Raw genomic sequence first — 233109 nt, forward strand, 5'->3', positions numbered from 1 at the left:
AAGACCAGAAAATATGTTCAACAAGATCATAGAAGAAAATTTTCCTAACATAAAAAATGGACATGCCGATACAGATACACAAAGCATACAGAACACCAAATAGATTGGATCAGAAGAAAAAGTCTACATGCAGTTCCTGTTTACTTATCTAGATTTTTCTTTTTCAGAATTCCTTCAGCTTATGTTTTCTTTCTTGGTTCTATTTCCATTTTCAGGTATTTAACAGTTTTATTCATTTCCATCAATGGTTTGTTTTTTCTTGGCTTTTTTGTTTTTGTTTTTGTTTTTGTTTTTTGTTTTTTGAGACAGGGTTTCTCTGTGTGGCTTTGTGCCTTTCCTGGAACTTGCTTTGGAGACCAGGCTGGCCTCGAACTCACGAAGATCCACCTGCCTCTGCCTCTGCCTCCCCAGTGCTGGGATTAAAGGCGTGAGCCACCAACGCCTGGCTTTCTTTAAGGGATTTATTCATTTCTTCTTTAAGGACCTCTATCATCTTCACAAAGTTGATTTTAAGGTTTTTTTGTTGTTGTTGTTGTTTTGTTTTTGTTTTTGTTTTGTTTTTTTAGCTGAGGATCGAACCCAGGGCCTTGTACTTGTCAGTCAAGTGCTCTACCACTGAGCTAAATCCCCAACCCAGATTTTAAGATCTTTTAATAGTGCTTCAGCTGTGTTGGAATATTTAAGGCTTGCTGTAGTAGGATGGCTGGGCTCTGATGAGTACATGTTGTTTTGGCTATTGTTTGTGTTTTGATACTGGAGTTTAGGCATTTGGTTTGGGGTGATTATAGGTCTAGATACTAATTTCTGAGTTTGTCTTTATTGGATATGTGTTTTATTCCTTGGTTTCTGTTTCTTCTCTGATCTTCTGGCAAGTGTGGCCTGTGGTTCTGCAGGGGTTCTCCACCTGAGTTGGGGGCTGAACCTCTGATGGCAGGCATGGCCTCTTGTTGAGCAGGGGGTCTCTGCCCAAGCTGGGGGCTGGTATACAGCAACAAGGAAGGGGGCTGGGGTAGTATGGAGGGGCCCTGAGAGAGTGGGAGGGGGGCCCACACATGGGTGACCTTCCTGGAGTTCTGGTGGCCTCTGGTCGCTGCTCTCATTTTATTTGTCTTTATTTTTACCCTACACAAAGTAAAATTCCCAACAGATTGACTCTGTGGATATTGAGTGGTTACTTCATACTCCCAACATCATCTTTGATGTTCCTTTTTGTACGGAACTGTGATGCCCACATGAGTTGTTTTTCACAACACGACAGCCTTGTGCCATATGTTCGGCAAATACCTTGGCCATAATTCCCATTCAACCAACACATTAATGGTTCTCTGCCTTTCCTCACTGAGGAGATTTTATTAGTGGCCTTTGTCTACTCTGTAACTGACAGAAGTCTGGAATATTCCTTTGCACTGTGTGAATATATGTCACTGGGATTGGGTTAGTAAAGAAGCTGACTGGGCTATTAACTGGAGAGGTAGAGGTTAGGCGGGATGGGCAGACAAAAAGAGAGCATGAAGAAGAAGAGAAGTCATCTTGGGAGTATCAAGGAGATGGAGAGGAATTTCCATACTCAGAAAAGGTACTGAGCCATGTAGCAGAGAATAGTTAAGAAATATGGGTTAATTTTAAAATGTATAATTAATAATAATAACATGTATAATTAATAATAAGTCTCTGTGTGGTTATTTGGGAATTGGCTGGTGGGACAGAAAAGTCTGCCTACACAGAAGGGCAGGATCAGCTCATTGCTACTGGTAACACAGCACAAGTGACAGGGATTTCAACAAGGCCAGAGAACAGGCAGCTTCCATAGACACATGTATGAATAAAATAAGCCTGATTAAATATTCTGTTACAAAGATGGCCTTCCCAATGAGTTTTTACTTACAGTCATTTAGTTTTTCCAAATTGTTTTTTTAGGAAAGTAGCAACTTCATCAGACTTCTTTAGATGATCTTTAATAGCTCTGTGAACCTTGGGGCTCAGAGAAGTAGTTTACATGTGTCCCCGGACACAACACACTGGCAATTAGTTTCAAAGCCAGTGCCAACAGAAGAATAAGGCATGCACATCTTCTCACCATCCTGTTTCTTGAGCAATCACATGGGTGGGCTCAATGTGCCCAGAAAGAAAGACACTGAATCTAATCATCTAAATCACTATTAAGAACCATCCAAAATGGACTATGAAAGCCTGGGCACAGGAGTATGGGAGTTCAGCTTCTCCAAATGAAGAAATAAAATAGCATCAGGGTTTGCCAATTAAGTCGGGAGTAAAGAAATCTGAAGCCATTGCATTTAATGCCATCTCTGTACAAGTCATGATGGTTCACACCAGCAATCCCAGCACTTCAGAGACAGAAGCAGGAAGATCATCCTTGAGTTCAAACTCAGTTTATTTAAAGCCTGTGCTGGAATTAAGGGCATGTGCTACCTCTCTTGGCCTGATCCTGAGCTCTTGAGCATCTTGTCTCTGCCTCTCAAGTAGCTGGAATTATTAGGCTCCACCATGCAATGTTAATGAATTACACCTGCCCAAGCTGAAATCCACACTGACCTGCCATTGTCTACTCACCATGAACTCCTTCTTTGGAATATTCAGCAGAAGTAGCAATGTAGATCCTAGAAAGGGGTGAAGAACACCTGGATATAGATGCTGCCAAGGACTGGCCCCAGTAGCCACTGAGGTTTGCTTTTGCCCATCATTAAATTGCAGTGGAGTGAGGAACTGCTGCTCATCTTGGTAGAAATAGATTGTTTGGAGCTGGAGAGATGGCTCAGTGGTTACGAGCACTGACTGCTCTTCCAGAGGTCCTGAGTTCAATTCCCAGCAACCACATAGTGGCTCACAACCACTTGTAATGAGATCTGGTGCCCTTTTCTGGCCTGCAGGGACACATGCAGGCAGAATACTGTATACATAATACATAAATAAATCTTAGATTGTTTGATTTCTCTGTGGGATGGGTACCCACCCCAAATAAGAAAGAATCAAGGGTCATAGAGAGTAAACTAAACACAACATGTGAAACACTATGAAATACAGGGAGGTGATGAGTGGGTTGAGAATACATCCCCACCACCCTCAAAACCATAGCAAATAACCCATTCATGAGCTTTGAGCTTTGGTGGTCTCATCTGTAACACTAGGCACAATACCACCACTTGAGGACCGTGGGAGAGGCTCAACAAAACAGGCATGCCAACATAATCAGTCCTCACCCAACATGAAGTCTGTCAGGATAGAGACAACCATAAGAACATGCAAGGAGCCGGGCAGTGGTGGCGTACGCCTTTAATCCCAGCACTCGGGAGGCAGAGGCAGGCAGATCTCTGTGAGTTCGAGGCCAGCCTGGGCTACCAAGTGAGTTCCAGGAAAGGCGCAAACTACACAGAGAAACCCTGTCTCGGAAAACCAAAAAAAAAAAAAAAAAAAACAAAGAAAGAAAAAAAAGAACATGCAAGGAAGAGTCTAGAGAGTGGTGTGTCCTGAGCTGGAAACGGATACAGGATTAATAAAAGCCCTCTTCATTCTTCATGTCAGTATTATCTCTTGTTGTTTGGGCTAGAGACTCATGTAGCTTTCAGCTGGCCTCAAACTCATTTTGTAATCTGGTGCCAGAATGTGGGACAAGAGTTTCCACCTGAAACCTGAAAAAGCTTAAAAAAAAAAAAAAGAAAGAAAGAACAAACGAAAGAAAGCAAGAAAGCAAGAAAGAAAGAAAGAAAGAAAGAAAGGAAGAAAGAAAGAAAGAAAGAAAGGAAGAAAGAAAGATTCTAAAACGGAGCTAAAAACAGCTTCCTAGTTGTCTCTCTCAAATTAGCTGCAGCCTGCGTGCTTGAGCTACTCTAAGGCGAGTTCCTGGTGTGTGGGCTTGACCTGCATGCAACATGGCAGATTCCAAGCCGCAATACTATAGCTTTTGACAGTTTATAAACAAAACAAAACAAAACAAAACAAACAAACAAAAAACAAAACCAGGTTTCTGGGCTACATGCTGCTTAGATAGAAGCATCCACTGCTTCTGAGAGCCAGCGGAAGGCATGGCTCCCAGCGCTGGAGCCAAAATGTTGAAAAGCTAAATTGGGTGGCGCTAACAGCCAAGACTTCTGCTTCAGTACTAACTGCTGCAGTTTAAATGACAGATCTACCAGACTGAAACTTAACAGAGAAATAAAGGACCAACAGATGTTATGACTCAAATGGACTTAATAGATATCTACAGAACACTCCACCCTAACACAAAAGAATATACCTTCTTTTCAGCACCCCATGGAACCTTCTTAAAAATTGACCAGATGCTTGGTCACAAAACAAATCTCAACAGATACAAAACATTGGAATAATCTCCTGTATCTTATCAGACTACCAAGTTAGACTTCAACAACAACAAAAATTATAGAAAGCCTACAATCTCATGGAAACTGAATAATGCCCACCTGAAACATCAATGGGTCAAGAAAGAAATAAAGAAATTAAAGATTTCCTAGAATTCAATGAAAATGAAAATACAACATACCCAAACTTATGGGACACTATGAAAGCAGTGCTAAGAGGAAAATTCATAGCTCTAAACGCACACATAAAGAAGATGGAGAAATCTCACACCAATGACTTAACAGCACAACTGAAAGCTCTAGAACAAGAAGAGGCAAACTCACTCGGGAGAAATAGATGCCAGGAAATAATCAAATTGAGGGCTGAAATCAACAAAATAGAAACCAAGAGAACAATACAAAGAATCAATGAAACAAAGAGTTGGTTCTTTGAAAAAAATCAACAAGATAGTCAAACCTTTATCCAAATTAACCAAAAGGCAAAGAGAGAGCGCCCAAATTAACAAAATCAGAAATGAAAAGGGAGACATAACAACAGACAGGGAGGAAATCCAGAGAGTCATCAGGTCATACTTCAAAAACCTCTACTCCACAAAACTGGAAAATCTGAAAGAAATGGACAATTTTCTGGATAGGTACCACATACCAAAGTTAAATCAAGAAAATAAACAGACCCTGGAAGGTATAACCTTGAAAACAGTTCATGTCTTTTATCCTCATTTTTTTCTTATCCTGATAGGGTTGTTAGAGGGTTCACAGGACCAGAGTTCAGTTCCCAGCACCCATATGGCAGCTTACAACTGTTTGCAACTATAGTTTCAAGGAACCTAGTGTCCTCTTCTAGTCTTTATGGGCATCAAGCCGGCAATTGGTATATAGACATATATGCATATATGCAGGTAAAACACCTATACACCTGAAATAAAACCAAAAATCTAAAAACAAAACAAACAAACCAAATTAAAAAAAAATAGCAAACCACCACCAACAAAAAGATTGGGGATACAGTTCAATGGTGTGTAATACTTACCAGAATTGTTCAGATTCTGCCACTCCAGCTACTCGGACTGCATATGTGCAGTTCAGTAACTAAGAAAGGGGTCTTACGTCTTACATCATCTGTGTGCTGTGTGATTACATAATGTGAGGTATGGTCACACAATCAGCACATGTGTGGTGTAGCTAAGCTCACCTGCACATGTGTAGGGGAATCATTAAAAAGCTAGACACAGACTCCTCTCTCTTCTGCTCCCTCCCCCCCCCCCCATGTGTCTCTGCCTAGGCCTGGCCGCAAGCTCTTCTGTCTGCCCCCTTCCTCCTAATAAAGCTCTGATACTGGGTTTTGTCCTGTCTCATGCCTCGTGACCTTACTCATATGGTTACCTGCTGGGGATGCTGTGAATGTGTTGCTCCAATTGATTAATAAGGAAAATGCTGATTGGCCAGTAGCCAGTCAGGAAGTATAGTGTAGGCAGGATAAGGAGAGAGGAGAATTCTGAGAGTAGAAAGCTGAGTGAAGAGACGCTGCCAGCCGCTGCCATGAGTAGCAAGATGTAAGACAACAGTAAGCCACAAGCCATGTGGCAGGGTATAGATTTATAGAAATGGGTTATTTAAGATAAGAACTAGATCACAAGAAGCCTGCCACGGCCATATAGTTTATAAGTAATATAAGCTTCTTAGTGGGCTGTGGGACTGCGGAGCTTCGTGGAACCCGGAGAGAAATATTTCAGCTATAGTAACCAGTGCCACTTATATTTAGAACCAATAAGAATACATCAAGCTTTAATTCAATATTCAATATTTAGTACCTACAAGAAAAGTAAAATTGTGCCAGGTATTGAACCCAGGGCTTTGCTCTAGGCACCCTAGGACAGTGTTCTACCATTGAGTTTTACCTCTAGCCCCCTAAATTTAATTTTTATTTGTTCTTGGTGAAAACTGGTTACAGAGTATAGCAGTTCTCTACACTGTTGAGGCAAAAAAGCAGTAGTGGACATTCTGTGAGTATAAACCATCTATAGCTGACTTTAAAAAAATTTTTTTAAGTCAGTGGTGGTGAACGCCTTTGATTCCAGCACTTGGGAGGCAGAGGCAGTCAGATCTCTGAGTTTGAGGACAGCCTGGTCTACAGTGGCCTTTTGTTGTTGTTGTTTCAAGACAAGGTCTCACTTTGTAAACCAGACTGTTGTCCAACTCACAAAGATCTGCTTGCCTCTTGCCTCCCAAGTGCTGGGATTAAAGGCATGCATCACTCTTCTGGTGGAAGATCCACCTCCCCTCCCCTCTCCCCACCTCTTTCCTCAAACCCCCCCCTTCAAAGCCTGCCAAACACAGCTCCTCCCCCAGAGATGCTCAAGACCACTCCCACAGGGTATATAAGCTGCATCCCAGAAAACAAACATGTGGTTCTTTGCCTGGTCTCCTTTCTGAAGGGCCAGGAATCACCCAGAACACTTCACCCATTAAACCTGGGCTTTTCCTGATTTGTCTGCTGGGTCGGCAGAGAAGCCTTCAAAGTGCAAAGACTTGTCAATCACCACTTGACTTTTTTTTTTTTTAAGTGATTTTATTTATTTTATGTGCATTAGTGTTTTGCCTGCATATATGTCTGTGTGAGGATGTCAGATCCCCTAGGACTGAAGTTACAGACAGTTGTGAGCTGCTATAGGGGTGCTGGGCATTGAACCTGGGTCCTCTGGAAGAGCAGTCAATGCTCTTAACCTCAGATCTCCCAGACTGGCCTGGAACTTAGATACAGCCAAGGATGGCCTTCAGTTTCTGATCCCCCAGACTACAGATATACTACAGCCAGTTTATTCTGTGTCATGCTATAGATTGAGCCCAGGGCTTCATGTGTGTAAGACACGCGTCCACCAACTGAGCCACATTCCCAGTCCCTCAATGTAATGTGTTTGGATCCTTTTCTGATCATGTTTAGGACTGGGCAGCTAAACACTGTAAGGTGATAAATGTGGCTGGTTTGAAAAAGAGAGAGAGAGAGAGAGAGAGAGAGAGAGAGAGAGAGAGAGAGCGAGCAAAAACTGGAATCAATGATCTTCTCTACTAGTTCTAATCTGAATAATAAAAAGACACTCAAATGCATTTAGCATATGAAGACAGGTTTGTTGACTTGAAAATGGAATGATGCATGTGGGTCAGCTGGTGTGGTCTGTCTGTCTGCCGACACTGGCAGGAGGGACTTAGAGCACCACCACTGTACTTCATGTGCTTCTGGACATGCCGTGGCCACTTCCGTCTGTGCCAGCACTAGAGAGCAAAGGTGCGGAGATCTGACTACAAACAGGAGAAATACCTTACCTCCTGAGAGTCAGGGGCAGGTTCAGGCACATCTATTCTTCTGGCAGTAGAGCAGCTGGTTTACAGCAATAACCTAAGACAGCAGGACTGAGAGTCAGGCTGAAAAGCCAACAAAACAGGGCAGAGTACTCACCTAATGGAAACAAAGCTCTGGGTCTGACCATCTGTACCAAAACAAACAAAAATATCAGAAAAATAAAAAACAATAAAACAAAAGCCAGGAAGTATGGCAGCACATGCCTATTAGTCTGCTATGGCTAAGGCAGGAATGTGAGGCCCATCAGGCTACATTATAAATTTAAGCTAGCCTAGGCTATATAGCAAGACCCTTTTTCAGAAAATGAAACGACTGGCTGGTCGGCAGCGGTGCACACCTTTAATCCCAGCACTTAGGAGGCAGAGCTAGGTGGATCTCTGAGTCCAAGGCCAGCCTGGTCTACAGAGCAAGATCCAGGACAGACACCAAAACTACATAGAAACACTGTCTTGAAAAAGAAGAAAAAGAAGAAGAGGAAGAGGAAGAGGAAGAAGACAATCAACAAAATAAACACAAAAGTCCCTTAATGACATTACCTTCAAGCTTTCTCAGTATGCCAAACAAAACGAACGAACGAACAAATAAACAGAACAAACCCAAAATATAGCACCTTGTCAACTAGGTAGTTTCACTCAGCAGTAAGAACCGGCCTGGCATTGGGAGGGCCTTGAGTCTGAGTCCCAGCATTAGAAAACAAACAACTAACAACAAACCTCAAAGCTTTTTTTTGTTTCTTACATTGCCAATGAAAAAATATTAGGATTGTTAAGCTCCTTCTAAAATACCCAAGAATTTTCATACCTTGCAATGTTGTACCTGTGGTTTAATTTTGTTTTGGAACAACCTTGGAAAATAGCTTCCCAGCCAACCCAGAGAATGAAAGGTTTACGATGGTCAGTCAGGCCATGTCATAAGTGGCAAAAGTGGAATTCAGGAGAATTCTCTCCCTCCAACCCACTTCCTTTTGTAAAAATTCAGCCCTGAATGTGTAGCACAGTCTACACATACAACCTCAATGCATCAGACATCACAGGAGTGCCAGGAGGACCCAGGACACCTGGGCACAAACAGCACAGTGTGACTGCTCTTGCGTAGTCTCTAGAGCTCTGGGACCACTGCATTCCAGCCCAACAGCACAGGGAGACAGACAGGCCAGGCCAGGCCTCGATGCCCTTGGGCCCTTAGTGTGTGTGGCAGGGGTTGGGGTGGCGGCCCTGTTATGCAAGCTCCAGGAAGTGAAAGCTGCAAGAAGACACCGAGGCTCCACTTTACAGTTTTGCTTTTGCAGGGACCACATGCACTGGGAGCTCAGCGCTCCGGTACCACCCTGGAAGGCGCCCTCCCCACCTCCATTCAGAAAGTCAGAGTATGTATGCCTCTAGTGGCTGTTGACATTTAGTGGATCCATGTGTCCCAGGACAAGGATTAATGGGCCTGGGGAGAATCGTGTCAACTTCTTCCCGCTCACTACAGTGCCACAATCTGGAAGCCTGGCTATGGACTGGGCATTGGTCACTTATAGGAAAGGCCACGGCTAGAGATGGAAGATGCAGACATTTGGCCCTAGAACTCAGGACGGTGAATCTGGTGCGGAGGTAGGCATGGGTTCTGTGGATATCTGTTATTGTGTAATTAACTTCCCAAACACACCAGATTTAGGAGATCAGGTTTGCTTGGTTGGGCACTGCCTGGTTGATCTTTCCTAAGTAGCAACTATGCTGCATGTGGGGATGCCCCTTAGCAGAGGAAGACCCCATTCCAGGCCCACTCCCAGGAATGGTGCTGGGATTCCTCTCCCTGAGCGCTGCAGGCCTTCCTCCACCACTCATAGGGAAATGCCTCCGAAAGAAAAAAGCTACAGTTCCCAGATAACCCAGCCTTAGAGTTCATATCCCATTACTTCTTTGGTATTCTGTTATTCAGAATTGCACCCAGAAACAGTGCACTGGAGGAAGGATATTATGCAGGAGCAGGAATCTTGGAGGAATCACGGGGCTCACATGAATGACTTGGGAGGCTGAAGGTTGTCTGGGGAGTGATAGGGTTAGCCAAGTAGGAGGAGAGGGCAGGAACTAGGAATGGCTAGGGCAGTGAATACAGGCACAACTCAGTATGGCTGAATGGAGAGGTACCCACAAGTGGAGATGGTGGGGTGTGTAGAGCTGAGTTACGCAGCGCCAGACCTTGTAAAGGAGAACTTCATCCAGGTGGTTAACACGAAGAACTGGCCTTTAAAATAGTAAACTGGGGTGGGCATGATGACACACACCTGGAATCCCCGCAGTACTGGGCAGGCTGAGGCAGAGGCAGGTGGATCTCTGTGAGTTTGAAGCTAGCCTGGTCTACAAAGTGAAACTCTGCCTCAAAAACAAAAACAAAAAACAAACAAAAAAGAAAAAAGAGAAAAAGAAAAGAAAAAAAAAGATTATACTACTTTGGAGAAAATGAAGGGAATAACACCTCAAAAGAAGGCTTGTCATATCTGGGTTTTATCAGGTAGTCTTTGGCTCTTGTGGGGAGCAGGGTCGGCCCAGATGAGAAAAATTCATTTAAAAAATATATTTATACACAGAATTACATGTATTATAAGTTTTTTTTAGATAGTCAATAGTATGGTTCCTTATGATTTTTTTCAAATAGCCTTACTGTTATTTTGCCTCCTCCCTCCTTCTGCATCTTCCTACCTCTCTCCCTCCCTAAAGAGCCTCCCCTTTCCCATTTCTTGACCAGATCACTTGCACCCTGCTATTCCTCCTTTTATCGCTTCCCAAACACACTTCCCCAGCGTTGCTCCTTTTTACTTTCCTAGTTTCTGCAGTTACTCCCAGACATCTGAAGATTTGGAGCCAGGAGCTTCAGATGAGACAGAACATTTGACATTTGTCTTTCTGGGTCTAGGTTACTTCACTTGATAAGATCTTTTCTAGTTTCATTCACTAACCTGTAACTTTTATGATTTCATTTTTCTTTACAGCTGAATTATATTCCTTATGTAACATATTTTCATTATCCATTTGTTGGTTGAAGGACATTTAGGCTGTTTTCTCTTCCTAGCTATTGTGCATACAGCAGCAACGAACATGGCTGATCAGGTATCTGTGGAGCAGGATGTTGACTCCTCTGGGCAGTGCCAAGGAGTGTCCGTACCCTTCTTTGTCCTTGGCTGTTAAAAGCTCTTCTCAGCTTCTTGGGTAGAATGTATAGCCAGGTAAGGGCCAAAACCAAACAGCAGCGCTGTAGTCCCAGTCTCATAGAAACAACATTCATAGTTCTCCAATTGTTCTACCTCTTCTAAGAATAAGCTGAAGCTCTTTCATCAGTTTGGCTCTTTCCTTGCAATCTTACAAGCTATTTATCTCTTTTTTAATGTCTTACATAAAATGTAATCTTCACTAGGCCATGAAGATAAATACAAGGAAGCCAGCACACCTCAGCTCCTGGTGGCTTATGCAGGGGAAGTTTTTCCAAGGTTGTGATGCTTATCTTACACAAGTGGGCTCAGTCAAGGCAACTCACAAGATAGAAGACCTTTGACTACACCTTACTGGGCAGAGGGGTTTCATGGATCTCCAGTTCCCTCAGGATTTCTACAGATAACTTACGGTATTTCTTCAAAATAAACTTAATCTCAATCTAATTAATCCTTAGAGAGATAAAAATAAACATTTTTTTTTTAATTAGGAGGACTACATGAATGAACAAATGAATAGATAGATAGATAGATAGATAGATAGACAGACAGACAGACAGACAGACAGGTATTGAGGCCAATAACACTCTGGGAAAATGACTCACTTTTACACTACTGGAAGGGTTGTGAATAAGGGGCTTAAAGAAGTGCATACTTTTCAATTGAGGTAATCACACTTCCATGAACATATCCTAAGGAAATAACTAAAAGATGCAGCCAAGTATTTATGAGCAGGGGTATTCACTGCAGAGGCATAACTGGGAAAGGATTAAGTGTCACTCACAAACCCTCCTACTCTCTAAAATGGAATGGGATGTAGTAAGGATTTAAATGTCTACCTGTGTAGTTAGAGTTTTCCTGCCAGGCCCACCGTCAGGACAAATCTCTCTTACCCGCCAGTCCCACAGTCGCTCAGACCCAACCAAGTAAACACATAGAAACTTACATCGTTTAGAAACTGTATGGCCATGGCAGGCTTCTTGTTATCTACTTCTTTTATCTTAAATTAACCCATTTCTATTAATCTATACTTTGCCATGTGGCTCGTGGCTTACCTGAACCTTACATCTTCCCTGTCATGGCAGTGGCTGGCAGTGTCTCTCTTCTCCCAGCCTTCCACCTCCCAGAATTCTCTTCTCTCTTGTCCTGCCTATACTTCCTGCCTGGCCATTGGCCAAACAGCATTTTATTTATACAGAGTGATATCCATAGCACTTCCTTTTTTTTTTTTTTTTTAAAGGAAGGTTTTAACTTTAGAGAGATTTGTCCTGACGGTGGGCCAGGCAGGAAAACTCTAACCACAACCCTGCATTGGGCACCTGGATGAACAAAACAGATAAGTCCCCAGTCCCCTGGAAAATAAAGTCACTAAAATATAAGGTCTGCTAGAGAAATCTAAGTTTGCTCACATTATTTCTGGGGTCTGGTACAGGTGACTCACGACACACTGAATCAACTTCAACCTCATCTTTCTGCCATCAACAGTTACCAAGGCAAAAGAATTTCTACTCAAAGGATTCTGGTGTGACCTCTCCCTTGCTGTCAAAAGCACATCTAAAGCCCCTGAAGTAATCCGACACCAGTGGGAAGGCCAGGCCCAGGATGGTTTCTAGTCCAGGGAAGTCGCTCCACTACCTGGGGCTGTTTTTAATCAGATTCATGAAAGAAGGGATCAGCGGAATCTTTGAGGTCTTTTGTAGTCTAGTAACTTGGGTCTGTGTGATTAACTACATGTGAGTGCAGGAATCTTAAACCTCATTTAAAGAGAGAGGTAGCTGAAACCCTTCAGAATCAGGCCACAAAAAGATAAAGGAATCATCTGAACAGAAGGGGAGTCAAAGTGTGTGCATGTGTATGTGTGCGTGTGTACAGGCTCAGGTCTGCACTCTGTCTTCTGCTCTTGCCCTCAGCAGACCTTTGTATTATATTTCTCTTTCTTTTCAGAGCCATTTTATGTTCAGCAATAGTGTAGTGTGGGCTGGGGGGTGTTAGCTCTGTAGTATAATACTTGCCTCAAATATAATAGGTCCTATGCTTGATACCCAGCACCACACACAGAAAATTAAAAAAAGTAAAAAACCAAAAAGCTAGTCATTACTGGGTGCTTCTAATTATGTGGTATGATATATAGGTGATTTATAGCATTTTCATTCCAAGTATAAGGCTTCCACTGTTCCTATTTCTTTTCTGTGTATATGGAATGTTTATATTCACGTTCACATGTGTGTGGGTGTGCATGTGGTAGCCAAAAGCTGATAGGAGTCATCCTTGATGACTCTATACTTTATTTATTAAGGCAGGATCTTGCTGGCCAGCTTGCTCAGGGCTTCCCCTGTCTCTGCTGAGGGAGGGATACCATGCCTACCCAACATGTGCACTGAGGATCTAAAAGCTCATCCTCTGGCCTGTGCTTCATCCTCTGAGCCATCTTCCCTCCCCACTGCCTCTCCCCTCGCCCCAGACAGTATGTGGCTATGAGTCTGGCTATATATCCTTGGAGGGAATTCACTATGTAGCTCAGGCTGGCCTCAAAATCCCAGCAAACCACCTGAATGATGGAATTACAGATCTGAACCACCATTCCTACATGCTCCCATTCTTATTTATTTATCTGTGTGTATGAATATATGTCTACATGTGAGTACAGTGCCTACAGAAGCCAAAAGACGGTGTTAAGAGCCCCTGGAGCTAGTTATAGCCCCTGTGAGCCACCAGCTATGTGTTCTTCTGGGAACCAAACTCTGGACCTTTGGAGGAGGAACAAACATTCTTAATTACTAAGCCATCTCTCCAGTCCCACATTTTCATTCTTCTCATGGCAAAACAAAAGCATGAAGAATCACTGACTTTGAGGGAAGTTTAGGTGAATTTTTCTGTCCTGCATGCCAGCTCCCAAATAACCAGCTTATTAATCATAAAAGCTCAGCCATAGGCTTGTTACTAAATAGCTCTTACAACTTAAATTTACCCATTTATATTGTGGAATGACCTTTTTGTACACTGTGAAATTTTATTAAAGAGCTAAATGGTCAATAACTAGGCAGAGGTATAGACAGAAGAGCCAGACAGAGAACTCTGGGAAGAAGAGTGGAGTTGCCAGACAGACAGAGAGGGAGCAAGACACACAAGAGGACAGGCAAATGCCACAAGTCATTTGGCCACGTGTAGATGGATAAAAATGGGTTAATTTGCTGGGCAGTGGTGGTGCACACTTGTAATCCCAGCACTTGGGAGGCAGAGGCAGGTGGATTTCTGTGAGTTCGAGGCCAGCCTGGTCTACAAAGCAAGTACCAGGACAGCCTCCAAAGCTACAGAGAAACCCTGTCTTGACCCCCCCACCCCCCGCAAAAAAAAAAGGTTAATTTAAGTTGTAAGAGCTACTTAGTAACATGCTTAAGCTACTGGCTGAGCTTTTATAATTAATAAGAAGTCTCTGCGTGGTTATTTGGGAGCTGGCTGGTGGGACAGAGAAAGTCTCACTATACATTTCTATTAGTTTACTTTCTGCCTCATGTCTTTATGACCTTTACTCTGTACTGCCCATGCTGCTTTCTTGCTTGCTCTGTCTCTGGCTGGTGACTCTCTGAGTCTCCTGGAGACTCTGCCCTTCTTCCTAGAGTTCTGTCTGGCTCTCCCACCTATACCTCCTGCCTAGCTAATGGCCATTTAGCTTTTTACTAAACCAATCAGAAGGTACCTTGGTAAAGACACATCTTCACAGGGTACAAAAAGATTATTCCACAACAGGGAAGTGATATGGCCAGTCACTAGTCTGGAGCTCTTCACCTTTCCCAAAGGCAACACAAAGCAGCACCCCACTTATTCCTCTTTCCTACTGCAGAGGACAGGAACAAGGCCACTCTGGCAGTGGGAAGTTTTGGATTACAAGCTGGGAAATGAAAAAGGTCTATCTCAGCAGGCAGATTAGAAGAGTATGTGTGTGTATAAAAGATACCAGAACCACTCCAGTTCTCCTGATTTCTTTTGGCAAAGAACTCCTGGGAGCCCTGGTCTTCCTCAGTGCCTGGCTCCTGTGAAGGTATAGGGTAGGTTCTATAAACACTATAAGAAAGTAATAATAAGCCATATACTCCCCAAGTAGGGGAGGTATGATTTGCATTTCAGAGGAGCTCAGATTCTGAGGCTCAATTTGGACTCTGACCCTGGCAGTGAAGGTGGCTGGGAAGCTTTATGACTTGCTGTGTCTGCTGCTCTGAAGCAAGTCTTTGAGGCTACGTTCTTTAAACTCAGGCACATAAAAGGGACCTTTATCCAGGTGCAGTGGCACATACATGTAGCCCCAGCCAGTAGGGAGGATGAGGCAGGATGACTGCTCATAATCTGGACTAGTTTGAGTGACAGACCAAGGCTTGAATCTAAAACAAAGTATTAAGGGACAACAAGAAGACTCAGTGGGTAAGGCTGGGCAATGGTGGCACACAGCTTTAATCCCAGCATTTGGGAGGCAGAGGCAGGAGGATCTCTTTGAGTTTGAGGCCAGCCTGGTCTACATAGTGAATTCCATGACAAAGCCAGAATTACATAGTGGGACCCTGTCTCTAAACAAAACAAAACAACAAACATTTTATGGGTAAAGGCACTGGCCACCAAGTCTAGTACTCTGAGTCTGATACTCTGAAACCACATGGTGGAAGGAGAGCCAACTCCCTGCAGCTGTACTCTGACCTACACATGTGTGCACATGCACAAAATAAATACTAAAAATACTGTAAGTATTAATTAATACGGGTGTGGGGCTGTAATTCTGTGCAGAATATGTGACCAATGTTGATGGAGACCCTGGGTTTGATCTCCAGTACTGCAAATTTAATAAGAAGATATTTCAAAATTAAAGTATTTTTAAGCTAGTTTAGTGTTGGTCATTATGAATTCTCTGGACTATGCTCATGTATGTATTCACACACACACACCACACACACATACACACACACACACACACACACACACACACACACACACACACGGACGCACTTACTTATAAAGGCTTTTTGAGATCTTTGTTATAGAAAAAAATGTGGCTTCTTAGTGAGAAATCACTCTTTACTAAAGCTCCTTCCTGGTCCATCAGTGCTGAGGCCCAAACAAGAGCTGGTGTTGAACAAAGGTTTTACTAACCTATCTAAAGCACAGGCTCATGCATCCCACAAACACCGTCCCGCTCCAGGTTACACTTCAAACAGTTTAAATAGAGACAGGAGATGGTAAATCTGGTCACTTAGGCATTTGGGAGATACACATAGTGCAGATATTGCCAGAAGTACTTCTTAAGCATACCAGAGTTCTTTTTAAATAGTTGTTACCTGGGGTCATTTTGCCCACCTGACAGAAGTACATTTTTCCGAATCAGGTATTGTTCCCACTTCCCAGAACTAGATACTACAGTACACAATGAAGACAGGTCACCCTTCTAGGCACTAATATTCTATGGGGAGTCAAATAATATGAGAAGACTGATTTCAGAGAAAGATAAATGATGAACTCTAGAGCCTTGGTTGGTGTGAGCAGCAGAGTTTGAATCTCAGTCAGAATAGTCCTAGAAGCTAGACTTTCAGCTATGACAGGATGAAGCAGAAGGAAGGATAATGAAAACAAGTAACTGGAAGAAAGGGAAAGATTGGAGAGACTGCTCAAGGTTAAAAGCACTTGTTGCTCTTGCAGAGGAGCCTTGTTTAGGTTCCCAGAACCCACACAGCAGCTCACTGCTATGGAATAATCCTCTTGTACACTGTAAGATTTGTCACTTTAACTAGTTTAATAAAGTGCTGATTGGCTGATTGGGGGGAAAGCCAAATTGAGAATGATGGGAAGAAGGAGGACAGAGTCGGGGAGTCGCCAGCCAGATGCAGAGGAAGCAAGATGAGAATGTTGTACTGAGAAAAGGTACCAAGACATGTGGCTAAACATAGATAAGAAGTATTAGTTTATTTAAGTGTAAGAGCTAGTTAGTAATACGACTGAGGTACTGGGCCAAGCATTTTTAATATTAAGCCTCTAAGTGGTTATTTGGGAATTGGCGGCTGGGAGAGAACTGTTCATTTACAGTTCACAACCAACTTTTAGTAACATCCTCCAATAATGAAACAAAACAACAAAGTATCAACCTCAGTTTTATTCGTAAAGAACAAAGCATGAAAAGTATTATTTAAATGTACTCCAAAACCTGAAAAATCCATGTCAGTTTGTTCGATATGTTAAAGTGCTTAATATCACAATACTCTTCAGATTTTATATTATGTTCAGGTGGGGGAGGGGGAGAAAATTCCAGTTCTGACATACATTGTTAATAATACAAAGGAAAACAATATAATTTAAATAGAGAAATAATAATTAAAAACAAACAAACAAAAAAACCCACAGAGTACCTTTACATGTGGTTCAAGTGTAGCAGATTTTTTCTGTTTTATATCCTCATTTGACCTTACTATTTCTATCCACATTAAAATACACATTGGATCCAACCTACAAGTAATTGGACCAAGCATGGCTCCTTCCTAAATAACTAAGTATATGACAGAACTCTTTCAAAGAGGGGGAAGTGCAATGAATTTTTTCAGTCTGATAGAAATATGAATACTTCAATGTGTCTTTCTGAAGTCAATCTTGACCTTATCCTGGAAAGAGACATCAGATTTGGGAAGGTATAACCATCCTTGGATTTATTGTTCTCTTGCTGAGCCCAGGGCCTTGTGTATACTAAGCATATATATCACTGAGTTGCACCCCAGCCCCTCTTTGGATTCCTTTCATCATACTGTAAAAGCAAATCTTTTTAAAAATCTTAGCTGGGTGGTGGTGGCGGCGGTGCACGCCTGTAATCCCAGCACTCGGGAGGCAGAGGCAGGTGGATCTCTGTGAGTTTGAGGCCAGCCAGGTCACATAGGGAGTTCCAGAACAGCCAGGACTATGTAGAGAGACTCTTTCTTTAAAAAAACAAACAAACAAAACAAAACAAAACAAAACCAAACCAACCATTAAACAAAAAGGACAAAGACTTGGAAATAGTATCTACTCTACCAAAGCAGAAGAGAGTTCTGATGCCAATCAATAAAGGTGTGTTAGTACTGAAACGTATAAGTAAAGTTCAGAATGCTCTTTCAACACCATGAAAAGGGTAGGCTAGCTTCTGTGGACCTCAGAGAAAATACTCACAATTACCCATTTAAAAAAATCTATTGAAAAGCCATTATTCTTAAAAGATATTTCATGTTATAAAGAGCTCTATTCCCAATGCTGTCAAATATTTTTCTGAGGATCTGATGTCCCTATCTACTGCCTCATATTTTAAAACATTTTAGAGATATTAATACATGCTATACATGAGGTGTTATGTGTAGTCTTAATCTATTTTTCATTACATTTACACACAGGTGCTTACTCTCAGAAAAAGAAGTAGAAGCAACTTACTATTATTCATAGTGTTATAGAAGTTCTTTAAAATAATTTCTTAAACCCCACAGAACTAGAAAAGGTACAGTAAGTACAAACTTTTAAAATGAATTTTAGATGAAATTCAACCTTTGCAAATTTTAGGTTTCCTCTATCAAGTTTTTATTACCACTGGGAAACAAGGTCAGGCTGGGAGGCTCTACTTTGTCCTTGGTAGCCTACTTTTCCTACTCACATATGGAAAATTGTCTCCTAGAGCATAGAGAACTTTTCACATATAATATGCCACCATCAAGGTAACATGAAGGTTAAGATTAGAGGTTTTAGTACTCAAGAAAAATACTTGGAGAATAAGCTTTTGAAGAAGTTAAGATTTTGGTAATTTTATTTTTGCCTGCTTGAGGATAGAATCCCTGTACTTGCTACATTAACACTCTACCACTAAACTACAGCCCCAACCATGGCAAATTTAAAAAATATATTTTATGAATGTTTTATGTTATGAGTATTTTGCTTACATACATGTTTGTTCACCATACTGGGTGCCTAAAGAGGTCAGAAGGCATGGATCCCCTGGAATTGTAGTAACACATGATTGTAGTCACCATGTGGGTGATGGGAACTGAACCTGGGTCCTCTGCAAGAGTAGGCAGTGCTCTTAACTGCTTAGCCATCACTCCAGCCTTGCAAATTTAACTTTAAGACAAATTATTTTAAAGTTCTTATGTGGAATATTAATTATGGTCCCGGGTATTTGCTTTAAAATGATTTGGACAATCACACACAAAAAGGAAACAGGTTTGATTTTCATTTACTTTGAGGTGATAGTTTAACAAAAATGCACAGCAAGAAAGGTGCCTGTTGTATGGTCCTTACAAAAGTCAGCGTGGGTGGTTATGTGCATTTGTTTTGAGGAATCTGCTTCTGTTGTTATATAAGTATTTTTCATATTGATTCAGTTTGTTATAAGCCACAATGTAAATCTTACTTCTTTATCATTTGCAATAGGTAACCCCAAACTCACTAGGAGCATATTCTTATTTATCACATCCTAAGGTCTTTATGGTGTTTCAACATATTAAATTTATTCCATAAGGCAAAGATTTACCACCAATGGGAAATTCAAAAGGAATTGGCTTATGGGCCAGTCAAGCAACTCCCAAGAGCCCAGTTGTGTGAGGGTAAAGCCAGCTCTTGAAAGGATGTACGACAGTTTTAATCAGTCATTTCACTAGTCCATCCAAATGATAGGACATGAAAGGAAACTTTATAGGTAACTTTTTTTTTTTTTGTATTACTTTTAAGTAATACAATTTAAACACAAGTGGGAATGCAACTCTGCTCCCAGTTTTTACAACAGATGTAATGTCTAAGAGATTAAGAACAGTTTGTTGGGCAGGGTACTCACTTGAATCTGCTCACTTAGAAGGCAGGCAGGTAGATCTCTGTGAGTTCCAGGTCAGCCTGCTCTACAAATGGAGTTCCAATGGAGGCCAGCCAGGGCTACACAGTGAGATCCAGTTTTATAAACAAAAACAAAACAACAACAAAACAATTTAACTTAAGTATCAGTCCTTATTAAGTATCACAGGAATACTGCTTCATATCTGTACAGGTAAATGAAGATTCAACAGAATAAATACTATTAAGTAACAATGCCTTGAAGGTTGGTTTCATGCAGTCTGGTGTGGTAAAAAGCATAATTTCTAACCCAGCGTTGTTAAGGGCGAAAGGGCAAGAATTTAATCTCTTTCTGTTTCCACCTAAAAAAAAGAAGCTGTACCAGACGACTCATTTGTGACATACTAACTTAAAATCTATCCAGTGCTCAGTGTCAGGATGATGGCCCTATGGGAAAGGGAACAATAAAACCCTGGAATGGACCATTTATAGCTTCTGGAAGTTTCCCACAATAGGTTTATGTCTCTAGAATAGTCTCACACTGCTACAGACACACTTTTATTTCAGGCAAACAATCTCTGGTTTGCCCAGATCATCTGGAACCATTTTCTAAAGCTCTTCCTTCCCTTTTCTTCAATTCCCAGGAGCTGCTTCTTAGCTGGGTAGTGTCTGGTAAAGGAAGTGAGGCCCCTGATTTATTAGTTTCTTTCCCTAGTAAATAAGGAAAACAACACTTTTGGCAAGAGCCCAGGACCCTTAGTTCGCCAAGGCTCTTCAGAGGCTGTGGCTCTGCTTTTAGCTACAACAGGGAATAAACCTGGAGGTCTGCTGAGGCAATTTTGCTACTAACAGGGTATCAGTGCCTCATTAGAGATCTGTGACTTACTTACCAGAAGATAAAGACTTATGTAATTGCTAACATACTTAGTTAGCTTTAAAAAAACAGACTATCTAACTAGAAAGTTCTAACCTCAGGTCTTTCTACATTCTGTCTCTTCCTCCAATTTCACTTCTCAGTCTGCAGCCTTTTACCTTCTCTGTGCCAATTGCTTTACATTTCCCTGAAACACCCAGAAAGGCTTCATTCTTTCTCTGGCTTCTGTTATTTGCATTATCATGGTCAACAAATACTTTCACAAAAGCATTCCAAATCACACAGAGACCCCTCCCTTCTTCCACATTCCTTCCATTTCCTGAGGGGGGATGGGGCAGGCTGAGTGGGTGGCTGGAACCTAACAAAGACAGGGCTGGTAGTCTAACTCTGGTTACAGAGTTTAGATGGCCAAGTTGAAAGTACTGAGTAACAACTGTTTTTTTTTTTTTTTTTTTTTTTTGCAGTTATTATGACTATATGGCTAATACTGAAATTCATTATCTCCAAGGTACTCTCAAATGACAGTAATAAAAATTCCAAGAATGAAGCTACTTCATGTTGTTAATCTTTTCCAAAGTAAAGAAGCTATAACCCCACATTTAAATACACTTCTCAGGGCTTCCTGTGTTTTATTTCCAATTAGCCAAGCTCTTGGGATCTGGTATTTGCTGTGTGTATGTGTGTACTTGTGTTCTTAGGCAGGGTCTCACTATGTAGTTCTGTCTGGCCTGCAACTCAGAAAGATCCACCTGCCTCTGCCTCCCCAGTGCTGGGATTAAAGGTGGGAGCCACCAAGCCCTGCTGGGGTCTGGTATTTAAAATACTTTAATTCTATCTTTTACTTGTACCAATTGAAAAACTTTCCCCAAACTGGAGAAGTGACTCATAATTCACGAATTAAACGATTTATAAAGGTACAATGAGGACTACTGTACAGTATGTAAAGCTGTATACATTCACCACATATAGGATGGAACTCCAGGAAGGATGGCCGCTTCAGAATGCTTTCTGGGTTCCTTTGTGATACCTGGAGGGAAAAAGAAGCCTGATGGGTTGCCCTATTTACATATTTACTGGCTTCTTCCTGACTAGCACCACTCTCCCCACCCCCAATGTTTTTAAGCTACTTATTTTAAGTCACAGGAATATTCAATCTAAGAAAAGTATCTTATTAGAGTAATATAATTTCTTAAAGATAGCATATTTACACACATCTAACACATGAAAATACTCTGTTTTATACTAAATTTCAGGTTCAAATGAACTACAATACAGCACTTTGCCGTGTGTGCAGAGTGGAGATTGTTCAAACTGAGCTTCTAGTGCACTGCCCAGGCAGTGCTCACTAATGTCAGACCAGTCCAAATAGGTCCCATAATTGGGGAAGGTTCAGGAGCCGGGGGGAGGATGAAGAGTTTCTGTCAGCTGGTTTATACATCAACTCCTTTGATTAGAGACCCTTCCAAGACTATGGTGAAATCCTGAATGGTCTGCAGAATTCGAATAAGGGAGTTGACAGTCATGTGGTCTCGAAGAAGTGCACTCTCTTCATACATTCGGGTGATGGCAGGACATTCTGCTAGCAATGGAATCCACTGTGGGAGCAGGTGATCCCTACAGATCGAAACAGAAATAGCATCTGAGATCTAAGGAATACATTGTAACTGTGTCTTTCCTTTTTAATTATCAGCCTATTGAAACAATCATACTACACTAAATTAGGAGTTTTCCCAAGAGCAGCTGTGGTGCACACACCTGTTCAGTCCAAGCACTCGGGAAGCAGGCTAGTCAGAACTACACAGTGAAACCCTGTCTCAAAATAAAATAAAAGTTCCCCAAGGAATCTTCTCCAGGGAGAAGGCTGAAGTTTTGGGAGCCATCAGAGGAAGACTCACCCACAACAAAAACAAAAAAGGCAACTTGTCAGGTGGCTTGTAGGTGTGACTTGGAGCTTAGACAATGATGGGTAGGATGACATCTTGGTGGCACTGCTTTGTAGTTATGATCTCTTTTCTCCTATTCAATCCTGCCTCTCAAGTCAGAGCCCTACCATGGACTAGGAGTATAGATATCTGTCTCTCTTCCCAACGTGGCCACATTGAATACATCTCCCACTTTCTGCTTCTCATTATTTTTTAAGAAAACTTACTTATGTTTGTGTGCCTGTGTGGGTTTGTGCCGTGTGCACACAGTGCCTGTGGAGGCCAAAAGTGCTCGCACCCTCTGGAGTCAGTTACAGGTGTTATTTGCTGGCTGACATGGGTGCTGGGAGTGAACTCTGGAAGAGCCACGAGTGCTCTTAACTGTGGAGCCATCTCCCTAGGCCCTCTCATGGTCCAGCTTAGTCTGCTGGCCATGTTCAGCCTGGATTCTTCCCTCTGCCTGCTTTCTCCATTATATCTACAGTAAAAAATATTTATACATACATTAGTGGTCATCATCCTCTTAATTTCATTGTTCAGTTAATAACTTTGCTAATTAACTCAGTATTCCCCAGTACTCCATCTCAGTGTCCCTCTCAAACCCCTCCCGAACAAGTGCGGCGAGGAAGGCACTTATGCTGAGCTTCATCCTTTGCTTCTTCTGATTTTCTTTCTTTTTTTCTTTTTCTTTTTTTTTTTTTTTTTGAAATAATCTCTCCTTATTTAGCTCATTTCGGCATCAAATTTACCCAGAGAGTTGGGGTTGGGTGTGTGTGGGGTGGGGTGGGGTGTGTGTGTGTGTGTGTGGATGTGTGGTGTGTGTGTGTGTGTGTGTGTGTGTGTGTGTGTGTAAGAAACACTAAATGCTGGGCTGTGGTGGCGCACGCCTTTAATCCCAGCACTCGGGAGGCGGAGGCAGGCAGATCTGTGTGACTTTGAGGCCAGCCTGGTCTACTGAGCTGGCTACAGAGATCTGGGATAGGCATCAAAACTACACAGAGAAACCCTGTTTTGAGGGAAAAAGAGACAGACAGACAGACAGACAGACACACTAAATGACTGAATGAGTTAAGGTAGACATTCATGATTTCAAAGTTAGTTTATTTCCTTTAATTTTTCCCCCCTGACACAGGATTTCTCTGTGTAGCCCTAGCTGTCTCAGAACTCACTCTGTAGCCCAGGCTGGCCTTAAACTCACAGAGATCTCCCTGCCTCTGCCTCCCAAGTACTGAGATTGAAGATGTGTACCACCATCTCCCAGCTTCTTTTATTATTATTTTTTATATTACTACTAGTATTATAAATATTTTTGGCTGCCGGGCAGTGGTGGTGCACACCTTTAATCCCAGCACTCTGCAGAGGCAGGCAGATCTCTGTAGGTTCAAGGCCAGCCTGGTCTACAAAGCAAGTTCTAGAACAACTAGGGTTACACAGAGAAACCCTGTCTCAAAGAACATAAAGCAAAATAAACAATAAAAACAATAAAATTTTAATTTTTACTGAATTTATTTATTCTTCCCTCGTACCTCCCTATTTCCCTCCCTCTCAAACCCCCCCCTCCACCTAGTGCTGAACCTAGGTCATTGTACACACTGGGTATAGGCTCTACCACGAAGCCCCATCTCTGGTCCTTTTTTCATATCTTGAGACAGTGTCTCAATAAATTCCCTGGTCTGGTCTTGAACTTGCTCTGTAGCCAAAGCAGTACCTAAACTTGTGATCTGTCTGCCTTTGCCTCCTGAAGAGCTGGTGTTACAGACCAGTGCCAGGAGGATTGGCTGTTTTCTTACTATGTGATTTTGGGATAGTTTGCTAATGTATTTGGGCCTCATCTATTTCCTATTTTCTCACTTATAAAATAGGTAGATGGGGCTGGAGAGATGGCTCAGTGTTTAATAGCACTTGTTGCTTTTGCAGAAGATCTAGGTTCAGTTTCTAGGACTGACATGGTGCTCACAACTAACTCTAGCACCCTCTTCTGGTTTCTGCAGGTACCAGGCACTTAGCACATACACACATGCAGGGAAAAGAACATATATTTGTTTATTTTTGCCTTTTAATGACAGGACTTCGCTGTAACCCTGGTTGTCCTGGAACTTGATTTGTGGACCAAAGATCTTCATGTCTCTGTTTCCTGAGTGCTGGGATTAATGGTATGAGCCACAAATGTTGGGATTCTGCCGCCACTCCAGCTGTGTGACTGCACATGTGCAGTTCAGGAGCTAAGCAAGGGGTCTTGCATTTTACGTCACCGGTGTGCACTGGTGATTATGTGCACACAGCATGGTCATGCAATCAGCGCATATGTGGCACAGCTCCGGCATGTTCACAGGAACCCTTAAAAAGCCCAGGCACACACCTTTAATCCCAGCACTCGGGAGGCAGAGGCAGGCGGATCTCTGTGAGTTCGAGGCCAGCCTGGGCTACCAAGTGAGTTCCAGGAGAGGTTCAAAGCTACATAGGGAAACCCTGTCTCAAAAAAAAAAAAAAAAAAAAAAAAAAAAGCCATACACTGACCCCCACCCCTCCTCTCCTCTCTCTGTTCACTGTCTCTGTCTCTCTCTGCTCTCTGCATGAGCTTCTCCCCAGGCCTGCTCTTTTGTTCCTCCTACCCCCAAATAAAGCTCTGATATTGGGTTTTGTCGGCCTCATGATCTTTCTGCACTGTAACCAGTGCTGCTTATCATTTTTAACACCCCCCCCCCAGCAAGGTAAACCATTTACACACAAAATAAAAATACAGAAATCTTTTTAAGAAATGAGTAAATCAGTTGCTACTATAACAAAAAGGTACCCAGAACACAGCAGTCTCATGCATGATAAAAGCTGGAAAGAAGAAACCCAAGAGAAATGGGCATAACCTAGGGTAACTTTTCAAGGCTCACGTTACCCACGAAACAAACGTAAAGAAGGCCTTGACCCGGTACCTTGTTCCAAGGCAAACTAGAATCTGGAACTTGCCGTCCTTCCCAATGTTCCTGGGTGCGGTGTTGATGGCATTCACATAGTGGCAGAAGGCTTTGCAGGGTGATTTCTGAATGAGCACGTCATCTTCACTGTCTAAAATCTGGTCAGTGGTTTCAAAGTAAGCCACTGCTTTCTCTGAGGAAGACAAGCAGAATCACACCACACCATAATAGTTATATACAGAAATGTCAAAACTTCATATGTAGTAAAAACCGTCATCTAATTTATCCTGGAAACTCTGAAGCTTGGCCTCATAGTCAGTCCTCTAATCCAAATCATTGCTTTACCACTGATTTCAGAATGAATTATAGAGATTTGTGGTTCATGACAAAAGAGTATGATTCCTGGTACTGGGACTAAAGTTGAGTGCCACCACTGCCTGGCAGTAATTTATTTTCTAATCAAGACCACATTCCAGAGGGTCGGAAGGTTTATTCTTTTTAAATACCTTCATGAAACAGAATTTGTCATTTAAAAAAATAATAATAATAATTTAAAAAAGAGAAAAGAAAAAGAGCCAAGAAAGGAAAGGAGGAGAATGATCTCCTTCCAGGAATAACAACACAGTGACCATTTGACCATCAAGACAGTGGCTTCTTCTAGAATGGCCACCTTCAGTTAGATTATTAAATGTACCTAAATAGGCCCTGTGGAGTACTGACTAAATCTGAGAAGAGAGATGTAGTATGCAGACAACAGAGTCAGGAGCAGTAAAATTCTAAACTTTCCAGAAAAGGGGGAAAAAAATCACTCTTAGGTGCCTTGTCAATTTCCCTTTCTTTGTTTGAAAGTTTGGAGTAAATGTAGGCCTACTTTACAAACACAAAATGGCTCACTGAACCTTTAAAGAAACTGAGAGTTCTAGAATTCTACATACCTAAAGAAAAAAACAGTCACAAAATTCAGGATGTTTTTTAAAAGATTTATTTTTTTTTAAGATTTATTTATTTATTATGTATATAGTGTTCTGCCTGAATATACACCTTCCTGCCAGAAGAGGGCATCAGATCTCATTATAGATGGTTGATAGACACCACATGGTTGTAGAACTCTGCACCTCTGGGGGGGCAGCCGGTACCTTAATCTCTGAGCCATCTCCCCAGCCCACTTTAAAATATTTTTTTTATCTTTATTTTATGTGTATGGGAGTTTTGCCTGCCTGTATGTTTGTTTATGTACCATGGGAGCACAGTACCTTTAGATGCCAGCAAAGGACATCACATCCCCAGAACAGAGTTAAACAGAGTTGTGTGCCATCATGTGGATGCTGAGTCCTTTGGAAGAGCAGCCAGTGGTCTTAACTGCTGAGCCATCTCTCCAGCCCCCTCTTTTATTTTATTAAATACTTATTTTGTGTGTGTACGTGTAGAGGCAACTTGTGGGAGTCAGCTCTTCCCTTCCACTTGTAGGTCCCTGGGGTCAAACTCAATGCCTCTACTAGTTGAGTCCTCACTAGCCCCAAAACATACTGGTGTATTACTACTTTTTATTAATTTTGGCTTTCTGAGTTTTTAAAGAAACATTTCGGTGGCTTTATAATAACATACATCTACTGAATTTACCTACAAAGTCCCAGATGAAGACATTCTTGTGAAAGATGCGGGCAGATTTGAACCCATGATGGAAAACTTGTTCCAGTGCAGCAACCAGACCATTTTCTCCACATAGCAGCACTGTGAGGCTTCCTCTCTGTAAACCACAATGTTAACACGGTGACAAGGAAATTCTGCTGCTTCTATGATTAAACCAAACCAAACCAAACCAAACCAAAACCAAAACCAACCAACACTGGAGGGGCTGTAGAGATGGCTCAGTGGTACAGGGCACTGGCTGTTCTTTCAGAGGACCGGGGTACAGTTCTTATCACCCACACTATGGCTCACAATCATCCTTAACTATAGTTTCAAGGGAACTCATGCTCTCTTCTAGCTTCCCAGTCTTCAGGTACATGTGGTACACAGACATACATGCAAGTAAAATACTTATACATATGAAATAAAGTAGCCCTCTACCCCTAATAACAACCACACTTGAGAAACAAGAGATGAGGTATAGTGATATTTTATTTGTATTGAAATGTGATTTTATTTGTATGTTAATAAAGTTGCCTTGAGGTCAGAGCAAGCCAGAGCAGAAGCTGGGTGGTAGTGGTGCACGCCTTTAATCTCAGCACTTGGGAGGCAGAGCTAGGTAGATCTCTGTGTGTTCAACGACACAGCCAGCATGGCAGACACATGCCTTTAATCTCGATACCAACTATAGAAGACCTGGAGGTCTGTACAAACAGGCAGTGACGAGGAGGTCATGTGGCTGGGTTTACAACCAATGAGAAAACAGAACAGAAAATCTATAAAAAAGATAGGACGCACAGAAGTAGGTCTCTTGCGCAAAGGAAGAACAGCAGAAGCAGTGAAGGGTAAGGTTTTCCACTCTTGCTCTGACATCGTGGTTTTTAACTCTGCAATTAGTTCTGTGTTTCTTATTTAACAAGCCGGTTACATCTACAATGAGGGTAGCCAGGTGGGGGTGGTGCATGACCTTAATCCCAGCACTCATGAGGCAGAGGCAGGTGGATTTTGAGTCCAGCTGGTCTACAGAACGAGTTTCAGGATAGCCAGGGCTGTACAGAGAAACTCTGTCTCAAAAAAAAAAAAAAAAAAAAAAAAAAAAAGGCCCACCATACATATAGTTTTATTGCCCCCATAATACCTCCTTTTCAGGTTTGTGAAAATGTTTCACAATATTGTTCACAGCTTCTCCAATTCCTTCCTGGATCTGTCCAGCATTGGGTTCTGCAAAATAATTAATAGTGTCTACATTTTTGTGAGAAATAAATAAACCCAAATATTATGGAATATTTAGCTGTAGGTCTCTGCAGGAAAAAAATTCATCCAAACAAGCTAGCTTTTCCAGAGACTCCATGGATTTTGCCACTGGACAAAATGGCCAAGTTCAAGGGCTTGTGATGCACTGGAAAAGAATCCAAGAGATCTTGAGACTCAAATCCCAGCCACATTACCTGCAAACTATAACCCAAGCCAAGTGTCTAATTTCCTCTGGCTTTTCTCAACTAAAAATAATTGAAAAACAAAATAAAACCAAAACCCAACAAGCCAACAAACATTCCTCCCTGAGAAAACAGAACAAGATATTCAGTGAAATCACCTGTCAGGGTTCCTATCATGAAATGCCATGCCACAACTCCCCAGACATGAGGGGTGAAGTGGGGAAGACTCCCTCCTTTCATCATGACTAAAGAGGTTCCTTGCTGAGAATCTTGTAGGTACATGCTAAGGCATCTGAGGCTCTCAATGACCTGTGTGCAGTTCTGCTGTTGTGGTTTAAGGGAAGAGGCCAGATACCATGTGGTGCCCTGGCTAGAAGTCAGGCTTTCCTCCCTTCTGGACTCGTCACTCGCCTTATTCCATTCCCCCAGTGAGTACCTGTTCATCTATGCTTCTTTCTAGACAGGTTGGTGGGCTGCTTGAATGGGACTGGAATCACTGTGGTGGTTTGACTAAGAATGACCCCCCACAGGCTCATATATTTGAACGCTAGGTCCTGGTGGAACTGTTTGGGAAGGATTAGGAGGAGTGGCCTTGTTAAAGGAAGTATGTAACTGATGGTGTGCTCTGAGGTTTCAAAAGCCCACACCATTCCCAGTTACAGGCCCCACCTCTGCTTCAAGGTTGTGGTTCAAGGTATAAACTTTTGTCTACGCTTTAGTGTCATGCCTGCCTGCTACCATGCTTCCTGCCAGACTGTCATGGATTCACCCTCTGAAACTATCAACTCCAAATTAAATGCTTTCTTTTAGAATTTGCCTTGGTCATGGTGTTTTAATCACAGCAGTAGAAAAGTAACTAAGACAAAACCACCTTGTTTACCACATACTAAGACTAGTTCATTTATTTTTAGGGTCTTATGTAGTTCCAGCTGGCATCAAACTCACTATGAATTTGAGGATGAGGATGGCCTTGTACTTCTGATCTACCTACCTTGATATCTTCAACAGTGGAATTATGAACATGAGCCACCATGCCTGGTTTATGTGATGCTGAGAACTGAACTGAGAACTTGCTTCTTGCTACACAAGCCCTCTACCAACAGAAATATTAATCCACATGGTGGTTTGAAGTAGAATGGTCTCCACAGGCTCATATACTTGAATGTCTGGTTCCCAGTTGGTGGACTGTTTATGAAGGAATAGGAGGTGTGGCCTTGTTGGAGGAGGTGTGTCACTGAGGATGGGCTTTGAGGTTTCTAAGATTTATTTATTGATGTATATGGGTGTTTTATTTGCATGTACAACATCTGCACATCAGAAGAGGGCATCAGATCCCATGAGACTTCTGTTATAGAAGACAGTTGTGAGCTACCACGTGAGTGCTGGGAATTGAACTCTTTTTTTTTTTTTTGAGACAGGGTTTCTCTGTGTAGTTTTGGTGCCTGTTCTGGATCTCGCTCTGTAGACCAGGCTGGCTTTGAACTCACAGAGATCCACCTGGCTCTGCCTCTCGAGTGCTGGGATTCAAGGTGTGTACCACCACCGCCTGGCTGGGAATTGAACTCTTAATCATCTTTCCAGCCCCGTGGGGCTTTTAGGTTTCAAAAGCTCATGCCAGGCCCAGTTTCTCTTTCTGTCTCCATCTCGTGAATCAGATGGGAGCTCTAAGGCACTGCCCAGTGCCATGCCTGCCAGCCTGTTACCATGACTGCGGACTAACCCTCTGAAACTATAAGCAAAGCCCCAATTAATGCTTTTTCTTTCCTTTTCTTCTTCTTTTTTTTTTTTTTCAAGTCAGGGTTTCTTTGTGTAGCCCTGGCTGTCCTGGAACTCTCTCTGTAGACCAGGCTGGCCTGAAACTCGGAGATCTGCTTGCCTGCCTCCTTAGAGCTGGGATTAAAGGAATGTGCCACCACCGTCCAGCTAAAATGCTTGTTCTATAAGTTGCTTAGGTCATGGCAATAGAGCAAGCAGTGACTAAGATAATCTTTAACCCCAAGAATAGTTGCAAAATAAAAAAAGGGTAAGCAAATTTTATCTAGAGTCAGAAGAAGTAGGTAATAAGAGATAAATAGGGTGTGTGTGAGTTGGCTGTGGTAGTGTATACCTTTAATGATAGCATTTGGAAGGCAGAGGTAGTAGGCAGATCTCTGTGAGTTCAAGGATAGCCGGGTTTACATAGTGAGTTCCAGGCCACAAACTTACAGGGTGAGACCTGCCTTAAAAAAAAAAAAAAAAAAAAGTGTATGTGCAGCTTGCAACCATCTGTAACTACAGCTAACTACAGCCCCAGGGGACTCACTACCCTCTGTTGGCCTTCAAGGGCACCCCCCAACCCACACACATAAAATAAAGGGGAGGAAGTTGTGTAGTGCTAGAGCATATGCTTAGCACACACAGCTTTCTTGTCATAGAGACTAAGTGACCTGATAGTTTCTTAGGCTAGGCATATAGCACACACCTTTAATCCCAGCATCTGGGACACAGAAGCAGGTACATCTCTGTAAACTCAAGGCTAGCCTGGTCTATATAGTGAGTGCCAGGCCAGCCAGGCATAGTGAGACCTGTCTCAAAAATAAAAGGTGTGTGTGTGTGTGTGTGTATGTGTGTGTGTGTGTGTGTGTGTGTGTGTGTGTGTGTGTGAGAGAGAGAGAGAGAGAGAGAGAGAGAGAGAGAGAGAGAGAGAGAGAGAGCGCTCTTGCACTTGTGAAGGTACTGAGTGTCTTCCTCTAACAATATATGATGCCTTATTTTTTGAGACAGGCTCCCTCACTGACCTCAGAGCTCACCTATTGGTAAGCTGGGTAGTGAGCTTTAGGAATCCATGGGTGCTGGAGATCTGAACTCAAGTCCTCAGGTTTATGCAGCAAATACTTTACCCACTTTCCCAATTCTATCCACCTTATTTATTTTCTAAAAATACATTTTCTCTCCAAACCCTTGAATCTTGCTTTTAAAATTTTATTTTTATTACTTTAGTTATGTGTATGTATGTGGCTGGGATAAGGTATATACATATAAGTGCATTTTGCATGCAGAGGCCAGAGGTGTGATCCCTCTAGGTTGGAGTTCTAAGTGGTTGTGAACTTCCTGGTGTGGGTGCTGGGAATGGAACTCAGGTTCTCTGGAAGAGCAATATGTGCTCTTCACTGTTGAGCATCTCTTCAGTCCTTATCTACCTTATTTTTTTTTCAAATAATTCATTTATTTATTTTATGTACATTGGTGTCTGCCTTCATGTATGTCTGGAGTCTCCTGGAACTGGAGTTATAGACAGTTGTGAGCTGCCATATGGGTGCTGGGAATTGAACCCGGGTCCTCTGGAAGAGCAATCAATGCTCTTAACTGCTGTGCTATCTCTCCAGCTCCCTAGCTCAGATTTTTGAGACAGGGACTCTTACTGAACCTGGTGCTTATCAATTTGGCTGTGCTGGCTAGTTAGTGAGTTCTGTCTCTACCTCTGCCCCAACACTATCCTGCTCTGGGCTTACAGATATATGGTGATATTTTATTTGTGCTGAAATGTGATTTTATTTGTATGTTAATAAATAAAGTTGCCTGGGGGTCAGAGCTAATAATAATAGCAAGCCATAGCAGAAGTCCGGCAGTGGTAGCACAGGCCCTTAATCCCAATCACAGGACAGGTAGATCTCTGTGTGTTCAAGGACACCAGCAGCATAGAGACACACACCTTTAATCTCAATACCAACCATAGAAGACCTGGAGGTCTGTATAGACAGGCAGTGAGGAGGAGGTCATGTGGCTGGGTTTATAACCAATGAGAAGGCAGAACAGAAAGTCAATAAAGAGACAGATACACAGGAAGTAGGTCTCTTTTCTAAGGGGAAGGACGGCAGCGCAGCCAAAGGTAAGAAGGCGGTTTTAAGTCTCAGCTCTTAGCTACTGCTCTGACCTCTTGGGCTTTTAACTCTGCATTTGGCTCTGTGTTTCTTATTTAATAAGATTGTTACATCTACATAGATGCATGCCTGAAGCTTTTCCCATGGGTATTGGGAATCAAACTCAGATCCTTATGTTTGGGGAGAAGGCACTTTACCTTCTGAGTCATTCCCCAGGCCCTTCTTTTTAAATCTCCCCACCACAATTCATGAACACAACTGTCTTGTGGAGAATGAGCCACAGAAGCCTTCGCTATCTGAAGCACACCAGAAACAACTCACTGGCAGTCTTTCCTGTGAGTGAAGTAATACTCAGTCTCCTGGTTGTTGTGGGAGACTTCTGCTGTGGTGGAGTCCGACACTGCTTCCCCAGGTCTTCATCTGAAGCTGATGCCATCAATTCTCCAATAAGAATTCTCTCCAGGCTTCCATCATCAATGCCTTTCCCCAGCCACCGCCCACATGGGAATCTGATAGGGTCAGGAAAAAAAATCTGATTTAAAATCTTTTGAATCTTTGTTGTGAACTCTACTCTCCAGAGATCACATGAATCTATACTTTTAAAACCAGATTTTTGTTTTGTTTTCATTTTGAGATGGGGTCTTACTCTGTTGGTAAGGCTATCCTAGAATTACTATGTGAAGGTGCTCAGGCTGGTCTCTAACTCTAGACAATCTTCTGCTTCAGTTTCTGGAGTACTGGGATTACAGGTATGAGTGACATCATGACTGGCTTCCACTAGTTTTAATTAAAGATTTAAAAATGGCATTGTAGGTGAAGTTCATGATGCTAATATCTGAGGATTGTTTATTTCACCATGAAAAATTTCAAATATAGAAAAGTAGAGAACAGCTAGGTGTGATAATATATACCTTTAATTCTAGAACTTAGGAGGCAGAGCTCTGTGAATTCCAAGACAGCTCGGTCTATTCCAGTGCTACATAGAGAGAACATATATAGACATACTCTTAAATTAAAAAAAATATTATTTTATATGTATGAGTGTTTGTCTGCATGCATGTCTATGTGTCATGTGTATGCCTGTACCTGCAGAGGCCAGAGTGTGTCCTGGATCTCTGGAACTAGAGTTACAGACAATTGTGATCTGCTATGAGGGTGTTAAAAACCGAAAGCTTCAAGCACTCTTAAACATGAAGCTACTTCTCTAGCCTCTACAATCTGCTTTTACCAAAGATTAAGTATTTTTTCTTATTCATGTGTATGTATGTATGTATGTATGTATGTATGTATGTATGTGCATGTGTGCCTTTGTGTGTGCTTGTGTGCACATGTGTGCAGATGCATGTGAGTATCCATAGAGGCCAGCAAAGGCACTAGATATCCCGGGGCTGTAGTTACAGGTAGTTGTAAGCTACCTGAGGTGGGTGCAGAGATCTGAACTTGGGTTATTGGAAGAGTACCAAGTGCTCTTAATTGCTGAGCCATGTGCTCCAATATTTATTATTATTATTATTATTATTATTATTATTATTATTATTATTATTGTCTCCATGTACCCTTGGCTGTTCTAGAACTCACTTTATAGACCAGGTTGGCCTCACACTCACAGATATCTGCCTGTCTCTGCCTCCTGAGTGCTGGGATTTATACAATCACACCTGGCCAACTTTATGTACTATAAATAGAACAAAATAATACATCTCCCAAAAAACTAGTTCAGGGGCAGTGGGAAGGCTTTAGGAAGATTTAAAACATTTTGTTACCTAAAGAGCTTTGAGACAAAGAATTCTGCTCCTAAGTCCATTTACTCACCTATATGTATGTCCTGTGATTTCATTTCTCACCATGACACAATCCACTAGCCATTTAGCTAACAGTCCAGAGTTATCATGGCCAATCTGAACAGTAGTGAGCTTTCCCAGGTTCTGGCACTGTAGAGACAGGACCACAAATTATTCTGTACTCATTTCTTTTCTATACCTTTCAGCTTTGGCAGTGAACTCTGGCTCAATCTAATACTTACAGAGACCTACTCTGTACAATGTGCTAAGCTTAATGTCATACACAGCCTCCATGTATTCTTTGCTCTCAGGGACTTTCATACAATGAGAGAGGAGATGGACATTGACTACCAAGTGGAGTGCTTGAGGTGCTGGACTAGAAATGTAAACCAGTCTTTGAAGAATGATGGAGAAAGAACATTTATTTCTATTTGGGGAATCCAGAAACAGAATCACTGATAATGATTTATGTCTTAACTGAAGGGTAAAAAGGATTTCAGTAAGTTGGGGAAGGTCTTATTTAGATTGACTTACAGCAAATAGCCGATTAAAAAAAAATCACTGATATTTTTATATTTTTTAACAGGGGACTAGAGTGGTAGAGTGCTTGCCTAGCATGTTCGGGGCCCTGATCTATTAGAGAAGTTTAAAAAGCTATTTGGAAAACTCATCTTACCTACAAGGGATATATTCTAAGACTCTCGGTATGTGCATGAAACTGCCTTAATATCAAACCTACATATACTGTATTTTTCCTATATGCATTGCGATGTTGCCACACATACCAGAGTTTTCTCTTATGATGTGGGGCCACTAATAAGTAACAAGCAACTGCCACACCTAAACAGTTAATCTGATAACCTGAATTCTTACTAAGTAAGGAACAGGAGCGTAACACATATGTCATGTTAGACAAAGACAGAATTCATGGCTGACACAGGAACAGCACAGATTTCATTGTGCTGTTTATAATGGTTTAGAATAAAAAAACTTATAAATTGTGAACTGAGGGTATAGTTCAATGGTGGAATTCTTGCAGATCACGTGTAAGGCTCTGGGTTTATTCCGTTGTAACAAAAACTAAGAATGTGTAAACAACTCTCACACTCAAAATTTTTAATTTTTGTTTTGTTTCTGAGACAGTTTCGTTATGTAGCCCAGGATGGCTTTGAACATTCTTCTGCTTCTATCTCCTGAGCGCTGGCACTCTAGGTATGTGTCACATGACTGGCTCTTTATTTTTTTGCTTTTTGAGACACGAACTCACGTAACCCAGACTGACTTCAAACCTACTATGTAGCTGAGGATGGCCTTGAATTTCTGACACTCCTTGTCTCTGCTTCTCAAGTGCCAAGGTTATTAGGAATACACCACATGCTCAACTTTTATGAATTTTTGTTTTTGGAATTTTCCACTTTATATTTTTGGACTACAATTAACACCAGGTACTACAACTGTAGAAAGTGAAACTATGAATGAACTGTAGTTATTAATGTCCTTGCTGGCCCATTGTGGACATGGACAAAAATCAATGGTAATAGGAATTGCAAAAAATGGATGCTAATTAAATTCTGACTTAAAAAATCTGATAATGAGAGGATCACAGACTGACTATATGCTGGACCATAACATCAGAGCTGCAAGTTTTAAAAGCATTTGTCTTCTTTGTGTATCAGTGAAAGGCATCATGTGACTCAGCTAAGAAATGCAGCTACCAGTAGAGAGAGAAAGAAGACAGGACTTACAATTCAGTTTTGTTCCACAACTAGCAGGCCAAGAAACCCAAGGTTTTTAACTTTTACACACAAATAGATGTGAGTCTGCCACATGCATAAAGCCAAACGGACCATTGGGCTATGGACTATGATTCCAAGTGAAAATGGCTATTCCTGGGCCCCAAGGAACATGGATGAGAATAGAACATTCAGTTAGTATTATTTCTCTCCTGAAATACAAAGAGTTATTTTACTCCTCAAATATTAGGACCAACCTCAAACCACTTCAGGGAAAGCATTTATTTAACACTCTCTGTTTGTCATGTTCTGTGTCATGTTCGTGTTAGGCACTGGGAATCAAGGAACAGGACCTGGTAAAGCCTACTACAAGTAGAAAAATAGGGTTTAGCAATGAAAATAAAAAACAAACTAGTGTTAAGCTGCTTCAGACAATAAGGATATGATAACAAATGACCCTATATGTTTGCATGCTCCTTTATTTCATTTGTTTCAATGGAAAAGCAAAACCAGAGTTCTTCTGAAGAACTCGAAAGGTATTAGCTAACCTACCTCAAAAGTCATCTCAAGTAGGTTTTTTGGAATCTGCATTACTCCTGTGTCTCCTAGCTCTCCTGAAACACAAATCCACGGGTTTGATGTAATGATCGCATTGCTCAGCTTTTTAATTGGAATGATCACTGATCTATAAGGAATCACTGAAAGAAAAACAAAAAGCGAATTAAAAAAATCACATTTATCCAGAACTAGTTGCTTTTAAGATATATTTTGCCTTTTTATTTTATTTACTTACTTTTTTTTTTTTTTTTTTGAGACAGGGTTTCGCTGTGTAGCTTTGGAGCCTGTCCTGTCCTAGAACTTGCTCTGTAGACCAGGCTGGCCTCAAACTCACAGAGATCCGCCTGCCTCTGCCTCTCAAGTACTGGGATTAAAGGCATGTGTCACCACCAACCAGCTATTTTATTTTATTTTTATGTGCATGAATGTTTTGCCTGCATGCATGTATGCACACCACATCTGTGTTAGTGACCACAGAGGTCAAAGGATAAAGTCAGATTCCTGGAACTGGAGTTATGGTACTAGAGTTATGTGGGTGCTGGAAACTAAACCCAGGTCCTCAGCAAGAACAAGTGTTCTTAGCCACTGAATCATCTCTTTAGCCTCTGATATTTGGCTTTTTATGATTAATTTTTAAGATGTATTCATAAGGGCCAGTGAGGTGGCTCAGTGGTTAAAGGTACTTGTCATCAAGCCTGACAACCTGAATTCAATCCTGGAACCTGCACAGTGGAAGGAGAGAACCAATTCCTACAGAATGCTAAGATTAGGTTATTGAGGTAACTCATATACAAGGAATCCGGAAGAACCAGATGTGCTGAGATATATATGAAGCCTTTCCAGTGGCCTCACCATTAGATGTCACCATTGCATCATGGACCTTGCTAAATATAAAAGCATGAGAAAATTTGGAATTTAAAGCAGAAATCATGTAAGGTGCTGCTGACTGTTGGCTCATTCATGGGTTCCTACTTACCTAGCTTTTTTTTTTTTCTCTCCTCGGAGCTGAGGACTGAACCCAGGGCCTTGTGCTTGCTAGGCAAGCACTCTATCACTGAGCTAAATCCCCAATCCCTTAGCTAGCCTTCCCCCCCCCCCCCCCAGACAGGGTTTCTCTGTGCAGCTTTGCGCCTGTCCTAGATCTCACTGTAGACCAGGCTGGCCTTGAACTCACAGAGATCCATCTGCCTCTGCATCCCGAGTGCTGAGATTACAGGTGTGTGCCACCACTGCCCAGCTAGCTAGCTTTTTTATACAGCCTGGGGTCACCTGTGCAGGGAATGGTGCAGCCCAGCCCTCCAGGATCAATTTACAACCAAGGGGGCAAAAAAGGGAAAATGAAACCCTAACAGACATGCCAATAGGCTAATATGATCTGCATAAGTCCTCAACTGAGACTCCCTTCTTCCGCCGTATAAAGCTGCCAGTTAAAGTAACTAGGGTGCTCATCTCTTGGTGGACAAGCCCAGTTCAGCATCCCTCTAAGGTTTCTGCTTTAAGAATTTACCTGGGAGGCTGGAGAGATGGCTCAGTGGTTAAGAGTACAGGCTGCTCTTCCAGAGGACCTGGGTTCAATTCCCAGCACTTACACAGAAGCTTACAACTATAACTCCAGTTCCAGGAGATCTGACACCATCATACCAATTCTTGCCCTGACTTCCTTCAAGGACAGACTGTAACCTCTAAACTGGAATAATCTCTTTCTTCTCCTAGTTTGCCTTTGGTCATGGTGTTTGTCATGGCCTCAGAGAGGAAACCAGGACACCAGAATACTTTACATGTTCCAATGCCTCAAGCTGAAAGTTTCTCAGATAAAGAGAAACCTACAGACACAGAATGCTTTAAGATGTTCTTAGGCATTTTACAATTGTGTGTGTGATGTGCCTGTGTGAGTGTTGGTACATGTGTGTCATGGCTCATATATATAAGTTAGAGGACAATTCTCAGAATTGGTTTTCTTTCCTCCTTTCCATAGGTGCCAGGCATTGAATTCAGGTCACTGGGATTGTGTGGAAAGTGCCTTTTTCTGCTTGAGACATCTTGCTAGTCCTTTTTTGTTTGTTTTGAGACTTGATTTATGTATCTCATTCTGTCCTTGAAAATAGCTGAGGATGAGCATGTTTTTAGCCATTTTTTCTTTTACAATCTTAAAAAAAACGTGTGTGCGCGCGTGTGCCTATACTTGTCACCTTGGTGCATGTGTAAAGCTCAGAGGACAACTTCTGGGAATCATATCTTTCCAGTATGGGAGCTAAACTCAGGCTGTTGGGCTTTGGGGTGAACGCCCTTATTCACTGAGCTATTTTGCTTGGCTCTCCCTTTCTTTTGAGATAGAACTTTCCTGTGCGGGCTAGGCAAGCCTTGAATTTTTGATCTTCTTGCCTTTGCAGGGTTTATAAGAGCTACATGCCCAGTCTTTAGACTTTTTCTTTTGATTTTTTGAGACAGGGTTTCTTTGTGTAGACTTGGCTGTCCTGGAACTCTCCTGTAGTCCAGGCTGGCCTCCACTTCCCGAGTGCTGGGATTAAAGGCGTGTGCCACCATTGCCTTTTTTTAAAAACACTGCTAGGGATTAAATCCATACTTTCACACATGGTAGGCAAGTGCACTACAACTGAGTTATAGTTTTACCTTTAACAACTTAGATTCTTATACATGTACTAACTGAAGGAACAATTATTAGGTTATTACTTATTGTAGACATTTTAAGTTGGCCTACCAACTCCTTTTTCCTTATCTGCTTCTCCCAGAGTCCAGAAATCAAAGCCTGCACAATTCTAACCAGTGAAATGATTGTTGATGTTTACTGAGATTTTGGAGAGATGATTCCTTTTTTTTTTTTTTTTTTAAACCACAGACTGCAGCTCTATGCATTTCTCCTTTTTCCTAGGTAACATTTTCTGTCCCAGATTGGGTTTTGTGGAAAGCAGGTGCTGAGACAGAAATGAGCATACATGATGCTCCTAGGATCAACATGTGAAAAGGAAATCAAGACTGATAATGAAATGTTGAGCTTTGCTGAGGTCTCAACAAAGCCTGCCTTCCACTGCTACAGTGAGCTGTGTGAGATAGTCCTTTGATTAGGATGCAGATTGGTCCAGGCAGGAACTAACAGCCCGGGGTAGGTTCCTTCTTCCCCACCCCCCAACCCTCCGCCCCACACCCATAGGGTTTCTCTGTGTACCCCTGGCTGTTCTGGAACTCACTCTGTAGACCAGACTAGCCTCAAACTCAGATTTCTGCCGGCCTCTGCCTCACTAGTGCTGGGATTAAAGGTGTGTGTCACCACTACCTGGCTAGGATAATTCTTTTAGTGAGGCATTTGCATAGGCTGGCAGCAGAGGGCTGGGGAAGTCTCCCACATTCCTAAATGGAGATTGAGGGGTCATCAGTATCCTCCATGTACTATGATAGATTTCATTTTTGGAAATATGAATACTTTTATTCCACGAGTGATTTGAGAACCTCTCCACCCTTCAGTGTTTTTGTTTTTGAGAAAGGGTCAGGATATACAGCCCACACTCACTGGTTTTTGAACTACTGGCAATTTTCTTGTTTCAGCCTCCTGAGTGTGCAGATTACAAGTATTTGCCACCATGCATGCTCACCTGGAAACTGTTCACTTAAGAGTCAATTCTCCACACTTACTGATAGTGGTGAACACACTGGTAAAGCAGAAATAGTCCACAGCGTTGAGGGACAGCAGATGGTAGAGAAATTGCTCTCTTTCTTCTTCACAACGCAGAAAAGCATAACGCTTATAAAGCTTCCTGAAAAAGGTTAAGACAAGCACAAAATAGCAGTTACAATATTCATTCTTAAAAATCATGACATTCAGTTAATTCATAACAGCTTCTGAGCTGGTTCAGTGGGTAGAGGCACTTGCTAACTCTCATGACCTGAGACCCACATTGGGGAAGGAGAGAACACAACATCCAGGAACATCCATAGATTGTCCTCTGATTTCCATACATGCACCATGGAGCTTGTATACATGCATTTGAGCAAAATAAAAAACTAAAGATCAACTAATCAAACAAACAAAACACTCCTCAAACCTGGGGTTGGAGAGATAGTAAAGTGGTTAAGAGCACTGGCTGCTTTCTAAGACATGGATTTGATTCCTAGCACAAACATGGCATTTCATAACTGTAATTCCAGTCCCAGGGAGTTGAGCATTCTCTTATGGCCTCTTGTGGCACTGTACACATGTGGGGCATCAAACACTCACTTCACCATACAGGTGCTGGGATTTGAACTCAGGCAATGCCTAAGTGCTGAGCTATCCCTCTAGCCCCTTCTACTTTGTTTATTTTTTAGTGTTTCTCACTGGACCTAGAGTCCATTGATTCAGCTAGAATGGCTGGTCAATGAGCTCCAGGGACCCCACCTGTTTGGGCACCAGCCCTTCCACACACAAGGTGGGCTTGTGCTATCACATCTGGCTTTTCTCTGTGTAGGTGCTGTGGATCTGAACTTGGGTCATCATGCTCACATGGCAGGCATTTAACTGACTGAGCCATTTCCTCTGCTTCCATTTTTATTTTAATTATGCAGCCCAGGCTGGCCTCAAACTTGCTATATCGCTGAGGATTATCTTGAATTTCTGGTCCTCCTGTCTACAACTTTAAAGTGCTGGGATTATAGGTATGTACCATTATATCCCATTTAATCGGTGCTAGGGCCCAAACACATGACTTCATGAATGCTAGGCAAGCATTCTACCAAGTGAGTTACAGCTTAAGCCCTTATACTATTTTTTTTTTTTTTTTTTAAATCAAACCTACTGTTTGGAAATTAAGATTCATCCTGAGCTTGGAGTGGTAGCATATCCTTTAGTTCCAGTACTCAGGAGGCTGAAGTAGGCAGATCTCTGTCAGTTTGAGGTCTGCCTGATCTAAGTGAGTTCCAGGACAGCCAAGGCTATATAGTAAGACCTCATTTCAAACAAAACAAACACTCATTCTACAATGTTCCAGGGTGATATATGTGAATGCAAGAGTACAAACAGCACTGGTTAGCAGGATAGGCCCAATAGAAAGTCATGCCTAAGGTCTGAATCAGGCTCTTTGTAAACCTTTGTTCTTGAGAACTCTAACTTCTTGGCTTTCAAGTAAGTTCTAATGTTCTTATCATTTAAAAGGATTTCTTCCAGGTGTATTGGCTCACACCTTTAATCCTAGCATTCAAGAGGCAGAAGCAGGTAGATCTCCATGAGTTCAAGTCCAGCTTGTTCTACATAGTGAGTTTCAGGACAGCCAGAGCTACATAGTGAGATTCTATGTAGCTCCAGAAAATAAAAAATAAATGGATTTTTTAAAAATAAGGACAGAAACTACCAAACTGTAACTAATAGTAAAAAGTTAACTGACTTGCAAGTGACTAGTTTCCTGAATCTAAACTATTAGAAAGACTCTACTTCCAGCTCTACTCTACTTGTTTGTTTTTTGTTTTTTGTTTTGGTTTTTCGAGACAGGGTTTCTCTGTGTGGCTTTGCACCTTTCCGGGAACTCACTTTGGAGACCAGGCTGGCCTCGACACAGAGATCTGCCTGTCTCTGCCTCCCAAGTGCTGGGATTAAAGGAGTGTGCCACCACTGCCGCCGGTATCTACTTGTTTTTAATAAATCTCTATCATTCTATTTTATCAATAAAGACTTGGGAACCAGATGCTGGAGTAAAAACCTACTAGTTCAGAGAAGCAGAGAAAGTACCCAGCTGACCTTCATCCTCCACTGCTGTACCAGAAAGACAGCTTTCTCCTACACTGTCTCAAACAGACAACCCCTCCAACTGGATATCCTTCTCTTCTACTTCCTGTGCATCTCTGTCCATCCTCCTGACTTCCTCTTACTGTGATTTCTTTCCTGTCCACTGGTTGCTTGCTCTGCCTCTTGACTTAAGGTTGATTTTGTTTAATCCCGTTTACAATTGCTCTTGGATTGAAGGTGTGTGCTACAGTTAGAAACAGGTTTTTCCAGTAAATAACACAACCTCGGGCTTCACAGTGTGATTAAATATCCTGCAACAACTTTTGTTGTTTGAAACAGGGTTCCTCTGTATAGCCCTGACTGTCCTGGAACTTGTTCTGTAGACCAGGCTGCCCTCGAACTCACAGAGACCTGTCTGCCTCTGAGTGCTGGGATTAAAGGAGTACACTACCACTGCCCAGTTCTGCAACAACTTCTTGCTGTGAGTTTTATACAGTGAAGCTAATATAAGTTCAATCTATCTTTTGGATGTTACTGTCAGCTTCTGTGTACTGATTAGCATTTATTTTTTTGGTTACAAAACAATAATTTGGTCTTTGGCTGTTAAATCTGGTGTGCTCTCTCAGAAATGATCAAACATTCTACAAAGGTATTTTCTTTTCTTTTCTTTTCTTTTTTTTTTTTTTTTTTTTAAGAGTTAGTATGTACACAGTGTTCTGCCTGCCTGTATGCCTGAACACCAGAAGAGAGCACCAGATCCCATTAGAGATCTGGCTGTGAGCCACCATGTGCTGGGAACTGAATTCAGGACCTCTGGAAGAACAGCCAGCGTCCTTAGCCTCTAAGCCATCTTGGCAGTCCCACAAAGTATTTTCTTTTCCTTTTCTTTTTTTTTGGGGGGGAGCAGTGTTTTTGAGACAGGGTTTCTCTGTGTAGCTTTTGGAGCCTGCCTGGATCTTGCTCTGTAGACCAGGCTGGCCTTGAACTCACAGAGATCCGCCTGGCTCTGCCGCCCGAGTGCTGGGATTAAAGGCATGCGCCGCCACTGCCCGGCTTTTTTTTTTTTTTTTTTTTTTTTTTTGACAAGGATATTTTCTAAAGCACACCTGTTATACAAGAATGCATGTGTTCATGGATTTATGATGAAAGTGCTAGTCTGTCAGTTTATTTAATTTGCTTTGTAAGCACAAGTCATAGAAACAAATGTCTTGAAAAGCAGAGTCTTACTTGGTCAGTGGTTGGTTAGAAAGCAACTGCTTGAGATGCTGAGACAAAAGCTTCTTTTCTAGAGACAATCTTATCCATGCCCGGGCTCGGCCAACATCAGTCTTGATCTCACTCATGTTTTGAACATGCCTAAAAATAAGTACCAACAAGAATTTTTTTTGCATTTAAATACATTTTGATTTTAGACAACCTATATGAAATGATTTTTTTCTTTAAACAATGTCTCTCATCCAATTCAAATAAATCACAGTCAAAATAAAATGACATCAGACCCTCTTTTTTGACATCAGTGTCTTTTTTAAGACAGGGTTTCTCTGTGTAGTTTTGGTGTCTGTCCTGGAACTCACTCTGTAGACCAGGCTGGCCTTAAACTCACAGAGATCTACCTGCCTCTGCCTCCCTGGTGCTGAGATTAAAGGTGAGTGACAGACACCACCGCCCAGTTTAGTCCCCTTTGTCCTAAGTCCTGGCTGTACACAATGACAAGCAATTCCCAGTCATGGTGAGGAAGATAAACCAAAGATTACTGTCCTGTTTGTTAACTTTTTCCATTTATAAATTATCCTTAAAGAAAGTCATATATGCCGGGCGGTGGTGGCACACACCTTTAATCCCAGCACTCGGGAAGCAGAGGCAGGCAGATCTCTGTGAGTTTGAGGGCAGCCTGGGCTACCAAGTGAGTTCCAGCAAAAAGTCGCAAAGCTACACAGAGAAACCCTGTCTCAAAAAAACCAAAAAAAAAAAAAAAAGTCATATATAAAATCACACCATCTTTACAGTAGTTTAGGAGAGCAACCATGCCATCTAGATTCATGTTTTACAAATAAAAAACTGGTAACTATTGAAATTAGCGAGGATGTGCTTAATTTGCTCTTTAGCCCCAGTCATAAAAGGCTAGGAGAGATTTTTTTAAAGGATAACTTTAAGCTAGAAAAGAACTAAAAAGTATTAACTATACTAGGCCCAGAAAAGTTCTTTTATATTTTTAGATGAAGAATGGGTAATACACATTTTGTTGTTGTTGTTTAATTTTTGAGACAGGGTCTCACTATTTAGCCCTAGTTGGCCTGGAACTCATCATGTAGGCCAGGTTGGCCTCAAACTCACAGATCCATTTACCTCAGCCTCCCAAGAGCTGGGATTAAAGGCATATTCCACCATGCCTGTCCTGGGTAATATATTTTTTTGTTTGTTTGTTAAGTTTGGTTTTTCAAGACAGGGTTTCTTTGTATAGCTTTGCCTGTCCTGGAACTCTTTGTAGACCAGGCTGGTCTAAAGCTCAGAGATCTGCCTGCCTCTGCCTCCCCAGTGCTGGGATTAAAGGCATTCATCACTACTGCTGTAACATACATTTTGAGGGCAAGTTAAAGCTTTGGAGATTTAACCTGAATTTGAGATTTAGTTGCACACCAGAACTGACATTTCATCGGGCTTGGTGGTACATGTCTGTAATCCCAGCATTCAGGAGGCAGAGGCAAGCAGATCTCTAAGAGTTCCAGTTTAGCCAAGAAAATAAAAACAAAACCATTTGATAGTCAAGTTACATTTGTTTGTTTGTTTGTTTGTTTTGGTTTTTCTGAGCAGGGTTTCTCCATGTAGTTTTGGTGCCTGTCCTGGATCTCGCTCTGTAGACCAGGCTGGCCTCGAACTCACAGAGATCCACCTGTCTCCCAAGTGTTGGGATTAAAGGCATGTGCCACCACCACCCGGTTGTTTGTTTGTTTTGAATATTTAATTATGTGTGCATATGGAGGTGGAGGGTATATATTTGCACATGAGTTCAGGTATTCAAAGAGCCTAAGACAGTGTTAGATTACCTGGAGCTGGAGTCACAGACATTGCAAGATGCCTTGACATGAGTGCTAGGAACCAAGTTCAGGTCCTCTATAAGAACACTATAGACTGGGGCTGAGAGCACTGACTGCCCCTCCAGAGGACCTGGGTTCAATTCCCAGCACCAACATGGCGGCTCACAGCTGTCTGTAACTCCAGTTCCAAGGGACCTGACACCTTTACCCAGACATATACACAGGCAAAACACCAATGCACATAAAATAAAAATCAATCAATAAATTAAAACTATAAATTACACACACACACACACACACACACACACACACACACACACACACACATGGTTTATTTAGAGAACAGACTATGCGTTTAACCACTGGATCCTCTCTCTAGGCTCTCAAGATCTCATTTGAAGTAACCACTTTAGTTACTGTGTACAGCATTAGAGGAGACATGCAGTACTGTGTTGATTTATTTATTTGTTTTTGGGGACAGGGTCTGTTTATGTAGTCCTGGCTGTCTTAGAACTTGCTATGTAGACCAGGATGGCCTAGAACTCATACAGATCCACCTTGCTGTGTTAATAAATGTGTTAATAAATCTTAAAACTTGGAAAGGGAAAGACTTAGAAAACTATGTGACCAGTATCAACTAATGTTTTATATGTGTGTGTGTGTGTGTGTGTGTGTGTGTGTGTGTGTGTTAGAATTCTATGTAGAAGTCAATGCTGGATCCAGCAGGAATGAGTTTCTTTCTTTCTTTTTTTTTTTTTTTTGAGTTGAGGATCGAACCCAGGGCCTTGCACTTGCTAGGCAAGCACTCTACCACTGAGCCAAATCCCCAACCCGCGAGTTTATTTTCTTAAGCAATTTTCTTCCCAGCAGAGAAAAGGAAGATCAGAAAAGAAGACAAGGTAAATAGTAAAAACCAACTCCAGTGAAAAGTCTTTGTTAGTGTGACTCATCACAACACACACATCCACACACACAGAGTGAGGTGACTAGTACTTGTAATCTTTGTGCTTAGGAAACGGAATGAGTTTTCTAGCTAGCGCACCTAGCCCAATTGGCAAAGTCTATTATAGTATGAATCTTAAAGGTACTTGTTAATAAAAATCAAACCTGAGGCCAGTTATTGGGGTGATTGCTGGAAGATCAGAGACACAGAACAAGCCACAGCTATCTCACCTTGCTGGTTCTTCAGGTGATCCTTTTTCCTCAGGCTGGAAGCTTCTGAGTCCTCCTCCACATGAATCTCAGCTGAACTGTGTTGCTCCAAAGCCTGAACGCTTAACCAACCAAATGCTTAACTAACTACATGCTTTACTCCTTAGTTCCTGTTCCTCATGCTTTATATGCCTTTCTCTTTCTGCCCCCACTCCCTGGGATTAAAGGCTGGGTTTCTGGGATTAAAGGCGTGGGTCACCATGCTTAGCTGTTTCTAAAGCAGCCTTGAACTCAGAGATCTGCTAGCTCTGCCTCCCAAGTGCTGGGGCCACTACCACCCAACTTCTGTTATGGCTTACTCTTCCCATTTTCTAGCCACCATTTTTGGCTTTGTTCTAGTGGCTTTCTGTTCTCTGACCCCAGATATGTTTATTTCGGGGAACACACAATATTTCAGGGAACACAATACCCACAGTCTATGACAATGAAAGAACTTGTATCAAAAAACAAAGTAGATGGCACTTAAGAAAAGACATGAGAGGCTGTCCTTTAGCCTACACACACACACACACACACACACACACACACACACACACACACAAACACCAGCAAAGTATACCTTTAAAGATCAAAGATACATACCACCACAAAAGGTATAAAAGTCTTTTTTCACACTTCTTTTCTTTTTTTTTCCTCAAGACTTATTTTTATCTGCATTGGTGTTTTGCCTGCTTGTATGTCTGTGTGAGGATATCATGTCCCCTAGAACTGGAGTTATAGACAGTTGTGAGCTGCCATGTGGGTACTGGCAATTGAACCCAGGTTCAATTCTAGAAGAACAGCCAATGCTCTTAACTGCTGAACCATCTCCTTAGCCAGGGAACAAAATGTCATTAAGTATTACACTTACTTTATATTCTATGTACACACATTTTAAACTTTGAAATCTTTTTTTTTTCTTTTGAGCTGAGGATCGAACCCAGGGCCTTTTGCAAGTGCTCTACCACTGGGCTAAATCCCCAACCCAAACTTTGATATCTTAAGTGTTGACTAAATATTGTGTTCAAAATGTTTATAAGAAAAAAGCCTTACCTTTTTCATTCTTTTTTTTTTTTTTTGGACAGAGTTTCTCTGTGTTGTAACAGCCCCAGTTGTCCTGAAATTTGCCTTGTAGACCAGGCTGGCCTTGAACTCACAGAGACCCACCTGCCTCTGCCTCCCAGATTCTTGGACTAAATGTATGTGCCACCATTCCCTGACAAGAAATTGGAATTTCAATATTTGTACTTTTAAAGCTATATCTTCTTGCTGGGCAGTGGTGATGCATACATACTTTCAGTCCCAGAACTTGGAGGCAGAAGGATCTGAGTTTGAGGACAGCCTGGTCTACAGAGTGAGTTCCAGGACAGCAGGGCTACATAGAGAAACCCTGTCTCTAAAAACAGACAAACAAAAAAACATTTAAAAAATGTATCTTTCTGAGACCAATTTTTCTGCTAAGCCACCTGTTATTTATATTTTTTGATCTATATCTACAGATAACATGCATTTAAGAGATTTTTTTTTTTCAAAGAGAAGTTATAGTTTAGAGCTGTTTTAGAAAACTCTTCCCCAATTGCATCTTCTTTTTTATTTAATGTCAGAAAAAACAATGAAACAGTACAATAGTAAAACAATTAGAAGTTAGGCTGGAGAGACGGCTGTGCTGTTAAAGGCACTCTTCACCCGCACTCAGCTCTCAGTGCCCACCCACGTGGTGGCTCACAACCATCCCCTAACTTTGGTTTCAGAAGAACCAGTTCCCTCCTCTGAACTCCGTGGGCACCAGGCATGCATATGGTTTACATATATGTAAGGTCAAACACTAACATTCATAAGATAAAATAAAAATAAAGAACCACATTTATAATCACTTTCTTCAGAACATATAAACAGAAGGTATAGTTATTATCACTGGAGCAATTTAGGGGAAAGCTACACAGTAGTCACCATTCTTCAGCATGTGGAACAAATACCTCATGTCTTGAATAAGAGAGACCCTGAGTGTTGGTAGCATAACTCCTGAGTCAGATTTTCTTCTTTCTGGTCCAAGGGCAACTATGTAGAAAAATATTAGCATAGTATTAGGAAAATAACAGTAAGAATTTATACTTTAATTTTTAAATTCTTTCAAGACAGAACTTTCTGTGTAACCCTGGCTGGCCTTGAACTTATAGAGACCCACCTGCCTCTGCCTCCCAAGTGCTGGGATTGAAAAGATGTACCACCATGCTTGGCCTATTCATACATTTTTAGAATAAATTTTTTAAAATTTCTGAGATTGCTGGTGGTGGTGGTATAAGAGAATCTCTGTGAGTTTAAGGCCAGTTTGGTCTACAGAGTGAGTTCCAGGACATCCAACACTACATACAGAGAAACCCTGTCTCTAAGCCCTCTCATATGCACCCTCCATTCCCCACACCTCTCTCTTTCAGATTCATGGCCTCCTTTGTCATAGGTATGTGTATGTATACATATTTCTAAATACATAAATACGACCTGCTCAGTCTGTATAATGTTACTTGTATGCATGTTTTTAGGGCTGACCATTTAGTATTAATACTTTTATTAACACAGTAAACAGATGTGTTCTTTCTAAACAAGCTGTGGCTATATTGGGAAATTTAAAACTAATATTTTACAAAACTACATCTAGCAAATAATGCAATATGTGCAAACTCTGGTCACGAGGGTAAGCCATTTAGCTATTGTAGTGGATAGCCATCCCAGCATTGGCCTGGAAGTTCCAACCTCCATTGAGGCTTCAGTAATGATCACGCCCACAAGGCGGGGCAGAGGAGGGAGCAGAAGACCGAGGAGCAGGAGGAGGTGGCTCTCTTGGTTCCGGGACGCTGGACGCTGGAAGTAGACCGAGCAGAGTTCTCCAGAGAATACCACCGGACTGCCCTATACCTTTGCCAGACCCTGCAACCTACCCTTTCATTTGTAAGTTACCCCACAAAATAAACCTCCCTTTTAACTACGTGGAGTGGCCTTAATTTCACCAATAAGCTATTCATTCTCATAGTGCCAGACAACTACTCAAAGGCAATGTTGAGAAGTTAAGCTGTTAAGTATGTGAAAGCCTTCATCTCTGGACTTATTAACTAGAAAACTACTTGTGGCTTTTTTGAGATAATGTCTCATGTATCCAAGGCTGTTCTCTAACCCTGAATGCTAGGACTACATGTATGTAATACTATGCCGTGTTAATGTGGGATTCTGGGGATTGAACATGCTCAGCCCAGAAAACATTTAATGTTTAAACTTTGGAAGACTTCTTTCTTTTCTTTTTTGCTGTTTTTTTTGGGATAGGGTTTCTTTGTGTAACAGCTCTGGCTGTGAACCAGGCCTGCCTCTGCCTTCTGAGTGTTAGGTTTAAAAGCGTGTGCCACCATGCCCAGCCTTTTTTTTTTTTTTTTTTTAATTTAATATAACTATTCTGGCTCTTTAGGCTGGTGAATTCCTCCTTCAAAGTTCAGAATCCTAACTACAATATACATATCATGCAAAGTGAGTATTTAAATTGATTTCTAAAAGTATAAGGTATATGAGTGATTTTCTTTCCTTCCCTTCTTTCTTCTTTTTAATTTTGAGACAGGGTCTCACTCTCTATCCTTGGCTGTCCTGGAACTCACTATGTAGTTCAGGCTGGCTCAACTCACATAGCTCTATTTCCCTTGGCCTCTCAAATGTTAAGATTAAAAGTGTGCACCATCACTTATAAAAATTAAATGCTTAAATGCTATATTTATTTCCCTTTTTAAAACCTTCAGACATTAGATTGATTGTGAGTGAGAATGTTTTGCCTTCATGTGTATACGTATACCATGGGCATTTTTGGCGAGTGTTTGGTCCATGGAGGTCAGAAGAGGGTATCACCTCCCCAGGAACTGGAGATAAGGATGGTTGTGAACCATCATGTGGTTTCTGGAAATCAAACCCAGGTCTGTGGTGATATTTTGTTTGTGCTTTAACAAATTAATTTTGCCTGGAGATCAGAGTACAGAAGTCTGAGGATTCAGTAGAAGTAAGAAGTCAGTCTCTCTAGTGGCTGGCTCCTTTACTTCTCTGATCTTTCAGCATTTACCTCAATATCTGACTCCAGGTTTTTATTATTAAGACCAATTAGAATTCGCGCTATACAGGTCCTCTAGAAGAGCAACAAGTGTTCCTAACTGTTGAGCTCTCTCTCCAGTTCCACAGCTTACATTTACTTAAGAAGGACAGTGACTACAGCAGCATCATGCACACAGCCACTGGCCATGACGTGGAAACAGATGTTCAGTCTCACTTCTGATGAGATAGGATGGATTTTTCCCCCTAAGACAGGGTTTCTCTGTGTAGTTTTGGAGCTTGTCCTGGATCTCGCTCTGTAGACCAGGCTGGCATCGAACTCACAGAGATCCACCTGGCTCTGCCTCCCAAGTACTGGGATTAAAGGCCTGGCCTCGATGGAATTTTGTACCCTTTCTTCATTTCCATTTTCTCTTCTGTAAACGGAAACTAAACTGAAGCACCACACTCAGCAAATACATGGATGGAACTTAAAATGGGACTTTGCTTTATATTATAGCTAACTTTTTCTCAGTTTTCAGACCCACTGACATTGAGAAGCGAGGATACAATACTGGAACAGATGACACCAAGGAAGAGTTAGTGAAAATTTTAGTGTATTAGATATTTGTGTTCTTTGTGCTTGGTGAAATAGCTGGGCTCATATCTAGGAGGTATAAATGATCACTCACTGGACTGACAAAGAGGCTCCAGAGGGTGGTTAGGCCAATCTATCCATGCAAGGTGGGGAGTGAATAGGCAGATTAGGGAGGAAATTTTTTTCTTTTCCCTGAGTCAGGGTCTCTACATAGACCTGGCTATCTTAGAACTCATGATGTAGACGAGTGTGACCTTGAACTCACAGAGATCCACCTGCCTCTTCTAAATGCTGGAATTAAATGGGTGTGCTACAACTCGTTTAAGGGAGGCAGTTTTCAAACTGGTACTTTAAAGACTAATCTCTTTGATATTCAGGGAAGTAATGCACATTGACAAAATTTCAGGGAATATGACAGATTTATCTTCCTATTGAGATCATAAGCTAGGGTGGTCTCAATAGTGTGTTATTAAAGTGAATTATTCTTTGGGGGTAGAAAGTCAAATGGCTCAGAGAATGACCGATGATTCCACATGACAACATAAAATATAGCCACAAATAGTAAGAGAAACGGTATGTTGGCACATACCTGTATTCCCAGCATTTAGAAGGTGGAGGCAGAAGGATCAATTCAAAGTCATCTTTGGCAACAAGAAATTATGTTTCAACAAACAAACAAAACTGAACAAAACAACCTCAAAACAAAATGCTGAGAAGTGGGAGAAGATTATGAAGCAGAAGAAAAGAGTTGAAACTATAATCAGCAAGTTGGCTATAGGGAGGCAACAGAGGAGCCAGAGGGTTTACATGATCTCCTAACAAAAAGGAGGTCTAGAGGTACAGCTTGGTGATAGAGTGCTTGTCTACTACGTGCAAGGGAGGCCTGGGTACAACCCTAGCACCAAAATGAATAAATTAAGCAATAAAGATAAAGCCTTTAATAAAGCAGCAGCTTCCACAGTGGGTATCCTATAGGTAAAGGGACTGTTAATTTGGACAGGATATGTGCCCCCCAAAATTGTGTTTATGGCTTAGTCCTCAATACAGTGTTCACATGTGGCATGACATTTGGGAGGTGTTGAATCATCTGGACTCTAGCCTTATCAGTGATCAATTCAATGATGGACTTACAGTCTGTTTTTTAAAAATATTTTTATTTTATAATTAACTTAATTTCACATATCAGCCACGGATTCCCCTGTCTTCCCTCCCCCCCCCCCCCCATCGGCCCCCCATTCCCACTTCCTCCAAGGGAAGGTCTCCCCTGGGGAGTCAGCCCAGCCTGGTAAACTCAGCCAAGGCAGGTCCAGTCCCCTCCTCCCTACACCAAGGCTGAACAAAGTGTCCCAGCATAGGCCCCAGGCTCCAAAAAGCCAGCCCATGCACCAAGGACAGGGGACTTAGAGTCTGATGGGAGTGACAGAAAGGCATGCCAATGACCTGATCAAGCAGGTCATTGAGAGCAGGCCCTTGAAGGGCATACTTTGTCCTAGCCCCACCTCTGTTCCCTGGCAGTCCTAAAGTGGGCAGTGTTACTCTGCCACGCATTTTTAAGTCTAAAACTTACTTTTTAATGTTTCTTTACCATCTTTCTCCCCATTACATAGACTGGAAGCAGCTTAATGGTTGAACGTGTTTCTGAACCCTGTGAGGGATTTAACAGACTTCCACGCTTGGATGAGTGACTAACTTCTCTATGTTCTATATTCCTATCCATAAACTAGAGATAGTAAGAGTGGCTATCTTGTTTAAATGATCTAATGTTTGGATTAGTGCTCTCTATAAAGTTAGCTTTCAATATATAGTTTTAATTCTATCTGTCTGAACTCTTTCTTAAATATCCTCTCAGCCACAGGCTCAGTGTTTAACCTTCCTATTATTCCCTTTTTGAGACATTCTCACAATATAGCTGTGACTAACTTTGTATTCAGAGATCCATCTGCCTCTGCCTCTGCCTTTGAGGTGTGCACCATCATGCCTGGGCTTCAATACACAAAGGGCCTGGAGAAACTAATGTATAGTGTATGGTCTGTAAATGCTAAGGAAATGAGCAATGGAGGGTCAGATACTTGAACCTTAAATGTCACTTTAGAATTTTATTTAAGGGATAGATTTAGTAAAGAATACTACACCTTTCAATTAGTAAATGGAGTGATACTATGATAATATGGGAAAAATAAATTAATCAAATTAGAGGTTATTCAATGAGAGGTCTGCAAGCGGCACATTATGCTGTGTGGTGGATTTAGCCTTTGCTGTTAAAAAAAGGTTTCTGGGCAACACGCTGCTTTGATAGGAGCATAGACCCACAGCTTCTGAGAGTTGTTGGCTCCCAGAGCTGGTGGTAGTGTACCACCACCATGTTAGAAAGCTGAGGTGGGCGGAGCCAGCCAGCAGCCACAATCTTAGAGTGCTGCAGTTTAAAGCAATAGGTTCACAATAAGTCAGATTCAGATACAACAGTATACAGTGTGTGTAAAATATACGCAGGCTTGAAAGAGAAAAAAAGTGATATATACAGTTACATAAAGAAATATATAGTTTTGAAAAATAAAGTCTAAATAGACAAAATTAATATAAAAATAAGCCACATAAAGATGGATATTACACAGAGAATCTGGATTGTGTTGTCTTTGGGATTTTTAACTGCAGAAAAACATTTTTTCATAAAAGCTGTTGAGTTAAACCAATATGTAAATTTTAAAGATACCTTGACTTCAAAATTTGGATCTAAGGGTATGTTTCTTTGGAAAGGAAGCTCTGCTTTTGTTTCCACAGAAAGCAAGAAGCTATGGATTTGTTCCAGATTAAGATACATCAGGTTTGACCAGCAAAGACCCCCTGAAAGGTCTCTGATGACACCATGGCCCAGATGATCCAACATCCAAAATGGTTTCAAGGCAACTGGCTCAGAAGATATACCTTCATGGACTACTCCATAATCCTAAAATTTTCTTTGTGTCCCCATAAGATACAGCGCCCCCCTCCAGCAGGAAGTAGCAAGAGAAGCTACGCCCAAATTCCCAAATACACCAAGCTGGCTTTAGAGATAGAATTGACTCACTCCTTCTCTAAACCCAAGTATATTGTTAAAAAAATAAATAAAAATAAAGAGGTTGAGAGATTCTTGTGTCCCATATCAGAAGAGCCCTCTGGTGTGGGATAGAGAAAAAACAATATTTTTATGTAAAGCAGGTTGATTATAAATGCAATCTCTTTCTAAAGAAGAAAGGGGGATAGTATAGATAATGATAGGATGAAAGGGTAGATTATTAAACCTACTTTTAAAGAGCAACTTGTTTAAACATGTTTTACATTGCTATGGATTTTAGTTTATTGATACAAGTTTAAACTTAATTTTGTTATACTGTGTGTGTGTGTATATATATATATATATATTCTCATTTGAGGTATTATGTTTATATAACTCATTTAGGTTGTAATAGATAATTAAGAAATATACATTAATAATTAGTCTTCTATGATAGTCAAATTTATAGTCATGTTAAGTTTTCTAGGGATACATAGATATAATTCAATTAGGTAGGTAATCTTCAAACACTTCAAAGACCTACAGAATATGGCATTTAAAATGTTTTAAAAATTTAGACTTTCTGGACAATAAGAAATGTCTGCTCCTGGCAGCACCGATTTACTTCAGAGAGGAGGATGGACATCGAAGACACTCCATATGGAGTTTATCTTCACCTTGGCAAAAATAGCCATTTGGGGAAGAAACTGTTCTTGCCTAGACTGCTTGAAAAAAAAATGTATCGACTGGACATGCAGGACCCATATGAAGGTGACCACTGAACTTTGCTTGGTGAAATGTTTCTTCAGGTTCCTGCTTCACAGAGGAAACTGCCAGACATTCTACAGGACACAGAGAGAAGTAACTGAGAGACTCTAGACCTATGGGCTGAAGACAGATGCCCAAACTTTACAAAAGAACTTTGGATGACTGTCTAGGCTGCCAGCTGTCTCTGTCTACCCTGCAAGACTCCCGAAAATTGCTTGCATTCTTTTCCCATTTCTCAGGTAATATTATATCCTTCTGGGGACTTTGATGTAGCTGAAGACTAGATTGTTATAATTTTCCTTAGTTATGATAAAAGATAAGTTAGATATGAAACCTTACACTCACAAATATAGGATAGATAGGATATCTTGTTTAATTTTGCCAAATATAAATAGACTAGATATTGTAACTGTAATTCTTGCTTGATAATTGTTTTGTTATCTGTAATTTTACTATGTGAAAGTTAAAACCTTCCTTTTTGAAAAAAAGAAAAAGGGAAGTGTTGTGGGATATTCTCTATGCTGTGAATGTGTTGCTCTGATTGGTTGATAAATAAAACACTGATTGGCCAGTAGCCAGGCAGGAAGTATAGGCGGGACAAGCAGAGAGGAGAATTCTGGAAAGTGGAAGGCTGAGTCAGAGAGACATTGCCAGTCACCGCCATGACAAGTGAGATGTTAGGTACCAGTAAGCCACAAGCTATGTGGCAAGGTATAGATTAATAGAAATGGGTTAATTTAAGATATAAGAACTAGATAACAAGAAGCCTGCCACAGCCATACAGTTTGTAAGCAATATAAGTCTCTGTGTGGTTACTTGGTTGGGTCTAAGCTGCTGTGGGACTGGCAGGTGGGAGAGATTTGTCCTGACCTTGGGCCAGGCAGGACTGGAGAAAACTTCAGCTACAGCTAGCTGTTGGGTAAACTAAGATAGTAATAGCCTGTCAGAGCAGAGAGTGAACAAGACTCAAAACCAATATTAAGTATTTAAGTAAAAATGTTTCAATTATCACCTTCCTTTAATTTTGTTTTTTGGATGGGGTAATGAAAATCAAAACCAAGGTCTCATACATGTTATACCCATGCCGAACCAAAATAAATAAATGTGATGAAAGGATAAAAAAAAAAATAAGCTGGGTAGCATATGCCTTTAATCCCAGCACTTGGAGGCAGAGGCAGGCAGATCTCTGTGAGTTCCAGGTCAGCCTGGTCTACAGAGCGAGTTCCAGGACAGCCAAGACTACAACAGATAAACCTTGTCTTGAAAAACACACAAAAAAAATGTATGTGCATCCATATTCATTCTATTGGGATGAAACTGGACCTTTCACATTTCTACTGCTGAGCGACATCCCCAGCCATACTATTACAAAATAAAATAAAATAGATATCATTTATTACATATATGTGTGTTGTGTGCATGTGTTTACACATGTGCCATGGCATATACATGGAGGTCAAGTGGCCAACTTGTGGGAGTCAGGTAGAATTCAGTTTATCAAGATTTTGGTGGAAAGCATCTTAACCTGCTGAGCCATTTCATCAACCCTACCCTCATTTTTAATGTTATGTAGCCCAGGCCAGCCCCCAACTAACTATGCAGCCAAGATGAACTTGAACTCTTGCTTCCACCTCCACAGTGCCAAGATTGGTGGGTTTACAGGTGTGTATCACTAAGCCATGTTAGTGTGGTGCTAGGGTTCAAATCCAGAGCCTTGAACACACTAGGCAAGCTCCAACTGAGCTACACCTCTAACGCACAAAATATTTTTTAAGTCTTCATAGGCTAAATCACCATAAGTATTACAGCAATGTTAATAAACTTCACCCTTCTATTGAAACACTAAACGCAGACTTCAAAAGCTATATAGCTTAGGGCTGGTGAGATGGCTCAGCTTTATGAGTGTGTACTGCTCTTATAGAGGACCCCAAATTTGGTCCCATCACTCATGTTGGGCAGCCCACAACTACCTGTAGCTGTATCTTCAAGAGACTAGATGCCCTCTTCTGCCCTCCAAAGACATTTACACAAACACATAATCATGTAATTATATATATATATATTTTAAAGTTATGCTGGACAAGTGCTGGTGCCTGCCTTTAATCCCAGCACTTGGGGAGGCAGAGGTTATCAGGTATATGTAGATCTGAAGCCAACCAGATCGATATAGGTAGTTCCAGACCAGCCAGAGCCACATAGTGAGACTTTGTCTAAAAAAAAAGTTACATAGCTCATATTAATCTTTCTGAGATCACCAAAACAGTTTGTTTTTACATCATTAGCCCTACATCCATTTGGCAGTACATCAGAGATATAACTGCATGGACCTTTGATGCATTTTCATTTATCTTTCACTTTAGAATTTGCTGATTCTACCATCAACTGGTGGCCACTGGAGACATTTAGGGCTCTGATTTCTAACTGAACCACTCAACATTTGGCCATTGAAAACCACAAAAGCTGTGAGTTTTGCCCAGCAGCACCTGATTCTAACCTCTGAACATTCTCACACACCTTTTTGGGCATAAGAGTTGATTGCACCTATCTCATCTCAACTGAACTTGGCTTTCCAACATTTCACCCCATGAGCAGCTACTTCTTAGGAATTTATTCTCTTTTGAGACAAGGTCTTAATACATACCCCAGGGATGGCCTCAAACTCTTGACCCTCCTGCTCCACACCTTAATAAGTTTGGGGATTGCCACTATGCTCAGCTCTTCTTCTTTTTCTACCCAGGGTAAAACCCACTTACTAGCCTTCTAATTATGGTCAAGTGAAATTTAGATAAACTACTTCTATATGGTTTTTCATCCTTAATGGCTACAATTTCTGTTAGATACACAGACCAATGTACTTTTACTTTTTATATAGCAAAAAGGGAAGAAGAGATGGACATGAGAGATCTAAATTGGTATAAATATAGTTATAGCATAGGCCATTAGGACACTGACAAGCCTTTGAGAGGAGGTCCAGGCAATGCAGTATCAAATCCATATTCTTAGTTGTCTTATAAAATACATTTAAAATTAGTGTGTGGTTTTTTTTTTTTTTTTATGAGTAAACTCTGTAGGGTAGTGTTTCCTTGGGTAGAAGATAGTGAAGGAAAAAGAATCAGGAGTGAACAGAACACAAGGGTGTTCCTTTATTTTCCTTTTCCTTCTTTCATTTTATTTATTTTCAGTACTGAGGATTGAATTCAGTGTCTTACATTTGCTAGGTAAGCACCCTTCCACTGAGCTACATCCTCAACCTGCAATGTTTTTTTTTTTTTTTTTTTTTTTTTTAAAATTTATTTATTTATTATGTATCCCTTCAGGCCAGAAGAGGGCACCGGATCTCATTAAGGATGGTTGTGGCCACCATGCTGGGAATTGAACTCAGGACCTCTGGAAGAGCAGTTAGTGCTCTTAACCACTGAGCCATCTCTCCAGAACAACCTGCAATGTTTTATTTCTTAGGTTGGTGGTTAGCTTATGCATTTTTAAAATCTCTTTCACACACACACACACACACACACACACACACACACACACACTTCTATGGTCTCTAGGTGGAGGTCAAAAGATAATTTTGTGGCGTTGATTCTCTCCTATCATATGAATTCTGGGGATCAAACCTAGGTTTTTAGGGTTGGCAGAGGAACCTTTACTCACCAAGCCATATCACTGACTCTAACTTAGGGGTTCAAAACTGATTTTACATCTGGGTATGGTGGTGCATGCCTTTGATCCCAGCATTCTGGAGGCAGAGGCAGGGGAATCTCTGCAAGGTCAAAGCCAGCCTAGTCTAAATGTTGAGTTCCAGGTCAGCCAGAGCTACACAGTGAGATCATGTCTCAATGAAAAAACAAAAACAAAAACAAAAGAAACTACTTTTATTTCTGAATTTTTGAAAGAATTTATAATTTAAAGAATGGTTCCTAAATGGCTAGTTCACTATAAAATCTTTCCCTACCCCCTTTTCAGGTTTTTTTTTTTTTTTTTTTTTTTGATTAAGTTCTTACCATGTGGCTCAGATTGGCTCATATGACCCTCCTACCCCAGCTTGAGTACTGAGATTACAGCCAAAACACTTCATTTCTATTAACTTCAAACTGTTAATTCTACATTTTATGAGGTAAATGGTTATCTTACATAAAGAAAATCAAGCTCTGTGCTGTGGATATGACTCAATGGCTGATGCCTTGGGTTTGATCATCAGCACTGCCAAGAAAAAACAAATTCTTTGTGAAAAAAAATGAAATAGTTGTATTATTTAGCCTAAGGAATCCTAAATAATTCTGATTAGCAGAAGAATTATGATATCAATACCATGAGATATCTTCCATACATTGAAGACTCTGGTTCCTAAGCTGGGTGTGGTGATACATGCCTGTAGTCTCAGCTACACGTGGAATTAAGGTGGACCCTATACAAAGTTTGAGGCCAACCTGAGCACTGCAGTAAGACCCCATTTCAAAAAGAAGGAAACAAGCTAAGCAAAAGAATCTGACTCTTGGGGCTGGAGAGATGGCTCAGGGATTAGAAACACTGTCTGCTCTTCCAGAGGACCCAGGTTCAATCCCCAGCAGCCACAGAGCAGCTCACAACTGTCAGTGACTCCCATTTCAGGAGATCAGACACCTTCACACCAATGCACATAAAATACAAAGTTAAATAAATTATATAAAAAAGAATATGACCCTTAAATAGTCTTGGAGATAAATATGTAATTTTTCCTGAAAATTTATTTATGAATACAAGGCCCAGGACTTGATCCTGACATTATAAAATAGGAGAGATAGTGAGATAGAGTAGTAGATAAAGGCACCTGCCACCAAACCAAGCAGCCGGAGTTAAATTTCCAGTTCCCACAAAGTGGAAGAAGAGAACTGACTCCTGCAAGTTGTCATTTGGCCTCCACATATACATACCCACATACAAAAATAGCTAAGTAAATGTAACAGAAGATTAAGATTATTGCCAGGTGGTGATGGCACATGCCTTTAATCCTAGCACTCCGGAGAAAGAGGCTGGTGGATCTCTGAATTCAAGGCCAGCCTGTTCTACAGGACAGCCAAGGCTATACAGAGAGACCGTGTCTTGAAAGCAAACAAACAAACAAAAAAAGATATTAGTGATGGTCACAAAACTGTTCTATAATAATAACAACAACAACAACAACAACAACAACAGTGTATACCATACAATACTGGGAGAACAGACCTGTATAGTCCTTCACAATTAATTGTTTTTGTTCTTCTATATAAACATGATCACTTTGGATAGCTACTATCATTTTCTCTATCTTATAATAAGAAAGCAGAAGGTCAAGTGAGTTTTGTAGATTCATATCCTGTAATATTGCTCCTTTTATCCTGACAACATGGGTAAATTTTGGATAGAGACGAACCCATCTAAAATGATTCTCACTGGGCAGTGGTGGCACACTCCTTTAATCCTAGCACTTGGAAGGCAGAGCCAGGCAAATCTCTGTGAGTTTGAGGCCAGCCTGGGCTACAGAGTGAGATCTAGGAAAGGCGCAAAGCTACACAGAGAAACCCTGTCTCGAAAAACCAAAAAAAAAAAAAAAAAAATTCATCTCATTGTCTCATACTGCCAACTCTATCAAATCAATCTATGTCAAGCTAGGTGTGGTGATCGATGCCTATAGTCCTTGCACTTGGGAGATGAAGACAGGAAGACCAAGAGTACAAGGTGTAGCCCACCATAAATGAGACTTGAAGCAATTTATCTTACCCTGATACCTTCTTACCTGGTGAATCTGTGAGATGCTCTTGTTTCTCTTCTCTATCCTGAAACTGAATTAGATGTGACCACAAGGCAGACTTCCCCTGAAAGCACAAGACATATAAAATGTTCACTTTAAAGAAACAATTCATCTAAAAATAATTTCTCATCAAGATCCTTACTGAAACCCCTCTTGGATATCCCCATTGCCCCAAGTAACAGACCCTGCGGCCATTGTTCCACAGGACAGTCCCTTCACACATTCCAGCAGGTCACAGATGGGGTAGATGTTAGGGTAGGCTAATCTAAGGCCTAGAATGTGGGTCTGGGTGGTAGCTAAGCTGGTCAGTCTGGGCCATTGGGACCATCCTCCTCAGGCAAGAGGCAGGGCCAGCTCTCCTAGGCCCATGCCATACCTGTAGTGAAGGGTGGGCCCTCTTTCCCGAGTGTGGGGGCCAGATTTCCCAACACATGCAATTTTGTCCTTTCCTATTTGTCATGAAAGATTCTCAGACCACCTCCTGGTCATAGATTGATTATCTTTCTTTCTTTCCTTTTTTTTTTTTCTTTTTTTTTTTTTTTTTGAGATAGGCTCATTGTATAGGCCTGGCTGGTCTGGAACTCACTTTGCACATCAGCCTACTGCTGTGGGATGTTCTGTATGTCAAATGTATTGCTCTGATTGGTTAAAATAAATAAAGTGCTGATTGGCCAGTAGCCAGGCAGGTGGAACAAGGAGGAGGAGAATTCTGGGAAGTGAAGGCGGTGTGTGTGTGTGTGTGGGGGGGGGACGCTGCCAGCTGCCGCCATGACAAGGAGGATGTAAGGAAATGTAATGGTAAGCCAGGAGCCACGTGGCAAAGTATAGAATAATAGAAATGGGTTAATTTAAGATAGAAGAAGTAGATAACAAGAAGCCTGCCACGGTCATACAGTTTCTAAGCAATATAAGTTTCTGTGTGTTTACTTGGTTGGGTCTGAGCGTCAATGGGCCTGGTGGGTGAGAGAGATTTGTCCTGACTATGGGCCAGGCAGGAAAACTCGAACTACAGCCTACCCCACCTCTCTCGGCCTCCCAAGTGCTGAGATCATAGGTGCATGCCACTACATCTAACCCAGATTATGTCTCTTTTGCTGGAAATGAACGGCCTGTGATATGTATCTAATTATCTTGCGGGATCTTTTTCTTATTAAATATCTCATTCATGTGTGGAAGTTAGAAGACAACTTTCAGGAGTGTGTTTTCCTTCTACTAGGTAGGTTCCAGAGATCAAAGTCAGATTGTCAGGCTTGGTGCTAAGCAATCTTGCCAGCCTCAACCTTGCCTTCTTTTTTTTTTTTGGTTTTTTGAGACAAGGTTTCTCTGTGTAACCTTGGCTGGCCTGGGGCTAGCTCTGTAGACCAGGCTGCCTGCCTCTGCCTCCCGAGTGCTGGGATTAAGGGTGTGCACCACCACCACCTGTCCTTTTTTCATTTTTTTTTTTTTATGATAAGGTCTCATTATGCAGATCAGGCTGGCTTCAAACTCACAGAGATCCATCTGCTTCTGCTTCCTGAGTGCAGGGTTTAAAGGTGTGTGCCATCTTGAACAGTCCCTTGATGTGAATAAGTCCCTTAATCAGACATGCCACCAGAACTTCTTGAGTTAGTTACCTGCTTGACCTGTAATCCATGGCTCCATATCCTCTCCAGCAGGTCACAGAGGCTGGCGATCAAAGTATTCTCTTCCAAGCCAGTGATGTTTGCTTCTCCATGGCCCAGTTCCACTGCTTCATGTCCCATCTTCTCTACCAGCATGCGTTTTGTCTAAAAACATTATGACTGGTCATAAATTACCACAGCAGTGAAACTCAAAACCAAGGAATCAATTACTAGCTTAGGAGATCCAGCTTCCTTTCATTACAATTCTAATTGCAGATTTTCAGTCACCATGGAGAAAATATCTTAATGTGGTGGTCAGCTGGTTGGCATAATACCTTAAGTATTTTACTATTATGTCAGAGAAATGTTAGGACACCAATGAAACAATAAAATAATGTTTGTAAGGCATCATAAGGTTGAAAAAAAACACACATACAATTTCAATTATTAACTTCTGTAACAGAATTATCCTAGAACTTCTGAAATTGCCTTGAATCTAGAAAATGCACTTTCTGACACTAGAATCTCATTCTGTCACTACAAGTTGACCTTCACTGACTCTAGCATCTTGATGAACTAAAGCTTTCTGCACTTAAGCCAAAACCATAACCAAAATCAGCAGCTCTAGGTTCTTTCTTTTTCCTTCCTTCCGTCCTCCCTCCCTCCCTTTCTTACTTCCTCCCTCCCTCCCCTCCCTTCCTTTCTTTCTGTTGAGAACTTCCTAGTTTGTGAGTGAACTAGGATTCTCCCCTTTCCCCCTTTTTCTTCTTTGCTCACAAGAATGTATCAGATATTGAAAACCAGTTTCAGGTAAATAAATTCGCATCAACCTTAGCTAGTCTTGCACATGTGAGAAAGCATACAGCTCCTCTAGGTAGTACCTTGTCTAATTACCTGTATATACTGATATTAAAAACAGTGCTTTTATTGAATATGCTCACAAGTTACTTTAAAAAGCTGAGGTTTTTCATTTATATGGCTACCTCATATAAAAGCAATTCTGTGAGAGAAGAATTATATTTAATATTCACTGACCTATAACATAGTTAAGATATTTTCCCTAAAGCACATGTGGTAATGTGTATGAGCACAAGCAAGGTTTTATACAGGTATATATGTTGCTTTTCAAATGAGAGAGTAACATTCTTTATATAACTTATGAGTGGCTTAACATCATGCTGAAGAAGAAAACAATAGCTAAGGGCTGGGGAGATAGTTTGTGAGTAAAAGTGCTTGTCATACAAGCCTGACCACCAGAGTTAGGATCCTGGGAACCCATGCAAAAACTGGATAAGATGGCACACACCTCCAATCTTAATGCTACTATTCTAAGATTTGGGATGAAGCTCATGGGGCTATTATTTCAAACAGCCATAGTAAACAACAAACAAGAAAGATCCTGCCTCAAAATAAGTTGGATGGTAAGGATTTCCACGTGTGCCTACACACACACACACACACACACACACACTCCATATACCATACAATAGTTAAAAAGATGAGAAAAACTATGGAAGGCTCCCATGTCATTGATACTGTGGGCCATGGAGACTTCATGGAGATTCATGACTTCAGTGAGGAGCATATCAGGTCTATGTTACAAGAAAGTTTCTTTTGAAGCCTGGATAGGTGGCTCAGTGGTTAAGAGCAATGGCTGTTTTTGCAGAGGACCTGGGTTTGATTCCCAGCACCCATATGGTAGCTCACAACCATCTGTAACACCAATCCCAGAGGATCTGGATCTGATGACCTCTTGGCCTTCATGGGCACTGTCCACATGTAGCACACAGACATACATACAGGCAAAACACTCATAAAAAAAATAAAATAGTAAACTTTCTTTTCAGAGAAGCTACAGGCACAAATGAGGTTGACTGATCTCATCTTAGATAACTATGAATGCACACTGTCTGGCAGCAGTATACGTACCTTCATTCTGCATTCTTTTAGTAGGCCTTCTACAAATTTCCAGTTAGTTTGCGCAATCACAGCAGGTGAGAGATCTGACAGTTTTGGTTGCCTCATGTTTTTTCCTAAGCTTCGTGCCTCTTGCATATATTTCTAAAAATTAGGGAGTATTTTAAATGTGTAAACATCATACATTCTTTTCTACTTAAAACTTACATAAACAAATACAACAAGCAAGATGTAAAAAAGGCCTTAAGTGTGTGAGTATAACAGCAATTAAGATTTTGGTGCTCTTGATAGAAGACAGAAGACATGTGTACTCGTCCTGAAACCAGTTAACTCTTGTGAAAAGGAGAGTAATAGAAACATTAATAAGTTGAAATTCACACAATACCAGGAGTTTCATTGAGTTTAGTCTTTTTAATGACACCACCAAAATTATGATTAGTTAGAATCTCAAGTTAAGAAAACAAAAACAAAAACAAAAACATTTAGGTGTCTAGTTTAGTCTAAGGTTCCACAGAAAAGGAGTGGTTCTCAGGTCGCTGGCCTCCTCTGTTCCACTCCTCTCAACAGAGACTTCAAATCCCTCAATCACCTGGGCATTGCTCTCCAGCCAAATCCTTGGCTCTAATTAACTTTTAATAGTACCAGAATTGTGTTGTAACTAATTTTTATGACCTCAATGATATCAGCGAATGTCTAATGTTGCTGCATATCACTGCATGATACATGCTGTATAGTTCACAGAAAAGACTGAAAAGCATGTTGTGCTCCAAACATAGGGTCTGGGGATGAGGTGAGTGGAAAGACTCTACTGAGATATTTGCATAAAACCTTCCCTTGACTTGTTCTATAATCCCTAGTTTTATTCCCTGAATCCTCTGTTGACTTTAGGGTAACACACACACACACCAAACCAAAACAAAACAAAAAACCCCAAACAAACAAACAAACAAACAAAACCAAAAGAGAAAAAAAAACCCCAAAATTCCAATGTTCTTGAACTTGTTTAGTCAATTTCCATAACCATGCATAGGATTTGCAATCAATCCTGAGCACCACATAAACCATGTTTGGTGGTGCACACCTATCATCTGGGCACTCAGAAGGCTAAGGCAGGAAGATCAAGAGTTCCAAGTCACCTATGTTTACACAGCAAGTTTGAGGTAGGCTGGGCTACTCAAGACCACATCCTAAAATAGCAACAATAAGTAAGCAAACCAACAACCCCTCATGAGCCTTGTTAGTGCAGAACTATGTTCTCTGTGCTTGTATGATGCCTGAAAACTTCATCTAGACATTTGCATTAAGATTACAAGGCAGAATTTCCAAAAGATCCAATGTCTTAAGACTACATTTTGAAGAACCATATAGTAAAACTATCACTTTGTTGTGGGAGATGGCATGCTAGTGAATTGACATATTCACAGCATAGATGTAAATCTATCCTTATTATCCCCCCCACCCCCCCCAGTCAGGGTTTCTCTGTGTAGTTTTGGTGTCTGTCTTAGAACTTGCTCTGTAGACCAGGCTGGCCTGGAACTCACAGAGATCCGCCTGGCTCTGCCTCCCAAGTGCTGGAATTAAAGGCATGTGCCACCACCGCCCGGCGATCCTTATTATATTAAGGGGAGAATTTGATACTATAAAATGAGATGTCTAAAATCCTTTGCATTCTTTAAATGTAAGAGAAATTGTTTCCCTTTGGAAGAAAATAAACCTGCTAAAGTGTCTGAAAGTTCTGATTAAGGATCAAGTGATTAGTTTCTCTCAATGTTCATGACAAAAGGTAACATTAAAAAATACTGCTTTTTCTCAGTCTAATAATTTTAAGGAACCACTAAAAAAGCAAATGAATTCTCCATGTAACAGTTTCTTCACACTTATATGTACTTTTCTGCTTTAAATATTATTCAAAGAAAAAAGGGGAAATTGAGAATGAGAAAACTGTTATCAAGTAAGGGCATTACATGCAGCAGTGGTATAGAAACACACTAAAGTCAATTTTCAAGTAAGTAAATGCAGGAGACAAAAGCAGTCTCATAAAAGTCAATCTGAGCTACAAGGCAGCATCTATGTTAGAATTGTATTTTCATTTCCTATTTTTAAAAATAATTTATTTTTATTTTTATTTTATGTGCATTGGTGTTTTGTCTGCATGTATGTCTGCATGAGGGTCCCCTGGAACTGGAGTTACAGATAGTTGTGAGCTGCCATGTGGGTACTGGGAATTGAACCCAGGTCCTCTGGAAGAGCAGTCAGTGGTCTTAACTGCTAAGCCATCTCTCCAGCCACTTATTTCCTATTGTTATTTGGGGACAAAATAAAAGTTAAATATAAAGATTGGTAAAAATAAATTTTTAATGTTTAAAGAGCTTTCCAACTGGGTATGATATAGTTCAGTTGTAGAGTACTTGACTAGCACGTACAAAACCCTGGTTTGATCCCCAGCACCATATAAAAACTGGGTGTGGTGGAGTTGGAGAGATGGCTCAGTGGTGCTTAGTGTGTACTGATTTTGCAGAGGACTTGAGTTCACTTTACAGCACCCACACCAGGTAGCTCAGTTAACTCCAGCTCTAGGAGTATGTGATATCTCTGGTCTATAACAGGGAGTCAAGTATATATAGTGAGGTCCTGCCTCATAAAACCACCACCACATGTTAAATAACGTTAAATTATTATTATTATTAAAAAAACAAACTGGGTATAGTGGTGCATGTCATTTTTGTTGTTGTTGTTGTTGTTTTTCATGCCATGCTGGCTTCTAACTCACAGAGATCTGCCTGGCTCTGCCTCCCAAGTGCTGGGATTAAAGATGTGCATCACCGCCACCCAGTGGGAGGGGGGATCAGATGTTCAAGATCATCCTTAAATACATGCCAGTTTAGGGCAGGCTAGAATACATGAGCCCCTGTCTCAAAAACAAAAGTAAACAGAGGTGATTGTCTTGCAGAACCTCAGTTTGGTTCCTGGCATACACTTCAGGGAGTTCACAACCATCTGTAACTCCAGGACTTCTGTAGCACGCACGCACACCCAATGACTCAGGATTTGAATGTCAATCTTACTGCTAACAGCATAGAATTACTTGTGTGAGTACATTCCAGCACAAATAGGCAGCAAACACAAGAAGCAGCAGAGAGTAAAACATGCTACATGCACTCATGTATGGGCTATTCAAGAAACACCAAAGACAAGATTCAGGAACACCTTGTGAAGCACTTTCAAGGCAAAGGACATACCAGGCAGCACTCAGAGAAGGACTTTTTAGGAAGCCGTGCAGGAGGAGTTGGGCCCTGCTCCCACTCCCAGAATGCCATGGAGTTCTGACAGACCAAAAGTCCCCCGGAAGGCTAAGATGATGGCGATGTTTCAATGACAGAAAAGTAGAAAAAGGAAAACAGAAGCAAAACCTGCATGCATATGATAAGACCACAGCAAGGGGGTAGTGAAGGCAAGGCACCAAACAAGAAAGGCTCAGCTCAGAAGAATAAAAGTATTCTATTTCTACACACGTGAGCTTATAAAACAGTCAGCAACATTTTTGTTTGCATTTTTCTTTTGATCACAAGAAATAAAATATAATTATTCAAACATAATTTGAATTTTATTTTCAATGAATACATAAAAAGCGTATAGATCCTAATCTAAAGACAGCTCTGGCACTTCTAAAACATGGTGTCAGCAAGCCAGACAAAGAATATGTTAATATATCTTTACTTACTAAGCTTAAATTATATTTGAAACTTAGATATATGTCTATCTCAGTGTTTCTCCGTTCAGGAGACCTACTGAACAAAAATTTACCCTAAATAAAGCTTCTATTAGATTTACTACACAGAAATAAAGTCCTATTTTGGATGAACAAAAGGACAAAGCTGGAAAAATGTTTTCTGCTACACTTCAGTATAAAAATAATATTTTAAAATAAGATGAACTGTTTTTAAAAGAACTTGAAAGATCATGAATACTGACAGCCCCTGGGTGAGTTCTGTGATCTCTGCATTGGACCACATACCTCCCGTAAGTCATTGTCCAGTCCAACGTGTTCAGAATGTTGACGTAGCCGTTCTTTCCGGCGCTGTGCTGTGGCACTGCGACTCACCCAGCGACTGGAAAATAAATATACCCAAGAAAACATAGATTAAGAAAACTAACCAAATTTATTTTCTTAAAGACAGAAAGAATGGGCTGGGCAGTGGAGCCTCATGCCTGTAATCTGAGTGCAGATCTCTGAGCTAGAGGCCAGCCTGGTCTGCAGAGTGAGTTCCAAGACAGCCAGGACTACATAAAGAAATTGGGTATTGGGTCTTGAAAAAAAAACAAAAACACCAGCCTCCTCCAAAACAACTACAAAAAACCAAAGCAACAACAACAACAACAACCCAGAAAGCATGAACCATTCCGCACAAAAGGCGGGCAGCAGCCATTTTCTTCTTCCCTTGTTTTCAGTTTGGAGTCTTGCTGCACGTCTGGCCTTGAAATCACCATCCTCCTGTCTTCTGTGCCACCATACTCAATTCTTTCAATCAATTCTTTTCAAAATATGTTTAAAGTTACAATTTTAGATACCATTTAATTTACCCATCCCAAACACTCAATTTAATGGGTTTTGGATATTTACAACTATCACTACAATTAGTAATTTTTAAAAATTGAGATTAGGGACTGGAGAGATAGGCCAGCAATTGAGAGCCCTTACTGCTCTGACAGAGAACCTCAGTTTGGTTTCAGCACCCATATTGGGTGGCTTACAACCATTTGTAGCTAGCTTTCAAGGATCTGATGCCCTCTTTCTGCCTCCATGAGTATTCACAGTCACTTGGCATATACTCACACAGACACAGATGGACACAAACATTTTTTAAAACTAAATTGAGATTTTAAAAGAGGGATGCTAAATGTTAGATACACATACACATAATAAATATAATTACAAGTCAGATTTTTTTTTTTTTTTTTTTTTTTTTTAAGACATGGTCTGTGTAGCTCTGGCTGTCCTGGAATTCACTATGTAGACAAGGCTAGTCTTGAATTCCGATATCCTCCTGTCTCCCCAATGCTGAAATTAAAAGTGTGTACCATCACACCTGGCATCAAGTCAGATCTTAACTCAAGCTGATCCTTGATTATATCAGATGTATGCAAGTCTCCCTGATATGTTCCAAGTAAATATTATAGGTAAGTATTTTTAGCAAAAAGAATATTCTCAAAGTCCATAATTTATAACAAATTCATTGTAGTGTTCCAAAAGAATAATTTTTTTAATTTTCCACTTAAAAATATTAATTTTTAATTATTCATGTGTCTGTGTGTAGGTATGTGCCTGTGAATGTGCCTGGTCTAAGATCCTCTGGAGCTGGAGTTACAGGGGGTTATGAGCTAAGCTGGGTCCTCTGCAAGAGCAATATATGCTCTTGAACACTGAACCATCTCTCCAGGCTTGACTGTCAACCTTTTAAAGTGATACCTTTCTAAACCTAAGGCTCTTTTGTGTCAGTGAGCTAGGATATGATTACTCTGTACTTTAAAATTGTATGATTGTATTTCTATGAAATGGTAGCCTATATTATAAGATGTTTTATGAAAAACTTTAAACTTTTATTTCATGTGCATGAGTGTTTTGCCTGTATGTATGTCTGTGTGAGAATATTGGATCCTTTGGAACTGGAGTTACAGACAGCTGTGAGCTGCCATGTAGATGCTGGGAATTAAATCTGAGTCCTCTGGAAGAGCAGCCAGTGCTCTTAATGGCTGAGCCATCTGTCTAGTTCCAACCTCAGAACTCTGAAACATTCCATCTAATGTGCTAATGCCCACCTCCTGGTACATTAACTTTTCCACACTACCTCTTCTGCTGCTTTTTCCTTCAGTTCTAGCCTAAGACCCAAGGGAAATCATACAAAGTACTCCAAAAGCAATGCCCTTTCCTCTATAATGATTCTTTCCCTTCCAACCTTGCTCAACAGAGCCCCAAACCCTGGGAATACTGTCCTTGATTCCTTGGTCTCATGCCATACCAAGACCTGCTTTCCTTTATGACATGAATATCTCCATAAGCCCTTTATCAACTGTCTTATTCTCAACAAAGACTTACCAATTCACCCTGAAGTGCTACCACTCAACTGATGGAAATACAACACAAAATGTAATTTCTACAGCTTATTCTTATAAAAACTACATGGCAAAAATAGCTCACAATAAATAGAACTTAACAGAGAGAATGTATAAAGACCCAAGTGTAGACCTTTAGCACAGAGGCCTTGAAAATAGCCCTGTGGGAGAAGGAGCTTGCCTCCAAGCCTGATGACCTGATTAAGTGAGAAGGCTAACTCCCAAATGTTGTCCTCTGGTCTCTGCATGTGTATCATGGCTTGTGTATATTCCTCCCAATAAATGTAGTTTAAAAAGAGAAAACAGTACTGTCAAAAATAGTTAATACAAATTTCACAGGGACTGAAAAAAATCGGGTTTAATCTGAGTGTGGGGGCACATGTTTACAATCCTACCTCTTGGAAGGTAGAGACAAGGGGACAGTGTATTGTAGGCCATCCTAAGCTACTTGCTAAGACTTGGTCTCAATAAACCCCAAACTAAACTAACCAACCAACCAACAAAAAAAAATCTGAAATCCTCTTCCCAAAACAAATTAGGGTTAATAGGCAGGGTGGTGCAAATAAACAGTAAGACTATGAAAAAAAATATAAATATGCTCTGTGGGGCAAAAAAATATCCTATTTAATTTTCTTTCCAAAACAGGGAAATGAGCATTGTTTAAGAAAATTACTCAGGGTTGGGGATTTAGCTCAGTGGTAGAGTGCTTGCCTAGCAAGCGCAAAAGCCCTGGGTTTGGTCCTCAGCTCCGGCAAAGAAAAAAAAAAATGAAAATTATTGGGGGAGGAGAGAGTGGGTTCACAGTGCTGCCAGTAGGCTTCTGGGGCAGGTGGTGTGTAGTTATCTGGAGCTTGTGTGGGTCCTGCCCCAAATGCACTGCCTAGCTGCACAATCTCCCTCACTCTTAGCAACAACAGGATATCCAAGATGAGTCTCACCAGTATTCCAGTATTTATGGTGCTTCAGAAACCTTGAACCAGTTCAATGATTCATTGCATTAAGTATTTGCAAGTAAAGCTGTTTGAGCAAAGTAACATACTGTATGACACATAGCAGATTGAAATGCCACTTTAATAAAGGAATGTGCAATAGAGAGATAGAAAAATGATGGAGAAAAGTAGAATTAGAGATGCTTAGGCAGCAACAGGTTTGAGAGTGTGGCCCCTTAGCCAACAAAGGAGCATGTTGTTGCCAAGTAGGGCTGGTGCTTGGGCCTCTGGGAAGCTCAGGCCACCACCTGCCCAGCTTGCCTCATTGCTGTCTGCTAGGCTGGTGCTGTCTGGGGCATGGAACGCTCACCTTTCTGCAGTGGGAGAGCACAGGGCCATGGTGCCCACAGGCTGCAAACACAATGATCATGCTCAGCATACCAGTGGGGTAGCTGTCACCAAGGGCAGGGTGGTATACAGAAGCCTGAGCAAGCACAGGTCTTGCTCCCAGTCATGCTGCCCAACTGCACTATGACCCTGATTCTGTGCAGCAAGATAGCCAAAACAAAGAATGGTTCATTCCTAGATTAAGTCTCCTTGAAGGACTTCCACGATCCACCTGGCCACTGAAGGCAGTGCTAATGTCCATGATCTGTGTTGCTGCCAGAAATCATGCTTATATTCATGAGCTGAGCTGCTGTCCTCCCCCAAAAACAAAAACGCCAAGTCCAACGTGTGTGGCCCATACTCATTGGACCCTAGTCAAACTCCCAGTGACCAGGCCCTTAAAGAAAACTGAGTCCTTCCCCACCCTTCCACCATAAACCATCAACTATGAAGCATTACACTTTAGCATCTTTATCACAATTTGTAAGAACTACCTTCAATAGCTTCCTGTCTGGACTGTTTCTTTTTCAGGGGTGTGTGTGCATGCATGCGTGTGTGAAGTTGTCACAGAAGCCTTCAATGTCTCTCATTCTCAGTTATGAGTCTGCAATCATCGATACTATTGCAAAAGAAGCTTCCCTGCCCATAGTAGAAGCAACTGGGTGCCACACTAGGCATAGCTTGAGCATATGAGACCTCAAAGCCTGCCCCCATAGTAATATACTTCCTCCAACAAGGCCATACCTCCTAACAGTGCCACTCCCTATGGGCCAAGCATTCAAACACAACTTTATGGATCCATACCTATTCAAACTACCATAGTACATTATGATCATGATGGGAAGCATGGCAGCATGCAGGCAGACAGTGCTGGAGGAGGAGCTGAGTTCTACATCTGAATTGGCAGGCAGCAGGAAGAAAGAGTGATAGTGGGGCTGGCTTGCATGACCCTACCCACTGTGCCACACTTCTTCTAACAAAGCCACATCTCCAGTAATGCCACCCCTATGAGTCTACTGTTTCCATTTTCATTTAAACCCCACATCTTCCCTTCTAAGAACTCCATATTTTCCTTCACTGTTTATATTATTTGAGAAAGGTCTTCAATGGCCTCATACCTCATGCTTGTTATATAGCCTGGTCTTGAAGCTGGGCTCCTCCTGTCTCAGACTCCTTTGTGCTAGGATTACAACTAAGACTATCTCGCTCGATATACATTATCTGTATCTATATATTTACTGCTGTTTTCTTGTGCTTGAAAATGTTTTTTATTGTTTGTTGTTATGTTCACTTCATTACTAAATTCTTGTTTTCCCCTCTGAAACAATCTTTCTATGCAGCCTAGATTGGCCTTAAATTTGCCACAGTTATTCAAATGCTAAGATTACAGGTATGTACCACCAAGCTGGATTCACTGTTAAACCTTTTTTTTTTTTTTTTAAGATTTATTTATTTATTATGTATACAGAAGAGGGCACCAGATCTCATTACAGGTGGTTGTGAGCCACCATGTGGTTGCTGGGAATTGAACTCAGGACCTCTGGAAGAGCAGTCGGTGCTCTTAACCTCTGAGCCATCTCTCCAGCCCCACTGTTAGATCTTTAACCAGGATAATCCTCGTATATACTAATGGTGCAACCAATCTTACCAAATAGATGAATGGAAACTATAATGTTATCAAAGAGAAACAAAAACTGTCAGGTCAACAGAGTACTCATTTATAAGCAATTCAAACAATTAGAATATTTTATAATGAAAAGAAAAGAAAATCTGAGGCCTGCAGATGTAGCTCAGTTTGTAGAATTCTCACCAACTTGCATTATGCCTTTAGTTTCATCTCCAGCATTACATGAAACAGATGATGTACCACACACCTGCAATCCTAGCACTCTAGAAACAGAGGTACGATGCTGAGAATTGGGCTCAGCTCTAAAGGGGTGTCTGCATCACACCCTGTCCCTCAAAGGCTCAGGGGTAACTGCAAAAGAGGGAATGAAAATATTGCAGGAGCCAGAGGCTGAGAACTGTTGCAAAACTGTTTTCCATCTAGGACGGGGCCACTTCACAAGTGATCTCACAGTGGCTGTGGTGGCCTGCACAAGAGCAAGACAGAATTCCAGCATGGATGGAGAAAGGGTTCATGAAGTCCCACTTCTACCTAAAGAGTAATTTGTTGTTGGAGGAGGGAAGAGTTGCCCATGTTCCAGTAGCTGGCCCTATTCTTTCACATACTGCCAGCACTAATTAGACTCAGTGTGCTAAAAATGAATGAATGAATGAATGAGTGAATGTGGACATCAGTTGGGGAACGGAGAGAAGGAGAGAGAGAGGCAGAAGGTATATACATCATAGGTATATAAAATACTCAAAGAATAAATAGAAAATACATGAAAAAGAAATTCAGAGCAATCTGAACTGAAACTCTGAGGCCAGTCCAGGAATACAAGACCATGTCTCAAACAAACAAACAAACAAACAAACCAACCAACCTCAGAGTTATTCTTGATGCTCTTACAGAAGAACTGGATTTGGTTCCTAGCATCCACATAGTAGCTCAGAACCATCTGTTCTATGGGATCTAATGCCCTCTTATGACTACCACTGGTGCCAAGTATGCACATAACATACGTAAGCAAAATACTTATACATATAAATGAATCTTTTAAAGAGGTGAATACACTGAACCCCATAATCACTAACATTTTTAAGCAAAGTTTTAAGTTCTGTGTTTATCTGTTTTGCTTTATGACATAGACTACATTATCTTCAAACTTGCTATGTTGTTCAGGCCATCCTTAAATTCAAAAATTTCCTAGGTCCCCCTTTCAAGTGTCAAGGTTACTGGCAAAAGTCACCTCCCCTGATTAGTATTAAGATAGTGTTTTAATATAGTCATTTAAATGTGGACTTGGATTTGATCTATAGTACTTCAAGGGGAAAAAAGGCTGTAGGGTTAGGGACTTAGCAGAGTGGTAGACCAAGTCCTGGGTTCAGTAAATAGCACTGGGGTGGGATGGTGGGAGGCAGAACAAAACAAACAAAAAGCAGAGGATGCTGAGGAAGATCATGTATTTGAAGTCAGTGTTGGATTATATATTGAATTCTAGCTCAGTCTCAGTTTTAATTATTGAGACCCTACCAACAACAACAAAAATGCAAATTGAAAAGAAAATAATAAAGAAATGTGTCTATTTATAGTTCTGTAGAAAAAAAACCCTCTGGTCTTTAGAGTCTTTTTTTTTTTTTTTTTAACATAACAGAATTAAAAGTCAAGTGCATACTGCATACAAAGGATCTATTCAATGTAAAGATGAAAACAGATACTTAATGTTCACACACTGCCTAGTTAACACAGTAGGACATTTACCTTCTTTCATTTAACTAGTCACTCAGGTAAAACACATGCTTACTTGTTATTGGCTGGTCCTGTTGCCAAGACATCAGACTGTAACTTTGGAAAGAACCCTTGCTCATATTTGCCTTGACCAATTTTCATATCAAGTAGATGTGGGTGAATTGCAGTATGGTCCATTTTCATCAGTCTTTGTTCAATTGACTGGGCTATAAGTTAAATTTATAATAAATTAGAGGCATTTCATTCCTAAAAAAATGCTGTATCATACATTCATTACCTAGAGAAAACTCAAACCATCCTGCCACTCTGAAACAAAGTTTACCAAGGTCTTTGGTATCAGAAACATGGGTATAGAAAGATTAATTTTAAGTAAAATTGGAAATATTACATATATATATCCACAAGGAGCATAAAACAATGTAACTTTTTAATAATCATATTTTTAGGGAATATTCAGAAATTATCAAATGCCTGCTTTGTGAAGTCAGAGGTTTGGCCTACTGTTAAGACTTTCAAGGGTTTGTGTCAATATTGATTTGTGATAATTGGTGAGGAAAAAGAAAATTATATTACTATCCATTTCTTGTTTTTCTACCTAGAAATCACAAGGCTCTGGAGCCACAATATCAGCAGCAGATAGTCTGCACCTCTTAGGTTCACCTGCAAATCAAAATTCTTTTTGGTTAAAGGAAAAACAGCAGCAGAAACACATAAACACAAAAACACCAGCACCAGAAACAACAACCATCTCTATGTCCTTTTCCTTTTTCTTTTTTTTTTTTGGGGGGGGGCGGGAGGAGGATACAATTTTACCAATGAAAGAAATAACAGAGCCAGGCCTGGTGGTACAGGCCTGTAACTCCAGCTAGTCAGGAAGCCGAGGAAGGAGAATTGTGGGTTCAAGGCTTTCCTATGCAATTTATTGAGACTGTCTCAAAACAAAGAAGTATAAAAAGTACTCATGCATGTGCCATGAGCACCAAATTAATCTGTGACAGATGGGAGTCATAGACAGCAGTCTCCTTTTACTTTTTCAAGTCTTTAAATTCCTGGGGAACTATGGCCTTAACCTAATCTTATTTTCATGCATGCTAAGTCTATAATGGTATATTTTCAAAAGTGCTTCACACAATTTCTGAGATGAGAGTGGGATTATCAGGCTCCAAGGGACAAAGAGAAAATTCATTTTAATTGGTAAGATTTCCCAGACGCATGTTAAGCTAAGGAATTGGTACTTCATTCCATTTTAAAAATTCTGTCAGAAAGAGAGGAATGGAACTTTCCCAGTGAGGCATTCACATAACTATTAAAAGCACTTGAAGTCACAATTCTCTGAATAAACAACTTCATTTATTCCATCTCCTTGGTTTCTAGAAACACAGAGATTCTTGCGATTTCCTGAAGGGATTCCAAGAAACTGCCCTTATACATAAGAATGCAACAGGGATGCTTTGAAGACTGCATACAAGTTATCATTTAATACTTCTTTCATTAAAAATGATAACACAACTTTATTCCTCCTGTGACTGAGCTACTTAAATGAAGATGGAAAAGAAGGTGAGTACACAATAGAAGCACAGCAAAAAAGCTGCAAAGCCATTGTGTCCTTTTATCCAGCACAAAACTTGGTCTCAAATAAAAAGCGTCACTTTTTTTTTTTATTCCTGAGACAGGGTTTCTTTATGTAGCCCTGGCTGTCCTGGAACTAGCCTCAAACTCACAGAGATCTGCCTGCCTCTGTCCCAACAGTGGGAATTAAAGGTGTGCGCTACCACCGCCTAGCAAAAGTGTCTTTTTTTTTTTTTTATTGAATGGAAAGAAATAAAGGATATATATTTCTATTCAGCAAAGAATGGGTTGGGAACTAGGCATAAATGTGTAAAACTACATGAATTGGTACATTTTACACATTTGTTAAGGAATAAAACCACTAATAAAAGAATAAAGCTTTAGGTACTAGAAATCAGTCAGATCTGGATCAAACTCATGGCTCCATTAAGAACTAACTATAGAACCACAACCAAATTCTTTACCCTCTCTGTTTCCTCACCACAGAATGATGGTAATAAAGCAACAACAAAACAGCTGTGCACACACCTGTCATTAAGATTACATGTAAAAAGGCATATGAAGACAAACACTGGCATAGTGATTGTCACATAGGAAAGACTCAAATGTTGACTATTGGTAGGATTATTTATTTAACACTGTATTTCACGACCACTCAGACCAGGAAAATTCACCATTCTTTGAAGGAAACTGGTGTTAGGGTTGTTAATTTAAGTGGAGAAATCCAGAGATTTAATTTCAAGACATGAAACTATATAACTAACTATATCACAAAGCAAATATGTACTGTTTTAGTTATGCAAACTAGACAGTGTCTCAGATTTCCTTTTGGTTTTGTTTTTATTTTAGACAAAATCTTGCTACATTACCCAGGCAGGCCTACAACTCCTGGTCCTTCTGTCTTGGCTTCCTGAGTGCTAGGATTTAGGCATGTACCACTATGCCAAGTTTTAGGTTAATTATGTTAAGTTAATACTAGACACATGAGTGACGACAGGTAGCAAGACAGAAATTAACACTTTTTCCTAACACAAGAAAATAACAAAAATCTGCATATTTTGAATGTCCATAGAAATAGTGACTCACAGAAATCTGAAGAAAAGTATAAAAAATACTTCTTGATAACACCAGGATTAGTCATGATGTTCCGAAATGAAAATTAAGTTTAGCCAGGCAGTGGTGGCACACGCCTTTTATCCCAGCACTTGGGAGGCAGAGAGACAGGCAGATCTCTGAGTTTGAGGCTAGTTTGGTCTACAGAGTGAGTTCCAGGACAGCCAGGGCTACACAGAGAAGCCCTGCCTCAAAAAAACAAAACAAAACAAAAAAAACAACAAAAGAGAGGGAGGGAGGGAGGGAGGAAAGGAGGGAAGGAGGAAGGGAGAAAGGAGGGAGGAACAGAAAAGAGGGGATAAAGAAAATTAACTTTGTGTTGTATAAGTCAACAGTCCATAAAAAGAAATGATCATGAATTTTTTTTAAAGGCATGGTAAATATACCTGCTTCTTTTAAACTGCTGCATTTCTGATATATAGATGTCCGCAGGGTGGGTGTAGGTGCCCTTACATTATACAATCTTATCTTTTCAATCCGAGAATCAAAGACCCGAAGCAGAGGGTCTTTCTCTTCCCACTGAGACATGATTTTGTTATCAATAAAGGTGGCAAACATCTGTGTTTCAATGAAGCGTGAAAGAAATGGCAGGTAAGGCTCAGGCTGGTCGGAGAGGAAAGAAGCCTGTAATGAGATAATTAGCAAAGTCTTGCTTTAACAAGGTCATCTTAATGTTATATAAGATGAACATGAACAGTCTGTTGTTAAGGTTATTACTTTTCAAACTTATAACACATAAAACTGACGCTTGACATTTAAAATCTTGCAAATCTGTTTTTCCTTTTCTCTAAATTTATAGATTTTTTTAGGTCACTTGGGACTTTAGCATTGATCTTACCTTTGAAAACTGATTTATATTAATATCCTGATGACCATTATGCAGAAGAGAGGACATCATTAATGAATGATGGTTGATAAGTTGTTATACAGTGGATTATCAACCATTCACTTCACTTACCATTACATTTTTATTCTTCTTCCCAGTGAGTAATCTCTCCAGTTCTCTGTTCCCAGTCTAGGAAATGAACCTCTAACCAAAACGCCACAAGATGAATAACTGACTATGTGTGTATATAGTGCCTATGGGTAAAATTCTTTTGGTCTTCAAGCAGATGTTTTTCTAAGTTCACTCTCCTTGTTAACTCAAGATTAAACTCCTTCCATACTTGTGTTGACACAATTGTCTGAGACTTAAAAAGAGAGAGAAAATATTGCCTAAAACAAAACAAAACAAAACAAAACAAAACAAAAAACCAAAAAACAAATAAACCCCAGGGGTTGGGGATTTAGCTCAGTGGTAGAGTGCTTGCCTAGCAAGCGCAAGGCCTGGGGTTCGATCTTCAGCTCCACAAAAAACAAAAACAAAAACAAAACCATAGAAGTGGATCTTTAAAAACATACAAGCCGTTCTTCCCTCTGACTTGCTTGTTTGATGTATTAAATTATAACTGGCTTCTAACCTAAGTGTTCACATTTTTGTGTTCTCTTTAGGCTCATGTATGATGTATGTAGGAATTCTAATCTTGGTTAAGATGAGCTGAAACTTGTAAGTGAATTCTTATTCCAGTTACTGGGTTGGTTTTGTTTTTCTTTTTTTTTTTTTTTTCTTTTTTTTTTTTTTTTTGGAGCTAAGGATCGAACCCAGGGCCTTGTGCTTGCTAGGCTCATTTTTTTTTTTTAACTCTTCAAAGTTAGATGCAGTGTGTCAGAGCCAAAAGGAGAAAGACGGAAGCATAGTTCCAACATAAAGTTACTATTTTCAGTATTTATCAGGTTTTTTTCCAAGCATATTTAATTTTCCCATTTTATTACTTCAGGGGGTTTTTAATAAAAGCTTCCTTATAGAATCCACTTTTCAGTTTAAGTGCTGCCATAGATTTGTGCTTATAGAAGTACAAATACCCAGATGGACTCCCAGTAGTCTCTAGAAATCAGTTCATCTCCTTAATGTTATTTCAGAGATAAACATAAAATTTACTTTTTATAGGACAGATATAGCCCCCCTTTGAAAATGGGCCATACATCTGGCTTTTCATGTTCAGATTCTTGTGTTCTCTAAGATTTAAAATCAACCAGAACTTGGTGTTCAAGACTACTATGCCCTGCATATTTCCTCAGTGAAAATAAGATGACTCTAGTCTTCTGGCATCCAACATGAAATTTTCATTTTCTTAGGGGTTATACAGAAAGAATTACACTTCTAGTATGAAATTACATGAATAAAAAAAGAACAAGGTACTAGGATATGAATTTAAATCAGAATTTGAATTGCCTCAAAGATAGATCATGAATGTATAAGATTAGTTCTTAAAGTGGAGAAAAAGTATAATAAAAACTAAGCAAAAATGAGAACAGGTCCCAGAGAAGAAATATATTTGAAAAGTGGTTTCTTAATATTAAAGAAGTTTAATCAGGCATAAAGTACACCAGCAAATTCTGATGCACATAGTATATTCCCCATAAGAAAAAATATGACCAAGTCAGAAAATAATCTTTGATACTACACAAACATAAATACCTATCTGTCAGATGCTCCACAATTAAACACTCAGCATCTTGGAATGTGATAGCTCCTTTGGGAGGTTTTTCATGACACATCCTAACAGCAGGATTATGCTTGTTCAGTAATAGAGGCAGAGGACTGAACTGCATCCCGGTGACCTAAAGGCCTTCATATACATCTCTAGTGCTTTGTTCTGTTGGAGAAATCTGGGGGTACATGAAGAACACTGGACAGAATACAGTAAACCTTAGAAAGAAGCTTCAGAGGACAGTACATTTTCTAGTCTCTTTTTTCTAAAAACTTTGGAACATAATTGTAGACTAAAAGTCATAAAACCAAATTTACTCACTTGCTTTCTCTCTCTCTTTTGAAAAAAAAATAGATTTATTTATTTATTTATTTATTTATTTGTTTATTTATTTATTTATTATGTATGCAGCATGTATGACTGCAGGCCAGAAGAGGGCACCAGATCTCATTACAGATGGTTGTGAGCCACCACGTGGTTGCTGGAAATTGAACTCAGGACCTCTGGAAGAGCAGTCAGTGCTCTTAACCTCTGAGCCATCTCTCCAGCCCTCACTTGCTCTCTTTTAAGATACAAAATATATAAAATTAGGCTTATGAAACTGAACTATTACCTTTACATGAACAAACTGGGTGTTATATCATTGGGTGAAGACTAAACTATCAGTGAGAATTTCTTAGAAAAGGATCAGGCAGTGGGCAGTGGTGGCGCACGCCTTTAATCCCAGCACTTGGGAGGCAGAGGCAGGGGGATCTCTGTGAGTTCCAGGACAGCCTGGTCTACAGAGTGAGATCTAATACAGGCACCAAAACTACACAGAGAAACCCTGTCTTGAAAAACTGCGGGGGGGGGGGGGGGGGGGAAAGGAACAGGCTTAATTTTTCTAGACTTTGTCATAAAATAACTGTAAATAAAACTTACAGGAGCAGAAGACTAGTAAGAGTCAAGTTCATTTATATACGTATGTATATAAATATAATCAAGATATTATAGCAATTTCATACACAATTCAAAGACCAGTTTTATGAGCCGTCAATTTGTTCTTTTGTTTTGGGGACTGGTCTCAGGTTTCCCAGGCTGGTCTCAAACTTACTATGTAGTAGAGGATGGCCTTGAATTCCTGATCCTCCCGCTTCTACCTCCCAAGGATTTATTTTCTTGTAAAACTATTTTATCTAGCATAAAAATACTTGAAGGGATGGAAAAACCTGTGTTTAAAAGGTTAAAAAGACTAGTAACATAGGCTGTTAATAATCATAAAGAGGAAAACTATGGTTCTTTTTACTTTGTCAAAATTCTGCATCTGTTCCCGGTTGGTCAGCCAGGACTCCATGTCCTGGGCAGTCTGAATTACAAATGCTTCATAATCTGCAAACATCTGTATAAAGCGGCTGGCAAAGACCTCTCGCAGTTGTATGTTGAGCTGGTAGTCCCTCAATTCTGCCTCTTCACACTGTAATTTTAAATCCTTTTCTTTTTCACTCAGAGAAGCCGAGAGGTCCATTTTTTCCACAGTCACACCAGTCCTATCAGCAAGAGCCTGGAGGCGGGCTATGGTTTCGTTGCCCTTCATTAACTCATACATGCTAATGTTATTGGTGGGGACATTGCCGTTCTTTTTGTCATTAACCAAATCTTTCAGAACCATATTCTTCAGTTTGGTGGCACTCTCACTACAATGCAGGCTTCCCTCAGGAGGAATCCCAAACTGGAGAAGGACTTCCGACAGCTCTTGGATAAGATCCACTTTATTGGGGAACTGTGGAAATTCTTCGGGCAATTCAATAAAATGGTTGTCAATGTCCACGAAGCACAGATTGGCCTGAAATGGAAAAAAACAAAACCACGAAGGTTTGTGAACTTGTGAAAGGCTGACTGGTTAAAACTTAAATGACTTCAGAGGGCTCCAATATTGTCGATCCAGAGCCAAATTATCTTGGGCTATTTTCAGCCTACTAAAATAGCATTATTGCCCACCTATGATTGGCCTAACAGCTTTATAAGTCAGGAATTTAACAATGACCATCCTAAAGGCTAAGAATTGTTGCAGAATATTTGTACACTGTGAAGATGTGTCTTTGCCAAGGCACCTTCTAACTGGTTTAATAAAGAGCTGAATGGTCAATACCTGGGCAGGAGAGGATAGGCTGGATTTCCGGGGAGAAAGGAAGAAAAGGTATCTAGGCACATGGATTTCACCATAGACTCTGAAGAAGCCAGACATATGGACAGAACAGAGTTAACTGAGACATGTGGCAGAATGTAGATTTAAAAAGACAGGTTAGTTTATGTTATAAGAACTTGTTTGGAACAAGCCTTAAGCTAAGATTGAGCATTCATAATTAATAATAAGTATCCATGTCATTATTGGGGAGCTGGTGGTATAAAAAATACTCGTTACAAAGAATGTCATCAAATAATATTTGAGGCCTATAGCAGAGATTTCCCTGTTTTGCTGTAACCTACTTACTTAATTTTTCCACCAATGCATTTGAAAAAATGCATGAAACTGTTATCACTTTAGAACTTGGTTATTTGGGGTCATTTAAATCGGCACTCTCAGGTAAAGGTCACTTATATTTGGCTATAGAATAAACCATCTCTTATTCCCTTTAAGGTGAGAATAGTGTTTTTATGGTGACAACTTAAAGTAAAAAAATTTAAAGTTCTAAAATAGTCTATTATAAACAGAAACAAATTACACCATGTTTAAACCATTTTAAAATAGAAGATTCCAGGCTAGTCTTGAATTTGCTCTATAGATAAGATGAATATGACACTGATCTCCAGCCCTTTCAGCTTCCACCTTGTGCCCTAAGATTTCAGGCATGCACCACCATTATTATTCTTTACACTGCATTTTTTGGCAGGTATGTGTAGTGTTAGGAATTGAGACTGGGGCCTTGGGCACGCTAAGCAAGTGTTCTCCAGCCCTCTATCTTTTATGATAACCTTCTCAAGGCTCAGAATTTTATGTATGAGTAAGATGCCAAGGATCTTCCTCACTCTAAGCCCATGCCCACTACACTGAGCTGCATAAGCCAGAATATGAGGTTCAGATCTTTTATTCATTAAATTTTTTTCTAATACACAAGATAACTTGTTTTCATTATGATATTTTCATACATTTATACTTTGATCATGTTTGCCTTTCATTTTTATTGAATTATCTTCATTACTTCCTGTAGCCGGGGCTTTTCTGTGTACTGTCCGGTCCTGCAGCCACTTATAATCACTCAGAGGCTTATATCAATTATAAATGTTTGGCCGATGGCTCAGGCTTATTACTAACTAGCTCTTACAACTTAAATTAACCATCTCTATTAATCTATATTTTGCCACGTGGCTGTAGCATCACCAGTCTGCTGGCATCTTTCTCCATGGGCAGCTGGATGGCGTCTTGTCTGACTCTACCCTTCTTCTCCCTGTATCTCTACATGGATTTCCTGCCTAGCTATATTCTGCCCTGCCATAGGCCAAAGTAGTTTTATTCATCAACCAATAAAAGTAAAACATATTCAGAGCGTACAGAAGGACATCCCACATCAACTTTCCCGATCTCTATCTCCATTTCCCTTTTTGTCACCTAAATACTGCCCTTCCTTCATGTTATTAGGTAGCTAATAAGATGTTATCAGGCATGGAGATCACTGAAATAGATCTTCCTTCCATAACTAGGTCTGGATGTTACCTCCCATATTCCAATCTCAAGATCCAGAACAGCAGGAGCATGACACAGGCCAACAACAGGATATCCAAGAGGAGCCCCAGTGAGAGCTCAGTATCAGTGGCACAGTAGAAGATGCCAGAGGCCTTGAGTCAGACCAGTGGCTGTGGCAATGAACACTTGCAAGTAAAGATAAATGGACTAAAGGGTAGACTCTGACTCAATGGGCCACACTACAGCTTCCAGTACAAGATTATTCTCACTCTCTCTTTTTGTTTGGTTTTGTTTCTGTTTCGTTTTTTGTTTTAAATTTGTTTTTGTTTTTGTTTTTTTTTTGGGGGGGGGGGTTTGCAAGGGCAGAGGGTAGATCCAAGGGAACAGGGAGATGAGTGAATGCATGATGTGAAATCCACAAAGAATCAATAAAAGTTAAAATTTAAAAAAAGATTTAAGCTGGGCGGTAGTGGTGCACACCTTTAATCCCAGCACTCCAGAGGCAGAGGCAGGCGGATCTCTGTGAGTCTGAGGCCAGCCTGGTCTATAGAGCTAGTCCAGGACAGGCTCCAAAGCTAAAAAAGATTTAAAATATAGAAAAAAGAGAAAGGTGGAGGTAGCAAAACCTTCCTGAAACTCACTAAGAGAAAGTTATTCCTTCCTGATAAAGTATGGCTACTTTATATAGATTATTTATTTTTCTTTAATATTCTTTAATTTACTTGTTACATGATTTTTGGTTGGACGGTAGTGGTGCATGACTTTAATCCTAGCTCAGGAGGTAGACACAGGCCAATCTCTGTGAGTTTTGGAGGCTAGCCTGGTCTACAAAGCAAGTTCCAGGACAGCCAGAGCTGTTACATAGAGAAACCCTGTCTGGAAAAATGAAAAACAAAACAAAACCAGACAAACAAATAAATAAAATAAAAAAATTCTTTTTCTACATGATTTTTGGTCACAAGAATACTTTCTAAGTTCTATACATCTGGTTTGAGGCAAAGACATGGTATTTGAGATTGCTGAAAGATATATTCCTGTCCTTCCTTTAAGTTAATCCAAATTGGCCTGTGGATCACTGTGATGACTATTCTTGGTTGTCAACCTGACTCCATCTAGAATTAAATAAAACCCTCAAATGGTTGGGCACACCTGTGAGGGATTTTTTTGCTTAATTGAATCTTTTCAAGTGGGAAGACTCACTGCTAATCTAGATCTTTTTTTTTTAAAGATTATATATATATTATTCTGTCTGCATATATTCCTGTAGGCCAGAAGAGGGCACCAGATCTCATTACATATGGTTGTGAGCCATCATGTGGTTGCCGGGAATTGAACTCAGAACCTTTGAATGAGCTGCCAGTATTTTTCACTTCTGAGCCATCTCTCCAGTCCCCCTTATCTGGATCTTTGAGGTGGGAAGTCCACCTTTAATCAGGTGGCTGGCAGCCTGCACAAAGGACACGGGAGAAGGAAGTTTGCTCTCTTTGCCTACTTGATCTTGCTCTTGCAGGCAAGTCCATTCCTTCACTGGCATTAGAGCCTACTTCTTTGGGATTCCAGCATATACTGAAGACCAGCTGAGACATCCAGCCTTGTAGACTGAGCAACTACTGGATTCTTCGACCTTCTGCTGATAGACAGCCATTGTTAGACTATCTGGACCACAGCCTGTAAGGCATTCTACTACCCCTCCCATTAAATAATAATAATAATAATAATAATAATAATAATAATAATAATAAAAAATATCTAATTATTGTACATAATACATAATATAAAAAAAATGCCCCCCCCCCATTCTATAAGTTCTGCTCCTCTAGAGAACCCTGACTAATACAATCACCTAGATATGAAACTGCCTCCCAGGAAAGCTGTCTGTTACACTTAAAATATATTTAAGAAGATGGGAGAAATAACTATCCCTTTAATGGGATAGTACTCACATACAGCAGAAGCCCTCCCACAATGCAGTTGTTTATATATTCTCAATGCTAAGCCTTTGTTCTTTCTATGAAAGTATAATTTGTTTTCTTTCTTCTATTTTTTATTTACCTTTTCAGATACTAGCCAAAATTCTAAGTTACTGTATCTTTGAACATTCTTACTATCTTTCTGAAGCCCCTGACACCCATGCAGGTGCTAGAAGAATTCCATTGCTGAGTCTGCCTGTTTTGTAACTCAAAACACATCACTTGCTGAGTGGTGGTGGTGAATGCCTTTAGTCCCAGCACTTGGGAGGCAGAGGCAGGGGGATCTCTGTGAGTCTGAGGCCAGCCTAGTCTACAGAACAAGTTCCATGTTGTGGATGATTGATTGATAAATAAAACACCAATTGGCCAGTAGCCAGGTAGGAAGTATAGGCGGGACTAGCAGAGAGGAGAATTGAGAGAACAGGAAGGCAGAGAAGAGGAGACACCAGCCTGCCATCCAGGCAGCATCATGTAAAGACAGCAGCAGGTAAAGCCGAGGAACATGTGGTGACATATAGATTAACAGAAATAGGCTGAGTATAAGAGTAAGAGCTAGACAATGGTAGTCCTGAGCTAATGGCTGAGCAGTTTAAATAATATAAGCAACTGTATGTTTATTTTATAAGTGGGCTACAAGACTGTGGGGGCTTGGTGGGACCTGGAGAGAAAAACTCTAGCTACAGTTCCATGATAGGCCCCAAAGCTACACAGAGAAATCCTGTCTCGAAAAAAACAAAAAACAAAAAATCCACATCACTTTCTTATCTATATGGATCTTCCCAGCAACTGATAAGGTTTCCAGTGTGTCTACCATAGTTTTTCTCTCAAACTCTAAGTGGCTTTAAGTTTCTTTCTGAGTTGTCTTACTTCATCATTGAGACTAAGGATTTGCAAAAGGGATTCACAATTCCCTGGTAATAATGTATTTTTAATTTTATTTATTTACTTTGGTTTTTTGACACAGAGTTCCTCTATGTAGCCCTGGGTGTCTGACTATGTAGACCAGGCTGGCCTCAAACTCAGAGATCTGCCTGCCTCTGCCTCCCGAGTGCTGGGATTAAAGCCATGTGCCACTACCGGTAGCCCAGCCTGGCCTCGAACTACCTAGGCAATTGAAATGACTTTGAACTTCTGATCCTCCTGCCTCCACCTCCCAAGTGCTCTTATAGATGTGTGCCACCATGCCCAGTTTAATTTCACGCCTTAAATATATATGTACTCATATTATTAAACCCAGATTCTGTATGAGAGTTTGTTTTCCTCTCAGTTACCCTAAACCTTCCCATTAACCCCTTCCTCTCCTTACATAGCTACTCTTCTGCCTTCATTGTGTGTGTGTATGTGTGTGTATATACATGTGTGTGCACGTGTACATGCGCGTATGCACTGAAAAATCTAGATGCCACATAAGAAAACACACACAATATTTGTCCATCTGAGCAGGCTTACATGATCTCTAGTTCATCCATTTTCTAACAAATGATGTAACTTCCTTTTTGTGGCTGAATAAAATTCCATTGTGTATGCAAGCCATATTTTTCTTATTACTATATCTGTTGATACACAGTTATACTGATTTCCTATCTTGGCTATTATGAATAGTGCATCAATAAACATGGATATTCAGGGATCGCTGAGGTGTTCAGACTTAGATTCCTTTAGGTGTATAGCCAGGAATGTTATAGTTAGGTCATATGGTAGTTCTATTTCTAATTTTTTTAGGAATGTCCATGGTGACTTTCATATTAGCTATATAGCCAGGAATGTTATAGTTAGGTCATATGGTAGTTCTATTTCTAATTTTTTTAGGAATGTCCATGGTGACTTTCATATTAGCTATATTGATTTACATTCCTGACAACAGTATGTGATGGTTCTTTCTCTTCATTCCCACTAGTATTTATTTCCTTTCTTTTCTTTTCATTTTTTTAAGATTTATTTTTAAAGACTTACTTATTGTTTTATGTGGAGTGGTGTTTTGTCCCCATGTATGTCTGTGTGAGGGTGTTGGATCCCCTAGAACTAAAGTTACAGACAGTTGTGAGCTACCATGTGGGCACTGGGATTTGAATCTGGGTCCTCTGGAAGACCAGCCAGGGCTATTAATCAATGAGCCATTTCTCCAGCCCGCTTTCTTTCATTTCTTGAGACAATGTATCATATAGACCAGGCTGGCCTAGCTTGTTACGTGGCTAAGGCTGAGGCTTCTACTTCCCCAAATCCTAGGATGACAGCTGTGCCAGCTTCAGATAATATTCTTCCTTCTCTTCTCTTTCCTTCCCCTCTCTTTCCTCTTTGTTTTTCTCCTTCTTCCTCCTCCCTCAACAAAAATCTTACTCTTTCACACCCACCATGCTGGGAATAGAACCCAGGGACTTGTACATGTTCTAGCTCAGGCTGTATCTCCAGCACCAGAAGATATTCTTGGGTTGATAAAAACTATGACAGAAATCAGACAAGGTATTTTCTGAGTATCTGCATAAGAGCTGCACTCTCCCATCTCATCTTCCCCACGTACTCTCTAAGAGATGATGTAACATCTATCATTTTGGAATCACGAGGAATGGGAGTAGGTGGTTAATTATAAGTCTAGGTAGTTACATTAGCCACCCAACAACTAAAATCATACTTTCCTAAAATAATAATTTTGTAAGTGACATTTTTATAACTATTTTTAGAAACTTTCTTGCTAGATTTAGTCATTATTTTATTTCAGTTTTCAGGGGAAAGGGTAGGAAGTATCGCTAGTGTGCACATGTAAGTCTCTTTTAAAAAGACTGCTTTATTTTTATTTATTATTTATCTACTTTGGTTTTTTGAGACAGGTTTTCTCTGTGCAACCCTGGCTGTCCTGGAGCTTGCTCTGTAGACCAGTCTGGCCTTAAACTCAGAGATCTGTCTGCTTCTGCCTCCCAACTACCGGGAATAAAGGTGTGCACTACTACCACCTGTCTTATTTTGTCTCTTTTGAGACAAGGTCTGTTACAAGATATTTGATCAGACGGTTAATCCCGAGATTGTGTTATTTGCTGAAAAAAACAAAACAAAACAAAACTGTTTTTACACAAAGCTACACAGAGAAACTGTCTTGGAAAAAAACAACAAAACAAACAAACAAACTGTTTCTAGTTGTGGTGTGGTTCAGCCACAGCACACACCTTTAATCCAAGAGCTTTCTGCTTGAATATTTTCAACAGGATTAAATAAAGTCAACCATAGGTCAAGAAGCAGAGCAAGCAACCAGTTGACAGGAAAAAACATAGAGAGTAAGAGGGAGTCAGGAAGATGGATAGAGAGATGCACAGGAAGTAGAAGGGAGAGACCTTGAGTTGGAGGAGTTTTGTTTGAAACAGCATAGGAGAAAGCTTTTTCCGGGATATCAGTAGCGGAAGAAGGTCAGCTGGGTGCTTCCTCTGCCTCTCTGGGCTAGTAAGCTTTCACCCCAGGATCTGGCTCCTGAGTCTTTACTGGTAAAATTGAGATTTTTGGAAAAAACAACATAAAGGGTTTCTCTGTGTAGCCCTGGCTGTCCTGGAACTATCTATGTAGACCAGGCTGGCTTTGAACTCACAGAAATCCACCTGCCTCTGTCTCCCAAGTGCTGGGATTAAAAGTATGCAACACTACACCTAGCTTAAAATAGACTGTTCTTTTTAATGTCTACATCCTCCTTAAAATTATGTGAAGCTGGTTATTTCATTTCACTGCAAAATGCTTCCAGAGTGAAGAGACATGCTATTAGCTTTTTCTTCTAAAATACTGATGCTGTTCTCCATTCCCTCCACCCCCAGACAGGGTTCCTCTGTGTAGCCCTAGCTGCCCTGGAACTAACTCTGTAGACTAGGCTGGCCTCGATTCACCTCCTCTGCCTCCCAAGTGCTGGGATTAAAGGCATGCACCACCACACCTGGCCCATGATGCTCTTAATATATGGTTTCTATACAGAAATACTGCTTACTTTTACAGTTGATTCATGATATTTCATATTATCCCATTATATGAATAGATGAGTTTGTATATTTATTAAACAGATTTTAGCTCATGATTGGAAAAAAAAACAACTAGAAAAATCACAGACATCATTTTTAGGGCTTTTAGAAATGTTAATTGGCATATCTTTAGAGTCAAATGATACAAGCAGACAGAGAAAGATCTTCCAATTATATGTATACTAAGTGACATTAAAATATTTTAATTAAAATATTCATAGAAACCAGAAAGTACTTATATATTTAAATACATTTTCTTATATCATTTGATAAACAATTTACAATATATAATCAATGAGAAACTAAAACAACATTAAGTCTTTAAAAAACAAAAAATCCATTTTTTTTCCTTTGAAAATGTAAAGTCTTTAATTCTTGCCAGGCAGTGGTAGTACATGCCTTTAATCCCAGCACTCAGGAGGCAGAGGCAGGTGAATCTCTGAGTTCGAGGTCAGCCTGGTCTATAGAGTGATTTCCAGGGCAGCCAGGGCTACACAGAGAAACCTTGTCTCTAAGGGAGGGAGGGAGGAAGGGAGGGAGAGAAAGGGAGGGGAGAGAGGGAGAGGGAGAGGGAGAGGGGGAGGGGGAGGGAGGGAGGGGGAGAGAGAGAGAGAGAGAGAGAGAATTTAATTCTTTGAACCAACAAAATACATTAATTAAGGAGAAAATAAGAAAATTCAGGGAACAGAGAAGGAAGATAAATTAGGGAGGAGAGAGCAGACAACATGCCTCCACTCCCCACACCACAGACACGACAATATGCACATTTCATATGGCCTCAATCAAGCTATTTCCCCTGTGGTGGTTTGAATAGGTATGGCCCACACAGACTCACGTGTTTGAATGCTTGGCCATAGGGAGTGGCACTATTAGGAAGTGTGGCTTTGTTGGAGGAAGTGTGTCTACTGTGGTGGCAGGCTGAGAGGTCATATATGTTCAAGCTGGGCCTGTGGATCACAGAACTCTCAGCTCCTGCTTTAGCACCATGTCTGCTTGCATTCTGGGGTGTCCCACCACGGTGATAATGGACTGAACCTCTGAACTCTAAGCCACCCCAATGAATTGTTTTCTTTATAAGAGTTGCAGTGGTCACAGTGTCTCTTCACAGCAATAGAACCCTAAGACATCCCCTTGAATGACAAAGTTAATTCTGGCAAGGCAACATGGATGACAGATTATAGCACTTGCTACTCAGTATGATGGCTGTGGCTTAGTGTGTTATTTTATATTTACTTTTAAAAATGAGAATCCCTATGAGAAATAAGAACAAGTTAAGCTCAGTGAGAGGTATTTTATTAAGACGTGGCAATTAAATAGCTAATAATGTAATTAACCATTTTATATTTTAAATAGGCTATACCATTCTCATCAATATTTCATTTCAAAGCTTTCCATTCCAATTTTGAATAGCATTAACAAGAGCTAAAAATTAAATTTAAAATGCTTTGAAGAATCTTTGATGGTTTTATTCTTAAGTATTTGAAAACACAATGCAGAGAAAGCATAGTAACACTAAAGTGCTGAGGAAATAGGGTTAAAATTGTCGTCTCACAGACCATGCCAAGGTAACTTTAAAAACAGGCTAATAACTAGCCTACAGCTAAAGATAGCAAGCAGTGAAGCAGCTGCATTTTCCATTATCCTGTTTGCTGAGAGACATTACTTTTTATTCAATGGAGATAAAAAATGAAATTTAACTCAATCAATAAAAATGATTTTAAAGGAATGTTAAGTCTGGACTATATAATGCTTATGACGGCTATTCTTTTTTTTTTTTTTTTTTTTTGAGACAGGGTTTCTCTGTGTAGCTTTGGTGCCCTTCCTGGAACTCGCTCTGTAGACCAGGCTGGCCTTGAACTCACAGAGATCTGCCTGCGTCTGCCTCCCAAGTGCTGGGATTAAAGGCGTGCGCCACCACAACCTGTCATGACAGCTACTCTTGGTTGTCAACCTGACAACATCTGGACATAACTAAAATTTCCAAAATGGAGGGGCACACCTGTGAGGTATTTTTGCTTAATTTGAAGTGGGAAGATCCACTTATAATCCAGATCTTTTGAGGTGGGAAGACCCACCTCTACTCTGGGCCACACCTTCTTCTGAAAGCCTACACAAGGACATGGAAGAAGGAAGCTTCCTTCTTTGCCTGATTGCTCTCATCCCATAAGCAAGTTTATTCCTTCACTGGCATTAAAGCCTACATATTCATTCTATAAATTCTGTTACTCTAGAGTACCCTGACTAATACACTGCTTAAAAACAAAATTTACAGCATGAGGATGGAAAAAAGTTAAATGCTTTTAGAGTAACAAATTGGTAATATCCAACTATTATTGCACCACCTTCAGGAATGTATAGTTGTGAAAATTTGTTATTGTCCATCTTTGAAGTGAACTAATTAACAGTTGTGTTATATCAAGTACCAGAAGAAACAGTTTGCAGCCTAGGGCTCAGGCCCTAATCAACAATACCTGGGAGATTCAGACACAAATACTGCACAAAGACAATGTTACATAATAAAAGCCATGACCTAAGTCAACAAATAGCATGTACTTCATCATTAATGACAAGCTTTACCTCTTGTGGAAGTTCTAATTTAGACCGATCAGTTCCTTCTTTTGATTGAAGACCCATCAGATAAGGGACAGGGGCATCAAGAAAATGCAGTAGAGAGGCAGGGAGGATGGGCACATAAACATGCTGCCACTGAAATGGGAACAAGAGCGTGGTAATGCCTTCTGCCACAGTCATCAGACGCTGATAATCTGTATAGAACCAGAGAAATAAAAGGGAAGATCCGAGTGAAAACAAGTGCTGTAGTATACCTAAAATATCAGAAGAAAACTGTATTAAGACAAATACTTTTGGACTGGAGAGATGGTTCAGTTTTCTAAAGTACTCATTGTTCTTGCAGAGGACCTGAGTTCGAAGCCCAGCACCCCTATGATGGCTCACAAACAGCACTAACTCCAGTTCTAGAGGTTCTGACCCTGTCTTCTGACCTGAGGCTACCAGGCACATGGTGTACATATATGCATGCAAGCAAAATAGTCATACACATAAATAAATCTTCAAAAAATTGAAAAATATTTTTTCATGATCATGGAGAAAGTAGGTCAGTTCTAGCTCATCATAATTAGAAAGTTAAATTATTTTCCGGAGGGGTTGGAGATTTAGCTCAGTGGTAGAGCACTTGCCTAGCAAGCATAAGGCCCTGGATTCGATCCTCAGCTCCAAAAAAAAAAAAAAGAAAAAAAAATTCATGAATAACTTGCAGAAAGTATGGAAACACCATCACCACTCTTGCAATCAGTGGTAGGTGAGTAATCTGTATCCTCTCCCTCTTCTCCCCACCTGCCTCTCTCTCCAGGGTATTCCTATACAGACCAGAATTCAGAGATCAGCTTGTCTCTGTTCTGCATTTCCAGTGCTGTGATCAAAGGCATGTACCATTATGCACACACAGCCCCGAATTCTCTTAAAATGTGGAAGAGTAAAAAACTAAATAAACTGTTCTTGCTATCTAGCCTTCTGAAAAAGTACAATATTGTTGCTATGAATCACTTTCACATATGCACATACCCATGTATCTACAATTCAGAGGCTAATTTTTCTTTTCTTGTATAGATGATCATGGCTACATCTTTGATAATCTGGTTATTTTAGAACTTACTTTGTAGGTATAAAAAGAAATCAGAGCTAGATGGTGGTGGTACATGCCTTTAATCTCAGCACTCAGGAGGCAGAGGCAGGTGAATCTCTGTGAGTTCCAGGCCAGCCTGCTCTACAGAGTGAGTTCCAGGACAGCTAGGACTACACAGAGACACCCTGTTTCAAAAAACAGACAAACAAACAAAGCTGTGTTTATTAGTAACTGCAGAGAAGGAATATGTATACTCTTCAGAAACTATGGAACATCTTAGTGAAGAAAGACCATTATAGTATTTGGGATTTTGTAGGATAATTTGGGGCTTTCAGAAAATGGAGACTTGCTTTGGATCGGAAGCTGTCAGAAATGAAGGAACTCTGTGACCAGGTAGGTATCTTGTTTCCGGGTATTTGAGCAAACTGTGTAAAGATGTGTTGCTGTTTTACCTTGCCTGTCTAATGCACCTGATTGGTTTAATAAAGAGCTGGATGGCTAACAGCTAGGGAGGACAGGTTAGGCGGGACTTCCAGGCACAGAGAGGAGCTCAGGGTTAGAATCTTGCACAGCAGGAGATGCCAGCGAGATATGGATAGAGTCAGACATACAGAATGGAGAAGAGGTAAAAAGCCATATGGCAGAATATAGATTAATAAAAGCAGGTTAATTTAAGTTATAAGAGCTAGCTGTACACAAGCCTAAACTAAAGGCCAAGATTTCATAATTAATAATAAGTGTGTGTCATTATTTGGGGGCTGGCAGTCCAAAGAAAGCCCGACAAGAAAACCAAACTACAGTATCTTAATAAATTTGATCTATAGTGAGTATAAAGCTGTAATTGGGATTAGAGATGTAGGCTGGTGGTAGAACATTTGCCTGGTATGCATCAGAGAGCCCCTATTCCATCTTTCCATATCTCTCTCTCTCTCTCTCTCTCTCTCTCTCTCTCTCTCTCGTGTGTGTGTGTGTGTGTGTGTGTGTGTGTGTGTGTTATGGTTCACACAATAACACTGTTTGCTAATCTTTTGTGGTTGCTTGTCCTACAGAAAAGCATGGCTTAGATGCGAGCAGCAGATTAATCCATAGAAACAGCAAGGGCTATCAGTTCTAAGACATCAGTGTCTGATTTTATATTTCTTTCTCCATCATATGCTAGATAATGTGAAAGGCTAGCTTGGAGTTTTAAGCCAATTATGTGCTAATTATTCATTAAATAGTCTCTTAGTTACAAATTCATCCAGTAGTAATTGGTTGACCTCTTAACCATTTTTGACAATGAATACAATACTAAGCTTTGCCAGTAGGGGGCAATGGAGACACACTGCAGAGGAAAAGGATTTTTTGTTTGTTTGTTTGTTTCCTGGTCCCAGTATGCAAGTCTTGATATTGCTGCCTGGAGGACCAGCAGTATGGGTACATGAAGATATCTGGTGGCACACTGCCATGCTATATGCTGAGAATGAGCAGTCAGTGGATACTTCTTCCTATGGTCCTCAAATACACTGTATATTCAGACCTCATATGGAAGTGATATCCAACAAATCCTGTGGGTCTGTTTACCAGTCATAGACAACATGGGCCTTGGACTTTGTCTTGTTAGAGCAGTGACCAAGGATCAGCTCTGGTCCAGGCAACATACTGAAAAGTAATCTACTGGTCTTTTCCATACCTTATGAATACAACTTCTTCAAGAGGTATCCACTACAGCTTTGGGGTATGGGGTTCCCACATTTAAATGTTTGTGCTTCATTGAGTATACTTCAGAGTTTATCCCTTTATAGTTTATTTTCTAATACAGCTTAATAATAATTCATATACAGTCCTCTGCCTAAATTATTTCATGGTTTCTGACTCCTGGTTGAACTAAAGTGAAAGGCAAAGGGGTTTGAACAAACTAAATTCCTATCAACTTGGCTAGTTTACTTGTGACTGAAGAAACATACAGTCTCCTGGAAAATACACTTTCTTCAAGTAATGACAGTTTGTACTGTGGGTTATTTTCTTGCTTTATTTACAGAAAAAATACCATAAGAAGTAAAAATAAGCTACACATTTTTCTCTTTTCTCCTGGACTTTAAGAGACACTGTTCACTTTTTTCTTTACTACCATTTTCCCACTTGTAAATATTCTATGTCAATCTTTTTAGTTTTGAATTCTCTTCAAGATTGGTTGATATGTCATACACTTTTTGGAAATGAGATACTTGGCAGAAGTAGATTATTCCTTTTAACTGAATCAAGAAATAAAATGCAGTAGTGGCATGACTAGCATGCACAAGGCCTCTGTGATCAATCACTAGCATAGCAAAAAAATTTATATATATATTTATATATATATATAAAATTTTTCTTCAAGCATTTTTTTGCATGTGCACATGTATGTATGTATGTATATATATGTTTATATATGTGTATGCCAGAGGTTGATGCAATATTGCAATATGTCTTCCTTAATTGTTTTCCACTTTATGAGAGAGGGTCTCTCATTGGAACTCACCAATTTGGCCACACTGCCTGGCCACTGGCCTCCAGAGACCTGTTTTCACTACTCCTTTCCTCAGAGCTCAAGTTGCAGGTACATACCACTGCAACTGGCTTTTACATAAGTGACAGGGATTTCAACTCAGGGACTCAGGCTCACCTGGCAAGCACTTTACTGCTGAGCCATCTTCCCATTCAGCATTGTCTTAGTCAGTGTTTTATATGAAGACTTCAGAAGCCCCCTAGTGACATGCTTCCTCCAACAAGGCCACACCTCCTAATCCTTTCAAATAGTGCCACTCCCTATGCATTTAAATATATGAACCTATGGGAGCCCATCTTATTCAAACTACCACAAGCATATTTTTTTTTATTTACTCACTTATTTGTTGTTTATTTGTTTGTTTTTGAGATAGGGTTTCTCTTGTTAGCCCTGGCTGTCTGGGAATTCACTTTGTAGACCAGGCTGGCCTCAAACTCACAGAATCTACCTACCTCTGCTCTCTCTCTCTCTCTCTCTCTCTCTCTTTTTTTTTTTTTAAGCTTTTTCTCTTTTTTGCTTCTGCCTCTGCTCTCTAAGTACTGGGATTTCCTATTTCTTTTACAACATTAATTATTCATCTTGCTAAAACTATGATAATTCTATTATAATTATCCATATGCCTCTGTTCCCTAATTTATTATCTTCCTTTGTATACCTGTCTCTTTCTTTGCACACACACATACTTTTTAAAATTATGCTTTCAGCCTGGCGTGGTGGCGCACACCTTTAATTCCAGTACTTGGGAGGCGAAGACAGGGGATCTCAAGGCCAGCCTGGGCTACAAAGTAAGTTCCACGAAAGGCTCCAAAGCTACACAGAGAAACCCTGACTCAAAAAACCAATAAAATAAAATTACACTTTCATTTAGTAGAAGGTACAAGATAGGCGTGTGCCACATGTGGAGGCTAGAAAACGACTTGAGAGAGTCATTTCTTTCTGGCTACCATGTGGTCCAGGAATTCAACTTAAGTCAGACTTAATGAAAAGCAAATTTAACTGCTGAGCCATCTCTTGTATCCCTTTTTCTTCTAAAGAGATGTAGTCTTGCTGTTTCCCAGACTGGTTCTGTACTCAAGTGATCCCTCTGCCTTAACTTTTTGAGTGGCAGAGTCTACCATCATGCCCAACAAATGTTTATATTTAAAATAAAATAAAACCAAACCAAAGAGAAACTTCCAGACAAACACACACAACACACACACACACACACACACACACACACACACACACACACACACCAAACAAACCTAAAATTTTATTTTACACAATTAAAAAGAACACCTGAGACAGGCTAGTGAACATTCTAGGTGCTCAAGAAGCCTCATCAAAGAGGATGTGTGAGCTCCTCCCTTGAACTTTCTTTCTCTGTGCCTCTTCCACTTGGCCATTCCTGAGTTGTATTCTTCATAATAGGCTGATTACAAGTATATAAGTGCTTTTTATTACTTCTGTGAATTGTTCTACCAGATTATCAAACCCAAGCAGCCAGGCTTGGTGGCACAAATCTGTAACCCTAGTATTCAGGAAGCTGAGGCAGGAGGATCATGAGTTCAAGACTTGTGTGGGTTATATGGAGAAACTCCATCTCAAAAATAAACAAACAAACAAACAACAAAAAACTCCAAAACAATATAAAACAAAACCAAAAACAAAGGGTGAGAGACTACCAGGAAAACTGAATTTATAGTCAGCCAGAAAGGAATGTGGGTAGCTGAGGGACTCCATTTACAACTAGAATTAAAAGTGAGAGTCTGGTAGGCTTGAACCCTTACATCTGTAGTTTGCTGTTAACTCTGGGTAGTGTCAGAATTAACTGTTCAGCACCTAGTAAGCATCAGAATTGGAGTCTAGGAAAAAAAGGCCTTTGGTAGTGTCAGAAAACATGAGACTTGTTAGAATAGCCCAGAGTTGCGAAAACATGTGGGGAGAGATGAAAGGGTGTGACTCTCATGTCAGGTGTGGAGATGCTGAAGCAGGAGTATCATGACAAACAGATGTCATCTGGAGCTATAAAGTGAGACCTCATTTCAACCCTGAACCCAATAAAAAAGAAAATAAAATGTAGAGATCCTTTGGTTCTGGGTAGTCACATGGTCCCCATGGTATGGAATCAGATATGCTGGGATCAATCACCAAAGGTAAAATTTCCAACGGAATGCAGAAATGGATCCAATTCCTGGGAGGCAGTTTACAGATACTTAACAAAATGTAAACCAATAATAAAATAACAAAATATAAACTCCCCTGGTTATTTAAACACTAAAATGAAATTAAAGGAGAGTGTTATGTTAGAGCTTGATGCTGGAACAAGCTCAGATTTCAGTTTGTCTGAGTTTGACCACCAGGTTCAAATCCCCCTTCAAGAGGTAAAATTTTGTGGAAACAACATGGCATTTCTAAGAGTGTAGTCAACAAAAAGGTAGTTCACATAGGAGAAGAGCAAAACCATGAAGCTAAGGTGGATATAATGTGAAGTTCCTCATCTGGGGGAACATCAGTGTCCTAAAGAACCTTTATCATGGTGCCTAATTTGGGGCAGTATCTTTGTTTCTAACTCTTTCTGAGACAAGAGTTTTTGCCATGTAGCCCTGGCTAGTCTATATGCCGACTATGTGTACTAGGCAGGCCATAAACTTACAGAGACCTTCATGTCTTTGCCTCTCAGGTGTTGGAATCACAAGCATGTGTCACCAAAACTGGCCTTTTTATTTTTAAATGTTTCAGAATAGAACAACTTTGAATTGATAAAGGAGCCATATGTCACTGTGGAACAAATGCATATGATACAGATACACTCAAGGGGACAACTAGCCTGGCAGACTTAATAAAAAACAATGGAAGGTCTGTTTAGTCTGAGGAGAGAGTCTGTCTGATTTCCTGTATAAATGCTAAGAGTGATAACTCATATGGGTACTACATGCTTGTATAACAGCCCTGTGAGCACTGGCTTTAAGATAACTGGGATACTGCTCACTGATTATGCCAGTATATTAGCCAAATGCTGTTGTTTATGAAGGTTTATTTGATGTGATCTTCATATAATCTGTTATAAAACTGAACAATCGGCCGGGCGGTGGTGGCACACGCCTTTAATCCCAGTACTTGGGAGAGAGAGGCGGGCGGATCTTCGTGAGTTCGAGGCCAGCCTGGGCTACCAAGCGAGATCCAGGAAAGGCGCAAAGCTACACAGAAACCTTGTCTCGAAAAACCAAACCAAAACAAAACAAAACAAAAAAACACAACTGAACAATCTGAGCTTTAGTGAATTTGCTTATGTTACAATGTTAATAAAACATTAATTATAAGGATATAAAGATCACAGCTAGTGAAATGGCAGACAGTAAAAGTTCTTACTATGTGTTCTGGTTAGTTTTAACTGTCTACTTGACATTTATCTATCTACAAAAGCCAGAGCATGGTGAAGAATTCTCCAGATGCTGTCTTCTAGACATGGCATGGCCATTACACTCAAAAACCCACTGCCGTATTTTACCTAAACAAGATCAGTCAACATTCCAGCATAAAGTATTGACTGAACTCACAGGGTTACAGAGATGGGAGAGGGGGTCAGAGGGAAGGATAAAGGGAGGAGAAGAGAGAGAGAGAGAACAGAGAAGGAAGGGGAGAGGAAGGAGAGAGAAATATAAATATGGAAAGGGAACCTGATGGGAGTGTTGTAGAGAGAGATATGAGCTGGGAGTGGATGAGATCAAGATACATTGGACTGGGGACTAGAGAGATGGCTCAGTGGCTGCTCCTGCAGAGGACCTGGGTTTGATTCCCAGTACCCACAGAGAGGCTCACAACAGTCTCTAACTCCAGTTCTAGGGGATCTGATGCCTTCCTTTGCCTTCCCTGGGTACTAGGTATGCACATAATGCACAGATACACATGTAGGCAAAATACCTGTCCACACAGAAGTAATAAAAGTAATTTTTAATGAAGATACATGAAACTAGAGAGAGAACTCAGAGGTTAAGAGCACTGGCTGCGGGCTGGAGAGATGGTTCAGCAGTTAAGAGCACTGGCTGTTCTTCCAGAGGTCCTGAGTTCAATTCCCAGCAAACATATGGTGGCTCACAACCATCCGTAATGAGATCTGGTGCCCTCTTCTGGCTTGCAGGCATACATGCAGACAGAACATTGTATACACAATAAATAAATAAGTAAAAAAAAAAAAAAAAAAAAAAAAGCACTGGCTGCTCTTCCAGAGGACCCGAGTTCAATTCCAGCACCCATGTGGCAGTTCACAACTGTCTGTAACTCCAGTTCCAGGGATCCAATGCCCTGTTCTGGCCTCCATGGGCCTGGAGGTACACAGGCATATATGCAGGCAAAACACTCATACACATAAACTAAATAAATCCTAAAAAAATAAAAAAATCAAGATATATTGTCTATATGTATGAAATTGTAAGGGAATACATAAAACATAAATTAATTAAAATGTCAAAGAAAAGATGTTGATAAGATTTAAACATGGACTTTGTTTTGTTTTTGGTTTCTTGAGACAGGGTTTCTCTGCTTAGCTCTGGTTGTCCTGGAACTTTCTCTGTAGACCAGGCTTGGCCTCAAACTCACAAAGATCTGCCTGATTCTGCCTCTTGAGTGCTGGGACTAAGGATGCACACCACCACCACTCAGCTTTTAAACAATAGTCTTAACAGCACTCTGGAAGGCAGATTAACTAAAGTTTTTTCAGTTAGTATACCTTATATAAGTTAATATAATTTTAGTTAAGATAATTTAGTTAATAATAAAAACATTTGTTAAGTTTTCACTATTAAGGAGCCCAATCAAGTTTTGTTTAGTTTTTCTTTTCCTTCCTTCCTTTCTTCCTTCCTTCTTTCCTTCCCTCCTTCCTTCCTTCCCCTTTCCTTTCCCTTTCTTTCTTTTTCTTTCTCTCTTTCTCTTTCTTTCTCTCTCTCTCTCTCTCTCTCTCTCTCTCTCTCTCTCTCCCTTTCTCTCCCTCTCCCTCCCTCCCTCCCTTCCTTCCTTCCTTCCTTCCTTCCTTCCTTCCTTTTGTCTCAGTTTGGAGGAATTTTAAAGTGCTAGAAGCCAGTTTTCAACAAGAAACACGAACTTAGGGCTTGAGAGACAGCTCTGTGGTTAGGAGCACTGGCTACCCTTCTAGAGGAACTGGGCTTGATTCCTAGCATCCACATGAGGCAGCTTACACTGCCTATAACTTCAGTTCCAAAGGATCTGACACCCTCTTCTGGCCTCTTGGGCACTGTACACATGTGGTGCATATATACACACAGAAAACATACATAAACATAAACTAAAAATAATATTAATAATTAAATAAAAACATAAATTACAGCCTCTTTGGGCCATAATCAATATTCAGGAAAGACAAAAGGACTAGTGTCCCTTGACACAAGCCCTTATAAGAGGCTAATAATACAAAGGATCATAGAAATGGTCAGGGTAGAAAAAAGAGGCTTCTGGAACAGCTTTACAAAGGTGTCTCATATAGTATGGTACTAAAATCTGTTGTCACAGGCTATAATTAATATGACAAGATATTAAAATGTTAGGGTTACATTGGGTAATGGTGGTAAACACCTTTAATCCCAGCACTCAGAAGGCAGAAGCAGGTGGATCTTTGAGTTCAAGGCCAGCTTGATCTACATAGCAAGTTTCAGGGCAGGCAGGGCTATACAGAGAAACCCTGTCTTGAAAAACTAAACAAACAAAAAGTTAGGGTTGATGGACTTAAGGTAGAAGTTTAAAGTGAATTAGAATATTTAAACAGGGTTTAGATGTATGCTTTATGGGTACACTTTCTCTATGTAGTATGTACTATTGTGGGACGGAAATTATATAAATTCACTTTTCAAGCCATACTAATTAGACATGCTAAATGGGAATGAATAAGACTTCTTGAGCAAACAATGTAAACCAGAAGCTGCAGTGCTGATACACGCAAATTCTCTACGAAACAACTATGGAGACTATACTAAATATCTATACTTCCAGTAACTACTGTAGGGGCAATGGAGTACAGAATTTCCATTAGAGGGGCAACCATGTGCTGTGGACATCGCTTTGTGTAAATAAAGTTCTGATTGGCCAGTGGCCAGGCAAGAAGTATAGGCGGGACAAGAGAGAAGAGAATTCTGGGAAGTAGAAGACTAGAAGGAGACACCACCAGCTGCTGCCATGGAAAGCAACATGTAAAGACACTGGTAAGCCACAAGCCATGTGGCAAAGTATAGACTAACAGAAATGGGTTAATTTAAGATAGAAGAAGCAGATAACAAAAAGCCTGCCACTGCCATACAGTTTCTAAACAATGTAAGTTTCTGTGTGCTTTCTTGGTTGGGTCTGAGTGACTGTGGGACTGGCGGGTAAGAGAGATTTGTCCTGACTGTGGGCCAGGCAGGAAAACTCTAACTACAAATGGTGCCCAACGTTTTCGCAAGAATTTCCACCTTTAATCCCAGCACTTAGGAGGCAGAGGCAAGCAGATTTCTGAGTTCAAGGCCAGCCTGGTCTACAGAGTGAGTTCCAATACAGCCAGGGCTGTCACACAGAGAAACAATTTCAATGACACTAAGGTTATGTTTAATATAAAGTAAGTCTAGTCTAATAGTAGGTGGAAATGTGCTCACTGATAGAACACTTGCCTAGCATGTTCAAGGCAACTCCCGCCACCCATCTCAAATCTAGTAATACTAAAATATTAGTCCAAGCTGGTTAAATTGTACTGCTTTTTGGATCAAGGTCTTGGAAACATAGTTTCTTTCTACCAAAATATTAGGTTTGTTTTTATGACTGATAAACTATAACCAATAAACAAGGTCTAGTTTAGCATGGCTAGCAATATGTAAATTAAAAGACTTCCAACAGTTTCCAGAAAACAAGCAGCTTCTACCTCCCAACAACTAGTAAAGGAGGAGACTGCTGAGGACTGCTGGGGAGCCTTGCAGGGGCACTTAGGAACAGGCTGGTGTGGGCAGCAGTAACTGCTTGTTTTCTTTGTGAAGAGCCAAAGGAGGTAAGTAAGCAAGACCCAGAAGTGTTCTGGAGGCTTTCATTATTGGTACCAAAAGTCAGACACTGGTGTTTAAATTCTCCATCTTTTATATTTCCACTGTTCTTTTGAAAAGAGGACCATACTCCTACCTTACAATGTCTGGCTTCATACAACCTTCAGATAGTCTTCTGCTATCAGGTACTAGGAAAGAGCCTTGACTTCCTAGGTGCATTTCTCTTCTTAAAAATTTACAGCCAATTATCATTGAAAAAAGACTGTGATAGAATGACTCTCTAGATAATAGACGTAATCTGTCTAAATAAATTGTAAACTAAAATTTCAAATCAGTTTAATGAACACATTGAAATCCATCTACTTAGATTCACTTTGGATTTTCACAAGTAATTGTTTGGTTCTTGAAGAACCTTTAAATTTTAAATATCCTTAAAACCCCCTTACACAGTATCACAAAGGGTAAAAACGGGCACCAGAGTGCAAATAACATAATGACTCTTTTAAAATTGTGTTCACTTAAAGGTCTTTCTCTAAAGGGAGAGACATTATCAATGTTAAAAACCACCAAAATTGCATTTACACAAAGCTTTCATTTCATACTCTTCAAACATTTAGTATGATATATTTATCATATAGCTGGAGAATGAGTAAGTAATTTAAAAATTAAGTACTGAGATGGGTAGATCCAGAATGGCTATCAATATAGTTTAGCTATCTGGAGAGATGGATATAAGCCTGATTTTTGGAACTACTTCATTACTTGCCTGTGCTATGATTACTTAGCTTCCCTGTGTCTCATTTCCCCCTGGATAAAAGGAACACCAAACATAGTCTAAAAATTCTAGCTACGTCTTCTCATTTAACTCTCACAATTAATCAGGGGTGGGTGGCAAAAACATCCCAGAGAGATGAGGGGACCAACACTTCTGAAAATTAATTAAGTCAGTCACCCATAGCACTTATAGTTAATAAGGGACAGAGACGAGATTTGAAACTAAGGCATTTATGATTTCCAAAATCAATACTGGTTAAATGTTTTTAAAAAGATTATTTTCTTTTATGAGTATGAGTGGTTTGCTTCAATGTATGTCTGTGCTCCATGTGTGCCTGGTGCCCTTGGAGATCAAAAGAAGGTCTTAGATCACCTGGAACTGGAGTTATGGGCAGTTGTGAGCTGCAATGTGAGTGCTAGGAATCAAACCTAGGTCATTGGCAAGACCAGCAAGAATACTTGGCTCTTAACCCCTGAGCCATTTCTCTACTCTGTTTAAACATTTCTAATCCTAAAATCTGAAATCTGGAATGGTCTAAAATCTGACACTGGGAGCTGATATCATGCTGCAACTCTCCAATTCTACCATCTCTCCAGGGAAAAGAGTAAGAAAGCTTCATGCAGGTAATAAACAGATAATGATGAGCACTAAGAAAATGAGAGCAAAAGGAACATAAAGAACTTAGATAAGCCATTAGAGAACTCCCTGATAACAAAAAAGCAACACTGAACACATTATCAAAAGCTATTGTGTAGGATAAACTGAGAAGCCTCATGAAAGGCTGTCAACACACAAATAGTGTCAATGCACACACAAGATGGGGAAGCATAAATATAGCCTGCTTGGCTCAGTTTCACTTATAATTTAAAATAGAAAATTAAAAAAGGAAAGTGAAAAAATAAACACAACAGTAGCAGTAGGGAGACTGTTCTACAACGCTGCCAGCCTAAATACAAACTAGCAAAATGCTAATCCAAATAGCTGTGCCATATTTTCCAAAGTTTCAACAGTGCACACAGCTAGTTTACAATTTCCTACAATTCAGTATCTTTTATGACACAACATTGTGGTGATATTGTGTTCCCCAAAATATTGTGCACCCTAATAAACTTATCTGGGGTCAGAGAACAGAACAGCCACTAGATACACATAGAGGCCAGAAAATGGTGGCACACACGCCTTTAATCCTATCACTTGGGAGGCAGAGATCCATCTATATCTCTGTGAGTTTAAAGCCACACTGGAAACAACTAGGTGTGGTAACAAGAGCCTTTAATCCCAGGAAGTGATGGCAGGAAGCAGAATGGTATTTAAGGCATGAGGACGAGGAACTAGCCTGGTTAAGCTTTCAGGCTTTTGAGCAGCAGTTCAACTGAGATCTATTTGGATGAGGACACAGAAGCTTCTAGTCTGAGGAAACAAAATCAGCTGAGGAATTGGCAAGGTGAGGTGGCTATGGCTTGTTCTGCTTCTCTGATCTTCCAGCATTCACCCCAATACCTGGCTTCAGGTTTGTTGTAGTGGATAGCCATCCCAGCATTGGCCTGGAAGTTCCAACCCCCATTGAAGCCTTGGGATCCCACCTCGGTCCCGGCGGGGCCCTTCACCTTCATTGCGCCACGGCGGCTTTCGTGCAAGCCCGACTCGAGCACGTGTTAGACTCCTTTATTAATAAGACCTTCTAACAATTCGTGCTACACAACATCTCTATTTCTTCTGTAAATTCATATTCAGATGGAAACAGGTATCCTAGTCTAGGCTCAGTATCAGTCATCAAAAATGTACTAGTGAAACAAAACTCAACTTGTTAGTATCTTAACTAAATCTGTTTTGGGAGAACTTTGAATAAAAGATACAATAAAGATAATACCTTCTGGGGCTTGAAGGTTAAAAATACAACTACATACAATGGTAGCAGTCTGTTGCTAGGTCTGGAGCAGTCATATCTGTTTCCCACCCGCACATCTTTTCTTTCTCATTCATGAAATGCTCCTACAGGCAGATGTCCAAAGTTGTCTGCCTCAGGAAGTTGCAGGGTAAACATTATATCTATTACTTCAAATGCATCCTGAATTTTCATGTAAAACTTTGCCAATTTGAAAAGAAAGAAAGTCCATTAGTCATATAGTAACATTGGTTTCAATGCATCTAATGATTATATGTTGTGGATAAAGAGTTGTTTTCATTAAGAAGATAAATATACCTTAACTGGTCAACACAACACTTTCAGTTCCTTCCTGTTTACCTCTGCAGCTACTGTCACTTCAAATAGAAACAACCTGTAGTCTTTTACCTCATTCAAGCCTACTCTTTTTATGCAAAACAAAAGAGACTTCAGATCATTAATTGATCATACAATGAAATAAAGTGGTTCAGGGCATAAGTACTTGCTTTTAGAAAACGAAGTGCAAAGGATACCTACCTTGTGAGTACAGAAGGATCTGCATCTCTAAAAGAACACAGGTAAACACTTGAACTAGGTTCTCCAATCCCAGGAGCTCAAAGGCCTCTCGAAGAGGGTAGTCAGAGAGAGGGAGTTCATTGGGCCCAGGCCTCTGGCAGATGACAGGTTCATAAACACCATAAAATTTCAGTGACCTCCCAGGAGGTGGAAGGGGTACCTCATAGAGAATATTATGGATGTAGCTCTCAAGCGGCAACGGTGGTGGCTGCTGCGAAGTAACTGCCTTGTAAAGCTGGAGGAGGAATTTCTTGCAGGCTTGCATGAAAGGCAGAGGTGTGATCAAGCATATACTTTTTGAAACATACAAGGTGTCTCTGTTGATGTCGTAAGAGTTGTATCGCTGGAGTTTCAAAAGAGAAGTTGCATCTCCCTCATCAATACTACTTGCCAATGAGTCCATACTGCAAGAGGATGAAGCATACACACTGCTGCATTGCTCTGCATTATGCATCTGGTACAGTGTCTGCATTGCTGTACAGATTTGCTTACTTGTAACCTCTTCATAAAAAGTAAGAACAAAACCATAGGTGCGAGAACCATCTTCCCGGGTAATTATAAACGAGTGGAATTGAGGGTCTTTATTGTCAGCTTGTGTTCTGAAAGACAGCCCTTTAGGCATGCACAGCTGTGGAGAAATGGGGAAAAGCATCAGAATGCAGTATATGCATAACTTCAAACCAGAAAAAAAGGGGGAGGGGAAATGATTTTAACAGGATCCAAAGGATAAGTCTTATCCAGATTTAACTTTAGCAATAGCTTTAAATAGAAACATAGTGTAAATTCTTCACTTACATGTAGATAAAATATTCTCAAAAGAAACAGATGTGTGGCCGACTTGGCTCTGCAGTTAAGGTGCTTAACTAACTGCAAGTCTCACAGCCTTGGTTCAATTCCTGGGACCCACACAGTAGGAAGACAGAACTGATTCCTTCAAGTTGTCTTCTTACCTCCACACGTGTGCCCACACACAAACAATAAATAAATGTATTTTAAAAATAAATGTAAGCACACAGATGGAAAAATATTCACTATGCGGTATTACACAAAAGAGGGTTTTATTAAGAATGAGAGGACTAGAGCCAGAGAGATAGCTCAGCATGTAAAGCGTACGCTGTCAGGTCTGAGTTCTATCACCAGAACACCTGTGGTGAAGGGAGAGAGCTGTCTCCTGCATGCTGTCTGACTTCCAGACAGACAGACAGACAGACACACACACACACTCAAAACCCCACACTAAATACATGTAAAATATTTTTAAAATTTTAAAAGAGAATGAGATCTTTGATTTGGACTCAGTAACACAGTATTTAAAAAAAAAAAAAAAAAAAAAAGCCCTGACTTTCATTAAGACTTGAAGACAGAGCATGCTGGGACACTTTACAAATATTTAAGTACTTTTTTTCTCTTTGAGACAGGGTCTATATAGCCCTGACTGGTGTGGAACTCCCTATGTAGAACAGGCTGGCCTGGAACTTACAGAGATCCCCCTACTTCTGCTTCCTGAGTGCTGTGATTAAAGATGTGTGCCACTATACCTAGCCTTAAGTACTAATTTTATAGTGATTATGCCAGTGTTTCAGGGAAAAAGGTGAAGGTTCTTTTGATTAGTGAAAAGTCAACAAAATAGAAACAGTTATCCTATGCAGGATGGAAAGACAGACAATTAAGGAGACATGAGAAAAGAGAGGAATCCTCATACTCCAGAGTCTTGATGAAGTATCTGTTAGGTGAAAATCAAGAATACCAGCATGCTGTGGATATCACTCTGTATAAAAAAATGCTGATTGGCCAGTAGCCAGGCAGGAAGTATAGGCGGGACAAGCAGAGAAGAGAATTCAGAGAACAGGAAGGCTGAGTGAGGAGACACTGCCAGCCACCGCCATGAGTACCAACATGTAAGATACTGGTTAGCCATGAGCCATGTGGCAAGGTATAGATGTATAAAAATGGGTTAATTTAAGATGTAAGAACTAGATAACTAGAAGCCTGAGCCATTAGGCCAAACAGTTTAAATAATATAAGAGTCTGTGTGTTTACTTTATAAGTGGGCTGTGGGACTGCCGGGGCTTGGCGGGAGCTGGAGAGAAGTTCTCCAGCTACATTAGCATATGAGGCTGGAGTGATGGTTCAGCATTTAAGAGCACTGGGTTGCTCTTCTAAAAGATCTTCTAGAAGACCAGGATTTGATTTCCATTACCCATTATACCTTACAACCATCTGTTCACTCTGGTTCCAGGTGATCCTATGCCCTCTTCTAGCCTCCACTGATACCAGACATACTTGTAGCACAGTCATACATGTAGGCAAAACACCCATGTACATAAAATAATTTTAAAAATTACCTTCCTCTGTAGCCCTTGTGACCTAGAGTGGTTTTGTTTTATCAAGCTGTAATGCTACCCAATCCTATCACAGGTATCACTCTATGATCTCATTTTTAAGTTCTTTGGCAACTCTTTGAGATACAATGTCACAAGATACCAATGTCACAAGATTTATTTGGCTTTTATCTTTATTTTAGGTTTTTGGGGTTTTTTTGTTTGTTTGTTTGTTTTTTGAGACAAGAGTCTCATTATGTAGCTCTGGCTGTTCTAGAACTCACTATGTACACCAAGTTCATCTCAAGCCCACAGGTATCTGCTTGGCTCTGCCTTTGCCTACTGAACGCTGTGATTAAAGGGGTACATCATCACACCTAGACACATTTGGCTATTTTAAAGATACTTAAGTGTGATTCTCTCTTGAAAAGTCCATATGCATACTTGGGTCTATTTTACCCTTTCTCTATGTTAAAAATCTCTTGATATATTCCAACTCTGCTTCATACAGGTATTATTTTAATGTGCTACATTTGTTTATGCTGTGGAACATTTGTTTAATGATGTAAAGATATGTTGCATTCTTTTGTTACATTTGTTTAATTCTATAAAGGAGAAAAAGACAGAAGAGGGGAGCAAGAAAAGGGGTCAGCCACCCAGCTACACAGCCAGACCCGGAATAAGAAGGAAAGAAAAGATATATAGAAATAGAGTAAGGTAAAATCCCAGAGGCAAAAGGTAGACGAGATAATTTAAGAAAAGCTCTACTACTGAATGGATTTCCACTCAGATACTGTTGAACATCTTCTAACATTTTTCTAAACCTCAATGATGAACCACATTAATTTCATTGGAGAATTTGGCTTTAGCCAGCATTAGCATTGGGTGGTAATAGCTGTGCTGTACAGAGTGCACTTCATCAAGCCATTTCTCTTCTATACCAGGACTTATTAAACCTGTCTTTTTCTGGATGTAATTTATATCCGAGATATTTTAATAGCAAGGAGTAATCCCATGGTGGGCAGCTTTGATGTCACTGGTTTTGATTTTCAAATATCAATCTCATAAATTATGGTTTTTGGTAAAGAAATTATAATTTAGGACTTTGATTTTTCCATTCCTCCTATTCTGACATATTCCATTGTGAAAATGAAAGACATAGCCTTTTCTGTTGTTGAATCAATAAATACCAACTTGTGAAACATGAATTATTTATACTGTAGTATAAATGAAATGCTCCATAATTTAAAAAAGGAAAGAAGGAAGGAAGGAAAGAAGGAAGGAAGGAAAGGAAAGGAAAGGAAGGAAAGGAAGGAAAGGAAGGAAGGAAAGGAAGGAAGGAAGGAAGGAAGGAAGGAAAGGAAGGAAAGGAAGGAAGGAAGGAAGGAAGGAAGGAAGGAAGGAAGGAAGGAAGGCTCCATGTATTTATTTGGGAGCTGGGTGGCAGGCCCCCACAAAAAGAGCAAAAGAATTAAAAAAAAAAAAAACAACCCAAAACCCAAAACCCAACAACAAACACAAAGGCCAGTCATGAAAGTCAGGAATTCTATGTTTTTCTGAGTAGAAATCTCTGAGAAGATGTGTTTCTTTTTGATGAGCCCTGAAGATGCTGACATCACTTTTGCTATTTTGAACAAATATGATGCTTTATCCTAGAAAAATAAGCTTTGAAAATGAAACTTTTATTTACTAAAATGAAGGGCAGAATGAGATATTTTAAATTATTTGTAACAGATTTTTTTTTTTTTTTTTTTTTAAGCTGAGGACCTAACCCAGGGCCTTGTGCTTGCTAGGCAAGCACTCTACCACTGAGCTAAATCCCCAACCCGTAACAGAGATTTTTAAAAGGCCTAAATAAGGTTCACTTTGTGGCAGATTATATTTTTATAATAAATCCAATAGTACTTCTAGTTCTATATACTCTTCAAGAATCTTGCCATGCCACATTAAGAGGTTGAGTCTACCTTTCCTTTTGGTTTTGTGGAGCGGTGTGGGGTGGCAAGATAACTGTATAGGTTTCCAAGAAGAGGAAGTTTGTGGCCAATGCCATCTTCAAAGCTGAACTGAATGAGTTTCTCACTCAGGAACTGGCTGAAGATGGCTACTTTAGAGTTGAAGTCGGAGTTACACCAACCAGAACAGAAATCATTATTTTAGCCACCAGAACACACAATGTTCTTGGTGAGAAGGGTCGTAGGGTCAGAGTTGACTACAATAGTCCAGAAGAGGTTCAGCTTCCCTGAGGGCAGTGTAGAGCTTTATGCAAAAGTGGCAGCCACAGAGGTCTGTGTGCCATTGCTCAGGCAGAGTTTCTTCATTATAAACACCCAGGAGGGCTTGCTGTGTGAAGGGCCTCCTATGGTGTGCTTAGGTTCATTATGGAGAGTGGGACCAGGGGCTGCCAGGTTGTGGTGTCTGCGAAGCTCCAAGGATAGATGGCCAAGTCCATAAAGTTTGTGGATGGGCTGATGATCCACAGTGGAGACCTGTTAACTACTACATTGACAATGTTGTGCACCATGTGCTCCTGAGACAAAGTGTGCTGGGCATCAAAGTGAAAATCATGCTGCCCCGGGACCCAAGTGGTAAGACCAGCCCCAAGAAGCCTCTGCCTGATAAAGTGAGCATTGTGGAACCTAAAGACGAACTCTCAGAGCAGAAGAGTGGGAAGCCAGAGGCACCTGCCATGCCCCAGCCAGTGCCTACAGCATAACAGAGTCTTGGCAGCTGCATCTGGAGACTGGATGTTGTCCTGTTTAATAAAATTTTCACAAAGACAGGAGAAAAAAAAAAAGAGGTTGAGTTTACCCCTCTCCTGAATCCTGACAGGCCACCTAGAATGCCTATACTAGAGTAGCAAACTTTAATTAGGGCCAGATAACTTTGAATCTCTGGACAACCAAGTCTGTCACACTGACTCAGCTCCATCATACAGTGTGAAACTCATATAGGCTTGGGATGGCTTTGCTCTAACATGATGGAAAAGAATAAACAGTTAAAGTTTTTTATTATATTAAAAAGAATAAGGAGATGGATTTATACAGGGGAAATTTTCAATCATCCCTATAATAAAATTCAACAGCAGTGACAAATAACACGATAGCTGACAAGACTGAAAAAGCAACTCCACCTCTCGCTGGTTACACATCCTGGAAGTCTTGAAGCAAAAAGTAAGAAAACTGGTGGTGATGGCCATGTTTGTGGTATGCAGCATCACAGCAGACCACAAGGACATCATCTATGATGTGTCTTTCAACTGCCACAGGTGCCAGATGGCCATCTGCTCCAGCAACAGACTGGAATGTTGACACATAACAGTACTTAACAAATGCCAGTACCCTAGGAAAGGCGATTGCCCTCTGTCTCAGGAAGGTCTGAGATAAAAGTGAAAACGGAGATTGGTATTGTACTGCTAGTTGGAAGTAGATCTGTAAGGTATGTTGTAGTGGATAGCCATCCCAGCATTGGCCTGGAAGTTCCAACCCCCATTGAGGCTTCGGTAATGGTCACACCCACAAGGAGAGCGGAGGAGGAAGCAGAAGACCAAGGAGCGGGAGGAGGTCGCTCGCTTGGTTCCGGGACCCTGGACGCTGGAGGTAGACCGAGCAGAGTTCTCCAGAGAACACGGCCGGACTGTGCTATACCTTTGCCAGACCCTGCAACCTACCCCTTCATTCGTAAGTTACCCCACAAAATAAACCTCCCTTTTAACTACGTGGAGTGGCCTTAATAATTTCACCAATAGTAGGTGATATGGGCTCTTCCTAAATGTGGACAGGTTTGTTCCTTTGACTGAACAGCTGTTGTATGGGAAGAAATAACAGGAGAATCAAATGATGAACTGCGAGGACACAGCTACTGGGTGAAGAGGACAACTCTAGTAGACAAGAGAACATCCATTACTAATGTGAAATTTGCTCCCATGCATATGGGGCTGATGTTAGCAACCTGTTCAGCAGATGGTATAGTAAGAATATGTGAAGCACCAGATGTTATGGGTCTCAGCCTGCAATCTCTGCAGAGTGACATCTCATGTAAGATGAAATGTCACTGTATTTCTTGGAACACTTCCAGCTCTTGCACTCACTCCGTCATGATAGCTGTGGAAAGTGATAACCGTAGTCTAATGGCTGAGGTTCAGAGGTGGTTTTTTGTTTTGTTTTGTTTGTTTGTTTTTACAAGATAGGGTTTCTCTGTGTAACAGATCTGGCTGTCCTGGAACTCGCTTTGTAGACCAGGCTGGCCTCGAACTCACAGAAATCTAGCTGGCTCTGCCTCCCGAGTGCTAGGATTACAAGTGTGCACCACTACCGCCCAGATCAGAGTTTTTATTACAGTGAAAACACCACAAATAATGCAAAGCTGAAACTCTTATGAAGGTCATTGATCCTGTTTATGATATTGCATTTGCTTCAAATTTAGGAATATCTTTCCACATTCTGGCAATAGCAATCAAAGATGTAAGAATTTTCACATTAAAAGTTGTTAAGGAAAGAACTTACTTCTGGTGGTCCAAAAAAATTTGAATTCTTATTGTGGCTCAGTTTGGTAAACATAATTCTCAGGTATGGCAGGTAAGTTGGAACATAACAGGAACAGTACTAGCATCTTTAGGAGATGACAGCTGTGTAAGGCTGTGGGAAGCTGACTCCATGGACAATTAGAAGTATACTGTATTCTTAAGGGTAACGGGAGCCCAGTAAATGGGAGTTCTCAGCTGAGAAACTCAGGTCCTTCACTAAGTTCAAATACTCCAAATCTTCAAAACTCATTAAATGTCTCTTCTGTCTGAAAGCATAGCTGAGTACAAACTGGAGTAACTAATATTTTCCTGCTTGTTGCATGCACATAGGAATGGAAAGCAAACTCCTCTTCCTCTTCCCCAGTACCACCTGAACTTTACCAAGATACATTAGCAGTCTGCTCACTGCTAAAAATACAGTGTATATATTTTTTGTACTAGTCAGTTTATTGACACTATAAATGGAGGCTTTTTGTTTAGACAATATCACCAAAACAATTTTTTTTGTAAGTAGTCTTGAAACTTGGAGTTAAAAACTAAAAAGATTGTTGGGTTTTTTTTTTTGTTTTGTTTTGTTTTGTTTTGTTTTACAATTTATTTATTTATTATGTACACAGAAGAGGGCGTCAGATCTCATTACAGATGGTTGTGAGCCACCATGTGGGTGCTGGGAATTGAACTCAGGACTTCTGGAAGAGCAGTCAGTGCTTTTAACTTCTGAGCCATCTCTCTGACCCCTAAAAAGATTGTTAACATCCTTTTAAATAGTTGGGAAGAGGTAAAATATTTTTCCTTTGGAAAAATTTAGGCATATGTCTTCCATTTTCTAAAATAAGCTAAGATGATAGATTTTTATAATTTTAATTTGAAACTGAATCAATGTTTTTCATAGATTAAAAAAGAAAAGAAAAAGAAAACTGCCTGATTTAAAGCTGTCACACTGCATGGCATCAAATGAAAAGACAGCACAGTGACAGAAGTCAGCCTAGGAAACAGACCTGTGATTACCACAGTCTTCATCCAAGATTCCTCTTTAGTCTGTAAATCATTCTAATGCACAATGGAGTAGAATCTGCCAAACCTACCCAAATCACAGATTTCTATTCCAATTATCTTGTTTATTTACTTACTTACTGATTTTAAAACTATAGTCTTATGTAGTCAGGCATGTTATGTGGCCAAAGATGGTCCTGACTCACTTAATCCTGTTTCTACCTCCCCAAATGCTAGAATTAAAGGCCTGCTACCATACCTGGCTCTATTTTTTTTAAAGGATCTATTTTTATTTTATGTGCACGAGTGTATTGCCTGTATATATGTCTGTACACCATGTCCCTGCCTGGTACCCAGGAAAGCCTAAAGAGAGTACCAGATCCCCTGGAACTGGAGTTCCAGACAGTTGTGAACTAAACCTAGGTCTTCTGCAAGAGCAGCAAGTGCTCTTAATTGCTGAGACATGTCTAGCTCCCTAAAGCTTCTTTTTTATATCAAGTAGGCAAGATGGAAATATAGTGACATGCAAAGACACTACTTTTAAAAGAGTCAAATTCAGGCACTGGAGAAACGGCTCAGTGGTTAAGAGCACTGGCTGCTCTTCCAGAGGTCCTGAGTTCAATTCCCTGCAACCATATGGTGGCTCACAAGCATCTGTTATGGGATCTGATTCTCTCTTCTGTTATGCATGAAGACAGGTCACTCATATACATAAAATAAATAAATATTTTTTAAAAGTCAAATTCAAATCAATTTTTTTTTCATTTTTGTTGTTGTTATTTTTATTGTTGGTTTTTGTTGCTTTGTTGATAGGGTCTCATGTATTCCAGTCTGGCCATGAACTCTCTATGTGGCCAGCCAAGAATGAACTTGAATTCCTGATCCTTCTACCTCTATCTTCCAAGTGCTAAGGTTATGTCACTAGGCAGGCCACATAGAGACTTAATTTTATGGACAGGCTTTCCTACCATCTAAACTAGAGAATCAAAGCTCACAATGTTTTTTGAAAAGTGGCCAAATATTCAGTTAAGGGTTTGTAGTTTTCTTGAGTACACATTCAAACATTTACAGGAAAAGCTTGCCAAAAGTTATATTCAAGTGAAGAAAGACTTCCTATGGCACAGATAACAGATGTAAGAGTTTTTCTTAAGTGCTTTCTACAAATTAAAAAGGCAAAATTTGTATTTATAATTCTGGAAATCATGAACTAGAAAATTAGATGACATTTTTAAAGTCAGAATTATATAAGTTACCAAGAACAAAGACACTGTATCTCTCAGAAAACCTGAGATATAAATCACAATTTTCTTACCATGGCTCTTAAGTCTCTTGTTAACCTCCAAATAGTATTTGCTAATAATATCCTCTTCAACTAACAATAAGATAACTAAAAATAAGATGTGTCTTATAACAAAAATATTGGACAATGCTGTCCATAGTCTTCTTCTAATATGAGTGATCAAGTGTCCTTAATCATCTCACCTTCTGGGCAATTTGGCTAGAATTTTATTGAAATAATTTTTTCCACCTATTTATTTACTTGGTCAATTGGTTGGTTTTTTTTAAAGTGTCATGTTGCCCAGGCTAGACTTTCACTATGAGAAGATGAGGATGACAATGGGCCTGACTGCCTCTCCTTCTTAAGTGCTGGCATTACATTTTTTGGCTTGAGTTTTAGCAATCCCCCTTTCCATATCTATAATTCTAACATTCCATATCATTTTTCTCATTAGCCAATGAAAGAAAAATTATTCAGAAAATCCAATGAAACAGCTCAATTTGCTCTCCTACCTTCTTCTTTCCCTCTTTTCTTTAGTAAATAATTATTTTCTGCTATGTATTGTATCAGATTTAGAAAAGAAATATGAAAATACTTCTTTCCTTCAGAGATTTGATAGTCTAGGATGAAAGACACATAGAAACTAAGCTGCTATGGAGTGTGCTCAAGATGCACCAGGAGCGAGAAGAGATGGTTTTGTAGTGGACAGCACCTAAAACAAGGACAGGGAAGAGAGAATTATAAGCAAAATGGGATCATTTAGTCAGTGCCTGAGCATCCACTACTGTATAGAAAGCTAGAGTTCTAGCAAGGAGTAAGGGAAACTATTGTTGTCCCTTTTTATATCTACATTATAACAAGAGATATAGATTTGAGTCCTTACTATGTAATTATTTAACTGTAGCTGGAATAAGGCTATAAAAAGATACAGGGTAGTAAGGGACCTGATGGAATGTTAAGAAGGTGATGCAAAATGACACTTCTAAGAACATTCTATTTAAAATGAAATCTTAAGAATCAATAAGACTTTACCATTGGTGCTGAGAAATGGCTTAGTCATTAAGTCATTAATTCTGTTCTTGCAGAGGACAAGAATTCAGTTCCCAGTACCCATGTCAAGAAGCTCACAATTGCCTGTAACTTGGATCCTTTATCTCTGGTCTACACAGGCACTGGCACTCACATATCTAAACAAATATGCACATTAATAAATAATTTTAAAACATGTATGTATGTACATGTGTGGTTGCACCCATGCTATGGTGTATATGCAGAGGTCAGAGGATAACTTTTGGGAATTGATACTGTCTTTCTACAGTCCAGGTTTTGGAGACTGAAGTTTTTAGGTTTGGTGGCAAGTGCCTTTATCTGCTAAGCTATCTCACTGACATTAAAATAAATTGGTTTAAAAAAATTAAATCATCATGGGAAAAAGACTCAAACTAAGAACTATCAGCAGAAGCAGAAGCTAGTGGAAGAACAGAACAGAGAGGAGTATATTAGACAGTGATTAATAAACCAAAGTAAGAGTTCTTGATGGTCCTGGACCAGGACAGATGTAGACGAACCAAGAGAAGTAGACAACTGACTATATACGGAAGAAGGTAAGAAAGTTAAAGTTTTAAGGATTATCTAGAGTGTTTTGGTTTAGGCAATGTTAGATGGTTGTACCATTCACTGAACATGATTAATGGACAGTAATGCAAAAAGTTCAGTTTGGGATATATTGTGTTGGAGAAGTCAATGAAATATTACAGCTGCAATGTTAAGGAAATAGGCAGTCTCCTACACTGATGGCTAAATTAGAATCTTACCTACTACCATTACATTATAAGACATCAACTTGTATTAAAATAATATTAAAAAACCATTTATTTATTCAGTTTTGGTCTATGAGTGTTTTGTCTTCATGTACATATTGGTCTTTTCAGCGCCACTTAGAGATCTTTGACAACAGTTAACTCTCCAGCTCTCACACGATTGAGCCTGTAAGATAATGAGTATTCAGAGATGGGTAATGCTGTGTGGCCTGGACAGGTGTCTCCATGACAGGTAAGATGACCTGCTGACATCCCATGCAACCTAAGTCAGGTTTTTAGTAAAAGGGGGGGACCTGTAGGGCCGTGGCCCCGTTTTTGGTAACTGTTGCCTTGCTTGCTGACCTTGACCTTGATATCCTCCCTATGTTAATTCCCTGTGAGATTCCACCCCCTGAATGCTTAAGGGATATTCCTTGTCTGTGTATCCAGCATATTGGGTGTTAACAGCTTAGATGCAAGATTGTAAAACATCAGAAGCGGGGTTGGGGATTTAACTCAATGATAGAGCACTGCAAGACCTGGGGTTTGATCCTTAGCTTAAAAAAAAAAATATCAGAAGCAAACTTCTGCCCTCCAGGGTTCTCCCATCGTGCTGTAAGCCTGTATTTAAGACCTCCTCCCTCCTTCAATAAATGGCACTCGGCATTCAAAAAAAAAAAAAAAAGAAGAGGGGGTCAAGATCATGATGGGGAAGCCCACAGAGACAGATGACTGGTAATAGTTGTCACTCACTGACTCTGGACTGACAGCTCGGGAACCTGCATGGGACCGAACTAGGCCCACTAAACGTGGGTGACAGCTATGTGACTCGATCTGTTTGTGGGGTCCCTGGCAGCAGGACCAGGACTTATCCCAGATGCATGAACTGGTTTTTGGAGCCCAGTCCCTGTGGTAGGATACCTTGCTCAGCCTTGATACAATGGGGAGGGGCTAGGCTATCCTTCAACTTGGTATCCCAGACTTTGTTGACTACCATGGAAGGCCTTACCTACTCTGAGGAGTGGATGGGAGCAGAGTGGGAGGGAGGTGAGGAGGTGGGAGAAGAGGAGGGAGGGGTATGTAAAATGAAAAAAATTTGTATATATATATACATACATATATATAAAATAAGAGTTGCCTTGGTTATGGTGTCTCTTCATAGCAACAGAACACCAACTGAAAGACAGGAGGAAAGAGTTTATTCTGGCTCACCGTGTAAGAGGGGCTGCTGTCCTGGAAAGAAGGCACATGACAGTTGGGAGTATGAGGTGGCTGATCACTTTGTATACACCATCAGGAAGCAGACAGAGAAATTCAGGTGCTCAGATTGCTTTCTCTATCTCACTTTTTATTCAATCTGGGACACAAGTCCCTGGGATGGTGGCACCTATATCTAGTTAAACCTATCTGCAAACATCTTCAGAGACATATCTAGAGGTGTGTCTCCTAAGTGATTCCAAATCCAGATAAGCTGACACTAAAAAATTAACCATCATAATGCATATGTGAAAACAACATACCTGAAGTACCTAGCAGGCATTATTAAATAATTTCCTTTCCTTAAAATCAAGGCATAATGGAATCTTTTATGGTTTTTGGTCCTACTTTTGAAATTCCAAAGAACTACAAATACCATAGATCTCAATCTGCCCTCAATAGTTCCTGTGTCCACCTTGTCTAATCTCTTATTTGTTCACTGTGGGTCTCTTGAATTACGTTTGCAATAGAAGTGATAAAGGTCTAGTACTAGTAGGCAATGCCAAGGCGTTTAAGCAGGGTGCTGCCTAGAGTATTGAAAAAAACAAAAAACTGTATCACCTTCCTCCTTTCCAAGAATCTCAAAGGAGACATTTCTTTAAAGATTGTATTTATTATTATTTATATGCACATACATATGGTGTATGAGGTGTTGGCTAGTGCATGTGTTTTGAAGTCAGAAGACAACTTTCAGGAGTTGGTTTTCTCTTTCTACTATGTGATTGAGAACTGAACTCACGTCATCAGGTTTGCATGGTAAGTACTTTTACCCACTGAGCCATCTTACTGCCCAAGGAAACTTTTCTTTTCCCCCAAGGCAGGGTTTCTCTGTGTAGTTTTGGTGCTTGTCCAGGAACTCGCTCTGTAGACCAGGCTGGCCTCAGACTCACAGATCTGCCTGCCTCTGCCTCCCAAGTGCTGGGACTAAAGCCTGGCTCCAAGGACACTTTTAATCACGACTGGGTAACATATTACCTGGATTCAAATGCTTTATAAACAAATTCCTAGCAGTGTTTAAATGATGCATTTAAGCTTCTTTATAGCCCAGAATGGTGATCACAGCACTTGAGAGGCTGAGACATAAAAACTGCCAAAAGTGCAAGGTCAGTCTGGGCTAGAGTGAAATCCTATCTATTAAAGAAAAGAAAATGTTGGTTAAATGCTCAGTGGGTAAAAAGATACTTATGACCAAACCTGACCAACTGAGTTTGATCACCAGGACATACATGGTAGAAAGAGAAAACGGACTCTTCTAAGCTGTCTTCTGATCTCCACATGCATGCTGTGGCATAACTGAGCCCATATATATAACATATAAATAAATAAAAGTTTTAAAGTTCCTTTCCATCTTCATGATGTCTGTGAAAAATAACAAAATACAAACCCATTATACATTATTCCTTGATATATGGAAATGTATTGTGCACCTTTCCTCAAGCAAACAGAGTGATTTATCACTGTTTACCAGTGTATGTATTAATACAAACCCAAACACAGCTTAATAGTAGGAAATAAAATGGACTTGAGGTTCTGTTGTATATTACTAACAAGTAATATTCTGTGATAACTGCTGTGGAAAATCTGAGACAGTGTCTTCTCTGAGACTCAGTTTCCCCATCTGAAAAAGAGAGACAATATTATAGTTCTAGGGGTCTGTGGAGAGATGGTTTGGTGGCTAAGAGCACTTGATATTCTTCAAGAGGACCTGAATTGACTCTCTAACTCCAGCTCCAGGGGATCTGATGCTCTCTTCTCGCCTCTGTGGGCATCATACACATGTAGCATACAAAAAATAGACACATACATTTAAAAAATAAAATCTTAAAAATACTATTTCTCATAGAATTTAAAGTATTAATGATATTAAATAATACAGACATTTATCATTTATATCCTAATAAAATAAAAGGAATACTAAAGAAATAGGAGAAAAACAAATATATATACCATGTTCACTGCATCTTGATCAAAAGGGTTCCATTCTATGTTCTGAGGATAGTGGGCCAGAACTTTGGATTTGAATGTTCTTCTCAAAGGACTCTGGTCAAAATTCTCACCTATAACAAATAATTAATAATCAATGAATAACTGGAACTTAAAAAGACATAATAATTTAAAAAATATTTACTATATACAAATTATTATTATTTTTTGACACAGAGTTCCTCTTTGTAGCATTGACTGTCCTAGAACTTGCTCTATAGACCAGACTGGCCTCAAACTCAGAAATCTTCCTGCCTCTGCCTTCTCAGTGCTGGGATTAAAGGTGTACAGCACCAGGCTAGCCAAGGCTATATGGTGAGACCTTGTCTTAAAAACCCAAAATATAAATAACAAATACAAATTAAAAATAAAAATAAAAGAAAAAGAAACCTGTACTTAAAAACTTTAGAATCTGAATTTTAAAATCTCAGCTATATTTAACACTAAAAAAAATCAAAGTACTCTAATAACATTGGTGCATGTAATTATTATACACATTTCAACATATGGTGATAAAAGTTTATACAGAAACATTTCACTGAAGAAACATCCTGATTTATACACAAACCCAATGCTGCGATGCAGAGTAGGTAATTTTGTTTAAGTTGCCCCCCACCCTGAGACAGGGTTTCTCTGTGCAGCTTTGCACCTTTCCTGGAACTCACTTGGTAGCCCAGGCTGGCCTTGAACTCACAGAGATCCTCCTGTCTCTGCCTCCTGAGTGCCAGGATTAAAGGCATGCGCCACCATGGGGGGGGCTTTTTTTTTTTTTTTACATAAAGGCTTTCAAGTGACTGAATCAGCAAAATCAGAAACATCATTTCTGGGCAAAATATACTAAACACATTGACTTTTTAAAAAAATAAGTAATTCTATTCCCAAGTGATCACCTGTCAAATTTCTAGAAAGGTAACTGTAGAAAAAAATATACATATGCTAGACAGAAGCGGCACACACCTTTAATCCCAGTATCTGGAGGCAGCGGCAGGTGAATCTCTGAGTTTAAGGGCAGCCTGGTCTCCAGAGTAAGCTCCAGGATTGTCAGGGCTATATAGAGAAAGCCTGTCTTGAACCACTGCCCCCCCACATCAAAGGGAAAAAAAACAGTGAGAGTAGTCAGATTTGTTCCTCATTTCCTTGACCCAATTAATTTCATAAGACTGTTACCCCCAAATAGCTTAGTTTCATAAAATAGCTTGATTCAGATGGATCTTAAACACTCAATGTCAAAAAGTTAGTACCAAAGGATTAGAAGACCTCAAAGGAATTCCACCCTTTCCTGTATTTTTCTTTCTTTTATTTTCTTTGGTCTTTTTGAGACTATTATCAGCTCTGGCTGTCCCGGAACTCACTTGGATTCACTTGTCCATGCCTTCTGAGTGCTGCAATTAAAGATCCCGACGCGTATACTTTTTAGTTCTAATTAAGTACAAACTACAGTTATAGAAAGACAGAAATGTAATTCACCAGTACTTGCACAATTAAAAGAATCGCAAAGCAATCGGACTTAGAGGTGGCACTGACATCTTGCTAGACTTGACTCAGTTTCCACTTGGGGTAAAAATATGAAACAGTAAGTTACTAAAACAGCCTTGAGTTGTGTAAGTTAAAAAAAAATCACGTTAGGGAAATGTTACATACTACTATCTTGTTGGGAACTAGGAATGAATAAAGCACACAATTTAAATGTATTTGCTGAAAACAAACTATAGCTTCTAATTGAAGTCCTTAAGAAATGGTCATTTTTCTTTGGACTTTCCTGACTTATTTAGCCAAGTACCATGGTTCTGTATCTTTCTAGAATGTAATTCCGTATTCTAGGAGTTGAGGGCTTCTCCTTTCAGGAGAGAAACTATAAAAGGTACCCCAAAACTAGGTGTGGTTTTCCATGTCTATAATTCCAGCAGTTGAGAGGCAGAGGCATGAAGATCACTGTGAGTTCTAGTCCAGCTTGGACTACACAGTGAATTCCAGGCCAGCCTGGACTACAGAGTGAGTTCTTTCTCAATAAAAAAACAGACAAATAAGTAAATGCTTTCTTTATCAATTTTTATACTTTGCTCCTAGTTTTCTAATGATCAAAAGTTGAGGAGATAAACGTTAACCTGTCCGTGAGTCAATGTGACTGAGGAACACAGGATTCGAGATTCAAAATTGCTGACTTCTGGATAAATGATGTTCTTAAGCTGATAATAGATGTTTGTGTGAACACTAAGGTATTTCATATTTTCTTGGTTTAAAAAAGACTAGATTTCACTTCACTTTAGGTCTATAAATAAATAAATAGACAAGAAAAAGGTCCTATGGTTCTAGAAATATACACTACTAAGCTGAGCACGCTAGTGTACACTTTTAGTCCCCAAGCACTTGGAAGGCAGAGGCAGGTGGATCTTTGTTAGTTCAAGGCCAGCCTGGTCTACAGAATGAGCTCCAGGACAGCCAGGGATAGAGACCTTGTCGCAAAAAACAAACAAACAAAAAAAAAAAAACAAAAAAACAACCCATTACTGATTTAGCTGCTGTCACAGCAAAAAGTCTATCATCAGACAATGCAAAGCTATAGAAACCCTCTCTTTTGCCCACAAACCAAGACCTAGAAATGCCTATTTTTATCCACAATTATAAGTAAAATGTAAAATACAACAGGAACAGAAACAGAAACAGAACATAACCCAGGCTATAACTATTTGTAATACTACTTACCTTTTAATGAATTCCTGCCTGTGCATGGTTAAAATAGTAACATCTTCATTCAGATACCAAGTTATAAATGGGACAGAAGACACAAATAAGAGAAGTCATAACAGTTTTTTTTGTTTGTTTGTTGTTTGTTTTGGTTTTTCAAGATAGGGTTTCTCTGTGCAATAGCCCTGGCTCTCATAGAGCAGGATGACCTCAAACTCAGAGATCCACCTGCCTCTGCCTCCCAAGTGTTGGGATTAAAGGAGTGTGCCACCACACTTCGCCAACAGTGTTATTTTTAATATAACCGTTCTGTTGCCTGTGGAACCATCAACACTCTCAAGGCACAACTAATTTATCACCATAAAGAGTTTCACAAAACCACATACAAAACACATAAACAGTAACATATATCCTCTATGATGATGACAACCACCATCTCCTCCTCCTCCTCCTCCTCCTCCTCCACCTCCTCCTGCACCACCACCACCACCACCACCACCACCACCACCACCACCACCACCACCACGTGCACCATTATTAAGATCTCTACCACTACCTCAGTAACACCTCCACCACTCTTTATCACCACCACAGCTACTAGCACCACCAGCACTAGTTTCTCTTATTCTGTTAAAAGGAAAAAGAAGAAGGAGGAGGAGGAGGAGGAGGAGAAAAAGAAGAAAAAGAGCAACCAGAAAGATCACGGCTGTATGTATAGCTGTCTTGGCAAATACTATTTTGAAAGAAATTAGGGAAAGAATCTGATATCACTGGTAAAGATTCAGAAAAGAGTAAATGTAGTTATTCTATTCTTACTAACATCAGTGGGAGAAAAAAGAAAAAAGAGTTCTAGAATTACCTTAGGGAGCTGGGAGAATAACCTACTCTTTTCATTTTGAAGGCATATTTATATGCCACTAACTTAGAATTTATAAGCAGTAAAAATGATTGGGTTTGAGATTTTTAGATTCACATAAAATAGAAATCTACATAAACCCCTTAAATTAAAATTCACATTTTAAATATGGTCCTGAAACAAATAAAGACTAGAAATTTCTTCAAGTATTTATATACTTGTAAGGGCCCTATGTTAAACTGTTACCAATGTCAAAAGATAGCTATAATGTTAATATCTTTACTAAAACTACATACAGGCCTAATTTCAAGTAATATTGCCAAGTAACCCACTGATTCAAGTTTTAATTAAGTGTCTCCTCCTAAGGAGACAGAAAACACATGCCAAGACAGCTTAGACTAGTAAATATGTTTTTTTCAAGGTTTGAAACAAAGTAAGGTCTTTATAAAAATTAAGATGCAGATGGGAGAACAAAATACAAATATCACCTATAATTTTGCCTAAGCAAATTTAAGAAGCATTCACAGTGGGACGTGGGGTGAATTAGAGTTACGATTTCTAGTACCCATTCATTTTTAAACGATTTTACCTGAAGTCGTACCTGCAGTCTCTTGGCTCTTGCCATGACGATCTGCTTCTAGCCATTGGGACAAAACTACATAATGTAACAGAAACAAAAATCTTTATGAACAAAGCAAAAACAAACAAAAAACAAAAGTGATATTGAAGAATGGAAAATGAGAATAAAAAAATTAAACAAAAGCAATAAATTTGAAACATTCAGGTCAAACACACAGCTTAACATCAGTGACATGTAGCTTACAAGCAAAGAACATAAGTAATTTTAACATAATAAATACTAATTAGACATCTGTAACACTTATCTGTATCAGGGGAAAAGCACATACATCTTAAGACTAATTTCAAGAGAAATATCAAGACAAAGGTAACAAAGTATGATAAAACTAAGTGACTTGTAAGAATTGTATCCTCACCAATTAGAACAGGTGTCGTCCAAAAAAATAGTATCCCAAAATGCTAACAAGGATGCTGAGTGACAAGAACTCTCAATCACTGCCAGTGTGAAAGACAGTTTAATGCTTCTTTATAAGATCAAACATGCTCTTGACATACAATTCCATAAATCTAGTCTCATGAGTAAAACATCATATTTCAAGAGGGTTCATATCTGGTAAGTACTCTCCAAAACTATCAAAGAAACCAGAAACAACAAAGCCTGAGAAACTATCATAGCCAAGATGAGCTTAAAGAAATGTGACAATTAAATGCAAAATAGAACAATGATCCTCTAAGAGAAAAAGAACATTAGGCAAAAACTAAGAAAATCCAAATAGGGTTTCCATCCCTCAACTCAACCTTGTTTGTAGGAGTTAGAAGCCTGGGTCTTCAAGTGTGGCTTGAATGAAATTTCCAGAAACTAAAGACAGAGTTCTACTCCATTAAATGTCCATCTTACACTTTATGTCAGACCCAGACCTGAGTAAGAGGCACATACAAGAAGAGTATCTAAAATGGCATCTGAGTTTTTAAGTACTATTCAAATATCATTTTTACTAGAATTATTAGCAAGTACATCTTTTATATGACTTTTAATTAAGCCTTTAAAGACTATATATTATCTTCCCAATCCAAAATGACTTAAACATCACTTGAATAAAGTATTGAGTCAACCTTTCAATCCCATGAGATTCATTATTAGATACACTGTTAATAACTTTACTGCATCATAATTGACTAATACAGCCTGCTTCTCTCTACCTCATTCTTCTTTCCCTTTCTCCTGCTCATGCTATGCCAATTTAACCTCATCTTGGTAAACAAAATATGATCTTCATGTGACACACTCTAGATTCAACAACTGTAGCTGGACCATGTGCAAACCAATAATTATTCTTTATCCTGGCAAGGAGCCTTGCTCTACAATTGTTTGGGGACTAATCAGCATTAAACCTGTGTCAGAAAAGTTGCTGAAAGCAGCCTTAGAGCAAGGCTCAGTAACAGGGCTGTTAGGGAAATTGATTAAGACAAGGCTGGCTAAAATCTATGTGAAGAGTTTTGTTCATGACACTTCTCTGGAAATAACTTGGAAGGAGATAGTAGGAGAAAATAGATACACCAAATGTATTGTACTTCTTTCTGAATATAGGGGACATCTGAATACGGGATGTGTTACTAACTTCAGAAGGTAGCAAATGGGAAAGAAATATTAATAAATCTACATGCATAGCTACCAAGCTGTTGGAGAAAATTATTTTAAGGTGTGTTACTTTTGTTTATGTTGCATTTGTTTAGCTCTGTGAAGCTGTGTTACTGTGCCTCGCTAAAACACCTGATGATCTAATAAAAAGCTGAATGGCCAATAGCAAGGCAGGAGAAAGGATAGGCAGGGCTGACAGGCCAAGAGAATATATAGAGGGAGAAATCTGGGAGGAGAGATCAGGTAGCCAGAGAATGAGGAGGACTCCAGGGCCCAGTCACTCAGCTACACCACAAGCCACAGAGTAAGAGTAAGATTTACAGAAGTAAGAGAACAGGAAAAGCCCAGAAGCAAAAGGTAGATAGGTAAGTTAAGGAAAGCTGGCTAGAAACAAGTCAAGCTAAGGCCAGGTATTCATATTTAAAAATAAACCTCCATGTGTGATTTATGTGGGAGCTGGGTGGTGAGCTCCCAAAGAGCAAAAACAAATAACAACACCAAGCTACTGTCTGAAGTTAAAAACACTGCATGGCCTTTCCTGGTCATCCTTCCAGTTCAACAGTACAGCTTATCTATAGGATGACCCTGAAGGACCAGAAACAGAAGACATACTTAGTAAGATCCAGAGTAGATATAAACACCAGCAACTCTGTCTACAAAGTTTGTTAAAGAATGCACGCAAGGCATTACACCTAGGAGGCTGAGGCCGGTCTGGGATCCATGGCAAGACCCTATCTCAAAAAACAAACAAAAAAGACCCCAAACCCTCTGTTAAAGACAAAATTCCTCAAAATTAAATGATCAAATATTTGGTGAGTTGGTTTTTTTTCCTTACTCTCATGCTGAGTTCAGCCTATACCTTCCAGTATATCATAATCACTTTATGATAAATTTTGAATGAGAATAAAATATTCAATCTTTCAACGCTATTACCTTAATATATGTCATTAATAAATTCTAGGCCATCTAAAATACAACCAGATGTAGGAACTCCCTGTTGACTTTTTTTTATATGTTTGCTCACATAATTTCCCACTAAATGACTGGAAAGTTAGTAACTGTCACAGATGTGCATGTACAAATTGAGGTTTGTTTTTTAAAAAAAGAGCTTTGTTGAGATATAACTCATATCTTAATATTTACCCTTTTAAAATATACAATTTAGTGACTTTAGTATTTTCTCTTTTTTTGAAGTTTTAGTAATTTTGTTTTGTTTTGTTTTTTTGTTTTTTGAGACAGGGTTTCTCTGTGTAGCTTTGTGCCTTTCCTAGAACTCACTCTGTAACCCAGGCTGGCCTCGAACTCACAGAGATCCATCTGTCTCTGCCTCCTGAGTGCTGGGATTAAAGGCATGCGCCACCACCTCCTGGTTAGTAATTTTTTTTTTTATTTATGTGCATTGGTGTTTTGTCTGTGTGGGAGTGTCAGATCTCCTTGAACTGGAGTTATAGACAGTTGTGAGCTGCCATGTAGGTACTGGGAATTGAACTCAGGTCCTCTGGAAGAACAGCCAGTGTTCTCAACCACTGAACCATCTCTCCAGCCCTGATCTTTAGTACTTTTACTGAGTTACAACCACAACTTAATTTTGGAAACATTTTTTATCACCCCTAAAAAGAAACATTATATCCATACAAATATCCCTATTTCCTAGATGATTTTCCTATCTGATTTGGCCATTTTCAACTAGAATATGGAAAAATTAGTGTTTAAACAATATGTGAAAAGACTCAAAACATTTTTTGGGAGTGGCAGTGAGATGGCTCAGTCTCTTGCTGCCAAACCTGAAGACGTGGATTCTACCCCCAGAAGAGAACAGACTCGCACAAGCTGTCCTCGGATTTCCACTTACACACCATGGCCTGCAGCCCTTGTCACACATAAATAAAGCATAAAAACAAGGAAGTAGCCAGTGGGGGTGGCGCAGGTGCACACCTTTGATCCCAGTACTTGGGAAGCAGAAACAGGTGGATTTCTGTGAGTTTGAGGACAGCCTGATCTACAGAGCTAGTTACAGGACAACCAAGACTAACTATACAGGGTAACTAAAACAAAATAAAACAAAATTATGTTTTTCAAATAAACTTCTTTTCTGTCCAATCTTATTCACATACTGACTTGGGAACCTACTGTAGAAATAATTTATTTTTAAAAGATTTAGTATCCAATTTCATGCAAATATTCTGTGCTGTGTGTGCATGCAAATTGTATACAGATGTGTACATGTGGAGGTCAAATGGCACCTCATGCTTTTTTTCCCTCTATTAATCTCTATCTTTTTTAGGTGTGAATATTTTATTCAAGTTTTATTTTACATGATGTTGATTACAGCACTTGAAGAAGATATAATTCCACACAAAATGGAAACTCTAAAATGTACCTATTAAACTATTAAAAAATGAGAGTGGTGAGAATACCACAGAAGTCCAGTTTATCGCCAGTGTTATCACCACATGATTACAATCACAAAAACTCTGCCTAGCTCCTGGCTAGAGACTCAGAAAGCTATTTCATACTCTGGTGTCGTGAAATAACAACAAACCTACAAAACAACAACAAGAATTAAGTACTGAATTATTGGCTTTATCACAACCCCGAACGACACAACACAAAAGAAGTAGCTCCCACACCTGTAGGCTACCTTCAGTGTAAACAGGTAAATGTGACTAGGGTGGGATCAAGGCATGAAAAGCTATTTTTTTTTTTCAGATGTATCTGTCTACATCATCAAGCCACAAGTTTTCAGCAGTTCAGAGGTAGGAAACCAAGAAGTCTGCAAACTCAATACAGATTTACAAAGTACCAAACCATTACCAGTTTCCACCTGCAGTTATTCCTTGATCATCAGGGCCAAGTTTCCCTCAAGTTTACAATTGAAAGGGTTTTTGAGTTTCTTCTGTACCTTAAAGCCGAATCTTTTTAAATTTATTCATTTTATTTTGTGTGAGTGTTTTGCCTGCATACATGTATGTGTACCACATGCATATGCATCACATGGTGCCCACAGAAGTCAGAAGAGGGTATTTAATCTACCTAGAACTAGAGGTAAGATTGTTGTGAACCACCAGGCAGGTGCTGGAAGTTTAATTCAGGTCTTTTGCAAGAGCAACAAGTGCTCCTAACTGCTGAGTCACTTTTAATATAGAGGTTTAACATGATATTCAGAAATATCTTTTTGCTTGTTTGTTTGATACAAGGTCTCATGTAGCACAGGCTGGCCTTAAAATTCCTATGTAGCTGGGGATGACCTTAAACTTCTGATCCTTCATCGCCACCTTCCAAATGCTGGGATTAGAGGGGTACATCATAACATCTGGTGTGATATTTAGCAATCCTTACATCCCAGACATACAATATTAAAAAATAATTAAGTTCTGGAGTATCTCTATTTCTTCCTTGTACTTGTGGATCAGATATAAGCTCTCAGCTACTGTTCCAGTGCCATGCCTTCCTATCCAATGCCAAGCTCCCTGCCATGATGGCCATGGACCACAAGCCATGTTTTCTTTTATAAGTTACTTTCTTAGGTATTTTGTCAGAGCAATGAAACAAGTAACTAATATACCATCCTATTCTATCAGTCAGTGAATTTACTCCATTCTCTGTTTATAAGAAAAGAGAAGGGTATCTATGATTAAAAGAACAAAACAAAACAACAACAACAAAAACAAAAAAAAATCATCAAGTCTTCATAGTAAGGGGTAAGAGAAGACTTCTGAGGCTAAGCTACACTTGGGCATTTGTGAATTGAGGAGGCCCTCTCAATCTATCCTCTGAAGATACTTTTAATTAAATCTTATTAAAGGAGGCAGAAGCAGGAAGATCAGGAGTTTTTGTCTTTGGCTACAAAGCAGGTTCAAGGCCAGTCAGTGCCACCTGGGACAATTTCTTAAAATACCATACAGGGCCAGTGAGATGGTTCAGTGGGTAAAGACACTTGCATTGCAGGCCTCATGTCCTGGGTTCCATTCCCAGAACCTACACAAAAGTGGAAGGAGAGAAGTGACTCCCAAAGCTGTCCTCTGACCTCCACAAGTGCACCATGGCATGCACAAATGTGCCCCACCCACTCTGTAATAATAATATTTTTTTAATTCTGAAGGTAACTATATCAACAAATAATTTGAATAAATGACTGCACAGTATTCATTCATGTCTGACATTCCAGTTTTATACGAAGTGCACAGCCACTCTCACTGACAGCCTCCTACAGCGGATGGTGTCAGTTTGATACTTGCCTTTAGGTTCTAATTATATTCTAAACCAATCAGGCTGGAGTTGTTCACTATGGCCAGGCAGCAAGTGTCAGCACTGATCTGACACTTGGCTCTATTGTGAGGTGTTACTGTTTCTTGCTCTCCAAGGGAGACTGATGACACTATCCAACTTCTTGTTCATTTCTGTGTAAATGGAGACACCAAACTTTGTCCAGAAGTTCATATTAATGTGAGGCTAGAATTTTTCTGTCTTGTAGCCAATTGCAAAGTTGTTCTGGATCACCTGAGACTTTACACTCCTAAAACTCATCTAGCAGCCTTCACAGCCCAGCACCAGAGGGCCCCCACGGAGGCTTGCTGATGCCAGAGTCCACACTGTAGCTCAAGGTGACGCCTTCCTTCCTGTACCCTGTCTTGTTTTAAGCATTTTTTCCCCACTGTTAGGTGAAAAGGATAAATCAGTTATTTTCAGTCCAGAGGTAGACTGGTCTTCCTTAGTGATCTCAATGCCCTATATTGTTTTCTCTGTAAACATCAGGCTGTACTAATCTACCTGTACTTGGTTTCCAGACTATTGTTCACTTTGGTGATCTCAGTGTGGCTAAGCCTGAGCTGGCAAACCTCAATCTACTCTGATTTTCTTTTTAAAAACTGTGTGTGTGTATAATGTGCTTAAGAGATAGCTCAGCAGATAAGAGCATGAGCTGCTCTTCCAGAGGACCCAGGTTCAATTCCCAGCACCACATGGAGCTCACAACTGTCTGTAACCCCAGTTCCAGGGGATCTGTGCTCCCTTCTGGCCTCTGTAGGCATCAGGCACATAAATGATGCACACACACACACACATTAACATTTAATTAATTAATATTTTAGAATATAAAACTTGCAAATGGCAGAACTAGAATCTGATCTCAGGCACTGTCATCTCCAGGACCCACATTTACAACTATTATGCTAAACTGTTTATTTTAAATGGCTTCAGTTTAGAAGGTAAGAAGATAGAGGGCTGAAGAGATGGCACAGTGGTTAAGATCCTGTATTACTTTTCCAGAGGATCTGAGTTTGGCTCAGAACTAACTGTAACTTCAGCTCCAGAGGATCTGACACCCATTTCTGGCCTCTGTGGACACTTGCACCCATGTAAATACTCCCAGAGACACATAAATAAAAAATATCTTGAAATTAATTAGAAGTAAATTAATGCACCTGGACTTTCTTATTGCCCAGAAGTCTAAGTGACAAATATAAGTAGCTAATCATCCATAGATTAAAAAGTATGTATATTTTAAACCACAGAGTTACTCATTGAGGGCCAGGTTTATTATTATTTATATATTCTTTTCTTATAGTGCTAGGGATCACCTTGTATATACAAGGCAAAGTGAAAAGGAGTGTTATTTAATCAGAAGAGATTCATTTAGAGATGTTTAAGTATTTTACATACCCTAAAGCATAATAAACTATGGTGATTACTTTGATCATTGTTTCCCATTCTCAAAAACTATGTTATTCACTTTGCTCCACGGCTTAGTTTGCCAAAAGAAATGAGACATCCAAACGTTTCCTTAAGTGTCTACTTTTTTATCGATTGTATCCAAAGCAACATGGAAACAAAACAAGGTCAGCCTACTGCAAATCCACAGCAGTCTCCAGAAGATGAGAACACGTAAGAATCTAATGGAAACAAGGCAGGGACTGTGGGAGCCCATTAATATTTCAGAAGAATAATGAAAAAGTATGCCAGACAGGTTCACTTGCAGCTGATCAGCAACTAAATTTCTGACCAAAGCCAAATGCTTTCCTTTCATAATTTATCAAGCATTTTCCGGTCCCCTGCCCCCACTACTACTATCCTATTCTTATTTCTCTTTTTCATTTTTAAAGACCAATACTACCATCACTTTCCTTTCCAGTAAGATCATCATAAACTAAAAAACAAGAAAACCCACGCCTAATTGCTCTTTAAAACATGAGAACCCAGATGTCTTCACAAAAGCAGAAGTGGACAAAAGAAGTGCTAAGAAGGCCTAGTTAGGTTAAGGGGGACCCAGGGATCTCCCTGGGAGGGAAAAGAAATAGATTTTGCAGGTGGACTGGTTTGATTTTCAGGACTGAACTCCATACTTTATTCATGCTAAGCACAAGTTTATATCTGCAGCATATATTTGAGAGTGCTAAGTTTTGGAATAATCTGACAAGGTAATAGTAAACTAAGAAAAGAAAGCAACCCTATTGACATCCTAAGATTTCTAAATTTAAAAAAAAAAATGGAATAGTCCACTTTCATTAACTGGTTGATTTCTCAAAATCTACATGTTAACCTAACTTTAGAAACATTAAAAGCAGGGCTGGGGGCTATAGCAGGTGGTAGAGCAACTGCCTAGCATTGCAGAAATCCTCAGGCCCACTCGCCAGTACTGCATAAAACTAAGGATCCTTGACTGCACACAGTTCAAGGCCAGCCTGGGCTCTGTGAGACTCACTTTTAAAAAAGTTCCAACATTCTGTCCAGGTGAATCCCTCTGCTTCTAGAAGCAAGGGTGCCAGGCTATGCTGTTGCCTCGTGCTTCAGTCTACATGCTACTGGTTCTGTCCTGCCACAAGCTCTAGCATCAAGACCTGGGACCCAGAAGCAAGCTGTTGCCAGCACCAGCAGCAAGGCAGCACCACCCCAGTGCACCTCTCTGGCCCAGTCTGCTGATGGCCAGGCCCTGGTGACCACACAGACAAGCTGGTGAAAATGTGGAGATGACTACTGTCACCTACTAAAAGTTTATGACAGATTTTAGAAATAAAAACTGTCTTTCTTGGGAAAAAAAAAAAAAGCTCAAAGCTAGGAAGATACACTTAAAATTAATAATATGTCACAGTATACAAAAATACCCATGGCAATATAAACAATAAACAAGAATGTAAGTACTTCTGAAGGAAATAAGTAAATGGCTAGAGACAGATATGAGATTTGTTTTGCTTTGTTTTATTGAAACAGAGTCCCTGCTGGGTAGCCCCTGCTGAGTCTGCAGTTATTGAGTAGCACATGCTAGCCTAGAACTCAAAATCCTCCTGCCTTAATCTTCTGAGTGCTGCAATTATGGGCATACCCCATCATGCCTGGGCTGCCAATTACAACAGCCAGAGTTCAATCTCTCACATGTATGGTGGAAGCAAAGGATTGATTCCAGAAAGCTATCCTTTGACCTCAACACTTTAACACAAGCACACTGCATAACCCCCCCCCCCACCCACACACACACACACAAGTTGTCAGTAAAGTGGTCACAACCTTAGGAACTTTCTTTTGGATGTCTACACAAGAGTTCAAAGAACACTTTAAATCCCATGAAAGAACCTGAGGTATACTCCCATCAACTATGATACTGAAAATATGGCTAACTTTTTATGAGCAATTATATTCTACTGAACTCCATACTAAGTATTTAATTACCAACCAACAGTAAGTATTTAATCAAATTTTTCCACACAGATAACTAGACATTCTTCTAGAGTAGTTCTAGATGGTCTAGGCATTAGAAATGTCAGTGCAAGCATCTGACACCATTTGAACTGGTTATAGATGGGTATGTTATATAAACTCAGTATTAAAGATCATATGGTTCCCTGACTTACGGACACAGAACACAAATGAATTCCAAACAAACTATTTTAAGGTCTGCCATAAAAACATCTATACACTCTAACTATAAACTAAAGTTTGCAAAAACAAAGTTAAAACAAAACAAATTATTTACTAATTAATAATTAACACTTTTTTTTTTTTTTTGTATGTGGAGTTGAGGATCGAACCCAGGGCCTTGCGTTTGCTAGGCAAGTGCTCTACCACTGAGCTAAATCCCCAACCCCATAATTAACACATTTTTAACTCAAAAATAAGTCTCAGCCGGACAGTGGTGGTGCACACCTGTAATCCCAGCACTCAGGAGGCAGAGGCAGGAGGATCTCTGTGAGTTCGAGGCCAGCCTGGTCTACAGAGCTAGTCCAGGACAGACTCCAAAGCTACAGAGAAACCCTGTCTCAAAAAACAACAACAAAATAAATAAGTCTCAGCTTGTACTAAGTAGTTTCCATAATCTCAAGTGTGGTGTCTTTACACTTCACCCTCAAAGCAGACTTAAATGAGTATACATACACACACACACACACACACACACACACACACACACACACATATATAGTCTTTGTTTCTTTAATAAGAAAGAAGTAAGGAAAAGGGGAGGAGGAAAGAAAAATTTTAAAGGTGTGACAACAAGGAGAAAAAATACCAAAAAACATCTGGGTCTGAACTTTAAAAACAAATTTTTGGGCTGGAGAGATGGCTCAGTGGTTAAGAGCACCAACTGCTCTTCCAGAGGTCCTGAGTTCAATTCCCACAACCACATGGTGGCTCACAACTACTTGTAATGAGATCTGGCGCCCTCTTCTGGCCTGCAGGGACACATGCAGGCAGAATACTGCATAAATAATAAATAAATAAATCTTTAAAATCAAATTTTCACCAGGACTGGTGGTGCTTGTCTATAATCTGAGTGATAGGGAAGCAGAGGAGAGCAGGTTTCTGCGAGTTCAAGGTCAGACTGGTCCACATCGAACTTCAGGCCAGCCAAGGATACACAGTGAGACTCTGTCTAAAAAACCAACCAACAAACAAAAGGTTTTCAATTAAAATAACATTCTAGGATCTGGAGAGATGACTCACTGGATGCTTTTGTAGAAGACCCACGTTTGGTTCTCATCACCCACTGTAACCCCAGTTCCAGGGACCCAGTACCCTTCTCTAGCCTCCCTGAGCACCAGACACAACACACATGGTACATATACATACACGCAGGCAAAACCACATATACACATAAAATAAATAAAATCTTTAAAAAATCAAATTCTAGGTCTACCACTTGCTTTACACACACACACACACACACACACACACACACACACACACTTATATATAGCTAACCAATACTATTAAGACAAATGTGGAGAAAATGATTCTAATTCTCACTGTTATAAAGGAAGAAAAAAATAGTAAAAGAGGAAAAAATTAAAGGGTTATCTATTACTACTATCATTACTATCACAAAACCAAAATTGACTTCAATATGTACCATCTGAAACTTACTTCCTGTGTTCCTTCCTTATACAAACCATGTCTATATTGGCCAAACCCAAAATCTGTCATGTGGAGTTACTCTCAGGGGAAAAAATGCAAATATTACCTCTCTAAATAGAAACTAACCACTCTGTGTCCGTTCCTTCTCTCTCTCTCTCTCTCTCTCTCTCTCTCTCTCTCTCTCTCTCTCTCTCTCTCTCTCTCGTATCTCACATAAGCACATAAGCAGTCTGGTTTCAAAATCATTATGTGGTAGAGGTGGCCTTGACCTTCTTATCTCAAACCATCCAAGGGCTGAGACATTCATGTCCAGCTCCCCCTCTTTTTTTTTTTTTTGTTTGTTTGTTTTGTTTTTGTTTTTTGTTTTTTGTTTTTGAGCTGAGGATCGAACCCCAGGCCTTGCGCCAAGCGCTCTACCACTGAGCTAAAATCCCCAACCCTTCCCCCTCGTTTTTAATGTATTTTTTTCTTCTAGGGGTTTTGCTTCATTTTCTCAAGATAAATAAGTAAACCTAAAAATCCTAGTAGGCACTACTCTACTAATGCAAATCATATTCAGAACCAGGTGTGATGGTGCACACATACTAAATCCTAGCACTCTGTAGGCAGAGGCAGGCAAATCTCTATGAGTCTACATAATGAGTTCCAGGCTAATCAGGGCTACAAAGTGAGATCCTGCCTTCAAAAAATTCCTCCAGAGCTGGAGAGATGGCTCAGTGGTTGTGAGCACTGGCTGCTCTTCCAGAGGACCCAGGCTGGAGTCCCATCACACATATGGCAGGTCACAGTCATCTCTAATTCCAGTTCCAGGGATCAGGTATGCAAGTGGTACATACATGCAGACATACATGCAGGCAAAATACCCATACACATTCAATAGGCAAAACAATGTTTAAAAATTCCATTAATTTTTAGTAAGCTGACAGGTTTACTGAAAACAATAAACATCCACATTTGCCTAAATTTACTATGACAAATGAACCTTTTTAAAACCTCAATAATAATTTTGAGCGTCTTTAAATTTCTAGGCTAGCATACAGAATTGTGAGGTTTTTGTTTTGTTTTGCTTTTTTCCATCTGAAACTCATACTGTGTTTTAATAGGAAAGTCATTCACAGAAGGGATCAAAAATCAGAACTTCCTTATAGCAACATGGTCTGAGAATTTCAAAAGCACCAATAGTCATGCCCCCCATCCCCCCCAAAAGGAAAAACCACCAATACATTGTCTCTGTTCTTATTCCTGCTTCATGTAAAGAGAAACTGCAGACATTCTCTTTATTCTAGAGTCAGTGCCCAGCACCGATCATAAAATGTTTCTATAACCCTGTCTTTAGAGTTAGGGAGGGAGCTATGAGATCTGCTGTAGTTGCCGGATAATCCAGCCTCCCCAAACATTATCTAAAGCAACCTGTAAGGAAGGAGACAGCCAAGCATTCCTCAGAAGTTTCTTATAACATCTAAACACATTATGATTTTGCTATGTGACAACAAATAAATCTCCCCACTTCCTATAAGACAGAGATCAAAAGTTTATCTTCTCACTTAATTGACTCTTCTGCTTATTAAGCTTTTCTGTCTTCACATTTATCATTAGTGTTTTCCTTTCTCCGTTCCAGTATAGAAAAAGAACTAAACAGTAGATTATTTTAGTGTTAAATTCCTGAGATTCAAAGTTATTCTTTCTTTTCCCACTGTATTTTAATTACTGATGGTATGGAAGAATTCTGAAAAGAAAGAAAATGTGTTTCAAGTACCAAGATTTTGATTTTTCTCAGAGTAAACAACCGAGAGAACTCCATTTTACTTATCCACTTACTCTCTGAATCAACAACTATATACTGAGATCTTTACAAATGTTACATGCCAAATTAAATGGTAATAATTTGGATAAAATATTTTACTGATGCAACTAGAAATTATTTAATTAAATGAGTTATGCCAGTTTGAAAAAGACAGGTGTGGTAGGACCGCCTTTAACTCCTACACTCCAGAGAGAACAGCAGGACCTGTGAGTCCCAGGTCTTCCTGGTCTATATAGCAAGTTCCAGAACACCCAGGGCTACATAGACCATATCTCAAAAATCAAAACCAAACCAAACCAAAACAACACCCCCCCCCCAAAAAAAAAGAAAATAGAAGTAAATTGTCTAAGGGACAAAAGCGTTAACAGTAGGAACAGGATAAAAAGGGGGCAGGGAGAGGGATATGAACAGGATATAATATATACAGGTATAAAATCTTTTAAAATAACTAAAAAAAATCTTACAAGTTTCCTGATTAATGCTCAGCTCATTTAACAATAACTGATCATTCTGGCTTCTAGTTAAAAAGCGGAAATGAGGAGTTCTATTTTTATTTTACAGTCTGTCTCTGGGGAGTAACAGGTGGTAGTTATTTTCCTTAAGCATTCTTGTATACACTGCAGTTTCAAATTTGAGTGTATTATTACTGTTACATGTGAAAATCCACAATTCTTTAAAAATAAAAAAGCATTGCCCTTTGTTATTTCAAACCAATTATTTTATTTATCTTTACTCTTGGTAGAATAAGAAAGTTCCATGAGAGCCAAAGTCTAACAGCTTCATTTTGTAAATATTTCAGATGGTATTTAAAACAGACACTCCTCAGGAAGTCCTATTAAAATTACTGAAACATACTGGGTATGGTGGCACACTCTTGGAATCCCAGCACTTGAGAGGCAAGAACATCAGGAATTCAAAGTCATCTCCTTAGCTACTTAATGAGTTTTGAGGTCAGCACAGGCTATAAGAGACACTCTTTAACAACAACCAAAACCACTGAAAGAAGTAATAAGCAAAGAACTGAAACAAATAAATGTTCAGTTTTCTAAATAAACCTGAGATAGGATGCAAAATAACAAAACAGAATCTTCAAACTCTTAATTACATTTATTAACTTGAGGAGGGATATCAATGCCTTTGTGAGGTCAGAGGACAACTTTTAGGACTCAGTTCCATCCTCTCCTATCATGTAGGTCTTGGGACTGAACTCAGGTCATTAGGCCTGGAAGCACAGGCTTTACCTGCTAAGTTGAAACTCTTTTGTTACTATTATTGTTGTTGCTGTGTTTATGTGATGATGCACCTGGGGAGGTCAGAGGACAACTATGGAGTTGGTTCTCATCTTTCATCTTTATGTGGGCCCAGAGGGTGGAAGTCAGGTCATCAGGCATCAGCCCAAAATTCTTATATTTGTCACTAATTTTACCCTTTCTCCAAAAAGCAACTTATTAATAACAAATAACTAATACTCTATTACTAACAAGTTCATCTCCTCTTCTCTTCCTTTATTTTCAACAACTGTTAAAGTACAACTTGCTTATTATAAAAGATGAAAGCAGTGATTTTCTTTAACCATAAGCAATTGCTAGTCATGCATGATCCCTTTCAATCCATGCTAACTTCCCATACCCAAAGGGACCACTATGGGAATAAGCTGTGCAGAGTTTCTTCTGAGTGTCGTGTCCCAGAAAGCTCTAATTTTTAGCTTCTGCCTAAATAAGGAATTTTATTTTATGAAACTTTCCAAGAACATTTTATTCAATAAAGGGAGAGGGCGCATACTAAATCATACACAAACAAAACAAATTAAGGTTACTATTAGAAATATTATTCATTAAGGAAGAAAACTTTTTAAAGAAAAATTGTTTATAAAACTCATATCCACACTTAAATCTAAGTTGTTTCTTCAATTCTCAAAACAGCTTTTCAAGGATGTCTAAAGCTTTATGTTGTGCACAGAAACCCGAGCAGACTGGAGAAAAGCTCAGAGGCCCATAATCTCATCTCAAACCAGCAGGGTTAAAAGGCAAAGGTCAGGGAACAGAGTGCAGAGTAGTTCCCATACTTGAGAGTAGACTACCTCATTATTTTAGAGGCATTAAAGGCTATTCAGTTGGATTTACAAAAGCAATACAATCATTTACACTTTAAGTCTCAAGGCAGTTTTAATATTAAGACTTTATTATTAAGAGCAAGGAAATTAAAATTACATTTCATCTATACTTGAATAATCTCTCAAACATACACTAGTGCTTTAATTCCTCAAAGACTTTCAGGAAAAAGCTGTCATCTGATCTTTTCTATAGAGTTCCATAAGGTACAAAAATAAATACTTAATGTGCATACACGTCAACAGACATGTCATTTCAAGGCCTCCATTCCCCGTTGATTCAACAAGGTGTGTCTATTTAATGGCCTTATGTCCATGTGGTGGTATTGTGTTTGATTCAACAAGGTGTGTCTATTTAATGGCCTTATGTCCATGTGGTGGAATTGTGTTCCCCGAAGTACTGCGCACCCTAATAAACTTATCTGGGGTCAGAGAACAGAACAGCCACAATATTAAACATAGAGGACAGGCAGTGGTAGCACACACCTTTAATCCTAGCATTCCAGAGGCAGAAATCCATCTGTTCAAGGATACAGCCAAGCAAGGTGACTCAACGCCTTTAATCCCAGGGAGTGATGGTAGAAAGCAGAAAGGTATACAAGGCGTGAAAACCAGGAACTAGAAGCTTTTGGCTGGTTAAGCTTTTAGGCTTTTGAGCAACAGTTCAGCTGGATGAGGACTCAGAGACTTCCAGTCTGAAGAAACAGGATCAGTTGAGGAACTGGTGAGATGAGGTAGCTGTGGCTTGTTCTGCTTCTCTGATCATCCAGCATTCACCCCAATAACTGGCCTCAGGTTCAATTTATTTATTATTTATTTATTTATTTATTTAGGTTTTTCAAGACAGGGTTTCTCTGTGTAGCTTTTCGCCTTTCCTGGAACTCACTCTGTAGCCCAGGCTGGCCTTGAACTCACAGAGATCTGCCTGTCTCTGCCTCCTGAGTGCTGGGATTAAAGGTGCATGCCACCACTGCCCGGCAGGTTTGATTTTATTAATAAGGCATTTTAAGATTCATGTTACATGTCCACATTCAGAAAATGCCAAATTTTTACTCCTGCTTGAATGAGATTTAATTTCAAGAGCAAACATAATCTTGTTAATTTTCAGTAAACAAGCTGAGCAACTGTACAAGAAATTGTGTAGTCTCTTGACTCAGTCTGTACAACTGACTCTGCCTCTTTTAGCAAGCAATTACATCTTTTGTTACTCTAGGGTTATAGACCTCTGACATTTAAACTTTTAAGTCATAACACTATCAGAAGTCACGTAACAGAATGTAAGGAGGGATCATAAAAAATGGGTAAACACTAAAAGGATTATGAACAGGAACAACTAAAAATTAATTAAAAATCAAATGCATAAGAAATCTAAGTGTTATTGGCTCTATTGCACACAATTTCACTGCAGCCCTGGTTTGAACACAATAAGTACATTTTTGCAATGCACAAGATGTCTTGCCACCAGACAACCAATGAACACTGTCTCAAACAACTTCACTCATAGTCAAGACTACTATCAATATGAATTATAATGGTTTTCCTGTGCATATGAAGTATTCTGCTCTTATAGAAACATAATGGATCTGGGCCTGGTGGTACAAACCTGTAATTCAGCTACTTGGGAGGCTGGGCAGGAGGATTACAAATTCAAGCAAGGCCTTGTTGGGTTACCAAGTGAGTTCCAGCCCAGTCTTGCCAACTTATGAGACCCTGTCTCAAAACTAAAAATTGAAAGACCCCCCGGCACCCCTATAGTAATGCTATGTTTGCAAGGCTTATAAGGGAACAAAAGACAGTTCCAGGAAATAGAATGGCCCCACCGCAGCCCAGATAGCCGATAGATAGGCAGGATGTCAGGGGCAGACTGCCTGGCGTCAGTGCGGGAGGGCCAGAGCAGCTGGAATTCTAGATAGGGGTTGAGCCAACACACATATCTGGTTACCAAGGGAAAAACCCACAAACCGCCCTGAGCCTGAGTTCACGCCCCATTTGATTTATGCTCATATATTCGCGCCTCACTTTGACAGAGCTTTGTCCAATTAGAACCCTTTGACTATTCGCGCCTCACTTTGAATTGTCCAATCAGAGCTTTGTCCAATTAGAACCCTTTGACTATTCGCGCCTCACTTGAATTGTCCAATCAGAGCTTTGTAACCATTCGCGCCTTGTTTAAATTATCCAATCAGAACCCTTTGACTAATGCTTTCCCGCGCTTCTTGCTATAAAACCCATCTTACCAACCCAGAGGCGCGCAAGTTTTCCGAGAGACTTGGTTGCCCCAGGTACCTGTGTTTAAATAAACCTCGTGCTGTTGCATCTGATCCGTGGTCGCTGCGTGCTCCTTGAGCCGGGGGTCTCTCCTGAGGGGAGACCTCTCCGGGGGTCTTTCATTTGGCGAGCCAGCCAGGAGGCAGAGACCCTCTACTCACGGACCACCAACCCACCATCAGGAGGTAAGCCGGCCGGCCTCGGTATTTATGTTTAAGCTCGAGCCGTCCTGTGTCCGTTTTGTCTCTGTGCTGCCTGTTTCTATGTTTGAGCTCTGTTCCTGCGCAGCGTCCGGAGGGACCAGGAAAGGAGGCGGGCAAGGTCTGCCGTGAGGCCGGGCCGCCTGATTGTAGTGCCGGGAGAGGAGGCAGGCAGACTTGCCGTGAGGCCGGGCCGCCTGAGTCCCGCACTAGGGTATCTCCCCTAGTGTTCTGTATCGGGGTGAGGCTGAAGGGGCTGACGAGCCCGGACTTCGCTCACCAACCCTGGAAGACGTTCCATGGGAGTCTGAAGTCCCCTTTGGGGCACGGTTTTTCGGGGCCTCCCAGGTATCCGAGGGATACGTGGTGTTGGCAGGGGACGGGGGGCGCAAACCCTCCCAATCCCCGACTGAGTTCTTGCTTTCGGTTTTGCGCCGAAGCCGCGCAGCGCGATTTGTTGTAACGTCTGTTGTTTGTCTGTTTCTTGTTTGCTGCCTAATTCTTCTTTATCTAGACACCAGAATGGGACAAACCGTCGCTACGCCCCTGAGCCTCACTCTCGACCGCTGGTCGGACGTAAAAGGCCGTGGCAACAATGAAGGAGTCATCATCAAAAAGAATAAATGGACCACTCTCTGCGAGGCCGAATGGGTTATGATGGGTGTCGGCTGGCCCCGAGAGGGCTCCTTTAACCTCTCTTTGATTTCACAGATTGAAGGGAAGATTTTTGCTCCCAAACCCCATAGGCACCCGGACCAGGTCCCCTACATAGCCATCTGGAGATCCCTGGTAGAAAACCCATTTCCATGGGTCAAGCCCTTCCTCCTAGGTCCCTCTACAACCCCTTTGGCTTCTCCCCCGCCCTCCGCACCTCCTGCGATTTCTTCCTCCTCTTTATACCCTATACTTCCCCGCAAAGAGGCTCTCAAGCCTTCCGTCCTCCCCTCCGACCTAGACTCTCCCCTCATTGACCTCCTAACAGCTGAGCCGCCGCCTTATCGCGCGGCACCGGCCGCGCCAGCCGCGGGACCGGAAACAGGGATGACGGCCATCGGAGGGGCAGCAGCCCCTGAGAAGATGGCAACTGGCGGGGACACAGGGGGGACCCCGGCTCCCTCACCCATCGCCGGTCGCCTTCGGGCCCGCCGGGATGACACCCCCCTGGAATCCAAGGCCTTTCCCCTCAGAGAAGGGCCCGGCCGCCATCTCCAGTACTGGCCATTCTCGGCCTCTGATCTCTATAACTGGAAACAATTTAACCCCCCGTTTTCCAAAGATCCCGTGGCATTAACCAACTTGATTGAGTCTATCCTAGTGACCCATCGGCCAACCTGGGATGACTGCCAACAGCTTTTGCAGACCCTCCTGACTGTGGAGGAGAAGCAGCGGGTGTTCCTGGAAGCACGGAAGCTGGTCCCCGGCGAAGATGGGAGACCTACCCAGCTCCCCAATCTCATTGACATAGCCTTTCCCCTCACGCGCCCGAATTGGGATTATACCACCGATGAAGGTAGGGGACACCTACGTCTCTATCGCCAGTTGCTTTTAGCGGGTCTCCGTGCCGCTGCTAGGCAGCCCACTAATTTGGCCCAGGTAAGAAGCACTATCCAGGGAAGGGAGGAGACGCCTGCCGCATTCTTAGAAAGGCTAAAAGAGGCTTATAGAATGTACACCCCCTATGATCCAGAGGACCCAGGGCAGGCGCCAGGAGTTATCCTGTCATTTATCTACCAGTCGAGCCCAGATATCAGGACTAAGTTACAGAGGTTAGAAGGACTGTCGACACTGAATCTTTCGTATCTGCTGAAGGAGGCAGAGAAAGTATTTAACAAGAGGGAAACCCCGGAGGAAAGGGAGGAGAGGATGTGGCAGAAGCAGGATGAGAGGGACAAGAGACGACACAAGGAGATCAAGACACTGGCCGCCGTAGTGTTGCAGGGTCAGGACAGAGAGGGAGTTAGGATGGGAGAACGAAGGCGACCCCCCTTGGAAAAGGACCAGTGTGCATACTGCAAGGGAAAAGGACATTGGGCTCGGGAATGCCCACAGAGACCACAGGGACCCCGACGACCCAGACCCAAGGCTGTGGACCTCCTTAATCTGGAAGACTAGGGGGGTCCAGGCCAGGAGCCCCCCCCGAGCCTCGGATAACCCTCAAGATCGGGGGGCAACCCATAACCTTCCTAGTTGATACGGGGGCCCAACATTCGGTCCTGACCCATACTGGGGGCCCCCTCAGTGACCGTTCCGCCTTGGTCCAGGGGGCCACCGGTAGTAGGAGATACCGGTGGACGACTGAAAGAAAAGTCCAGTTGGCGTCGGGGCAAGTAACCCATTCTTTCCTACATATACCCGACTGCCCTCACCCGTTGCTGGGCCGGGACTTACTGACCAAATTAAAAGCACAGATTTACTTTGATGAAAGAGGACCCACGGTCACGGGGCCTGGGGGAACCCCTTTACAAGTCCTCGCCCTAAATCTGGAAGAAGAATACCGCCTTTTCGAGCCTGAGCCCCCTGAAGAACCACCGGGTGAGATGCAGGACTGGCTAGACAGGTTTCCACAGGTATGGGCAGAAACAGGAGGCTTGGAGCTTGCGCACGACCAGCCGCCCCTCGTCATTTCATTGAAGGCCTCCGCAGCCCCAATCTCAATCAGACAGTACCCCATGTCTCGGGAAGCGCAGGAGGGGATTAAACCCCACATCCGGCGGCTAATAGACCAGGGAGTGCTCAAACCCTGCCGATCTCCCTGGAATACTCCCCTCTTACCCGTCAAGAAACCAGGCACGGGGGAATTCAGACCGGTCCAGGACTTAAGGGAGGTCAATAAGCGGGTAGAAGACATACACCCCACAGTACCTAACCCCTACAACCTCCTCAGCACCCTCCCACCGACCCATACTTGGTATACGGTGCTGGATCTAAAAGATGCTTTCTTTTGCTTGAGACTGCATCCTCAGAGCCAGCTACTGTTTGCTTTTGAATGGAGGGACCCAGAAATCGGGCTTTCAGGACAGCTGACCTGGACCCGGCTCCCTCAAGGGTTCAAGAATAGCCCAACACTCTTTGATGAGGCCCTCCATGCAGATCTAGCCGGATTCCGGGTAGAGCACCCAACCTTGACTCTGCTCCAGTACGTAGATGACCTCCTCTTGGCCGCCAGGAGCCGGACCGAATGCTTGGAAGGAACTCAGGCTCTGCTGACCAGGCTTGGGGAGAAGGGCTACAGGGCCTCAGTCAAAAAGGCCCAGATATGCCAAAACAAAGTTATCTATTTGGGCTACACCCTGGAGGGAGGGCGAAGATGGCTGACCGAGGCCAGAAAAGAGGCAATTGTCTCAATCCCCCCTCCCAAGGGCCCTCAGCAAGTCCGAGAATTTTTGGGCACGGCCAGCTACTGCCGCCTCTGGATTCCTGGGTTTGCTGAACTGGCTGCCCCCCTGTATCCTCTCACTAAGCCGGGAATTATGTTCCGATGGGAGGAAGAACATCAACAGGCCTTCCAACAAATTAAGAGAGCATTGCTCGAGTCACCAGCCCTGGGCCTACCAGATCTAACTAAGCCCTTCGAACTATTCGTGGATGAGAACTCAGGTTTTGCCAAAGGGGTATTAGTGCAAAAACTGGGGCCCTGGAGGAGGTAGCCACTGGATGGCCCCCTTGCTTACGCATGGTGGCCGCTATTGCAGTCCTGCTCAAGGATGCGGGTAAACTGACTCTGGGTCAGCCAATGACTGTGCTATCCTCCCATGCGGTGGAAGCCCTAGTCCGGCAGCCCCCAGACAGATGGCTCTCCAACTCCAGAATGACTTATTATCAGGCCTTGCTGCTAGATACCGACCGAGTGACTTTCGGCCCCACAGTCTCCCTCAATCCGGCCACCCTACTACCCCTGCCTGCCTCCTCGGGGGAGCATGATTGCCTCCAGATCCTGGCGGAAGCGCACGGTACCCGTCCAGACCTGACCGATCAACCATTAAAGGACTCAGACTATGTCTGGTTCACGGACGGGAGCAGCTTCCTCGAGGAAGGGACGAGAAGAGCAGGAGCAGCTGTCACCACTGAGTCAGAGGTGGTCTGGGCCTCGCCGCTGCCGGCTGGAACATCGGCCCAGAGAGCGGAGCTGATCGCACTCGCCCAGGCCCTCCGGATGGCAGAAGGTAAGAGACTCACAGTCTATACTGACAGCAGATATGCCTTCGCCACTGCTCATATGCATGGAGAAATCTACAGACGAAGGGGCCTCCTGACTTCAGAAGGTAAAGGAATCAAGAATAAAAAGGAGATTCTGGATCTCCTACAAGCACTATTCCTCCCACGGCAGCTCAGTATAATGCACTGTCCAGGGCATCAAAAGGGGAACACAGCAGTGGCTCGGGGAAACAGGCTGGCTGACCTAACCGCCCGAGCCGCAGCCTCCCAACCACCCAAGGAAGGGCAGCTGATGCTCCTGCAGGGTCACCCGCCGCCTGGCAGAGGCCCTATGCCCTACAGCCCTGAGGACCATGAGCTAGCAAAGAAAATGGGGGCGGAATGGGACTCTGAGAAGCAGGCTTATACAAAAGAAGACAAACTAGTCATGCCTACTTCCCATACCCAATACATGCTCAAGTTCCTTCATGCACTGACCCATCTAGGCAAGGGCAAAATGAAGGCCCTACTGGCCGACGAGACTTCTGGGGCTATACTACTGAACCAGGACCAAATACTCCAGCAAGTGACCTCTAGCTGTCCAGCATGCACCCAAGTGAACCCCGGAAAGGCCCACTTAGGCAAGGGAACCCGCCTAAGGGGCCATCGCCCTGGGACTCATTGGGAAATAGATTTCACAGAGGTAAAGCCCGGACTCTATGGCTACCGTTACCTCCTGGTTTTTGTGGACACCTTTTCTGGATGGATGGAAGCATTCCCCACCAAGAAGGAAACAGCCAACGTCGTGGCCAAAAAGCTGTTGGAGGACATTTTTCCCAGATATGGGATGCCCCAGGTAATGGGGTCCGATAATGGGCCTGCCTTCGTCTCCCAGGTAAGTCAGAGGGTGGCCAGATTGCTGGGGATTGATTGGAAGCTTCATTGTGCATACCGGCCCCAGAGCTCAGGACAGGTAGAACGAGCTAATAGAACCATTAAGGAGACTTTGACCAAATTAACGCTTGCAACTGGCTCTAGAGACTGGGTGCTCCTACTCCCTTTAGCCCTTTACCGGGCCCGGAATACCCCCGGACCCTATGGTTTGACTCCCTTTGAAATTATATATGGGGCCCCCCCACCTATTGTGAATTTCCTTCATCCTGACATTTCGTCCTTCGCTACCAGCCCTACCTTAGAGGCACACCTCCAGGCCCTCCAGCTGGTACAGAAGGAAGTTTGGAAACCTCTGGCAGCAGCCTACCGAGAGCAACTGGACCACCCAATAGTCCCCTCATCCCTTCCAGATCGGGGACTCCGTCTGGGTTCGGCGACACCAGACCAAGAATTTGGAACCACGGTGGAAGGGACCATACACCGTCCTGCTGACCACACCAACCGCTCTCAAGGTCGACGGGATTGCTGCCTGGGTCCACGCCTCCCACGTGAAGGCTGCTAAGGAGATTGACCCGACCAGCGCCAAGGAGTCCACATGGAAGGTACAGCGCACTCAAAATCCACTGAAGATAAGACTCTCTCGTGCCTGATTCTCCTCCTTACTCTTACCCCTCTCCCAACCCTGGGGTCAGGGTCCCCTCACCAGGTTAAAAGGCTCATTTGGCAAGTTATATCCCAAACCGGGGAGACCATATGGTCAACCACAGCTAACCATGCCCCCCACACCTGGTGGCCCCCCCTAACTCCCGATATTTGCCAGCTGGTAGCGGGCCTGGACGCTTGGGATATTGCTCATTTGAGTCACTCTGACTTCCCGGTTCGCACGGCCCGGTCAATCAAACCTGGGGGAGGACGAGGCCATCTCCCACAGAGGGGACCTGGATGTATCAATGCAGACACCCGTTGTTCCTTGTCCACTTATGACTTTTATGTCTGTCCCCGTGATGGCCGCAACCGGAATGAGGCCCGTAGATGTGGGGGATGTGAGGAATTCTTCTGCAAACAATGGGGATGTGAGACCACCGGCGGAGCCTATTGGAAGCCCAGCTCTAGTTGGGACCTGATAACGGTGTCTAAAAATTATTCCAGCCCCAACAAATGTACAGTCAGCACTGAGGGAACTGTCCCCTTACCCATTGTTATCTCTTTCACTGAAAAGGGCAAGGAGGACAGAGGATGGCAGTCCGGGCATACTTGGGGACTCAGGTTTTATATGACAGGGTTTAACAAAGGCCTGACCTTCAAAATTCAGCTCAAGGCAGAAACCACCCCCCTGTCAGTTGGTCCCAACTCGGTCCTCTCAGATCAGAAACCCCCGTCCCAGACAGGACAGGGTAAGCAACTCCCCACTCCCACTACGTCACTCAATATGAATGTTCCCAACATAACTGCAGCCCCAACAACTGCGGCCCCCGCCAGGACCCGCCTAGGAACAGGGGATCGACTCCTTGGTCTACTGCAAGGAGCCTATTCCACCCTAAATGCCACCCAGCCTAACCGAACTCAGGAATGTTGGCTATGTTTACTCTCCCTCCCTCCCTATTATGAAGGGGTAGCAGTACAGGGCCCGCACTCCCAGCTGGACACCCCCCCCCCCGCGCGATGCCTGAGAGAGACCCAACATAAGCTGACTCTGTCAGAAGTATCTGGACAGGGATTATGCCTGGGGAATCCTCCCCCATCCCATCGTGGCCTCTGTAATACTATTGTGACCTCGGGAACCGGATATTCCATTAGTCCTAATGGAACTTACTGGGCATGCGACACGGGACTCACTCACTGTGCATCCTGGTCATTACTGCAAGGCAATGAGTCCAGCTTTTGTGTATTAATAGAACTGTTTCCCAGGATAACCTATCATGAGCCTGAAGACATTTATGCTCAATTTGAGATGGGACCCGCCCGAACCAAGAGGGAACCTGTGTCCCTGACCTTAGCCCTTATGTTAGGAGGTCTCACTATGGGGGGAGTTGCGGCTGGGATAGGAACAGGAGCAACTGCCCTAGTTGAAACTCAACACATCCAACAGCTCCAAGCCGCCATGAACCAGGATATACAGGCTCTGGAGGAATCTATAAGTGCCTTAGAAAAGTCCTTAACCTCTCTCTCTGAGGTAGTACTCCAGAATCGTAGGGGACTGGACATCCTGTTTCTACAGGAGGGGGGACTATGTGCCGCTCTAAAGGAAGAATGCTGTTTCTATGCTGATCATACAGGTTTGGTCAGAGATAGCATGGCGAAACTCAGAGAGCGGTTGAAGCAGAGACAGAGATATTTTGAGGAACAACAAGGATGGTTCGAGGGATGGTTCCGCAGGTCCCCATGGCTCACCACCCTCATATCGACCATCATGGGCCCTCTACTGATTCTTGTGCTTATTTTGATGTTTGGCCCTTGCATTTTAAACAGGCTCATTCAATTTATTAAGGAGAGAATTTCGGTGGTTCAGACTCTGGTACTAACTCAACAATATCAACGACTCCATCAGTCAGAGACTGAGACACCACCCCTGGCCCCTCACCTTTATGCACCTCAGTAAATGAAAGATTCCATTTAGTTAAAAAGAAAATGGGGGAATGAAAGACCCCCCGGCACCCCTATAGTAATGCTATGTTTGCAAGGCTTATAAGGGAACAAAAGACAGTTCCAGGAAATAGAATGGCCCCACCGCAGCCCAGATAGCCGATAGATAGGCAGGATGTCAGGGGCAGACTGCCTGGCGTCAGTGCGGGAGGGCCAGAGCAGCTGGAATTCTAGATAGGGGTTGAGCCAACACACATATCTGGTTACCAAGGGAAAAACCCACAAACCGCCCTGAGCCTGAGTTCACGCCCCATTTGATTTATGCTCATATATTCGCGCCTCACTTTGACAGAGCTTTGTCCAATTAGAACCCTTTGACTATTCGCGCCTCACTTTGAATTGTCCAATCAGAGCTTTGTCCAATTAGAACCCTTTGACTATTCGCGCCTCACTTTGAATTGTCCAATCAGAGCTTTGTCCAATTAGAACCCTTTGACTATTCGCGCCTCACTTGAATTGTCCAATCAGAGCTTTGTAACCATTCGCGCCTTGTTTAAATTATCCAATCAGAACCCTTTGACTAATGCTTTCCCGCGCTTCTTGCTATAAAAACCCATCTTACCAACCCAGAGGCGCGCAAGTTTTCCGAGAGACTTGGTTGCCCCAGGTACCTGTGTTTAAATAAACCTCGTGCTGTTGCATCTGATCCGTGGTCGCTGCGTGCTCCTTGAGCCGGGGGTCTCTCCTGAGGGGAGACCTCTCCGGGGGTCTTTCAAAATAAACCAGGCAGTGGTGGCACATGGCTTTAATCCCTGCACTCGGGAGGCAAAGGCAGGCAGATCTCTGTGAGTTTGAGGGCAACCTGACCTACAGAGTGATTTCTAGGACAGCCAGGGCTACACAGAGAAACCCTGTTGGGGGAGGGGAGAAATGACAAACTAACAAACAAACAAACAAAAACAAAAACAAAACTTAAAATAAAAAAAGGGAGCTGAAGCCACCCATGGTGGTGAGCACCTCTGATCCCAGGGAAACCAGAACTCTCTTGAGTTTGAGACCAGCCTGATCTACATAGTGAATTCCAGAACAGCCAGGCTATATAGCAAGACCTTGTCTCAAAAAGGGAGTGGTGTGGGACTGGAGAAATGAGTAACAGTTAAGAAGCACTGACTGTTCTTCCTGAGGACCCAAGTTTGATTTCCAGCATCCACAAGGCAACTCCAGTTCCAGGGGATCCAACGACACCTTCTGACCTTGGGCACCAAGTTCACATGTGGTACATAAACATTTATGCGGGTGAAACACTCATACACATAAAATTAAGTTAAATGGGCTGGAGATGTAGCTTAGTGCCTAGTATGCAGAAGATTGTGAGTTCAACTCCCAGGACTAAAAGGAGAAAGAAAGAAGAGGATTAAGATGTATTTGGTGATGTAGAGCTGCAGTCTTAATACCTGAGATGCAGAGGCAGGAGGACCTGAAGCTCAGGGTCCTTTAAAGCAAGTTCAAGGCACCCTAGGCTATATGAAACCCTGTGTCCAAAGATAAGAAAACAAAGATTTTTTAATATCTTCCTACTGTCATTCCTCAGTGTGGAATTATCACATTAGTATATTTTTTATTGTATTGCATAAGAATACTTAATTTTAAAAATTGTTGCCTTGTGGCTAGAGAGATGGGTCAGTGATTAATAGCACTTACTGTTTTTGCAGAGAACCTGGGTCAGTACCCAGCATCTACATGGAGGCTCACAATCAACCTAACTCCAGTTCCAAGGGATCTGATAACGTCATTTGCTCTTCACAAGCATCAGTTGGGAATGTGGTACATATTCACACATGCAGGTAAACATTCATATACATAAAATAAAAATAAATCTTCTTTTTAAGTTGCTGCTTGAGCTGCTGATTTAAATTTCATTTTAGAAAATCATGAAATGGCCAAGTAGCCCAAACTCTCCAACCTCCCATTTTTTTTTTTTTCTTTTAATTTTCTGAGACAGAGTCTCACTAAGTAGCTGGCCTGGAACTCAGAGATCCAGCTGCTTATACCTCCAAAATGATGAGATTAAAAGCATAAATCAGCATGCCCAGCATGGCACAAAACTTTAATCCCAGCACGCAGAAAGCAGAGGCTTCTATGAGTTCCAAGCCAGCATGAGCAAGATTCTGGCTTTTAAAAAAAAGTATGAAATTAATTTTTCATTAAAATTAAGGCAAAATTTATAATTTGGGATGGCTTTTAATAACATACTTTGTCATACAGAAAAGTATTCTCAGCACTGGCAATTATAAAATCAAAATAGTAATCAACTCAGAAAAAACATTGATGATGCTTATCTCTTGCAGTATCAAATAATCTGCCAAAATTTAATTCTTTACAAAAAAATAAAGTTATACATCTGTCTCATTAGTATGCAAATGTATTTTCATTCTAGGTAGATAGTAAAATTCTATGTATATCAAAGAATTAATTTTAAAATAAAATTCTTTATGATTTATCAGTACATGATTCAACTTATGTACCTATATTCCCAGAGTTGTGTAAAAATTTATCTAGCTAGAGGTAGTCATGAGAGCTGGAAAGATGGCTTAGCAGTTAGGACCACTTGTTGCTCTTCTGGAGGACCCATGTTTGGTTTCCAGCACTCACTCTGCATATCTCACAATTGCCTGTAATTCTACCTTAAGGGAAGCCTAATACCTTCTTCTGGTCTCTGTGGACATCCATACATGGATTACATGAAATTTAATTTAAAATCTTAGTAAATAAAAAAATAAGAGGGGTTGCCAGAAATCTCAGGTCTAGGGAGTTTGTCTGGGTGTTTCTGTACCATGTGCTGTCCTCTAACTGAAAATGTTGTATTCCAGGCTGAATAGGGGTTACCAATATCAGTAGAAGAAAACTGTGGCGTAACAAGTGGTATTTAAATTTGTTTTCTACCAGTTTCTACTGTCTGCCCTCCTTTCACTGCATCCTACTTAACCCTTCCACCAGGAACAAGATGTTTACAAATGATTCACAATAAATAAGATTTTTTATTCTGGCACACACAGCTTTCACGGTTAGAGCTATGGCTGCCAATAAAGAAATAAGTACTGACAGGAGGGGAAGAACCAAAAGAAATGACCTGTTTTGACAGTCCCCAAGGGGCACCAATGTCTGTTTTTATAAACTATGAAATCACAGTCATTGTTCTTGTGAACAACTGCATAAAAAAGTTAAGCCAAATATGAAAGCACATTTTCCTGGAGGTAAGCTGTAATACTGAAACACAAAAGAAAATTTATTTATTTTAAGAAGAAGAATACACTTAAGATAGGAGGTAGAAAACATTTTTAAAAAATATGTTATCTTGTTATCCCAGCCACTTAAATTTCCTTAAAGGTTAAGCTAAACTTAAAGTGAACAGAAACTAGTTTAGAAAATAAAGCACTCACCAAAAAGCTGAATGATTCCTAAGTCTTAAATCTGTAAATTCCCAATGCCCAGACTCCTCCTATGGAAGTCCAATTTCATTCTCATGGAATTCCACATAATATGCTAGTCCGGTTCTTAGGACAAGAGAACTTTCACATGACAGGGGTGTTGAACAAGAGTACAAAAGACATTTAATGGCTCAGCATGTATAATGCCTTTGGCTACACCCTCAGCACTATACACAAACACACACTGTGTGATACCCACCTGATCCCCACTCCCATCCTTCAAAATTCCAATTTATTTTTTCAGAGGAAATCATCCTTTGCCCTTCGAGTCCTAAGTCTGGAAACAAGGAGGGAAATAAAGAGATGCTAGAAATATAAATTATTATGCCCCAAGAAACTCCAATTTCTGCTGGAGACGAAGTTTAACTGGAGAATTTAGATTGCCATTAGAAGAATTTCTTTGGGGGTGTTTGCTGAAGAGACGGTTCAGCAGTTAAGAATACTTGCTGTTCTTGCAGAGGACATGGGTTGAGTTCTCAGAACCCACATGTGGGTCACAACCACCCCTAACTCCAGTTTCAGATGATCCAACCCTCTTCTAAACTCTGCAGGCAACAGACATGCACATGATGCACATAAACATTCATACATATAAACCAAACCTTAAAAAAAATAAAAAGAAATTCTTTACTATGAGATACTAGTAGCACAGAATATCTCTCCTTTTCCAGACTTTTATTATTTTTAACTTTGCACATGTTCGGGTATGTGTGTGTATGAACTCAGAGGCCAGACATGTCAGATCCCCTGGAACTAGTGATAGAGGTGATTTATAAGCCACCTAATGTGGGTGCTGAGAAACAAACTTGGGTCCTCTGCAAGAGCAGTATATGCTCTCACTGAGCATCTTTCCAGCCCACGAATCTTTCTTTTCTATGTAGTAATACAATAAGGACAATTTAAAAAAAAAAAAAATAGGACTTTTGGCCGCTGCAGCCATCTTCCAGTAAATCGCTAAATGACAAACACAAAGGGGCACTGACTATATGTTCTCCAGGCCTTTTAGGAAACACGGATTTGTTCCTTCTGTTCCTTTGGCCACATGTATGCAAATCTACAAGAAAGTCTATCAAAGACATCAAGGGAATTGGCACCATTCAAAAGGGAATGCCCCGTAAGTGTTACCACAGCAAGACTGCAGAGTCTACATCACCCAGCATCACTGTAAACAAGCAAGTCAAGGGCAAGATTCTTGCCAAGAGAATGAACGTGCACTCTGAGAGCCGAGACAGCTTCCTGAAGCCAGTGAATGGAAACAATCAGAAGAAAATGGAAGCCAAAGAGAAGGGCACCTGGGTTCAGCTGAAGCGCCAGCCTGCCCCACCCAGAGAAACACACTTTATGAGGACTAATAGGAAGGAGCCTGAGCTGCTGGAGCCCATTCCATACAAATTCAGGGCCTAATGTACAGAAAGAAATAAAGGACCGGGACTGTTAAAAAAAAAAAAAAGAAAAGAAAAGAAAAGAAAAACAATAGGAGATATCATTTCATGAAGACTGAGGTGAAAATGAAAGGTGATTTTGAAGAAAGGATTGGGATTGTGTGGTAGATCATTCTGTAACCCTAGAAAACTCAAGAAGCTGAAGCAGGACTGCTTCCAATTCGGTTCCAGTGTGGGCTACAGAATGAAACCATATCACAAAGAAACAAACAATCACAAAAAAATCAACCCAACACTTAGAACAGGAAGAAAGAGTACCAGAAATCTGAAGTCAGCTGCTACTCTATACCCAGTTCAAAGCTGGGCCTGATACATAAGACTCGGTCTTAAGCAAAGGATTAGAGAACAGAAAGAGCAAAACCCACTGAGCACTCCTGTGCCAAGAGGTACAGAGGAATTTAGACCTCTAAAAGCTTAAGGACTTTATGTTGGTTCTAGTTCCCTCAAACTACAGGATGATTTCCCATGTTAAATAAATAATAGTGTATGCTGCACTAAAAAGAGGAAGACAGGTTGGGGCAACAACAAAAACACTTTTCAAAGCAGAACCCTGGCCTGACATAGTGTCTCATGCTTGTTTGTTTTTGAGTTTCTCTGTGTAGCCCTGGTTGTCCTGGAAGACTAAGTTGGCCTAGAACTCACAGAGATCTGCCTGCCTCTGCCTCCTGAGCACCACCACCACCTGGCCTGTAATCCCAACATCCTGAAGGCTAAAGCAGAAGGATGATCATCAGTTTAAGGTCAGTCTAGGCTAGAGAGCGAGATCCATACACACGTGTGTGTACATACACACACACTTCCCCCTCCCTCACATGTGCACACACACACACACACACTCCCCCCTCCCTCACATGTACATGCACACACACACACTCACACACACTTCCCCTCCCTCACATGTGCATGCACACACACTCCCTCTGTAGTGGATAGCCATCCCAGCATTGGCCTGGAAGTTCCAACCCCCACTGAGGCTTCAGTAATGATCACGCCCACAAGGCGGGGCAGAGGGGGGAGCGGAAGACCGAGGATCAAGAGGAGGTCGCTCTCTTGGTTCAGGGACGCTGGACGCAGGAGGTAGACTGAGCAGAGTTCTCCAGAGAACACCGCCGGACTGTGCTATACCTTTGCCAGACCCTGCAACCTACCCCTTCATTTGTAAGTTACCCTACGAAATAAACCTCCCTTTTAACTACGTGGAGTGGCCTTAATAATTTCACCAATATCTGGCGCCCAACATGGGGCACGAACCCACGATCCTGAGATTAAGAGTCTCATGCTCTACCGACTGAAGGTCAGTCTAGGCTAGAGAGCGAGATCCATACACACGTGTGTGTACATACACACACACTCCCCCCTCCCTCACATGTGCACACACACACACACACACTCCCCCCTCCCTCACATGTACATGCACACACACACACTCACACACACTCCCCCTCCCTCACATGTGCATGCACACACACTCCCTCACTCACATGTGCTTGCACACACACACACACACACACACACTCCTCCTCCCTCACATGTGCATGCACACACACACACACACTTCCCCTCCCTCACATGTGCTTGCACACACACACACACTCCCCCTCCCTCACATGTGCATGCACACTCACACTCCCCCTCCCTCACATTTGCATGCACACACACACTCCCCCTCCCTCACCTGTGCATGCACATACACACACTCCCCCTCCCTCACATGTACATGCACATACACACACTCCTCCCTCCCTCACATGTGCATGCACATACACACACACTCCCCCTCCCTCACCTGTGCATGCACATACACACACACTCACACACACTCCCCCCTCCCTCACATGTGCATGCAACATACACACACTCCCCCTCCCTCACATGTGCACACACACACACTCCCCCTCCCTCACATGTGCACACACACACACTCCCCCTCCCTCACATGTTCACGCACACACACATACAAAATACAGTAAGTCTAGGAGTGTATGTAGTTTGATGGCAGAACACACACTCAGCATGCACAAGTTGGTGGCTTCAATCCTCAGCACCCTCTCCCCACAAAAAAGTATAAATGTAAATACAAAGGGTTAAAATTTATAGAAACTCTACTGGCTGACCATGCCCAGAACTGACATTGATCTACCTGAAGAAGGAAATTGTCAATACAATTTTATAAGATGTTTCTTTAAAGCCACAACAGAACCTATAAGCACTCTTTAATGCCACCACTGTTTGAGGTTCTACAAGTGCCTGACATTAGTTTATAAAAAAAAATATAACTAGTTGTTTGCTTTAAATAATAATAGTAATTAATAATAGTAATGTCTTGCTGATATCTACATGATGCCTATTTAGACACATCTGGGATTTGTTTTGTTTGTTGGTTTGTCTGTTTGAGGCAATATCTCCAGAGAGTTGGGATTGCAGGTGTGTGCTACTATGTGCAGTGACTGACTTTAAAAAAAAAAAAAAAAGTTTAAATCCAGCATGAGTACATACTTTTAATCCAAGCATTGGTGAGGCAGAGGCAGGCAGATCTCTGTGAGTTCGAGGTCAGCGTAGTCCACACAGTAAGTTCCAGGGCTACACAGAGAAACTCTCTCAAAATACATACATACATGCTTAACCTTATCATATACATTTCATGAGGAAAAGAATAGGCTGATAAGTAATGAAGACAATTCTTTCCACAAGACTAATGTATACTTCTTTAAAAATTAGCCTTCTGAATGCTATGACAAATGAAGCTGGGTGACTGATAAGAGCGTGGAGGAAAGTACAGCTTCAGAAGGTCTCTGTAAAGAAGTGTCATTTCAGGAGGGCTAGAGAGATGGCTCAGTGGTTAAGAGCACTCATTGCTTTTCCAGAGGACCTGAGTTCAATTCCCAGCACCCACGTGGCAGCTCACAGCTGTCTACAACTCCTGTTCCAGGGGATCTGATACTCTCACACAGACATACATGCAGGCAAAACACTGATGCACATAAAATACAAACAAATAAACTTTTTTTAAAAAGATGTGTCAGCTGGGTGGTGGTGGCGCACGCCTTTAATCCCAGCATTCGGGAGGCAGAGCCAGGCGGATCTCTGTGAGTTTGAGGCCAGCCTGGGCTACCAAGTGAGTTCCAGGAAAGGCTCCAAAGCTACACAGAGAAACCCTGTCTCAAAAAAACAAAACAAAACAAAAAAAAAGTGTCATTTGTATATAGAACTTGAATAATCAATAAAGCCAATATAACCTTATATGGTGGTTCATGCCTGTAATCCTGGCACTTTGGAGGCAAAGGTAGGAGAATCAGAAGTTCCAAGATCATTCTGAGCTACAAACTTAAGTAGGGGGCAGCCTGGACAACATGAGACTCTGTCTCAAACAAACAAACAAACAAAACCCCCCCAAACAAAAAAGTTTCTCCCTCAACACACAGGCTGGAAGCTTAGTCTTCAGTGTGGCAACGTTAAGAATGGATGAAATCTTTAATGGAGGCCTCCTGATAGGTAATTAGGATATTGAGGTGTTGGCCTCAGAAAAGATTAATTCAGTTATCTGAGGAACGATTTGTTTCGGGATATTGTTTATACTACATGAAGATGTGTCTAGGTTTTGCCTCACCTACCAAAGGCACTTGACTGGTTTAATAAATAGCTAGGCAGGAGAGGTTAGGTGGGACATCTGGACAGAGAGAGGAGCTTAGGTGGATGAATCTAGCATTAGCCAGCGAGACACACAGGGAGTCTGATGTACAGAATGAAAGAGGGATAAAAAGCCACATGGCAGAATGTAGATTAACAGAAGCAGGTTAATTTAAGTTATAAGAGGTAGTTGTGAACAAGGCTAAGCTTACATAATTAATAAGTCTCCATGTCATTATTTGGGGGCTGGCGGTTCAAAGAAAGTCAGACTAGAAACACCGTTACAATGGTTAGCTGCTGAGAGTATAGGTTATAAAAGAAAGAGCACATCTAACCAACCTGAATGTCTGGCTTCTCTAATCATGTGAGCTCCTGTGAGCTCCTCCACCACTTCCATGCTATTAAGTGGCCTTTACCATAGGATCACCTGGATCCTGGACTTTCAGCTTCCAAAACTATGAGCTAAATAAACTTCATATCTTACCAACATACCCAGCCTAAGGTATTTTTGTTTCAGCAACAGAAAACTAATTAATATACAGCTTCCTGATCTCCAAATGTAGCTCTATGGAAAACAAAGACTGTTAATTGAAAATATGATGCTGCCTTACCCATCCACCTACTGTCAATACTATTTAATCTCTGGATATTTTCTCCTCTCTTTCTCCACCTGTGCCTGTTGGACACCCCCCCCCCACTTCCCTACCCCCGCAGGACTCAATCATCAAGTCTCTTCTTTTCTATTTACTCAACATATAAGTGGTTTCATGATTTTAAATTTATGACTAGTCTGGACTTTTCCCCTGAGAGATACATTATTTATTTAGTATCTCCATTAAAGTCTAGCAGGCACTTCAACCTTAACATGTCTAAAATGAAGCTGAACTAAACTTCAGTTTGATTCTCCATTAGTCTTCTTTCCATAGAGAAACTCATAATTGTTCAGGCCAAAAATCTTTCGGTCATAACTGATCATATTCCTTATCTATGACTACTAAATTAATAGAACTCAATCACAGTGAGGGTTATGGCAAACACCTATAAATCAAGAGGAAGAGGATTGTCAAGGTCATCCAGGGCTACACAGCAAAACTCTCAAAAGAAAAAAAGGAAACCAAACATAATCATCTGATTCATTAATAACTCCTGATAGTACATGCATGCTGTACACACACACACACACACACACACACACACACACACACACACACACACCTGACTCATTTCCACCAATTCCCCAAACCACTTTATGTCAAATACTGAAACAGTACCACTAGCTTCCTGCTTCCACCGTTTCCCTCATATCTATGTAACCTGGCAGCCACAGTGATCTTTTTATTTTTTAAAAAATTTTTGTATATGGGCTTAGAAAGATGGCTTAGTGGTTTAAAAGCAGTGGCTCTCTTCCAAAGGTCCCAGGTTCAATTCCCAGCACCCACAAGGCAGCTCACAACCATATATAAGCTCAGTTCCAGGGGATCCAATGCCCCTTGGGTCTCCTTGGGTACCAGGCACACATGTGGTACACCAATACATATGCAGGTAAAACAGTGATACATATAAAATAATAATTTTATTTAAAACAACAATTTTAATTCTATTACATTTGTGTGTGTGTGTGTGTGTGTGTGTGTGTGTGATGCATGTGCATACACATGTGGAAATCAGAAGACAACTGCAGGAGTCCGTTCTCTCCTACTATTTGAGTCTCAGGGATAGAACTCAGATTGTCAACAAGTACCATTTCTAGCTGAGCTGTCTTACTGGCAGTGATCCTTTCAGAATGTATATCAGAAGATACAACTATTCTGTTAAAAAAAAAATCTTTCAGCGTCTTCCCAACTCAAAGTAAAAGGCAATGTCTTTGAGGCCTGTAATATTTCTTTTAATCTGTCTGTATGATCTTGCCCATTCTATTCACATTGGTCTCCTAATTAGCTGCTACCTGTTATAGAATGTGACTTTAACTACATAAAGGTGTGTTACATTTGTTTCTGCTGCACTTATTTAATTATGAAAAGATGTGTTGCTGTTTCACCTTGCCTGCTTGCTCTTCCACAGGACATCAGTTCAGGTCCCAGAACTAACATCAGGTGCCTCACAACCCCCTGGACCTATAGCTCCAGAAAATCTAATATGCTCTTCTGGCCTCTGCTGGCACTTGCACTTTTGCACAGGTACACATAGGTGTGCACACAAATATATATCTATCTTTTAAAAATGCATGAAAAGGTTTGCAAGACAGCCGAGTGGGTAAGAGTGCTTGCCGCCCAAGTCTAGAGACCTGAGTTCTATTGCTGGAACCCACATAAAGGTGCAATGAGAGAAGTAGTTGCACAAAGTTGTCCTCCGTCCTCCACATGCATGCTGTGGTACACGCACCATGACCCCCATCCTCCCTCCACCAAAACACGGCATCCACACAAAGGAATAAAAATGCACAAAATCTCTGTGTGTGTCGTATGTTGTCATTTCTAGAAAGTTTATATCTGTTTCTTCCTCACGGACTGCTTTCTCTCCAGCTGTTGTTCCTCCAACCTCCCCTGCCCTTTGTTGTCTTTGAACCAGGGTGTCTCACTCTATAGCCCAGGCTGGCCTCAAACTCACACCAATCCTCTTGCCTCAGCCTGAGACTACAGTACTAAGTACTACAGTGCTCAGCCTAAGTACCAATACTACAAGCATGAGCTGCCACATCCAGCTGTTACAAAAAGAAAAAGTAATAAAGAGAGAAAATTAAAATTAATTAAAATAAAATGTTTTGCGCTATTTGCTTTGCGCTTGCAGAGTCCCAGGACACACTTTTTAAAAGGTTGTTTTGTGTAAGTAGACAAATACAAATACAAATACAGGCTTTTTTCTTTCATCAGTCACCTGGCATAGAAGGCCTCCAGGAAATCCCAGTTGTTTAGAGAAGCCTTAGAAAGAGAATTCTTTTACCAGCCCAAGAGAAATCTTTCTCCAAAATCACTCTGCAGACATTTCCCCCAACTTCATATCCCTTAGCAATGTCATTCTTAACATGTATATGAAATCTCAGCTGAAGAAATAGTATATTACATAATTAAACACACGGGAAAACTTGGTACTCTTTTATTCCTCTTTCCAATAAATAAATAATTAAAACTATACTTAGCTTTTGTTGAAAACATTTTGCTGTGAAGCTGAATTAATAAAAAGATGCTCAGCTAAGACGTGGGACTGTAATTTTAAAGGCTGCGCAGTTTTGTTTACTATCATTTATTATTTAATACAATCTTCCCAATACTCTCCTCAATGGGAGAAAGAAAAATCTATACTGGTGCAATCAATGAGGCATGCTATGTTCCAAAGAAGTGTTCTGAAAGGCTATGACCTAAGTGTTCAGCACTGACACAGATAAAGTTCAGGTGGTAGGTGTCACGTGCCTCACCCTTTAAAAAAAAAAAATCACGATTCAGATCCCACGGAGGAAAGGAGAGTGAAAAATGCAATCTGTTATTTCTCCCGGCCTGCTCTTCATACTGCGCATTTCCCCCCGCCTCCATCATCATTCTACTGCCCGGGTTTCCAATGTAGCTAGCTTCCCCAGCTCGGTCCCGCACTGCGTCACCAAACCAGTCAAATGGGGGCCATGCTCCTCCTGTGACACCTCGGCGATGACTCACGGTGCGCCCCTTTTGGGGAGGATAGTCCAACTACGTCAACTCAGGAATGGGGCAGGGGGGGGGGGATCAACAAAGCATCAGGCCGCATCCCAAGCGTCCAAAGGTCCTCACCAGCTCGCGGCACTGGCACTGCCAAATCCACAGGATTCCAAAGGGTGACTGGGCCGTCATCACAGAATCAAGGGGGAGGGGTGGCGCCGACCCAGAGCTGTCGGGGCCGTTCCCGCTGGGCCTCTCGCCTGAGCGGACCCCGTCGTAGCCCTGCGGTCCCAACACCTTCACGGAGCTGCCTAAACGCCGCGTCAGCCACCAGGGCCAAACTTCACGAACCATTGCACAGCCCGGTCGCGCGCGCCATGAACCGCTCGAGAGAAGCGGAGGGGTCCGGCCCTCTGGCGGCCCGCGCCGGTTACGCGGATGCAGCGCCGCTGGTTTAGCCACAGCGCGGAATTAACAACAATGTCATTACATCGCACACGAGAGCCCGTCTAGCTCGAGTGCAGCTACAGCTGCCGACTTTTTGTCTAGAGCCCGCACCTCGCCTCCCTTGCGCCTCCACAGCCAGCCCTGCCTTACCCGCCAGCTCGTCGGGCTCCAGTCCGCTGTCCGCATCGATTCCGCACAGCACGAAGTAGTGCGCGAAGCGACAAGCGGCTGGGGAGGACCCCGAGCCCTGGCCGGGCGCCGCGCTGCTGCTGCTCATCCCTCCGCGCTGCCTGTGCGGCCGTCGCCGGGGCTCGCGGAGGAGGCTCTCGGGTGGGAATCGATGAGAAGCCTCGCTGAGAAGCGTCGCAGGCTTCACTCGCGGAGGAGGCCACCGCGCCGCTCGGACTGCGGTCTCCGCTCCGACCCGAAGGCGACCCCGGCGCGCCCAGGGCCGCGCAGTCGCCGCAGCGGGACTCCTGGACGCTGGTGCCGGGGAAGAAGCCTCGGGCTCGCGCGCGGGCGGGCGGGATTTCGCCGCGGCGGGGGAGGGGCGCGCAGGGGGAGTGTCAGCTAGTCAGGCCCGCGCCGCCGCGGCTGCGCCCGCCAGCCGGAGCAGAGCGTCTGGCGCCCGCGGGTTAACTGAGCCGAGCTGCCCGATGGGCGTGCGCGCAGAGCTCGGAGGCGCGCGGTCCGGGGCGCGCACCTGTGAGTTCGGAAGGATCGTGGGCGCGTCAGAGTGCGTGCTTGCTCGCTGCCGTGCAGCCCCCGCCAGCCCGTCAGAGCACGAGCGGCTGAGCGGAACCCTGTCTTCCTGAGGGGATGTCGCCCAGCCCAACCTAAACAATAACGTAGCTTTGGAGAAGGGAGACAGCACGCTGAGGTCATTTCCCTCAATGACCTAAACCTTCTTTTTAAACTGGCCTAAGATGCTTGAAACATTTTAAGATCCTAGTCCCTGGCGGGGTGTGGTGACTCACGTCTGTTATCCCAGCACTCTAGAGGCTGAGGCAGGAGGATCTGGAGTGGGAGATCAGACAGAAAGACACACACACACACACACACACACACACACACACACACACACACACACAGAGAGAGAGAGACAGAAAGAGAGACAGAGAGACTCTCAGGCAGGGTAAATTAACAACCTGGGTAATTGACCCTTAGCTTCTACCTACCCTCCAGTAATCCTCTGGAACCCTTGTAACGACTTCTCTTATACCTTCTTAGCTGGGTTGTATTGGGGGGGGGGGGTGTAGTTATGCTTCTTGGTTTATTATCTTTCCAGTATCTACAGAACCGTGATCTCACTTTGCCTGCCATTTGTGAATGTAAGAATGATGATAATCTAGGTAGTAGCAGGGTAGTGCTACTAGGAAAATATCAAACTTTGATAACTGTAATGTTTATGAACATTTCCTATTATAAAATTATTGCTTCTGTTAATACGGTACCCACAAAAATATCTTACTATGTGTGCTCCTATTTTTGTTGGTGGCTTCTTGTAGAAAGTTTGTTAGATTCTAAGCTAGTCAAATAAATACAACAGAAAACTAACTTGTTTGTGCTAGCCAAGAAACAAACCACTTTTTGTTCATTTGAGCAGTAACTAGTTATAAGATTGTAAGCATTAGCCAGGTGGTGGTGGGCCATTCCTTTATTCCCAGCACTGGGGAGGCAGAGCCAGGAGGATCTCTGTGAGTTCGAGGCCAGCCTGGTCTACAGAGCTACCAAAACTACACGGAGAAACCCTGTCTTGAAAAAACAACAACAACCAAAAAACAAAATAATAAAATTGTAAGCATTAATGACTTAGATATTTTGTTTTAATTAGCATATATATAATACCGAATTTAATTATGACATCTCCATACATGTACTTTTTTTGTTTTTTTTTTTTGTTTTTTGTTTTTGTTTTTTGTTGTTGTTGTTTTTTGAGACAGGGTTTCTCTGTTTAACAGCCCTGGCTGTCCTGGAACTCACATTGTAGACCAGGCAGACCTCAAACTCTCGGAGATTCATCCTCCTTTGCCTCCTGAGAGGGCTGGGATTAAAGGCAAATGCCACTATGGCCTGGCTTCATGTACATTTTTTTTTTATCATATTCTTCTATTACCCTCTTTTGTCCCCCTCCTGTTTCCTCTAATCCCTTCCTTTTCACAACTAGACCTTCTGCTTTCATGTCTTTAACTTTTTGGTGAGCCGATGAGTTCCTTTTAGTTTAACTTTTACGATTTTTTTAAAATGACTCGTGTGTGTGTGTGTGTGTGTGTGTGTGTGTGTGTGTGTGTGTGTGTGTTGTCAGAGGACAAGTTTCAGGAGTCAGTTCTTTCCTTCCATGATGTGGGTCCTAGGGATCAAACCTGGGTAATCAGGCTTGGTGGAAAGTATCTCTTTATCTGCTGAGTCATTTTTCTGATCCCTGAGTTTCATTTGAGTTGCTTAAGGAGAATGAGCACTTTGTCAGTATCTACACCACTAAGGAAATTTTCTCTCTTAAAGGCCAGATGTGGTGGCGCACACCTTTAATCCCAGCACTCAGGAAGCAAAGGCAGGTGGATATCCCTGAGTTTGATGCCAGCCTAGTCCACAAAGTGAGTTTCAGGACAGCCATGGCCATGTTAGAATACTGCCTTCCTTTCTGTTGGGGTCCTTTGTGCAATTGCTGCCTGAATGGAAAACCTTCAGTGGAGTCAGTAGCTCAGCTTTAACCTCTAATTAGCATAAAAACATGCCAAGCTGTCACAATTCCAGTTTCCACAAGGAAATCTGGAATGAAATTTTTCTATGCCAAGATTTTGGCTTTTAGGAAAAACTTATCATAACAAAGGATATTTGGAAAACTAGTAACTGCATCCCTCATTATTTGTTTGTATATTTTTATTACATTTGTTTTGTGAGCTCTGTGTGTGTGTGTGTGTGTGTGTGTGTGTGTGTGTAGGTGTGCTTGTGCAGATCAGAGCAGTTTGTAAAGGTTAGTTCTCTCCTTCCACTGCTGTAGGCCCTAGGGAATGAATTCAAGTTATCAGACTTGGCAGCAAATGTCTTTACCTGATGAGCCATTTACCAGCCCCATTATAGTTTTAGAAAAGGGGTCAGTTTATGCCAATAACAGCCGATTTAAATGTTTGTTTAAATTGTCTTCTCCCTTATATAGGTCTACTATTATCAAGTATCCTTGGCTGGAGAGATGTTAAAACGTTTGCCATAAGCCAGGCAGTGGTGGCGCATGCCTTTAATCCCAGCACTCGGGAGGCAGAGCCAGGCGGATCTCTGTGAGTTTGAGGCCAGCCTGGGCTACCAAGTGAGTTCCAGGAAAAAGTCGCAAAGCTACACAGAGAAACCCTGTCTCGAATAACAAAAAAAATAAAAAAATAAATAATAATAATAATAACTGACTTTTATTAAAGAACTCATACAACTCAATAGTATAAAAGCAAACCATTGCTACACTGGATCCTGAGCACAGGATCTTTTGGGTGCTAATCACAGGGATGTGTGTGGAAGCCAGTGGACAATTTTCCAGACTCAGTCATCTCCTGCTATGTGGGTTCTGGGAATTGAACTTGGGTCTTCAAGTTTGACAACAGCTGCCACTATTCACTGAGATATATTTGCCTGTCAACCAATACAATTAAAATTGTGTTTTTATTTATTTATATGTATGTGTGATTTCCTGCTTGTCTGTATATATATATATATATATATATATATATATATATATATGTGTGTGTGTGTGTGTGTGTGTGTGTGTGTGTGTGTGTGTGTATGCATGTAGTACCTAGAAGAAGGCATCAGATCCCCTGGAACTGGAGCTATGGGGAGTTGTGAGATGCCTGATGTGGATGTAAGAATTGAGCCAGGTCCTCTGCAAGAGCAACACAACCACTGAGGTATCTTTCTAACCCTACAATACAATTTTTCTTTAAGACAGAGGGTCTCTATATGTATCCTGTCTGCCCTAGAACTTGCTATGTATACCATGCTGGCCTTGAACACAGATCTACCTGTAAGATTGTTACCTGCTGGAGATTTAGAAAAATAATCCATTTATGGCCACATCCTGGCATCTGGTTTCTTCCAGCATCACTTGACATTTGGTAGCTGTCTTAGTCAATATTGCTGTGAGGAGATACCACAACCATGGCAACTCTTATAAAGGAAAACATTTTGTGGTGGTATTGTGTTCCCCAAAATATTGTACACACTAATAAATTTATCTGGGGTCAGAGAATGGAACAGCCACTAGACAGACATAAAGGCTAGAAAATGGTGGCACTCACACCTCTATTCCTAGCATTCCAGAGACAGAAATCCCTCTGGATCTCTGTGAGTTCAAGGCCACATTGGAAACAGCCAGGCATGGTGACTCATGCCTTTAATCCTAGAAATCAAGCCTTTAATCCTAGGGAGTGATGACAGAAAGTAGAAAGATATATAGTGTGTGAAGACCAGAAACTAGAAGCATTTGGCTGGTTAAGCTTTTAGGCTTTGGAGCAGCACAGTTCAGCTGAGATTCATTCTGGATGAGGACCCAGAGACTTCCAGTCTGAAGAAACAGGATCAGCTGAGGAACTGGCGAGGTAAGGTAGCTGTGGCTTGTTCTGTTTCTCTGATCATCCAGCATTCACCCCAGTAACTGGCCTCAGGTTTGATTTTATTAATTAGACCTTTTAAGATTCCTGCTACAACATTTAATTAAGTCTGGCTTATAGTTTGGAGGGTTAGTCTATTATCATCATGGCTGGTGTCTTAGGGTTTCTATTGCTGTGAAGAGACACCACTATCAGAGTAACTCTTATAAAGGATAAACATTTAGTTGGGGTGGCTTATATTTTTAAGTTTAGTCCATTTTCATCTTGGTGCAACATGGTGGTGTGAAGGCAGACATGGTGCTGGAAAAGGAGCTAAGAGTCCTACATCTTGACTTGCAGGCAACAGGAAGTGGTCTGAGACACTGGGCATGGTTTAAACATATATGAGACCTCAAAGCCTGCCTCCACAGTGACACACTTCCTCTAACAAGGCCATACCTACTCCAAAAAAGCCACAACTCCTAATAGTGCCACTTCCTATGAGCTTATGGGGACCAATTACATTTAAACTACCACAGCTGCGAAGCATGGAAGTGAGCAGACATGGTGCTGGAAAAGTAGCTGTGAGTTCTACATCTGGATCCATAGGAAGAGAGAGGACACTGGGCCTGGCTTGAGCATTTGAAACCTCAAAGCCTATCCCCAGTGACACATTTCCTTCAATAAAGCCACATCTAATAGTGCCACTCCCTGGTGACTAAGCATTCAAGTCTATGAGCCTATGGGGACCATTCTTATTTAAATCACATTACACTTAGTCATATCATAATGCAGACATGCATTCAGTCCAACTTCAAAAGTCCCTGTGGTGGTTTGAATGTAATTGGCCCCCATTATATTATAGGGAGTGGCATTAGTAGGAAGTATGGCTTTGTAGTACTGGGTATGGTATTTTTGGAGGAAGTGTGTCACTGTGGGGATGGGTTTTGAGGTTTCCTATGCTCAGGATACCACCCAGTATCTCAGTCAACTATCTGTTCCCTGCAAGTTGTAGGACTCTCAGCTACTACTTCAGCACCATGTCTGCCTGCATACTGCCATGCTCCTGACATCATGATGATAATGGACTGAACCTCTGAAACTGTAAGTGAGCCACCCCAGTTGAATGTTTTCATTTATGAGCAGAGTCAAGGTGTCTCTTCACAGCAATAAAAACCCATACTAAAACAGAAATTGGTACCAGGGATTGGAGTATTGCTATGACAGGGCTGACCATGATGTTCTTGTTTGGAGTAATATGGACTTTGGTACTTTGGGTTAGGAAAGCAGATAAATGCTTTAAGTGTTGCTTAATGGGCTATACTAGTAGGAGAGCATGGAAGGCAGTGGTGCTGAGTGTGATTTGATGAACTGTGGGCGTCAAGAGGTTTCAGAGGAGAAGAATGTTAGTCTGTGGCCTAGGGACAGGTCTTATGATATTTTGATGGAGAAATGGCAGGGTTTTGCCTTTGTCCAAAAACTAAATCCTGTTTTCAAGGAGATAAACAGATTAAGAAATGAAATAAAGGGAGTGGTGACCTTAGGGCAAGATCTCACTCAGCTGAATTTAAATTTGTGAATTAAAGAAAAGCTCAGAGCCAGGTGTAGTGGTGTGGTGATATTTTGTGTATGATCTAACAAATAAAGCTAAGATCAGAGGGCAAAGCTAGCCACTAGTTAGCCATAGAGGCCAGGCAGTAGTGGCACACACCTTTAATCCCAGGATTTGGGATTTCATGCCTTTGCTTCCAAAACTTGGGAGATACAAATGCACTTAATCCCAGCCTGAGGGAGGTTGAGACAGAAAATGATATGGCTGGGCAGAGTCTCTTTAGTGGCTAGCTCCTTTACTGCTCTTTCAGCATTTACCCTGATATCTGGGGCTGGGTTTTTATTATTTAGACCAATTAGGATTCATGCTACAAGTGGTACACACCTATAATCTCAGCACTTGGAAGGCAGAGGCTTGTGTATCTCTGAGTTAGAGGCCAGCCTAGTATACAAATCCAGTTTCAGGATAGCTAAGCTTAGGCCGTGAAGAGAGAAAACAGGAAGCTGGTGAAGATAAAATTGAATGAGGGGGCCATGTTCCAGCCCTAGCAAGCAGCAGAACTTGGCAGCTTTGGCCATGGGATTCTGGCTTTAGAGTCAAGGATAGAAGAAACAGGTTATGGAATTTACCTCCATGCCTAAGAAAAGGCATGAGTCAGGGGTGTACCTGAATAGAGGCCTAGAGAGGCCATTGCATGAAGCTGTAAAATTGAAGCCTGGATTGCCTTAGAGAACCCAAGATGTTAGAGATGCCATAGTTGTGGGGTAACTGCTGAGGAAAGCTGCTAACAGGGAGTTGAAACAGCCCAAGAGAAAGAAGTGTGTTGCAGTCAACAAAGCTAAAAGGAGATGGAGATCTGAAGAGCATTTTAACATTAGACATAGTGATGCAGAGTTTGGAGTTTTCCTAGCTGGTCTTGCTTTGATCCAGTATTTCCTTGCTATGCTCCTTTCCCTGTGTTTTGGAATGGTAATGTATATCCTGTGCCATTATATGTTGGAAGTATGTAATCTGCTTTTTTTTTTTTTTTTTTTTTTTTTTGAGCTGAGGATCAAACCCAGGGCCTTGTGCTTACTAGGCAAGCACTCTACCACTGAGCTAAATCCCCAACCTGTAATCTGCTTTTTTATTTTGATTTTATAGGGGGTTACAGTTAAGAGACTTTACAGTTAAGAATCTCAGGAGAGACTTTAAACTTTGGACTTTTAAACATTGTTGAGACTGATAGACTATGGAAAATTTTAAAGGTGTACTAAATGCATTTTGCATTTGTTACAAGCTTATAGGGGCCAGGGAGTGTAATGTGGTATTTTGAATGTTACTGGCCCCATAGGGAGTGGCACTATTAGGAGGTGTTGCTGTGGGATGTTCTGTATGTCAAATGTGTTGCACTGATTGGCCAGTATCCAGGCAGGAAGTATAGGTGAGATAAGCAGGGAAGAGAATTCTGGGAAGTGGAAGGCTGAGGCGGAGAGACACTGCCAGCCACCGCCATGACAAGCGAGATGTAAGGTGCTGGTAAGCCACGAGCCATGTGACAACTTATAGATGAATAGAAATGGGTTAATTTAAGATATAAGAACTAAATAGCAAGAAGCCTGCTGCAGCCATACAGTTTATAAGTAATATAAGCGTCTGAGTGATTATTTTATAAGTGGGCTGTGGGACTGCGGGGCTTGGCGGGAGCTAGAGAGAAAAACTCCAGCTATAAGGTGTGGCTTTGTTGGAGTGGGTATGGCCTTGTTAAAGGATATGTGTCACTGTGGGGGTGGGCTTTGAGGTTCCTGCTGTGGAATAATCCTTTTGTACCCTGTGAATATGTATTACTCTCATTGATTAATAAAAAGCTGACAGGCAGGATAACTAGATACAGAGGACTCTGGGAGGACGAAGGGCAGAATCAGGGAGATGTCAGCCAGATGCTGAGGAAACAGGATGTATAGGAAATGAGGTAACAGGCCATAAGCCACATGGTGAAGCATAGATAAGAATTATGGGCTAAGTGTAAGAGTTAGCTAGTAAGAAGCCTGAGCTATCAACTGAGCATTTATAAGTAATATTAAGCTTCTGTGTCAGTTTTTTGGGAGCAGGTGGTCATGACAGGAAAACTCCACCTACATATGTCATTCCAATGTGTGGCTGAAATTTCCACATAAAACCTCAGAGAACTTGTAGAATTACTCTAAACACACAAAAACAGTGTCAAACGTGGCTTCTTGGTAACTACCTTTTCTCCCGTGGGCTCTGTTTGCTGGTGGTAAACAGAGGTGTGGCTCCTTTAAAAGATGCCTTCCTGGCTCAGTGCTAGTGGCAAAAATAGCAACAGTTCTTTTCAGAAGCCCTGTTACCACTCAAATGGAGTTTATGAGCAGCGAGTAGCACTCAGTGGAGGCATGGACCCAGAAACTTCCCAAAGTTGGGATGGTAAACATGGCTTTCATAGCTGACAGTAAATGTGCCTCCACCATGAGACTAGACTCTCAGGGAACTGAGAGGGAGGAGCCGGCTGCTAGTACACCATGATTCACAGCAGTTTTGTTTTGTTTTGTTTTTGCTCATGCAGACAGAAAAGGTTACAGATGCACAGTAAGAACAGATTCAGACAAAAAAAGAGCCTCTAAAAGGGTCATAGTGTGTTTAAAAATGTACAAAGGCTTGGGAGAAAAAAGAAAAAAGAAATAGTCATAAAAAAAGAAAAATATAGTTCTCAAATAATAAAATAAAGTCCTTTAAAAAGAGTAAAGTAATATAAAAGAAAAAAGCCACATGAAGATGAGAAATATACAAAGAGTCTGGATCCTGAATGTTATTGTATTGTCTTTGAATTTTTTGGCTGCTAAGAGACTTTGGATTATGGAAACTGCTGGGTTAAACCAACCTATAAATTTTTAAAAAAATCTTGACTTCAAAATTTAATTCAAAAGATATGTTACTTTGGGGGAGAGGTTATGCTTTTATTTCCACATGAAATCAGAGGCTATGGATTCATTCTGGGTTAAGGAAAATCAGGTTTGATAGAGGAAGACTCCCTGAAAACTCTGATGGGAGTGGATGTCCCAGATGATCCAATGTCTTGGAGCACCATTGTTGCAGTTTCCTCTGAGTTCTGAATCCAGAACAGCTTCAAAATGGCTTGCTAAGTTGGTCCAACCTCACAGATTACTACTACTGGGACTTCATTGTTATCCCAATTTTCTCAGGGTCTCCCAAAGATTACCAGTGTCCCCAGTCAATAGTAAGTAGTGAAGAAAACTATGCCCACATTCCCCCAAAATGGGTTATGGATGTTTATTATCATTTAGGGGGGGTTGGTTACAAATTGTTATTGGTCAAATTTAGAAAAAAAAAGCTAAACAAAAGAGTTAAATTCAATGATCTCTTTCAAAAGAAAAAAGGGGGATAGGATATAGAAGTGATAGGATAAAAGGGTAGATTATTGAATCTACTTTATTTAAAAAAAGTTCTTAATCTCAAGATATTTTACATTGGTATGGATTTTGATTTCTTGATACAAATTTAAAGTTATTTCTATTATACTGTATATATGTTTCTACTCTTGTTTGGGGTATTGTATTTATGTAACTCATTTAAGAATGTAATGTATAACTAAGAAATACAGATTAATAGTCATCTATAATAGTCAAACTTTTAGTCATGTTAGGTATATTTTCAAGGTCATACACAGATATATTTAGATAGATGGTCTTTAAACACTTCAAATACCTATAGAATATGGCATTTTATATGTTTAAAAACCTAAGGCTTTTCATGAGACACATTTGCTTCTGGCAGCACTGATCTACTTCAGAGAAAATGATGGGCATCAAAGATACTCCATATAAAGTTTGCTTTCTTTATGGCCAAAGCTAGCCATATTGGCAAAGAAACTGCCCTTGCCTTAATTGCTGACAGTTACTGTCAAAACTGGACCAGCAGAACATAAGAAAGGCAACTGCTGGTGCTGGAGAGATGGCTCAAAGGTTAAGAGCACTGGCTGCTCTTCCAGAGGTCCTGAGTTCAATTCCTAACAACCATATGATGGCTCACAACCATCTATAATGAGATCTGGTGCCCTCTTCTGCCATGTAGGTAGAACATTGCATACATAATAAATAAATAAACAAACAATTTTTTAAAAGGCAACTGCTGAACTTTGCCAAGACAAGGTAGGAATATCCTTCAGAATTTCATGCTTCACAGGAACATATGTCAGGTATACTAGGCCTGTAGGACAGAGGTGCCCTAAAATTACAGAGGAACTTTGGGTGACTGTCCAGACAGCAAGATGTCCATGTCATTAGGTAACATTTCACCCTTTTGGGGTCTTTGATGGAGTTGAAGACTAGATAGTCATAGTTATAACTTTTCTTAGTTATGATAAAAGATAAATTAAGTGAAACTTTAGACTCACCAAGATAAGATAAATGAGTATTTTCTCTAATTTCGTCAAATGCAAATGGACTAGATATTGTAACTGTAATTCTTAATAACTGTTTTTGTTGCATATAATCTTACTCTGATGAAGTTAAAACATTCCTTTTTAATTAGACAAAAAAAGGGGGGGAATGCTGTGGAACAATCCTTTTCTACACTGTGAATATGTATTACTCTCATTGGTTAATAAAAAGCTGACAGGCAGGTGGCCAGGCAGGAAGTTAGGCAGGAAAGCCAAAATGAGAATGATGGAAAGAAGGAGGGTAGATTGAGAGGAGTTGCCAGCCAGAAGAACAAGTCAGAGACACAGTGAGGTAGAGTAAACCATGAGCCTCTGGGCAGCACACAGATTAATAGAAATGGGTAAAGTTGTAAGAGCGAGTTAGTAATAAGCCTAAGCTACCAGCCAAGCATTTACAGTTAATATAAGCCTCTGTGTGGTAATTTGGAAGGGACTTTGATATTTTGAGATGGGTTTCACTATGTTGCCCAGAAATCTAGCCTTGAAAGCCTGTGCTTAAGCCATCCTCCTTCCTTAGCCTCACATGATGCTGGGACAACAGGTTTGCATTATCACTCTCCAGCCTGTTGTTGTTGAAACAATGTTTCACTAGTAGCCCAGGAAGTAATTCTCCTGCCTCAACCTGCCAAGTGCTAGGTTTATAGGTATGAGTCACTCTGCCCTGCTAACACTCAGCTTTTAATGATTCTTTAAAATCACAGGAAGTTCACTCATCTATTGTCTCCCACTCTGAATTCAGAGGCATCCATAATTAGTCACCCTGTTTAGTATTATGTTATTATTTCAGGTATATTAACTGTTATTCTGTTCTGGCTACTCTAATTCAGTACCATAAACTGTATGGCTTATAAACAACAGAATTTATTTCTCACAACCTGGAGATAAGAAGTCTAAGATCTAGGTACTGGGAGATTCTGTCTGTTAAGGGCTGTTTCCTATTCCTATAACATGCCTTTTTTATGTTCTCACATGTGTTAAGAGATAGCTGTTCTCTGTTGTAAGAACACTCATCCCATTCAGGAAGAGTCCTCCTTGGCAGGGTATGGTGCCGTACTTCTGTAATTATAACATTTGGGAAGTGGGAAGAGGGTCAGGTGTTCAAGATCATCCTTGGCTATAGAGCAAGTTTGAGAACAGCCTAGGCTACATGAGATCCTCCCACCAAAAAGAGAAGGAGTCTACTCTGATGACCTAATTACTTCCCAAAGGCCTCACTTCCTCAATATGATCATCTTGAGGGGTAGTTTTCAACATAAGAAAAAATTTTAGATTTATGTATGTATTATGTATGTATGTATGTATTATGTATGTATGTATGTATTATGTATGTATGTATACAGTATGTATGACTGCAGGCCAGAAAAGGGCACCAGATTTCATTACAGATGGTTATGAGCCACCATGTGGTTGCTGGAAATTGACCTCAGGACCTCTGGAAAGTAGTCAATGCTCTTAACCTCTGAGCCATCTCTCCAGCCTCAACATAAGAATTTTAAGAGGACAGATCATTCAGACCATGTCTTAGGGTTTCTGTTGCTGTGAACACCATGACCAAAACCCAAGTTGGGGAGGAAAGAGTTTATTTGGCATATACTTCAGCATTGCTGTTCATCACTGAAGAAAGTTGGGACAGGAACTTAAATAGGGCAAGATCCTGGAGGTAGGAGCTGATGCAGGGGCCATGAATGAGTACTGCTTACTGGCGTGCTTCCCATGACTTGCTCAGCTCACCTTCTCATAGAACCCAGGACCACCAGCCCAGGGACAGTACCACGCACCATGGGCTGAGCCTTCCCATGTTGATCTCTAAATGAGAAAATGCCTTACAGCTGGATTTCAATGAAGCATTACCACAGCTGAGGCTCCTTCCTCTGATAACTCTATAGCTTGTGTCAAGTTGACTCACAAAACCACCCAACACAGATCATAACATTTAAATTTTGCTCCCAAGGAGATGGGGATATAGATCAACTAGTAGAGTGTTCTTCTAGCACATACAAAGTCCTTTGATTGCCCTCACTACATAAACTGGAGATGGTCTGTACCCTACCAATAATCTCTGAGTTTAGGAAGCAGAGACATTATAATGGGCACAAGCTCAAAGCCAGCCTGATCCATATATTGATTTTTAGCCAAACAGTACTACTTAGTGAGATCATGTCTCAAACAAACAAAACCAAAAACAAACAAGCAAAAAACTTCAAGGTCGCCCTCAGCTGCACAGCAAGTTCCAGGCCAGTCTGGAATACATAAGAAACTGCTACAACAACAAAAGACAGTCTTTCTTCTCAGCTTGTGCAGCCAAGCATTTACCGGGGCTGAGAACTCTTTTCTCCTCATATCCACAGTTTAATCTTTCAGATAATTGATTCGCTAAATTCATCCTTTAGCTTCCTCAGTGAAGAGCATATATCTAGGCTAAATATAAAACACAAATCTTCATGCTCCTCAGTTATAACCAATTCAATATGACTATTCATAAGGCAATTATTTTAAGTTTAGCAACTTAGCTACAGTCCCCTTATTGAATTAGACTTGAAATATTAGAATTTAGGGTATTTATTTGCCTTAGCTTACTTTCTAAAGCAGCCTTTAACCCCCATGTTAATAGCTCCATCCTCTGGCTCCATTTCTAGGGAATAATTTTAGTTTAATGACAGTTTATGGAAAACATTTTTAAAAGGGTCTTTTAAAAAAGATTTATTTATTTATTTATTTGTTTGTTTGTTTATTTATTATGTATATCGTGTTCTGCCTGTATGTATGCCCACATGCCAGAAGAGGGCATCAGAGCTCATTATAGATGGTTGTGAGCCACCTTGTGGTTGCTGGAAACAGTCAGTGCTCTTAACCTCTGAACCATTCTCTCCAGCCCAGGGGGGTTTCTTTTTTTTTGTTGTTTTGTTTTGTTTGTTTTGTTTTTTGAGACAGGGTTTCTCTGTGTAGTTTTAGTGCCTGTCCTGGATCTTGCTCTGTAGACCAGGCTGGCCTTGAACTCACAGAGATCCACCTGGCTCTGCCTCCCGAGTGCTGGGATTAAAGGCATGCATCACCACCAACTGGCTTTTTTTTTTTTTTTAAAGGAAAACTATAAACTCTGTCTTTGTCTCTATATCTCTCTTAGCCAAGCACCATGGCTATGACTATACTAACACTGGGGAGGCTAGGACAGGAAGATTGCAGTGAGACCTGGGACAGCCTGGGCCACAAAGTGAGATTTTGTGGGGTTTTGGGTTTTTTTTAAGGTGGGGCTAGAAGGGTTGGAGAGATGGCTCAGTGGTTAAGAGCACTGGCTGCTTTTCCAGGGACCCAGGTTTAGTTCCCAGCACCCACACGGCAGTTCACAATCCTCTGTAATTCCTGTCTCAGGGGATCCTATGCCCTCCTCTGGCCTTTGTGGGCACTGCAGACATGTAGTATATAGACACCTGCAGTCAAAACACCCATATTCATAAATTTTTAATTAATTAATTTGTTAATTAAAAGAATTCTTTGAGACTTGGGTCTACCTTAGCTGTCCTATAACTCACTGTGTAGACTGGGCTGCCTTGAACTCAGAGATTTGCCTGCCTCTCCCTTGATTAAAGATGCGTGCCATCACATCCGGCTTTTTTTTTTTTTTTGTCTTGTATTTTTTCTTCCTTCCTTCCTTCCTTCCTTCCTTCCTTCCTTCCTTCCTTTCTCTCTCTCTCTCTTTCTCTCTCTCTCTTCCTTGACAGGGTTTCTCTGTGTAGCTTTGTGCCTTTCCTGGTAGCCCATGCTGGCCTCGCCTGGCTCTGCCTCCCAAGTGCTGGGATTACGTGCGCCACCACAAGTATTTTTTTTTTTAATTATGTATACAGTATTCTGCCTGCTATGTCCTTCCAGGCCAGAAGAGGGCACCAGATCTCTTTACAGGTGTTTGTGAGCCACCATGTGGTTGCTGGGAATTGAACTCAGACCTTTGGAAGAGCAGTCAGTACTCTTAACCACTAAGACGTCTCTCCAGCCCTGGCTTTGTTGTTTTTGAGACTGCCTTTCTATGTAGTCCAGGCTGGCCCCTAATTTTTTGTGAACCTCCTGCCTCAATCTCCCTAGTGTTGAGATTACAGGCATAGGTCAAAACACCTGGCTGCAAGCAAACTTTAATTTATTATTGACTTTTTAATTTTATTTTTTTTAAATCAAAGAAATTACTTTTTAAACAAAACACCTTACACAAAAATGGAATTTCTCCTTTAAAAAAATGAAACAGACTTGGAGTTTATTAAAGTTTTTTTTTTTTTTTTCAAGACAGGGTTTCTCTGTGTAGCTTTGCGCCTTTCCTGGATCTCACTCTGTAGATCAGGCTGGCCTCAAACTCACAAAGATCCGCCTGCCCCTGCCTTCCAAGTGCTGGGATTAAAGACGTGCACCACTACTGCCCAGCTATTAAAGATATTTTTAAATAAATTTTAGAATTAAGAGAAAGTATTCAGAAAGAAAAACATACCTGAGAGCATTCTCTTGTGAGAGTCCCCTGTTGTGCAATATTCTTTTTGTATATTGTAAATATGTGTCACTCTGATTGGTTTAGTGAAAAGCTGAATGGCCAATAGCTAGGCCATTTTCAAGACAGAGAGAATGCTGGGAAGAAGAAAGTCAGAGTTGCTAGCCAGACTCAGAAGAAGCAAGATGTGTAGGAAATGAGGTAAGAAGCCATGAGCCTTGTGTCGGGATGTAGATTAATATAAATAGGTTAATTTAAATTATAGGAACTAGTTAGAAACAAGCCTAAGCTATGGGCCAAGGCTTCATAATTAATAAGTTTCTATGTCATTAGCTGGGAGCTGGCTGGTAGGACAGAGAAAGACAGACTGCAGTCCCCAAAATGTAATTTCAATTAAAATTGGTATGCTGAGCCTTGAAACTGGCCACTAAATTTAAAAAAAATGAAATATTATTCTTGTTTGATTTTTTAAAAAGATTTATTTATTTATGTATTTATTTATTATGTGTATAGTATTCTGCCTGCATGTATGCCTGCATGCCAGAAGAGGGCACCAGATCTCATTATAGATGATTGGAAGCCACCATGTGGTTGCTGGGAATTGAACTCAGGACCTCTGGAAGAGCAGCCAATGCTCTTAACTTCTGAGCCATCTCTCCAATCCCAGTTTGATTTATTGAGATAGAATCCTACTATGTAGCTTTGTCTTGACTGGAACTTAATATGTAGACCAGGCTGGCCTCATTTTATAGATCACCCTGTATGTACCTCCAGAGTGCTAGGGTTACAGGCTACTACACCCTTCTTGAACTATTTATTTATTTATTTATTTATTTATTTATTTATTTATTTATTTATTTGTTGTTCTTTAGAGATGGAGTCCTATATAGTCCAAGCTGACCTCAAATTCAATTTGTAGCTGAGAATAACTCAGCTTCCAATCCTCCTGCTGAGCTACTTCCTCTGCCTACTGAATACTGGGATTATGAGCATTCCCTAAGGATGGAAAAAAGTTAAATATGTTTTGCAGTTTGATCTTCTTAGCTTTAAAAAAACACCATTAAACGTCTGGTTTTTGCTCAGCAATACATTGCTTGCTTAGCAGAACACCCCAGATTCAAACCCGAGTACCACCCTGGGCTATAGAACTAGTTTGAAGTTAGTCTGTGCTACATGAGACTTTCTCAAGAAACAAACAAAAAACGTTAAAAATAAAAATAAAACAAGCAGCTGGCCATGGTGGCTCACGCCTTTAATCCCAGCACTTGGGAGGTAGAGGCAGACATTTCTCTGTGAGTTCGAGGCCAGCCTGGTCTACAGAAGGATTTCCAGACCAGCCAGAATAGCATGGTAAGATACTGCCTCAAAAAATAAACCAAAATAAAACAAAAATAAGATTAAGGAGATGGCTCAATGGTTAAGAGCATTTACTTCTCTTACAAAGGACCCATGTTTGATTCCCAGCACCTATGTGATGGGTCACAACAGTCTGTAACTCCCGATCCAGGGAATCTGATGCCCTCTTTTGGTCCATGAGGACACTGGATACATGCACATGCAGGCAAAACACTCATACATATAAAATACAAATAAAGCTTTAAAGTTTTATAGAACATGAAATAAGTGAAAGGACCAGGGGTTGTTGTACATATCTATAATTCTAGAACCGAGGATATAGAGGCAGAGTAATGGCAGGCTTGATCTGGGCTATACAGATCTGTCTCAAAGAAACAAAACCCAATGGGCAGTGGTGGCATAGGACTTTAATCCCAGCAGTCAAGAGGCCGAGGCAGGTGGATCTCTGTGAGTACTAGGCTAGCCTGATCTACAGGGATAATTCCAGGACAGCCAGGGCTACACAGAGAAACCTTGTCAAACAACAACAACAACAACACAGAACCAAAACCCAAAATTATAATGTAATATAAAATAAAACAGGAGAAGACTATAACAGTCTAGGGATGTAGCTTACAGATAGAGAGCTTTTCTAGAACACATGAAACCCTGGGTTGCATCCTGGATACAGGGAGAAAAAAAAATCAGTAAAGAAACTAATAGACAGCTCTCAAACATGTGTTGTTTTTCTTAAATTTTAAGTTATTAAGAATATACAATTCAGGGCTGGAGAGATGAATCAGTGGTTAAGAGCACCTGTTGCTCCTGCAGAGGACTCAGGCTCAGTTCCCAGCACCCATGTAGTGGCTTATAACCATCAGTAACTCCACTTCTAGGGGATCTGATACCTTCTTCTGTTCTCCCTGGGCACCAAGCACACAGGCCATCATATACATACATGCAGGTAAGCACTCATACACACAAAATAAAATAAATAAATCTAATTATAAAAAAGAGAATACCCATTTAAACCCTTTTAGCAATGTTACTTTCATAAACACATTTAAACTATTTACTTTTTTATTTTATAAATTTTTACATTGATTTTTATGAGGTTTTCAAAGATTTTTTATTTTATTTTATTAGTGTGTTGGTGTGAGAATGTGCACTTGCACAGGAGTAAAGAAAGCCAGAAGAGGGTGTTGGATCCCTTGGAGCTGGAGTTGTAGGTGGTTGTGAACTACCCAATGGGGTACTGGAAACTGAACTCTGATACTCTACAAGCATAATAAGCATTCTTAGCTACTGAGCCATCTCTCCAGCTCCGTATTTATTATTTAGTGTGTATCTGTGTGTATGGATAAACATGTGAAACAGTATATATGTGGAAGTCAGAGGACAACTGTAGCTGAAAGTTTTTCCTGTGTTCCTACCTGGCCTGTGATCAGGACAAATCTCTCTCACCCACCAGTCCTGCAGCCTCTTGGACCCAAGTAAACACACAGAGGTTTATATTATTTAAAACTGCTTGGCCGTCAGGCGGTAGTGGCACACGCCTTTAATCCCAGCACTCAGAGGCAGAGCCAGGTGAATCTCTGTGAGTTTGAGGCCAGCCTGGGCTACAGACTGAGATCCAGGACAGGCATCAAAGCTATACAGAGAAACCCTATCTCGAAAAAAACCAAAAACCAAAAACCAAAACAAAACAAAAAAACCTAAAAAAACAACAATAACAACAACAACAACAAAAACCCAAAATACAAAAACAAAACAAAACTGCTTGGCCATTAGCTCATGCTTACCACTGACTAGCTCTTGCACTTAAACTCAGACTATTTCTGTTAATCCATATGTTTGCCATGTGTTCTGTGGTTTACCTGTGTGCCATTACATGCTGCTCCCTGGATGGTTGGCATCTCCTCACTTAGCCTTCCTCTTCCCAGAATTCTCCTTGTCTACCTATACTTCCTGCCTGGCTACTGGCCAATCAGCGTTTTACTAAACCATTGTACAAAAGCATTATTCCACAGCAGACAACCGTGGAGGTTTTCTTTTTTCGACATGTGGAATCTGGGGGCTCAAACTCACACCCTCAGTCTTGGAAGCAAGTGCATCTATCCGCTGAACCATAATGCTGGCCCCTTAGAGCTATTTATAAAGTAGCTGTTACTGTTACTAATAGAAAGAATTAGTATTATCTTAGGGATGCACACTATATAATTTACAGCTAGAAATTTAAAAATATGTGCAACTACTTATCAACACAGTTGAGTCAAAGTGACTTTGGACACTCCTCTAAAGTAACATACAGCTTGGCTGGATTAAAGGACCAAATCAATTTTAAACATTTTGGCTAAAAATATTACTAAAATATGGAAATATTGCTAAATGTATATGTGAATTTAAGACATTAAAATATTGTCTTGTAATGTTTTACAATGTAATCACTAGCTACAAGCTGGCAGTAGCTATACAAAGTACCAATTAGTGTGGCAGCAGTTGTGTTGAGGCCAAATTAGGGGGAATTATTTACTCTCCTTGCTATGGTTGGGAATGTTTATGAATCCCAGAATCTAGATAAATGAGGTTATGGTTAAATAAGTGCTACTTTTTATATTCATCTTTAAATGTACAATTTGACAATTTTTTCAAGAAAAACCATTCCAAAGCAAGTGAAATAGGAAACAGTTTACAATCTTTTATCTTGTGTGTCTGTTTTGAACATTATCCACAGACCCCAAACACTGACAAAATATTGAACATGTTCTTGCTTTTTGTTATAGAAATTTCTAAACATATACAAAATAATAGACTAATGACCCTTCAAATGTCTATTGTGATATATCTATATATCTCAATGTATGGCTGGTCCATTTCATTTATATCTTCTATTTTGGCTTACTTGAAATCAACTACCAGAGGCTAATGGTATAACTTAGTGATAGATCGCTTGTTGTGGTGGTTTAAATAAGAATGGCTCCCATAGGATCATATATTTGAATGTTTGGTTATCAGGGCATGGCACTGTTTGGGAGAAATTACGTGGTATGGTCTTGTTGGAGGAAGAATAGCCTTATTGGAGGAGGTGTATCACTGGGTGTGGACTTTAAGGTTTCAAGGGCCCAAGCCAGGCCCTGTAGCTGTCTCTCTCTTTCTCTTCCTGCTCCCTGTAGATCCAGGTGTAGAACTCTCAGCTATCTCTCCAGCACCATGTCTGCCTGCATGTCACCATACTCCCTATGAGGATAATGAACTAAACCCCTTAAACTGTAAGCAAGCCCTAATTAAATGCTTTCTTTTGTTAGAGTTGCTGTGGTTATGATATCTCTTCACAGCAAGAGAACACTAAACAAGACACCTAGCTGACACATCAAGGACCTGGAGTTCAATTCCCAGCACTACACAAAATATAAAATAAAATCAAAGACTATTTTTGGTTCATTGGTCTTTTAAAAAGTTAATTTTAGGGGTTGGAGAGATGGCTCAGTGGTTAAAAGACTAGCTCCTCTTCCAGGTGATCTAAGTATTGAGACTATATATGTATTGGTTTTTCAAGACAGGGCTTCTCTGTAGCTTTGGAGGCTGGCCTCGAAATCACAGAGATATGCCTGTCTCTGCCTGAGTGCTGGGATTAAAGGCATGTGCCTCCACTGCCCAGCTGATTTGAGACTAAACTGAAGTTTCAGCATTTGCGTTGATGTTGCTCATTTTAAGTTCTGTTTGGTGCTGGGGTTATAGCCCAATTGGTTGTGTGCTTTTCTAGCAAGAACAAAGCCTTGGGTTTGTTCCCGACACTTTTAAAATCAGGTGTGGTAGTGCACTCCTGTGATCAGCACTGGGAAAATGGAGGCAGGATTATAAATTCAAGGACATCCTTGGGTACAGTAAGTTTGAGGACAGTCTGAAATACATGAGACCCTGACTTAAAAAAAAAGTTTTATTTATCATTGATCTAATTTTGGGTCAGAAAGAAATAATAAAGGCCATGCTGCCAAGCAAAGTTTGTTCCACACAAGGCAGTTTGCTAGAGAAGCATGATTGAGCCTTCTACACAGGCTTGCTCCTGTGGGCAAAGGTCCTGGAGTCTCTATGTCTAGCAAACATCTGCATTTCATCCTTTATCTGAAACACAATACATGAAACAGGAAATACAAAGTTTGCTACTGTCAATGTTCAATTTTACCTAGTCATTGTGATTCTGGAAAACAGGTTAAAAAAATCCTCCACAAGCCATGTTCTGGAAAACAGCTTCCTACAAAGACCCACCCTTCCTGTAGGACTTTTGCCTAGGACAGACACAAGGACTCACAATTCTTTGCTTGATAAATGATAAATGATTAGCTCAGTTGCTTGTTCTCACTGATCACCAGGAGCAAAGTGCTTGTTAGCCAAACTTTGGTCAACCTCATTTCCTTCCCAGGCCCCTGAACCTTGGCCCACACTCAGTTTGAGTCAACAAGTGTCCCCTAGAGGACAGTTGGCCTCAGGGGCAGCCTCTTCATATCCTAGTCATCTTGGCCCTGTTTGCTCTTTGGCACCACAGAGAACCTGCTTAAGCCACAAAGGGCTTGTAGACAAAGATCACAGAATTCTCTGCTGAAATTGCTGCCCTCTTTTTCTGCAGGGGCTCCCTGACCTTTAAATAATTACTTTTTACTAAGTCTGGATTTTTAAGTTTAAAGACCCACAAATACAAGACAATCTTTCAGTTCCTCTTTTGAGTTCCATCTAGTGCTCATTATTACTACTGGACTCCAGCCATATTTCTAGTGGATTTCTAGTGTGACCAATGGCTTGCCAAGAAAAAATGAATTCTGACAAATGATGATAAAGGCAGATAGTCACGTTAAATTCTTACTATGGCCTATATACTGTTTCCATTGTCTTATATATTATTGCCTTTAATTCACCTAACTTGCACAAAAGGTAAGTACTATTTTTCAGCTCTTTTACAGGTGCAGAAACAGGCCTGGACGAGTTCAAAACATTCTCAAACAGCCAGTGAACGGTAGATTTGAGTGCAAATTTGGATCAGTCTGAGGTCAAAATTGGTTCAATGTTGGAAAATATCTTCATTACCTTTATTACAGATCCTGACAGTGCAAATAACCACAGTGGAGACTGAATCTCTCCCTTGGCATTAGAGTTTGAAGGAAGATGGTTTTGTGACAGTAAGTAAAGTAAGAAATTAATCATCTAATACCTGCTTCACAGCAGGACCCTCCGTTCTCTACTGAGGACCTTCCTGGGTGTGTATTTGGTTATGGTATCACTACAGACAAGAAGTACATGAAAAAGGGTCTGTTCAGCTAGGATCTAGGTTGGCGACAAGGAGAGCACATGCTGAACATAACCCATCTCCTGAAACTGATGCAACTGCAAAGGCTGACAGTCCACTTTGCCACTGCTCTGGAGTGAAAAACCAGGGTTTCTCTGTAGCTTTGGAGGCTGTCCTGGACTAGCTTTGTAGACCAGGCTGGCCTCGAACTCACAGAGATCCACCTGCTTCTGCCTCCCGAGTGCTGGGATTACAGGCGTGCGCCACCAAACTCAGTGGTAGAGCGCTTGCCTAGCAAGCACAAGGCCCTGGGTTCGATCCTCAGCTCAAAAAAAAAAAAAAAGCTTCTCCCACTGGTGGGAATGGATCAACTTCTGGGATACCACAAAGATGTCACCGGCCTGAGGAGTTCTTGAGAAGGAAAAACAAACATTTTTTTTTTTTTAAAAGACCTGCCTGGAATTAAAACAAACAAAAACCACAGTGTGAATTACAGAAATAGATAAACACCCCCCTCTCCTGGCTATTGTGAGCATTGCAGCTGCTTTGTTATTGATGGTTTGGTTAGGTCTGATTCCTGCCACAGACTAGGTAACCCAGTATCATAGGGTCACAGTGGTGCTGGCCTGAAATACTGGCACTCAAGATGCTGAGACAAATAGATCAGAAGTCAACATCACTCTTGGCTACACAGCAAGTTGGAGGCTCAAAAGGAAAAACTGCTTACCACTAAACCTGAAAAGGCTTCTTTCACCCATGAGCTCCAGAGTGGAAGGAGAGAACTGACTCCCTCAAGTTTTCTTCTAACCTCCTTAGGAAACTCACTCCCCCTACAACACATATAAACAAACAAACAAACAAACAAACAAACAAATGTTTTTAAAGATACCCTACCACCAGATGGCCCCCACTTTCTGTCAGCACCCAAAGCAATGCTCGCCTTCTTGAACTTTCCTCCAGTCATCTAGCATACACTTGACTCCTATTACAAACATCTCATAGTTCCTTTCATCTAGATGCCATACTTCCCCAGCTTTGCTACAGTGAGGGCTAAATCCAGTGTATTGACTACAGCAGTAAACACTTAGGGCCAGCAACCTTCAACACAGTTTGTTTCTTCCACAACTGGTTGTACCAGGAAATAGCAGGAGCTCTGAATGGCTGGTTGTCCTGAAGTGCTTGTCTCTTAGTTGATAGTAGCCTCCTCCTCCTCTTCCTCCTCCTCCTCTTCCTCCTCCTTCTCTTCCTCCTTCTCCTCTCCTCCTCCTCCTCTTCCTCCTCCTTCTCCTCTCCTCCTCCTCCTTTCCTCCTCCTCCTCTTCCTCCTCCTCCTCTCCTCCTCCTCCTCTCCTCCTCTTTCTCCTCCTCTCCTCCTCCTTCTCCTCCCCTCCTCCTCCTCCTCTCCTCCTCCTCTCCTCCTTCTCCTCTTCCTCCTCCTCCTCTCCTCCTTCTCCTCTTCCTCCTCCTCCTCCTCTCCTCCTCCTCCTCTTCTTCCTCCTCCTCCTATTCCTTTTACTCTTCTTTCTCCTCCTGATTTTTTTTTTTTTTTTAGAAAAGATCCTGTAACCCAGGTTGGCAAAGAATCAGCTATGAATCAGAGACAACCTTAAACTCCTGATGCTCCTGCCTCCACTTCTGCAGTGCTGGGATTACAGGCACATCAACACTTCACTAGCTGCTGCCATCTCCTCCTCTTTTTCCTCCTGGATCTTGTTATACACCCAGGGCTAGCCTGGTATTCACAGTCCTCTTGCCTCAGCTTCCTGCTGGGATTATAAGTATAAACTTGATAGTAAATTTACTCCAGATACACATAAAAATAAAGAGTAGGAAGAATTTTTGTAGTATCTTAAGCTGAGTTTATAGGTTCTGGAATTGCTGAGCATTTGGGGGAATTCTGGTTTCTCAATCTGAATCAAGAAGACTGACAGCCTAACCAACAGGATGGGGCAGAAAGGTTGACAAGAGCTCAAGAACAGCCTGAGCCACATAATAACATTCCCCTCACCAAAGAAAACAATGAAAGACTATCATACAGTAATTTGAAAATACCACCCTCGTTTAATGCTCTCTGTGGTATATGAGAAGATTAGAGTTTTACAACCTTGGAAAAGTACAACCTACAAATAGTTGGCGGTACTAATTATGACATAATCTGACGTCTAAAGTTAGAAAGAGCCAGTGTTCTTCCATCCATGGAGAGAGTTCTACAATTACAATATCTTCGAAGTTAAGTAATATTCTGAGAATATACCTTATTCCTAGAGTATTCTAAGAATATTCCAGGAATACTCCCCCACACCCCTCATCCCCCACCTCCCCACCCCTGCTGCCTTTGTCTTTTAATAGGATCTTACTATGTAGCCTTGGTTGAGCTAAACTTATTATGTGGAACAGACTGGCCTGTGTGCCAGGGTGTGTGTGTGTGTGTGTGTGTGTGTGTGTGTGTGTGTGTGTGTGTGTTGCTAGGAATCCGAACCCAGGGTCTTGTGTACATATGCATATTAGGCAAGTATTCTACCACTGAGCTATATCCCCTGACAGGAAGTTTTATGTAGATTAAAATGTTTGTGTAGGTTAAAATGGTTTTGATGATTTTACAAGGAGATAAAAGTTTTATTTCTCCCTGTTAGTAAAATTTTATACAATCTAAGAGAGTGGTCAGGTGAGATAGCTCACTGAGGTAGTGCCTGCTCTGCAAAACTCAAGTTTGATTTCAGGTTGCACACATACTGCTGCTGTGGGAACCAGCCTCCAGCATCTCAGGGTTCGATGGGTATCCACAGAGTCAGTGAACTAAGACTTTTTTATCTGAGGGAGTAAGGGAAAACACACACACATACACTCTCTCTTGATGGTTTCCTTCTGACTTTTTCTTTATTCTTCTTATTTTTTCCTCTACATATTTCCTGGTGATTTCCTTCTCTTATTTTTGATGTTTTCCTTCTAACTCTGTGGTGGGTATTGTGTTCCCTGAAATATTGTGTGTTCCCCGAAATAAACATATCTAGGGTCAGAGAACAGACAGCCACTAGAACAGAGCCAGAAATGATGGCTAGAAAACGAGTCAGAGCAAGCCATAGCAGAAGTTGGGCGGTTGTGGTGCACCCCTTTAATCCTAGCACTTGGGATGCAGAGCCAGGTGGATCTCTGAGTTCAAGGCCACTTTAGAAACAGCTAAGCATGGTGACCCACGCCTTTAATCCCAGGGAGTGGGGGCAGAAAGAGAAAGGTATATAAGGCGTGAGGACCAGGAACTAAGTGAGTAAAGCATGTAGTTAGTTAAGAATTTGATTGGTTAAGTGTTCAGGCTTTGGAGCAACACAGTTCAGCTGAGATTCATGTGGAGGAGGACTCAGAAGCTTCCAGCCTGAGGAAATAGGATCACCTGAGGAACTAGCAAGGTGAGATAGCCGTGGCTTGTTCTGCTTCTCTGATCTTCCAACATTCACCCCAATAACTGGCCTAAGGTTTGTTCTTATTAATAAGACCTGTTAAGATTCATGTTACATAACTCTGCTGTGGATATCGCTCTGTGTAAATAAAGTTCTGATTGGCCAGTGGCCAGGCAGGAAGTATAGGCGGGACAAGAGAGAAGAGAATTCTGGGAAGTAGAAGGCTGGAGAGACACCGCCAGCCGCCGCCATGAAAAGCAACATGTAAAGACACTGGTAAGCCACAAGCCATGTGGCAAAGTATAGATAAGCAGAAATGGGTTAATTTAAGATAGAAAAAGTAGATAACAAGAAGCCTGCCACAGCCATACAGTTTGTAAACAGTGTAAGTTCCTGTGTGTTTTCTTGGTTGGGTCTGAGCGACTGTGGGACTGGCGGGTAAGAGAGATTTGTCCTGACTAGGCCAGGCAGGAAAACTCCAACTACATAACTCACTTTATTTTTTCCTCACAGCTTATATACCCCAGTAGAATCTTTCAGGCAATATAAAAATTACAATGTGGTTACATTCTATTTTTCAAGTTAACGATTATAATGAGTACAGGTAAAAACATGTTTTTCATCTCCTTTACATGATTAAAACAAAGTAATTCCAAGAATCCACATACATTTACATCCAAGTAACTTGTTATAGATTAACAGGGTGTGAGCAAGCAGGGTATTTTTCTCAGCCAGTTCTTTTGCTAGCAGGATGCATATTACAGTTACAAAAAAAGAATCAATCACTTTATTACTTATCTTTAAAGGTAATCTTATAAGGAATTTTAAAAGAATCATAAACCTAAACTTCTATATATGAAAAACAATCCATCAGCTCTACTTTAAATCTTTAGGGTGCATACCCACTCATAAACAGTTTTTTATATCAGGAGACTGAGGGCAGAAATAGGTACAAGGAATTAATCATCATCTTTGATCACCAACCAATCCTAGCAAGGAAGGTACGCTAGCTAATGATAATTGGCTATTTGGTTTTTGATCCCTAACTTAATGAATCTCTCACTCAGCTATGTGTCCTTGTGAACTTTAGATTGTCATCTTGGGCTTTTCACCTCAAAACTATTTGATAAAAACATCTTAGCCTAACCTTAAGTTATTTTTAAAGCTTTGTTTCAGCTACAATGCACTCCGAAACCTGTGAACATGTCTTCCAATATTAAGATTAAAAGAACTAGCTGGGATTCTAGGACTCAATTGTTTTTCTTAATCGTTAACCTAAGCCCAGTCTATATGGCTCCTCAATAGAAACTCATGTGTTCTAGCTGTGTGACACTTCCTTGTTTTATTTTTTCATCCTCTGCAGTCTCTGCTTTATCAGAAGCAGGAGCAACATTTTATCCTACCTATACCTATGTTAATTTTTTCCAATAAACTAACCTCTATCGTAAGCTCTTCAAAATCCTAATTAAGCTAACATTATTATATAAAATCATTGCTTCAGTTAAACAGTAGAGCTTAGGAGAAAATCATCTTCATAATAATCCACAGGTAAAAATGCCCAGTAGAACGGGATATTTCCAAGAGAAATAAGGGCAGTGGGGAATCTCCCCATTCCCCTTCACACCATGCCGGATACCAGAGAGAAAAGGCAGTGACTCAGCAATAGCAGGAGACATTCTGAGGCCATCAGGGTTTGTTTCCTGGTGGGCCGATCCCCTGAAGTCAATCACCACCTGCTGCCCCTTAGATATGACCACACACACACACACACACACACACACACACACACACACAATTTTTAAAAAATGACCCTGTGAAGCTCAGTGCTATGTATATCAAACATTTGACAGGAAATAAAGAAAGGGAGAGAGAGGAGGAAGGAAGGAAGGAAGGAAGGAAGGAAGGACACAAAACAAAACTCTAAGGTCATTCTTCTAGATTTGGTATTCCAGATTTCAAAGGGTAATTCACCAGCTCCAGCAGATAAAAGCTTCCAGGGCTGTACTGACTGGAATAATTCTGTAGGCTCTTGAAAGAGTGAAGTGAGTCAATTGACCTGAGACTACTACATTTAAAAACATTTGAAAGGTATGTTAGGGAGGCAACAAAAAACCAATTACATTCTGAATCTCTAGTACTCCAAAGGTTACTCAGTAATTTGCAAACAACTAAACATATTAAACAACAGGTTATCCCCTCTTCTTTTCCTCCTCTTTCTTCTTTTCCTCCTCTTTCTTCTTTTCCTCCTCTTTCTTCTGACTCAGGTCTTACTTTGTAGCTCCAGGCTGGCCTCAAACCCAAAGCGATCTTTTATTTATTAGTTTCTCTCCTTTCTTTCTTTCTTTCTTTCTTTCTTTCTTTCTTTCTTTCTTTCCTTCCTTCCTTCCTTCCTTCCTTCCTTCCTTCCTTCCTTCTTCCTTTCTTTCTTTCTTTCTTTCTTTCTTTCCTTCTTTCTTTCTTTCTTTCTTTCTTTCTTTCTTTCTTTCTTTCTTTCTTTCTTTCTTTCTTTCAAGACAGTGTCTCACTATGTAGCCTTAGTTGGCCTAGAATTTGATATGTAGACTAAACTGGCCTCAAGCTCATAAGAGATTAGACTGCCTTTGCCTCTGGAGTGCTAGGGTTAAAGACATACGCCATCACAATTTACCCTTATTTATTTGTTGCTGTGGATATCGCTCTGTATAAATAAAACATTGATTGGCCGGTAGCCAGGCAGGAAGTATAAGCAGGACAAGAAGAGAGGAGAATTCTGGGAACAGGAAGGCTGAGTCAAGGAGATGCTGCCAGCCGTCACCATGAATACCAACATTTAAGATACTGGTAAGCTACGAGCCATGTGGCAAGGTATCAATTTATAGAAATGGGTTAATTTAAGATAGAAGAACTAGATAACAAGAAGCCTGCCACAGTCATACAATTTGTAATTAATATAAGTCTTTGTGTGTTTACTTGGTTGGATATGAGGGGCTGTAGGGCTGGCGAGTGAGAGAGATTTGTCCTGACCGTGGGCCAGGCAGGACTGGAGAAAACTTCAGCTACAATTTGTTTTAAAGGTTTTTAAATTGTGTGTGTGTGTATGTGTGTGTGTGTACATGAGTGCAGTGCCCTAAGAGGCCAGAAGAAGGTGTCAGATCCCCTGGAATGGGAGTTACAGGTGGTTGTGAGCTCTCTCAGTTTATATATTCCTTGACAGGCAGACATGAGCAAGAAGTTACTGGTGATCCACATGTCAAGTTATCTGCCCCAGTGTGGAGCTCACTTTGTGTGAGCTACCCCTTTACATGTATGCATAGCATTTCTGAAAATGTAAAAGTGGAAAATTTTAATAATAAACTAGATATGAATTTGTATGAGTTTTTCTCAGAGAAATAAATGGATAATCAAGGTCTTAAGTTTATTTCACAATCTTCAAATATTTGTAATATCTTATAGTTGCTGCCACTTTTTGTTATTATTACTTTTTTTGCTTGTCCCCACCCCCTTTGGCTTTTCAAGATAGGGTTTCTCTGTATAGTCCTGGCTGTCTTGGAACTCGCTCTGTAGACCAGGCTTGCCTCAAACTCACAGAGATTTGTCTCTGTCTCCTGAGTGCTGGGATTAAAGGTGTATGCCACCACAGCCTGACTGTGTTTTTAATTCTAGTTCAGTTCAAGTAGCCAGGGGTGGTGGCACACAGCTATAATCTAAGCACTTGGGAGGCAGAGACAGTTGGATTTCTGAGTTTGAAGCCAGCCTGATCAACAGAGCCTGTTCTAAGACAGCCAGCGCAATACAGAGAAAACCTGTCTCGGAAAAAAAAAGAAAGAAAGGAAGAAAATTTCTAGTTCAGGCTGATCTGAAATTCATGATATGGCAACGATGTGATCTTGAACTCTAGGTGATCTTCTTGTTCCAATCCCCGGAGCACTGAGATTACAGTATGAGGCACCATGCCCAGCTGCCAAATGTTGTTTGAAGCAGAGCTGCCTGGAGCTTACTGTGTAGGCTAGGCTGGCCTCAAACTAGTAGCAATCATCCTTTTCAAGCGCCAGGCCATAGGCATGAACTCCCAAAAACCTGAGCCTTCTCTCTTTTTTGCCTTAAAAAAATAAAATAAAATAAAACAAGCAAAACAAAACTGGTCTTACTAGTTGCTCTGACTTGCTATATAGATCAAGCTGGCTTGAGCTTGCAGTGATCCTCTGCTTCTGCCTCCCACATGCTAGAATTACAGGCATGTTCTACCACACCTAACAACATGTTTCACTGAACACACACCTAAGACCAAATACACTACTTTATGGACCTTTTGTGTTCTGTGTTTGTGGTATACAGAATGTGTGTGTGTGTGGGGGTGGTGGTGGTGGTGGTGGTGGTGTGTGTGTGTGTGTGTACTATGGATTGAATTTAGTATCTCAAGCATGTGAGGTAAATGTTTTGCCAATGAGCTACAGCCTTGCCTCTTTTTTATTTTTAAAAAATTAAATTTTATATTGTTTTATTGTTATTATACATGATATGTGTGCATGTGAGGGGTGCACACATAGAGAACAGAGGAACAACTTTTAGGAGTTGGGTTTTCTCCTTCTACTGTGGGTTCTGGGGATGGAACTCAGGTCATTAGGTTTGTGCAACAAGCCCTTTAAGCTGTTGAGCCATCTCTCTGGCTTTCTTATTGTGTTATTTTAAAACAAGTCACACTGGATTGCACTGACTGGCCTTGAACTTACTCTGTAGCCCAGGCCAGCCTTGTCCTTGGACTCTGCTGCCTCAGAAGCTGGAGTCAGTGGAATACAGGCCTGCAACACTAGGGCTGCTTTACACATTGTCTTTATTTGTAAATTTGTTTCTCATTTCATAAGTTCTATTTATTCTCTTATTTTGAAGTGCTGGAGCTTGAAATCAGGACCCAAAACATGCTAAATAGTTGCTCCACCACTGAGCCACAACCCTAAACATTCTCATTTTTTAATTAAAATCAAAGAAAATGAAGTGTTAACTTACTTGGAGAAACAGCATTACATAAAGTCTTCAAACAGTACTGTTGACTAGCAAAACTGTCTGTACTAAAGCCTATCACTTGCTGGTATCAAGGTACATCATCCAGATTTGACAGTTGCAAAGGCTAGAAGTAGAAAGTCCAGAACGGCCTAGGATATTTCATAGTTCCTTTTGGAAACTCCATCCTGCACCTGTTACTTATTTTTTCAGTGTTGGGGATATGGCCCAGTGTCTTATGCATGCTAGGCTCACGTACATTCTCATCTAACTCATACACACACACACACACACACACACACACACGTGGCGGGGGAGTAAGGCCCTGTTTCACTCTGTTACCCCAGCAGGCCTGGAATTCACTCTGTAACATAGGCTGGTCTTGAACTCAAGGTAGTTCTCCTGTCTCAGCCTTCCTAGTAGCTGGAATTATGCCATGCCACCACATCCTACTAATCCTTATGCCATAAATCTTCCATTAATTCCAATCTAGATGATTGTTTCTCCTACATGTATATACATTAAAGTTTTTTATTTTGCTATTTTAGTTACTTTTCTGTGACTGATAAAATACCATGACCAAGGCAACTTATGGTTCCCATGGTTGAGTCCATGGTGGCAGAGTGAGGACATGAAGGCAGGAGCAGGAAGCTAAGGGTTCACACCTGGAACTTGAAGCACTGAGCAGAGATAGCCAATGGAGAATGACTTGAGTCTTTGAAAGCCAGCCCTCTATGACACACTTTCTTCAGTGAGGCCACCCTTCCTAAACCTATTCAAAGAGAACCACCATCTAAATAACTATTCAAACATCTGAGCCTGTAGGAGACATGCTCATCCAAACTGCCATAACTATGATGGGGGTTGAATTTAGGGCCTTGCAATTGCTAAGCAAGTGCTATGCCATTGGCCTACTTCCCCGAGTCCTATACATCCTTTTAAATAAAATGTATCTTCCTTTTGCCTTCTTCTGTTTCTCTTATAATTTCATGCATAGAGCAAAACCATTTTTAAAATTTTTTTATTTAAAAAATGTTTTTGGCCGGGTGGTGGTAGTGCACACCTTTAATCCCAGCACTCAGGAGGCAGAGCCAGGTGGATCTCTGTGAGTTTGAGGCCAGCCTGGTCTACACAGTGAGATCCAGGATAGGCACCAAAACTACACAGAGAAACCCTGTCTTGAAAAACAACAAGGGTTGGGGATTTAGCTCAGTGGTAGAGCGCTTGCCTAGCAAGCGCAAGGCCCTGGGTTCGATCCTCAGCTCAAACAACAACAACAACAAAAAAAACAAAAAAAAAAAAAAAAGAGAAAGAAAATGTTTTTGTTCATTTTACACACCAACCACAGATCCCCCTTCCATCCCTCCTCCCACTCCCCCCCCAGGCTTCCCCCAACCCATCCCCCATCCTCTCCTCCCATGGGGAGTTGTCCTGACCAGCAGGATCTTCAGCAGAGACCCTAGAAGGGGGAATGGCAAATGAAAGGGACAAGAGACACAAAGAATTGACAGCAAGACAGTATTCTGATCAAGCTGCAAAATTTTATTTTTCTAGTTGGGTGGGTTTTATAGTAAGCAGACCAGGAAACTTTCTTTGGGAAAAGATCAGGGGACTTTTGAGTTGCCAAGCAACCCAACCAATAAACCTAACCACAAAACCTTGTTATTAATGGTCACTGTAGCAGAAAGATAAGGAAATGTTAAGTTATTTTCTAATAACTCAAGACTTGTCCAGGCATGTCAAAAGTTTCTGGTTAGTGGCTCAATACTGGACAACAGAAACTTAACTCAGGCAGGCAATATGGTATGGCTCTTAAAATTGTCCTTGGCAGGGAGTCAGCAAAGCCTGGCACATTCAGCTGAGGCAGGATCAAGCCTGCAAAACCATCTCTAATAATGGGTGGAGGACAAAAACATTACACAAGATGTTGGATGCAACAGGACTTTATAAAACCAAATCAAGACAAACCCCAGATCAGTGATTCTCAGCCTGTGGGTCGTGACCCCTTTAGCAAACCTATCTCCAAAAATATTCACATTACAATTCATAACAGTATCAAAATTTCAGTTATGAAGAACAAATGAAAATGATTTTGTGGTTTGGGGGGTCGCCACCACAAGGAGCTGTATTAAAGCGTTGCAGTGCTAGGAAGGTTGAGAATCAGTGTCTAGAGTATCAACCTCCAAAACCTTTCAAGTTCCCAGATTTGTCATTTCACCTTGTCAAATTCATCATAATTCACCCTGTTTTTTTTTTTTTTTCCTCAAATGCCAAGTTTCAAGGTAAATAAGAAGCCATGGGCTCAAAAGATGACTCAGAGGTGAAAGGCACTTGCTGCCAAGCCTGACAACCTGAGTTAGAGGTTAAATAATTTGCCTGATGTTAGTTTGCAGTAAACTAGAAATGACAGCACAAGCCTGAAGTTCCATCTACTATAGAGACTACAGCATGGATGGTTGCTGGAGTCTAGGAGTTCAAGGACAGGTTCAACACAGTGAGATCCTATCTCAAACAGCAAGGATAATTACTGGTAAAGCTAAGCTGACACTTGTTCAGGAGCAATGCACTTAAACAGCATGCCATATCCCATTACTGGATTTAAACTCAGGAATGAGAAAGAGAGCTATTTACAGCACATAGTCTGACACAAGAATTCATAGGTTCACTGTGGACAGAATAAAGAGCTTAGCTTGGATGGAGTGGAGCTTTCTGGGGGCCAAGCAATGGGAGATGAAAGGAAATGGATAGGGTGAGGCCAGCTGATTCAGGGCTCCCACTGCCAGGCTTAGATGGCTTGGATTCCATTAGGAATTTTAATTGAGTCATGGTAGGTGTACAGTCAAGGGAGCTAAATGAAAATAGCAGTTCAGTAACTGTCAGCATCTAATGGATCTAATAATAAAGTATACAAAATATGGAATGTTGTGAGGGTGAAAGAAAAGCCTTCTTGTCAACAAGCTCAAGCTACTCTGTGTTGCAGTGATGTCTTGTGGGAAGATGAAAAGGTAACCCAGCTATGCTCACCACCTTTTTTTGTCTCCTGCAGACAGACATAGAGGTCAAAGGCTATAATTTGCCACTATTAGTAGTAAAGATGCCCATACCTAGAATCACCTGAAAATGCATTCTTTGTCCTTTATGTCCAGTTTCTACTTTGATCTATACAGGAACTCAGAAGAGGAAGCCAAAGAAAGAGGGTGGTGTATGTCTTTCTATTTTATCTAGAGTCACAGATATTGGAATGGAAAAGAAACTTTAAGGGCATGTTGTGGCACAGGGCTGTGATTCCAGCATTTAGGGGACTGAGGCAGGATTCTTGTTTTAAGACTGGTGTTTTGAATGAGAATGGCCCCCATAGGCTAATGTGTTTACATGTTTGGTCTCCAGTTAATAGAACTATTTGAGAAGGATTAAGAGGTGTGGCTCTGTTGGAGGAGGTATGTCATTGGGGTTGGTTTGTGGTTTCAAAAGCCCATGCCAGGACCACTGTATGTCTTTCTGCCTGCTGTCTGTGGATCAGGATGTAAAGCTCCCAGCTACCACTCAAATGACATTCTTGTCTGCTTCCCACCATGATGACATGGGCTAATCCTCTAAAACTATAAACAAGCCCCCAGTTAAATGCTTCTTTTTATACATTGCCTGCATCAAGGCATCTTCTCACAGCAATAGAAGAGTAGCTAAGACATAGAGAGACCTTATTTCAAAAAAAAAAGTCAGGAAGAAAGAGAGAGGGAGAGGCTGGGAGGACGAAGGTAGGTAGGTGTTGGGAATGTAGCTCAGTGGGTAGAGTCCTTGCTTGGTGCTTATAGGGTCTGGGTTTCAATCTCTAGCATGCATGAATTGGACATCATAACACACACCTATAATCTCATAATCTTATCAGGCAGGAGGGTGATATTGAGTTGAAAGACTTGAGATCTTGTCAAGAAAGAGAAAAGCTAGGGTTAGAGTTAGGGAGGCAGAAAGGAAGGGAGAAGGAAGGAGATGGAGAGAGTTAGCATTCAATACAATGTCAGCATCACCTGAGCTAACTGACCAAACACTAGTTTTCCTTACTATACCTTTGTATCTCTGATTTCTTCCTTTTAAGTCATGCTGACTTCTGAGAAAGGAAACAAATTGACATCTCCCTTTTTCTTATATTTTACTTTTTAAATATGTGTATGTGTGTGGGGGCACGATATGTGTTCCTTGTTGTGCCCAGATCTTGACCCTCAGAGAGGCCACCAAGGATGAGCGTACCAGAATGCAAAAGCAAGATTTTAATTCAGGATATCCACGATCAATACAAGCCTAGGCAGGGACTTCATCCAACACACCTAATGCAGCAGAGGCTAGAGGAAGTGCCTGCCTCTCTGCAAGCTCAGTTTTTAAAGGCAAAAATCACAAGGTTACATCATTTAGGGGTGCTAGTATGGGTACAATTCTGATTGGCTTGTGCCTAGGAATTCCACAAATCATGATTCAATTTTCCTTCTAAGGAGGTGGTTGCCTGTCACCATTTCTCATTGACTGCCCCAGATGGGGACATCTGGTGATTACACAGTTACTATGGAGACTAGGGTTGGGACATTCTATGGTCAAATAGTTACCTGGGGAACCAGGGAGAAGACATTCCATAGTCCGGCAGTCATCACTTCCTGACTACCTTGTGATTTTGTACTTTTATACTTCCTGGTTTCTGGAATCTGTACTGACTGGTTCCAGTAACTCATGGCCTGTACCTAAAAGGAGAAATCTTAGGCCTTAGTTTTAGGGTGAAAGCATTTTGGTCTTATTTTGGTTCCTGTCAAACAATTACAGTAGACTGAAAGCCATCTAACATGGGTGCTGGGAACAGGCTCTAGACCTTTGCAGAAACAGTATGCACTCTTACTGTTGAGCCATCTTTCCAGTCCCTCCCTCCTTTCTTAAAAAGATTTTATTTGCTGGGAGTGGTGGCACACACCTTTAGTCCCAGTACTCAGGAAGCAGAGGTGTAGCAGGAATCTTAAATGGTCTTAATATAAACAAACCCGGAACCAGGTATTGGGTGAATGCTGGAAGATCAGAGAAGCAGAACAAGCCACAGCCAACTTTACCTCGCCAGTTCTTTACCTTGGAGTTTCCTCAGACTGGAAGCTTCTCGAAAGCCTGAATGCTTAACCAGCCAAATGCTTCTAGTTTCTGCTTTCTGCCATCACTCCTTGGGATTCAAGGCTCACTTCTTAGGATTAAAGGCATGTGTCACCATGCCTGGCTGTTTCCAATGTGGCCTTGAACTCACAGAGATCCAGAGGTATTTCTGCCTCTGGAATGCTAGGATTAAAGGTGTGAGTACCACCATTTTAGCCTCTGTATCTAGTGGCTGTTCTGTTCTCTGACCCCAGATAAGTTTATTAGGGTGCACAATATTTTAGGGAACACAATACCACACCACACAGAGGCAGGCAGATCAACATGAGTTCAAGGCCAACCTGGTCTCTACATAATGAGTTTCAGGACAGCCAGGGCTACACAGAGAAACCCTGTTTTGAAAAACAGAACAATAGCAAAAAAAATTTTTTTATTTACCTTTATTTTATATGTAAGAGTATTTTGCCTTCATGAATATCTGTGTACCACCTGTATACATTGCTCACAAAGGCAAGAAGAGGGTATCAGATCCCCTAGAATTGGAGTTACAGATGGTTGTTAGCTGCCATGTAGGTTCTGGGAATTGAACCCAGATCCTCTGGAAGAACAGCCAGGGCTCTTAACTACGGAGACATCTCTTCAGCCTCTTTCTCTTTCTTTCTTTCTTTCTTTCTTTCTTTCTTTCTTCCTTCCTTTCTTTCTTTCTTTCTTTCTTTCTTTCTTTCTTTCTTTCTTTCTTCCTCCCTTTGAGATAAGGTCTTACTATGTAGCTCTGGCTGGCTTAGAACTACCTATATAGATCAGGATGTCTTTGAACTTGTGGATACCCTCCTGCCCATGTCATATACCTGCCCCCTTCCTTTCCCTCCCTGTTAGTTTGATTTCTCTGGAGAATATTGTCTTCAAGAAGAATTGACACCATGCATAATATAGTTCCATATTTGTAGTAACATGCAGCACCAAAAGTTTACAACAGAGCTGTGGGGCTGCTGGCCCATCAATGGGACCAGAATAAGTAAGATATTTTGGCATTAAGGTCTGACCAAGTGTCTGCAGGTTTCCTAGCTCTCCTCTGTAGACTAATGGGGTATCACTAGGCCGATGGTACCTCTTAGCCCTCTTGACTAAATCACATTCATGAATCTGATATTTTTCCCGTTTACTAAAGCATGTCCCTCAGAGGTATATTAAGATGACAGAGCTGGACTGGGAGTGGTGGCACATGCCTTTAATCTATTACCTTGGAGGAAGAAACTAGCACATTTCAACTAGTATGGTCTACATAGCAAATTTGAAGACAATTAGTACTACATAGTAAGAGCCTGCCTCAAACAAATACAGAGCTGAGTACAATGGCAAATATAATCCTATCACTCAGAACATTGACATAAAGGATCATCTCAAGTTTAAGAAGAGCCTGGGCTCCAGTGTGAGTTCAAGGCCAGTATGAACTACAGAGAGAGACATTGTCTTAAATAAATGATCAAAAAAACAAAAACAAAACATGACTTGGTGTCATTTGCCTGTAATCCTAGAATGAAGGAGGCTAAGGAAGGATGGTTTTGAGTTCCAGGCCAGTGTGGGCAGCATAGGGAGTCACCACCCCTACAGGGGTCGGGGCAGGAGGATGGGGGTAGGGGAGCAGGTGTCCTACTTTTTAAATGACGTATAATAAAAAACATTTATGCCTAGCTCAGTTGTCAACAGCTACCTGCTGAGACCCAGCTAAGGGTAGATACTGTGGGAGGAACAAATGTGTAAGGTTTTAGAGCCTCCCTTTAAGCATTTTGCACGAATCTTGGTAGATTCTAAGTATGCATATGAGATCTAAGAAAGGTCTATGTTACAAAAGAAATTCTGTTGAATAGCAGAGGACAGTGGTCCAGCTATCTCAGTCTTTAAGACTTCTATTAGTTTATAGTTACTTGCCTTTACTGGGCCATATCCTTGTCTATAAATGAGATGAGGTCCCTGCTCTGCAGTATTGTGGTGAGGAGAACACAGAACATTCAATACCTATTACTAATATTCATTATATGTTACAAATAAATATTATATCTCTTCATGAGTCAAATCAGCTAGAATGTATCGTGCTACATTAAGAAATCCCATGCTATAGCAAGAGTTGGAAGACATCTTTTTGTGTGTGTTTCATTGTCCCTACAGCCCTGGATGTCCTGGAACTTGCTGCAATTCTGCTATCTTTGCCTCTTCAGTGCTAGGATTACAGACCTGAGCTTCCATGCCTGCCTTGGAGAACATCTTTAAACAGAAACATTGTTATAAATGATACTGGGTTTGAAAGCAGTGTGTGTGTGTGTGTGTGTGTGTGTGTGTGTGTGTGTGGGGAAGCAGTCACAAAATCATGCTGTCAATTGTGAAGGGCTGGAGAGATGGTTCAGTTGTTAAGAGCACTGGCTACTCTTTCAGAAGACCAGGGTTTGATTCCCAACACCCATCTGGCAACTCATAACTGTCTTTAACTCTAATTCCAGAGGATCCAGTTCCCTCTTCTGGCCTTCACAGGCATTGCATACACATGGTGAACAGACATACTTGCAAGCAAGACATCCGTACACATAAAATAAAAACAAATAAATCTTAAAGACAAACAATTTGAGGGACTAGGTGAGTTGGCTCAGTCATCAAAATGTTTGGTGAGAAAGTATGAGGACTTGATGATAGGAATTCCAACCATGCCCCCATGGTCCCACATGCCCAGATGGGACACTCAGCAGAATGCCGTTTATTGAAAGAGGGAGGAAACCTTAAATACAGGCTTACAGGACAATGGGAGAACCCCAGAGGGCAGAAGTTCGCTACTGATGTTTACAATCTTACATCTAAGATGTTAACGCCCAATATGCAGGATACACAAACAAGGAACTTCCCTTAAGCATTCAGGAGGGTGGAAACCCACAGGGAATTAGCACAGGGAGGACATCAAGGGCAAGGTCAGCAAGCAAGGCAACAGCTACCCAAACTGGGGGCCAGGGCCCTACAGTAATCTGTAGATGTAACAGTCTTAGTAAATAAGAAACAAAGAGCCAAATGCAGAGTTAAAAGCCCAAGAGGTCAGAGCAGTAGCTAAGAGCTAAAAACCCTTTCTTACCCTTCCTGCCACTGCCATCCTTCCCCTCAGAAAGAGTCCTACTTCCTGTGTATCTGTCTTTTTATTGACTTCCTGTTCTGCTGTCTCATTGGTTGTAAACCCAACCACATGACCTCTTCATCACTGCCTGTCTATACAGACCTCCAGGTCTTCTATGGTTGGTATTGAGATTAAAGGCATGAGTCTCCATGCTGGCTGTATCCTTGAACACACAGAGATCTGCCTGTCATGTGATCGGGATTAAAGGTATGCCCCAATATGGCTTGCTATTAGCTCTGACCCCCAGGTGACTTTATTTATTAACATACAAATAAAATCATATTTCAGTACAAATAAAATATCACCATAAATCAACAGTGTGTGTGGGGGGGTCTTTGAGCTGCTGCAGGCTGTTTGCGTTAATCAGGAACTAGGTGCCAGGCTGAGAAAGAAAGCCAGAAGCCCTCATCACAAAGTTTCCGAGGAATCACAAGAAACGCTGTTGTTGTTGTTGTTGTTTTTGTTGTTTTAGATTTATTATATATATATTATATGAGTGCTCTATCTGCATATATGACTTTATGGCAGAAGAGAGCATCAGATCCCATTAGAGATGGTTGTGAGCCTCCATGTGGTTGCTGGGAATTGAACTCATGACCTCTGGAAGAGCAGCCAGTGCTTAAAAACTGAGCCATCTCTCTAGTCCTGGATTGCTGAGTTTAGGTTTCTATTTATTTGATAAGAATCCAGCCTCGGTTGGACTAGGCTGTCACCCTAGAACACTGTGAGCCGTTCTGGGACCTGATCTGTGACCTAACAATTTTTTTTTTAAATTTTGAGATAAATGTAAAAATTTTACTTTGAGATGGGATTTTGCTATGTTGCCAGGACTAATCTTCAAGTCTCCATCCTTCAGTCTCAGTCCTTCCATTGCTGGGTTCTACCTTTTTTTAGGGTCATTGTGGTTTTTCTGTAGAGGGTAGACCAAAGGATGAAAGCTGGGAACTGGGGGCTAGGGGACCACGGTAGTAACTCAGGTGAAGGGGTGTTTACAAGAGGGAGAGAGAAAAAACAATGTCACGGATGATACCAAATTGTTCTTAAATTTTAGGGCCTATCTACTTATCAGTAACAAGTATTTATGCCATATTCTACAACTAAAGAAACGTGCCCCATTTAGTAATATTTTCAGCTAGAATCTTTGTTCTTTACATATCACAGTTTCATCATTTCTGTGTTTTAATTAAAAAAAATTTTAATCCTTTTAGGTAGGACTTAGTGTTATTACATTAAATGACCACTAGGTGGCACCACATCAGTTAGCTAAAGATTGGGCTGGGTTTGTTTTTTTCTGCAGCAACAGTTTACAGTGAGCCTGCGCTGTTTGCAGACCAGGAACCAAATACTGGAAACTCACAGATACCCACAAAGCTGGTGTTAGAGATTTGTCATAAGGCATTTTGTTGGACCGAGAAACTGGAAGAATGAAGCTCTAGAAAATGAAACTTCCTGCGAGAGTTGGCCTGGAGGTGATTCTTGGATTGCACAGGCAATCATACTTGCTTGGATACTGAAAAAAAGAAAAAGGAAAGGAAAGAACATGACTGCTCCTAGGTATGGTGGAGGAGAAGAAAGTTATTGTAGATGAAAGAGCATAGTCAGAGGCAGGGATCTCTGGGAGAGTCCATGCTGGGGGATGTTGTAAGTAAGGATCCTGCCCTCCTCAGTTTAATGCCTTATGTTATCAGTGGGCAATTTCGTCCCTGCCTTAAAAAGCCACACACAAACCCCACACTCTCTCTCTGTGCCTCTCTTTCTGTTTCCTCTCTGCCAGGCCTGGCTTCTCCGTCCTATCCCCTCTTCTTTCTAATAAAGCCCATTCTAACTCTGGTAGCCATGGCTCGTGTCTCTTCCGTCGAACAACCAGTGCCGTTTATCCCTTCAGATGTCTTTCTGTATGCTGTCAATATATGTTGTTCCCACTGGTTAATAAATAAGTTGCTTTGGCCTATGGCAAAGTAGTTTAGAGGCAGGCAGGAAATCCAAGGAGAGAGACAGCAAACAGAAAAGTAGAGTCTGGAGAAAGGCCAGCCTGCCACCCAAGGAGCAACATGCCAGCAGACCAGTAAAGCCAGGAAACACCTGGCAAAACATAGATTAATAGAAATGGGTTAATTTATATTTTTGGTTGTGAGCCTAGCCTTTAACGGCTGAGCCATCTCTCCAGGTTGGGGGTTTAGCTCAATGGTAGAGTGCTTGCCTAGGAGGGCAAGGCCCTGGGTTTGATCCTCAGCTCAAAAAAAAAAAGAAAAAAAAGAAAAAAAAACCCAAAAAAACAAAACAAAACAAAAAAGAAATGGGTTAATTTAAGATATAAGAGCTAGCTGGCAAGAGGCCTGTCATAGGCAATACAGTTTGTAAATAATATTAAGCCTCTGAGTGATTATTTTAGAAGTGGCTGTGGGACTTTGGGCCCCAGTGGGACCTGAAAAAAACTTACGACTACAAGTCCAGAGTGGACATGACCAGGCTAAGCTAGACCATGTGCAGAGAGGGGAAAGGGAATGGAGAAGAGAAAGAGAGAAACCAGGTGCAGTGGCCAGGAGACCAAAGGTCCAAAAAGGAAGGATAACCAAAATGTCTGGATTATATCAGGAAAAGCCTCTGGGGGTGAAGGACAGCCCAGCCCCTAGGCTGTAGGGCCCTGGAACTCCCAAGTTGGGTAACTGCCGCTCTGCTTGCCTGACCTTGACCTTGATGTCCTCCCTATGCTGATTCCCTGCTGGTCTCCACCCTCCTGAATGCTTAAGGGAAGTTCCTTGTTTGTGTATACTGCATTTGGTGTAAACAGCTTAGATGCAAGAATATAGAACATTCAGTAGCTAACTTCTGCCCTCTGGGGTTCCTCCCTTGTGCTGTAAGCCTGTATTTAAGGTTCCCTCCCTTCTTCAATAAACAGCATTCAGCATCCCCTGGCATGAATGACCCGCTGTCTTTTGTCTCTGTTTTTCAATCCACAGCCCCTGGCTCGGACATGGTAAACGGGTGGTGGTAGCATGGGTGCTACCCAACACTAGGCTGGAGAGTTCAAGGTAGAGGGTATAAGCCTGATCCAGGTTTGATATATTAAATAGGCACTTCAGCATTTGACTGGGCTTGAAATTTACCAGGTACAACTTAATTTATTCATTGCTTGCATCTGAACTCTGAGTTGTAAAACTAAACTGAGTTATTTATTATGAAGATAGTGGGCTGGAGAGATGGCTCAACCATTAAAAGCTAGGCTCACAACCAAAAATATAAGAACAATAGTTACCAAGCTACTCATTGTGCAATTATGAGCATTTACCAAATATTAAACTTATAAGTAATATTACCAAAAAAGAAAAAAAAAGGGGTTGGGTTGGGTGGAGGAGAAGGTTAAGGCAAATCCCTTACAATCTCACAATCCCTTCCAGACATGTGGTGGTATTGTGTTCCCCAAAATTTTGTGCAGGCTAATAAACTTATCTGGGGTCAGAGAGCAGCCACAATATTAAACATGAGGATAGGCAGTGATAGCTCATGCCTTTAATCCTAGCATTTTAGAGACGGAAATACCTCTGGATCTCTGTGAGTTCAAGGCCACATTGGAAACAGCCATGCATGGTGACACATGTCTTTAATTCCCAGGAAGTGAGTCTTTATTCCCAGGGAGTGATGGCTGAAAGCAGAAAGATATATAAGGCGTGAGTGCCACCATTTTCTAGCCTCTGTATCTAGTGGCTGTTCTGTTCTCTGACCCCAGATAAATTTATTAGGGGACACAATATTTTGGGGGAACACAATACCACACAGACATACCAATTAAGGAAACCATTTTTGGTGAAAAGCAGAGAGTTATCAATGGAAATGAAGGAAAAAAATGAAAAATGACAAACTAGTGTCATAGAGTTTATGCCATAGAATTAATATGCCTTCTCAGTAAGAAATTATTCCACACACTGTTGTGCCAGTGTCTTGAGACCTCCCCCCCCCCCCAAAAAAAAAAACAAGACTACCAAAGAACTGGTATCAGATGCAAACATACAGGTTTATTGATTGCAAACTCGAGTCTGGGGCCACCATCCAGCACTCCAAAGACCAAGTGGGTGGAGAATGGCCCTGAGATATTGGGGTAAGGAGTTTTTAAAGAGAAAAACCACAAGCAAAGAGTTACATGCCTTGGTGTTTCAGGATTGGGTAAGGGTATGCAAACTTTGAATTCATTGGCTTGGGTCTAAAGGAATGTCCATGAGTGGCTAGCAGAGACCACAAAGACATCTTGGAGCCTAGAGACAAGTATTCTGATTGGTTGGTTAATCCTGGGTAAGGTTGCCCTGACAGGGGCTGTTTGTGGTTGCTTTTGAAATTTTGTGGGTTTTCCTGGAATCAAGTTCAGCCTCTGGTCAAGTCCTGTCTAAAATGGAGTTTTTTCTTAAAATGGAGTTTGTTCTGCTCCTTCACACTTAGAGAGTAACAAGGAAAAAGCTCTTTAATAATAGCCCTTGACTGGTTCTGGCTAATGCACAAAAAGGAACCAGTTTTAAATAGAAAATGTTACCAGTTTATATATTCTACATACACTGTCATCCTTAAGTCTCTTTTGGGACCCACCCTCAGGTTTGAACAATTTAAACAGAGACAGGAGACTGCCAGTCTGGCTAGGGGGCCCAGAACAGCTTGACCACACTACTGCCATGGCAGGATCAACAGAAACCAGTCAGAGAGTAGGCCTGAATTTTGGTTTATTGGCAGGAAGCACCTGTTCCAGGAAAAGCCATAAGCTGACACCACCCAGGGATGGGCCAGCATCAGGAAATGACATTCCAAATATTCCAACCATTATGTAAAATTAGATAAAATTGCCTGGTGATAGTGGTGCACACCTTTAGGGAGGCAGAGCCAGGTGGATCTCTGTGAGTTCAAGGCCAGCCTGGTCTACAGAGTGAGATCCAGGACAGGCACCAAAACTACACGGAGAAATCCTGTCTTGAAAAACAAAAAACAAACAAAAAGATGATTAGATAAGATCACCAGATGGCTCTGAGCCCAGCACTTACCTATTCCCTTTCACCCAGACACCCCTAGATAAATGTCAGCCAATTAGGGGACCTGAACCTTGGAAATTCCCACACCCCAACCTCTACTATGATATAAATCCTACCCCGACCAGGCTGGGGGGTCTCCAATCGGTCCAAACTCAAGCTTGAATAAAGGCTCTTTGCTTTTGTATGTGGATTCCATCTCCATAGTGGACTTTAGTGGGTCCCGTGATCTGGGCATAACACTGGCTACTTTGGCAGATTGGAGATTTACACAACAAAAACATTTACAGAATTACTTTTTAAGTACCCCAGTATTGTTCTTTTCATATAGTTGTTACCCAGGTTCATCTTGTGTATCTGGTAGAATTATGCTTTTCTTGGTAAAAGCACAGGGAATTTAGTGGCAGACTACGACTTAATCATGGCTGTGACACCACCACCTCCATGCACCTCTCCAAGGCCTATTAGAGGCATGTTCTTTGATATGGGGATAAGCCTAACAGCCAGTTGTAAATCAGGGTTGTCCTTTTTTTGTTATGGGTACAATGGGTAATAACCGCAGGCCATGAGGAATTGAGTCAGGTTGTATTGATATGTGTGTGTGTGTGTGTGTGTGTGTGTGTGTGTCCCCATCCTTCAGCCCTTCTAAATGTACTCAACCTTCATCCCTCAGAAAGTTTGTGGGCCCCCTGCTGTTCCAACAAATAGTAGTAGCTTGTTGAGATCAATTTCTGTCCATTCTCTACTTCACTCTGTTAGGGTCGGCGTACAAAACAGAGAGCTTCACTCCGATATCGGGTCACAAATGAAGCTTTATTTTAGCACGAGCTCGTGGGGCACCAGCGCGAGGAGTAGCTGGTGACCCCGAGTTTAAGGCTCACAGGCCTTTTATGAGGCAGTTCTACCAGGGCAGGGGAGTGGGGTCACCCAGAGTGTAGATGTCTCCACGGTCTTTCTCAGAGTCTGGGTATGTAAACGAATTCCAAGCTTATCTAGCAAGGGGTTATTTGGCAAGCATTCTTCTCAAGCAATTTATCTTGCAAACACAACCCCAGGGGTTAATTGGCAAGCATCCTGTTAGCACAGCATGGTGGGCTAACTTTTCTGATATGGGGCGTGGGGGCAGAGTGCAATATTTACCACTGAATCTGCAATTAGCAGAGCTAGTGGGGGGGGGGCCTTGTTTCCCTTACAATGGTCTTTCAACTCCTTTCAAAGGACTACCTCAGACATCACTCCAGATAAGAAATATACTAAGCTAGACCTCTTTTGAAAAACAAACAAAAACTATAAAAGATTAAGGAAAGCAGAGTGTCAGTAACATGGGTGAAACCATTTTGTGTAACTTAAAAAGCCATTTTATGTAACTTGAATTAATATGATGCCTGAGCTTGCCACCTGGCATTTCAGACAGCAGCCTAACCCAGGACAGACCTTGATATGCTGATGAATTCACCCAAGGTGATGTCCTATGCTAGTGAACCAGCTCCAAGCTGTGAGCCCTGATGGATGAAATGATACAAAAATTGCAAGTTTAGGAATGATCTTTAGGATCACGTTGTGTTGTGGGATATTTGATTGCACCGTGGAACTCCCAAGACTGTGTTAATAAAATCAACCTTGGATCATCGGGCAGAGCCAGCGACTAGTTGACAAGAAATAGCCACAAAGAGTATGGAGGAGCTAGGAATACAGATAGATTTTGCAGGAAGAAGTAGGGTGAGACTTAGCGATTCATGGCCTTTTTGTTTGTGATGAGTGGAAGTACAGTCTCTTGCTGGGTCTCCACTCAAAAAGGAAGGTCAGCTAGTTGCTTCTTGGCTTCTCTGATCTAGCACATTTTCACCCCAGCATCTGACTCCTGAGTCTTTATTGATAAATAGAACAACTTAATTAAAAACACAATAGCATTGCTGTTGTTTTAAAAATAATAGCAGTGCTATTACTGGGTCAAAAGGTCATGAGATACAATAAAACCCAGTATCAGAGCTTTATTGTGGGGGGACAGAAAAGAGTAACCAGTCCTGGGAAGAGACAGTGTGGAGGAGAGAGCAGAAGAGAGAGAGGGGAGGAGTCTGTGTCTGGCTTTTAAAGGATTCCCCTGCACATGCACAAGTGGGCCTGCCGACAGTCAGCTGGGTAGTTGGGTAGAGGCATGCAGATTGAAGAGACAATGAAGAAGACAGAAAAGAGTCGAGAGATCTGCCAGTCAATGCTGGACAGCCCCGAGTTTATTTCACAGCCAGCTTATATATAGTCTTAAAGGACAGAGGTAGAACAATGCACAGCACAGGCATTCAACCACTATCTATCCTGCCTTTCATCAAGGAGCAGGCAGTTTAATTTTCTATCTTGATGTACCTCTGGCTGGCATCAGCAGCCTGTGTCTAGCTAGATAGTATGTTCCTTCTTGTGGGCTATTTAGACCTTTCTCATAGCCCTTCAAGGAGACTCTGTGGGCTAATCAGGACTTTCTCACTGCCCTTCAAGGAGACTCTGTGGGCTAATCAAAACTTTCTCACAGCCTTGGAGCAAACAAGCTTGAACTCTGTTGACTCAGAACAGACTTCATATTCAAACTGGGAAACTGAGTCAGTTGTGGGCTCCCACAGGCTTATGGAGCTACACCATGCATGCGCTGATTGTGTGACCACACTGCATGCATTTGTGAGATCATGCAACTCACTTGTATCAATAACGCCTGCGCTACCACCACCCGTTCACCATGTCTGAGCAAGGGGCTGTGGATCAAAAAACAGAGACAAGAAACAGCAGATCATTATTGAAAGAGGGAGGAAACCTTAAATACAGGCTTACAGGACAATGGGAGAAGCCCAGAGGGCAGAAGTTTGCTACTGATGTTTACAATCTTGCATCTAAGCTGTTAATGCCCAATATGCAGGATACACAAACAAGGAACTTCCCTTAAGCATTCAGGAGGGTGGAAACAGGCAGGGAATTAGCATAGGGAGGACATCAAGGTCAAGGTCAGCAAGCAGGGCAACAGCTATCCAAACTGGGGGCCAGGGACCTACAGGTGCCCCCTTTTACTAAAAAATGAGCTTCTGACTTAGGTTGCATGGGACATCAGCAGGACACCTTACCCGACATGGAGATACCTGCCCAGGCCACACAGGCACTCTGTCTTAGGTTGGTGAGCACCCCCAGGCATTACCCATCTCCGAATACTCATTATCATACAGGCTCAATCACATGAGCAGTAGAGTTAACTGCTGTCAAAGATCTCAAAGTGGTGCTGGGTTTGCAATCTGTGCGTTTGACACAGAAGAGACCAATAGAATTTCTAACCCACCATAGCCTGTAGGCTAAAGGCAATTGGGCCATTCCCTTCCTTAAGGAGCCTCACTGCAAATTGGAGTCCTCATAAGATGGTATCCCAAAAGCAAATAGAACCTGAGTTTTATAAATTTCAAAGCCAATCGAAATGTATATAACTACTGAATTAAATTTATCATACCCAATAGAATGAAAGAATAATTAACTGTGGTAGCTACTTTTGCTGCCAGAGTCTCCATTGTGCTAGCTGTAGTAACCAATTATAGAAACAGTAGTAGTGGTGGTCATCACTGTTATAACAGCAATGACAGCAGTGATGTCAAATTCTCTTCTGGAGCATGTGGGCATCCACTGGCATGGACACAACTCCAGGAACATGAACTGCCAAGGCCCATTTTTCTTGATCCCAGCACAACTTAAGCTGGCAGCTCTGCAAAAGAACAACTAAGAACCATAAAGAAAAAACAGACAGCACACAAGGAGCAGAACTAATGGTCTCATAATGGCTGCATTCAGACTCACAAATTTTAAGGTATCTTGAAAAGGAGTTAGATGAATTTCAGGAGGCCAATAAATATTGCACAGAGCCACTTCTGAAAAGGTTGGTATTACACCAGCTTGAATAGGATTGTGAAAATGAAAAGGCTAGCTGGCATGCTACTGTTAACAAATGAAAGTCAGTGACCTTCAGGGTTATCCTTAATCTCCAAGGTGTCTGGGTGACATGTTCTCAAACATACTTAAAAGAGCAGTTACCATATATTACCTTCTGAAGAATCCAACCACATGGCTACAGTTCCTATGCTTAAGTTAATGTTTGCCAAGGCTGGCCATATTGGACTCTCAATCCCCATTGGCATCAGAAGGGGAGAGTTTTTTACGAAAGCCCAATAGGTCTCTGCCATGTTGGGATTTGGCAGCAGCCACAAGGCGCACACAGTGCTCAGGAACCCAAAGAGGTACCTCATTGTCCTGCGGAAAGACACAAACAGAACCCCGGGGCCCATACCAACACTGGATCGGGTTCCTTCCAAGTGCCAGTAGAAAGATCCTTCCATTGCACCAGAGGATGATTTGCAACAGGAGCCCTCCAGTGCTTATCTGCAGCAGATACTCCAGCAGAATCCACTGATAAAAAATTTAAAATATATAAAACAAGGGAAAGAATAGAATGTGGAGAGGAGAGATGAGCCCCCTTTTTACTTTAGCAAAATATGTTTTTAAGGTACAATGGCAGCATTCTACTATAGCCTGTCCTTGAGGATTATAAGGAATACCAGTCTTATCAACAATAGAAAAATCTTGGCAGAATTTTGAAAATCCCGTACTGCTGTAGGCAGGACCATTATCAGTCTTTATGTATTTTGGCGCTCCCATATAAGCAAAAGCATGAAGACAACGATTCTTTACATCCTTAACCTTTTCCCCTGAATGGGCAGAGGCAAAAATTAGAGAGGAATATGTATCAATAGACACATGGACATATTGTAATTTTCCAAAGGAAGGCACGTGTGTGACGTCCATCTGCCATACATGATTAGGTAAAAGTCCTTGGGGATTAACTCCCAAATGAGGAATAGGTAAAAATTCAGCACAGCTGGGCAGTGGTGGCACACTCCTTTAATCCCAGCACTCAGAAGGCAGAGCCAGGTGGATCTCTGTGAGTTCGAGGCCAGCCTGGGCTACCAAGTGAGTCCCAGGAAAGGTGTAAAGCTACACAGAGAAACCCTGTCTTGAAAAAAAAATTCAGCACAAATAGGACATGATTTAACTATCTGGATGGCTTGTTTCCTGGTTATGACTGTATGATGATGAAGAGATCCAGCATTAAGATGATAATGTTGATGCAACTGAGTAGCCTTTTCAAAGGTGGAACACATTAATGTGACAGCCATACGAGTAATGGCATCAACCCTTTGATTACCTTCGCTTAGAGGTCCAGGCAATTGGGTATGAGCTCTAATATGGCCCACATAAAGTTTATGTGAGCAGGACTATGTGAGTCCTTGCACTTGCAACAAATATTCATGAATGGGAGAAATGGATGGTATGTAAGCCGTTGTCTCCAAAGGCATCATTGCATGTGCTACATATTGGCTATCAGTATAAATATTTACACACTCATCAGAAAACATCTGTAAAGCAATCTATACCTCTGCCATCTGGGCGGAAGTGCCTTGGACTTTCATTCTCTTCACTATGCTACCAGAAACTACTACAGCAAAACCATGTGATGTGTCATCAGTAAATACTACATGGGTCTGAGGAATAGGAGTCATCTGTACTATCTTGGGAAATATAACAGGATGCAATTTAAAAAATTGACACACACTCTTTGCTGCCAGACCTCCGCCATCATGGGTCGCATGCACGCTCCCGGGAAGGGCCTGTCCCAGTCGGTGCTACCCTACCGCCATAGCGTCCCCATGTGGCTGAAGCTGACGTCTGACGATGTGAAGGAACAAATTTACAAACTGGCCAATTGGAAATATGAGTCATCCACAGCCTCTGCTCTAGTGGCATAAATTCTCTCAAGTATACACAGCAATAAAATCACTTTGAATAAAAAAAATGACACACATCATTGGAGGGGTAGTGAGTATCAAACTGCCCCTGCATGGAGCATGTCAATATGGCCCAATCATTATCATTAGCTTGCAACCATGCTATTTGAGACTGGGTGTATGGGGTCACCACAATATCTGGCTCCTTACCAAAAGTTTGAACACTGACCTTGATTCCCTTAAATATAATCTGAGCAACAGCTTGAAGATAAGGAGTAATGGTTTTTGCTGGAGAAGCTGGGGAATGTATATATATTGCACATGAGCCTGCTCCAGGGCCTCTTGAACACATTGTAGGGCTGCACGCCCTTCAGCTGTTAATTCATAGGGAGATAAAGGGGCAGGGTCACCCTTTAAGACATCATACAAGGGGCGAAGCTGACCTGTTGGAATCTTTAAAGTGGACCGAAGCCATTGAATATCTCCCAGAAAGGTTTGGAAATCATTAAGCGTGCGTAGCTGATCTGTACGCAGAGTAATCTTTTATGGACATATGCCTGTAGGTAACAATTCATGACCTAAATAATGACAGGGACAAGATACCTGTACCTTTTCTGGGGCTATTTGTAAATTAGCCAGGCTAAGAACTTCTTGTAATTTAGAAAAGCCATCAAAAACAAGTATTTTATCTTTAGCAGCCAATAAAATATCATCCATATAGTGAATTATATAAACATCTGGAAAAGCTTTTTGAACTGGAACCATGGCCAAAGACACATAAATTTGACACATAGGGCTATTGGCCATTCCTTGGGGCAAGACTACTCACTGATATCTCTGATAAGGTTCTTTGAGATTTTCCGGTGGAACACTAAAAGCAAAGTGAGGACTGTATGCGGGATGCAAAGGAATGGTGAAGAAACAATCCCTCAAGTCGACCACAATAAATGCCAGTGTTTAGGAATTGCCACAGGGGCAGGCAAGCCAGCCTGTGTCGCTCCCATAAGAAGCATGGTTTTCTTTACAGCTCTAAGATCCTGTAACAGCCTCCATTTTCCTGACTTCTTTTTAATAACAAATATAGGTGTGTTTCAAGGTGAAGTGGAAGGAATGATATGTCCAGCATCTAACTGTTCCTTAACTAATGCATTTGCAGCCTCCATTTTTTCTTTAGTAAGGGTCCACTGTTCCCATAGAGGGACATCACTTTACCAAGTGATTTTTATTGGTTGTATTATCAAAGGCTGCTGTGCAGTGACCCCTATGGAAAAGACCCTAATCCTCTAGTATCCCCAGAACATCTAGTAACACAGCTTTTGTCTGCCACAGGTAGTGGATCTCCTTGCAACATTTTCCCTATGCTTCTCCCTGGGCAGTAACCCTAATTCTTCAGCATCTGTTGTACAGGCTGTGTAGTAAGCCCTGATCCCATCCCCACAAATTCACTGGAATGTCAGGTAGCACAAAGGGTTAAAAAGTTCCTGCATGACCTTCCTCATCCTTCCAATTTAAGAGCTGCCTGCTCTGTAATGGCATCTGAGCTGTGCCGATACCTTGTAGGTTAGAGGTGGAATTTTTAAGGGACCAACCTTTGGGCCAATGTTTTATAGAGACAACTGAAGTGTCAGCATTAGTATCTAAAAGACCCTGAAAATCACGATCATTAATTTTTAAATTTAGCATGGGTCTTTGTTCTAAGGCCCAGCAGGCTAGAGGGCCTGTAGAGCCAAATCCACCCTCATCTCTATGTGGTTTAAGAAAAGGATTATTAGTTTGGAAGCAAGGCATCAAAAGCTATTGTGCTATGCAAGCACCCTGGGGAATAACTATCACCCCCTTACCAGCCTCAACCATGATCTTAATTTCACCTTCAGAGTCTTCATCTACCACTCCTAGAATTACTCTAATACCTTGCATAAGAGCACTGCTCCTGCCCAAAATCAGGCCTAAAGACCCTGCAGGTAGTGGGCCCATGACTCCAGTACCGAGAGCCTGGGGGCCCATCTGAGGTGTTAATACTGCTCTGGTGGAGGTGCAGAGGTCCAATCCTGTGCTTCCAGGGGTGCCTCTGATAAGGTCTTGGACAGAAAGGGATTCCTTTGAGGAATGAACTGGATGGGATGGTGGGAAACTGGTGTTGGGATAGGTGTATCCAGGGCTCCATACACCTGGCTGTGGGGGTTCCGGAGTGGACCCGCTGCCCGTTTCCCAAAGGCGGTAACAGATTTCCCTGAGCATCAACCTTAGATCGGCACTCCTTACTCCAGTGACGGCCCTTTTGACATTGGGGGCAAAGTCCTGGTGTCTTTGCCTCTGCTTGGGCTTGAGGACAATTTTTCTTAACATGACCTTGCTGACCATATCCAACACAAGTTTTTTGGCAGGCTCCTCCAGAATATTTCCCCCTAATGGCTAAAGCCATCACCTGTCCCATAATGTGATGCCTGTCTCTATCTCTACATAACTTAAGACAATCATTTTGTTAGAGTCGGCGCTGAAACCAGAAGCTTCACTCCGATATCGGGTCACACAGAAACAGTTTATTGTACGCGTGCACACGGGTCAATCAGTCAAGCTTGGGACTGAAGACCCCGAAGCTTAAGCTCGCAGGCTTGTTATAGGGCAGTTTCACATGGGTTGGGGAGTGGGGTCGCTCGGAGTTCAGCCATCCGGCTGGACTACACATGGGTGGGAGAGTGGGGTCGCTCAGAGTTCAGCCATCCGGCTGGATCTTGTGGCTTTTAGGAGGTTTTACAAGGTGGTTCTGCCACAAGCAGCTTGTTTTTCCAAGAGCTGCGGACTAGCTTTACAACGTGGAAGCCTTCTGTAAGAGCTAAGCAGAATTATTTTCTACTAAGCAGAAATACATTTCTCTACTGGGATAGAGCCTAAAATGGAGCCTTTTTCAATTTAAGCTCTTATTTTTATGAGGCCTAATGGCCTCTTTGCAATATTTATTGGCATTTTCAAAGGCCAATTGCTTTACTATGGGCATGGCTTGATCAATATCCCCAAATATTCTCCCTGCTAATTGAAGCAGGCGATCCACAAATTCTGCAAATGTTTCTGATGGCCCCTGAATGACTTTAGATAGTTGTTCACCAGAAGCTTTATTGGACAGCCCTTTCCATGCTCAGATTAGTGTAGCCACTACCAGAGCATAGCTGGTAGTGGCTACACTAATCTGAGCATAAACTGCGGGATCATACAAAATCTGTGCTTGTAAAGTGGCATACTGCCCCGCACCCATGAGCATCTCAAGATTACGAGCTGGAAAGCCTACAGCAGCATTTCTATTAGCTGTAGTTTGACAATGTTCTTGAAACTCACTCCTCCAAATTAAATAATCTCCCCCAGAGAGAGCAGCATGACACAACTGCATCCAATTGCTAGGGGTACAATTTAAGGCAGGAAAAGATTCAAGCATAGCTGTGGTAAAAGGAGCATGGGGCCCATATGACATTACAGCTTCCTTAAGCTGTTTGATGCTTTTATAATCTAGGGGATTGTGTTCCCTTTGAATCTGACCTTGAACATTTTGAGTCTCTATAACCGGGTATGCAACTCCCCCAGTCAAACCCTCTATGGGTGTGGAAGGAAGGACCTCCATGTTGCAAAAGTTAGGGTTACAGGCTGGAGGTCTATACTTGTAAGAATTTTTCTGTGATTTCCCTCTTAAGCATCTAGTATCTTTTTGTAATCTGACTTCTGCATCATTGCCCTCTGAAGACGACTCTGCAGAATCAGAAACTTCGGAAGTTTGAAGGGATCTGAGAGCCTCCTCTATCTGAGACTCCGCCAACACAGCTTCAGCTTCAGTTAATTGTTCTTGAACCTTAATATCATCACTGAGCAATGCCTCTTTAACCAAGGGCCACAAAGAAAAAGTAGCTAAGGATATGGAATCAGGCCCTTCTTTATGCAAATATTTTTGTAAGTCAATCTTAACCTGTTCCCAATCTTGTATATTAAATCCCCCGGAGACCAGAAACCAAGGATTAACATTCTGGAGTATTTGAACGAAATCTTTAGCCATCTCGCTCTTAATGGCAGTGCTTTGCCACCTCATCAGTCCAACTAACTGTTCCTTGAGGAGCAACTGTGAGCTAGCTGCACCCATACAATTCACCCTTCTCTTCTCTTTTCTATTCTTTAAACTGCTGGCCAGCCTTTCCTTTGGGTGTCCATCAGTGTGTCCCTTCTTTCTCGGATCTCGGTATCAACAGCTACCCAAACTGGGGGCCAGGGCCCTACACTCACTGATGACGTAGGACATAAGATCCCTTGCTTAGCTACTGAACTGCACATGTGCGGTCATGCAGCTGGAGTGGCAGAATCCTAACAGTTGCTTCTCTAACTTCTGTGCTGATACCCACTGGCAAGAGGGCTTGAGACTCTGTGCTTGGCCCTGGCTTCAATGACTGGGCTATCACAGGCCCATTTGTCAGTGCTAGCCACTGGCTTATGCTTTCAAAGACTTACTGGGACCTCCATTAATGCCATTTTCCTAACCTGCCACAGCTAAAGAACTTCACAGTGGATGTGAGTCAAGCCTACAAGCTTCCTAAGCATCCTCACAGAAGATTCCCCAGTGGAATCCTGCAATAGCATTTCCTGCTCGATCAACTGTTCTCTGCTTGGTGAGATGCCTGTTTAAATTTTATATTAACATGATATAAAGAATGTTTGTGTGAATTAACCAAGCATATTTGAAAAACAAATTTTGTGTGGGTATCCTAATCGCCAAGCTCCTTGCAGCCCACAGGCCATGCAGTCTACATAGTTTTATTGGGAGCTGTGTGGCCTAGTTTCAGAACAGCATATGAATGTTTGTCCAATGGGTCTCTGTGAGGCAAGACCCATGGAAACAGTCTCTCACCAGCAAAGACCAGTGTACCTCAGGATAGCCCAGAATACTGCTGGGACCATGCTGCCTGCATGCATTCTCTTCTCTCTTATAATGCTGATGATTCTCTTGGAGGTTTTTAGTTTCACTTTGCCAGATACACATGGGTCAGATGTAATTATTCCCAGGAACCTCACTGTTTTTCTCAAATATTTTCCCCTAAAAATTCTTTGGGAACTGATGCTTCTCAGGTTTCTTATCTGGAAATAACAGCTGTTACTCCAGTCCCTGGGAACTTTTCTGATTCAGGACTGACAAGATTGGAGGCAATAAAAATTAATGGGCACACATGAGAAAGCAACACAGGGAACATTAACTACACCCAAATTCTCGTGTGTGTGTGTGTGTGTGTGTGTGTGTGTGTGTGTGTGTGTGTGTGAAACACATTAAGAATAGTGTGGCATGATGGAAAAAGAACACCTTACCAAAGTTCCCCCTTTATAGAGAGGCTTAGGCATGCAGGACCCTTTTGTAGGACAAGGGAACAGTTAGAGAAATACAAGTGAAGCTAACTGTATACAAGCAGCTTATGGCAGTTCATCCCTATTTCTGTAAAGTAACCCCTATTGTTAACTTTTGAAGGATATTGCTATTCTTGAGAGTGGGTGCCTATGTTGTCAGAGCTTGCCCACAGTCAGCTGGGTATCTGGGTGGAGGCGTGCGGATTGTAGAGACAATGAAGCATACAGAACAGAGTTGAGAGGACTGCCAGTCAATGCCGGACAGTTCTGAGTTTATTTCACAGCCAGCTTATATATATTCTTGAAGGACAGAAGTAGAACTATGCACAGCGCAGGCATTCAACCACTGTTTATCCTGTCCTTGAGTCAAGGAGCAGGCCATTTCATTTTCTATCTCCTTGTAGCTCTGGCTGGCATCAGCAGCCTGCATCTAGCTATATAGTGTGTTACTTCTCAAGGGCTAATCAGGACTTTCTCATAGCCCTGAAGCAAGCAAACTTGAACTCTATTGACTTAGAATAGACGTCAGATTCAAACTGGGAAACTGAGTCAGTTGTGGGCTCCCACGTATGTCTATCACCTTTTAGCTTTGTAAGGACAAGATGTGCCTGACTTGCAAAATACTGAGCATTGTTTTTGGCTTAAAAGTTGTTTTTGATTTAAAAGTTGGGAAACACATGCTTGTTTTTGCCTAACGCTTACTATTTTGGGGGGGGGGGGAGGGGCATGTTTGTTTTTGAAGTATAAATAAAGATGGCTTGAGCTATTCCTGGCTGCCACTTGTGTGAAACTCATCTAGTGGTCAGGTTTTGTTTGTTTGTTTTTTTAATCAATGCCCCTTCCCTGTCTCAGGACCTGAACCTGGCTGGGGCAGGACCCAAGCAGAGTTTTACTTTAAACATAATTAAAATTTAGAATTACTAAGGATGTTTTTGTTAAAATTTGTCGACAAGGACTGCTTGCTTATTAGTCCCTATTGCCATTTTAAAAGGAGTATGTTTCTGCCTGGCAGTTCAGAGAAGATGACCTGGCTATCAGCTGCTCATTAAGCCCTATACCTCCTACAGAAGAGCATAATTCTGCCAGGCAGGCAGAATGGCCCAGGTTAACAGCTGCCCCAAAGTGCAGTTCTGGCCGGGACTATTTCAAGATAACTATGACAATTACCCATTTGTCCAAAAAACCCCACAATTTGCAGGTTTTGTCTCTAAAATATTGTGAAGATGTGAGAGCCAGCCCTAACCTGATGGCACTGTGTTTTTGCCTGCCCAGAAATGAACTTCTCTATCCCAGTCACAGAGTGCACAGACTCCAGTAACAATTTATACAGGTTCCCCTGTGATGACTAAAGAAACTTAATATGGAGCCAGGCATCCCTAAGGGCTGTTGACCTTGGCTCTGGAATGCCTGGGAGATCCAGGTGGCCTGCAGGTGAGATAAGAATAGGATAATGGGCTGTGAGGTATTAACAGCTGCCTTTGCTTCCATAACACTTGCTTATTGCTGAGGGAAAGGGATGAAATGGTCTTTTTATTACTACACAGTGGGAAAGAAAACAACTGAGGGAAGTAAAACAGCTTTCCTGACCAGCTGCGGATTCCATGGGTAGTTGTAATGCACACCTTCCCAATGTCCTCCCTAAAACCACCTTAATCCTCCTACTGCATCTGCATGCTGTTTGGCTCTGAGGCTGCCATCCTTCTGCATTTAATCTAAATTTGAATTGAGCCCAAGTCTCTGGTTTCTCCCAGTGGACTCAGATGACACAACATGTTTAGTTGCTCAAAGTGTAATTTGGGGGCAGGAACCTACAGGCAGTTTACAGATAAAAGCATATGAAAGAAGCCAGGCGGTGGTAGTACATGCCTTTAATCCCAGCACTTGGGAGGCAGAGGAATCTCTGTGAGTTTGAGGCCAACCTGGTCCTCAAAGTGAGTTCCAGGACAGGCTCGAAAACTACAGAGAGACCCTATCTCAAAAAACCAAAACCAAAACCAAACAAAAAACAAAAACAAAACAAAACAAAACAAAACAAAAAAAGCATATGAAAGAATGCAAAGCTTTAGCACAAACCTGCACAGGATATGGCAGATTTCTGTTGCAGTCAAGCCTCCTTGAGCAATAATTAGGAGCTCAATAAAGAGTCTTCCCCCTTTATCTCTGGGTGCTTATGTGAAGGCAATACAGACTCCACTTTAGGGAAGGGCCACTATCTCAGACCACCTGCTGTACTCAGTTCAGGAAGGACCTCAGGAATGTGCCATGACAACTCAAACAGATACAGGGCAGTATCCTCCTGCAGACATTCTGTCTACGGTTTATGGCCCTTGAAGATATCTAGATAATCCTGCTGAGCAGCCCCGATAATCCTGTTCAGCAAATTGTGATTTCCCACCAAAAAGTCCAACCCAATAGTTTCAAATATGGTTTCGTGCCAAAATTCTAGACCAATAGTTTCAAAAAATCACCTTGCCCCTGAAAGTGTAATTAAATCTGGTGAGGTAAGTAATGCTGTCCTCTGTACCCAACAACAAAGAAAGGAGAAATGACATCCCAAAACTCCCAGGACTGAGTCAGTGGTTTGGTGTCTGGAAGGAAAGAAACAGATTGCTTCCCTGCTGCGTTCTGGGTTCCCTGCCATGTGTAGCCAAGCCTAGGTCTGCTGGAGGTCTTAGCTTGATGTACCCATGCATCTTGGTGCCTGGGGGCAGTCAGCTGACTGGTTGTCTTTCTTGGTGGCACTTTTAACAAGAATGTTGATGGCCTGGCAGGGCATTGGCTAGCCTGTGACCTTTTTCATCACTTAAAACAGGGACCCAACAGCTTTCCGGAGTCAGTGAGTGTCAGCACTTGGCAATTTTGTTTTTGGGCTTTTATCTCTTTTCTGGCACACCTTAAATGCCACAGATGACTCTTTTGCCTGTGGGGTCATGAGTCTTGCTCTCCAGATGCTTAAGTTTTAGTTGGGGAGGTCTGGGGAACAAGAGACTGATTTTACTCCATGTCCTGAATTTTTTTTTCCCTGATGATTGGTGGCTTAAGGACAGCTTTTGGAAGATCTGCCAGTAGGCAGACTGTAAACCGATCCTTTTGGAAGACTTGTCTGAGGCTATAAGCTGATTTTTTGGCTTAGGAGTCATCCTAACTACTATAAACTTAATTGTTTGGATCTTAGCCACTTCCAGACCTGTCTGTGTCTCTCAAGGCAGTTTGAGAATGAGTGGGTGGAGTTAAGGTGAGTTAGGGCGAGTCTTAGAAGCCGCCCAAGCCCACCCATTTGAGCCCGCCCACTGCTGGAGGAAGTCGACAGAAAAGGTTGCATGTGGCAGAGGCAGAAGTGGGAAGGGAGACGATGTAAGGACTATGTCCTTAATGAAGTCACCAGCCTGCGACATCGTCTCAGCCTAAAAAAGCGTGCCCTCTGTGCATCCCCCACTCTCTCCTTCTGTACTCCCCTCTTTGCATGGTCTCTCTCTCTCTCTCTCTCTCTCTCTCTCTCTCTCTCTCTCTCTGAATGAGTGGGTGGAGTTAGGGCGAGTCTTAGAAGCCGCCCAAGCCCACCCATTTGAGCCCGCCCACTGCTGGAGGAAGTCGACAGAAAAGGTTGCATGTGGCAGAGGCAGAAGTGGGAAGGGAGACGATGTAAGGACTATGTCCTTAATGAAGTCACCAGCCTGCGACATCGTCTCAGCCTAAAAAAGCGTGCCCTCTGTGCATCCCCCACTCTCTCCTTCTGTACTCCCCTCTTTGCATGGTCTCTCTCTCTCTCTCTCTCTCTCTCTCTCTCTCTCTCTCTCTCAATAAAGCTCTAGAAAGGTAACTATGGCACACTCATTCTTCGGCGTACAAAACAGAGAGCTTCACTCCGATATCGGGTCACAAATGAAGCTTTATTTTTAGCACGAGCTCGTGGGGCACCAGCGCGAGGAGTAGCTGGTGACCCCGAGTTTAAGGCTCACAGGCCTTTTATGAGGCAGTTCTACCAGGGCAGGGGAGTGGGGTCACCCAGAGTGTAGACACCTAGACGCCAGATGTCTCCACGGTCTTTTCTCAGAGTCTGGGTAGGTAAACAAATTCCAAGCTTATCTAGCAAGGGGTTATTTGGCAAGCATTCTTCTTAAGCAATTTATCTTGCAAACACAACCCCAGGGGTTATTTGGCAAGCATCCTGTTAGCACAGCATGGTGGGCTAACTTTTCTGATATGGGGCGTGGGGGCAGAGTGCAATATTTACCACTGAATCTGCAATTAGCAGAGCTAGTGGGGGGGCTTGTTTTGCTTACAATGGCCTTTCAACTCATTCTTCGGCGACCAATATATCCATCACTCTGCTCCATCGGCATGTCCGCCGCAAGTGGCCGCAGCCATAAGCACCACTGCTTAACCAACAGCCCCATATCCCTTCTACCTAATCCCAAATTGCCAAAGCATGTAATTCCTAGTTTGTGGTTTTTCTCTACAAAAACTCTCTACCCCTGGGCCTGTGGCTGTGGCCGCATTTCCCTCCATCTGCCGTGTGGTGGCTGATAGGAAATCACAACATGTCCACAAGGTTGGGCTTGCCTGGCGGACTGCTTAATTATTTCCGGTTCAAAATAGCCATTTCCAGGTCAGAACATCTCACATGGCTAGGACTCCGTGGCTTTACATGGTTGTGTAAAGCGCATGTGGCCATGTAATCTACGTGCATGCGTGGAGTAGCCACATGCGGTCCTGTACGCATGCGAGGCCCACTCTTTAAAAAGCCGGCGCCATTTTGCACAGGTCTCTCCTCTCCTTCTCTTCTCTCCTCACTCACGTGTTTGCTTCACACAGGCCTGTCACGTCTGTCCTATATTAATAAACAGCTCTTCTATGGATTTGTTGTGTTCCGGACGTGTTCCTCGTGGGTAAGAGCACCGCCTAAATAACTAACAGTGGCTAAGGTTCAAACCTGACAATAAAGGTCCTTATGTGCTTGCATCAGAGACTGGCTCCTTGGTGATCTCTGGGGGTTTTTAAAAATGGGTACAACACTTGGAGCAACTTCTTCTCCCCCGTACCCCCACAGGGTTTCTGTGTGTAGTTTTGCTCCTTTCCTGGAGCTTGCTCTGTAGACCAGGCTGGCCTTGAACTCACAGAGATCCACCTGGCTCTGCCTCCTGAGTGCTAGGATTAAAGGTGTGTGCCACCACTGCCCTGTGGGGAGCAACTTCTTGATGGGATAAATTAATCAGGAACAGATGATTGTTAGGTCTCAAACTCAGGACAAATGGATAATGAGGTGCCTATTTAACATATCAAAGTGGACCTGGCCTCCCAGTTCTCCCAGCACCCTTTATTCCCTATCTGTTATAAGTATGTCTGGTATACCTTGCCTACTAGGGGCTGGGCTGTCCTTCCCCCATCTGCCCTTGCCTATATAATCTAGACATTTTGGACCTGTCCTTTTTTGTCTACCATTTACTCTCCTAGCTCTCCCCTCCTCCTTCTCATCACATGGCCTGGCTCAGGGTCATTTTGACTCTGGACTCTCCTGATGTCCCTGCCTCTGGCAATGCTCTCCCTTTTATCTCCAATAAACTTCCTCTTCTACCATACCTAGGAACAGTCACATCCTTCCTTTTTCATTCAATGATGAAATCCAGTGATTCCTAGTTTGCCTTTGGGGTAACGTAAGTGGGCTACTGAAGTATAGTTATATCATTTTTGTTAAAGTATTCTTAAGAAAAACTTTAAGTGCTAAAATTATCTTGGATAAACTGGTTACTGATCACATAGACCAGCCATTTCTATACAGTGTGTCCCTGACCTCAAGGTTATGAGAACAGCCTGACCAATTAACTGCTATCTTTCTGCTTCTGTAAACAACACTTGCTTGCTTCTTCAGATGGCCACAGTTGCCTTTCTGTGTATGTAACACAGTTGTGGTTTGGACAATCCACAGTGTCACCAGGAGCAGCAGCAGAGGCAGCCAAGTTATGTCATCACCTGCCACTGCCAGGGACAGCGCATTTCCACTGTCTAATTGCAATGAGTTGCATAGCAACACAGCCCACTTTAAAGGTCCTGGACACCCCAGATCATTCTGTCTTGTTTGCCTGCCACCCAGTCTCTCTGTCTGTCTGTCTGTCTGGTGTCTCCACTCCAAGCTGGCCTTTCACTCTATTCCCTCCCCTAATACACTTCTTCATTAGATCTGTTACATGGTACCCTTTTTGCTGTCTTATCCAAATGCAAGCAGGGCTGCTTCCTGCTATTCTCCATGGGACAGCAGGATGAGAATATATATATAATTCATATAATTTGACTTATTCAGGCCTCTCTTTGGGTATCAAATAATAGTATAGGTAGTGTAGATGTTAAGTCTCAAACTCTGGTTTCTATTTAACATATCAAAGTGGACCTGGTCACCAGGCACTCCCAGCATCCCTCAGTCCCTAACTGTTACAGAGTGATAAGTTTTGAACCCCCAGTTATTGGATATCCACCACCGCTGATGTAATAAGCCAATCAAATTGAATTAATAAATCCAGGTTTAGGGAACAGAGCAAAGCATCCTGGGTGACACTTAGGAGGGCAGGAGAGGAATCACATGGCAAATATGGTGGCCAGGTCTTAAGTAGCCTATAGGTGTGGTCTTGAGCAGCCCTGGGGAGGGGCTAGCTCTTGTTGGGCTTTCTCTGGGGAGGGGCCACTGTTTGTTGGGCTTTCTGAGGGGGCAGGGTCTAGGGAGAAAGACAGGTGGGTCTTCCACCTAATCCTCCCAGACTCTTTGGGTATATGGATGCCAAGGGCTCAGGTGGAGCTCCCACCAGAACATTAGGTATGGCTGGCATACCCTGCCCTCTACCCTTAACTCTCCAGCCCAGAGTCTGGGCTGTCCTTCCTTAAAAATCCAGACATTTTGGTCCCTGCCTCCTTTTTACCTTTTGTCTTCTTGGCTACTACACTTGGTCTGCATCCCTCCCTCGCCCCCAACATGGCTCAGGATCCTGTTCACTCTGGACTCTCCCAAATCTCTCTGCCTCTGGCAATGCTGTCTTTTGATCAACAATAAACTTTCTCCTCTACTATATCTAGGAGCAGTCACGCTCTTCCTTTTTATTTTTCATTCATCTGTTGTCAAAAGCCAGGACTAGCATAATTGAGCTTCCTTCTGGGGAACTCGCCTCTCTGAACCAAGCTGCTGATCTGACTCTCCTAAGGTTTGTACCGATCATTTGTGTCTGGCTTTTTTTTTCTCCCCTGAGACAGAGTCTCTCTGTGTAGCTTTGCGCCTTTCCTGGAACTCACCTGGTAGACCAGGCTGGCCTTGAACTCACAGAGATCCACCTGGCTCTACCTCCGAGTGATGGGATTAAAGGCGTGCGCCCCCACCGCCCGGCCATGTCTGCTGGCTTTTGCAACCCACCAAATTTGATTCTAGAATCTGCTTCTTTCCTCTACCTTAACTAACCATCCATCTCTCCTCCCTATTCAGTATGTATTTTCTCTCTGGCTTCTGGAGACTGCTACCTACTTTGGGGCTCACCATGTGGGCATCTTCCTGCCACCCGTTTGGGTTCCCACCATGTGGCTAATTCTACTTACTAAGACAGTTGTTCCTCTTCCTCTACCAGAACCCTTCCTTTTCCAAAAGCCTCTCCCAGTGTACCTCTCCATCTGTTTCCCCCTCTACCTGCTCTAACCACTTGTCTCTCCCCTTCTACTGGGTAAGTGTCACTAGGGAGCTTCCTACTTTATCTGTCTGCTTTTACCATGAAATCCACCCCAGTGTGCCAGGAAGCCTCTTGCCCTACTGGGCCCCCATCACATGGAAAGGGACTCTGTGGTTTGGGACATTTCTCTCTGACAAGTCTCTCAGTTGGCCTGGGGAAACCCTGGATTGAAATTCTTGTTACCACAACACTTACTCCTTCTGCTCCCTCAAGGCCCCTCTCAGCTCCTTCCTAAAACTTCCTTACCTCCCTCTAGGAGCTGCCTACTAAGTTCCACAGCACCTCTACAAGCTCCTAGTTCCTTGCCCCTCCCCTGCTCAATCTCTCCTTGTGCCCTCCTGGGCCTATACTTTGGGAGTTTCCTTGCCTCCCCCTAGGAGCTGCCTGCTAAGTCCTGCAGCTGCCTTAAGTCCTTCTGGGCCCCTGCAACCTGTCTCTCAGCTCTCTCCTGGAAGTCCTGCACCTTCTCTATGCCCTTGTGGCTTCTGTGATACTGGATCCCTCTCTCAGGGGGAGCTCCTGCTTGTTCCTCCTTGTCTCTAATGGTTACACTGTTCTCTGTCTATTAGCTGCCTCTTGGAGCTCATTGGAACGCTCTCTCCCTTTTAACTACAATAAACTTTCTCAATGACCATACCAGGAGCAGTCATGTCCTTCCTTTTTATTATTTTTCGTTCAGTAGCTACTGGATTGCCTGAAAGTAGATATTCTAAAAAGACACTGGGTCTCTCAGTCTATCAGACTACTGAACAATGGACACAAAAGACATGGGAATGTCCCTGGGAATCTCATGCTGGGAGAAGGAAAAGTTCCCAGCTAGAGAAGGAATTTATCTCCTGAAAAGAGATTTCACGTAATTCTAATTACTGGCCAGAGCACTTTACAGGACAAGACAAAAACCCAAATAATGATGGTCAAATGATAGCCCTCTTTCACCAGGGCTGTTGAGTTGTACATATTGCTAGCCCTCTAAACTCTGATCTCACTTCAGGACCCTGAAGAAGGACTCTGCCAGGAATTCACTAGATCTCTTTGTCCTTCTTCCTAATGTACCCACTTTGAATAAATCTCCTTTCCCTGCTTTCTATTTTAAAGTGGCTCTTTTCATTGGCTTATTGAGGATGCGTATCTGGACCTGACTGGGGGAACAAGTTGTGACCCCTCCCAAGTTAGATACCAATGGAGACTTAGGTTTGGTAGAGAAAGAATTGAGTATAGCATGAATCCTAAAAGGTTCTTATTAATAAAATCAAACCCAGGGCCAGTTATTGGGGTGAATGCCGGAAGATAAGAGAATCAAAACAAGCCACAGCTTTCTCACCTCGCCAATTCCTCAGCTAATCCTGTTTCCTCAGACTGGAAGCCTCTGTGTCCTCATCCAGAATGAAATCTCAGCTAAACTGCTGCTCAAAGCTTAACCAGCTCTAGTTCCTTGTCCTCATGCCTTAAATACCTTTCTGCTTTCTGCCATCACTTCCTGGGATTAAAGGCTCTTGTTACAAGCCTGGCTGTTTCCAGTGTGGCCTTGAACTCACAGAGATCCATGCAGATCTCTGCCTCTAGAATGCTAGGATTAAAGGCGTGTGTGCCACCATTTTCTGGCCTCTATATCTAGTGGCTGTTCTGTTCTCCAACCCCAGATAAGTTTATTAAGGTGCACAATATTTTGGGGAACACAATATCATCACAATTGAGGCAGGGAATAAGAGGCATGCACAATTAAGCATTCATGATGAAGTGCCCGAGTCCAACTCCCGGAGAGGGCAGGGCCTGAAGTGTGTGGATGGATGCAAGAGGGGTGAAATCAGACATGGGACCCTTTTTAGTTTTATTTTATGAGAGATGGACAGAAAGGAAGCACATCTTCATATGGCTTGACCTACTCTGACAACCTGCATCTCTCACAGACTTTATTTATACACAAAATCATTTCCTCATAGATTTTTAGTCATGGTTACAAAGCCTTTTCATGGTACATACTTTTTCTTTTCTTTTTTTTTTTTTGTTATGAAACATTGTTACTGGATATGAGTTTTTATAGCCAGTGAACTGACACATAAGAATAACAATTCAAGGTTTACACAGTAAGTTCATGTTACTTCACCATAAATGACACAACTTTTTCCAAAGTCATTGTGGTATTTTGAATCTCCAATCTCCACCAGCAATGTCTGGGAGTTCCAGTTGCTTTACATCCTCCCTGACATTGGAAAACTTCAGGAAACCTTCACAGATGAAGTGGCCTGGGGAGCACAGAAATTAGACCTGAAATTCTGCACAGGTCTTGTTGGATTTAGGGTGCTGGCAGGGTTGAGGTCTCTTCTGAAGACTTTGGGGGAGGATCTTTGCTCATTCACTGTTCTTTTTTTTTTTTTTTTTTTCTTGATAAGCAGTGGTGTTGTCTTTTTTTATTTTTAAATATATTTATTTATTTATTTATTTTCATTTTACATACCAACCCCAGTTCCCCTTCCCTTCCCTTCTCCTGCCTCCTCACCTCCCCCCCACTCTACCCCCATCTACTCCTCAGAGGGGGCAAGGTCTCCCATGGTAGTCAACAAAGTCTGGCATACCAAGTTGAAGGAGAGCCTAGCCCCTCCCTATTGTATCAAGGCTGAACAAGGTATCCCACCACAGGGAATGGGCTCCAATAAGCCAGTTCATGCACCTGGGATAAGTCCTGGTCCTGCTGCCAGGGACCCCACAAACAGATCAATCCACACAACTGTCACCCACATTCAGTGGGTCTAGTTTGGTCCCATGCAGGTCAGTCCAGAGTCAGTGAGTGACAACTAGTACTGGTCAACTGTCTCTGTGGGTTTCCCCATCATGATCTTGACCTCCTTCTCCTCCTCCTCTTCCTCTTCCTCCTCCTCCTCCTCTCCTCCTCCTCCTCTTCCTCTTCCTCCTCCTCCTCCTTCTTTTGAATGCTGAATGCCGTTTATTGAAGGAGGGATGTCTTAAATACAGGCTTACAGCACAATGGGAGAACTCTGGTGGGCAGAAGTTCGCTTCTGATGTTTTTTTTTTTTTGGAAGCTGAGGATTGAACCCTGAGCCTTGCACTTGCTAAGCCAGCACTCTACCACTGAGCTAAATCCCCAACCCTGCTTCTGATGTTTTTCAATCTTGCATCTAAGCTGTTAATGCCCAATATGCTGGATACACAGACAAAGAGCTTCCCTTAAGCATTTAGGAGGGTGGAATCTCACAGGGAATTATCTTAGGGATGATATCATGGTCAAGGTCAGCAAGCAATGCAACAGTTACCCAAAATGGGAGCCATGGCCCTACAGGTCCTCTCTTATTACTAAAAAATGAGCTTCTGACTTATGTTGTGTGGGGTGTCAGCAGGTCACCTTACCTGTCATGGAGACACCTGCCCAAGCCACACAGGCATTCTGTCTTTGGGTGGTGAGTGCCCCCCAGATATTACCCATCTCTGAATACTCATTATGATATAGGCTCAATCATGTGAAAGATGCAGAGTTAACTGTTGCCAAAGATCTCAAAGTGGCGCTGGGCTTGCAATCTGTGTGTTCGACACAGAAAAGACCAACAGAAGTCTTAACCCACCCTTAGCTGGTAGGCTAAAGGCAGCTGAGCCATTCCCTTCCTTAACAAGCCTTACTGCAAATTGGAGTCCTTGTAAGATGGTATCCCGAGAGCAAATGGAACTTGAGTTTGTAAATTTATAACTTTCAAAGCCAATCGAAATGTATATAACTATTGACCTAAATTTGTCCTGCCCAATAGAATGAAAGAGTAATTAACTGTGGTAGCTACTTTTGCTGCCAGGGTCTCCACAGTGCTAGCTGTAGTAACCAATTATAGAAACAGTAGTAGTGGTGGTCATCACTGTTATAACAGCAACAATGGCAGCAGCAATGTCAAATTCTCTTCTGGAGCATGTGGGTATCCATTGGCATGGACACAACTCCAGGAAAACAAACCTCGGAGACCCATTATTCTTGATCCCAGCACAACTTAAGCTGGCAGCTCTGCAAAAGAACAACTAAGAACCATAAAGGAAAAACAGTTAGCTCACAAGGAGCAGAACTAATGGTCTCATAATGGCTACATTCAGACTCACAAAATTTAAGGTATCTTCAAAGGGGGATAAACGAATTTCAGGAGGCGAAAAAATGTTGCATAGAGCCCTGAGAAGTAGGTACTACTGCAGCTTGAATAGGATTGTGAGAATGAAAATGCTTAGCTGGCATGCTACTGTTAATAAATGGAGGTCAGTGATCTTCAGTGTTATCCTTAATCTCCTAGGTATCTGGGTGACATGTTCTCAAACATACTTGAAAAAGCAGTTACCATACATTACCTTCTGAAGAATCCAACTGCACAGCTGCAGTTCCTAGGCTTATGTTAATGCTTGCCAAAGCTGGCCTTATTGGGCTTTCAATCCCCATTGGCATCGGAAGGGCAGAGTTTTTTCACAAAGGCCTAATAGGTCTCTGCCATGTTGGGTTTCAGCTTCAGCCACAGGGCACACTCAGCACTCAGAAACTCAATGAGGAATTTTATTGTCCTTAGTAGTGTAATGGTTCATTGAGGGTTGCTCAATAATTGAGTAAAACCAAATCTTATTATAAGCAATAGTCATCCTAGGGTCCTCCATGCCATATATATAGCTTTTTGGTTCTGTGGGTTACAGTCTGATTGTTCTTTGCTTTCTATCTAGAATCCACTTATGAATGAGTACATACCATCTTTGTTCTTCTGGGTTTGGGTTACCTCACTCAGGATGATTTTTTCTAGTTCCATCCATTTGCCTGCAAATTTCATGCTGTCATTGTTTTTCTCTGCTGCGTAGTATTCCACTGCGTACATGTACCACATTTTCTTAATCTATTCTTCAGTTGACAGGCATCTAGGTTGTTTCCAGATTCTGGCTATTACAAATAGTGCTGCTATGAACATAGTTGAGCATGTATCTTTGTGGTATGATTGAGCATTCCTTGGGTATATGCCCAAGAGTGGTATGGCTGGGTCTTGAGGTAGATCATCCCCAATTTTCTGAGAAACTGCCATACTGATTTCCACAGTGCTTGTACAAGTCTGCATTCCCATGAACAGTGGAGGAGTGTTCCCTTTGCTCCGCATCCTCTCCAACATTGACTGTCATTAATTTTTTTGATCATAGCCATTCTGCCAGGTGTAAGGTGGTATCTCAGAGTCCTTTTGATTTGCATTTCTCTGAGGATTAAGGATGTTGAGCATTTCTTTAAATGTCTTTCAGCCATTTGTGATTCTTCTTTTGTAAATTCTCTGTTTAGCTCTTTAGCCCATTTTTAAATTGGATTGTTCAGTATTTTGATGTCTAGTTTCTTGGGTTCCTTATATACTTTGGAGATCAGTCCTCTGTCAGATGTGGGGTTGGTGAAGGTCTTTTCCCATTCTGTAGGCTGTCTTTTTGTCTTATTGACCATGCCTTTTGTCCTGCAAAAGCTTCTCAGTTTCAAGAGGTCCCATTTATTAATTGTTGTGCTCAGTGTCTCTACTGCTGGTGTTATATTTAGGAAGTGATCTCCTGTATCAATGTGTTCAAGAGTACTTCCCACTTCCTCTTCTATTAAGTTTAGTGTAACTGGATTTATGTTGAGGTCTTTGATTCACTTAGGCTTGAGTTTTGTGCACAGTGACAGATATGGATCTATTTGTAATCTTTTACATATTGACATCCAGTTATGCCAGCACCATTAGTTGAAGATGCTTTCTTTTTTCCATTGTACAGTTTTGGCTTCTTTGTCAAAAATCTGGTGTTCATATGTGTGTGGATTAATGTCAGGGTCTTCAATGTGATTCCATTGGTCCGTATGTCAGTTTTTATGACTGTACCAAGCATTTTTTAATTACTATAGCTCTATAGTAGAGCTTGAGGTCAGAGATGGTGATGCCTCCAGAGGTTGCTTTATCATACAGGATTCTTTTAGCTATCCTGGGTCTTTTGTTTTTCCATATGAAGTTGAGTATTGCTCTTTCCAAGTCTGTGAAGAATTGTGTTGGGATTTTGATGGGGATTGCACTGAATCTGTAGATTGCTTTTGGTAAGATTGCCATTTTTACTATGTTAATCCTACCTATCCATGAGCATGGGATATCCTTCCATTTTCTGATATCTTCTTCAGTGTCTTTCTTTAGAGATTTAAAGTTCTTATCAAAAAGGTCCTTCACTTGTTTAGTTAGTGTTATCCCAAGGTATTTTATATTACTTGTGGCTATTGTAAAGGGTGATGTTTCTCTGACTTCTTTCTCAGCCCTTTTATCATTTGTGTATAGGAGGGCTACTGATTTTTTTGAGTTGATCTTGTATCCTGCCACTTTACTGAAGGAGTTTATCAGGTATAGGAGTTCCCTTACGTATACTATCATATCATTTGCAAATAGTGAAAGTTTAACTTCTTCCTTTCCAAATTGTATCCCTTTGATCTCTTTTTGTTGTCTTATTGCTCTAGCTAGAACTTCTAGTACTATATTGAATAAATATGGGGAGAGTGGACAGCCTTGTCTAGTTCCTGATTTTAGTGGTATTGGTTTGAGTTTCTCTCCATTTAATTTGATAGTGACTGCTGGCTTGCTGTAAATTGCCTTTATTATGTTTAGGAATGTCTCTTGTATTCCTGATCTCTCTAAGACCTTTATCATGAAGGGGTGTAGGATTTTGTCAAAGGCATTTTCAGCATCTAATGAAATGATCATGTGGTTTTTTTCTTTCAGTTTGTTTATATGGTGTATTACATTGACAGATTTTCATATGTTGAACCATCCTTGCATCCCTGAGATGAAACCTACTTGGTCATGATGGATAATTTTTTTGATGTATTCTTGGATTCGGTTTGCCAGTATTTTGTTGAGTATTTTTGCATCAATGTTCATGAGGGAGATTGGTCTGTAATTCTCTTTCTTTGTTGCATCTTTGTTTGGTTTGGGTATCAGGGTAATTGTAGCTTCATAGAAAGAGTTTGGGAGTGTTCCTTCTGTTTCTATTGTGTGGAACAATTTGAAGAGTATTGATATTAGTTCTTCTTTGAAAGACTGGTAGAATTCTGCACCGAAACCATCTGGTCCTGGGCTTTTTTTGGTTGGGAGACTTTTGATGAGTGTTTCTATTTCTTTAGGGGTTATTGGTCTATTTAAATGGTTTCTCTGTTCTTGATTTAACTTTAGTATATGGTATCTATCCAGATATCTGTCCATTTCTTCCAGATTTTCCAATTTTGTGGAGTATAGGTTTTTGAAATATGACCTGATGACTCTCTGGTTTTCCTCATTGTCTGTTGTGATGTCTCCCTTTTCATTTCTCATTTTGTTAATTTGGGTGCTCTCTCTTTGCCTTTTGGTTAATTTGGCTAGGGGTTTGTCTATCTTGTTGATTTTTTTCAAAGAACCAACTCTTTGTTCATTGATTTTTTTTGTATTGTTCTCTTGGTTTCTATTTTGTTGATTTCAGCCCTCAATTTGATCATTTTCTAGTGTCTGTTTCTCCTGGGTGAGTTTGTTTCTTTTTGTTCTAGAGCTTTCAGTTGTTCTGTTAATTCATTGGTATGAGATTTCGCCATCTTCTTTATGTGTGCATTCAGAGCCATGAATTTTCCTCTTAGTATTGCTTTCATAGTGTCCCATAAGTTTGGGTATATTGTACATTCATTTTCATTGAATTCTAGGAAATCTTTAATTTCTTTCTTTATTTCTTCCTTGACCCATTGATGTTTCAGGTGAGCATTATTCAGTTTCCATGAGATTGTAGGCTTTCTATAATTTTTGTTGTTGTTGAAGTCTAACTTTAAGGCATGGTGGTCTGATAAGATACAGGAGGTTATTCCAATGTTTTTGTATCTGTTGAGATTTGTTTTGTGACCAAGGATGTGGTCAATTTTTAAGAAGGTTCCATGAGGTGCTGAGAAGAAGGTATATCATTTTGTGTTAGGATGGAATATTCTGTAGATATCTATTAAGTCCATTTGAGTCATAACATCTGTTAGTTCCCTTATTTCTCTGTTAAGTTTCAGTTTGGTAGATCTGTCCTTTGGTGAAAGTGGTGTGCTGAAATCTCCCACTACTAGTGTGTGGGGTTTGATGAACGTTTTAAACTTTAGTAATGTTTCTTTTATGAATGTGGGAGCCTTTGTATTTGGGGCATAAATGTTCAGAATCAAGACTTCATCTTGGTGGATTTTTCCTGTGATAAATATGTAATGTCCATCCTGATCTCTTTCAATTGATTTTAGTTTGAAGTCTATTTTATTAGATATAAGGATAGCTACACCAGCTTGTTTCTTAGTTTAATTTGCTTGGAAAGCCTTTTCCCAGCCCTTTACTCTGAGGTAGTGTCTGTCTTTGAAGTTAAGGTGTGTTTCTTGTATGCAGCAGAAGGATGGATCCTGTTTTCTTATCCACTCTGTTAGTCTGTGTCTTTTTATAGGTGAGTTGAGACCATTGACATTGATGGATATTAATGACCAGTGATTGTTAGTTCCTGTTATTTTTGTTGTCATGTTGTGTTGTCCTTCTTTGTTGTTTGTTGGTGTGGGCTTATCTATTGCCTGAGTTTTCATAGGTGTGTTTAGCTTCTTTAGGTTGGACTTTTCCTTCTAGTGCTTTCTGTAGGGCTGGGTTTGTAGACAAGTATTGTTTATATCTGGTTTTATCATGGAATATTTTGTTTACTCCGTCTATGGTGATTGAGAGTTTTGCTGGGTATAATAGTCTGCATTGGCATCCATGGTCTCTTAGTGTCTGCATAACATTTGTCCAGGACCTTCTAGCTTTCAGTCTCTATTGAGAAGTCTGGTGTTATTCTGATGGATTTGCCTTTATATGTTATTTGGTCTTTTCCTTTGTGGCTCTTAATATTTTTCTTGTTCTGTATTTTTAGTGTTTTGATTATGTGGCAAGGGGACTTTTTTTTGGACCCAGCCTATTTGGTGTTCTGTAAGCTTCTTTCATCTTCATAGG

The 233109-nt window shown here is 41.4% G+C and overlaps 1 protein-coding gene and 2 pseudogenes across 4 annotated transcripts; 2 read left to right on the forward strand and 1 right to left on the reverse strand.

Moving 5' to 3' along the window:
• Window positions 1-21299: 21299 nt before the first annotated feature.
• Dennd5b (DENN domain containing 5B) lies at window positions 21300-162653 on the reverse strand. Of its 4 annotated transcripts, none has more exons than XM_036180538.1 (22): window positions 162117-162652; window positions 124385-124438; window positions 120207-120316; window positions 106050-106716; window positions 92262-92449; window positions 81350-81886; window positions 77920-78157; window positions 74907-75057; window positions 68085-68178; window positions 64082-64213; window positions 62165-62317; window positions 60537-60615; window positions 48305-48386; window positions 43330-43458; window positions 40041-40162; window positions 36387-36532; window positions 34133-34251; window positions 32642-32829; window positions 28163-28245; window positions 27016-27142; window positions 25414-25588; window positions 21300-22178 (listed from the first exon to the last, which is right to left on the reverse strand). In XM_036180538.1, the coding sequence occupies exons 1-22, from the start codon at window positions 162241-162243 to the stop codon at window positions 21995-21997; spliced, it is 3885 nt and encodes a 1294-aa protein (XP_036036431.1). In that variant the 5' UTR covers window positions 162244-162652; the 3' UTR covers window positions 21300-21994. The 4 variants fall into 4 exon arrangements, with proteins under 4 accessions (XP_036036431.1, XP_036036430.1, XP_036036432.1 ...); XM_036180537.1 differs by having other exon boundaries at window positions 124373-124438; XM_036180539.1 differs by lacking the exon at window positions 124385-124438 and having other exon boundaries at window positions 162117-162651.
• LOC118579478 lies at window positions 107122-111128 on the forward strand (annotated as a pseudogene).
• Window positions 111604-113213, forward strand: LOC118579355 (annotated as a pseudogene).
• Window positions 162654-233109: the final 70456 nt, after the last annotated feature.

This window comes from Onychomys torridus, chromosome 3 (assembly GCF_903995425.1).
Source record: "Onychomys torridus chromosome 3, mOncTor1.1, whole genome shotgun sequence".
Classification (NCBI taxonomy): domain Eukaryota; kingdom Metazoa; phylum Chordata; class Mammalia; order Rodentia; family Cricetidae; genus Onychomys; species Onychomys torridus.

What these genes read in the sequence shown, in the direction of transcription:
- Dennd5b (XM_036180537.1), bottom strand. Translation starts at nt 162,243, where the DNA reads ATGAGCAGCAGCAGCGCGGCGCCCGGCCAGGGCTCGGGGTCCTCCCCA. An exon ending in TAAAAGAATGCAGAATGAAG is followed by an intron (nt 62,318 to 64,081) that starts GTACGTATACTG and finishes TAATGTTTTTAG; the next exon opens with ACAAAACGCATGCTGGTAGA. An exon ending in ATGGATTACAGGTCAAGCAG is followed by an intron (nt 60,616 to 62,164) that starts GTAACTAACTCA and finishes TTGTGCTTTCAG; the next exon opens with GGGAAGTCTGCCTTGTGGTC.